A 288,358-nucleotide genomic window follows, 5' to 3' on the forward strand; every position below is an offset into this window, starting at 1 on the left:
CAAAAAGGCCATATTTTATATTTGTGTACATTTGGGTTAGATTTGAAGGCACGAAAAAAAAAATCAAATTAACAATATTATGCTACAATTATCCCATAGGACCGTTTTAAGTGCTAAAGTTCTCGGCATTTTTGAGGTTGGCCCATTTTAACTCGATGGACCCTATATATATAGCTATTTTGCTATTCCGTTTATTTGTCAGTGCCTCTTTCAGTTGCATTTAAACAGTAATTATGTGACATATTGAATATGGCTATGTTGTTTTATTTTCTAAAGAACCTTAGCTACTCAAATATGTAATCACTTGAGGTTTTCATGCTGACCGATAAATCAATTTTTCTATAAATTTGTCATGTTTTGACCAAAAATTTTACCTAGCGCCTGCTTTTTTTTTCATATTTCTCAATGTACAGCCTTGAAATAATATTCCCACAGTGGATATCTTGACACAGATTGTTAGTGTGAGGTGTATTTTAGTTGAAAACATAAGCATTTTTGATGCTAATTTATTTCATGTCATATTACTGTGACAAAATAAATTTTTAGCATCAGACGGACATATTTTTCTTGATATTCTAAGCTCTGGGATGTATGACTGATAAAGTTCTGACAGTCACAGCAGGCCCAGACTTTCAGGAATTTAGTTCAGGGCAAATATGGACAATATCCCAACAAATAAAAAACATTTTGGTACTTTGGCAGTTTTCTCAGATGCTGATAATGTTTACAGTTATTATTATTATTATAATCTTTTTAAAAAATGATGAAATAATACTTGTTTATTTAGAAAACACACAATAAATAATTATTTAAGCGTTTTAGTTTATATTTGTTGATCTAATGCAGTGTTATTTGATGTGAAACCTAAAAAAAACCTTGAAAAACTATAAATCAATAATAGAAATATGTTTTTGCTGATGACTCATATTTTTCTGCCCAGAGACAGCGTGGGTTGACGTTATGTGAGTCAAAACGAAACTGAAAGTAAACAGCGTCTTTCTTGTCCCTTTTTCAGCGGTTTTTTTTATGATTTTAGCGCCTATCATTAGTCTTTCATGACAAGGACATAAGACCAAAATTTTGAAGGAGCGCCTTGATTTTTAGGTGGTTTTTCACACTGGATTACTCCCAGAGGCTTCACAGCACCGCTATTTTTAGAAACGGTAGGATCTGCGCTTTCTAACGGTATACGGAGCTCACAGAAGCATTCAGACATTCAAGACTTACAAAGCTGATTATATAAAGTGTGTTTCTACCCCGCAAAATGCGGGGTTCGGGTTGGGCACCGCTTTTAAAGATGAGACTGCAGTCTTGAGTTTGACCTCTGAACCCAAAATGGTGTCTTAACAATATAGGTATACATTTTAAAAACATATTTGCCTGACTTCATTAACTGCATTTAAATAAAAATAAAGACGTTTCAGGTAAAAATAGTTAATGAAGACAATACTTCATTGTGAACACCAGAAAACGAACCCTTAATAATTTTTTAAGGCTTTGTGCACAGTGAAAGAGTCCAGAGTTCATTTCAAGTCCAGCTATCACCACTAGAGCTACTCCATAGCATTTCACAGCAGCCTAAGTGAAGTATGCTCTTTTATTGGTACCAGGCATAATTATAATGGGGAGACTGCTGCCATCTGGTGGCGGGGAGCGGTCTGGCACACTGAGCCCTTACACTTGTTTAATGAGCAATAATCTAACTAAAGAGAAATGAGCAAAACAACGGTCCATTGTTAAAGACAGATACACATTTTAGTGCCATATAGAACGCTTTTTATTTAGAACACAGATTATAATTTAAAAAAAACACTCTGGGGTATTCCACAATGCAGGATTTCTCAAATTAGCCTGATCACTAAAGCCAAAAAGTCCTCCGGGTGACTGTCTGTGAGGAGTGTGGAGTGTTCTCCCCGTGTCCGCGTGGGTTTCCTCCGGGTGCTCCGGTTTCCTCCCACAGTCCAAAAATATACGTTGGTAGGTGGATTGGCGACTTAAAAGTATCCGTAGGTGTGAATGTGTGAGTGTGTGTGTTGCCCTGTGAAGGACTGGCGCCCCCTCCAGGGTGTATTCCCGCCTTGCGCCCAATGATTCCAGGTAGGCTCTGGACCCACCGCGACCCTGAACTGGATAAGCTGTTACAGATAATGGATGGATGGAACATTTTGTGTGTGATGGTATTTCTTTACATTACTTGAAAATATATTATAAATGCAGGACACATTGTATCTGCACCATTTTCTTAAATGTGTGTGAGTGAATGTGTTACAAGTCAGGTGTTTAATATCTAAAAAAAAAATAATAAAAAATAAGATGTTGTACTTAAATCACATTAGATTTCAGGAGATATTCAAGTCCAAACCTTTCACAAATTTGTTGGGTAATTTTAACAGCTTTCTCATTTAAGGTTACATCATGTAAAGTCAAACTCCAAATGTTTCCCATGTTTAAAAACAGTGGGGAATCATTAACATACTTCTTGTTAACCTCTTACCTCTTGTAAGTCTGAACTTGACCTTGTGTTTAAACGAGCTTGTTTCAAAAACTAAACTCTTAATACAGTACATTACTGACGCTCATTCGCATTTAATTACAATCATTTAAGACGAACTGTAATGAGTACATGTTTCTTAGCGCTTTAAAAAAATGTATAATGATAAAAAAAATCACAACGGACATTGAACTACATTTCCCATGATGCATCGTGCCATATTGCTGATTGGCTGAAAGACGATACTCCTCCTCTGGTGTCGCAGGAGTAAAGGCAAGTGAGCACGGTTTGGCTGTGAACTTCAGATTCCGATGAGCCGCAAATGGATAAAGAAGAGATAAGGTGTACGTTATTGCAGAGCTGGAAAGTCCTAGTCTGAAATGGCCTTCAGCGGCAGACAGAGCTGTTGGTTTATCTTCAGGTCGCACGCTGTCAGGGCCCTACGTAGAGAGAGACTTCCAACTGGAAACAAACTAGTAGAGCAGCGCGGATACTCTGTAACTAAAGAGGAGACGCAGTCCCCAGAGCCCGGGACTTCAGCTTATACCAAGCTCACCCAAGCTAAACCACAAGCTCAGCAGGTAAAAACACGAAGAAAGCGCAGTTCAGGCTTCAGTACATTTTATATTTTTCTTACTTGGCGAGCTGTGCCCTAGCCTTGTTTTCCTAAATGAATTTATTTGCTAAATTGTCTGCCTAATTACTGAAATATTAACACAAGTCAGTTCAACTTTTTGTTGTTAAATATTTAATTGAACGGTTTCTTTGTAGCTGTGGTAATAGTATGAGTTCCAGGGGGCACCAGTTTCACAACACAAATATTTAAAATATAGCTAGGATTTTACATGACATGGGACACCAAGACAGGTCTGAGTGTCTTGATGAGGTCTTGGCAGTAGACGTGCTTCACCCGATTGAAGATATCTCATATTTGAAAACATAAGCTGTTAAATTTTATAAAATTTTCTTCCCCTTTTCTGAAATCTGCCAATTTGGAAATACACAGCAACATTACGAAAACATACTGTATACTAGGGTGACCAGATCTGAGATGTGAAAAAGAGGGAGGGGGGTGGACGACTGACAGACTGACCAATTAAATGTTTATAGAGAAGGTTATCGACCAATAACGGTAGCTCTACAGTCAGACCGTCCAATCAGAAGATTTTAGGCTACTTCACCACTCCCCCTTCTCACTCAAGCGAACCAATCGGAGTAGGGGAGGGCGGGACTAGTTTTTGAAGGAAACTTCTCGAAGTTCTATGTAAGCTCTAGAAAAACAAAATCCCGGACGTTTGTGAAATTCCCCCTGGACGATTTTTTACGTCTAAAAAAAAGAGAACATGTCCGGGTAAAAGAGGACGTCTGGTCACCCTACTGTATACTGACCATACTCTTTTATCTGTGACAACTGGGATTTGCTTGTCATGTGACAAAAACCCAAACAAAACGAAAATATTTAAAATTAAAAATTTCAGAATGGTGAAGATTTTAAAAAACAGCCTGCCCATGGTATCGTTTCTTAAATGGACGACAAATAAGAATTATTATTATCTAGATAGTTCACTCTTCAAAATAAAAATGCCCTAAAGTGTTCTTAGAGTGATGCCGTATAAGAACCACTTTGGGTTCTCCATAAAGAACCATGTTTGTTTTAGAGATGTGTGAGCGTGAAGAACCTTTTAAAACCTTAAAAATACATCACTTGATCTTCAGTTTCTTTAACCTGGTTCTTTATAGAAACGTAAGTGGTTTGCTGTCAAACAGTAAAATGGTTCACAGATACATCTCAGTTAATTGTTAACTCGCAGTAGAAAGCAAAACATCTCATGTATAGGTTTAAGACAGCCCTGCTATTCATAAAATCAGGACACTGTGGCCAGTAGCTCTGAACGGGCAAAATCTAACATTGGTGAGACACTGTGCTTATTAAGCAATGCCATAAAATTAATTAAATGGCATAGGACCAGGGTAGAAGAACTATGTCTAAATCTATGAGCAGTGATAAATATTTTTATGACATGTGAGAATTTAATGAATGTAGTTTGGTTGGAGATATGGCCTTTATATAAGAAGTGGCTGGACAACCTTGAAGCTCTACCAATTTGCCAAGTTTAGGTCTAGTTCAAAAAGCTAATTAACTGCAACGTTTGCATCCATTTACATTTGATGTCTGTAGCTTTACTGCTGTTTATTTATTGTTTATTTTTTTACATAGTTATTTAATTGAAAGGAGCATTGATATTGTATTAAGTATTACATTTTATTGATTTATATACAGACGGTTACAACATCTAAGTTTGATTAAATAAATTAAGCTCAATAATTCTAGATATTCACTCAAGGTTTTACTGCATCAGTTGAGCCCTTCTTTTCCCTCATCTTATGACATTTTTGGTGAGGTTTTCATAAGGCTCCTAGGCACGGTCACACAGCTTTTGCTAAATCTCAGGTTTAAATTCCAGGATTCACTGAAATCCAAGTGTGAAAGAATTTTTCTGAATACATATTGGACAGTTAAATACATCAAATAATTTTACAGTGAGATCTTGGATTGTTTTAAGAAATTGCCATATTTTCAGTTCACCAATTCTTTACCAAAACATCGCAAGTGAGTGAAATATAGTTTTTATACTGTCCTCTTTTTATATATATCTCTTCTTTCTGCACAATGTTAATGATTAAGCCATCACATGTTTATTTTTTTCTCTATTGAATCTGTTATTAGTGGGATTTAAATGAGATTAGGACTGGCATGTTCCATTAAGAATATTAAACCTATTTCTGGAATTAAATGAGCAACATTCCGCATAATTTCAGGACAAAGTTACATTTTTCATTGTTGGAAAGGAAATGTGTTTATAAAAGTCCCTTTTTTATTTTAAAGTATAATTTTATTACACATTTACTTTCTTTTTAAAACAGTTTCTAAATGTTTAAATACTGTATTTTCTGCAAAGTTTTATGTAGGCTACTTTTTACATTATGACATTTTAATAACATTTTTATTACTGCCTCTTTCTTCTCTCCACATTCAGGAACTTCTAAAAACTCATGGTCACAGAAGAGTCTTAAAGGACGTCTTGCCATTCTCAGAATTCCTCACAGACTCTTTTGGAAGGAGACACAGTTATCTGCGAATTTCCCTCACAGAAAAATGCAACCTTCGCTGTATGTGATTTTCTTAGTGGTATAGGCTTTTGTGAGACTGTTATAACATTGTGGAGAGAGATGCTTGATTTGCTCAGTGTCAGCTCTCATTTTCTCTCTTGTGCTGTTTCTGTGTTGTCATGTCCAAGATACAACAGTGTCTTAGATACAAGAGAGTTAAACCTGTTAAATGATTGGCTGTTCCAATTAATGAAACATGATTGGCTGTTTGATTGGCTGTTGCATTTGGGGTTTCTTAAAAAGCTGAATGTTGCATGTACATTATCAAACTTTTACATTGGTTTTATTGCAATTGAACATTTTTCTTATCACAATTGATGACATGTCTATTGTGATACATATATCTATAGTTTCACCACCCTGGCATAATATATCAAAACATTTAACCATTCTTTATTGGTCTGTTGACATGACATTTACACACACTGTAATTAGTGATTTTTAAAAGTTAGAATAGGTCTATGGGCTGTAAAAAACATGTTCATGAAGTTCTTTGCACAAAATCACTGTCCTATAAAGAGATCTATTCTTCCTAGTTTCAGTCACTTTCAGAATGAGCTGTTTAAGGGCTCTGTCACTTTTATGCAAATAAGCTGTTGATGGCCTCGCCCCACCCATCCATGTATATGCAGGTGAGGGGTCGTGCCAGTGTGGTTTTATGCAAATTTCATTATTGTGACCTCACAGTAAAGGAGCCATCCAAACAGCTCGTAGAATATTCCTGACACCAAAATCTTTCAACTGACTCACAGAAAACAGATGAATGTTTTTTTGGGGCCTGAATGGAGGTGCAAAAAATGAGTTTAAATGAATGCAACAATGGAAATAAGCCAAAAAAAATGTATCTACCAACAGCAATATTTTGCTACTTTGTGCATTCAGAGTGAGGTTGTGGCCAAATGCAGTTTCAGACAACTTGAAAAAAACCCTTAGACTCATACTTAAGCAGTGCAACAAATATAAAACTAAGTTGTTTTGTTACAGGTCAGTATTGTATGCCCGAGGAGGGAGTAAAACTGACCCCGAGAAGCCAGCTGTTGACCACAGAAGAGGTGCTGTTTCTGGCTCAACTATTTGTTCGAGAGGGAGTGGAGAAGATTCGTCTGACAGGAGGAGAACCACTTATCCGCCCTGATGTCCTCCATATTATTGGTAAGCATAGTTAGAATTTGGAAATGTTTGTTTATTTTAACAATTAATATGCAGAGAAATATCAGAATTATATCAATATCGTCTTATAAATACTTAAAAGGAAATTGCCAGCATCATACATGTTATTACCTTTGATTAATATTTCAAAGCAGTCTCTGATTTACTATTTATCAAACTCTATAAGGGCAGAATACTTGGTTGATACTGTACTACTGCACAAAAGATTATTAGTCTGGGGAAAATGCTGGATATAAGCATCAGCCAACAAATCCCCTCTGAGTGTCTGAGTGCTGCTGAGTTTTTCAAATTATGACATGAAATACAGTTGCTGGGCGGCACAGTGGTGCAGCAGGTAGTGTCCCAGTCACACAGCTCCAGGGACCTGGAGGTTGTGGGTTCGATTCCCGCTCCGGGTGACTGTCTGTGAGGAGTGTAGTGTGTTCTCCCTGTGTCTGCGTGGGTTTCCTCTGAGTGACTGTCTGTGAGGAGGGTGGTGTGTTCTCCCTGTTTCTGCGTGGGTGTCCTCCGGGTGACTGTCTGTGAGGAGTGTGGTGTGTTCTCCCTGTGTCTGCGTGGGTTTCCTCTGAGTGACTGTCTGTGAGGAGGGTGGTGTGTTCTCCCTGTTTCTGCGTGGGTGTCCTCCGGGTGACTGTCTGTGAGGAGTGTGGTGTGTTCTCCCTGTGTCTGCGTGGGTTTCCTCCGAGTGACTGTCTGTGAGGAGGGTGGTGTGTTCTCCCTGTTTCTGCGTGGGTGTCCTCCGGGTGACTGTCTGTGAGGAGTGTGGTGTGTTCTCCCTGTGTCTGCGTGGGTTTCCTCCAGGTGCTCCGGTTTCCTCCCACAGTCCAAAAACACACGTTGGTAGGTGAATTGGCGACTCAAAAGTGTCCATAGGTGTGTGAGTGAATGTGTGTGTGTTGCTCTGGGAAGGACTGGCGCCCCCTTCAGAGTGTATTCCCACCTGGTAGGCTCTGGACCCACCGCGACCCTGAACTGGATAAGCGCTTACAGATAATGAATGAATGAATGAATACAGTTGCTTCATTGTGATACTGGTGGTGATACGAGACCTTCATTTGAACCATATGTTTAAATGTCAGCTGATTGTTACAGCCCAGCTGAGCCTGTGCACGTCACTGTGGCATAGGAATATACATCAGACTTCTGAATCTGAAATTCAACCACAGAACCTCTTCATGTTATATTTTGTTGATGCATATGGTTATAATCTCATGCCAGGAAATCATCCTGGTGTCTGATGTATTTTTTAGAAGTCAAGATCTATCAAGCGGTAAAAATTCTGTTAAATATTAAAGTCGCAGGCGTGTTTTCAGCATTCACAATGTATTCTTTCAGATTTGAATTATTTTTTTTTAAGTTTCTATACAGTTTCCTCTGTCATTAGTTTTGAATAAAAATAAGATTTTACCCCATTGGCAGCATTCTGAGATGCAATAACCTGCAGTTTTCTTTTTAAGGTCTTGTTAGTAGTGTACTGCAGTATTATACTTAGTAGTAGGAGAAGCTTGAGGAGGTGGAGCTGGAAACTTGAAATCCATGATCCAGTTTAACTCGCATAATGCCAATGTCATGGTAAAATTAGATCAGATTGGTCAAAGATCATGTGTTATTCTTCTGACCACATCATGCAGTCATATGATAAATGTCTTATGAGATGTAAATTTTAGCAGCTAGTTTAAAATGTGTGTGTGTGTGTGTGTGTGTGTGTGTGTGTGTGTGTGTGTGGCTCACCATCATTAAAATCAAGCATTTACTTAGAAACTGTTCATAAATACATATTTTATTGACAAAAATGTACAAGCCTTCAGTGTTTAGCCGAATAATGCAGTCAGTCAATTTAAACAGTTTTTTTAAGCTTATCACTCAATTTTTGTTTATTTTCATAGTTTACAGTATGCAGTCTTGTCCCATTAGCCACATGAAGCCTGTGTGACCTCAGTGTCAATAAACAGGTGCTTCAACCACTTTTGTGCATTATCCTCTATTAAAATTGTGACCCTTGCTCATTATTTTATTATGAGCGATTTTATACCTCAGTAAGTGATACACACAAAAAATTGTCATTGGAAATCAGGCAAATGTCACAGATAAGGTATATAAAGAATACGTTTAGAAATACTGTTTTTTTAAATAGATAAAACAAGAAAATATAAAACCAAATCACAAATGAGCAGCAGTTTGCTTTTTTCCTTTTCCATTGTTTACCTTCCTTCAATTTTTATCATGTTCGTCCATGATGAATATGCATTTTACAGAAACGAGCTCTTTGATCTTTTTGTTTCCAGGGGAAATGCGGAAGTTAACTGGTCTGAAGACCATTGCTGTAACTACTAATGGCATGAACCTGGCCAGAGTGTTGCCTGGTCTAAAAAAGGCAGGAGTAGACCTGCTCAATGTCAGTCTGGACTCATTAGTGCCGGCCAAGTTTGAGTTCATTGTTAGACGTAAAGGTAAGTGAGCGTTTTTTTTCCCGTCTTCTTTTTTCAAGGTGAGATGTCAAGATGCTGTGTTTAATAGGTCACCAGCCCCAGATACAGGCCAGTGGAAACTAGTGATCTATGTCCACACCCACCAGAATCAATGGAGAGAGATGTAGTGTTGCTCCAAAACTGCCTTGTAGTAACACAGATAAGCAGTTAATCTTGTTGATGGTCTAGCAGAGTTATTGTAGAAGCCGACTGGAATGACAGAATGCTGGAGCCTCGGGTGGCAGATATCTCGGTGCTAGAGACAGATGGAGGAGTGTGGCTCAGGAGAAGAAACAGCAGTACACAGGAAAGCACAGAGGGGGAGTGTACACTGAAGATATTTTCTTCCTTTTAACGCACAGGATTAATGAATTGTTATTTAATGGGTTGTTGATTTTGAACTACGGAAAATTGTGGATATGAAAGCTTGTGCGTAGCACTTTTATTTACTTTGACACTTGAAACCCTGTTAGCGTGTCATGCTACAGTAACTCTTCCTGATACCAATTAGTGCAGTGGCTTGGATTCAGTCAGAAATAGTCTTCGTGTCTGGAACAGAAGGACTACTGTGTGCCTTTTAACTTGGCTCTAATTCAGGCCTTTATGTAAACAAGAAATAAATGTGGAAGCACTGTCCAGACAGAAATATTTTGATATATGGCAGAAGAGGGTTCTGGTCCAAATTATACACTTTGTGTGGTTTCCTGATTCAACCTAATTTCCTAATTAGCTCATACAGCTCTCTCTACTTAATGTCTTTTCCATCTGGTTTATCTTTGCGCGTTGTTCTGATGATTTATATATCACTCTTTTTCTACAGGGTTCCATAAGGTGATGGAAGGGATTGACAAGGCAATTGAAATGGGCTATATTCCAGTTAAGGTACAAATATATTTTGTATATTTTCCTCCCACCTCTGCCCCAACTCCTACTTCTTGTTTTTTCTCCCTCTCCCTGAGAATATTGGCTCAAACTGATTTTACGGATGTCTTTCTTGTGCCGACATACAGACACAATACTAACAAAAACAATACGTGTAACCAGAGGTTATTAAGTAGGCGGATTTAAGCTTTTTAGTGCTAAGCTTTTAATGAGCCTTGTACAGTGTTGACTAAAGTGCAGGTTTTTCTGGCAGGTGAACTGTGTGGTAATGAGGGGCCTGAATGAAGATGAACTGCTGGACTTTGTGGCTCTGACTGAGAGGAAACCCTTGGATGTGCGTTTTATAGAGTACATGCCTTTTGATGGTAAGCTTTCTTTATGGAGTATAGCCAACACCTGGAGCTGAGGAAATGCTTGTGTTTCTGATGTCTTTGAGACGAATGATCACATATCAGCTTTCTGCAAATGAAAACAGATTTGTATTATTCTAAAACACTTGTCCAAAGCTTTGTAGTCACTGCTCTAATTGGTGAATTAAGACACATGAATATGCATCTGTTCACATGTATTCAACTGTAAATATATAGCTTATATAACGTCTGTAGAAATGCATGAAAGAAAGTGTGACAGTGCCATGAGTACCCATCTCGGAGTCAAACTAGACTAGACTAGAAGGGTATAGTCTCCTGCAGGCATTGAACTGTGAAGATGCAGAACTGTGTTCTTTTTAGTGACAAAGTTTCATCCAATACCGTTTTTTGGATGAGGTGGAGTAGCTTTTGAAATCCAGAACTAACATTTATAGTAAGGTTTCTCAGAAGAGTTGGGAACGTGAGTAAAAACCACTCAATAATTACAATACCTTTGAATTCAGAAAGAAATTTAGATGAGAAGGTGTTCACAAACATTTGTGAGTACGTTGTATACGCAGTTGTAGGTTGCTTTTTAATCTCAATGTCCTTCTTTTATAGCTGCTAGAAATGATAGAAGAATGAATGGAAATGTATGTCAAATTACTAATCACAGCTTAAATGTCCCGTTGACAGCAGTGGTGTTTACAGTGCTTCATTTCTTCTTTCTTCTCTGTGAGAATAGCTGTCACCTTATTGTTAAAATTGATTGTGAAGTTTACTTGCTTTAAAGGTCAATAAGAAACACATGTCTGACTACCTTTTTATTAGACATGTTTTTTTCAAAAGAGCTGTCTGTCAGACAGATGACGGAGGTTTATTTTGAAACATTGAGTGGGATCTGCTCGAGTTGTGTTGTGGATTTTGTAAGCTGACTGATGGAAATTTAAGTGTAGAGGAGTCCAAACTGAGAAATGAAGGCAGTAAATGCATAAAACAGAGATGGGCTTAATATTTAAATGTATATATTATATATAATTAAACATTGTCTGTTTTATCACTGACCTTAAAGGAGCACTTTAGAGTTCTGCGATAATAGACCAAAGTCCCCGTGTTGCTCTGCATACTTTGTTAGCCCTTTTTCACCCTGCTCTTCAGTGGTCCACCACATAGCAGGTATAACTCGGGTAGTGGATCATTTATTCCTACCTGGTTAGTTTACCTTGAAGAGAGTAGGTCATCTGTTGCTGCACACTTTGTGTTGGATGTCCCCTAATCCTTTATCAGTGGTGACAGACCGCTGCACATCCTGAAGCTGTAGGCTGGATGTTACACGTTAGAGGGCTATTCTCTGTCCAGCAGTGACCCTGAGGGTCTGATCAACACTGTGTGACTGCAGCACTGTGAATGATCCACCACTCCAATCATACATGCCCTGTGGTGGTCCTGACCAATGAAGAGCAGGGAGAAATGGGGATAAGAAAGTATGCAGAGTAACGAGTGGACATCAGTCTGTGATTCTCAAGAACTCCAAAGTGCAGATTAAGTGTAGAGTGTAGATACAAGGTAGGTGTTCTTAATCCAGTGATCGTTCAAAAACTGCTCCTCAAAATTACGATGCCACAAACTTCACAAAACCATAAGCTTCACAAAATATTCAGACACATTTGTGAAACCCGTTTATATATTTATTTATATATATAATATTCTGTTTGAATTGCGCCATCTGGAGGAAATAAATGGAACTTCAAGAAGATGGTGAGCTATGCAGAGATGCTGGACCGCATTAAGCAGCAGTGGCCAAATCTGGAGCCCCTTCCTGGGGATGAAACGGGCACTGCCAAGGTCAGTCTGTCTCCAGACTCCTTCTGAATAAATCATCTCACCATGAATTATTCCCTATGTTGATATCCCACTTTAACCCATTAAGGGATACCATTTATTATGACTCATTGCTTAGGATAAATGATGTTACTGGCCTTGTGCCTTTTGTACTCACTCTCTGTCTACTAGATGTTGGTTAATTTATTCCTGCAAGTACTGCATCCTTTAGTGTATGTGCAGAAAATATAACACTGTCTTCCACCTGATTAAGATTACATAAAGGTATACGAAGTGGTGTGTTCTTGGTTTACTTTCCTGATTGATTTTCTGTGTTTGGACCCAGGCATTCAGAGTGCCAGGGTTTCAAGGACAACTGGGCTTCATCACCTCCATGTCTGACAATTTCTGTGGCTCCTGCAACCGCCTGCGCATCACAGCTGATGGCAACCTCAAGGTACGTTGTCAGTGGTAGGCTGAGTGCGTAGTTTCATTCTGTTGCCCTAACTTTGTCATGGTTTCTTTTGAGGCCTGTGAGGATAATTTGCTTTCATTCATTCATTATCTGTAAACCTTATCCAGTTCAGGGTCAGGGTGGGTCCAGAGCGTACCTGGAATCATTGGGCGCAAGGCGGGAATACACCCTGGAGGGGGGCGCCAGTCCTTCACAGGGCAACACACACACACACATTCACTCACACACTCACACCTACAGACGTATTTGAGTCACCAATCCACCTACCAACGTGTGTTTTTGGACTGTGGGAGGAAACTAGAGCACCGGGAGGAAACCCACGCAGACACAGGGAGAACACACCACACTCCCCACAGACAGTCACCCGGAGGAAACCCACGCAGACACAGGGAGAACACACCACACTCCTCGCAGACAGTCACCCAGAGGAAACCCACGCAGACACAGGGAGGACACACCACACTCCTCGCAGACAGTCACCCGGAGGAAACCCACGCAGACACAGGGAGAACACACCACACTCCTCGCAGACAGTCACCCGGAGGAAACCCACGCCGACACAGGGAGAACACACCACACTCCTCACAGACAGTCACCTGGAGCAGGAATCGAACCCACAACCTCCAGGTCCCTGGAGCTGTGTGACTGCGACACCCTGTCTTTTTGTGTTTATGTTTGTGTCACAGGTGTGTCTGTTTGGAAACTCTGAGGTGTCATTGAGAGATTGTCTACGCTCTGGAGCATCTGAAGAGGAGCTGCTGGAAATTATAGGAGCTGCAGTGGGGAGGAAGAAGAAACAGCATGCAGGTATTAAACAAAGACTCAAACTCCCCAACCATAAAAGATCCCTACACACGTTTTCCCTTCCACAATTCTTTCTATTACTTTCCTTCCACCTTCTTCCATGCTGCATCATTGTTCCTATTATTTTGCTTTCTGCCTTCTGTATCTCTCTCCTGTGGCTTGAATGATAGAGTTTCACTTTCCCCTCCTCAGGGCTTAGACATACTCCACAGGCCATCCATCTCTACGTAATCCACCTCCTCTCCTCTTGTTAATGGAGGAGGATTCAGTCCATTTCGCTAATGCTCCCTGTGCTCTTCAGAACTAATGCTACTGCACTTCACGATTCAGCACAGCGTCTAATGGAAACAGATTTCTTTTGCGTGCTAACTTCTTTAAGTGTATAATTGTGCTTATGCTTCATCTTCACAGGCATGTTCAGTATATCTCAGATGAAGAACAGACCGATGATCCTCATTGGTGGGTGACACATCTGTACGTAATAAACCTCTGAACCATTCCCACATCGTTTTATATAAGAATTCATCGTTTGAATCACTCTAAAATGAATGGTATCTGTTTAGTTATTGTCTGGTATAATTTGCTCGTTATTTATTTAAAAACCTCATCTGGTTGTTTTGATCATTCCATTTCATCCTGTATTTTTTATTTATTGATAGCAGCATACACCAATAGTGCTAGTATCTCTCTGCAAACCTCTGCATTAGAGGTCACAGGACACTCCTTGCAGGTTAGAGGTTATTTGGGGTGTCCTCTTTTTCCCATTTGCATTGTTTACTCTTTATTACAAACTAACAAGCTACAATCTCTCCTGTCTCCCTGGTTCATATTGTTACAAAATGAATGGCTTGAGATTTTCTAGTACCTTTTACAAACTGCTAATTACCTGCTACAATAAGTGACAGGTTGAATTTGGAATGAGGAGTCAATACTTAATCGTGTTCTCATCCAGGCCTAGTTTATATGTATTATTAACAGGCAGTGTGTGGTTGTTGTTTATAATTCTTATGTTTCTTTTTAATTCTTCAGATAAACAACGCAGCAGACCTGTATCTGTGCTAGGAAGCAAACATCTTCGCCTTTCTAGTCTCCTCATCTCTCTGTTAAGCGGAATAGTGTCACAGTCTCAAGACCCCTACTACCTACACTGGAGTTGCGAAGTCTGTGACAGTTTTACTAGCAGCACTTACCCCACAGATACAACTGGTTCTACAAACACTGTCTTATGTGAAACTGAGACAATAGGAAACGTTTACCTTGCTGGTCAGGGAAGGGGCTTAGCTTTCCATGACATCTTCAGCAGTGATGCAATGCCGTGTTCTGATTTTCATTATGCTTTCTATGACGAAACACGCACAGACAAGTTTACACAGCTGACACACGCACAAGAACTCGTAGGCCATCTCAGGCAGACGTCACTGAGATGGTCCTCTCAGTCTTTCCTCAGACCTTTCTTTAATTCTGTGCTGGGATTTCCCAGACAAAGGTATCCATTGCAGCAGGGCGTACGGGAGTGTCACAATCAAAGTAACAGTCCCAAACATTTAGGTATAGCAAACACTAAACTGCAGGTCCCACACCAGAACGGAACATCAGACCAGTTGACCCACACTGACACACAAGGCAAAGCTTCAATGGTCAACGTCGGAGATAAAACAGTGACCTGCCGCACTGCCACAGCCACTGCCCGGGTCATCCTCGGATCCAAGGCATTTGGCCTGGTTCGCGCCAACCAGCTGGCCAAGGGGGATGCTTTAACAGTCGCGCAGCTAGCAGGCATCATGGGTGCAAAGCAGACTTCATCTCTTATACCTCTGTGTCATCCTCTGCCCCTGGACCATGCCTCTGTTTCAGTGAAGCTCCAGGAGGAGGGGTATATGGCCATTGTCATGGCGACGTGTCAGACAACAGGCCGCACAGGGGTGGAGATGGAGGCGCTGACGGCAGCAACTATCGCAGCCTTGGCGATCTACGACATGTGCAAAGCAGTGAGTCGTGACATTGTTATAACCGACATCAAACTTCTCAGCAAGATCGGAGGACAGCGAGGTGACTGTCAGCGCACCGGCTGAACGCTCACGTAAATCACTACATATCCCATGAATGTAGGAAACTTTGAGAAAAGTATTATGCAGCCAAACTGACGTCAGTATAGTGCCTTTAAAAACTCTTGCCCTTCAGATAGTTCATGTTAACTGCGCACAATGCAGTAAAAAAAGAAACACTGCCATTAACTGGACTGATTTAATTGAAATCTTATTATGAACATTGTTTGAAAACAAGAGAACCTTTGACACTGTTTGATAATGTGAAATGTTTTATGAGTGCGTGAAGGCTCACGGTAATGTGAACATTATGAATGTATTATATACACATGTGAATTCAAAATGTTATTAATTTGGGGGTTGAAGTGTAGATAGAATATTGAAACTTGATCTTGATTGTGGGCGGCACGGTGGTGCAGCATGTAGTGTCGCGGTCACACAGCTCCAGGGTCCTGTGGGTTGTTGGTTAGATTCCCGCTCTGGGTGACTGTCTGTGAGGAGTGTGGTGTGTTCTCCCTGTGTCTGTGTGGGTTTCCTCCGGGTGACTGTATGTGGAGAGTGTGGTGTGTTCTCCCTGTGTTTGCGTGGGTTTCCTCCGGGTGACTGTCTGTGAGGAGTGTGGTGTGTTCTCCCTGTGTCGGTGTGGGTTTCCTCCGGGTGACTGTATGTGGAGAGTGTGGTGTGTTCTCCCTGTGTTTGCGTGGGTTTCCTCCGGGTGACTGTCTGTGAGGAGTGTGTTCTCCCTGTGTCGGTGTGGGTTTCCTCCGGGTGACTGTATGTGGAGAGTGTGGTGTGTTCTCCCTGTGTTTGCGTGGGTTTCCTCCGGGTGACTGTCTGTGAGGAGTGTGGTGTGTTCTCCCTGTGTCTGCGTGGGTTTCCTTCGGGTGACTGTCTGTGAGGAGTTGGTGTGTTCTCCCTGTGTCTGTGTGGGTTTCCTCCGGGTGACTGTCTGAGTAGCGTGGTGTGTTCTCCCTGTGTCTGCGTGGGTTTCCTCCAGGTGACTGTCTGTGAGTAGCGTGGTGTGTTCTCCCAGTGTCCGTGTGGGTTTCCTCAGGGTGACTGTCTGTGAGGAGTGTGGTGTGTTCTCCCTGTGTCGGTGTGGGTTTCCTCCGGGTGACTGTATGTGGAGAGTGTGGTGTGTTCTCCCTGTGTTTGCGTGGGTTTCCTCCGGGTGACTGTCTGTGAGGAGTGTGGTGTGTTCTCCCTGTGTCGGTGTGGGTTTCCTCCGGGTGACTGTATGTGGAGAGTGTGGTGTGTTCTCCCTGTGTTTGCGTGGGTTTCCTCCGGGTGACTGTCTGTGAGGAGTGTGGTGTGTTCTCCCTGTGTCTGCGTGGGTTTCCTTCGGGTGACTGTCTGTGAGGAGTTGGTGTGTTCTCCCTGTGTCTGTGTGGGTTTCCTCCGGGTGACTGTCTGAGTAGCGTGGTGTGTTCTCCCTGTGTCTGCGTGGGTTTCCTCCAGGTGACTGTCTGTGAGTAGCGTGGTGTGTTCTCCCAGTGTCCGTGTGGGTTTCCTCAGGGTGACTGTCTGTGAGGAGTGTGGTTTGTTTTCCCTGTATCAGTGTGGGTTTCCTCCGGGTGCTCCGGTTTCCTCCCACAGTCCAAAAACACACGTTGGTAGGTGAATTGGCGACTCAAAAGTGTCCGTAGGTGTGTGTGTGTGTGTGTTACCCTGTGAAGGACTGGCCCCCCTCCAGGGTGTATTCCCGCCTTGCGCCCAATGATTCCAGGTAGGCTCTGGACCCACCGCGACCCTGGACTGGATAAGAGTTACAGATAATGAATGAATGAATGATCTTGATTGTTCCATTAAGACAATCTTCAGTCCTTGGGGGGACTTCGCTGTATTAACTCTTAGGCAGACACACAAGTTAGGTGACCAGAAATATTCTTACTACATACTACTATATATTCTACAATCTGTTTAATTGTGTCACACAACAATGCTTAGATTACTTGAGAATCAGTGATAGGACTAGCACTATTTGTACAACATTAATTCATGCAGAAAAGTTCTATTGCATTTAGTATTTTATGGACTTAAATTTAAGCATGCCTAAGCTTTAAAAAGAGCTGCCGCTAACTAAATACTTATTGTACGCTAAAGGCCAGTTATTTAAAGACCTGCATAAGATCAAGAAACTGACGTTTAATATCCATTACTCTTTGGGTTGACCTTTCTTTTGAATCAGATCCTTAATATTGAATAACAACAATGACATGATTGTTCAATAAATGTGTATTAGCTGAAAGGACATGAAATAATAGTTTGAAATAATAAAAACTCAATTTATGATTCGTCATTGAAGTGTATCGCAAGTTGGAACAGTGTTGATGCATATAGTAACAGTGGAGGGCACTCTTGAGCTTCATTATACTAAGTGTAAATAACAAACACAATCTGTGTAAGGGAAACAGGTTTATTTTACCCTACAAAAGGACGCATGGCGAGCAAAAAACCAAAAAAAAAAAAAAAACCATTATAAAATGAAAGTTTTTCAGACTTGAGGAAAGTGAAAAACCTATTTGACATACAAGGACCACAGTATAGTTATTCATATTTATACTTTATAACATTTTGTTTGATGTAATGCTGTGTATACATACAAAATATAGCAAACTAAATAAGGCAAATAAATAGATTCAATTTACAGGAAAAATGGAACATTCCTTAACATTTTTTTTTGTTTTGTGTCCTCAACTAGAATGGTGTACAAAATATTTCAGAACTATACATCTTTCAGGTGGAGCTCGTCAAGTCAACCTTTAAAAATACTCATTCTGCACAATATACAACCTATCACAAACCAGAGTGCAGCTTCTCATGGCCCGTACAAAGCGTGACTCGTGTTTCATGTCTTATGTGATTCCTTATCCATAATATGTATCAATCAAGGATCAAATTCGTGCACCATTGTTTTGAGTCATTCTGGCAAACAAGTGCATCATTAAACAAAAGGTGAAAGTCAAACATTCGCTTGAAAACAAGAAACAAAAGCAAGTGATGCACAGTGAGGCAGTGGAGGAGACTGGTGCTCTCTGTTACAGCTTGAAGTTCTGTTTTAAAGGACTACATTCTCTATATATTTATCTCCTCGTCATTGTGTCAGCACGTGGTCACCAGACCAAAGTCAGATGTGTATTTAACGTCTGAACGGCCTCTTCCTGTCTTGTCCCTTTGAGAACGTAACCGCAAATCTACGTGAAACCCGGTTGGGTCACAATTTTGTCTCTACGATGACCCGCTCAATTCAAGCCAGCCATTGACAGTTATTTATAAAGGCCATTATTCATTACGTACAAAAATAAATTTGACCACATTTCTACTCCTTTTGTTCCTCGGCTCCTCTGCCTCTTAATTTTTCATATAATGATTAGCGGCACAAGCGTGTCCATGTTGAGGGTGCAGGAATAACCTGTCCTACAAAACAACAAAAGTGCATCAAGCAACAAAGCTACATTTATTCTTCTTCTTTCCTTTCTGCCTGGCCAGTCAATGACCAAATATATATATATATACCTAATAAAATAAACACAAATAAACAATAATACTGCTGATTTTAAATACCCCATGGTACTGGACTGAAGAAAGCGAGTGGTGGAACAATGTATTTTTACCAGCATCGATCAGCCAATGCACTCGCCTTACTAACTGCGAGCAGAATGGAAAGTGAAGTGGCCCCAAAACACCTACATTTACATCAGCATTTAGAAAATGCTCATTCCTTCCAATGTGAGAAACATTCCAAAGTGTCAATGAATTAGTGCTATATACTTTTTTTTTTTTATACTGTATCTTCACAATGTAGTGTCAGTTTACAGGAGCAACACCCATTCACCTTTTTAAGCCACACTGAAAGAAAAGCAAACAGTTCTGCCCGCTTCACCGCTATAGCATATTTTAATGCCGTTTTTTATGAAGGTGCCACTACTTTCCCGACAGCCATTAATTCAAACCCAACGGTTGGATGTAGTGCAGCTTGCCGATGTATAACTGATGAAGCTAATCAGCTCACATTGAACTCATTGGTTAAATAAGGTAGTGTTGTAGTAGGTCAGTTAGACTGAACACTGGGTATTTGGTTAGTATATTTGGCATATGTTCAAAAAATAATAATATAAATATGAATGAAAAAAAGTGATATTTCCTGCCCTCACTTATCAATATAAGTTAAGGAGGAAACCTGTCCCCTCTCAAATAAAGAGATTAATGAGTATAAATGAGCACTAGTTCTCTGTAATGGCACCATATGCTTCCACACGTATTCCATCCTACCCCCCACATTTTGGCTTATGGATAAAAGTACCTTATTGGCACAGAGGAGTAAAAAGTAGCCCCCGGTTCTTCAGGGACAAGGAGCGGTACCACACAAATGGTTAAAGATCAGCAACAAGTCTGAGAATATTCAATCATCTCTTAAGAGATAACAACAATCCTCTTACTAAACCCCTACAGTTTCCTCCATATGGGCAGATGGGAAAAGGCTAGACAGAAAGAAAAGCAAACGTGTCCACAGAATTGTGCAAAAATGACAATTGGTGCTTAACTGTGTATGTTAAATGTATCAGTTTGGTCTTAGTTTATCAGATCACAACAGACCTCATCACGCTATACCCCAGATACCACAAACAAAACCATACTCTGCCATGCAGAACGTCCTCACTCTTTAGTCTTACCATTGTTGCCATGAGGGTTTTATCCTTAACCTTTACTTTCCCCTTACTATTTTACTCTCTTTTTTCATCCCTCTTGCTCGAGAGCCATGTGCATCCAAATAGAAGGCCACTGTCCATGCATTTGCAACCTTCGTCTTACTTAAATTTATAATGCTTAATATACATGTAATGAAAAACAATATAAACAAAACAAATATATGGATAATTAAGTCGGTTGCATCATGTGGATTTTGAGCTCATTGACTGTTTCAAGGGAATCATCACTCTGAGGATGCAAACGAAATAACAGATGCTGGCACAGACTGTTAAATTAGTCATACAACCTGCAAATCTTTTCTAGTTATGTACCTAAGCACCCATGGCCCAAAGTGATTACAGGGCAAACTAATGGACACATATCTGAAGTGGCACGGTAAGCCATATTTGTTTTGTTTTTTTTTAACCCGAAGCAGCGGTGGACTGAACGAATTGTGCTTTTAAACTGAAAATGGCGCTGCCTCTTGATTTGTCTTCACAAAGTTTGGTGTGACTAATCACAGAGCATCATTAATTTGGATCACAGGATATTTTCTTTTACACACCAATCCAAAATCTATCAAATTCCAAAGTATTAGAGGTACAAATTAGAAAATATATGAAAAAAAATATTAAAAAGATTCTGCAGTTAGCATGTTGGCTTCTTTTTTGTATAAATAAATATATAAATGGCATTCTACCTGCATTTACTACATTACTTTTTGTTTTACTTTTTTTTTTTTTTTTTTGCGCTTTGGCAAGAAATGCCATCACAAAATCTTCTGAATTTCAATAAACAGAGAAGGACTGTAGGTGGAAATGAACTTTAACGCATGCCTCCAGCATTGACCTGTCTCAGAAGTCTTAGTCTTTTTCCCCAGAAGCGCTGTGCTCTCTCCACACCTCCAACTTACAAGTCCTTAGGTATGCCATCTGCTTAAGGAGGCACTTGAGAAAGGGGGGTTTCCCAGCCAATAGAGTTGTGACCACAGTGTCCTGTTTTCCTAGCTGGCCATCCCAATTTTAAGAGGTTCTCCACCTTGCCGTTGCTCCAATGTGTTCATATACAAGACTGATGAAATAAGAGTTCACCTAGGTTATTGCATTGCCAAGAGCTGCAGAAATGGGCTCCTAAATCTCTCTCTCCCTCTCTCTCTCTCAGTATCTTTGTAATTCTCGGTTGTACCAGTGGTAGAGAGGACACTTGTCTTAATCAAAGCACCAGAGAAATATAGCTGGAGAGAGAGGCACACAGGGTATCAGCACCTAACGAAGCTGGCAGTGACTTTCAACATTGGGAAAGCTTTCCAGAGCTGTTTTAAAGAGGCCTCTCGTATTCTGTCCAAACTTTGCTACCCAAACTATACTGTACCTTTTCTAGTCAAGTGGCACCAGGTCCTGAACTGCTTGACTATTCCTTTTCCAGCTAATCTTAACTATCTTGGGGAAACTGTGCATTGGGAATGGCTAAGTCTAGACCCAAGACTGTGGATTTGGGTATTCGGCAGTTTGAGGCTACATCTGAAGTTAGCTCAGAGGAATGAATCATCGGACATGCAGAGGAGGAAGACCCATGTAGGATTAAAAATAAGCGAGAGATTTAAGAAAGTGTATTGAGCACAGTGCTGCAGGAATTCTTCCAGCACACAAAGGATGAGCCAACAGTGGTCTGTCTAGAAATAGGTCCATCTTTAGCTTGTGAGTCATTAAGGGTTAGCACAAGATGTGGGTGAGGAGGGAGGCATACGGCAGTTAGGAGTTTCCTTCAGGTACAGTATATGAGAGTCTGTGAATCAAACTTTCACAGTGGTCAATAGTTGACCTTTGTTATTGGCCTCTCACGTCCACCGCTTTCCACCAACTGGTTGACTGATCGCTTGCGGTTGCGTTTGAGCTTGGAGAGGTCCTTATCAAACACTTCACCTGAGCGCAAGGCCGACACCAGGTCATCAAACTCGCCCACTTCTTCAGACACATTTCCTGCGCTCTTCTTGGCCCGTCTCTCTCGCTCCCTCTGCTCCTTCAACTAGGCAAACACACAGACATGGGCATCACATTAGCAAACATCAAATACATGATGATCAGGTACTTCCATAAGGTACAAGCATCAGTGTACTCTGATATATAAAATCAGCAAACCTATCTGTCTTGGAATCCTTGTTTATAAAATCATTCGACACAGGCATATGCTAAGTAGTAAAACTAAAAGTGGTCATAAAAGAGAACCTTGTGGGACACCAAACTCTACTCATTAGATTCATTTTGCCACTGACAGTGGTCAATTAGGTAGGATCTGAACCAAGAGGTCCATTCTGATGACACTAATTTCCTGTTTCATTTATCAAATGCTGCACTAAGAAAAAAAAAAGTTTAAAAATAATTAAAAACATTTAATTAAAACTACAAAGTCATGATTTTGTGTATTTAGGCGTAATGAAACGATGTGAAGTACAGTGAGATGTACAGCGTATTAGACATGGAAAACGTCATCACGATTGTATTTGGTTCATCAAACCTTTTGAGTTAAATTTCCTAGTTTGAATTGTAAGGTAAACAAACAGTGTCCCTTTACAGTAGATTACAAAAAATAAAGGGAATTCACCATAAAAGGATCTGTGAATATGATTATTTATGGGGTGTTGAAATGTCTGTATTAAAACATCAGTCATAATTTATTGGTGGCTATGTTTCAAGAGAGGAGCTTATCCCCCCATAACACCACTAAAAAATGTTTTCTATTGCACTGCATACTGCATTTATGCATCACCCCCAGGTGCTGAGTTATTTCAGGACACTCCTTTTAGCTGTACTGTGAGAAGTACTGCAGCTACACTACTGTGAGTCTGCTTCTGATTCCCCTGCACACATTCTCTTTATTTTCAAAGGTATTTGCTTTCATTCACAGCATTTAATAGACACTCTTAACCACAGTGACTTACAATTATAGTCATACCTCAAATGTGGCGTTAGGAGTCTCGCTAAAGGTATCTTCCTGCTGTAGCATGCATGCTTACCCAAGAAGGAAATTTAACCCTAGTTACGCACTATGCTACACCAACCGGGATGTGCAATAGCTATATTTCCTGTGTGGAAGTGTGACCGTGATGGCTAAAGAACCCTGCGTCCCACAATCCACATGGCTAAGATTTGAGTAGAAGTCAAAGAGGCTGTCCGGTTCCCAGACTCTATTCACTCTCCACAGACCAAGCAACATTCCCAGCATTCCCTGGGGGAGGCCAGGCAAGAGGTGGAGGGGCAGGGGTGCTGCTGACAGCTGATCTGATGGAATGACCATTTTGGACAAAAAGCATTGGGGGGTGCAGACAAATAATAAACAGGACACACTGAAGCCCACATTCATATCTGTGATCAGCTAGAGATCCCTCATATTTAGGGGAGGTCTACCTAACACTGTGATTAATGAATTACAACATTCATTGTGAGACCTTAAGAACTAGGCTGTTATTACTGATATAATGCCTTAAACCTCTTATTAAGCCCTGTATAATGGGAAGCTGCTCGATTCTTCAGCATAGCTGATAAAGATCCGTAACTTACAGTACAGGAAATGATCTCCACGTCCAGACTGAATAATAATTCAGATGGAACATAATCCACGCTATCAGATCAAAACCTTGTAATTTTATTCGTTTTTTAATTTTATAATGATAGCATCAAATTTTCATGGCAAACAGGTTCATGTTTTCAGTCTGTTTATGGAACATGAGAAATTAATGTTATCTTACATTCAAATGCAGAAAGGAAATGCTTTTTTTTGCTCCTTCTTCCATTTTGGAGGTTTTATTCCAATAGTGATAAATGAATAAATAAATAAATATATTACTGCAGGGGAGCAATAAAATAGTATGTGATGTCATGGAACCTTATGCAATTTTTCAGAAGGAAAAAATGTTCCTAACTTAAGAATAGGTAGTAAATCTGAAGCATTTCTATTCCACCATTCATCATGAAACCTTGACATTGTCTAAAGGGCAGCTGTTGGCTTCAAATGCAGTAAAACAATCCTCGGCTATGAGACTAGAACAGTGTTCATTTTAGACGAATGAATGAATAATTGTTACACTTATTCTGTGACCCCAGATTGAATATGTCTACCTCAGTTTGATTCTCATCTCACTGACAGCGTGGTTCGGTGTTATGTTTGTCAGCGTACTTAGGTTGTATACTCCTGGACACCCCTGAACCAAAGCAATAATCTTACCATCGCCTCCATGCGTGCTCTCCTCTCCTCCTCTTCTTTGCGGCGCTGCATGTTTTCCAGGTCCTGACGAGCCTCACTGAATGACTGCAGGAACGTGTCGAAAATCCCAAAGAACTCATCCGGCTGCATGCTGCTCTGCTCCTCTCCGAAGTGCTTCAGAGACTTCAGAAACTGAGGAGAATGTGACAGCAATGGAATATCTGAATTAAACAAGAAACACTGCAGCATGGGTACAAATAAAGGCATGGAATGTACCGTGGCGGTTTACTATAAAACCTCATCTCAAGTACGTACATCTCTGCTCTCATGGACAGTAAACCTAAATTACAGCTTTCTCTGTGATTGTGGAGTCATCTACAGGTCTGTTCATTATTCTGGGCCTTCAAATGTATTTATTAAGTTCATTGTTTAGAGCTCTTCCCCCCCCCTCCCCCCTCCTTTTCAAAAATCATTAAAGAGTTGCACAGCACAGGCATTTGATTAGAATCGTTTTATACATGTATCTATCAAAAAATGTTGTTCTTAATATTCAGATCACTGATTACAGTTTTAGGGCGGCACGGTGGTGCAGCAGGTAGTGTCGCAGTCACACAGCTCACACAGAGGTTGTGGTTTTGATTCCTGCTCCGGGTGACTGACTGTGAGGAGTTGGTGTGTTCTCCCTGTGTCTGCGTGGGTTTCCTCCGCGTGCTCCGGTTTCCTCCCACAGTCCAAAAACACACGTTGGTAGGTGGATTGGCGACTCAAAAGTGTCCGTAGGTGTGAGTGTGTGAGTGAATGTGTGTGTGTTGCCCTGTGAAGGACTGGCGCCCCCTCCAGGGTGTATTCCCGCCTTGCGCCCAATGATTCCAGGTAGGCTCTGGACCCATCGCGACCCTGAACTGGATAAAGGTTACAGATAATGAATGAATGAATGATTACAGTTTTGGAACTTTTCAGAGTGGTAACGTAAACAAAACCTCACAGACAAATTTAACTCAATGAATGAATGTGTTACTAAAAAAGCAAAAACAGAGCAGGCTCTTTTAGCATGCATAAATATGCATTCATTCATTGTCTGCAACCACTTATCCAGTTCAGTCCTTCACAGGGTGACACACACTCACATTCACTCACACCTATGGATACTTTTGAGTTGTCAATCCACCTACCAATGTGTGTTTTTGGGCCATGAGAGGAAACCGGAGCACCCGGAGGAAACCCATGTGGACACGGGGAGAACACACCAAACTCCTCACAGACAGTCACCCGGAGCGGGACTTGAACCCACAACCTCCAGGTGCCTGGAGCTGTGTGACTGCGACACTAACCTGCTGCTCCACCGTGCCACCCCATAAATATTCAATTATATCAAATAACTCAGAGTGATGTTTACAAAAGACAATTATTTTAGCATTTTACCCATGCTGATGAAATGAAAACAGACATTAATAAACACATTCATCATCCATAAGAACATCGCTAGACACTTGTGGATCCTGGAGACAGGAGAGTGTAGCTGATAAGGAATAATTGTATGTGAACGCTAACAAATGCTATATTCACTGTAGCTACGCAGACTGGTTACTGAGATATGCCAGCTGCCGACTGCTATGTATCGTGTGTACTGAGTGGACAGTATAAATCAGTGACGCATTCATCAACAACACAAACACACACATACACACACACACACACAAAACCATACTACTCCTGTGTGTGTGATGGATGAGGTCATGCCTGATTTGACTACCATATGTCCACTCTTATCACTACCACCTGCCCACTGACCATTGCCAGAGAGAGAGAGAGGGAAGTAAGAAAGAAAGAGGGAGTAAAAAGAGAGATAAATTCAACCTAGTCATGCACCATGTGACAATTTTCTCAAGAACAGAACCCAGTTCATGCTCAATTTGCTGATTTCATGCTGCATTTGTGCAGGAACTGAAAGTCTCCTTTATGTTTGCTTTGTCCGAAAATGACTCTGATGTAAATGTTCAAAATGATCAAATTTGACTCAGTTTCATATCTCTGGACATGAATGATTGACACATTGTAAAAAGGGCATGAACTGAGCTCGTATTCCATGGTTCCTGATGTTTAGTAGAGGTTTGGCTCGCTGTGGTGTTAAAACCTAAAGTAAGGCTCTCCGTTCAGATACGATTCCTGGTCTAAAAGTGTAAATCCATTTTAGGGTCAGACGGCTCTGACTGCCAAGAACATCCCGAATACACAGCAGATTTGCTCTGAAGTGCTCTACGTAGCATTTATCTGGCTCCTGCTGGCTCACCTCCCACTGGGAGTTTGGCCAGTTTCACTGTCTCTGAACCCTGTGAAGTGGCGATGCCTTACAAACTCAGTGTTTTAGATTCTTGGTTGTGGGAAGCATTTCTTGACTAAGAGATTACTGCCGTGTCCCGATTTTAAACTAAAAACTAATACATACGCTGTACAATACCCCCACGATCTTAATCCACCAATTTCTTCCAGTGTGGACAACATAGCTTGTGTAATCACCACACAAAAGCAGGAAAAGAAATGGGATGTGGTGGAGCAGTTATACATGAGGCTTCTCTCATCAAACAAAGCCAAGCATGGGACAGAGGGGTGTAATCCCCTAATCAGTAGGTTGTGGAGTGATGGAGTACAACTGTGTTATTGGGATGAGCTGTAGTGGTCTTCATGATCCAGGCCTAATCATCCAACGTCAGTATCTGAATAGTATTGTCATATCTGAATGCAATCAAATTCTCACAGAAATGCTCCAGCATCTAAGCGTTACCTAAAAAGTAGAACCAGTTCCTGAAACAAATGGGGGGATGTAGAGTCAGTTTTCTAAAGACATCCTGCACACACCTGTCCAAATGTGTAGACACCCTTTGGCCTCTTAGTTTATTATACACTTCTCTGTCTCACTGAGCCTAATATTTATGTTATTTTGGGGCTAGCTCTGAGACACTACACTAGCAGTAAGAGTGTAACCCTAGGAAGTGTGTGAGGAGGTGGCCCCAAGCTTGAGGAGCACAGCAGAGCTTTTGTTTCCCGCAGCAAAACCTTTCAGGGTCAGGCTTTTCCCGTGACGTCTCTCCAAACACCCTTTCCATTTTTCATGGCACTCCTTAAATAAATAATTAGCCTCGCGATGGGTGGGAGCACAGAGCTGGCTGTGTGCATGGAGGCTGAGGTCCGAGTTTTCTGGGCAGTGTGTGGTCAGTCAGGGGAGGAACACAGACCAGTTTATCCCTAATCACACTTTCCATCACCACGAGGGAGGGGGCAGAAAGAGACACGCAACAAAACACATTCATAGAAACGCAAGCAAACACATGCAGGTTTGTTTTCCTAGAATGTCTGGAATGTCTCGTGTGTGTGTGTGTGTGTGTGTTTCCTGTTGAGGATGTGTCAACTCATTTTCACTTAGAAAAATCAACAAAATGTGTAATTTGATCAGTTGCGACTAAACCTTTGGGAAATGAATAACTAAATGACTGTTAAAGAAATTAGTGGCGGTTTCTGACCAGAGTCAAAAAAGCACACAAATATATTTCATAGAAAAAACCCAAAAGCATCATCAACTGTATACACTCTGTTTTTGTTGTGATATAGAGATAGAGATAGATAGAGACAGAGATAGATAGATAGATAGAGAGAGATAGAGAGAGAGAGAGAGATAGAAAGAGATAGAGCGAGAGAGAGAGATAGAGAGAGAGATGGAGAGATAGATAGACGGACAGTCAGACAGACACTTTATTGATCCCCAGGGGAAATTCATAGTAACTATGCCCACACTTTTCTTTATACCAGCTTTCATTCTTTTACAGGAAGCTTAATTTCTGCTCCTCAAAGTTCAGTCTTAGAAGTTGCTTAAACTTTCTTTTAATCTTTCTTTTAATTCATTTAATCCTAACTACAAGTTTAGACATAGTGGCCATTTCAGCCTTACTCCACATCTCAGATATCCAGATTTATTGATCTAGTGCCAATCATTGCTCAGTAAAAGCTTCCTGATGGCTCCACATACTTTCAGATGCACATGACGCAAGTGGATTGATAGGACGGACACAAACAGCTGCAGTTTGTTTTTTGATTTTTTTTGAAAACCACCATGAAGCAAGAGCTGGGCTTGATTTCACAGAAGACAAACATTTTTAAGAACTCCTTATCAGATTTTGCATTGGTGGGCTACCAGTTCTTGTATGGGTCTTAGGACCCCCCTTTTCTCTGTATCTCTTAATCAGTTTTTGAATTGCAGTTCTGAAAACTCCTGTTTTTGGCCTGAATTCTTTACATTTTACATCTTTATGCATGAGAATTATGCTATAGTCAATTCTGAATCTTGAAAAATCCCTTCAGTTTGTTTCTACTTTACTCATTTTAAATTCACATGAGAAAGAAACTCCAACAAAGAAAGAAAAACAAATAAAAAGAAATGTTGGTGTCTTACTTTAGCACAGTATTTAAATGAAAAACACATAGCCTTCATCTGTATTTTTGGTCCAATCACTTTAGGTTTGCCGTGTTCTTTTCTGGCTTGACTAAAAAGTTCAGAACACTTAAAAATGTACAAACCAAACACACTCATTTGCAAAAGCTCATTCCCAGGAGGCCTTCAGAATTCTTTTAAATTCTGAAAAAATGGAGACACAGCCTAGCAGGGTGCAGGGCCTCTGCCAAATTTCAAAAGAGAGAGATCTCTGTATACATGCAGAAAAAGAAGCTCAGGAGAAGTTAAGGCCAGCCACTGGGGCTTCCCCTGAGACGTTTAAGTCATCATGCCGAGCCGGCAGGGAGATATAAAGGCTTTTCTTTTCTCTCTTGATCCCTTTTTCCTCCTTTACTCTCTCACTCCCCACTTCTAAGACGTTAGGACCTGGCTTTGGCTCAGGCTTGGCAGGAGTGGAGGGTCTAGTGTGTGTAGAGACACTGAAGCCCACTGAGGCCATCCCTGCAGCCTCTATCTAACACACAAAACCCCCATAACACACCCCAAGCTCCACTGACAACCAGTCAAAGACAAAATCAGTTGGAAACACCTCAGCATCTTAAAGCAAGCACAGAGAAAGGCGCACTGGGTATTAGGGGATGAGGGGAAATATAACCAAGCCCTGTGTTGCTCTTGATGTAAATTCCTCTGTGCAATTGCATCTGGCTTAGATGAAAGCTCAGTAAATGAGTTCCATGGAGCAGAGATGGGGAGAGTAGGTGGTTTTCTTTGATGAGCACACAGACACATTTATTAGATTAGGCTGCGGAACTCCTGCGAGCCCACGCAGATTGTCAAAAACAAACGTCAACCATTACAACACTGGAGTTAATACCTAAAGGGTGCAGAAATGACGACTGATCAGGTGATGGAGGGATCATTACCTTTTCTTTAGCATCATGCAGCAGATCCTCCAGCTCAGAGAAGCTGAAACTTGCCACTGTGATGAAGTCGCTGACCACAGGTACAAACTTATCACCTCTGTCCCTTGTCCGGCTCTGTTGGTACTGCAACTCCTACAGGGTCATCGCAAATACACAAAGCAGAGCATGATTACAAATGGCTGAGATGTTCATTTGTCATATGGTAGCCCAATAAACATATATATTTTTTGAAAATATTGTGCATCCTCAGTTATTCTTGAATTCTGACCAACTCCATAGTTCATTAAGAAGTGTTTTAATATGGTTTAAGCATTACTGTATACTCAGGAGATCATAAATCTGAAACCCAACAATGTCTGAAGTCCAAGAAAGTATAACCGACGTAGTTTAACCTAGACAGCATTCGTTTTTATTGTTTTCGATAACTCTCCCTTAGAGACAGGGTTAGGAGCTCGGACGTCCGGGAGAGACTCGGAGTGGAGCCGCTGCTCCTCCACGTCGAGAGGAGCCAGTTGAGGTGGTTCGGGCGTCTGGTCCAGATCCCTCCTGGACGCTTTTCTGGTGAGGTGTTCCAGGCATGTCCAACGGGGAGGAGGCCCCGGGGCAGACCAAGAACAAGCTGGAGAGACTACATGTCTTGACTGGCCTGGGACACATGGGTATACCCCCGGAGGAGCTGGAGGTGGTGGCTGGGGAGAGGGAGGTCTGGGTTTCTTTGCTCCGACTGCTTCCCCCACGACCCGGACCCGGATAAGCGGTGGATAATGGATGGAGGGATGGATGTTTTCGATAAATAAGAATATTGGTCAATTACCATTCTTTCCATTGAGAAGGCATACGTAAGCTGTGTAATGTGATCTATCAAAGCCAAACTGCACAGACTTTGACCATAAACTGCAATTATGAGCAAGCACATTAACGCACAGCAATGCATATTTGGGACATCTAAAATAAAGTATTAATATCTTGAAAAATGTGCCTGTTCCAACTGCAATCTGCATCAAGCATCATGAAAAGGATTTAAGTATCGCCCACTATCCATCATTCACGTTGTTTCCTACTATTTCCTCCTCATCAGCTCTAAATACAGTCCATGTGTGTGTTTGACATCTTGTGCCTTCATGTGTTGCTATTAAACTGTCCACATGCCACTCTTTTCCATGGCGTGCAGACAGGCAGATTAATGCACACTCTCAGCTCTGAAGCATGCCTCCACTCGGCCCTGTCCTTTACATGCCTCTCTCTTAATTACTTAATGAATACGTCCATTGGAGTACATCACACATAATGACCTTGCTCTCGTTCTGGTGGTCAGTTTCTGACATTGGGCTATGTGAGGTACAGGAGAGTGCTGAGAGGATGAATTGAGCTCATTTAACTCATGCAACAGACTCCTTTCCATTATGCAAAAATGAAAAGAAACGGTATATAGCCTGAACGTGACTTGTCTGAATTTGCCGCTAAATAGTTTGACCACTAAATGCTTCCCCCTGTCAGCCAATACGTAGCTCATATTAACTCGGACCCAAGATGTAATTTATACCACACTTGCTCTGGAATATCCATTGGAATGACCATTCGGAAACAATCGCAGACATTCACAAAAACGTTTCCTGCAAACAGTGCATTACACTTTCACCCTTAAAAAAACTCTCTCTCTGTTTTGAGACAGCACTTTTATTTGATTGCTTGGTAGAGGTCCGTACAATTATAGCCACCATAGATTGGCAATAAGATGTATTACTATTTCTATTTATGGAATTTGGAAGATGTTCTTATCTAGAACCACTTAGAATGTAAACAGTACAGTGGATTGGTGCAGCAGCTCTAGTCTCAGAGAGCAGTGCTATAACCCACTATGCTACATCAACCAAAAAGTGTTTCTCCTCAACACTATTCATAGTACAGCTTCACATTCCTCGCAAAAATAAATAATAGAAAACTCACCGCCTCCAGAGCCTTCAGCCCACTCTTAATACTGTAGACTTCCTTCTCTAGTTCAGCCAAGCTGGGCACAGAGGAGCAATGGACAGTCACAAATTAATCATCATGCTCACATTTAACGTTTACCTCTTACAACCCCAGGCATACTACAACCTCGGACATATTATAAAGTAACTACATTGAAACAAACGCAACTGCCTGAGTTACATTTATGATATACAACTGTGTGACAGACAGCATTGCACATTTTTGGAATTAAATCACAGTGGAGAATCCTTTATGTCCCATAACTAAAGACTGGCTTGCACTGTGTCTATTATTATTTATGTTTGCTGGAACACTTCAATGTATGATTTATTAAAACCCACAGAAACTGCAACATGAGACTGGTATGGAAGCTCATAGCATAACAATATCAGAGTGGTTTTATAGAGGGCACATCTGCGTGCTGCAGCTCTCTGTGATAAGTACAGCAAAGGCAATAATACAATAACAATTGTCCTATACATAGTACACAGTAGAAACCCTAGAGCTGATCTAAACAAAACGAGGACATTTTATCTTCCTCAGTCAGACACAATCCTCAGTAACGAGGTTATGTAAAGTCTGGCTTCATATTTAACTCTGCATTCCCGTTTAGCTGATTGTGTCACTCACTTGACTTTGGCTGCCTCTGGAACAATGAGCAGATCCTGCTGGATGTTGAGAGTGTCGGGATAGTTCTTCTCAAAGATCATGATCAGATAGTGCAACATGGTGATGTTCCTGTGGGAAATTAGATAACATGTCAATTTCGTTGTCCCTTATTGATGATAATTATAAAGAAAATACAAAAAGGAAAATCTAAAGCAGTCCTAAAAGACTTGCCTACATACGATAATTAAAAAAAAAAATGATATATCATATTATAATAATAATAATAACTAAAATCTAATCATTTGTATGTGATTCCACTGCAATTATTTAAGAGTGAATAAGACTGAATATCCAAATAAGTGTCAGAAAAAGGTGGTTTACTACAAGGGTTTCACAGTGGAGTGCTTGCCCAACTTTCAGTTTATCATTTTGAATCTGGACTCTTGGGTTCAGCACTGACCTGTCTATGCTGGACTTGGTGTCTGCTATCTTATTCAGACTGGACACTTTAAAGCCATAGGCATTCCCTCTCTGTCCTTTGTTCATGAAGTTCCCAAAGGCCAAGACCACCTCCAGAATCTGAGTCAGACGCTTGCTCCTCACCACCTCGCGAGATGCATGGAGAATGGCTGAGGAGGAAGAAGAGGAGAAATCAGAGAGAGGGAGATAAAGAAACCCACCTTACATAGATCATGCAATACAGAGAGCAGAGTGATAAGCAGGAATAGGGAACATCCATTCATTCATTGTCTTTAACCACTTCAAGGTCGCGGCGGGTCTGGAGCCTACACGGAATCATTGAGCGCAAGCCAATAGGAACATTATATACAACAAGATACAGTGTAATTACTCCACATGAGTCCTTAATGTAGCTATAGATCTATACAAAAATTTTAGCACATTTAAAGGGAACGTCTATGATTGTGGGTAATTGCAGTTCTCTCTGATTGTTTACATTCAGAAGCTAGGCATCTTTTAATGGAGAATGGTGTGCTTGAGGGAAAAAAAACTGGATGAAGTTTAACTTGCTTGTAAGATTTTATTCACTGTTCTGAATAACCACAGAAACTTATTTGTAACTCGAGTTGTTTTGTAGCACTTCTCGTAATGCTGTTATACTGAATTTCCACCTTAACTGATCCGAAACAGCTAAAATAAGTCAATATCACCCACCTATGGAGCAGTCGTAGAGCAATATCCCCATCTCTGTTCATGCTTTTCACCGTTTGTCTAAAATAATACTTCAGATGCCTCTGTCATGAGCAGAGACACTGGGACTTCGTAAACACAACAGACTAGTTTTGAGCATGCAAACTGATTGGAGAGATAGCACATGGTAAGGAAACATCTTCTAAATTTTATAAAAAAAAATAAGTGTTTTTTGACTACAATCGTGAAAATTGCCTTTTAAGGATATTTTATTTATAGCAGTTATGCTGCAAAAACTTTTATACAGTGGACATTCAGTTTTGTGAAGTTAACACATTCAGGAAACAAATATTTAGCAGTTTAACTGTGCAGATTATGTTTGTTAATCCAGGTGTAACATGGATATAAAGCGGGATATACTTTGTTGGAAATTGAAAAAAAAACATCAAGAAACCAAAGGCAATAATCTCCTCGTTCAAAGGTTGAAGGGTCTTTAAGGCCCACAGGGTTGACGTCAGCCTGATTCTTCCCTCAAAACCAGATCGTCTATCATCCTGTCTTTACTGTAAGCGGTTCAAAAATGCAGGTTTTGATCAGTGCAATCAATGCCACTGCAGTGCATGAGAGTGCACAGACAGTACAACAAGACAAGCCTTCATCTTTTCTTCTCACCACACCACAAATGAACACAGGGATGTTAAAAAAACGAAACAAAACCACCAAATTTCCCCAAAAGCCCCTGGCTTCAGAACAAAACTCATACTTAACCTCACTCTGAACCAGACTAACATAATAAATGAGTTTATAATGTCCTCTACCAGTGTGTGTCTGAGGGTGTTATGAACCTGAAGCCTCTTTTGCACTCATTACACTAGGATTCCCATTCTAAGCACAAATTCCTTCAATTCTGATGCCATCATCTTCTCTTCACTCCCTAAGGAACTCTTCTAAAGTTAGCCCCGGCCTTCGGGTCATGGTAAAACATGAATCAGAATGCCTCCCTGTTGACACAAGTGAACAGGCAATAGCAGGGTCAAAGAAATCCTGCCCTCTTCTTTTGTTCCTCACTGGTTGGAGTTAAAACTGTTCTCCACAGTCTATACGGCCAATTTAGACTGTAGTCCTGAGACTTGTTGACCTGGGTGGCCTCTTCCCTGATTTTTATTTTCAGACAGGGCAAGGCAGGGAGAGTGTGGGATCTTTCTCATTTTCATTTCGGCAACGTTGACGCACCCGAGTGCAATATTCCACTCAGACATCCAGCCGAGATAAAACAGCACAAGCAGGTGGGGCTCGTAACACGGTTCTGTATCGACAGCTGTCTCATTGTTGTGTGAGGAGACCTTTAGCACCCTGACCGAAATGAGGTTTTCGCATGAAAGAGTCCAGTCTCACACACTGGAGTGTTTCTCAGACAGGGGCATGGCAAGCGCTTGTCCAAAAAAAATAGTCCAAAAGAGGCGTAAAAAGCATTGATATAGTATTTTAACACGAGTCTTGACTGTATACCGATCAGCCCTAACATTGAGATAACCTGCCTAATATTGTGTTGTTCCCCTTCATACTAACAAAACATCACCGTGGGGACCTATGAATGTATCACACCCTGCCCCCCACCCCCCTAGATTGGTAGTTTGGTAGTGCAGTTAATTTCCAAACCATGTTATTCATAGCTACAGACAATTTTAGCTTGCTGTCATTATAATGGACTCATTTCATTAGCGAACTTGACTAAGTGAGTTACACGTGTCATTGAAAAATAGCTCTTTTTGTCCACCTTCTTTTTTTTGCTGCCATCCTCACTCACTTTTGACACTCGTGTGTCACCCACGATGCACCTGAGTCTTACTCACTTATGACTAGAAAGTTTTCCTTCCAGTTTTGGCGCTGCTCACAACAGAGACTCAAGTGACAGCAGGGAAAGGCACAGCCAATCACTTCGGCCATGTGTTATGGGGAGGTAGGACTCGAGTAGAGAATGTGATTTAACACTTTTTGCACCCTTAGATTAATGAGATGTTGATAGATCGGGGCTTTTATTCTTTTGAAGGGGATCAAATTATTTTTGGGGACAATTCAATAACAGCTGGATATTGGTGGGGACAAGTCACCTCCGTCCATGCTATGTCTCTGGCTTTGATCCGACTTGTTTGACCAACAATCTGACTGAGATCTGAGGAATTTTGAGGCCAATTATACATATTGTCATGTTGCTCACACCATACTTTTGCAGTGTGTCAGGGCACATTCTCCAACCGTTGCTGTGATGGAGTTTAATTGGTGTGCAACTATGTCAAAGTAACATCCACATGAATGCCGTGGTCGGATGTTTCCGTGCAGAGCATAGCACTGCACACTAGGGACACCCCACAAGACGCTCTGACAAAGTTGCAAATTGGCTGTTGTCAAAATTGATCAGACCCTTACGCTTGCCCAACTCTTCTGTTTCAAACACGTCAAATTCAAATGTTACTCACTCCATGAGGGTAATCCTCAGGCTATTACATAAATCCAGTGCAAATTTGCTTTTTTCTTCTTTCATTTTTTAATAGAATGGAAAACTTCAATGTTAAAATCCCATGATATAGAGGCCAATAGAAAAAAATCTACAATCTACAAACTACCATCTTCCTCTAGATTTTCTGTTAAGTTACTATTGACTTGTTTGATTGTCCGAAGATTACACCACTAATACGTAAGAAATTTATGCCAAACAAACCTATTAGTAATGCACCAGAACATTTTTTTACCCTGATTACAATTAAAAGTTAAGAAGGATTTTCCTTCTAATTCAAATTTTGGTTGTTTTTTGACATCAACAACTGGTATTAACCCATTCAAAACTACATTAGGAGGAATACAGGGTGAGTGTTAGTGTACGTGGAGGGTGGGGGTTCTGATTAAGAGCTATGAGGGGCTAATTTGCTGCAGTGGTCATGAAAGAGAGCCAAATGCATTAATGAGGTCTGCAGAGAGACAGAGCCACAGCAGGGCAGCTTCTGTTCACATAGGGCAAATTCACACAGACGATGCCCCTTGCATAAAGGGTATTCTAACCCTTTGAAGAAGTGAGCAGTGTTTATGAGAGTGACTCCTCTCAACATTTGCCAGCTTTCCAAAACAGCCTCCCCGGTAACCCCATTCTTTATTTAAACTGGAGAGAAATTCAGGCACAGGAGCCATACCCATGAGAACACACTCACTGGCTCAAACAGTACCCCACTCCCACCCCAGTTCTTTCTCTTTTGCTCTCTTTCTCACTGTGACACGCAAAAGTTATGGGCATCCCTTTGAGTCTCTCTCGAGAATGAACTGTTCTGTGTTCCTTGGAAGTGGCTTTGACTTGTGAGATCACAGTGGAACGGCCCGCAGCATTGTCAAAACTCACCCTCAACCTTTGGCTTGGTCTCTGCGAGTCGTTCTGCAAACTTCTTTTTGAAGAAGAGGGACTGCAGCCGCTGCTGGTAGTGGTCAATCCTAAAAGATCAAAAAAGTGTGGAAAGCCTTTAAGTTAGAGGGTAAAGGTTTTGTACAAGTGCTGGTCCATGAGAACATTTTCCTTCAGCCTGTCAGAAAGTTAGCAACTTTATTACTGCACCCAGTAAGAAAATAAAATATTTTATATAGATATTTCAATTATTATTTTCCTTTTAAGACTGTATTTCAGAAGTGTATTATTAAGAAAACTGCCCTGTATAATCATTAACAGTTTAATAAGTTTTCCTACATATATTATACATGATTTTGTCTTTTTATTCAAAACACTCTCAGAAAAATGTTGCCCCCATGATCTTCACAAATTAGATGTTTTCTACTAAAACACCATGAAAGTTTATTAGTGTTATGTGTCGGTCGGGGAGAACCGTTAGTCTACTCCTCATAAATTCCAGCTTTTATCATCATCAGCTTTTATCATTAATTAGATACAGCAAACTCCAAAGGTTTATGGAGAACTGCGTGTGAGATTCAGAGGACCCTCCTTGGACAGGGAGGAGGCAAGGCACAGGGCATATTGAATGATAAAGAGGGGAAATAACAGTGTTTGGGGCGCCGGTGAGACTGGAGAGGAGGCAGTGGAAATTCAATAGACCACAGGCTATTGCGGTGACTCGTTTTTATAAAAGACAAAAACATGCCATTAGTAATCAAGGAGAACCACAATGAGAGGGAATTTTCATTCATGAAAAGGGGATGTGTTTCCTCTGCACGTGAAAAAAAACCCACTCATCTTGGGCAAAGACATATTGCACTTCAATATTAAAACACAGTGTAGCTCCCAAACAAAGCTTTACCTCGGCTCACACACACACCACAGGGTTCAATTATTACCATCCGAGCAACAATCTTCCAAATGACCACTCCTCACCTGCTCATCTCATAGAGGAAGCGATCAGCCCGGGCCATACGCTCCAGCTCATGCTTGTGCTCCTCCAGGAGGTCAATGTCACTCTTCTCAGGAACAAATTTTAGCAGCTGGCCACAACAAAAATGGTTATACATACAGAGCTCATTACATTTTCAACCTACAGGTTATATATTAAAAAGCAAAAGTTTATATTGTGTGAGAATGATAAATGGACCAAAACTAACAATCCTCAGTGACTAAAAATAAACCATCTCCATTAATTTGATACAAAGATTATTATTTTTTTAATCTCATGTAAAGTTATCATTTTGAAAATACAGGCTTTTGTTCTGGCAGTTACAATAATCAAACCAATCTGAGAGCTTTTGGTTTAACTATTGCTTTAAGGGGTTAACCATAAAAATTACAGTGTAATTCCTCCTGTCTGAAGACAGTCCATATCTAACCACATCAGACAGACCGACATACAGTCCTGCAGCTGAGATTTCAGAATACCTGCTCTAACATATCCTTAGCCAGCTCCTCCCTCTCATCCATTTCCAGAATGGCTCTCTTGATCTCTTCATTGCTCATTTTCAACCTGTATGGGGAGGTAGAATTAGAAGTAATTAGACAGGCAGGGTAATCTGAATTTATATTGAAGTACATTTTCATGTAAATGAGTCAAGGAGAAGTAGCCAGGCAAAACAGCATTAAGGTCAAAAACACTGTCATGTTGCCAACACCTAGTGATAAAATGTCGACATGTTTGTAGACCTCCCTGTTAATTAATATAAGTCATTCGAGGTGCAATCATTGTGGACACAGATGTTCAATTGTTCACAGTTTAATATGTCCATAACAAGCATGAAATGAAGTGAAATGCTCTGGAGCAGCTGCACATGAGATAGAGGTCACCATGATCAATGGTATGTGTCAGTTTGAGGGGTATAAATCTCCCAGGCATTGGACTGTGGAGCACTGGATCACAGCACCTTTGGAACAAGTGGTAGTGGTGCAGTGGGGTTTGTATGCTGAACTAAGTGTCAGTACCAAGTGTAGTCATTGATATTTAAACATCATGTAAACACGTGACATGGCCCTTGCTGACTGCACGTACACCAGTGACTCTGTTAGGGTTAATCAATGCTTTACACTGTAAGCTGTGATCAATCGAAACCTTAGTTCCTCTACAAAGCTCTATCGACCTCATGTTGACCTCATTAGGATACAAGCTGCCCCTGGGCCAGGGGCGCCAGACTCGGCTCTCTCTAGCTCAGCTACATTCTCCAAAACTTGGCAGCGCAATAAACAAAACAGGCTTTTTATCTTTAGAGCTAAAAAAAACCCATGTGTGGATTTTTAACTAAAACTTTCATGTCACAGAGAGGTACAGTTTTAAAAATACATTATAGGACACTTTCTAGACTGAAGCTGTCTTCAAATACCAAGCTTTGCATGTCAACACAAAACCTGCTTGCATTTTCAGGGATTCCAAAAATGAAGTGAAATGCATACAATATACAGTATAGACTTTATCCTAAAGAGAAATTCCATGCATTTCTTCTCATTTTCTGTATAATTAAATCTTTATTTAGAGTTATTTGATGTGAAATGCACCATTCTACACTCTCAGAAACACGGTCACAGTGCTCACCGAGATAAAAACATTTATCTCAATTTTTGTCTTTTAATTTCCATTTCTTTCCAAGTTTTTGGCAGTTTTTTCCTTCTCCTATAATTAAACATACTCAGTATGTTTAATTAGGAAACAACTGTACCATATTCTATATTAATTGTAGATTTTCTTTAATCGTGTTGGCTTTATATGACCCATTTTCATGACTTTATTTTACACAGTTCTATAATGAAAGCTTACAAATATTATCCTCTCCTTCTAGAGAGGACAGTGTAATGTACCATTAGGAAACACAACTGGAGTTTTAACACCACTGCCGTTCCTTTAAAGCTACAAGTTTTTTACAATTAGGAAAAAATAACATACATTTACAGTACCTTTTTTCCTAGGAGTGCAGATGTAGTGATAGAAAACCAGACATCCAAAGCACTCCCTCACAGAAAGGTATTACATAATACGGACTATCTTTATTTATAACATTATACTTAACATTTTGGAATATACATTGAAGTTACAAAAGAGAAACTAGGCAAGCCTATTTCAGCCGGACCACCATTAGCCATAAAGCCATTGTCACAGAGGTTTTTCTGGCATTGGAAGGTCTGGAGAAGCTTTGGTGCTTCACATCAATGTCTTTGTTTACAATAATAACAAGTAATAAACTATAAATTTGTTTATTACTTGTTTTTGAACATTTCTAAAACCAAGCAGCTTAACATTTTATCAACCAAGTGATCTACACGTGATAAAGGAACAGGGCATTGCTGGGAGCTAGATATTTATAACTGACTTATATTTCTATAAATGTCCGACTGATAAAATGGTGCTGTATTCACAGCCTCGTTTATTTTGAGTAACACCTCGCTCTGGTGTTCTGACTTTAATAATCCAGAGATGTTGTCCGTTTTCATGTAAAGTTAAACAAAAAGTGGTGCAGATGTAATTTCCTCGTCAGAAATTCAGTAACGGTGAGATGTGTCCGTGTATTCATGTCGTTATAGGAACAGACAAGATCATTTCTGTTTGTTAAATATATGGTAGCAATCAAAAGGCTGTGTCACAGAAACATAAAGAAGAGACTTTGATAAATATTGCCTCAACAACGTTCAACACATTTCTGTTCGAGGCTCCAGTAAAACACTGAGCTGCTCACCGCGGTGGGTGGTGGACCTACAGCGCTGAAGCAGCACGAATGTGTCCCAATTCAGTTCTCAACTCTCTGACCCCTTGAATACACATTTTTTAGGTCCATAAAAGAGTACTTGTCCAGGGAAAAGAGGACCTCTGGTCACCACGGAATGGTTCCAAATTTAGTTCACTAACTGGAATGTGAAATATGCCTGAACTAACAACAGATGGTACAGTGGCGCCGCCTTTAGTTCTCTCTGTGAAATACAGCTGAATTAAAAGTTCCTATTCGCGTATGCATGTTTCAACATTAGGTGTCAGTCTGGCAGTCAGTCAGTTTAAATAAATTCTCAGCTGCCATTAGCAAATATATAGAGCAACATGAGTTACATCAAATCCCAACATCACTTCTGCTGCTCACTTTTTTGCCATTAAAAAAAAAAAAAAAAAAGTCTTCCCTCTTTTTTTCACTAAAAGACTAAGTCTCATTTTTTCATGAAGTCAAACTGATATGTGAGAGTTAATTCAATGCTAGAATCTTTGAGGTTGGCGATGTCAAAAATGTTCGAACTCACAACACACATTGTTATTGTTGCAGAGAAGCTCTGAAACCTGTTACACCACCCATTACAAAGAGAGTTAGACGCTGCCAAATGGCCAGACATGTTGATTCAAAAGTCTTTGGGAACATAAAAGGTGGCCCAGAACCATGACTAATATTTCATTACTCTGTAAACTGGACAGTAACAATAGAACCGTGAAAAACATCATATTTCACATGTGACCTCCTGTTGCCTGACAGTGCTGCCTATAATCCTGAGCAGTTCATGTTTAAATGAGCAGAACGCCAGTTTCTTTATAATGAACAAAAGTTAACAGTGAGCTGACTCATTAAGTACATACTTGGAGAGCAAGATAACGCAGTTCTGTGCTCGACGCCCATCAATGACTGACAGCTCCTTTACTTTCCGCGAGCTCATGTACAAGTCGTCCATGGAACCAGTCTCCTTCTGCAAAGAAAGAGAAAGGAAGAGATTATTAGGATAATTACCCTTTAATTGCAAACTTACACCTTGCAAGTGAGCTAATGGCCTGGGTTAATGAAAACAAAAATGTAATTTGGAACAACTCTCAAGGAGAACAAAACATAAGGCCAATGATACTGTGTGAATTAGGTTATTGTTAAAACTTGTTAGGGAAAAAGTTCACAGATTTACTGCAGACTGAATCACTAGCCCTTCCACGATCTTTCTCCATTAGCGCTTTACATGTAAAGTGTGTGGATGAACCGAATTACCAGCTAATGAACAAGCCAAAACTTACAGCAGAGATCATGTACTTGCCTTAATGGGGAATATGGGATGTTAATAAATTTCAGCCAAGGACCATGTTTTACAATTGCAAAAATCATTCCAGCGATGGAGAATATATTGGTGTGGTATTAGATAAACAAAGGAAGCTGAGAGAAGATGCAGAGGCTCATAAAACAGCCACTAAATCCATAACTTTCCATAAACCACATAAAGTAACAGGAAATTTCAGAGGTGACTGTGAGTGAGCGCCATATGATGGAAGCTCAGACATGTGAGAGAACCTTGGCTGTGGAGAGGAGCATGTTTAAAATACAGTGTACTATTTATGGGTCCAAAGCTTTTCTGGTGCTCTGAATGTTCTCTGAAGGTTCAAGAGTGATGCAACTTCCCCAAGACCTGGGTCCAAATAAGGCTCAGTTCTTCCATGACTGTGGTGCTGTTCTCTCTCTTTTTCTCATTCTCTCTCTCTCTCTGAAGTGACTGATGAGGTTTTGGTTTGGCAGAAGTGTGAGGGACTACTCCTACTCATACAATATTCAGGCCATGCCAGAACACTCTATACCAAGCTCTGTGCAGATGTGCTGGGGAGTAGAGAGCTAACATTCAGGAAATACAGGGCCTGGGGGTGGGGTGCTTATTACACTTATAATAACACTTCATTCTGAAGTCCAAAATATGGAATGACGGGGCAACACCAGAAATAATCTCCACAAACAACAGGAATAGCTTCTATTTCATAAAATGTACTACATTTTGACTCATTCTTTTAACTACTCGTTTAAAACATTATGGGTATATTAGCTAATTTAAATATAAGCTCACAGGAGAAATGAGTCACATGCATTATTTCTTTTCTAAAACTTGGTTATGCATCCCACTCCCTTAATAACGGCATCAAACCAGTCAGCTAAGAAGTGCACCAGTGTTGCTTGAGATTTTTTCCATGATCAGCATGCATATTTAAGCTAGAGTTCATGTTTGAATATTCCAGGCTTTCACTTGCTGTTCCAAACTAAGTAATAGATTTGGGTCTGGCCAGTCAAAATGTCCCAGTGTTTCATTATGTCTAATAAAGAACTGGCATGCAGACACCATACAGTGGTCACCATTAAACTTGGGAATGTTAATGTTGTGCTCTGCTCAGACATAAAATTGTTGGGAGAGTGAATTAAAATGGACAAGAGCATCAAGGCACTGGTGTAACCCTTAGCTGACATCTGGCATCGCCATATCTACTATATACACACATTTATATACGCATTTCCTTCTTATTTATAGGTACCATTTTGGAGATACAGTGTGACATTGGAACAATATTCTCCAAACTCAAAACCTACAAGACAATCAAAGCATGAAATTCGCTGGAAGCAGCAGATGAATAAATGCCCTGGCTATGGAGATGGAGGACTCACCTGCTTGAAGGATTGGTTAGTGAGCAGCTCCTGGTCAGGCAGATAGAGAGCAGCACAGAGAGAATAAAAACATTGGGAAACATGCAGAGATTAGCTTCAAGCAGCAGAACAACAGCAAAAGACACAGCCAGCGCTGGGCTGTAGATCAGATTCAGATCAGACTACACGCAGGGCCGGATGCTGCACACTGTGATTTTGGCTCAGTTCTAAAAAAAAAAAATATAAAAGTGCATGTACAATCCAAACTGCTGACTGGTAGTGTACTTTCCCATATTTAACACACACACGTATATTAGCTGTCAGATACGGGAGGGTACACTACTAGTCAACAGTTTGGACTGTATATGCATCCTTCAGAATCTTAAAAGATGTTTTAGTCTACAGTTACAATTCTGTTCTAGTGAAAAGTGCATATATTTACAATTATTATTTATATTATTTAATATATTTTTAGCTTAGTTTATGCCATGTTTTTTTTTATTAAATCATATTTATGGATTCATTATTATCCCGAAATGTGGACATTTTTTTTAATTAAGTGGAAAAAAAAACACAATGCATATTCTCTGATTTTTTTAAACTGAATAACTGCTGTGTTATTAGGACATTGCTGATAGTAATTGTTGGCACTTTCAGGCCTCAAAGAGCATCTGTTCACCCAATAAAAGCACTAAAGATACTACTGCATGCATCTGGAGCACAACAAGCCATTCAGCAAAGAACAGCTGCTACTGCTGAACACTGGAGCATAAACTGCAACATCATTCAGAGACACATACTCATATACATTCAACAACCCCTCAAACACAGCAATATTCAAGCATTGCAACTGAGTCAGACTACGCATTTAACCACAGCATCCATACTTGTTGCCTTTGATAAGCGGAGAACATCTTCTCAATTTCTTTCAGATCAAGGATTTTGAAGGCCCTCAGGTCATCGATGTCGTGCCAAATGGTACCCGTGATCTTGTTCTGTGGATAGAGGATGACACCGTATGATATTACTGTTAGGAAATAATAAATAAGTAAATGCATATCTGGGAAAACTGTCTCAATAAATAGTGTGTTATGTCATAGTGTACGTGCTCCAGACAAGAAGGCTCTTCCAATTCTTAGATACCTTATATATATATGCTGCCTACCGAGTTACCTTAATCTGGCTGAATTTCCTCACCCACTAAAGCAATCCCATGATGCAACACAAGCAGAACTCTTGTCTATTTCACTCTTCGACCAGGGCAACTATAATTAAATTCATGATAAAATGGGAAGAACAGAATCCATCGTGCTGACACACTGAGACTATGCTAGCACAGACTGCGTACAATGTGTGTAAAAAAAGCCGTGACTCAATCAGCCTCATGTGAACAGACGTCCGTTAGAATGCTGCCTATTTAAACAGCTAACTACGTTTTGGGATAGACCATATAGGTACAAACAGTCATAGACACCCCTAAATAGTGAATTCAGGTACTTTAAAAGTGCACATATCGTGGACACAGATCTTTAGTATTTCTGTTATTCTTTGTAGCAGATGCACATTATTTTAATATCCCCATGCGTAAGGCCAAGCTACTTCTAGAGAGGTACACACTCCACAAGGGTTGGTTTTGGAGCAATCTGGAGCAACCCTATGGAGTTATGGGGTAGTATATTAACTTATGAGATCTATTGCATAAAATACACACCACTGTAAACATACAATAAGCAATGTAGTGTTGCTGGAACCTTAGAGACTTTGACTGCAGCAAAATGAGGAACAAACTCTCTATTAACACCAGATTTTCATACATTTGGTCATGTTACTCAGTGTATGTCAGATTAATACATATTCATTATAAAATACTTCTTGCAAAACAAATCCATTTCCTTATAAATATGTAACTCAAAGCTTACGCATGTTTTATGAAGTCCCTGTGCAGGCAGCCTTTGGAAAAAACTGTGTGCATTTGTTCTGTGTTTGATTAATGACATTTGATTGAGTCACTGTTATATGTTTAATGATTACAGTGCTGTGAGGTGCTGACCTCGCCCAGTTTGGCCCAGTTAAAAGACTTGAGTGGGTGTGAGGGCTGTGGGATGCTCTTGGTGCGGAAGCTGGTGCTGCTGCTGCTGTACGAGGCAGGGCCTGGGAGTGGTGGAGCTCCAGTGAAGATAGGCGGCGCTCCAGGTGGAGGTGGAGGACCTCCAGGAGGAGGTGGGGGTGGAGGTGGAGGTGGGCTGGAGAAGGGGAGTGGAGGAGGAGGAGGGGGAGGAGGAAAGCTACACATCATGGGTGGAGGAGGAGGTGCCATTGGGCCTCCAGGTGGAGGAGGTGGTGGGGGAAATGGTACACTTCCATTCTAAAGAGGACAAGAAAGATGAATTATGAATTATTATTATTTTTTCTTATATAAATCATTCTATAATAAAAAAGATGAATTCAGAATTGGTTTGTAAATTAAATTTAAAATAAAATAGAGGAGGCCACTGACTGAGAAGTCGCTGATCCGAGTGGACAGGTCCATAACCTGCTCCCTGGCTGAGCGCAGCTCCACTCCCTCCCTCTGTAACTTATCCTTCATCTTGTTTAGAGTCTTCATCATTTCGTCTTTCTCTTGTGTTTTGATCTCACACTCCCGCTCCTTCCTCTCAAGTCGAGCCATAAGCTCTGCATGATCTAAAGGAACAGAGAAGAAAACCAGCATCATTCATGTGCTCTTTCTCTCTCTTCAATCCCACCCTCCCCTAAAAATACAAATGTCCGTTACCTTTCCTAAACTTCTCGGCCTGGTCTCGCCACTGTTTCACTTCGTTCTCATTCACGAGCCTGTAGACAGGGATGTGAGTCATCAGTATACTGTGTTTATTGTATACAGCATACACAAAAAAGATACCAGCTCTTTCGTTTATCTTTACTTACCTCTTCGATCATTAATTAAGACATGTTATGTTATTTTAGTTTATGTTAATGTGAGTAATATAAACACACAATCAGTCCAGGCTCTGACACTTTGAAAAAGCAATTATACAACAACAAATGAGGTTATTTCAATTGTATAAATTTAACTCAGTGACACGGGGTCATAACCACAGCTGCATCAAGTTTTATAAATATTTTTTTTATTGTTATTAATAATACATAAGTGTTTTAAGCAGCTGGATCTACAGCCATATGCAGAAGTCTGAACACCATTTTTAACTGAGTCATTCTCTAAATAATGTTCACATCCTCTATCCTGAACAAATGTAAACACAGCATATATTTTTTTGTATGTATTTTGACAAGTTTAGCAATATTTTTATTCAATATACTGGAAAAAAAACTCTAAAATTGATTTTTCATGTTAAAAAAAAAAAATAATAATAAAACGTGCTGAAGTGTGTTTTTTCTGTAGAGGATGTTTCACATAGAAATTCAGCATTAAACCAGAGTCAGTTATTTAACTTGAGGTGCCCAAACATTTGCTCTTGACTGTAAATGATTAGCACAGAAGGTCAACGGAGGTCAACTGTTGACCTTTGAACAAAAGAGATCATTAAATGACTACACGTCTTTGCAAAAGGAATTTAGTTGCAGTGAGATGAGGGCTTTGAGGTTTATGGGAACGGCAATCTGGAATTAAATCCTGAAATGAAAGACCTGGACATGCGCTGCTTCCCATGGCTGAGGACAAAGAGAGAGTGAGACAAGAGAATTACAATTAATGTCTGACAGGAGCCACAGAGGCAGAATGAAGAAGAAAAATAAAGATGATCAATAGGAGCCCAGACGAATATGATGTATAACGGAGAGCGTTGTCTCTTTCCATATAAGCAAACAGTTTAAATGTCGGCAAGTTTGATTTAGCACGGTGCTGTCTTTTATTTAAACATTTCTGCCCCACAATAGCCGTACAAGCGATAGATTAAGTCAGCGGCTGACGCCAATATTGCTGAGTTGAAACAAAAGGCTTTCAAGCTACCAGCCAAAACGAGGAAAAACATTCTCTATTTTTGTAGGACAATTTATTCCTACTGCTAGAAGAAACATGTCAGGCCAAGAGGCCATTAATGAAGCAGAAGATCCATTTCAGCCTCGTAACGCCACTTCAGTGAATTGTTACTGTCTTGCGCTAGCTTCTAAACACAGATGATGCTGTTAGCTACTGGAAAGAATTACACTAGAGTGTAAAAATGAGATAAACAAAGTTCAGTAGGAGCTGGCACACGAGTCACCGCCACACAAGCTGTTTCCAACACTGCCTTCAAACTGGAGACTAAACACATTCATCTCGGGACTTGGCTCACAGTCAGTGCTGATGGAGAATGGAAGTGTGTGAATGTTGATTATTTTGGTCTAAACATAGAACAACTGAAAAAAAAAGGCAAAGTGAAGTAAAAGAGTGATGACAGATAGATGGACAGAGGAGGAAAATAATCACACTGCACAGACGAGTGGAGTAAAGCTTTCTACTGTAACAGAGGGAGGGAGGGACAAAGTGAAAGAGATTAAGAGGAGAGAGAGAGAGAGAAAGAGAAAGAGAGAGAGAGAAAGAGAGAGAGAGAAAGAAAGAGAGAGAGAAAGAGAGAGAGAGAGAGAGAAAGAAAGAGAGAGAGAAAGAAAGAGAGAAAGAAAAAGAGAGAGAGAGAAAGAGAGAGAAAGAAAGAGAGAAAGAAAGAGAGAGAGAGAGAGAGAGAAAGAGAAAGAAAGAGAGAGAGAGAGAGAGAGAGAGAGAGAGAGAGAGAGAACTGAGAGGGCAAACAAAACTTGATATAGTGCAGTGACAATTAAAAAGAAACAGCACCCTCAAAACACTTTGTACAGTTTAGAAACAATGCTAACTGCTATAGAAAGGTATGAATTGCTATTTACACACACACCGTTGGCTAACATGAGTCTTCAAACAACAGATCAAATGAAGTAGTAGCTGGTTGAGTGGCATTATTTATTACTGACTGGACATGTTTTATTCTTTTAATGATTAAATACACACTTACAACAGCAACATGAATTTATTTTAATGAGCACCATCACTGCTCTCAATAAAGCTTATGTAATGGGTGCCTTTCACAGAGCTAATTCAATTGGCGGCACAGCTTTGGATCACACTTTCACCATGTCCAGCACATTTCCCACCTCTGACCCTGTTCTGTTCACTCGACTCAACATCAGCTGCTCTGTGCAAAATAAGCAGCAAGAAATATGTTCAACTACAACCTTCTCCCCCCTAACACTTCCACAGCCGTTTTTGTGTGTGGGGACATCTAAGAATGTCAGCCCACTCTGTTCCAATCAGCCATCCGGAGAGGTGGAGCTCTCATTATTCTGTTCTTCAGTCGAGCCTGAACTGTTCCCGCTCGGCAGCAGCAGGCAGCACCAGACTGGGCTTTGATCTGCACCAGATCTAAAGGTGAGCTCATTACTTCCCATGGTTTCTCCACTTTTAGTTCTCTCAGGCACACAGTCACAGAGAGTCAAAAACTTGTGGTGAAAAATAATGGTAACATCTTTTGGAAAGCTACCTACATTGAGAATTTTAACACATGCCTCAGTTATAAATAAAATTGTCAAAGAAATGCACGAGTATTTTTGAATATCAGATGCTTATAAAGTGCATATCACTGCACTTATCTTTTCTATGGATGCTCCTTATAACCCAAGATTATCAGCAATATTTCATACTTTCATATGACCCCATTCTTCCATAAAACAAAGTTATAAATGGAGAGAACCGTGGTCATATACACAGTTGCCTAACGAATGTAATTTACTTAATAAAACAAATATCAACCCGCAAACACTAACAAATCTCCACACGACTACTCAAGTCTTCCTTTATAACTGCTGAAATAAATGTGACATGAAGACACCATCAAATAAAGATTCAGAAAACAACTGTGTAAAAAATATAGCTGGCGATGTTTGGAATAATAAAGCAGCTACTTACATTCGGATTATGTTCTTGACATTGAAATTGTCCAAAGGAGAAACATCTGGATCTTCCCCTTTGTCATCCTGCAGGAGGATCTGCTGAAGGATTCGGTCTAGAAGCTGCCAGTGCTGAATGCCTCCAGCTCCACGTTTATCTAAAACACACAGAACATTTAATTACTTCCATAGACTATCATCCAAAACAAGCAGGAGGTGCTAAAATACAAATGCTTTACTTTTCCTACTGAGGAAATTTACACTTATAACTAACAATAACCCCAACCTTTATTCATAATAGCAGTAATGGATGGAATTTATGAGAAAAATGCAAAATATTAATTACTGAAGTGCTTTTATTTTGCTTAAATACCAATATTTGGCACCTATATTTTGACACCAAGGGCAGTTCAGCTATACCGTCTGTTTCATGATCATTTTCATGGAGAGGTGTGATTGTTGTCATTGCTTTCACTCTTTTCTTTCATGGGTCACTAGCAGCTCAAAGCATTCTCAACATTTTACACCCGCAGAATACAGTTTTGCTAATATTTACTCAAAATATCAATGTAGATTTTCATTCTGATGAAGAAACGGCCACTAGGAAGCAAACAGAATGATGCTACAGAGGCATTTATGATATGCAAATATGATCTAAGGGAGTTTCACAGCTGTTTGGTAATTAGTCTCTCATTGCAATTAACTAGAAACAAAAATGTATTACACCATCTGTATTCATCTAGGCCTAAACCTCGGTGAATACAAATGGAGTAAACATTGTTCAATCTACAAATCAGCAGAGAGATTTAGGAGAGCTAAAAATGTAACACAGTCAAGATGCTGCTTTAGTATGTTTTAGCCAGTTTAGAGAGCACACAGCTGTATCTATGGTCCATAAGACATATGTCACAAAGCTATTAACATAAAGTGATGATATATTTGTATTATTCAAACCCCTAAAGGAGTCTGGTGCTTTCTGTGTGTGAAAGAAGGTAATTGCACTGGTTGATCGGCTGACTGAAGTAGCAGATGATCACTCACATGGCATCTGGAGGCAATGCTGGAGAATAGACAGCAGGTGAGGGTAGGCATCTGTGTGGCTCAGCTTCTTCTTGATCAGCTCAAACATCTGGCTGGCACTCTTTGTGTCCACATGTGTCTGCAAAGAAATCCCAGTTCGTTTTCTCAATTAGGGTGTAAATGAAGTCAGGAGTTTCGAAAACTTTTAAATTATCATGTTCGTTTCTGGAAGACCACATAAGGTAAGGACATCTTTAACATCTCTTAACACATACTTCAGTATTGATTAATTGACTAAGAAGACCTACTATATCAAAGCGTTTGGCCAGTTCACAGTCGTCCTCATTCCGCACCATCTCAAAGAAGTCCAAATGTCTGAAAGCATGCATAGACAAAGTAGGTGATGTGATTTATCTTTGGTTTTTAGACAAGTAATCTTCATTAAAACAAAGAAAAAAAAAACAATGATTATCTCACCTGTCAAGAGTTGCGTTTTCATGACTTCTAAGCTTGTCAATGACTGGCTGGATCCCCAACATTAGGAACTCGTACCTTAGATGGAGGCGAAACTCAAAGTTGTCCTGTGCACCAAAGCAAAGCAAATCTTTTAGTGCCACCCGAAACTATACCCAATGCCCTTAGTGGGGTAAATGTTGGTAAATACAAAAATCAGCATGAAACATTACTGATCCACAAACCTCTCCTGCTCCGGCGTTTAGCACAGCGTTGATGAAAGACATGATGGCAGTCTTCAGGTTGACCTCGTCTCTATAGCGCCCTGTGCTCCTGTCCAACTCATTCAGAAGAGTCTGAAAGACACCGATTTGTTTTGTGTAAGCACTGAGAGCAAGACATCGTTAAGATTTATCCTAAGGAGTACTTGAAACGATTACTAAAAAAGTTACAAAGTACATTTTGTGGTCCAGAACCTTTAAAATCAAACCTTTAAAAAGGTTATTCCATTAACTTTGGATTGGCATGGGGAATGCAACCAAAGGAACAGTCCTATCACTCGAGGTAATGCTTCAGTGTCAGTGTCAGTCTGAAATGATGTGATGTGCCTTAAAGTTAGGATTAGCCTAAAAGGGTTAACTCTGGATCAGGAAAGATAATTTAACTGAAGTATTAAAGAGACTGCAAAAGAACATGTAGACTACAGCTATCCAGAGAGTCCAGGGGAGGAACAGTCATGCTAACCACCAATGTTTCAAGACTCACATTAGTTGTCGCCAAGCATGACAAACACAAGAACAAACACACAGTGAAGACATATGATTCTACATATGTTCAAGGTCCATAAAAAATGGCCTCTGTAAGTGTGCGTCGCTGTTATTCTTCACAGCATGACGTACGGTTAAAATTACACAGTCACAGACAAAGTATAGTTTGAAACACTGGAAATAACACCAACTGCTGAAATGCTAGTGCAACAAAAAAAAGAAAACAAGAAAAGAAAACAGAAATGTAGCCTTGGGTCTAAAGTTCTTTGTATTCTAGTCTTTTAAGTCTCCACTTTCAATATCTAAAAAAAAGTCAATCATCATTATTGTGTTTCTATTACATAAGCAGCACATTTATCATCTGTTTTTTTTTGTATTATTCCATCCCTAGACATTCAGAACTCAGGGCTATATATATATATATATATATACACACACACACAAGACAAAAGCCCAGATATGTTACTCTGTCAGTGTTTGCTAAATATATCCTGTGATTAGATTAAGATGTCTTCTCCTAACATCTAGATGACAAAGCTCACTCAAAATACTCACAATGTGGATAGACGTGTTAAACATTTTTGTTAATAATCTGCATAGAAAAGCACTGTCAACAGAATAGGAGACTCAGAGCTTAAGGTCACCATGCAGAAACCAAGTGTTGGCTAATGGGCCAGCACTGGGCTTTGGTGCAGTGTAACTGAGTTCTCTGGATGAGCTGAAGTAGTGTCTGTAATTCAGAACTATATAACCAGCATCAGTACCTGACTTCAATAATGGGGTTGTTGCTACTCTCCCTAAATACCACTGATTTCGGTAGAAATGTTGGCACTTTTCTATTATACCCACCCCCACCCCAAACTCTATGGTACCTGGAAGCGTGTTCTCTCTGCAGCATACTTCTGGTAGTGAGCCATGGCCTGAAGCACTTTCTTATGGCCATCAGGGACTAAGCAAACTGCCCCCAGGATTTCCAGCACAGCCACTTTGGTCTTAATGTTGTCCTGGCGTAGGCTCTGGGAGATGGTATTGATGCTCTGGGGGTGGGCCAGGACGTGGGCTCGGCCCTGAGAGTTGTTCATGAGAGCTTTGATGCAGCCGATGATGGAGGTGTGGATGCGGCTCTCTGAAGTTTCGAAGTCCATGCTCTTTAGGAAGTTCAGCAGACATGTCAGGCCATCCAGCTCAATAAAGCGCGTCACAAACCTGTAGGACAAGAATAAAAGTGGCCAAATTTAATGTTTATCCCAGGAGATATTAATGTGAGGTGGTGAGCATCGCAGCTATAATGACATACACAGCAAACTTGAACAAACACATCAAGGGTGGATGATGTGCAAAAATACAACATGGCCACATTTTCACCAAACTTGATATTAGTTCATTTTTCAATCATTCATTCATTCATTCATTATCTGGAACCCTTATCCAGTTCAGGGTCGCGGTGGGTCCAGAGCCCACCTGGAATCATTGGGCGCAAAGCGGGAACACACCCTGGAGGGGGCGGCAGTCCTTCACGGCAACACAGACACACACATTCACACACAAATTCACTCATAACACTCACCCTTACGGACAATTTTGAGTCGCCGATCCACCTACCAACGTGTGTTTTTGGACTGTGGGAGGAAACCGGAGCACCCGGAGGAAACCCACGTGGACACAGGGAGAACACACCTACTCCTCACAGACAGTCACCCGGAGCGGGAATCGAACCCACAACATCCAGGCCCCTGGAGCTGTGTGACTGCGACACTCCCTGCTGTGCCACCGTGCCGCCCATTTTTCAATCATGCCACTCCATAATTATATTACAGAAAACAAAGGTTAAGTATGACTTATTGCCTCATAAATAGTATACAATTTCAGAAAACAATAAATGACTGGTTTGATCTTGATATGTATGTTATAGTTATCTGCTTATAGTTATATTACTTTGATATCATTGTGCACCCTACAGTAAAGATGAGTTTGAGCTGATCTGAGATGAAGAAGGGCTTCAGCACTATCCTGATTTATTCTGATCTCCCTCTCCATTAACGTGTATTCCCAGCAGTCTTGGCAGAGACACTCAAACCCAGATGGCTTCCATACAGCCTCAGCTGCATAAATACAAAACACACAAAACTGTATGTTCTGTAAGTGAACCCTGAAATGTGTCAGTATGGAACAAGGCTCTCAGCCCTCATTCATCACAGCAGCCCAAATGACAGTGCTCATTAGCCAGGCTAATTAAGGTCAATCATGTTCTTAACCTCACTGCTTCACTGCAGTCCTCTCGAATGATCAAGCGTTTACATACAGACGAGGCATGACATCAGCTCCGGCGACATTCTGTCTTCTATTAATGGAATTTCCCTCTGCACCTTTTCGTTTCTGTATGTGCCCCATTTTTTATGTGAAACCTACACCAGACTGCAGCGCACTCCTGCCCCTAAAGAGGCTCGGAGATGATATACAAAATAAAGAGGAGGCCCACTGTGATTTATTCCCACTAATTAGAACAGATACATTGTTTTGACATGGTCGGACAAAACTGGTCCAAGTTTCATCCCTCCCTACCACTGCTTTCTTGGCACCAAACTGGGCCTTGAAAGCCACGGATCTCACTACAATAGGAGGAAATCGCTCCATTATTATCCCATACACTGCCTCCAGCTTCACAATCGATCCAGCATTTGTTGAGCTTCTTGAGCGAACACAGCTCACCTGGCATAGGGAAGCTGTCTTTGGATTGACCTGCAGTTTTTGAGATTTCTGGGAGCACTGCGCACATGAGATCATAGCTGGCCTGTGCTAAATCTGCTACTCTAGGCAGTTAATTGTTAACACTACCATCTGGATTAGACTCTTATCCAATTTCCACATCAAACCTATACTGAGCACTCAGAGTCTGATCTGCTGGAATGTTGAGAGTAAAACACTGGTATTTAAACAGAAGCTGTTCATGTGCATTTTCAGTCTTACTTGAGTGCACAGTGGGATCATTTTCAAAGATATCCTTAGAAAACATTCTTCCACACATTTAATGCTCAGTTGTAAAAGTTGGATGCGTTCCCTGCTTCTCACAAACAAGCCTTATTCCACTCCTCGCAAACTGTTGTGTCCAGTATACAGACTCACACACATCAGATGCACGTGTGTCTAATAAGTCAGCATTAAAAAACTTGGGATTGCATCTAAGAACTGTCAAAGCCTGGTGAACAATCCATTGATCCTCACTTTCCATCAGTTCTCAGATCACACTACTGTTACTGCTTCTATTTCATATCCATCATTAATAATCTGAGCCTGGAACATATTCCTGTCGGTGCTGAGTACTGTGCTCAGCCAGGAGACAAGCCTTCTGGAGCAGTTATCTGTGAGGAGGCACAAAGCAGGACCTCATGGCATGAAACATGAGCCAACACACAGACAGAGTGCATGCCAAAGAAGCCTCCAACTCTGGAATAATGAGGTCAGGTCCAATACGACAGCCAGTTAAAAGGGCCACCTTGACTAGCACATTGAGCTGGATATCAGCCAATACTATTAGCTTTTTAAAGTGGAGCAGTGGAGCTTATCACTGCTAGACACCAATACTCTGAGAGAGGGGTTCTCAAGTCAGTTAATGTGCCCAGTGAGTGAGTGTTGCCCTGTGAAGGATATATATACTCAAAAGTGTTCATAGGTGTGAGTGTGTGAGTCTGTGTCACCCTGTGAAGGACTGGCGCCCCCTTCAGGGTGAGCCCTCCAGGCTCCGGACCCACCGTGCCCCTGAATTGGAAAAGTGGTTAAAGACAATGGATGAAAGAATCTTTTTATTTTTTCCCAACACAGATGAGAAAGTACTTCAGATTTGACATTGGGTAACAGTGTATTATCGATGGATCTAAAAAGCTACACGACATTAGGTCAGGATTAGGCTTAAATTAAAAGTTTACAGGCTTTTAAAATAATATCAGTAAACAATCAAAAGCCAACTGAAATGGGTTGAAATTGTCTCACTGGAAAAATATGGTTAGACCAATGCTTTACTACTTTTCCTCTTCTGCGATGACTTAAGTAAGGGGTCAGGAAACACCTTCACAACATGCTTACTTTCTATAGAAGGAAAGGGTGAACTAGACTATCTCATAAACACTTCACACACACACAACCACACACACCTGCGAATGCTTTCATAAACTTTTTTCTATTTCCTTTTACTCCTCGTGAAAGCAAAGAGGCCTGGGTAGCTTTGCTTCCAACCAGAGGTGTCAGAGGATCATGGGGGAGCGACATAAAACACCACTGCACCTGTGGCTAAATAAACTATAAAAATAATCCATCTGATCTCAGCTCCTGCAGCACTGCTAAACAAAGGCTTCAGCAACGAATGACAAATCACTCTCTTTTTTTATTGGGTCTTTGAGGCCATTAGGGGCCCACCCGAGTCTGTGGTGTATGAATGCACAAGCTGTGTACCGATCCCATAATTCAAGTAGGACATGTCCAAGGCCATAATTCAAAGGAATGTAAAATGCTTATTTGAATTTGAAACATTTCCTGCAAATTAAGAAGGGCCTACTGCTGAAAATGTGCAGATTTAAAACATCCTCTGGGACTCGGTGGACGTTAACAGCGACGCTCCACCAGCTGAGGCTTGATTAATCCTCTCCCTGACCCACGCAGACAGAGAGCCACCTTCAAACCACCAAAAACGAATAAAGCTATGCACACCTCCAGTATCCTGAAACACTGCTTATTAGATCAGGTTGAAAGCTGAGTGTGGTTGGAACACAGCTAGGGTAGCACACGGCGGTTTAAACTTCGTCCAACACAAACCCTGCCTCACAGGACGCTTTCTGAGCCGAAATCCTCCTCTCGTTTCCTCTCAGACCACGCAGAGCTCACCAAGAGAGTCATGCTGCTACTATTCATACAGCACTGGGACAAAAACACCCCATCGGCCAAAGAGGGTGCAGTGTTGAGTTTCAGCAAAGTCATTTGACAAATGTGAAAACAAAGAGGTTTGGTATGTTCAAACTATCCAGCCCTTTCTGAGGTCACGGAGACAATATTTTGAAGGCTAATATTTGAACGACACAGAGAGAGAGACGGATTTTGATTATTTATACAAAGTGTTGAGAGGGCAAAGACCCATTGATCTCAGGTCTGTATTTCTCTACAAAAGTGCAATCATCCTCAAAATATCCCCACAGCATTCCTCCCTACAACACTGAGGAAAGCAAGGTTCATCTGGTAATTTTACTAGAATGTATTTCAGCTTTCAAGCAATAAACTATAGATGAACCTTGCTTTCCTCAGTGTTTTATGGGGAATGCTTTGGGGGTATTTTGAGGATGATTGCCCACACACACACACACACACACACACACACACGTATATTACCCAGTGTCTGGGTATTTAAGGCTCAATGGCTAAAAGATAAATGACAACTTTATCTTTGTATATACATATTCAATGAATATTTTCCATCCTCTTTGTCTTCCTCTTCTGTTTCAAAACAGACCACAAGGCCAATAGAAATGGACCAAAGCTTCTGCACCAGAGATGACATTTTGTTTTGTGTAGTAATACTCTTTACTGTTCCGATTACAGTGATGCATGTTGGATGTTGTCCTGGCGTCTCTTTGGAGGCAGGCATAGTATATTCACTTTCACCGTGACTTTAAAAACACTATATATGAAATCATTTTGGCAGCCTGTGTCTGACTGCTTTTCTTTCATTCTTGATTGTAGAACTGAACCTTGTCCCCTGATTGCCTTATTTGGTTTAGTCCCCAAAAATGTAACTTTTCAGCTGTATATTCTTATGCTCTCCCATTTTGCACCCTTCTAACTAGGCGTTCCTCTCCATCTTCATTTGAACGCTGGCTTAAATGTTGGTCATCTTGTTCCAATCTTGCCTACCCGAAAAAATAAAAAGTTGTCAAATAAATACATAAATAGACTTATTTAGATTTGAAATTATATGATTACTACTGCATAAAATAAACTTGGAAACAGTCAGTTTGCCTCTATCCTAAATCAAATGAATCATAGTCTGTGTGTCTCTGTATGTGTGTGACCACAGTAAATTAAGCCGTCTCCATCTGATCTGAGCTCATTATGCCATGCGGAGAGATTCAGGCTGGATCAGAGACTGTCGGTAGACTGTGGGGAGGGGGTTGAGGGGGTCTGTGCTGTGGTTGCATTGCACACTTCACTCAGACCAGACCAAACCAACCAAAGTGTGTGATCTCTCTGCTCATCTAGAATGAAGAGCTGGTCAGACAACAATACACATCATCACAGTGTATAAGAGTGGAAAAGTCCTCTCGGATCTATGGTCAACCCTCAACCCACTCCAAAAAGTCCCTGATAAAGTGACACCCTGATGCCCGGACCAGCCTAAGGAAGGAAGAAAGTTTAAAGAGTAGTGATTACAGAGATCTAGACAGTCTGATGACTCACTTCAGGCTGATAGTCATCTCTATATCTCTACCACATACACGCACATATTACTAGATCACAAGGTCAGCGTTTGGAAGAGACATTAACTTAATTGTGTAAAAGGAAGAAAAGTAATTCACAAATAATATCTGGTAACTCTTCAGTACGGGGTGAATTACAATGACTGTATAATGCTGCTTAAAATTAAGTCAGCAGCTAATAATCAATCTGTCTGCCCATTACGGCTTCATGAAGCATTAACTAGGGTGAAAAGGGCACTTTTAGAGCAATTTAGTTGTGTGCCATGATTCATAGCTCTTTTTGCAGGTGATGCCCACATAATTAATATGGAGATGAATTGAAAATATTTTTGGAAACGATCACAGTGTCACTAGAATGGGAGGATGAAGGATGGCACATACCTACTCCAAGTCATGTAAAGCAGCTTTATATCGCTTTAAAAACCACACTTCTGCTTAGTGCTACTGACTTAATGCCATTGGAGCTCGACCCTGGCACTTTGGTGGAGAACACTAACAAATTCAGTGCTGAAGAGGGAAAGAGGCGGGGCATCCATACCCACTCAAAAAGAGCGAGAATTTCTATACAAAATATTTTAACTAAATCTTTACTTTAATAATGAGTCTGCTTGTATATCAGGAGATTTAAAAGTGCTTAGAATCACTACATCCTTTTAAATTATGCACCGGGTTCTTTTTGTGACAAATATGAACACATTTAGCTGCCACCCTCCTGAACCTGGGCAGCTAGGGCTTTGCTTTATAGCAGTGTTTCCCCCCTTTTGTCACCCCAGACTTGACTGAAAATCATCTTAATTGTTATAAGTCATACCAAACTATTAATTGAACCATACAAAACATTTACAGTGAAATTATTACAAGTGAAACACATGTATCCCATATCCATCATCCCCTCAACATAGATCCACTACTTTATACCACATCAAATTAACACTGTCAACAAACTCTTACAGTAATGTCAAGCAGTGTCTCATCAGTGGAGTGGATAGAACTCAATGTTCTGCAGAGCTAGCCATGGCTGGCGAAAGCCGTTTTATGTTCATGCTGTTTGATGTAAGCATATTACAGTGGCAGTTTGTGTTGTGCCCTTGCAAAACAGACTCCCTTGGCCTGGAACCAACTTTTCAAGCCCTGTAACACAACTAGGCAGTTCTGGGAATGCTTTAAGGGAGCCGTCCACTTTGAAAACAAGACTTCATCACTGTATGTATGTTTATTTTATGCTTAAGATGTCTCGTGCTAACTGCAATTCATTCAGTTACTTCCCATGATGAAAAGGCCCAAAAGGAAGTTGAATAAAACAAGTCATTTTCAACCACAGCACGTTAACGGATCATTTCTCTTGTGTGTGCTAAGTCCTTATGATCCTCTGCCCACTGCTCCTCTCTGGGCAGTCATCTAGATAGTCAGAAGTGCATGAAATGACACAGATTTACAGTTGGGGTTATGAACGAGAACATCTGCAACCACTTGTGTATGTGGCACACACACGTACACAGATGACCTAGTGTCATTTTTCGAGCCAAAACATCACAATGCCTTGTTTGTGTGCGATCCCTGTCCCGTTTTTTCAGTGTTATGCTCGATTGGCGGCAGGCTGTCTATGCTGACTAACCGACCCTTTGAATCCGATGCTGAGCTGGACTCGCAGCTGTCATTCTGCCCTACTTGGGGACAGTGCCTTGAGTTTTGGCGGGACGCGGGTGGGCTGTAAATTCCCACAACGTCGAGCCAAAGCTGAAGATGAGTTGCAAACAATCAGCCGAGCTCCTATTCATGTAGTCATGCTTTTATGAGCCTCTGCGCCCTGGTTTTGAAGTGAAGAGAGGCAGGATTGTGTCGTCTGTCGGATCGGGTCACAGCTGTTCTCTAAGCATGGAGCAAGGCCTACATCTGGAACAGCAGTGACTGTCAGCAAAACAAATGACACAATACACGTGACCTGTAAGTCATTCTGCTATATATAGACATATCAAAATACTGAAATATTCATTTTTAGACATCTTTTACATTTGAAGGATGCTGCTTGCATTGATGTTGAGAAGCAGGTAGCTATGCATCTAGTTTCAGTAATACAAGTTCAGTTTCCTTGCTTTTTAAAATACGCACAACGGAGCTTATCCAATCAGTATTCAGATCATTTACATGATTGCATTTCTTTTATAGGCACAGTAACAAAAGTTGCCTGTTTAATTCAATGCTGAGTTAATAAAGTGCCCAGTTGTTGAAGAATCAATAGGAGCCATAAATGCTTATCTCCGCAAATAAAAGGTTCAACACTTCTACATCCTACAGATTTGCAGACTATGGTATCTGTTCTGCACAGAGCTTCTATGTTCTGCATGTATGCTCACAGAAGGGTTAGGTTTGATAGGTAAAATGGGTCAATTATAATTAACTATTAATTAAGTCTTACCTTATCATAAACAAAAAGCATAAATAATGAACACTAATGCTGTTCAGGTGTGAACAGTATTCCATTGGCAGCAACTGCAATGCTTTCCATGTTCATGACTGATGTGGAGATTACATCATTTTATAGTGGTGAGCACTGGATTTACAGGAGTCTAAAATGTCTTATAAAGCAGCTGTGGTTCTAAATCAGGAGTTTCAAAAAACAGGGGAGTAGAAACACCGGGTGAAATAAAATCAGAGGCTGAGGGTCATTCGTTTGCGATTCAGTCTGCCCTTGATAAAAAAATGTTACATTGCATGGGCTCTCCTGCAGTATTCCAAATCAAATATATGATAAAGCACTGGCATTACTTTTGCACAAAAGAGACACCAGTCTAGAGTGATCAGTGGATTACAATGGAGGTTTTGCCAGGTTGCTCTAAAGGAAGTATAAAAAATACAAAAATAAGTCATGAATAACATATGTTAAAGGCCAATAAGCTTTTGATGGCTTTCAAATTGCAGGCTCTGTCGTTTTTCTGCTTACAGTGGTTAGTGAATTTGAACTTCCTGTCTAACGGATAATGATGCTTTTTTATCCTTTTTAAAGCTGAAACCCAGCCACTGCGAGCCAAAATGCTTAGACAAACTGAGAGTGAGGAAGAAAAAAAATAACTAAATAAAATAAAAGAATAAAACCCAAGTTACCCCCATTCCATTCCAAAATCCTAGACACAACCCAGATGGTGAGTCATATACAGTGATAGAGAGCAATGACTCTGGGGAAAGTTCGATATAGAGTGCTGTCCAGATTGCACCAGGCGGCTAGACGGCTTCGTCCAATGTGACGGGCGGCTCCTAGGCAGTCTCCTGCTGACTCGAACAGTGCTGAGATCTGCTCGCTGTTAGCGGCGCCTGATGAAAGAGACGCTAAACCTGTTGTAGCATCTGAGGGAAAGCAGTACCTCAGAGAAAAATAACCCAATATGCTTCTGAAGGAGGACCCAGTTTTCCTTTGAAGAGTTTTGCAACATGTCAGGCTTTTTTTTGGCTATTTTAGGAAAACATACTCTTCTGAGAATTAGAGCTTATATATTCAACGTAATAAAAGTAATCTTGACTTAATATTCTGTTTCTCAGTGGCCTCATTTGTAGTTTGCCTGAAGAATCAAACCTATATTGCATTAAAGTTTTTCTTGATAACACCAGATAGTCATACTCACAAAAGATGTTGGCACAGCACATCGGTACTTTACGTTGGCATGAGATGGCTGGGTTACTGTACATAGAGACACTCTTAACCAGAGTGATTTGCATTGCTTATTGATATTACAGAGTAGGCAAATGCAGCTTTAGGATTCTTGCCAAAGCACTGCTAGACCAATCACAAATTCTTATTACGTTAATGCAATTTCAGGTTTTACAGGATGAACAACTGGATGAACAAAGGAGGGCTCCTTGCAAAGTAAAATTGCTTATCCCTGTGAGGCAAACTGTGCAGTGTGCTTAAATAAACATAAATGGCTTGATAATGCACCCAAAGCTGATCCTCCAAGTCAAATAACCTAAATGTGTATTATTCACAGCCACTTTTGTTCAGAGTGAACTACTCACATTTTGTTTAACCCTGTACTTAACAAATATAATGGTTTACAATTTAAGCATAAGAAGTATATTAGGGGATTAATACCAGCTCTGGGCTAAATATGAATTTCTTACCTCATGGGTTGAGTGCGGAGTGCTGTTTTCAAATCCTCTACCACTTTATTCCGCATCTCCATCTCCTCCTCGTCAAATGCAAAAAGTGTCTGCATCTGGAAAACACAAACAAAATGTTAATCTTTTTTTATTTATTTATTTATTTATTATTTTTTTTAAATATATGTATTTAATATATACATTTGTAAAGTACAATGACAGACACAGATTCAAAAACAAACCAAAAACCTCTCTGAACTAAGTTAGAATAAACCTTAGGTGAGGGAAAGCCTCATATATTTAGACTAAATGGCCATTACCATCACAAAGGCACCTAATATAATGATTTTAAGCAAACAAACCCAAGCACACTGTTTAAAAATAAAAATGTCAAACATGGAAATAGAGTGGGTTTGACTGAGGTTTAAGGGGTTTCCTCCTTCTCCCCCTCCTTTTCTAAGTATAGTGTATTTACACCTTAAACAATTGTAAGCCAAGTAGTTACAATGAGTAATGAGGGGAGAAATTAAATAATTAAATGAATACGACATACATGCTTTACACCTCCTTTGCTGTCTGATTAGCTTTAGTGCCAGTGCACTGTTTTCTCCTTCCACATTGGTTTCATGCCAAGCAGAAAAATTCACAACTGCGCACAGTATGCGACACACTAAATCCTATTCGTGAAGGCTGTCTAATAACCTGCCTGCTTTACTGAAAAAATAAAAAGACAGAATGCCTGCCAATGCACCCAAAGAGAAGACTTATGTTGGCAGACTTGGTCAGAGGAAGGGTTGATGGTCATGCTTGGTAGACTGGTACTGTTTTTTTTTTTTTTTAAATAGATTGACGTAGATGATGTTTATGGAAAAATAGCAGCTATGGCACCAGGGTCCTCTTATTCACGTACAACTAAAGCCAGGCTCAGCTTTCGCCGTGGGCCTGTGCAGATGTTTCAGTCATAACATCCACAGGACAGGTTTGGCCTGGCCATGTCCAGATGGCTCCCGGATCCCTGGCAGGCCTGCAAAGCCCCACTCCCTAAATGGATGTGTGTTCTCAGTGGGATGTGAACTTCCAGAGGGTGAAGCAAAGGTGGATTATCTGCCATTTTGCAGGCTCAACTCTCTCTGGACACAGCCATTTCCATTCCATGACCCAGAGTGAAGATTAATGGTGGCAAAGGTCAAAGACCTTATCTACTAAAACAGCTCCATATGATCACATTCGTGTGGATAGAAAAGCTTAAACAGAGTTGGGATTTCTTAACAATATTTATAAACACGCATGCCATTTGATTACCACTTGTCAAACTACATGTTGATAATAATGTATTTATATGAGTAGAACATTTTTAATTAGGAGATCAACACATGACGTGTTCAAATGTTGCACACAAATGTAAATGAAAGTACTGCAGTGACTGCATCTAGAATCTTCCACCATTACATTTTGTGAATTAACTGGGATGGGTTTACATGCATGAACAAACCCAGAGTATGAACAAGTGGCTGCTTGACTCAGAGCTTGCTGAGCACAGTTAAGCACTGAAAACAGCATTGAAAACATGCTCCTGAAGAGTTATGAACTTAAAGGCATTTATTATTGAAGACCAAAGATGTAAGTCTTAATTTAACAGGTTTAAGTCCTGGCTTGGGTTACTGTACTTTAAAAAATCTCTGATCTATGACAGCAACATCACTAAAATGATACAAATTAAAATGATGTGAATGGAAGAGGCTTGACAGTGTGCTGAAGTTGTGGCTCTAAGCTGGGCCAAACAGACACTGGGAAAATGAGCTCATTCAATAATTCAGCTACCAGAACTCTCCCATGAGCACTGTACAGCTCCTCTCCAAGCCATGAAGTAATAACCTAAACTACTAAACTCTCCACAACACACTGTACAGTGCTAAGGATGCCACTTTGATCCAGTTAGCAATAACAGAAACTGAAATCAGTATGTATAAATAAGCATTTCTGCATTTGTTTGGTAAGCACAATTGTACAGCACATAAATCCTGATCATAAACAATCATGGAGTGGAAATTACCCAGCCCTACTTTCACGTGGTCTTTCTGCTGTGCAACATCTACAGTATGTCTACAGTATGTTATTTAAAAGGTTGTACCTGCCTTAATTTGCAGATCTCTGTGGAGTTTGTAAAAACATCCTTCTCCAAAGTGCACCACAAACTCGAAAGTGGATCAATAAATCTATAAAATTACAAACACTCCACATCAATCTAAAGAAGCGCCATCAAGTAAAACATACTTTCTCAACTGAAGCCAAATGGTTTGCACAGTGGAGAATGGACACTCCTTCCACTTTTGGTTAAATCAAACATATGCTTACAAGACTAAAGCACCAAGTGCTGACTGTTTTTATTGATCATTTTGGAAATGCCAATGTGTTTCATGGCTCTAATCTAAAGATGCTTGCAATGCAGGACCTTAAATAAATAATCATATATCCAAATAATGGTAAGATTCAAACAATTACAACCATGTGTAAATGTACATCTAATCCTCCAATTTCAATGGCCAGGGCCTCCAGGGGACCACCACAGAGCAGGTATGATTTGGGTGGTTGATCATTCTCAGCTCCGCAGTAACACTGAAGTTATGGTGTTGTGTGTTGTGCTGGTACGGGAAGATCGGAGAAACCCTCAGTGTCGGATTCCAAAACCCTCAGTGTCACCTCTGGAATAAGAATAGTCCGCTAACGAAAAATATCCATTTGACAGCGTCCTGTGGGTGGTGTCCTGTGTCCACTGATGAAGAACTTGAGCATAACCAGCACAAACTGAGCAGCAATAAATGATTTAAAGTCACTGAATTTACATCAACAAGGTGAACCAACAGGGTTAGATCTTGTAATAAAGTTGCAAGTGAGTGGGCACAGTGTTTAATAACCAACAGCACTGCTGATGTCTGATCCACTTGTACCAACCCAACACCACCATGGCAGTGGTGATCCACCATGCAAAACATACTTGCTCTTTGCAGGTCCTGACCACTGAAGACAAATGTAAAAGGGGTAAACAAAGTATGCAAAGCAACAGAAAGACTACAGTCTGTAATGGTAAATCTACAAAGGGCTCCTGTACGGTCAGTGGACCTGAGGGAATGGACAGTGAATATAGAAACAAAGAGGTGGTCATAATGTTATGGCCGCTCAGTGTATATATGCACAGACTACAACATAGTGAACAAAAAGCCCATCTGGGATCTGGTCCCAAAACCAGGCCAATAAACAAAAACATCTGCAAAAGCAGTCGAGACCTGGAAAAAGCGTTGTGTGTTGCTAGGACATGCTTAAATGACATTCCACCACTCTGAACCCTGTAGACAGAAAGATAGGCTAATGCTAAAATATCTTGGCTGGTTGGTCCACGAGCAGCATGGAAAACTGACCACAAGGAATGTTAATGCCCAATAGGACGTTCAGAAACACCCCGGTCTCGTGCCGTGTCCAGAAGTGAAGGAAATCGACTGATACTATACAGCGAGAACAGTCAAAACACATCGTTATTGTTGTATTTTTTTTCTTCATCGTTTTTCATTGTTGAGCTGCTGGTGTGCTGTCTGGTTTTGATCATCAGAAAACTGGGCAGACTGAGCGTCTCCGGAGGAGGGGCAGGGGTCAGACACGACTGAAACTGATCTCCAAGTCACTCTTATTGAACTTCCATTCTTTCATTTGTAGAAATATGTAATGGAACTATTATTAACATGATACTCACAAGGCAACTCAACGGGCCTTAAAAATAAATAGTCTGAATTTGTGTCAAGTGTTGAGTATCCTGTGTGGAGTTTTCTATTGAGCTGCAAGATGTACTTTCAGAATTTCTAACACACAGAAGTGCTTTTCTCTTAGAGCCAATGTCAACTGGGCCCTGATGCATGAGTAACTGTCGTGACTCATCAGTCAAGGTGCAAACTTCCATAGTTCCAGCACAAATGTGTTGACTGTTAGTGAGTACAGCAGCTTTTGAAATAGGATCTAGAAAGCCTGAGCCTACTCTTCTTCTACACTCTTAGAGTGTTCAGCTTGTTTCCCTTGGTCTGGATCAAAAAAGAAAGTGAAACATTGCTACATTTTAATCCTGTTTTGGTTCGAGTCCACACTGACACATTTACAATTAAAAAACTGACATATGACACACACAAGACTTTTATTTTGTAAGTCAGTCGTCACAGTCATCAGCTGGGCTCAATTCGCATACCAGGGTTGTGTGTACTTTTACCAACTGGAAACACAGCGAGAAATGATAAATTAGATAAAGAAGTCAAAACAGTGATAGATAGTCCTCCACCGCAGGAGCCAGAAAAGGTCTCTGCTAAAGACAGAAAACATTAGGAGGTTTGTTCTCGGTTCATTGTTCATTTTTAACACACTCTGTTCCATCACGTCACAATTATCATGACATCTTGGGATTTCACATCCTTTGTTTGGTGTGTTTAGATGCTTTTGTTGCATTATGAGTTCACACCTGAAACAAACTGCACCAGAGTTTGCTTAGAAACAAACTGTGGCCCACCTGCTCAGGCGGTCTTGGTCTGCACTAGAGTTTGAAAGCGAGCGTTCCCATTTACTCTAACAAAGCAATCGCACCAGGGTTTGCTTTAGTCAAACTTAAACTGACAATTCTGAACACACCCTTGGTTAAATCAAAAATATGAAAGCAGGACACAAAGTACATCATTTAACCTGTGGGGGGTACGAGAATAGTCCAATATCAAGCTTGTATATGTTGCCTAACGTCTAAGAATGTTAAAAGTGTAATTTTCTTCTCAAGAAGTGCTAGGCCCTCAACTATGCAATAGCTAGTTAGCTTCTGCTGTTTAAGTTTAAATAGGGTGACCAGATCTGAGATGGTGAAAAAGAAGACATGTTTCCGTGGGGTGGGGGGGTGGACGACTACTGTTGTGCAGACTGACGAATTAAATGTTTACAGAGAAGGTTATTGACCAATAACGGTAGCTCTACAGTCAGACCGTCCAATCAGAAGATTTTAGGCTACTTCACCACTCCCCCTTCTCACTCAAGCGAACCAAACGGAGTAGGGGAGGGCGGGGCTAGTTTGTGAACGAAACGCTTCTAGAAATTCTATGTAAGCTCTAGAAAAAACAACATTTTTTTAAGTCTAAAAAAGAGGACATGTCCGGGTAAAAGAGGACGTTTGGTCACCCTAAGTTTAAACTAATCAAACTTAAAGTCTCTCCAGTTATAAATTACGAATCTCTGGCTTTGTAGAGCTGGGCAACATACAATATTCAGAACCATTTGTTTTACCACAATTTTATTTTTCATAGTTTAAAAAGCTATGAATTTTCAGATTTGTTTAATACTGAACAATTAAATGCTATAACAGCAGTGACAACAATGTTAAAGTCAAAAGTAGATATAATTGGGTTCCTCTTAGTATATTTGAAGTTAAAGATATTTGACAACTGAGAACTATCATATCTCAGCATTTATATTTGATAACACAATCGTACGGAGATGATTTACTCAATTATTGAAGCACTGTGTACAAAAACTTAATTATTCAAACGATAAAATATTTGTCAAAATTATCATTATTAAGATTTTAGCTTCATTACATTGGTGCTGGTGATCATACGGTCCCTATTATTCAGGCCCTTTAGGTAGAAACTATGTTTAAATGCAGTCACTTACAGCAGCCATGGAGTTGATGCGGTCGATGTAGTAGTCGGGCCAGCTGGTGGCGAGCTTGTTAGGATCCTCTTGTTCCTAAAAGAAGATGGAAAACAAAACTGCATGAGCACAACATAAAATACTTTTAAGTCCACCATAAGAGAAGTTTCAGGATTTATAGGAATCACAGGAAACGTATTCACAGGAATGTGTGTTTCAACTCTTTCATTAAGCAAATCAGAAAGCCACAGCATCAGCATAATTGATACTGCTGCCTACATCTGCATGTCATACATATGCATGGAGAGCTGGGAGGTATTAAATATGCAAGGAGTTCCATGTCCTGAGGAAACTCCAGCAGACAAGAGACTACACACAGACTGGTGCAACTGTAGGCTGTGGGACTACTGTTGTTCTGCTGGGGGAGATGTCCTCTTTAAATGAGCAGAAAATGAACAAGGGGGTTTACTGCATTCTTGTGCTTCTGTGTGGGTTAAGAGTCTGAGAGTAAAATCCTTTCTCAAGCTAGAATAATTTAATCTTACTGAAAACAAGACTATTCAATACAACTTTTCACTCTACGTAGCTCAAAATCTGTCTTCAGTTAGCCCTCAGAAAACTGGTAAGATTGTGATATTTATTATAAACAGACAGTTTTTCTTTTGCCAAAATTTCACCCAGTCACTAGCTGTCAACATGTTGGTGTGGTTTCTCTCCAGGTGCTCTGGTTTCCTCCCATAATCCAAAAACACATGTTTGGCAAGTGGATTGGCGTGTGTGAAATTGTGAGAAATTGTCCACAGGTGGACTGCTGCCCTGTCCAGCGAACATGTAGATCACCACATCAGCTGAATATGTATGAATCAGGCATTACTAATCAGTGGACAGAGGGAAGCTAGCTAGCATTAATTGTGGTTGCTGGGACTTTGAAACTCAAAAAATCTGCCTAAAACTTATAGTCTGTACAGTTACAAACAAAACACCCAAAATACTTACTGTCTGTCGTTCATAAGCAAAACCATAGATGCATGCCCCAGTAATCAGTGTCCATACACTTAGTCCCCTGCACTCTTTAAAATGTTTTGCCCATTTCTGCTGCTCCGGATTTAGCATCAGTCACCTAATGATTTGTTTTTACAAGTGATAAGAATTTATCACGAGAATTTTTAAATTCCACCGTGTTTTCACTGCACAGCAGTAATGAGAGAGTAGCAATCTAGCTTAGTGACATTGTGCTGTTCATTGGAATGATGTTGACAGTTGTGTTACTTGGGAACAAAAGTGAACCTTTACTACTGTCCATTTTTAATCATATTGCATTTTGATATAATTAATTCAAGAAAATAAATCATCTATGACCATGAACCACAAAGGCTTTGCCACAGTGAAAAGGTGATTTAGACCCAATGTGAAGTGTGTAAAATCACTAACATAAATCATCTTCTGCTTCTTGGTATATTGTAAGAATTTACTTTTCTTTCGCTAGACAATGCTCTTGGATGCCTTCGATATTCTTCCAAACCTAGAGCCCAGAGAAAGGTCCATTCCAGGCTTCTTATTACTATCTGGTCCCAGCTGCATTTAGAACACTTATTAGTCATTATTAGTCCCTAAGGGAGCAGTTTTTTCCGATCTAATGGCACATGTTCTCCCCAATGAGCCAACAGCGAGCAGGCCAAGTGGAGATCCCTCTTCTGTTTAGCATCAAATAGGATCATTACTAAAGCCATTTGGAAAATGGATCACAGCACACTGGCCTCGGGCATTAAGCCTACCTTAGGGTGGGGATGATCCAAATCCACTGTTTTTATGTTTCCATGCATGGTGATCTGTGTTTAATGTGCAAACTACAGAGGTCTGTCAACAAACATCTTTTCACACATCTGTGTGTGTATCCGTTTTTATTGAAAAACAGGTCAAAGTGGATTTGATTTCTGTTTATATTTCCATATCCAATATTGTCCCAATCATTTTGGAAACTGGGTTGTGCACAAACCCCAGCACAAAGCTACCACTTAGCTCCAAATGCAACTGACTCCTTTCCACCTTTGCTTTTCGTGTCCAACACCAAAGCACAATTTCTGGAACGTGAAAAAAAAGCTTGGACTGGACCTCCTATTGTAATCTGGTTTCCTCTCAGTGTGTGATTTGTACACAGATGCAGTCTGGACATGCAGCCAGACTGATTCTGAGCACCAGATTATCAGCATCCTTAATGACTTTACACTCAGTCGTGCCTAGTTATCGCCTGCTGTCTGAAACTGCTCCCGTCATAGAGAACATTTCTCCTGGCACGCTCACAGCAGCCATTAAAAAGCAGGCGAATTTCCTCTCTGCTCCAGAGGAGGAAAGACGGTGAGATGGAGAGTAGTTCTGTTTGCTTTAAGGTCGGCACGGCAGTGCGCTGCTCTCTCTGTGTGTCAATATTTGTGCTATTAAAGCAGCCAGAGTGTAGGGAGCAATAATAAACATGACCTCATACTCTCAGCCCACAGTGGGTCTGGCCCAAAGGTGAACAGATGAGTCCGTGTGACGCAGAACACAAATATAAACTTTAATGTTTCTTACATGTCACAGAAATCATCTCCAAAACACTTACTTTACAGAAGATAGGAAATTAAATCTTTTTTTGGAGAATCCTTTTAGTCCATACTTCATTAGTTTTTCACAGGAAGAACACACCCACTTCACAACTCTTCACAGACAGTGGCACGAGGTGAGTATTATATCCAGGAACCCAGGACCCTGTAGCTCAGTAGCAACAATAACTGCTTTAATTTATCTCCAAAATATATAACTAATATTCAATTACAAAATTCCTTTGTTATTGCTGTCAATGTCTTTTATGAACTAATGATGACACATTTTAAAATTGGGAGCACTGCCATTTTGGGCCTCGCTGTCTATCTCTCTTTAACTGTTATGATTTTTATAGCACATCAAATCAAAAATCAATCAGGTTTATTGTCACATCATATAACCTAAGGGTAAGGTGAGTATAAAAACGTAGATTCATAGTCCCTCAAAGTAGTGCACACAATATTGCTAGGAAATAAGCAACCGTATATATTCCTTGTTACATATGGGCATTAGAGGTCTAGGCCGGGAAGGCTTCCAAAAGTCACGTTACAAAAAAGGACCTGGAGGATGCAGTAACTGACACAGTTCCAGTAGTAAAATGCAGGTGCAAAGATTGGGGGGATTGTGATGAATGTGTACTGGGTCACTGTGCTACTGGCTGTTAAGCATCTGATGGCCTGGAGAGAAGATCTGTACTGAATGCTTCTGTATATATCACGATAATAAATGTTCCTGTTTTTTTGGAATATTTTTTCTAAAGAAGGTTCATTTTGTTGCACGATGAACAGCAGTCTGAACAGCACTGAGAATATAACTGTGTGCTGACTGAAATGGCCTGGTCATAACCCTGTTACACAGTACAAACATGCACACACACCGAGCTGTCTCTCTAGAGGAGCACACCATCGATTATTCAACACTTTCCTCTTTCATGTCCTGCTAATATGCTGTAGCACACCAGTGGGATTTGGCAGCGTTCTCCCGAGAATCTTACTCCCTCGTCCCCAGAGAATAAAACTCTATCCGTTCTGTGGCCAAGGTGACCCCTGAGTGTGAGTGCTCGCTACCGGGTTCCTCTGCCTCTCTAATTTCTGTGGTTTCGTTTGAACAAGGCTCTGTGCCTCAGATTGGGCTGCTGAGTGTTTGTGGAGATTTGGAGGCTTGTTGGCTGAACCCACAGACTCTCTTAAGGGAGCAGCTGTACAAATGCAAATATGATGACACCGCTACCAAAACATGGATTGTATAAGCACAGATCTAGAGCATCTCTTAACAGTTCACACATGCAGATCACTTCTTAATCATCTCCACAGGCAGTTACTGTCAGGAAACCACTTCTAAATAAATGCGGCTTTGTGGAAAAACATAGGATTTTATGGGTTAGGGTCAATAAGGCTGCACCAAAAAAAATTCATTCATTCATTTTTTAAAAAAAGGTGATTAAAAGAAATAATAATAATAATAATAATAAAAACCCATTAGAATAATATTCAAAGCAGTTGCCTACAAGAGATCGGTTCATGATGAAAGCACATGTTAAAATACAGCAGGTCTCTATACTAGATCCCATTAATTTGTGTAAAAAGGGAGAAATAAACCTGATCCCAGAGGGGCAGAATATGCAGGATATTTTAGACAGTGCAGATTGTGTAATTGGCTTGTTTCCCTTCAGGTAGAGGTTATTGTTACATGAGGTGGAACACGTGGGGATTGTTTACGTCTCTTTTTTTTCATGGGGAATGCTGATGATATTAACTGGGCAATTTTGAGAATCTGTTCCTCATTATACTTCCAGAGTGATGGCTCAGGTTAAGAACACAAAGAGACAGGAGACATGCAAATATTTCCCTTGGCAGGTTTCAAACATGTATTTAGTCCACTTACACCTGGACTGTGGTATGCCAAACTGTATAAGTAATCATAGAAATAAGTGCTCGGGCGACAGAGGCCCAAATGAAAGACTGTTTAACACTGGCTCTTTTCATCATTATTCTGTGGAATGTAATTATATTAATCTCTTTTGGCCAAACCTTTTCTGCCCCCTTCCTGTGACCTCTACTTTGCTTCACTCGTCACTCTTCTGTTTCACTCTCCTACTGTCTTTTGTCGCATTTCATTTAGAAGTGAGCTCTGTTTTTCAAGCTAGGAAAGCAAGAAATATGACCCTGAGTTAGTAAGTATTTGAGGGACTAACAAGAAGCTAGTCTGTGCCTTCAAAAACAGAACGGCCCTCCAGAATCCTCCAACCTAAATCACATTAGCACACAGATCCCTGAGCCAGAGCAGTAATCAGCCATGTTTTCCAGGCCAGACAACCATCATGCCAGGATCCAACATCTCAGCAGGCCATCTCCTACTTTATCCTGCAATCCAATTCAGAGATCCAATTTCAGCTGCAAGAATCTAGTTCATTGCACATCCCCAATAACTTATCTACATCTGTACATCCTTGAAAATAAAATACAATTGATGGTTTAATTTTAGTAACACTGCTGCCCTCCACATGGCAGACTGGGGTTTGATTCCCAATTTGGTGAGAAACACCACACCATACCAATAAATATTGTGTTGAAAGTTGAGCTAGGATTTGGGCTAAGCTAATAATGACACACAATTCTGGCAGTTACAGATAACACAAAAATACGTTTAAATAAATATTTAATACTGTAAAAGACATTCCATGTTTTTTTTTTTTTTCAAGTTTGATATATAATATACTCTTTCAGTGATCCTTTAATTATGATTATAATTCATTCATTAATTCATTCATTATCTGTAAGGCTGTAACCTGGAATCACTGGGCGCAAGGCAGGAATACACCCTGAAGGGGGCACCAGTCTTTCACAGGGCGACACACACCACACACACACACACTTTTGAGTCACCAGTCCACCTTCTAACGTGTGTTTTTGGATGGTGGGAGGAAACTGGAGCACTCTGAAAAAACCCACGCAGACACAGGGAGAACACACCACACTCCTCACAGACAGTCACCCGGAGGAAACCCACGCAGACACAGGGAGAACACACCACACTCCTCACAGACAGTCACCTGGAGGAAACCCACGCAGACACAGGGAGAACACACCAAACTCCTCACAGACAGTCACCCAGAGTAGGGCTCATAATAACAACAACAGCAACAACAATTATTATTATTATTATTTTACACAGTCATTTTCTAATTTTGTGTGTGGTGATTCTGATGCATTAGGCCTTCAAGTTCAGACCTTGCACCCACGTTCCATGGCAGGATTTTAAAATGGCCGTCTGATATTACTTTTTATATGAAGACCTCTGCATTAGGCCTTCAGCCCAGCTCCTGAAAGCCTACCCAACTGGTAGTATCTACCTAAATAAATCTGATTATACTTGCAGCTTTTAAAACAACAAGCAAGATGGCTCTATCAATTAAAACACATTACACATATGTACTTATTTGTAATGTAATGTGCAATTATTTGTCATTGTACAATGTACTACGAATTGTGCCTTCCGCATTTAACCCATCTGTGGCAGTGAGCACATAGAAACACACACATTAGTGTACTAGGGGCAGTGAACACACATCCAGAGCCGCGCGCAGCCATCCCCGGCGCCTGAGGAGCACTTGGGGGTTCAGTGCCTTGCTCAAGGGCACTTCAGCCATGGATATTCCTGCCTTGGGATCAAACCAGCAACCTTCTGGTACCAAGTCTGTTCCTCTAACCATTAGGCCATGGCCGCCCGTCCTGCTCATCTTCTGTAAAAGACTAGCAAGCCCTGAGGGTTCCCTTCTGTTTTAATATAAACTGCTCTTCTTCAATCTGCAATAAATAGGCCTCACAAGTGATCAAGCATTTCCTGCCCAAAATCCCTGTTTATGCAAAACAAGACACGACTTCTCCAAGGAAAACCTCTCAGCAAACAGGTTGGAATCTTTTTCCCAAAAGCTGTGGACAGTGAAAGCACTCATTCACACACAAGAAACCACTGATTTGGCAAAGGCCACTATCCCAAGACAAAAGAAACATTTCAGTCAGGTTTTGGTTTCCAGTTTGTTCTGCATCTGACTAAACAAAGTGAAATAATATATCATTCAACGTATCCTACATTCACTTCTGTTATACAACAAGTCACAAGTCTGTTATACAACAAGTCATAATCACTCAAAGTTTCAGGCCAAGCATTTCTTTCTTTTTAGGGTTCCGTGCTTCTGAAAATCAGAGGGGCCAGCTTTATCAGTCTAATGTTCTTCAGAGATAACAGTTAGTCCACCAAGTGCAAGCGCAAACAGCCAATGCCCTTGTTTACTTCAATCATGCAAATAGAGTCACTCAGAATGCATTACCACAGACTTAAGATGCATGAGCCATTTAAAAAAGGGTTTGGAGCTGTGACAAACACACACACATGCAGCCAGTGGACTTGTGCAACATCTGCTTGACAGCCATAATATGTTCTCAGCAGAGCTGGAATGCATATAAGCGCTGGTTTGTTTACTGTAATGTTATTATGAGCCCAGAATTATAGCACCCAGAACAGGGATCTCAGACTGGACAGCCAAATTATGATGCTTCACGGGCCTTTATATCTTCTTCAGATTCTACTGTATACAATGTGTCTGTACCTGTCTTAACGGGAGCTTTGAGAAGATTGCAAAGTATGAAAACATAAATATCCAAAATAGAACTTAATACATAGTGTGAACTGTAAAAATGCTTATAATACTGCTTAACCTCATAATTACCCATAATTAACCATAAACCCCTCCATCTGGTTAAAAATATCACATTAGTCACAGAGGTGTTGTGTAAAAGAATGCAGCCCTGTTATTTTGAAGCCATATAATGAAATCATCTGTGTGTCTTTATGTTAAATGATTTGTCTGAATAGGTACTATGTTGCAGCAACAAATGTTATATAATTTTCATTTAGTTTAGGACGTTAAGTTATTTTTTGTTATTGTAAGTGTATTCGACTATTAGATTAGCGTATTAGATTAGCATGCTAGCTAGTTCTAATGGCTAAGGCTGCTGTTTCAACAATTCATCCATTTGTAAAAGCCTTTTTGTTAAATATTATTAGTATAGATAGGATAGATAGCATCCTATGTAGGCAACAGGGATCAAGGCAGCTCACTAGGTATTGATACATACCCCATTTTCTCCCAAGTTCAGTTTGCTAGACACGCACCACTGAACTGTCAGATTTTTGTCACTGGGTAATGAGGGAACATTCTTTCACGTTACGTATCCATCCAGACAATAGTTTGTGGCTCATAAGGCGCCAAGATGAAGGACTTAATCACTTTCTTTTGAGGAGTGTCTCTTGTCCCCGAGCCAAACTCTTGCTTTATACATTGTCCTGAATGTTAATCAAGCCTGTGTGGGACAGCCCTCCTTCCTCACCATTGATGTGAATGAGCCATTTGATTTCTTTCACATCCTTTTTCTGAGTGAATTGTTGCCTGGTTCTGGTTCCTGTTTCCTGGCGTGGGTCTCGTTTTTTTTGTGCATTCTGCACTGACAAGAAGCACCATTACAGAGAATGAGAAAACATTAGCTTTCTGCTCCAAACCCCACCCGGCCTCCAACACCACTTCCCTGTGAAAGATCTCAATGGGCCAGGACTGTGGCCTCAGTGCTGTGTGTTTACTGTGTGAGAGCACAAGGGTTAGGATCAACAATCCTGTTCAAAAGTTTGGAATCAGAGGGATATATATAATGGATTTGGAAAATAAGGTTGCAGAATCCTTGCATTAAGGTATAATGCTTAATCTTTCAGGAGTGCTCAATGCTTAAAGCAGTCTTGACATGGTATTAGGCCTTCAGGAGCTTGACAGAAAGCCACATTATACATACACACTACAGTCATAAGTCTAAACTGTGTGAGAAGGGCTGTATTTGATTACCATGTGTGAATGTTCTAGGTACATTACTGACTGAAATATTAGCCTTATTTAAGCTTTGTTTCAGTCAGTCAGGAAACAGAAAAGGCAAGTTTATTTTTAGGAGCACCTTTTAGTACACAACCGCAATTCAAAATGCTTTAAAAACAGTACAGAAACATTACAGAAGAACTACAATTTTAAAAGATAATTCAATTATTAATTATTTTATAATAAGAATTAAAGGGAACATTTACATTTGTGGGCAATCTGGTTGTTTACACTCTGAAGCTAAGCGTCTTTTAAGGTGGTATGGCGTATGTGTGGGTGGGTGGGTGTGTGTGTATGTGTGTGTGTATGTGTGGGTATGGGTGTGTGTGTGTATGGGTGTGTGTATGTATGGGTGGGTGTATGGGTGTGTGTGTGTGTGTGTGTATGGGTGGGGGTATGTATGTGTGTGTGTGTGTGTGTGTGTGTGTATATGGGTGGGTGTGTGCGTGCGTGCGTGTGTGTCTGCTGTTTGTAAATGGATGTTTAACTTGTCTGTAAGATTTTATTCACTGTTTGAATTACCACAGAAACTCATTTGTAACTCGAATTGTTTTGTAGCACTTGCGGTAATGCATTTAGCTGTCTCCTGAATTTGGAGACATTTCCACATTGAGTGATATAAGTCTATATCACCCACTTAGGGAGCAGTCATAAGCAATATCCTCATTTCATTTCATGCTTTTTCAATATTTGGGGTTCTCTCCGTCATCTACAAAACTCCAGATGCCTCTGCCATTAGCAGAGAGAAAGAGAGAGGGAAAACCTAGCATACCAGACAGAGGCAGTTTGTCTTTTTACTCATTTACAGACACTGGGGCTTCATAAACATATCAGACTGGTTTCCAGCACGCAAACAGACGTCTTTAAGGGCTCATTACAGAAGTGGCTGTAATACAGCTACAAAAAGGACAAACTTTTTGGATGGATGGGTGGATTTTCAACTCAAAAGTGTCCCTAGGTGTAAGTGTATGAGTTAATGTGTGACTGGGTGTCACCCTGTGAAGGAGCGGCACCCCCTCCAGGGTGTGTTCCTGCCTTGCCCCGGACCCACTGTGACTCTGAATTTGACAAGCGGTTACAGACAATGAATGAATGAACCATTGAATGAGGTATCATCCAAACTTTTGACTGGTACTGTACTTTCACAATATATGTAAAATGGCCCAAAACAAAGAAAACCTTCCCTGAGTGGGCATGTCCAAACTTTTGATGGTTAATATGGGACACAGTGAAAGAGACATTAAACATGAAAAATAATTCAACTGCCTATAAACAGTAATGTAATTTCATTAGGCTACTAAGCCAAAGTTTAGAAACACTGTTACTGGCTATTGTGCACATTACACACCCTGACAATAGAACAGTACTCAGGAAAAACCTGGTGTGGAAGTCAGTCATGTGCGTTTGTTTATTGTTAGATCCGGTGAGGTTTTCCGAGTCTGCCACAGCCCTCTGACTGTAATCAGAGAGAGAGTAATATCCTGAGAGTGGCTGACCACAAACACAACTCTAAAGGATTGGTTCTATCCAGCAGAGGAAGGGAGGAGATATGTGCGACAAGTAGGCTGGACACTTTGGCCGGCAGTTTAGAGGGAGCTGTGGTTACACATCTCCATTTCAAACACTTTTCATCATAAGGAGGGATTTTTACACTTTTTTGTCTAAAAGGAACAAGTTAGAAAGCCTATATCTTAAACAACTTTTGAACATATACCTTAATCTCTAATATCCCACACTGAGTGACAACGAGGTCTTAGAGGAACATTAAGAAGAAGCATATTGTTTTTTTGTTGTTTTTTTTGTTGGGTGTGTATATGACATTTCTATGATGACACATGCAACTGGTTGCTGTTATTAAAGTACTGACAGTAACCAATATTCTCAGAAAGCTTATTGTAATGAAGGATTACGTAAGTTGCTGTGGATGTAAAGGCTGTGACTAATCCTTAAATGGGTGTATTCCTGCAGAGTTTATAGAAGTTTAAATAAATCGTAATTGGCCTTATTGGCCACTGCTTAGAATGCACAGTGAAAAACACCATAAAGCACTTGCCTTCTTCTTGCTGCAGTAGATCTGCCATTTCTTCTCAGCAGGCAGAGCAAACATGGCTTCTCTGTTCTTGTCTGTGAGATCCAGTTCATCCTGGAGGAACAGAGGGACACAATTACATAATTCTGTCTCAATACAAAATATAATACAGCAATGAAAATGAGGAAAACAAAAAATACACTGTGTTAAAGACATGTATGGAACATGCTGCTGTCACAATAGATGTAACATACAGGGGTTAGACAATGAAACTGAAACATGGCTAAATGGGACCAGCCTGGTGGCCAATCTTCATTAACTGCACATTGCACCAGACCATGTGCATCCAATGGTTCAAACATTGTGTCCTGAAGGCGGTGCCGTGTATCAGGACGACAACGCACCAATACACACAGCAAGACTGGTGAAAGATTGGTTTGATGAACATGAAAGTGAAGTTGAACATCTCCCATGGCCTGCACAGTCACCAGATCTAAATATTATTGAGCCACTTTGGGGTGTTTTGGAGGAGCGAGTCAGGAAACGTTTTCCTCCACCAGCATCACGTAGAGACCTGGCCACTATCCTGCAAGAAGAATGGCTTAAAACCCCTCTGACCACTGTGCAGGACTTGTATATGTCATTCCCAAAAGGAGGCCCTACACCATACTAATAAATTATTGTGGTCTTAAACCAGGTGTTTCAGTTTCATTGTCCAACCCCTGTAGTTTCAATATACTCCAGTGAAATAAAATTATAATATACTTTAAGCTATAACAAGATATATTTATTATACCTTACAAACCTATAGGGTAATTGCTACAAGTCTAGAGATAAAATGGATGACTTTGCTTCCTGTACAAGTTTAAATATGTTTTCTCCAGGATCCTTCTCCACTTTATGAAACCAAGTGGACTAGATTTTGCACTAAATCTATTTTAAACATGACCAGCCACATAGATAATCAACTCGTTCATTCAGGGACTACAACGCAATTTGTTTCTGCATCTTATGTAATTTGCAGTTTGAAAATTGATAAAAATGACTTCTTGCTTCTTGAAGTAACTGCTGTTGTTCCACACTCATTAACATCTAAAGTGATAGTGTGTGTGTGTTCTTCTGTAAAAAACCTGAAGGTAGGGGATCAAGCCACTCACGTGCTTTTCCATAAAGACATTATAATCTAAAACTTAGCCAGAATCCTATTCACCAACTCCATCACGCAGCCCTCTACTCTGATTCAGCTTCTGTGGAGTTCACATAAAGCTAAGCTAATATTGATTCACCTGCTCACTGCAAGCAAAATATACATCTGATCTCTCACCACACATTCATATTCCAGGTTAAAACCATATTACTGACATTTCATATGAAAGCTAAACATACTTCAATTATACTAAAAAATAAAAAATAATGTATATGTTCTTTTACGTCCTTAAATGTGAGTATCTACAGTGTGCTATGGGTCTCAGGCTCAGGAACAGAGAAAGCGTCATTGAGTTCATGAGGAGAGTAAAGGGAAATGTTGAGATAAAAGGGTCAGTGAGCGCCTTTAAAACTGCCAAGTAATTTTTGAGCATTCTGTTTCTACTGATCCACCATTATGAAATTTCACCTAATTTAAAGACCAACTGATAGGTTCAAATTATGTAGAAAAAAAGGAAAATGGAGATACATGTTTTTCTTTTGACATTGATAGTATGCGGTCATAAATTAATTTAATATACAAATCTATAATTATTACATTTTTATGGATTATGTTTCTGTACGAAGCATTTTTTAGGCTGGTGCCAAGAATCGAGTCTTAAGAGAACAATAAATTATACTCTACTGTATATATATATATATATATGTGTGTGTGTGTGTGTGTGTGTGTGTGTCTATATGTGGGTATATATGGGGACAGGAAAGACAATTCACGGACTCTCATCAAGATGGAAGGAAGTCATATGAAGCCCAGAGGGGACCTGGAGGAAGCTGTAGGGGTCAACTGTGATGGCCAGAGAGAGTGAGGGAGAGTGAGAAGAGGAAGAGAGAGAGAATGAAAGAGGGGGATTTAAAAAAGGGACAGGCGTTTGTTGATGGAATTATATTGACTGTGAGAAATCGAGAAACTGTGAAGTTGATAAAAAGAATGCAACAGAAAAAAAAGGAAGAAAGTGAATGAAATATGGAATGACAGAGAAAGATTATACAGATAGAGGGAGAAATAACAGAGATGACAGCAAAGAGAGAGAGAGAGAGCTGTGTAACTTGGCCCTCAGGAGGTCAGTGGCCTGTAAATTGTCTGAGGTTGTGTACTCAACACCTCTGCTGGCCCTGGCCCTATCCAAGTGTTATCCTCTCAGTAGAGGATCTGGACAGTGTGAGGTTTACTGGGGACAGGGAAATGGCTGAGTGAGTCAGGTAAGTAAGAAAGAAAGAAAAAGAAAGAGAGTGAGAGAGATGAACAGGATATACATTGATACTAATGGTTCATTGGGGACTGCACGGGAAGTTGATTTACCTCTGTCCTGAAGAGAGATTATTTTTTATTTATCGCACTTATATAGAACCTTTCTAGATACCCAAGGACGCTTTACAATCAACACTGCTCAGAACGCTATTCCAACACTCAATCCACACACACACTGGCGAGAAGCGGCGGCCAAACTCACACAGCGTACTCCCGACCAGTAATGACCCTCCACCTGGAGGATTGCATCGGGCACTAGGGCTTCATGCAGGATAGAGCGCCGATCCATATCTAACCATCAAGCCACTGTGCTGCCCAAAGATGGATGGATGTATCAATAGAAGAATAGAGAGGATCCCACTGACCTCCCCAGAAAGATACAGACTGATATTATAATTTATTGTCCACACCTGTACTATGTTGTTCCTCTGTTCAAACTATTGATTGTTTTGTCCTTCTACTTATCCCACTGAGACATGGTTTCTCTTGGGTTTTTCCCCTCCTTTCAGACAGTTCTTCCCCAACAAACAGAAAATTTTGCCTCTTAATAAAGTGAGAATTTTGCTCCAACTGACTTTTTTAAATGTAAATCTAATGAAGGTCCTTATCTAGAATGTCCTCAAGGTTAATGACTCATGTACACACAGGAGATTTGCATCGCAAATACAACATGCAAAGAGGAATACTGAGCGACACAGAGCAACTACCTCACGAACAAAGAATTCCGAATGATAGGATTAAAACTGTCCTAAATCTAGAAACAGAAACAGAGTGCGGCACGAGAGAGAACAGATAGAAAGACAGATAATCACCAGAGAGAAATAGAGAAAAAGAGATAATCTCTGTGTCCTCTGCTGACCAGATGTTGACTCATTGGTTCTGATGATGTTTGACTGATGAAAATCAACAGGCTGCTCTCTGTGTGTTCCAAAGCTATTGTTTGCTTCAACATTGGTCATAGCATATATTTTATATTCAAAAACAAACAGACATCCCTTATTATAAGTGAATAGGAACTTTGACAGACCTACTGTGGACATGGGTTTAATCAATAGCTGTAATTCTTCATCAAAAACACTGCCAGAAGCTTTCTTACAGTTTTCTTACACTTACTTTCTGTGGTGGCACTGCCAGGCTTAGTCTTGTGTAAGAAAATCTAGACACACCTGGCTGCCACATGTCCACTGGGCTCCTCTCCTCACCAACAGAACTCCAACACTTTCTAAAGTTCACATTTAACTCCATCCTATCAATGGCTTTTAACAAATACACTAAGAGCCATGTCCTCACATGACCCCCAATCCACATCTGGGCTATTTGCCATTTCTCTGCAACAAAAACTCCCACTTACAGCAAACACATGCCCGAGGCTGACTTTTTTTTAGGTTTTATAAGGACATGGTTGTTAGGAGTTCCATTTTCCCTGTGTCTCACACAAGTGGATTATCTTCCATCTAATCTCCTCAGAAGTATGTCCCAAGAAATTAATAATTTGTACTTAATGGCTGTTTTGATTAAACATAAATGAAATGTGGTCTCGGACCTTTGCACGGAACTGTATGACACTAAATAATTATGGAAGATGCACTAAATTTAACTCGTAAGCCCGTGTTCTCTTCCATAGACACTGGAACAAAGCCAGATGATACACAACAACACATGTTCACATGCAAGCTCACACTTCCAATGCACTGCAAATGATAAAAATGTGTGGCCAATCTAGGCTAACAATAAAACATTATTGTTTATAATTAAGGTATCGGATAAACAAGAATGACATTTTTTTACTATTACTACCACTACTACCACCACCACTACTACTACTAATACTACTACCACCACCACCAATACTACTACTACTAGTACCATCACTACCACCACCACCAATACTTCTATTACCACTACTACCACCACCACTACTACTACTAATACTACTACCACCACCACCAATACTACTACTACTAGTACCATCACTACCACCACCACCAATACTTCTATTACCACTACTACCACAACCACTACTACCCCCACACCAATACTTCTACCACTACCATCACCACCACTTCTACTAATACTACTACCACCATTACTACTAATACTATTACTACCACCATTACTACTACTATTACCACTAATACTTCTACTATCACTAAGACTACTACTACTACTACTACTACCACTTCTACCACTACTATTACTACCATTACCACCACTACTATTACTACCACTACCACTACTACATGTGAAAGACACTCTCTACCGTAGTAGCTTGAATCACGGGCATGGCATGCCTGTTGGTTTAAAGGCTTTTTGGTGATTAGTTTGAGCAACTCAATTTTGATGTGGTTTTCAGTATTAAACTGTCCAATCAATCAAACAGACCTAATTATTCCCAGCCACATTTTGTACAGCTTTCAACATTAGAACTGCACTGATGGCCTGGTAATCTTGGGCAAACTCCTTTGTAATACTGGTATGGTGCATCAGTCCTAGGTTTGATACAAAACCAACTAGGGACACTTTCTTTTTCCAACTCTGGAAACTTTGTGTAACTATATGGAGCCTTTAAGAAATACACAAATCATCTTAGGATATACAGGGGTTCTAATTCCAAATCAGGAATTAATGGCAACATATCTCCATGAATCACATTGAGGTCATGAAAGGGAAGCAGCCTGAGAGGTAGAAGACGGTTTATTATGCCTTATCTGTGACCCGTGGCATGGAAATAAACAAAAGAAGAAATTGATTTCCCTCAGCTGGGCCTTGTCCAGCACTAGGACGACGCTGTAATAGAGGGAAGGTGCACTTTCACTGGATGTTTCCATAAAAAATATTATAAATGGTATCATTTTCCAAAATCACCAGCACTGTTTATCCGTCCACCCTGCGTCCCAGTTCTGTCAGTGCAATTCCAACTTACTGAAGAGGAATTTATCATCAAAGCAGAAATAAGCCTCACAAATATTCATCTGGTTCAGTGTCTCTTCTTTACGTGATGCAAAAAGTAGTTTTGCATGGGCTGCAGACGGGATAAAACATGGAAATAAAAAGACATATATCCATGCTCAGAGCATTTGAAAGTACAAGGCTACTCCTGCATTCAGCAATCTGATTTTTCCACATCTTGGAGCTGAGAAATATTCCTCCTGTCTGCTGGGCTTCGGCCGAGGCCAGATATTTACCATAAATAAGCTGAGAGTTGTTTCATTTTGTCAAGCATGAGGCTGCCGTGCTTGGACTAAGCACTCCCATATGTCCGGCATGTTTTATTTGATTCCTACCAACGAGCGCTTTTTCATTCCACACTCTCAGCTGCACACGGAGCTCCTGTCTAAACAATGCAGAGAACAGCAGAACTCTCATTGTATAATTGAAGTAATTACGGCCAAAACGATCCACATGTGGAAGACCTTCATGTGTCTGGTTACATGTTGTTGGGACACTTATAAACGTGATCAATGATGTCAACAGCTTAATTACAGACCAGTCAGGTTCAAGCCATGTGCCATATTTGGAAAACAATACAGAGGAATGGGATGCGCCTGAGAAAAGAGCAATAAAACCAATTACCCAGTGCCCCTGACCAAAGCCTTTCTCATGTTTTGGCCAGAGTCTGTGAACCTGAGATATTTAGTCTAGTGTCTATGAACTGCGAGATATTTAGGCTCTTCTTACCTTTCAGTAGGATTTGACACTACACCTGGCTAGTGAGGTGCATTAGCAGTCACAACTATAGTGTAACTAATGTGTATCGTGTAATTCCCACCCATCCAAGGTCCAGATTTGATGACTCCTGACATAGAGGCTCAACAGCTTATATACAACAGGCACAGGGCTGCACTTACACAACCCTGGACTGGTTACCCCTCTGTCCACTCAGTGCAATTCAGGAAGGGCTAGAATATGCAGGACAGGCCTACATCAGAATTAGGAACCACTGTCTAGCATGCATGCCTCCTGACCAGATTCCCTCCCTGTTCCCCACCCAGTCAGTGCACAGAGCTCTACTGACGCTATTGCGCAGAGGGAGAGGCTGGGACTGTGTTGCTCCTGGCATCAGTCAGGCTGGTGCGTTTAATTTTAGGCATCGGAATAATTTGTGGACCATCACTTGTGTAGCTCTGACTGACTGCATTCGATGCCTGGGGAGGTCAACAACACACGAGGCTTTGATTGAGTCCAGGTTGCCACTTTCTTCAAAGACTGGAAGTTCTCATTAATGTGGCTGAACATTTGGTTGCTGCATGAACCTACAATGGATTATGTGAGCTAACAGAACTCGCTGTTGACATGTTCATGGCTTACAGATGGTAATTAGGACGTGTTATTCAGATTAACCCTACTTATTCAAGTTAAATTAAATCAAAGATTATTTGTCCAATACAGAGTCATACATTACTCAACTATCAGATGAAGACTTTGATGACTATCTGCACACATGAGAATAAAAAAAATATAAAATTAAAATAAAATAAAAAGAATACAGAGACTGGGGGCTTGGGGCAGATGGTGTGTGTGGGCTAGAACAAGGAGGTGCAGAATTAGTTAAATAATCAATTAATTTAGTTATTATTTGCTATAAAACTAACTAGCTTGTATATGGCCCAAAACTATGTTTATCCTGGATCCTCGAGTTAAGCACAATGGTCCTGACTGAGATAGGAGGAGAATACTCACCACCAGCTCAGAGAAGCGTGCGTGCAGTTCCTCCTCCGGGGGCATGGGGGCGCTGAACTCCAGCAGCTGCAGGGGGACGCTGTCCTTCAGGTTTATCTCAGGGGGCTCAGTGCTGCCGAAGCAGCACAGGAAGCCCAGGGCGGGCCTCGTGCGCTTCCGGGGAGGCATCTCCACGCTGGAGGAGCCGGGGCCAGGTGCCAGAGGGGCAAAGGAGCTGCGTCTGTTATCTAGGGGGCATGATCTGAAAGAGAGAGGAAGTATTTATTTAATACCTTAATTAAAAGATGTTTCCAGTTGCAATACAGGTTCACCAACCTCGGCCCTGGTTCACAAAAGCGTCTTGCTAAGTTTAAAAGGTCATGTTAACTGGTAGAGAGAGTGTAAGCAGGATACACGAACATTTTAAAAGAAAAAAGACAGCTGAATAGATTTTAATGAAATTCAACAGTGCCCATGTGCACAGATGGTCAATGTACTGACCTAAGTGCCCACAGCCTTTGCGTGACATCATTTCAGTATTTGTTTGAATTATAAAAAGCAGCTCCACATGTGTGCAGTCACTGACCGTGGAAGCCCTGCGCCGTGGGCTAACAAAACGAAGCAAAATATGCGGACACAATTTATTTTAATATTATTATTGCTATTAATTACTTCTAACATTTATAATTTGAAGCATTTCACCTTCAGATCTGTGTCATGATGCACTGAGGTTTTTTTTTTTCCCCTCCGCCACTCCGCTACCCCAAAGGTCAGAATGAGATCATAATAGAAAAGGTTTCAGTCTTGAGAATGAGAACTGTGCTTCAATTCTCCACATGTTTTAAGAGCTGGCAGTGCAAAGCTAAGCTTCTGAAAAGACCGACTCTCATCTTGGCTCTGCCATGCTGTTGGCGTGGTGGGCACAGTGGTGGGAACAGCCTGGCACCTTTCTGGGTGCATTGGCATAAACTGGGCTGCCACAAAGGCCTCTCTGTTGCAGTGTCCAGCATGTGTGCAGAGGGAGGGAGGAGGAAGAGAGGGAAAAGCCGGCCGTACCCAGCACCCTCTCACCAGAAGCTGGAAAAAAAAATTTAAAACAAAGAGGAGGAAAAGAGCCTAGTGTTTCATCAGCCTGTCTGCTCTCTCAACTGCATCCACCACAATCAGGACACAATGGGATTCAAGTCACAGGAGAAGGGACTTAGAGGACTTATGCGTGCTCAGAAACACATGCACACACACAAACACACACAGATGCACACATGAAAGAAAGCAACTGTGCTCATTTTTATTCAGTATGTGTGGTTTATGCTAAAGAAATGCCTAGAAACTTTACCAAAGAAAGACATTCAGAAAACTGAAAAAATATTAACGCAGAATTCACCAGTTAAATGCTCTCCAAACTGTCTAAAGCATACAGCAAATATAACACGGCCTGGACACTATAAAGTGAAGAACAAAAATATATACAATAAAATAATAAGGAAAAAAACAAATTAAGGGTGGCACGGTGGCACAGCAGGTAGTGTCACAGTCACACAGCTCCAGGCTCGTGGAGGTTGTGGGCTCAAGTCCCTCGGGTGACTGTCTGCAAGGAGTTTGGTGTGTTCTCTCAGTGTCTGCGTGGTTTTTTCCTCCGGGTGATTGTCAGTGAGGAGTGCGGTGTGTTCTCCCTGTGTCTGTGTGGGTTTCCTCCGGGTGACTCTCTGTGAGGAGTGTGGTGTGTTCTCTCTGTGTCTGCGTGGGTTTCCTCCGGGTGTCTGTCTGTGAGGAGTGTGGTGTGTTCTCTCCGTATCTGCGTGGGTTTCCTCCAGTTGACTGTCTGTAAGGAGTGTGGTTTGTTCTCTCCGTATCTGCGTGGGTTTCCTCCGGGTGACTGTCTGTGAGGAGTGTGGTGTGTTCTCCCTGTATCTACATGGGTTCCCTCCGGGTGATCCGGTTTCCTCCCACAATCCAAAAACACAAGTTGACGACTCAAAAGTTTCCGTAGGTGTGAGTGTGTGTGTCGCATTGTCAAGGATTGGTGCCCCCTCCAGGGTGTGTTCCTGCCTTGCAACCAGTGATTCTGGGTAAGCTCCGGACCTACCATGACTCTGAACTGGATAAGGGGTTACGGACAATGAATGAATGAATAACAAATTAATTATATAACAAACTGTCAAATTATATCGCTACAAATATCAATATCAATCCAAACCTCACCATCTATATCAGTATAGTCAAAATATCACTCGGCCTCAGTCAACCACAATGCCCTTCACGATGCATAAATATTGTAGTCTGAAATAACACATGTTAATTAAGTCTCCTATAGTCCATTAACAATCTATTATGGGTCCTGCCAAAGCTTCACACATGCTCATCTTAAAACGACTCCATTTTATTGCTCCAAAATTGAAGTGTTAATTGAAGACACCTGTCCTTGCTCCGTTTTCTGATACAGCTCCCCATAGTGAATGTATTTTTTACTGCGTTCTCTAAGAATAGTGCAGCGGTAAATTTTTTATGAGTGCCCTCTGCTCACTGCAGATGTGAGAGAGGCGAGTGTGAGGTTAGTTATGGCAGCTCCAGTGAGAAACTGCAGCCCTCTGTCTCATGTGCTGAGAGTTGGGAAGTGCATTACCATGCTGCACGTGCACAGAAAAAACACACATTTGAATGCATGACTGGCTGAGTTTAGAGTGCGTGTTAACAGAAGATGTAAAAATGCATCACTGCATTTTATGCAGGATTTGGCTGAATCCACTTGGAACCTTAGAATCTCTTATAATCAATTGCGCTTACCGTCTCGATTTCACTAGTGTGTAGATACCTCCAATTTCTGGGCTGTGCAAGTGTCTTACTAAAGTGGAACATGGCGAAAATTGTAATGCAGTGAATGATGTCCTAATATTGTCTTGAAGTGAGAGACTGACAGCCCTAATATTAACCAGAGAATCCAGACATGGGTGTTTTAAATGCAGGAACATACCGAAGACAGACTTCCCCTGAATCTTTGTTTCCATGGAGACGAGTGTGCTGGCATGTTCACCGCAGACTCAGGGTTGCTGTGTGTCATGTTTAAATGTGTGATCCCGGCCCTGACCTCCCAGTCCAGATACCATCGGTCCAGCAACAGGCTTGTTTACTGATGCCAACTCAGGTTGTCATCTGAAGCACCTATGAAGCTATGGAAATGGTGTCAATTTAATTTATCGCAGAACTGAGGTAAGGTAGAGTTTGGCATAGACTGATTTTATTTTATTCAGGAACAGAATGAGTAGTATTCATTCATTCATTCATCTTTCATAACAGCTTCATCCTCATAAGGGGTGTAGTGTGTCTGGGGCCTAGCAGGAAGATGAGTGGCTATTAATATAATGATGCAATGACAGGCATGTGGAAGTTCTTTGGACTAGGTTTATTTAAAAACATCCTTCCCGTGGTTTAAGGGCATGCACAGATCATCCTCCAAAAATCAGCATGTATTGTTTAAACTGCTGGAACAGCTGCCATATTCATAACCAAATAAGTAACAGTATCTGATGATAGTAGAAGTGTGTTATTGGAAGAAGCATCACTTGCACAAATCCTGCAAGTTAACAGAGCTGTTTCACCGACTGCTTTCACCTTGACTCCTATAGAGGGCATCCATTTTCCTAGTTGCAGCATGGCTCCTCACACTCGCCTGATAAGAAGCAATCCAGCTGTCCACAAGATCACCAAGCACGATTACACACACTTAACGACACTATTCAGCCTTCATATCCCCGCTGCCAACACACACAGCGCTCGGTCTGAATGCAAGCCTGGGACTGGACACAGCCAGACAGCTTTCACTCATCACCCAGACTGGCTCACATCCAAAACGGCAGAGAAAAGTAGGCCAGGAAACCTACCACATGCAAACTCACAGCTAGCTAGCTAGCTAGCAAGAGAGAGAGAGATGAACAGGATATACATTGATGGCCTATCCTGTCTGAATTATCCTAATGGTTCATTGGGGACTGCACGGGAAGTTGATTTACCTCTGTCCTGAAGTCCATTCACAAGGACATATGAGACATGGCATGCTGATTTAGGTTTCACAGGTGTCAAATGGGTGGAGCACAACTGCAAAGGTGCGGTAGTGGATGAAGTGTTACACCAATGTCAACATTTGCCGCTCTCGATTACTCACACAATACTGAGCCTTAATGCTTCTCTCAGTTCAATCTGTGCAAGCCCTTACATATCACACCTCTCCCTCTATGTGTAAAACAAAAGCCACAACCTGGAAAACTGAAGGCTGCACACACTTCCTAGGTCATTTTTAAGGTCAGCAGCAACATCCTTTCACTCTCACTACCATGTTCAGTGTTACTCAGCCTAGTGCACAAATACACGATTGTGTCTATTAGCCAGGAACATAAAGCTAAAATCTAATTATACACTGAGAATCCCCCCATTTTCTCGCCTATTGTGGGGTTGAGGGGTAGGAAGGTTACACCCACCTTCAACATACATCATCAGAAGGGGGGTAAAGAGGGGCGGGCAGTGTTGTAGTGCTGCATACAGAGGCAAGTCAGCATATATACAATATATTATAAAATAAAGGCACTGAGGCCTTTCATTTCAGTGGATCTCATCTGCTGAATGTTTTAAATTTAGTCCAGGGGCAGTGCCAGTGTTTTGAAACAAGTGGAGGAAGTATTCAATTCTGATGTGGCACACATGTAAAAGCCTGACTGAGATAACACTCCATTAGGCTGTGTGTGGCAACTGGCACCAAGCTGTACCCTTATATCATGGCTATAAATACACCCACCAGCTTCATCCACTATAACTGTTATTATTTCTCATGATTAGGAAAATCTATCCACTGCTTGCTTATTTGGGAATCGCAATAAGCTTGATTTCAGGCTTTTGAATCTTCCTCCCCAGTACTTTGTCAGCTATCACTCACATGATCTCACCAATGCTGAAAAAGTTAACATGGTTTGAACTTTGACGCTTGACAGAGCATCGTTTAGTGCATTCAGGCATGTTTGTAGTCTGCCAGAGTCGACACATAACCCTAACTGAAATACATTTGAGGGCTGTGTTTCTGACGCTCCGTGAGCCTCTAGTGTGTAGGCAACCTTAGGCTTTCAGTTTTAGCCATAAATGTGAGAACATGGTATCAAACACATCTATTCTATAATGCTAACCCTGCTAGCACTGCTGGGATTCTAACAGTATGTTAGCTCTAAGCTAATGTCCACTCACATTATCAGTTTTTGGACACTGCAGATGATGCACAGTTATTTTGTGCTTTTATTATTTCACTGAATAAAGATTTAATTTGAAGCTTGTAGCAACAAATACATTCCTAGATAGCGATTTTACATGGAGTCTTCAATGAAAACTCCTGAGCAGCCACTGTTTTCCATGTATAACTCACTGAATTCAGAAACCCCAGAAGTCCTGGAGAGTAATATGTTTCTCATTAAACTCCAAAGTTCCACCAAATGTAAATTATTTTTCCACTGTCATTTCCTACATAGCCTAGCACATTAGGCCTTCAGTTCAGCTCCTGAAGTCCTGACTAATGGGAGAGCCGTAGCTTCCATTATAACATTAAAAACAACACTGCTTTCACATTCCAAAAATTTGACCCTTTGACTCCCCACACAAAATTTAACAATAAGAGTAACAGTGTAATACATATTAATAAACATACTGTTTATCTTAAATAAAATCCAACAAGAGTGCTTCTTTCACAATGGGGGAACAAAAAGCAGAACATGGCACTGTCATTTGGAACCAGTTCAGATTTTCCAAAATGCTGGTGCCCCACCTCTGCAGATGTGTCCTGCAGCAGCTGATTGTGTATGCCACACAGAGCAGTGTAGAGGTGTGTTCTCTGGCAAAGACAAGGAGAGGAAATGGAGCTCTAATTAAAAGGTGAAAAATCAATGAAAGCATGGCATTGGAGAAGAAAGGAGAGAAGGACCGGAAATAAAAGGCAGAGGCTTCTACAGACACCACGCAGGAATTAGCAGAAAACATACTAAAATCACTCTGTAATTCTCCTGCACACATATAATTGCAAATATGCCTCAAGACACAGCAGAGAGAGAGAGAGAGAGAGAGAGAGAGAGAGAGAGAGAGAGAGAGAGAGAGAGAGAGAGAGAGAGAGAGAGAGAGAGAAAGAAAGAAAGAGTGATTGAGATAGAGATAAAATACCACACAGAAAAAAGAGAAATAAAAAGATGAGAGAAACAGTGAGAAGAGAGAAAATTGGAGCAAGAGAAAGCAAAGGGAAAATGGGGAAAAAAGTTAAATGGAGGAAGAAAAAAAGAATAGAGAGAGAGAGAGAGAGAGAGCTGCGCTGCTGCCACATTTCATTCAGTGTTTTACCTCATCCCTTCATTCTGCAAGCATGCTGGAAGTAGGTCAGTAGAGGAGAAGAGAAAAAGGCAGTGAGCGCGCGAGAGAGAGAGAGTGGAGAAAAGAACAGAGCCTCTGCGTATCATACACACTCAAGCCTTGCAAACACACCCCTACTTTAAATCCATCCATCCATTTTTCTTTTGGTGTTAAGCTCTGTCACAGTCACACTCTCCACAAACAGCCCCCCCCCCCCCCCCGCCCCCACAAGCTCTGACACTGTCACACTCTACACAGTCCTCCCCCTGCCACCCTTCCCTCTTTCTCTCTCTCTAACGCACTTCCCTCTCTTTCCCACACAAATCCTTTCTACATGTCCACTTTTTTTTTCCTTCATTTTAACCATGTCTCTCCACATTTAATCTATTACACACAGCTGGGCTTTACACTAATGTAAATGCAGTCGAACCCAGTGTACATCTTCCCTCCCTCTCTCTCTCTTTCTCTGGCCTTTGCTCCAGTCACAGGGGGTTTAAAGGAATCTCTGGCATTCTCCACCACCAAATGGAATCTTTTCATTTTCTATTTTTTCCACTTATTTGGAAGCTCCAGAAATATAAACATGCACAAATAAAACAACGAACAATGCCTCGGTGAAATGTTTATTGCGTGAAACTCCAATAAAATATATTTGTTGTGAAAAGCCCAACAGTGAAACTGTCTTTTACTCCACAGCACTGTTACTGACCAGATATTTCTCGGGTGAGAAATTTTCACTGACTCAATGATAATGTTATTTACATGGTACTAGGTCTATGACCCAGTGAACTAAATCACCACAGCACCCAGTCATAGTAAACACTTCTCGGCCTTTAGTAACATTTACCATCAAAACACTGCTAAGATCAGTGCATGAGTGGCTGTCCACGTTGTTGGTGTACTGTTAAAGACTGTAGTCTCTCTACGGATGCAGCGTCATGGCTCATTATTGGTGTTGGATATTTTTTGGTCGGCCGAGTGTTCTCAACCCAGCAGTGACACTGAGGTGTTTATACACTCGTACCAGTGTGACACACACTTTCATGTCAGTGTGCTGAGAATGCTCCACAGCCTGGGTGAAGGAAAATACAGTATAGTATATTGTACACATTGATCTTAATGGCTGTCAGTGTGTGTGTGTGTACTGTGCATAAACAAAAATTGATCCTGACTCCCCCCATGATTGATACTGATGGTATAGGACTTGCTCTTGTTGTGTGCGTCAGAGCGGTCAACTGTGTTTCAGCACATGCTTTTGTGTGTGGCTTCGGTAAAGTGGGAGCTGACACACACATACACACACGCACACACAGCTGGCCTCTCACCACAGCAGGCATCAACACACCATATGAATGCAGCAGTGCCCCAGACATCCCCTCCACAGGACCCTTGCCCTCTGGTCATGGGCATTACCACAAATTCATCGCACCCCCCTCCCCCCTCCTTTTCCAATCCCCAACTCGGCCCCAGGCCTCAAAGCCCACTTTCTCTCCATCAGCTCTTCATCTACAGCCCACCCATCCTCCATTAACAGGCCTGGGGTCCTAAATGCTTACAGCATGCCAATGGATTGCATTCATGTCCAGAACAGGCTCATTTAAACAAGACAACTAATGGTCAGCAGAGGGGATGGTTTTCCGGCACTCCTCAGGATGAAAAGATAAATAAATAAAGCCATTTTGCATAAAAAAAAACTGTAAAAACTTAATACACCAATACTGAGTAAATATGATCATTATTTTAGCATTGCATTTTGTCCAGTATATGGAAGATTTCACACAGTGACCGGTGTGTTTCAGACCATAACAAGACCATGAACCGGTATCCCACAATAGAGACCAGTGTTGCTCCAAGAGTGTATAATTCATGAGTAATTGGCAAGGGCAAATAGAAAGACACACACACAAGCTTAAAATAGAAATGAAGCTACTATAAACAACTATGTTGTGGATGTAAACATGGCTTGATGATCTATCTCATTATCTCTCTCTCTCACACACATACACACCTAAATAATTACTACTATTATTACCTACACTACCAAACATCATTAATGGGAGTTGGTATAGAGACTGAATTAATAAAATGGCGGTCGTTAACCTGGGGCTAGTTCAATTTCACGCACGTTTGCAGGAGAGACACATTCCTCACTCATTTGAAACCAGCGCTGTTTCTTTAACACCAGGCCGGAGAGTGGGTCTGTGGAGCAGAAATGCTTGCTCATGTGGGATGACACAATAGAGACACAAAAGGCATAGGCATTCTGAGCTGACAGTTCATCCAGGACCTCAGACACAGCTTCGAACAGTCAACAATATTTGAAAATGTGGAAACCTATCAATCACACGGATATTAGACAATTAGAATGACTGAAAATGAATCAGTGAATCATATTCGGCTATTTTCTGATGTTATAATCAGAAACCATTCGTTCATTCATTGTCTGTAAGCGCTTATCCAGTTCAGGGTCACGGTAGGTTCAGAGCCCACCCGGTATCACTGGGCGCAAGGCAGGAACACACCCTGGAGGGGGCGCTGGTCCCTCACAGGTCCATACACACTCACATTCACACCTACAGACATTTTCGAGCCTACAATCAGAAATGCTTGATTTATTTGATTAATATGATACTTAATACTGTATTGATGTATGTTAAATAGCATGTTTACTTGTGGCGATTGTTAACTTTTGTGGCAAAGGACCTACATCTACTTAAAATTCACTCATTCATTGTCTGTAACCCTTATCCAGTTCAGGGTCGCGGTGGGTCCAGAGCCTACCTGGAATCATTGGGCGCATGGCAGAAATACACCCTGGAGGGGGCGCCAGTCCTTTACAGGGCAACACAGACACACAGATACACATTCACTCACACACTCACACCTACGGACACTTTTGAGTCGCCAATCCACCTACTAACGTGTGTTTTTGGACTGTGGGAGGAAACCGGAGCACCCAGAGGAAACCCACGCGGACACAGGGAGAACATACCAAGTCCTCACAGACAGTCACCCGGAGCAGGAATCGAACCCACAACCTCCAGGTCCCTGGATCTGTGTGACTGCGACACTACCTGCTGCGCCACCGTGCCACCCCTCTACTTAAAATACATTTCTTAATAAACTGTAAATACAAACATTAACTTTTTAAAATCAACAAACCCTTGTTTAAAACCCAGTAACTAAGTAACTAATCAAGCCAAAACCATAATAATTTCATGATGCATTTAATAATTTACTCAAGAATCATAATATAATCTGTGAGATTTGAGTCAAATCAAGTCGCAGAGTTGAAGATTCCCTAGCAATCACCTTAAGTACCAGTCTTTAACTCCCAGCGCCATGGGCAGTTGGGCATGAATGTGCCTACGTGCCCTGAGAAGGATGAGCAGGGCTGTTAGGAATGACAAACCCAGCCCTCCTTCCTCCTCTCACTGCAGCCTTTCCAAATGACTTCCTCTCCATCCCAGCATCAGATAAGACTAAGACAGAAATGAAGGGAACGCCTCTGATGAGAGAGAACAGCATTTGGTCCTGAGCCAAAAAGTCTTCTCAACCTGCCAGGGTTCAATTCCAGGGAGGAAGCAAGGTCAGGATTTAAGTCTGTGGTAATGGCATAATTACGTAACAACTTGGATTCTGAGACTAGCACAACCAGCACCATGTAGCAACAGCATTACTTCATCTAACAGCACGTCACATATCGGTTTAACATTGTTCTGCAAGAATCAGTATCGGCAGCTCGCTGAGATTCTATATTCGACATTGTATGCTCTTATATCTGATACTGTAACATAATCTGATTCTGTTTTTTTTTGATAGATAGAGATAGAGAGAAAAGAGAGATAGATAGAGAGAGACAGAGAGATACATAGAGAAGAGAGATAGATAGAGAAGAAAGAGATAGAGAGAAATGAGATAGATACCGAGAAAAGAGAGAAAGGAGAGAGAAAAAGATAGCGAGAAAAGAGAGAGACCCCTGGTTCCCATCACCACCACGGTGAGTCAGCTAGATTAACTAAAACAGAAGATTTCACATTAAAAATTGGTGGAATTCACCTTTAGGCCCTTTTTAGTTATTAGCTACGCGCTGAAATGGTCAGACATATGGCAGCAACCAATAAAGACGGAGACAAACCGCCATCCTACGTTTAACCAAATGCTTGACTACATTTGGCTGTAGCATTAGTCCAGAAGCAGCTGGGATGCTATAAACTTTAATTGTTCATATATACCAGCGGCAGATTTAGCTCCTCAGTTAGATCTACGCTCTGGTCTAAAATGCTGTCATTGCCTTTGCTTACAGTCTGTCACGTGCCACCTTAAAACCAGTCAATGGCAGCATATTCAATCAAACGACGCTACACTTAATAAACAGCACCACTGATGCCTGAAAAGAAAGATATAGCAAATTTTCCAAAGTCCACTTCCAGAGCACATAGACAGCAGGCTCTAGGCATCATTTCTAGCAAACAGCTTGTTAGACTCTGGGCAGTGTTAATGTAGCTCTCTCGGGGAGGGTAAATATTTCGGTTAAATCTAAGGAAAGTGGGGATTCGCTAGGGATGTTGATAAAAGCCATTTCATTCCCTCATTCTCTCATAAAAATTAAAGCCATGTCCACATCTGCTGCGGGGCCCAGAACTCAATTTCAGCCGGCATGCAAGCCAAATAGTTGGAAGAGGAGAAAAAAAAAAAAAAAACCTTGTGTGTCTGCTCCTTTCTTTCACTTCAACAGGAATCCTCACCATTAGAACACATGTATATAATAACTCAAGTCTGTGGTGATGTTTGTAATGGTATTCGACATGTTTTCCTTTTCCTTTAACAAACTCCGGAGTTGTGTGAACACTGCACAGGTCAAAGGTCAAGGACATGACGGATTTATGCTCATGTTAAAAAGCTACACAACCTTCACAGTGAGGCTGGCTGACACTCCTGAGTCAAATTGTGATTTACTGGAGAAGAGAGAAACATGGACTTCAGAGTTAAACATTGCACAAAAAGCGCTTAGCCAGCTTCTTTTACGCTGAGGACCTTTACTTTAAGAACAGAGATCATTAACACTATTACCTGGGTGTCTCAAATGGCTCAAAACCCTTTTACAGGGAATCTTTCATCAAAAATAAACAACACCTTTTCATTCTGAGATTGCTGTAAGAAAAATAAGATTTGGAACCAGTTCAAAACACTTACTTGTTTCTAGTGATTTTATCGAGTTACACTGATTCTGCTTGCAGATTATATTTGAAGCCAGCTATGACAATACAATCAATCCAATATATTAAAAATTGATTGCCAAGACCTGGTACTGCAGTGAACATCAGGGTGTCTAGCTTTAACACAGGTCCACGGCCTTAAAAGAACAAGCCATTGCTACAGCTGTCTGAGTATGCAGCAGGGTAGAATTCAGCACCTCGTTCTCAAACTTGTAGTTTTACTGACCCACTTTTTTTAAGAAGCAGATATAGCAGTTGCTATGAGTACTCCAAATAGCACAGCGGAGATACGAAAAAGGCCGCTATTTATGTTGGCTTGTACATTCCATGAGTCCTTCGCCGTGCATTCTCATGCATCATCAGGACTTTGGGGGAAACCTGATAGCTCTCATCGCTCTCCATCAGATTCCCCCAGGAAGCCCTCTGTGGGGGAATCAAACTGTTTTTTTATCTGCCTATTGGAGGCACACTTTCATGTCTTTGAGGAAGCCGAGGCAATGTTTGTTGTCACATGGTTGATGGTGGGTGCGATATTGGCGGAGAAACCTGATGCCGAGGCATGTCGTTTATACTGACGCTGCAGGAGCAAAGACTCCCTTGCTCAAACCATGAACTTTAATCCGTGTCTACATCTAACCTTGAAGGGAGCCAAAGGCCACACTTGCAGTTGAATTGGAATCAAAACAATGACTCAACAGCTGCAATTATTGATATTTCCAGGCTTTTAAAAACTAATAGGACCACACCACCGCCGCTTGCTACAATTTGGTGTAGGCATGTGTAATGTCAGCTCTCCCAGAGCAGTGACAAGTTGATGCAGACCGGCTCTTCTGGCTAGTTGTAAAGGATTTCCGCTTCTCGGCCCGGTCATCTAAGGCCCAGCTGACAGAAGTCCCAGACAGTGAGCAGCCTTGGCACTTAAGAACTGTGAAATAGTCAACTGCTTCATGTGTTTGCAAGGTCATAGGTGAGCAGCTGCATGCTGAAGGTCAGCAGTCTGCAAGATGGTGGATAATGGCAGGAATGTACATATCAGACCTTTATAGTGTCCTGTACTGACTGGCCTCTGCAGAGAGAGCCTTTAAAATAGACCCAGCAAAGCTCTTCCCTAACCGGCTGCACTCCATGACACAGTTATACGCTTATACACTATAAGCCTCAAAACTGTGTCACTGGCACAATGAGGGCCTTTTTTTTTTCCCCACCACACTCGGTTGGGGACTTCCAGATGAGATCAGCTTGATATCAGTGTCAATTCTCAAGTCTCAAGCATTTCCTGAAATATTACATCACTGGGTTTAGCATCTATTTTTAGATATTCTTCAAAAGCAGCCATCAATTATGCCTTTTCACCAATTGTTGGAATTATAAAAAATAAAAAAAAATCAACGTGAAATGAAATGAATGAATGACTACATTTCACTTCCTTAACATGATGTCATTTCAAGTAAAACCGGACTACAGGGCAGGAAGTAATGCGTGGAACATGATTTTATCTCATGAGGTTTGATTGGATGGTGGTTCAAAAGAGTGTTCTGACACATAGTCCTCAACAAATTTTTATGAAAGAGATAAACATCTCCTGTTCATATTCCTGACCTTATAATGAGAAGCCAAATTCAAGAGTCGTTCCTCACTGTACTGTACTGATCATCAACTAGTTCTTACCAATTGGTGAGGGTAGAGTTCATAGTAGGAATACATGATGTGATAGAATTGGTTAATATACATTTTAAAATGTATCATAAGGCATTCTATAGAAAGAAAAACAAAACTGTGGACTTTGGTCAATGATTCTGAACTTTTTTTTGTGTTTTATATAAAATAGCACTGTATTTAATATGCATCAGGACATGTACCAACAAGATTACAATCTCCACTTTCATTTCAGCTTGATTTTAAAGCCCCGCTGCAGACAAGCCCTCTTTGTAAATGCGCTCAAGATGGTCTACAGAGTGTGAATAAGAAAGGCTGCTAATACTAAGATAGATGACGTCTTCATCAACACCGAAACGTTGCTGAATCCTCAATGCTTTGTAACTCCACTATGAAGCTAACAGATGTAGCTGGCTGCTTGTGGAAGCTGCCTCATACTCTCCCAGTTAGAGCGTTATACCTTGTATATCCATAATATATGAGATGCAAAAGGGCTGTACATGTCAGAGCTGGCAGTTGTGACTTTGGGCCCTTGCTCATCTTTCATTAATACATTTACACTCCAGGATCTTTGCAGGCATCCCACAGCTGTGCACAAGAGTGCACATGAAAGCCAGCACGTGCTTTATTTGCTCATGTCCACTGTGAATTAGAAGTTAAATTATGTTCCTGAGAGCAAGAGAAGGGTGAGAGAAAGGCAAAAATTACTTTCTCCACATGAAGCACCAACATTTCAGTGGGTACTTGATAAGCCAAATTAAGTAACTGCAACCACTGTAAAAATGTAGCATTATCCTCAAGACCCTTTGCATACTTTAATTATGTTGCATTCACTGAGAAGTAAAATGACCAGAAAAGAAAAGGCCAAGCAATAACGGGCAGACTCATGCTATTAGTAGGTTCCCGTAAATCTCTAAAGGCTAAATCTCAGATAGAGGAACAAAAGCAAATTCAACCATGACATTCCCTCTCATATCATTCCCAAGGGCACTCCCTCACAAAATCCGCTTCCCAAGCAGTCACAAGTAACCAGAACACCTTAGGATAGGTCGAGTCTCAAGGGGCAGGTAGAGACAGTTTTGTGCCAGTGATAAGAGGGCTAAGTATTCTCTGTTGGGTCTCTGAGGAGTGGCTCAAAGGCTAGTGGAGTTTAGACTCCACAGGACAGACCAAGTCCCAGAACACAGTCTAACAGCTAAAAGGTCAAGCAATCATTCTAAAATAATCTCACTCCCAGAGTCATGCCCATCACACCCGCAATTCCTAGCATTCTTCAATGCTCCAATAGGCAACCCAGAATTCCCATTTGGATAAAGATGCTGCATTCATAGTGGACATTCATAGTGAAGTGCCCCAGAGACCGGCACATCTGATCAACAGCTTACAGCTGCAATAAAGGCTCCAAAAACATACCCAGAGCCTTGGAGATCTGAGTGCATCTAAAAATATTGGTCTTATTATGGAGGTCTTGCTTAAAGCCATGACGAACCACGCACATCAACAGTGTGATCAGATTGCAAAATGTGAGCGAATGCTTACCCTGTCCCGAAAGCAGTCCCTGGAAAACTCTCATCGCGCTCACTCCATGGGTACCCTGAACAATCCAGATTGTTTAAAAAGTTTCTTTAACTTATACACATCATATCCTGTTCTTCTCAGATTCAATCCTTCTCTGAACACAACTGCTTCCACAGATTGGTAAAAAACAAAGATCTGAGAGCAGAGCAGTGTTCCAGCATGAGCTGCCACTTCTATGTGAGCTACTGCACTGGAGCCTGCATTTCAGCTGACTGCGCCTGGACTGGAGCTGTTGACATTACTTGCCCCCTCCTCTCGCTCTCTCTCTCTCTCTCGCTCTCGTTCTTTTCCCTCCCCTTGTGGACTGAGCCCACTATATAATATGTACACAGTTATAAAACTTCGGATTCACTGTTTTCAGTAAAATAAGACTGTTTCATATACAAGTCAAAAATAAAAGATAAGACAGACACTCTTGGTCATATGTTTCTAGGGAAAATGGATGTTCTTTAAATGCTAAAATGGTTCCTTCATGCTTTTCATTTACAAAACATTACTGTGAAGACCATGAAGTTTAAAGTTCTTTGAGGGTGTAAAAAGGGTTCTTTGGTGGCATTAAAGCACACTCCCCCCCCCCCCCCCAGAATCAGTCAACAAACACCTCCACCAGCAAACACCGTAAGCAGATCGGCTAAGGATGTATGGTCCATTCTACCCACCCAGAGATCGAGGCCCACTGTGCTCTCTAGGAATCACACCAGCAATCTCCTGTTGTTAGGGCCAACACTGTATCATTGAGGAACCCCAAAGTACCCTTCTTAGGCACCATTATTTAAGAAGTAAGATGTTAGATGCAGTGGCACGGTGGCGTTACATTTAGTGTCACTGAACAGCCCCAGGATCCTGGAGGTGTTAGGCAATCGCTGCCTCAGGTAAGAAACTGTGTGTGAGGTGTCTGGTGTGTTCTCCCTGTATCTGCTTTGGTTTCCTCCGGGTGCTCCAGTTTCCACCAACCGTCCAAAAAAACCACATGCTTGTTTCATAGTGTCCATGGGTGTGAGTATGTGAATGACTGGGTGAGTTTGTGATGCCCTGTGATGGACTGGCACCCCATCCAGGGTGTGTTAGGCTCTAGCTCCACTGCTACCCTAACCAGAGCAGTTACAGAAGATAGTTGATTTAATTACATGAAAGATTCATAACATTAAGAAACATGTTATAATTACATTTAAATAAATGGTCAATGATTTTCAAACCTTTTGATAGTGGCATATGGATATCTAACGAGAAGGATCGGATGAGAGCAGGATGAAAGGAAGTGACCCTCCACAGCTTGTGCTTCCCTCTAACCCAACCCTTAACCACCCAGCACTCTTCAGCGAGCGCATTCCCGAGCACAGTCCAGCAGCGGAAATGGGCTGGGGATCATAGAACACCCAGAGGAACTCCTTTCCTGTCCAGTGTCTTCCTCAAATACGCACATGCTGACAACCACCGTTGATTCCAGACTCTCCCAACAGATCTGAATGACTTGCAGAACTGGACTCGCTTGAGCAGGAAGATTGCTCATAAACTCACAAATGACCAAAGTAAATCAAACAAGGCTCCCCTCGACATGACCATTTCACACCATTAGACGTCTGCCATCCACCAGGACAGAGATGAGATAAAAACGGGCCCAACCGCTCCTCAAGGGGCCAGCACAATTATCTTTATCTCGATAAAATGGAGGTTGTTGGAGACAGGAAGGTCCTGTCAGTAACTCAAGACTCCCTCCGAGTGTCTCTGCTCCTTATGTAAAAATGCACTAAGTGCATACACAAACAGTGAGCAACAGAGACAGGAATGTGGTTTCACACCCACCAATTACTGGACCATCCTTTATATTTACATTGCTTTAAAAACTTGGAATGCAAATGATTGATTTGCTCAACCTTCACCACAAACTGCAAGAGAGCAGCTCAGGTCATGTGGGAAACGGAGGAGACGCTCTAAAAGAGAAAAGCAGCTGGGACATCTTCAGTGACCTTTGACTTTTGACTGTTTACAAGTCCAAGGACCAGAGCAGTGTTCCCCAGACAACTCACAGCATGGGTGCTTCCAAAACTTTGGCCAAGGCTGTACATTGAAGATATAATAATAAAGACTTATAATTAGACTAAAAGGATTGTTTTTTGAAGCACTGAGGTGTACTGTGCAACCAAATTCTCCATGTTTCTGGACACTACTCCAAAACGATGCACTATAATATAATAAATATAGTTTATTTTTAAAAGTATATTTATACTGCACGGTGGTGCAGCAGGTATTTGTCGCAGTCACGCAACTCCAGGGACCTGGAGGTTGTGGGTTCGATTCCCGCTCCGGGTGACTGTCTGTGAGGAGTTGGTGTGTTCTCCCCGTGTCCGCGTGGGTTTCCTCCGGGTGCTCCGGTTTCCTCCCACAGTCCAAAAACACACGTTGGTAGGTGGATTGACGACTCAAAAGTGTCCGTAGGTGTGAGTGTGTGAATGAATGTGTGTGTGTCTGTGTTGCCCTGTGAAGGACTGGCGCCCCCTCCAGGGTGTATTCCTGCCTTGCGCCCAGTGATTCCAGGTAGGCTCTGGACCCCCGCGACCCTAAATTGGATAAGCGGTTACAGATAATGGATGGATAGTTTATATAAAAAGTCTATAACCCTACATAAACTATAGTTAATGCAATTTTAATGAGTAATAAAAAGGCAATTAAAAAATTTCTAGTTTACATGACCATTTTATTGGTTAGAAGAACAAATGCAGAAAAAAAAAAAACAGTTGTGTACTGACTTCTCAATGCACTCCTGCCATTTAATGAATTTGTTTGTCATTATCATTAATATTATTCTTCAAGAAAACATAGGACAAAGTTAATGCACTGATCTGAACTGTTAGGTTCTTCTAAATAATCAAATGCTTACTGCCAAAAAACGGCTTGACGTAGATTTTAAAAAATGTTGAGTCCTCTGGGAAATACAACTCTGATCAACAAAACTCCACAATCATTGTCCACATACAAGGACTCTGGCTTGGTCATTTTTGACCTTTGGGTTATGCTGACGGCAGCTGTTTGGGCTTTGGCCCCTAAAGCAGATGGCGAATGCACAGTGATTTGCATTAACAATAAGGTCGGATCAATAGACTAACCAATATGCCAATATGTCAAGACTGCCCTTTTACAGGACTAGCCTTATTCTATAATGTCACTGGAATGCATCTGTGTAAAAAGCTTGGTGTGAACCATACAGCTGCTATGAATAAAATCTATTCCAAACCATAATGTGTTCACCAAATGGAACTTGAACATACATGCATGCTTTATAAGGGCATTGGTGAATAGAATTTGCCACTTGATCAATGGCATTTTAAGCGTCAGCTATGCTATTGTCTTAGTAAGAGTCTATGAGAAATGAAGCAGTTCTATGGTAGTGCTTGGAGGCATTCTTCCATCTCTCCAGGGACAGATTCATTATTCCAGCTCCTAGTCTCTCTTCCTTTTTCTGCCTCAGTGAAAACCACATCTCTCCTCCTGCCGTCCTCTCTGACACTCTCCTTCAAAGCTTTAGTGTTAAAGCACAAGGAGGAGGTTTAATACAAATTCTTGAATTGCTGATATCAGTGACAGGTCCGCTATAGGATTAATCCTGCAGCATTTTAAAGACTGGAATACGAAATATTAAGAGAAAGTCAGTCATGTTCAATCTGAGTCGTCTTCACTTGCCGAGGGTGTGTTTTGTTTTCGACATATCATTATAACGGCACATACCTTCCTGTAAAAGAAAATGAGAGGTCAGACACAATCATATTCAACACCATGCTGTCATCCAAAATGCCAGGGGAGACCACAGGGAAAAGCTCTTCAGACTTCACCACACCAGCGCTTCTCGCAAACACTGGAATTACCAGAGTGAACTCACATTGCTCTGTAGATAACTACCACTCATGTCTCTTGACAGCTATACGGTGCATGTTTATTTGTCCAAGGGTTTATACCAACTCCAAATATGCACCATGCATAAACAGAAAAAGTCAGACGGTATCAGACAACACAAACAGACAAAAGCACTGTGCACTGCTGAATCTGAAATACTGTGTGTTTTGTTGTCCACTGTGTGCACCTCATGGACCTTTAACTCACTCACTCACATTTAGCAGTCTAATTATTCTCCACAGGAGGGTGCTGTGAGTTTTCAGTTTCATGTTCCTAATTGATGAGGTCTATACTGGCAATACAAAACATGTCTTTCTGATCTATGCTTGAGTTAATGGAGTAGTCTGTGTAAACAGTCTACAATGTTATTGTTTTAACTGCAAAATGGTCACCAACCACTCACATCGAGCACAACCGTGTCCACATTTAGAGTCATGTAGGTGTCAGGGTCAATAATGAGCCATGAAAGCCATCCCTTCTGGAGAGTGAAAAGATGCTCACATACTCCGACATACTCTGAAATTGTGGTTCTGGTTAAATCTAGTTTGAGGGTGTAGGGTCTGCGAGCCAGAATCCATGATCCATGGTTCATCTAACAGCTAAAATTCTTCCTGCCTCACAAGCTACTTTTCTCCATGATTATCTGAAAAAAAAATACAAACACAATTGGGAATATCAAACTCAATAAGATAAGACAAGAGACAGAGGTCCCTTCTTTAATAACAGATTGAGAAGCCATGGCTTCAAATGCCCGTAACACAGCAAACTAAATTGCACCATTGGCAAACATCTCTTTAAGAATTACTGGAACCAAAATCTGGACAGTATTCTTAGTTCCTGCAGGATACACTCAACAATCCTGCCAGAAACATTCAGCTTTTGGGCTCTTGCTCCTGTTCTGGATGCAATCATTACTATTAAAAGTAAAAGACATCGTTTCCAGTCAATGTAGTTCCTTAAAGATATTTTAATCACATTAAAATCAAGCCCGTGGGTGTGAAATATGGCAGAATTCTTTCCCTTAAACTGCAGAATAGGTAAATCACTGGCATTCACAGACTGACCTCAAGAGCCATGCACCTCCTCTAACCTCTATTTATCACTGCTTCCAGAATGGCTAAAACAGACAGTACATCGCTCTCCCCCTTGCTTTTCCTCTCAGTACACAGCGCTCAGCCAATGTGGCACACTGGACCGACTCTATGGAGTTAGCGCTGCCTATAGAGATGGCCAACCAAAAAAACAAGCTGTAAAATCTGCCCATTTACCCTGCTACACCAGGCTACTGCCAAGACATTTTGTTTTTACATTTACTGTCCATTCTCTAAGCTGACCAGACAGGAGCACTTTGTAACTGTTGAACTGCAGATGATAGTCCATCTATTGCTTTGCATACTTTCTGCGTACCCTTCCCGTACCCAAGGACCACCATAGAGCGGGTATGATTCGGGTGATGGATTATCGTCAGCACTGCAGTGACACATCAGTGGTGTGTTTGTGTGTGTTATGCTGGTATAAGTGGATCAGACACAGCGGTATTGCTAGAATTTTGAAACCCCTTAGTGTTACAGTTGGACCAACCACTGATGAAAGATAAATGGACGACCAACACAAACTGTGCAGCAACAGATGAGCTACAGTCTCTTTACAACTACAAGGTGGACCAAAAAGGTAGGTGTCTCTAATAGAGTGGACAGTGAGCGAGGTCAGGAAAACCTTTGTCCTTTCTTTTATGAAGTGGCGGAAAGTGTGTGTGTGATTGAAAGAGACTGTGCTTATGTCATTGTGTCAATCCATGTGTGAAAACAGCAGGCAGGTGGCCCTCTGATGCCCTGGCGCTGAACAGATCTGACCTTCACCTGCCAATCTTCACCATTAACTTTGTTTACACCAATTAGAGGTGATTTCAGGAACCCAGCAAAGACAGAGGTCAAACCATAGGGTCAATTTGAGACAACCAGAGTGCCTAGCTCTAGGACATTTACTTAATGGCTTACTATTCCTCTGCTGTGTGACATTCCGCCAGCGCCAGGCAATAAATCGTTTTATTACTATTGCAGTTATTAGTGTCAGACAGTAATATTGATTTCGGTATCGATGCTACAGTTTTCAAACAGCTCCCCTAACAAACCTTAAGTGCATGAAGTTCATAGCACTACATTTGTAAAATGTTATTTTAATTTTCTGAATCATTAAGAAGGTAGTAAACAAGATATTTTTGTGCTCGCATATAACACTTGGTTTCCTCTGGGTGTATTTTTATTAGAGCCTCATTTTGTAAATTGCTTTTCTCTGCATGGCACAACATCTCTGTTACATAACAACACACCACACTGTGACACCAGGTAGAAACTGACTTATGCTTTTCCATAAATTAATGAAGCATGGACTCATTAACATTATTCCGCTAATTGAAATGTAAATGTCATCAAGTACCATGTTGGAAACTATTGTGCATTGTATTTTACACTGATAGAACATAGGCAGGTTTAATTTGGTAGCTCTGGACACGCACTACATTCCATATCACACACTGTGCACATATGTGTGAATCATAGAGAATCACAGATTGCATCCCCCATTCCCTGGCTTTATTTAAGTCCCTAGATTACCACTCTGGCAGTGGGGGGTATCTAATAGACAATCAGACATTAAGTCAGCTGACAGCTTATTGTGCACTGGTGGCACAACCTGTTCCCAACCCAACCGCTTCTCCAAACATTTATACACACAGTTTAACACAACCACACCGACTGAGACAATCAGAACTGCCGACTCGTTCCCATATTCACAGTTAAACAAGGCTACAATTAAGGACCCAACACTTCAAAGGCACAAGTTCATCTCTTATTAATGAAGCTTGCAAACTGCAGTTAATGAATTCAGCTCACTGTAAAATGCTGGCATAGTTTCCCATCCTTTTCTCCTCATTATCTAGAAAGAAATGTTCAGAGCCTTTAGGTGTGCAAAGCACATAGCAAGGCGAAACTCATTTCTAATGCGGGTGGTACAAAAGTTCAAAAGCATGGTTTCTATATTCCTGTCAGTATTATTATAAGGGACTCCATCTTGATACACAGGTCAAACAGCATGACAGACATACCATTCATCAATGGTTCTTTTAAAAGACATGAAAAGAACCAGCTAGATGGCCCTGAACTTTCACAAGGTCTTTTCTCTGCGCAGTAAAAGTGCACAGGTCTCCAGGTTTTAAATTGTTCCATGTGTAGAATTGTCCTTCTTAGGCTAAATATCAAAGCCTATAAACCAGTGTGCTCACACTCTCCACGGCTGCTTGTGTATACCTTCATAAAGTGCAGATTTCAGTCTCGGACAGTAGACAGGTGGAAAGCTGAGACCTGGACGTTACAGATTACATCCCCTCGAATGCCACATCTGTAAGTCGTCTTCTCTGTAACGAGGAGGCCCATAAACAGGTGCACGTCTCAGATGGTGACCTTCATGACATCCAGGTCGACCTCTGAACTCTGCTGCTGCAGGAAACTGTGAACTCAGTGGACCACGCTGATGGACACAGTGCTCCATGCAGACCCAGTTGCTTAAGTCACATGGCCTTGCACAAATAGGAAGGTTGTGTTTACACTGAGATTCTGCTAAGGAAGCATCAGAGTTGTAAACAGTTGTCAGCTGGAATATCTCAGAAATGTGTTTACAATAAAGAGGAGAAGAAAACAGTTTAGAATTACTGTGTTAGTCTTAAAAAACAAGGCACAATATAAATGCTTCCAGAGAACTACCATAGAATCTACAATTCATTTTATACGGAGGCATAATTTTCCAATCTGTGCCACTCCCCAGTTCCCTCAATTACTCTCATCTCCTCCACTTAAGACCACTACTAAGTAGAGGGATTAAAGCCCAGCATGCAGCACACCATCTTTATCTAATGTAATCCTATGCCTCCCCTCCACCAATAAAATTCAACAAACACATACTTCCTGTTTATCTTTGAAGATGACAAGCACAATCTGTTCTTAAACACAGTTAGCGCAACATCATCTGTCCCCAAGGATTTCAGCGGTAGTTCAGCTTCATTGCCAACAAATTTAGCAAGGTCATATTAGGCAGAGACCCCCCCCACCCCCCCAAGACAGGCTTCATCTTTACCACAAATCCCCACTTAACATGTTTAATTAAATCCCATTTTCAAAGTATTAATTTAACTAAACTATAGTTGAAGAATTCCACTGGTGTACACACTGTCGCTGTCCAAAGAAAAACATGTATTCCCAAAATAGTATATTCATCTGACAGGGAAAAAGCTTCACATTTTGATTCTGAATAGGTGCACACACATAAAATGTTACTTTGTCACTTGCTAGACACTATAGCATGCTCTTTATGTGCAGTTTGAGCCCATTGCTTATTCACCACTAAAATACTATCTGGCCCCCAGTGATCCTGAAATTATTTCCTTTCTCTGGCAGATGTTGTAGAGCACTGAGCAGTTGTGCAGCAATATGGGCTTTATTCAGTAATTCTACACCTACAAAAGTGCACCTTCAATTTGTGGGTAATTGATCAAAATAGCTATTGGGCCACTGTGCCAAAAAAAATTTAGTTCTAACTATTAAAACTACAAATGTGACCAGTCCAAGAGCCGTGAAACTATGATATTTGGCCTACATCACTGCTTACGCATGTGTCTCCGTCTATGCTCCTCCCACGCTTTGGGAGTGTATCGAGAAACAGCTTCCACTTGTCCAGCACTCCATCAGATTTACTATGGTTCTCAACATGGGACAATGTGTTCCACAAATACTCAGCGCCAAATTTTGCAATGGGTGCATTCCTCAGAGGCAAGTCAACCACCAACCTTTGACCCGGACTGCTGCATTTTCACATGGACAGACATGTGCTGCTCGGGTTTGGACCAGAGGGACCGGTCAGCTGAACAGATGATGATTACACAGATATTGGACGCATCCTCGAGATCCACTGTGCCTTCAGTGACACGTTTTATTTACACATTCTTGGAGATACTTGATGTGATCTTTCTAAGAAGGCCTTGGTGAAACTAAAACTGTTCAGTGCAAACCCTTCAGAGTACAAATCCAGGCTTAAACGCTAAGCAAAACAAACAATTCAATTAATCAATGCACACGTGACCCAAAGCTTCTGTGTTACACAAGAATGTACTCAAATCTTGACTCAATGTAAAACCCTACAGACGTCATAGTCAAAAGTCGGGAAGTCTGAACAGAGCAGGGTCAAAAGACAGTCTGAGGAGGAAAAGTGATGGAGTAGATGACCAGGAGCAGCGGAGGAACGAGGGAGTTGATGGTGGGGTGATGGAGGAGGGGAGAGAGGGACTGGACTGATGGAGATGAGGGAGCTCTTTGTGCTTATTTTTGGGAGTGCTGATTGGAAGCAGCTGTGGCTGTAGAGGCCCGCTGGCCCTCGCCACGCGACTCTCAGCAGCCCAAGCTTCAGGACAGCCTCATTCAACCTCCTCCTCTTCCACTCTAGAGAGAGAAGTCCCCCTTTCAAACTCCCTCCAGCATCCAGCTAACAGTCCATTGCCTTGTATAAATAACTCAAATGGCTGTACAGATCCAGTGGGCGCTTTTTAATACACCTCCCTTTACAATAGCTGAGGCAAAACCCTGAGGATAGTAAAGACATTCAATAATTAGAAGACTATACATGTTAATCTTTGCACCTCAACCACTGAAAGTACACCCATTAATATAAGCTATTGATGTTTCTGTAAACACATTATTTGCAGCCGCTGTAGTGCCAGGATCACTCTGTAATGCAAAAGTAAATCCCACAGTAAAACGAACAGAGCCCGTGAGAAATTTATGGAGATCATTTATATTATGCAGCTGAGAGAACGGAGCCTATTTGCTTTGTAGCTGAGACTGATGTTATGGCAGCATTTGAGTCACTTATTTGAGATTCAAAGCATACTGTAAAATAGATCTTTCTTGGAGCAAATGGATCTTCCTTTGTGAAGCAGAACGTTTCCCCAGCCATTTACAAGAGCAGCCAAAGGACTTGAACATTTAGCATTCCACACTTCAGTGCAAAACAACCTAGCAATCTGTGTGTGTTTTTCTTTTTTTTTTAACAGAAGTACAAAGCTGCAAAGATGGAACTAATGCACAACTTTTTGGGTGTGGTGACGATGGCATGAACAAGCAGCTCCCAAATGCCAAAGGCAAGATCAGGCAGTTCTTGGTTACTTGATTTGTTCAGATGTTAAAAGTAGTCTTGGTTGTAAGGCATCATGCTGTATCTGGGTACATCTTACAAAACAAAACAAAAAAAAAAGCTTGCTTTCCGTGCTTCACCTGAAAAATCAAGAGAGAAGAATTCAATTTCTAGGCTGTCAATGTGTGTGAAGCCTCTGAAGTCATGCATTATTCTTCCAGAGACTTGACATACTTGGGAAAAGATTAATAGCTCCAATGATCCATACATATCCCCCCAGACCTCCAGCAAAGGAATTTATGTGCATTTACTGTGTGATAACGAAAGACATCACTCGTCCCAACAGAAACTTTGCATTTTGACCACAACAAGATTTCCCAGTCATCAGCAACACTCTTATTTTGGACCCAGCATTAGAAGGGATATAGTACCTTTAGAGTTAGAGACAGTCAAGACAAAGGTGTGCACTCATTTGTGCATGATTTTGTGTAGATACTGAACCAAAACCACACTCCTGGAGCACTGTGCACATTTGATTCACCCTCTCTGGCTTGTTCAGCTTTAGCCATTAAAACCCAACTCTCTCCCTCACTCATACAAACAATAAATCTAGGTCAATTGCATCCACTGTAACAGTGCGAGATCAAATCAACACACATTGTTCCCATTAGGGGCTGCCTGTGAAAGTGGCCAGGTCGAGATGTGTTAGCTTGAATGGGTATCCTTCCTTGCTCTAGATGGAGATCTGAGTTAGCAGTTTGCGCTTCCCTTCTGAAACAATAGTGCTGCTCTGAAATTTCTATTGCTACTGTTTGTTCAGCACTGGAATGCACCATTTGATGTTTCCCCTGAATGTTCTTAGCTTGGGCAGGCCGGTCAGTGGTCAGGAACTGATGGACGTATGGGTAAAAATGAGGTAAATGCCTATTTACCTCCAATGATCGTTCCTCTACAATCTCTAGAGTGAGTTTTTTTTTCCTGGTTTAAAGACTCAGGAAACACTTCTTATGAAGTATCTTGCAGTAACTTTAACCATTTGGGCTGGACATTTCTTGGCTTGACTCAGAAAACATGCTTTATTTACACTAGATTACTAGTTTAATGAAAGAATAATGATGAATGAAACATGAAAAGGATAATATCAAGCCATGTGGCTGTAGGAATTCTTAAAAAAAAAAAAAAAAAAGAGCAGAGAAGTATGCAGAAAACAAGCAATAAATAAATAAATAAATAAATAAATAAATAAATTATGAAACAATTCACATTAAAACACCAATCCAATCTAAAGAAGAATATACATATAAACACTTAAAACTTATTATAAAATGACATAAAGACTGCAGAATAAGAGAGAGAGAAAAAATACAGGCTACTTACGCAACACAAGTTTTTGACAGATTTCCATTTGATCCTTTGAGCTAACAAACACAACATGGCCGACAACTCTGAATGTCACCCTGTGAATACCAAGTAGGATCTGTTGATGTGTAAATAAAGATCAAACACTAACAAGCCAGAGAAAAACAAGAAGCTGTACGTTCTGGAAAGAAAGATGCTCATGCAACAATGAGATATGGGCACACGCTGCTCCCACTGGCCTATTTGTACTGAATTTAACTGCAAGTTGCCCCTATGAAATACAGGCTTCAGAGGGTGGTCATGTGAATTTACACTGTTTTAAGAACGTTGAGGCTTTAAATTATCGTGAAATGGATGGGTTCGATGTAAATGTTTGAAGTTGTATTTTCTATTGTGTTTATCTTCCTCATTCTTTATTATCTTGTATCCAAGGAAACCAGAAGATGCTAACAACATGTTCATGGGTGCTCAAAAGACCTTTACCAAAAAATAAATAAATAATTAATCCTTTGAGATGAGGCTAAAACACAAAGGCCAAGCTGTAAGGCAGGAACACACTGTGGAGGAGGCACCAGTCCTTCGCAGGACGACACACACTCACACATATGGACAATTTTGAGTCGCCAATCCACCTACCAACGTGTTTTTGGGGACCGTGGGAGGAAACCCACACAAACACATGGAGAACACCGCCTTCCCCCAGTTTACATATAATATTGCTTAAGTAGTTGCTTGGTGTGTTGCGCATTTATGTAGTGATCAGCTTAGATGAATTTGTTGGACATTTCCAGCAGCTGAGTCATACATTTCCCTTGCCTCCACCGATGGTCCCCAAAGTGTTTAGCCTCAGTTTAGGCATTCACATACAGGTATATGGACATGCACCAATGTCTAATATATGTCTTCACCTTTTAGCAAACCTTAAAGTGAACGTCTACAATAGTGTGGAAACCCAATTCACTCTGGGTTGTTTGCAAACGACTGTTTGGAGTGCTTACTGTTGTCTAATAGAATGACGCTATTTCTCTCCCATGAGCAGAGAAAGAGAAAGCCTAGCATACCAGACTGAGACAGTTTGTTTTTTTTTTTTTTTGCTCATTTACAGACACTGGGCCTTTCCAGCACACAAACCGGCTGGAGAGCTAGGAAATGGTGGGGAAACACCTTCTGAATTTCATGAGAAGTGTTTTTTTTTTTTTTTTTTTTTAAATTACAATCGTGAATGTTGCCTTTAAAAGTGTTTTCAATAAACATTCCACCGTTTAAAAGAAAATTACTAGGAAATGTCTTAGATGTGAGGTCTTTTTTGCTTCCTGTGGCTATCTGTCAGTGTCAGAAATACTTCATGATTCACAGCAGCTCATGGTCTATATCTTCCACTTAATGTTTGTGGAGCGTTGGCTCAAGCTCATTCATAACAGCAGACTGGCAATATAGATAAGGTGAGACTAGCGGTATGGATTACAGTGATCCCAGAGGAGAGCTCTGGCATGATCCAAGCCTTACTTTACTTGGCTTTAAGCCTAGACTGAGCATGCCCCCGTTGTTTAGACTGGCCTCCTATTGCACTAAAAACAGGAGAAATGTCAGTGGCATTAATGGTTATTATCCATCAAAGTGACTCGCTCTACAGCTCAGTCAGATTGGACCGGTTCTGCCCTCAATTTTCCTTCCCTCACTCATTATGCTCCCTCACTTTATCTTTCTTTATGGTTACACAGAGGGTAGTTTTCTCCTCGTCATTAATTCTCTGTCCAAATGTCCCTCCGTCTCTGTCTTTCCTATTCTCTCTCTCTCTCTCTCTCTCTCGGAGGTGGGGCTGTTTTCAGAGGGTAATTTGAACGCTTTCACCTCAAAGGCCTCTTTTTGCTGAAGGTGAGCTGGAAAGAGGAAATGCCGGGCTGAATTCGCTCCGTGTGCTGCCTGACATCCAGCGGCTTGCAGATAAAGAATGCATAAGATTTCCTGCTCCAAAGCCCACCGCTCCCAAAACATCTCGCCGTTTATGTACTGCGGCCCGTCGCCCGGGCAACCTGGCCACGAATCAGGGCCCTGCACCAGAAAATTGGTCTTCCAGCAGAGAGAGGGATGTGAGCTGGTCTTAAAGAGACAGCATCACTATTATCAATGGCAGCACTAAGATTATTATTTTAAATGATTATTTGGAAAGGATCTGGGTGGCAATTCGCAATTCACCAAATGTGCATCATTCTCTCCTTTTAGAGGACATCTAGAACCCCAAGATTAAGCAACCGTTAAGAAATGCTCTCTCAGAACAGCAAAGCTTGTTAGGTGTAGTGCATGTTTGTATAGTTTTATGCTTAAATGGTAGTTAGATGTTCACAATATTAATCCAACAACATCTCCACTGACTCGTCATTTCAAATTTTCCGCAATTGCAATTAAATTTTCACATTTCTATGAATTAAAGAAACAATAGGTAATAATACGATTTGGTATTTGGGCTCCCCTACAGATGCATAATATAATTCACTTATACAGCACTGTCCTGGAATCAAAGGGGAGAGTGGAGTGAGGGGAGTGGTTTCCTACCCTCTTCCAAAAACTACATTGTGTATTTTCTGCAAGACTGAGCATGGAGTAGCAATGACGGAGTCTTTATTCTCCCTATTACAGGTCAGTGAAGCATCAATGTGATTTTGAAGCTATGATTTTAAGGTAAAAATACTACCTAGTGTTTCTTTAACATCCAGTGTTTATTTATTAATCAATTAATTTCGTTTTCTTTGTGGTTGACAGGTTGCTTGCTTCTGATTGGTCTATTTTATAAGCAGTTCAGAAGCTCTGTATTGATGCATCAAATACGTTTCTGCTTAAAACATTTTAACACAACATTAAAAATGATGTAAGCTATAATTAAAACTGTAGAACTAGAATTTATGATATAATAACTATTCATCTTTCAGACATAATACACAGCAGAGTGACCTTTATTCTTTTCTCTCAGTGTGATTGACAGACTGGCACTGGGCTCTTGGTCTAAGGGGAGCTCATGAGCTCTTTTGAACACTTTTAATAATACATCCTCTGACATGGCCACAGAGCCTGGTTTGGACCTAGTACTGGCTGGGTCATGCTGGCTTCTGCCCTAAACATCTCAGTGCAAAGCTCATCAAACAGGGCATCTCTCGATAATAAACAACCACTTCTGGAAGGAATGTGGACCTGTTTTCCATTTAGGCAACCAAACACAATCACAAACCCAAGCACACTCGCGCTCTCCTGTTCTGGATCCCTCACACGTCCTCATAACCTGCTTCATGCTGCCGTATACAGCACCTAGGAGATCCGGCTGTTGCTAAGACACAGGCATGCACACAGTTTGTGCCTAAATCCTGGCACTTGCTTCTTGTTTATGTCCCCATATCCTGGATGAAGATAAGAGATTATTCAGTGTTTATTCATCAGGAAGGAGAGGAGAGCTGCACACAGCGAGGTATGGCCTTCACGGGCCTCTGAATCTCTACCTGCTGCTGGGAGAAATTAAAAGTTGTGTACATGAAATTTGGCTGACAGGGCTTTACACCTGTGACCAGGGCTTCACACCTAATTATTCCAGGTAGACTCCACTGGGTCAAGATGTGAGTCAAGATGAACCAGTTACAGAAGATGAATGAATAAATCTCAAAATAAAATTCTTAGGACATTTTACAAAATAAAATTCCAAAAATATATTCAAAAGATATCAAACTGTTGAAAGAAAGGGTGGTGCTTTCCGGTATTTGATTAGTGCTTTTAATAAAGTAGCTGCTAATTGCATATCCTGCTACTATGTAAACTGATCCAGTCAGATTTGTGTGCTTAGCGAGTTATTTATATAACTGTACCAAAACAATCATGAAACCGTGAGATTCTGAACGTCGGTGAATTGCGTGTATCCTAAAGAATCCAAATCAAACTGAACTCAAACATATGCTAGCAAATACAGTAACACACTACTGATATTGTTTTTGGACATACACAAATTGACCAATTCTTTCCAAAGCTTCCACATGCTCCTTGAAGGGCAGCCCCAGGTGAAACCCCAAGTAAAAACCTCATTAAGAGAGAGACCACACAGCATTCTGGAATTCCTCAAGGCTTCTGCAATTTTTAGCAACAGGAGATGCCATAGCAGCTGTCACGTCTCTCCGAGATGGAAATATCTGGAACTTTCGGCACAAACGTATGGTACGTTTCATTCAACAGTCCATTTGGAGCACACCAACAGAGCAGAAGAGGCAAAAACCCGTGAACAGTCACTGTGGATGAAAGCCGAAATGAAAGGCCTCATTCTGCTGAATAAACTCTCCAGAGAGGGAGCTTTTTTATGGTTAAGTAGAAGCTTTGGTTGCTACAAATGATGCGGTTTGTCACTCAGCTAGCAAGCTTTCCAAACGATGGCTAGGGTGACTGTGTTCTGGGAGAGTGTTTTGGCGACTGGTGTAAGAGCAGTACTGTCAGGTTTTAGTGTAATCTCATCATCCTTGCATACGAATGTGATTTATACTAGATCTAGCCATATCATCTGACCACTAATGTAAAAACAAGTTTTATGACCTTGGTTTGTCAAGGATAGATAATACTCTACTTAGCACTGGATCGCTCTTTCCTGCCTTCAAGGGCCTAAAGCCTGTACCGACCACTATTTATGTCAACCTACAAAGCATTTAGCATTGCATTTTAGAGAGACATTAAGGTTTTAATTTTGTACTTATTAGAGTTGCAAGGCAGTAGTGGTTTGCAATGATAAACACACTTATTTGAGGGCCTCAACTCGCCTCATAAATTTATCACATGGATTACTATAATGAAAGGCAGGTTTTAGGTGAAATATGGTACTTTTAAGGTCATCCAATATTCTGCTTTTGCTTTCGCTTTTTGATGCAAAACAGGTTTCAAACAGAATAGGTGAGAACAAGGTGATGATTTCATGCGTCTGGAGCCATGCCATGGGAACGAGGGAGGTGAGGAGCATAAAGGAAGAAAATAATGGGGGTAAGCTTGTCTTGATTGGTGGACTGCAGTACTGGTACTGTACACACTGATTAACACAATTGTTTTGCCTTTTCCATGTTTCCTAGAGCTTAACCCCTCTCTGAATGCTCCGAAAAACACCTGAAAACCTGGGACATGAAAATAAAAGTTACACCTGACAGTGACTGTCCCTCTGTAATTCCCCTAAAGAGTCACTCCACAGTTACACAGATGATCCTCAGGAGATAAAATTCCACTAAACCGCACCATAAGAAGGTATGATTAAGGCTCAAAAATACAAGACACGCTGCCAAAGCCAAAAGGCCGAAACCTTCTACCAGAACGCAAGGCGGCTCAAAATGAAATTACAAACTCAGAATATCTAATATTCAATATCCTGCCCTCTCTTCAAGCCTGATCTGGAGAAAAGCGCCAAAGTAAACTCATGGTGCTTAGACGTTCCCAAATGTTCTATGCTGCATGGAGATCTCCATCTCCCTCTTGGCCCCTGTGTTTGGACATTGATCTGAGCAGATTTTCTGGGGGCTACACTTTCTGCCAGATTGCTGTAGTGGTGTGGCTGATAGGCCAGAGGGCTTCCAGTAGTCCCTTAATGCTTTAGTTGTAGTTTTTATCCCCCCGGGTCTTCATGGTGTAACAGAGGGTCAGTATTTCTGGGAAGGAAAGGGGCCTTAAAATGTATATTATGAGGACTTCACTGGTTTTGGCAAATAAGGTTTATTTACCCCCTCCCCCAGATCCACAACGAATAACTTTTGTGAGGTTTTGCTGAGGTGTGATTATCAAGATTTGAGATTCAAATCTGCCAGTAAAATATGAAAAGCCTCAGAAAACCCTAACAATAATAATAGCTATTGCTTTTATATTTCATCAGGATTTTAAACCCCTAAAATCGGTTACTATCACAAAATTTTCATTAGCTCCATGCCTATAATTAAGGGGGCATTAGTGGGGTCTGCAGAACTCTGGTTCATCCTGCCACCCGGCGGGGCTGCTGGGAGAAGCAGGACCTGAGGCCCCTGGGAAAGACGCTCTCACGACCATTTCAAGAATTTTCCCACAATCAAACAAATAAACAGTCAGCTGTACGGGGCAGTTCTGGGACCATGAACGCTGGGGGAGGGCGAATACACTCATAAAACATCCATCTCTGGGACCACAGGGACTCCAGTAAGACTGCACAACACTAACCCCAAAGCTTAGAGCCTCATTCAAGAAACATGGCGTCATCTTCGGACCTCTGTTCTCATTTTGTTTTGCTCCCCAGCCACATTTCGCTGATTAAGATGTTTGAAGTCAGGTGTCAGTGCAATTCGCATTCACAATGCATGTAAAACAACTAGCTTACATTTGTCTTTTCCGATTAGTTTGTTCTAAGCCTTCTCTCTCGGACAGATGTCACAGCTGCCCAGAGCTAGTGGACGATAAAGGCCTGTGTCTTAATACCATCAGGTTTCCTGGACGCTTAAGCAAAAGGGGTCATTGAGAGGCAACAACCCATTTCATCCTCCATTTCCCATCTGCCAGGCCTTAATGGGGCATAAGTCTACTGAACACATCTGGACTCCTACAAAGGAGCAGGGTCAGACACATCTCCCTCAGCTGCAGCTAACATGGGAAAGGCTAAGAATCTATTGCCATGCAACATTTTACCAATTACAGATCTAACCCACTGAGCCCAGTCACAGATTTCTACTTCTGGAAGAACTTCGTTTGTAGCTTCAAAAATGTTCCACATCGTATCTTTGAGCATCAAACTGATGTTGCAAAGTCCAGCTGATCTCAGTGGATTCCAAACAACAGTGTAAAGATGATTTAACACAGCCTGCTAAAGAACTGCCTTTAGAAAATTTAGAGTACAGCGTAGCTGCTCTCCATCATGTATCTTTCCATCTTAAGCTCCAGCCAAACTCCTAAGTAGTCTGCCATATGATGGATGTCCCTATGTTCAAAATCTATGGGCTCCATCTTGAAGCCGTTTTTGCCTCTTAAAATATTGTCATGTTGCCTTTTATGTAGCACTGCTCAAGCTGAATGTGATGTTATTAAAAGTAAGGAAGTGGAATGTGCTGAGTAAAAAAAGCCCCTTGACAAATTTAACACTGCACACAGCCACACTGTGAAGCTTCAAGTGAGATTAAACCTGGTGTATGTTTATGTATACAACAAATGACTTGCACTGACCAACTTCCGCATGAATTAAATCAACCTCTCTGTTGAATCTCTCTGTACAATCTCATGTTTGATTTCAGTCATTAGTAACATCCCGGTTTTATGTCTGATTTAAAGCAACACTAGTTACTGTATGTTTTACCATAAATTACAGCGTCAAATTCAAATTCATCTGGATGCTCCACATACCTGCAATAGGGAGAACAGAGCCTCTTGTTATTATTTTGCTCAGCACTGCAGAAACTGCACTATGTAACTATTGGAGGATGGTAGAAAAACACTCCGCTACTTCCCTCCCTTCTCTTTCATTCTAGGAGAGTGCTGTAAAAGTAAATTACACTCTGCAATTGTAGCGAGAGCCCAGGAGCAAAAATACATGATCTTGACTAGTGTTCTTGGTGTCACTGCATGAATTCCACTTGGCCATTCATTTTTAAAGGCCACGGGATATCGATAAATGACTAGCAATGTGATTATACTGCTACATACTACATTTGTTGTGGACCAACAATTTGAGGTGGCCTGCATTACTTGTACCAAATAATATTACCCTTACTGGATTACATTAAAAAAAACATTTGCATTTGCATAACTCTCCTTCTGTAACATTAGTACTGCATCGGCCTTTATCCCTGTAATAATTAAACACACAATCTATTATGCAGCCCTTAAATGTAATAAAGCCCTGGAGGCCGTATCTAGGTAATTCACAGCTGCAGAACTTGATGGAAGCTGAAGAGTGTAGTTTTAGGCGAGAGGAAAACTCAGGTCTGGAGGAGAAGAATATATATATATTTAAAAAAATGTTTCCATATGTGCCCTGGTTCCCCAGTGAAAGAACAGCTTTGTGTTTGCAGCACAGCGACTAAATAGATGTCCACCCTTTCTACACCCGGTAGCTTAGGGTAACATTAGTCAAGAGGGGGTGGTGACAAGAGGTGCCCCTCATGCTTCATGCCCAGTCATGTGGCTTGTTTTGACGGGGGCTAATTGCCTGTGACTGTTAGGGAGTTGGGGGGACCAGAAACAAACATCTTATTGAGTTCAGAGTGGGGGGAGGTCAGTTAAGGCAGAGTGGACTAGGCTGTGCCCATCAGGCAAAGTGCATTTCCCTGCACTAAATCTTCCTCACTGAAGTCTTAATGATTCACAAGGTCATCATTTTTTAGAAGTGCACCTGCTCCCAGTGCTTGTCGTTAATGGTTAGGGAGCAGTTTTGGAGTGGAGGCTTCAACATCCGATACAGTCGACCAGAAATGAAGCTACATAAGTACTAATTTATTATCTTTATTTGTTGACTTGGCTTAAGTAAGTGAGACTTGCTTTGCAACTTCCATTGCCGAACTTCTCTTGCTTCTGCAGGGTGAACCGGCTTCGTCCCAAAAGAAAAAAACCCTCACAGGTAGTCAAGGCAGCACTCTTTTGTTTTTCCTACACAGAGCAGAGCAGGAGGAAAATGTTCTCCATGCTACAAACACAGCACTTGACTGGTTCTGGAAGAAAACAATGAAACATTGTGTTTTTAAGTGCTGGGGGAAAAAAGAGAAACAGCTTGGGAGCGAAAATTGCTCTCCTGCCATTTATTGTAATATTTGGTTTCTGGGTATAAAACTGTAGTCATGAATTAACCATAGGATTACATAGCTGCTTTTATTCGTCCGAGTGACAACATCCTGCTCCTGATGAACTGCAGTAGGAAATTAAGACATGGAGGATGACAAAAGGGAGAGGTGTATGGAAGCAGAGCAGAGGAAAGGGAGGTTGAAGTTTTCCTTTCCTTTATGGAACACCAGAGGAATCCATTCAGAAAGAAGTATTAAGACATCAGGTCCAAACCCTCCAGAGAACAAACTTATCCAAGTGCACCGTTCCAGCCAAGAGGGGTGAATTTACGTTTAAGTCACGGTGAAAAATATAGACTGACATGTTCCTCAACAGGTTGTGTGTGTGTGTGTGTGAGCGAGCAAGTGAGCAAGAAGTAGAATGAGAAACCCACATAGCTCTGGCTCTGCCATGACAATCCCCTCAGCATGCTTAAATAGTGCCAGTCCTGAGCACGTGCCAGCTGTGGTTGGCATACTTATGCATTCCTTCCATGCTGCACTTCCTCTCCACTCAGGTGTTTCCCAGAACCTATCCTGCATTGTCCGACAACGGACACAAAAAACCCTGGAGGGAACGCCTACAAAAAAACTTTCATCCAGCTTAAATCTCACACAGCTTCTTCTGCTGACACAACCCGATACTTTGGCACTTTGGCACATTTCTCCGGTCCGACATGTCACAAAATTAATTATGAACTCAGACTTGGTTTATTAGCACAGCTAGGACAGAATGACAGGTGTGACCACAGCAGAGTTAGCAAATGTGAGGCTGTTTTGAAAGAGTCTAATGAAAGGAAACCATCTTAACATAAGTGTTCAATGCAAGGCTGTGGTGGAATAATTTACTTAATACAAAAGCATTTAGTCTGGAACACTGTGAGAAACCACAGCATGCAACGTCAACTGACTATTTGACAAAAAGTTATTATGTTCATTTATTGCCAAGATCTTGGGTTTAGATCATAGGTCTTTAGAAATTGAAACAGGGCTCATAAGGCTTCCATCTTGACATTGACCTTATTGCCCAGAAATTGCAAGTTTGATGCCAGGCATCTCTAAGAGTCCAAGGGCATACATCCATTCTTAATAACTTTGTGCAGATAGAACTCATTTTATGCCCTCATGATGCTAACAGACACAGCTGAGAGATGACAGTTTCCATTGTATTAGTAGTAGTTTGAAAAATGTGGTGACACTTCAGGTTTCATGAAGAAAGCTAGGGAATAGCCTCTGTGCCATCCACCAGTCTGCGTAGCATTATGTAGTTTGTTGAGATGCAGCTAGTTTGGAATTGGAAAGGACTAAATATTGTGTAAAAATCAATAAAAAAAAATACTTAGTTTCTTGGTGGAACAAAAAAGTGATTTAACACCCTTCTTCACTCAGGTGTAACTGAGCTTCAACCTACAAAACGAAACGCAACTTGACCTTCTGCTGTAGCAGCCTTGGATACCTGGTAAAACTGTTTCCTTTAACAGCAGGTCAGACAGGTTCTGATGCAAGTACGCATCCCCAAACCATGACGGACCATGCTTGCTAGAGCATGAGAATATGTGAATGTGTTCTGAGCCTATAGCTGATTCGCGTCTTCATAACTATTGATGTTGAACGTGTAACAGTGCACCCAATAATAACCAAGAAACACACAGAACTTGTTTTTCTAGTATTTTACATTCAAGGTACTTCTGTTACACAGGTTTCCTACCATTGTACAAGGTGAAAATGGCTGTGTTTTCATCAACATTTCCTCCTCCTGGTGGTTGTCATCTTGAGAGAGATTAACACTCCACAATTCACACTCGAGCAGAGCCCACATGACCTTCCAGAGAAGCCACAAATACAGCATTCATGATTTGTCCTTCATCCTCAGTGGAATATCTAGAAGCTGTTGTTCACACCCATGAGCATGCATTCAGCAAGCTCTTGAACCCACTCTCCTGTCTTCTACTTACGGAGAGATAGTGTGCAGACACCTCAGACCCTCCTCAATCTCAGACATGCTTTTCACTTACTTCACAGGGAATATCTAATCACACTCAGAACCACTTAACAAGGATCTTTAAGCCACATATTTATACAAAACAGAAATAGTCATAGACATTTTGGAATCCTATTGCGTGGAGCTATGAAACCAAAGAAACTTTTCAGGCCTATGCATTAGTGATATATATGGAAGAGGAGCAGGATGAATGAAGCATACACTGAAAAGAACACCCTGCCTACAGTGAAACATGGCCATGGCTCTGTGATGCTCTTTGCTTCCTCTGGCACTGGAACCTACAGCATGTGGAGTTTTTAATGGATTCAACTGTATCAGGATATGCTAGGAGCTTGGATGTCATTGGACCTTCCAACAGATGATCCCAAGCGTTTCAGGAGAAGTCCTGAATGAGTGCCTGCTTGACTTTATCCCCATAGAGCACAAGAATATTAGTGATCTGGGTGGACAGGCTAAAATTCCCTAGGAATGATGCTAGAAGCCGATGTCCGGCTGCACACCACCTTTGCAGCAGGTCATTACAACTAAAGGGTGACGTATTATTTACTTTGTCAGAATAATTCTGAGACTGCAGTAGTCAATTCTGCAGTAGACCATTAAAAGTCCTATTTTGTGTTGGATTCAGAAAATTTTAGCTATATTCTTGCTTGGATTATTGCAAACAGCTGAAAATGTGTACATTTTTAGATAAAGCCAACTTGCAGTGGGGACTGAATGATGTAGATTGCAACTGTAAGCATATAGGATGAGTAACTTTTTCCAGGAATAGTTAAGTTCTATTTTAAATCAATCCTAACTTTATTTTTGGCTGTTGGCTAAGAAAGGAGTGCTTTTAATATTTAATAGGGCTAAAATCAGTAGTAGTAGCAGCAAATTTGAAATTTAAATTTATGGGTACTTTTATCAGCATATAGCTAATAATATATCATACAACATCAGAAACCACGTAATTAAGTCAGTTTGAGACTTTTTAATGCCGTTTGAAGCAAGTATGGGACAATTTGTTCAATTCTAACTGACATCCATTAGCAGTAAGCTACATTAGCCTTGTATGTGAAGTGCAAAACTGGAAAAGCAGACTGTGTACAAAAAAACATGTCATTGCTAAGAGGGAAAATTCTTTAATTATGATTTGTAACTTTTTTGCCAAGCCATTCCTGCATTAAAACAGTCAGCATAGTGCTAGGATATGATTAATGATAGATAAAGCACTTAATAAATACACAATGTTTTTCTGCATTTAGACAGAGCTGATGTCCATGTTTCTTTAATGCCTACCTGGATAATGTGAAAATGACTATATAACATCAACATAGTGCCACAGGAAGCACGTAAACCCAAGCAATGCCATTTATATTTACAGAATTTGGGAGACGCCAATGTAACCAGTGTAACCTAAATGTGTAAATCATGTTAGTGTTAGGGAGAGGAAGTTTAAGGAGCCTTGCCCAAGAAATCTTAAGGGTGTAGTGTGGTCTGCTTATCAAGGCAGGGTAATGAACACTGATCTTCTATGTAGGGGTCAATAGTGTTACCTACTGTACTATAAAAAACCAATTGCATTAACCAGCTCAAATATTTAACTGAAGTATTTTATGCAAGTGACCAAATGACCTCTCCCTATGCCAAACTATCAGACTTAGGCTGCACAGTGCAACTGTTTCTGTAAAAACAGGTAAGCAGAAGCGAGAAAGACTCCTGGTTTGTTTTCAGTATAGAGGAGCTTGGAGTCAATTAATAAATGTTTGCTTTCAGCCTGCAGTCAAATCTCCAGCGCTCTCTGTGGTAATATGGGCCAGCTGAACATAGAGAGATCCAAACCACGGTCCCGTGATTGGAGGAGCGCAGCTCAGACACACTGTATATACTGTACCACTCTGCTAATTACTTCCAGACCTCCAAGAACCAGCGCCAAGCAACGTCCATTCAACAGAGCCACAACACTGTTCCATAACTCTGAATGGGCCAGACTGATAGAGAGAGGAAACTAATAGAGAAGAGGAAGGGGTCCTTTCACTTGCACAGCGGGCACTCAGAGGCAACAGAGCTGGCAATCTTACACATGCACTTTTCGGGGGGATAATTTCACACAGCACATTTGTGGGTCTGACTAGGAGCTCAGAGGGGTAGTTAAAGTTAATCTGGCCTGCACTGTTCAGTATTGATTTGGCTGCTGCTTGATCGTGTGCTTTAAAAGACATTTATGCGAACATTGCTATTTATTTCTTCACCTGCTATAGCCTTTTCAAGTGTTTATGATCCAAGACGGGCCAAACACATACTACGTCTGTTCAAATAGTCTGTCTCACAGTGCTTTGTCCGGTATATTTTTTTACAGTGTATTATCTGGGCCTTGCAGAGTAAACTTTTTGCAGCATTTAAATATACAGTCTTTTTTAATACTTAGTCTTCCTATGTTTAGAAGCTCACATGATAATTCCGACAGATGTCCATACACTACAGGAAGTGCTGGGGGCAGTGTGACATCTATTGTTTCAGTTTACGGCTTAAATAGTCCAGTAACAATATAAAAGTTGATGGCTCAGTTGATTATTGAAATTACAGAGAAATGACAGCGATGGCATCATCATTTTTTATTAATATTCTAAATATCATATCACCTGATGCTGTGCCAATAGGTTTGCTTTAAAATATCAAAGCTTGCCACATCTAGATGACATTCTACTCAACTTTTAATGTGAAATAAAACTGTTTCTCTTGCTGTATGTATTATCCTTAGCTTATCTAACAGCAGATGACCCACTGTGTCATCAACTGGTGTTAGATCAGCACCTCCATAGAGATTCAACAGCCACTGGTCCTCTGGACCAGCGACAACAGCAGCAGCCAAGCAGCAGTTCACCCGCCTTCTCACCTTACCTGCTCGCGAGGCAGGAGGACTGCCAAGTACAACATCTGGCTAGGAGTGCCTTACCTCAGCGACTTCCAGGGAACAATGGCCCTCTCTTTACCCCTCCACCCCCTCGCTCCCCTCCTCAAGCCGGGCACGCAGCATACGTGTCCCGCCTAATGCCCGTTTACATGGGCATGTCTTCCCAGCAGTGCCCCCTCCCCAGGCCTCTCCAGGTCGTGCTTGGTCAGCAGTCTGTCGGTCTTGATGGGCACGATCATTAGGAAAGCACTTGAGCCCATGTGGTTGTTGGTCTTGGATGAAAAGTGTGTTTGGTGTTTTTTAAGAGTACCTGGAGGGGTCTTTGTTGAAATATCCTGCAGGGCAGTATGGCCCAATTATTGTGTGACTGTAAACGTATAAGCATGACTGTTTATATTTCTGCTGTTTAGATTAAACCAGCCTACAAAGGCATGTGGCTACATCAAAGCTGTGGAAACCAAGTGACCTTCTTTGAATAGCGTGCTCTTATGCAAACTAACACCGCCAATTTTGGCATTGACTTTGCTCTCAAAAGTCTTACTCAGAATGGCTTAGACTTATTAAAATATGATTTCTAGACAATAATCCTCTAAAATCGTTTTAACGCTAATCACTTTTTTTTAAACTTTTGTTCCTCCACTTTTTAATCTGTGTTGGGGCGCATGATCCAAGTTTTGAACTCTGCACCAAAAGCACAGTTTAGGGCATTTTAATGATGCCTACATCCTTAAATCAGAGCCATGGACTAGAACCGCTTAGATGCATTAAAACACCTACAACAGCCAGTGAACTACATCCCTGAAGAAGCAGGAGGAATGCAAACCAGATGTTCCATGTAATGTCACCACCAGTGTTTGACCCAAAAGTGTGCCGTGTAGCTGCATTACAACTCACGCCTTACTTATCCATGCAAGTTTCTTGATATTTTTGGAATAATGAGTTATTTATTTATCTACATGCTTATAACATATCATTCATTCAGATTGGTGTGGTTAAGAGTTCAACAATTAATCCAAGCGCGTGACTCAAATTATTAGTATGTGTATTAAGTATTATGGGATTTATTTAACTTCTGCAATCACTGTATATACTTTCTGATCCAAATATGCCAACTAGATACTTGCCATTTTAAGGATAAGGGCAATAAACAGCAGGTGTAAGGCAACCCAGAACTAAACATGGTCTACTTAGAGCAAGGAAGAATTGCTATGTATTTTCTCATAGGTGTTACTGACAATGGGTGGAAATGGCAGAGTGGAAACAGCGCCCTCTAGCCGCCTTCATGAAAAACTTATCAGAGTCAGCTACAAACAGCATATAAACAAGCAAATAATAACTGCCAACCCTTAGGATAATTATTGGAACATGGTCAAAGACCAAACCCAGCTTTAAATGCGTATAAATAAAAAGCAGGCATGTTAAAAAAAGAAAGAGCAGTGGCTGTACGTTTTCTATATTTTCCATTCAGTCCCAAACCAGTCACCCACCAATCATAATTCTTAAATGAACATAAGCAGGTAGCGTCAACCAGAGCTAGAGGAGGGGGATTTTTACACGTTTAATTCTTTATTAAACGATAAAGATGCTGTCAATTTCGAAAGTGGAAATAAACATTCATGAAGCAGTGACGTTAACGCCTTCGTTCGAAAAACGCAAATAAATAAATAAGCGACATAGGCGGTTGTCTTTTACTACGTATTAAATGTACGTATCTATACGACGGTTAACATCACAGCGTGAAGGCACTGATAGAACAGCGTTGGGCTTAAACCTTGCTCCCAATACAACACAACGCGTTTAGCAGGAACTCCACACTTACCGTGTATTTCCATCGTTGAGAGAACCATGCCACTGGACGGTAATTCCTTAATGAAGGTCCACGAACTGATTTGAACTAAAATTATGTCTCTGTCTCTGTCTGTGTGTATGTGTGTAAACGTGATCCCCTGTCCACACTGACGCTGCATGAGGACAGCTCAACTCAAACAGCCTTATTATTATTTTCACACCCGTATTCAGTCAAGTACCGCCCACCGCGCTGGGATTGGCCAATAGCGTCCCGCCTCCGACGCTGCGATTGGTCAGCAGTTTGTATTCACATTACTTCTATCTTTATTTAAAAATCTACACTACACCGATCAACGCTTTAAAATGGCCTCCATGTTTATACAGTCATTGTCCATTTTATCAACTACACTGTGCATATGGCTGTACTTTGTAGTTCTAAAGTTACAGACTGTTGTCTACTTATGTACATTTTAAGCCCCTGTTCTTCAATGATAAGTACCACCCACAAAGACATCCAAAGAGCAGGTGTACGTTGGATGGTGGATCACTGGTAGTGGCATTTTAGTGTGTGTGTTGCTCTAGAACAGGCGGATCATACACCGCTGTGCAATCAATACATCAATTAATCCATGAACCAATCGATCTGTTTTTATTGATACAGACCTAGCACTTTTCACAACAAATGCCATCACAAAGAGATCCAGGTCAGCGCCTCAAGCTAAGGACTGTAACAAGGAAAAACACCCTCTGATTAAAAAGAAAGCAAGCCTTAAACTGGGGGAACTCAGCCTCCAGTGGTTGACACCGGAGAGCACATCTAATAACAAAACCAGCTGTGAGAAAGCGCAGGACAGGTGCTCAGTGATACCTTCCTCTCATAGCCATGTAGGATGCTGGTGGAAATCAAAGCCAAGATCTAAAACAGAACGCATTGGGCCATAGCCTTTACTTGAATGTACACTGAAGTTATTCTACCAGTGTCTATCATTGTCTTGCAGGTAGTATCTATGTTTCTCCACTAGTAGATGGACGCTAATCACATGTAGGCTACTTATAGCCTTGGCTTTGAATCAAAGCCTAAATAACAAACAGTAATTTGCAAAAATATCTTTTTATATCTTAATATTTCACAGCTTTGAAAACATAGGTAGGGAAATGATGAAATGTTATTAAACCTGCAACAATGTTTAAGATTCAGCAGGAGACTGAGAATTAATGAAGGGAGGAAATTACAAAAGGGACTGGTCTGTGATTTGCACGGCCTCTCTGAGGATATTTAGGAACGTGACTAGAAGCACAATAAAGCAAGTTAATGTTTAAATCCGGAGAGTAGTAAAGATTTATGTTCCTAATAATGAAAACAACACTATGTATAAAATACAAGTTACTTGGTGAGATGCTGCATCTAGAATGAACAAACAGATTTAGTCTGAGATAGTCACCTTTTTCTAGACAGTGCTGTTATAAAAACACATTTTGTCACTATAAATTCATTTTTGGAAAGTCATATGAGGACAGTGACATTACAAAAGAAAGATACCAGCTGAAACCATTTAAACATCATCAGTGGACGTCCTAAGAGGGTTCTAATAGGACATATTACTTCTCGGGGGATTCTAATGACATATTTTCTGACTTTCCACTGCTGAGCTCTTGTAGCGAATACATCAGAACTGAGCTATAATTACCATATGATGTCAGAGTACTCTTCCACTGTAGCATAATATACTCAGCTCATCACAGAAGCATTACAGCTGACATATCGAAGATCAGTGGAGTGATTTTCTTTCTTGAAGACACAAGTTTCTGTCCTGGATAATTTGCCCAATTTCACTAAGCCCAAATTACTCAAAACCCTAATACCGAGTGGTTACTGTATCATCCTGGAATTAGCTTAAAGTCAAGGAAAGTCACTCAAACTGCCCACCCATTACCTCACCTTCATTCCCGTCTTTCCTTCCTCTTTACATTTGGAGAGCCTGTTCATTAAGGATCGTGTTGATTTTGGTGAATTCTGCATGCCGCATGATTAGACCATCATGTCACAGAGCAGTGTAGTCAGTAATGAAATCCACCACAATACGCCATGCATAGAGGAAACTAAGAGTTTTTCCATGACCGAGAACAAACTGGAATGTCTTTTCAAGACTGCACAGAACTACACTGGGCAAAGTAGTATCAGCCCTACCCTATGGACGATTGTGGAGTCTGGGCCTTGCATTAATGAGAAGACCTCCCACTGTTACAGCCTTCAAATCTCACTTGAAGGCCTTTTCTTTTCTTCACTCAGCTGTTTTGTACTTGCATTTAAAGTCATTCTATGTTAAGTGACCTTCGACTTTAGAAATGAGATAATACACTTGCACCTATCAAGGGAAATCTAAAGGGAAATAAGTGGAAAAAGCAGGAGTCCAGAAAAACCACAGTCCAGAAACTGATTACAAATATAAAGAAAATGAGACCATCTAAACTGGCCTTGTTAAGCTATATTTAAATGTTTCATTGCTGCAGAAGGGGGAGGCACGCTGGCGTAGCAGGTAGTGTCGCAGTCACACAGCTCCAGGGACCTGGAGGTTGTGGGTTCGATTCCCGTTCCGGGTGACAGTCTGTGAGGAGTGTGGTGTGTTCTCCCTGTGTCTGTGTGGGTTTCCACCGGGTGACAGTCTGTGAGGAGTGTGGTGTGTTCTCCCCGTGTCTGCGTTGGTTTCCTCCGAGTGCTCTGGTTTCCTCCCACAGTCCAAAAACACACCTTGCAGGTGGATTGGCGACTCAAAAGTGTCCGTGAGTGTGTGTGTTGCCCTGTGAAGGACTGGCGCCCCCTCCAGGGTGTATTCCTGCCTTGCGCCCAATGATTCCAGGTAGGCTCTGGACCCACCCTGACCCAGAATTGGATAAGTGGTTACAGATAATGAATGAATGAATAAATTGCTTCAGAAGGGAAAGTATCCACAGGTGTTAGAGTCCATCCTTCCTCCGTGAGAGTAGAACTCAGCATTAAGCTATTAATGATGCTGTACTCAGAAAAGATGGACCGGTCACCCCAGACCCCAGAACCTATAACAATACCATTTAAGCAACACTTGCAAGGTGGGAAGCAGGAAGTAAAACCAAGAAAATCTTGATATCTTGATGAAAATTTGAGGGGTTTTCTTAAGGGCTAGCACACGGTCCTCATTACGACAGTCTGGGTCATAACACCCGCAGACAAACATAATGTCTGCAGATCTCTACTCAGAAATACAAGAAACAAAGCAAAGGGTCAGATTTGTAAATCTTCGCAAAAACACAGAGAGGCCATTTCTCTTGTAATATATCCACTTCGCTCAAACCCTACAGGACTGAGAATGTCTCTCTGCTGCAGATTTCAGTATCATAGATGCCAGAAAACCTAATTAGAACTAATACAAATTCATTAGGTCATCAGAATGTCTGCAACTCTTGTATTAAACTCAGACCATTAAATATACATCTAGTATATTTAGATATACACAAATAAATATCTCTAGCACCTAAAGCAGTCAATAAAAATATTACTGATAACCACCTTAATGCACTTTGTCTGTCCCTGTGAAATGTGTTAAACCTAAAGAATATATTGCTCCGAATGATTCCACTTCCACAAGCTGTTCCAGCTACCCACACAGGTCTGCTTGTGGTGGAGCTATAGCCACAGTTTATTATTCAATTATGGATGTAACCCAGGGCGGCACGGTGGTGCAGCAGGTTAGTGTCGCAGTCACACAGCTCCAGGGACCTGGAGGTTGTGGGTTCGATTCCTGCTCCGGGTGACTGTCTGCGAGGAGTGTGGTGTGTTTTCCCTGTGTCTGCGTGGGTTTCCTCCAGGTGACTGTCTGTGAGGAGTGTGGTATGTTTTCCCTGTGTCTGCGTGGGTTTCCTCCAGGTGACTGTCTCTGAGGAGTGTGGTGTGTTCTCCCCGTGTCCGCGTGGGTTTTCTCCAGGTGTTCGGGTTTTCTCCCACAGTCCAAAAACACATGTTGGTAGGTGGATTGGCGACTCAAAAGTGTCCAGGTAGGCTCTGGACCCACCGTGACTCTGAACTGGATAAGCGCTTACAGATAATGAATGAATGAATGAAAGATATAACCCAGCATTCATGTTATGAAGCTAAGATTTCTGAAGTGCTGATGTGCTCAGTCTTAAAAGTGCAGCCCTTTTTAAGCTTATCACAATTCTGTCTTTCTCCTGGTCCTTACACAGATATTCTTAACCCACTTTCACACGTGCATGAAATCTTCTGTTTAACCAAAGGTGCTGTATGTGTGAACACAAACAATTTTGAGGGTAAAATCCAAGTTATCATATGTGCAAACACATCCGCTAAGATTCTCCTGCATGCAATGCACAAGAGCTGCCCCATGTCTAAAGCATACAAGCATTTCCAGCTGCGAGAATGCGCCTGACACCAAAAACCTCCCTCTGTGCACTGCATGTGTGAAAGGACCACTGCACAAAATCTCCAGCTCAGATACTGGGGGGATTCTCTAGAGCTTCTCTGGAATTCACAAATGAAAGGGGCTTTGGAGAATTCACTGACTTTATTTCAGTTGCATTTGTCAATGCAGATAAGGCTTTAGTTTTTGGAGATTGTTTAGCTATAAACTAAAGCCAAATCACTGTACAAACTCATCCCTAACAGAAAACAAAATAAGTTACAAAAAAATCCAACTTCTTTATTTCTTCTGATTTTAGTAGCAATGTTTTTATGATTTTTTTCAATGATAAAACTGATAATATTCTTCTTTATTAAAAAAAATACCCAACTCTCCTAGTGGACACCCACAGATCCAACATAGACAACATGGCCATTTCCACTTCTGTAATATTGCCACATTTTGACATATATTATGTCTAAAAGATGCAGAGAAGTCAGTGCATTACTCAAAAATGTCCATAGGTGTGCGTGAACGTGTGTGTGTGTTGCCATGTGAAGGACTGGTGCTCCCTCCAGGGTGTATTCCCACCTTGCGCCCAATGATTCCAGGTAGGCTCTGTACCCACCGCGACCCTGAACTGGATAATGGTTACAGATAAAGAATGAATGAATGAAAAATAGTGCATGGATTCAAATAGTTCTGAATGCAGCAGCTAGCAGCAGCTAGCTACAATATTTGATCATATTACCTTTGCTAAATTCTGCATTGATTACAATATATACATACACATGACATTGAAATATCTTCATTATTTGGCCCTGCAGTATATTAGGGAACTTTTGAAACCCTACAACAAAGGGCGAAACAGTGGCATAGCAGGTAGTGTCACAGTCACACAGCTCCAGGGACCTGGAGGTTGTGGGTTCCAGTCCCACTCCAGGTGATCGTCTGTGAGGAGTTTGGTGTGTTCTCCCCATGTCCGAGTTTCCTCCCATGGTCCAAAAGCACATGTGGATTGGTGACTCAAAAGTGTCCATAGGTGTGAGTGTGTGCGTCGCCCTGTGTGTTCCTGTCTTGCGCCTAGTGATTCCGGGTAGGCTCCGGACCCACCGCGACCCTGAGCTGGATAAGCGCTTACAGACAATGAATGAATGAAACCCTACAATCCGTCATGTATATTTCCCTCATAAGATGCTGAACTACTGTCAGTTCCTTGCATTTGGAAAAATGATGCAGGAGAAAGAGGGCGGCACACTGGTGGAGCAGGTAGTGTCGCAGTCACACAGCTCCATGGACCTGGTGTGGGTTCGATTCCCGCTCCGGGTGACTGTCTGTGAGGAGTTTGTGTGTTCTCTCTGTGTCTGTGTGGGTTTCCTCTGGATGCTCTGGATTCCTCCCAACAGTCCAAAAACACACGTTGGTAGGTGGTCCGTAGGTGTGAGTGTGTGTGTTGCCCTGTGAAGGACTGGCGCCCCCTCCAGGGTGTATTCCTGCCTTGCGCCCAATGATTCCAGGTAGGCTCTGGACCCACCGCGACCCTGAATTGGATAAGCGCTTACAGACAATGAATGAATGCAGGAGAAAGAGCTTTTTCTCATGAAGCTCTTCAACTGTCCAGTTCCTGTAAAATAAAACAAATGATTCTCTACCAGCGTTGTAGCAGGTAAACACAGTACCATTGTCTACATTAATCCTGTCTTGTACTACTATTATTATCTATGCTGCTCTCTTTTAACTACAGTACTTGCTTGTAATCATTCACATGACTCTCTCTAACCATACACTACTTAACCCCCAAGCCACCCCCTTCATTTTTCTTCTTTCTCACTCTCCCATGTCCTGAGCTGAGCACTACTGATGCCCTGTTCCTGCTGTTCTGCCCTGGTGTTGCACTGATCCAGGATTCCCCCTCTCCTGCTGCCTGCTTGCGTGGGACCGTTGAAACCTGTTTATTCCTCTCCCACAATAACACTGAGCATGTGTCCTTCACTCATTGATTTTGCCTGCCACTGTCAAACCTGGCTTGCTCATAAGAAGCTTGGGCCCCAATCTCTGTAAAGCTGCTTTGTGATTATATTTGTTGTGAAATGTGCTATATGAATAAAACTGAAGTTGAAATATATATAAGGATGTCATGGTGTCTCTAAGTAGCAGCAGGTGTGTGTCATTTCTAAAGAGGGGAGCTGAGAAGAAGCCAGAGCTGGAATGAACCATTACTGTATAGAATGGTTCAGTTCAGAGAGGTTCAGAGACTTTTAAACACCATAGTAATGCATTCTCCAAAAGATGCCTGTTTTTGCCTGTTAATCCATGTAGAACAGAGATTGGTGTCCAAAAAGTGTAGATAATGAGAGAACAATTTGCTGATCTCACTTTCAGAAATAATCCCTTGAGCAAAAAAATGGTTTTCTGTAATGTTTCCGCTGGTTTGTGACATTCCTACAAGTTAAGGCCACTGACCACAAGGACTGGATTTTATGACAATCCTGACCAACAGTTCTAAAGAAAGTGACCACTGCATCCTGATTATTTAAAGAGCCAAGACACCTGCTAGGAATAAGTGGTTTATATTAAGTTTAAGTTTTTTACTTTTTTTTTAGTTTGTGTGGTTTTGTTAATCACTAGATTGAGTGAAATATGGCTGAGCTCTTACACTTTGATGGGCTCAAACAGGCAGATTCAGATATCCAGGGTTTCTTATGTCATAAATCCAAGGAATTATATCAACTTGTGGGGTATGGCTTTAGAGCTGCAGCCAAGTGGTGGGTATAGGCAGAGGTGGGGACCAACTGCAGATTCATATCTATGTGCGTACTGAATAAAAGTTCAATATCTAAGCCACTTTTAAGGTATTAGCCAACTTTCATTCATACATTAATTCATTGTCTGAAACCACTTATCCAATTCAGGGTCCGGACCCTACCAGGAATCACTGGGCGCAAGGCGGGAACACACCCTGGAGGGGGCATCAGTCCTTCACAGGGCGACACACACTCACGCATTCACACCTACGGACACTTTTGTTGAGTCGCCAATCCACCTACCAATGTGTGTTTTTGGACTTTAGGAGGAAACCCACGCGGACACAGGGAGAACACACCAAACTCCTCACATAGCGGGACTTGAACACACAACCTCCAGGTCACTGGAGCTGTGTGACTGTGACACTACCTGCTGCACCACTGCAACTTGCATCTTAAAAATAACATCAAATTCACTGATAAGACAAAACATTACCGCCACCTGTGGTAACTACACTCACTGTCCATTCTGCTATCTCCACTCTTTATACAGAAACACTTTGTCATTCTACAATTACAGTGCTCATACAAGTGGATCAAACACAGCAGTGGTGCTGGAGGTTTTAAACCCCTTAAATGTCACTGCTGGACTGAGCCACCAGTGCCCTTTTACCACTGATAAAGGTCTAGATGATGACCAAGACAAATTACTTCCAATGATTTTACATCTGGACCAACAAGGTGCTTGTGTGCGATAGAGTGGATAGAGAGTGGACACATTGTTTAAAAACTCCAGCAGCATTGCTATGTCTGATCCACTTATTCCAACACAACACACACTAACACTCCACCACAATGTCAGTGTCACTGCAGCGCTTTGAATGATCGACCATCCACATCATACCTGCTCTGAGATGGTCCTGTGAAGGTCCTGACCTTTGAAGAACAGGGGGAAAAGGGGGCAGACAAAATATGCAAAGCAACAGATGGACTACAGTCTGTAATTGCAGAACTACAAAGTGCCCCTTAGATTTTAGGGGTTTAATCAATGACTGCAAGGGTGTTGCTAGAGAAAATGACCAATGTGTTATTTAACTTTTCTCTTTTGATCCAATAAAGCAGTTTCCTTTTGCCTGCTTAGTATTCCTGGCTCGTTCTCAATCCATCTTCATTAATATTCACACTCTTGTCTTCTTTTAAACAGGAGGGAGGCTGAAAGGTTTCAGCCAAAAAGCTTTTCTGAAAGTAATTGTTTTACCATTCTGACTTAGCCACACAACATGCCTCTTATCCTCTAGACTCTTCATCACTGGGGAAATTCTGCTTACTAAGTATGCTGTATGCCCGAAACATTCATTTTCATTGTTTCAACTCAATTATCTCCCTCAGTGAAGTCATTGCCAATTCCACCCACTTGCATATCTGAGACATGTGAAGCCAATCACTGTTCTTTTAAAACAGCAGCCAATAAAATGCCCCTGGAGAGCTCAGCATACTTGGAGGAGAACACTAAATCTATGATCACATTACAAGCCTCATGAATCAGTTCTGATTTTTTTTTCTCAGATTGGATCTTGACATTTCATATTCATTAATGTAAATTACCTGTGTCTGTTTGCAATGTGAAAGAATCTGTCCCTGCAAGTTTATGCAGCTCCATCGCAGATGGGTCCCTATGCCCTGTGTAGTGCACAATGTAGGACCTTAAATAATGGCTTTTACACAAGTACTGAGTATGTCCATTTATATTCAGGTATATTTCACTAAACAACTTATTTCCTATGATTAGTGCAGAAGCTTTAGATTCATCACCTGTATATTGCACTATGTAGGAAGCACAGTGTCATTTGAGACCCAAATTTGCTGTTGCTGCTTGTTTGTTGCTGCTTTAAGCGCATGCATACACAGTAAAAGGCACATGACCGTTCACATTCATGTCGCATGCCAACGAATCAGATACGCATCTGATCCAGGACTGTATATTCAAGTGGCTCAAATTTTACTTAAAAGATTGGATTTGAAATGTTCACACAGGGGGCGGCACTGTGGCACAGCAGGGAGTGTCGCAGTCACACAGCTCCAGGGACCTGGAGGTTGTGGGTTTGATTCCCGCTCCGGGTGACAGTCTGTGACTGAGTTGGTGTGTTCTCCCCGTGTCCGTGTGGGTTTCCTCCCACAGTCCAAAAACACACGTTGGTAGGTGGATTGGTGACTCAAAAGTGAATGTGCGAGTGTGTGTGTGTGTCTGTGTTGCCCTGTGAAGGACTGGCGCCCCCTCCAGGGTGTATTCCCGCCTTGCACCCAATGATTCCAGGTAGGCTCTGGACCCACTGCGACCCTGAACTGGATAAGGGTTACAGATGATGAATGAATGAATGAATGTTCACACAGCTCTGAAAAAAAATCAGATCATATCACATTAAGGCAAAAAACCAGATGTGAGTCACTTCAGCCTGGTAATGTGCACATAGCTTAACTGCCCAGTTCCTTTAGGTTAGCTTAAAGATGACCTCATTGACTAGCCTCATGCTGAGAGATGAGGGGAGAGGGTTTTTTTTTTTAATGGATTTTAAATAGAAAAACAATAAAAAGCCTGGAGTCAGAACAGGGAGCATTGAATCGGAGCAACTTAAAACAACAAGAATTGCAATGGAATTTTGGTTAAATTATGTTTCCAAAGTAAAGGTATTAAAAAAGATCCCTGGAGGGTACCTCCCCAGTGAAAACCTGTTTTTCTGAGAGTGTACAGTGTATGTGGAATGAGGCTCATCTCCATGTTTTGCCTTGAAATGAAAAATCACAAGTCTCCTAGACTCTGTGCTGGAAACACATCTCATACCCATTTGCACAAAATGTACACAACTCTCCCTCATATAATGCATTTTTGTTCTGAATGTGTGGGCCTTTCAGATCCAGAAGCATTCTTTGTAGTTTAGCATGTCACGATCCACTCTCTCAGTAAACCCAAGAGTTGTAGTTGCAGGGTTTTTTTATTTTTTTGGGTTGTTTTTTGCTTTGTGGGTGTCACACATGAGCGGCAGGCCAGGGGTGTGAGTACAGCACAGGGCAGAACGTGTGGAGTCTTGCCCCAGCGCACAAACAGACAAAAGGAAAATATTCTAATTGGGCCTAATGTTGACAGCAGCTATCAATGATTTTTCTATAACATCTTTAACCCCTTAAATGGCCACTGAATAATAAGAATAACATCAGTCTGTTTGCATTGTGTCTCAAGTAGTTGGAAAATGATCCCATACAAAATGAATTATGATGGTTTAAAAAACACCCACATAAGCATATACATGGACCTCAGGGAAGAAAGAAAGTACCAGAAAAATATGGGCTCAACACAAAATAATAAGTGTGTAATGACTGGTTGAGTTCTACATATTTTTATATTCCTTTATGTTGCTTCATTTTTCATTCTGAGGGCAGAGAGAGAGAGAGAGAGAGAGAGAGAGAGAGAGAGAGAGAAAGTTGTCTGTGGGCAAGCTGCTCTATTTATACACAGCAGTTAGGGTGGTTAGTGCTGGGCTTTGTGCTCCAGGCTCCTTGGGCTCCTGACTCAGGCTTGCTCTCCAAAGCCCAGCCCAGCCCAGCCCAGCCCAGCCCACCAGAGCCCAGCTCAGCAGCTGGGTGAAACACTTTCACTCCCTCCAAAGCCCACAGAAATAAAAACCCTTTGGTGCAGATCATGTTCTATAGTGTTTCATTTTTAAACTTCAACCTCTAGCCCTGCATACTTCAGCCCTCCATCACAGGACTGACAGCACACGGCCAGAACAGATGTTTCAGACTAAATATACAAGGAAAATGTCCAGAGATGCCTGTCCAGTCCAAAGTTTCTGACCATGCACATGAATCAAGCTAAATATTCACAGCCAAAGCTCCAGTGCACAAGTACTGTAAACCACTGCTGTAATTTTACAGTAAAGTATTATTATACAGGTCCTTACAATAACATTCTGTTCTCTTAAATTACAGCATGTCACTGTATATTGTATGATGTCTTAACAGTTTACTGTATATAATTTACCCTACATTCCTCTAACTGAAACAGCCAGAGTGTTGCTTGCAATCACTAGAGAAATAAAAACAGGAAAAATACTAAATTCAATATTAACACAAAACACTTAAGAAACAATAGAAAGCTGAGACACTAAGAATGAAGTGGATGACTGTGTCTCTGATGGCGTGTAAATGGTGGAGTCAGTGAATCATTACGTTGTTGGTGTTTTTGATGGAGCTCTAGCCACTGTCTCCATAGAGTAAAGGTAGTCTTTGATAGTGTATAAACTGAACGATCACTGGATTAGTACCTCATATCAACACTTATTGTCCATTTTATCAGTTCCACTGACCCTACAGGCTCACGTTGTAGTTGTGTCGGCTGATTATGAGCACAAATCAATATCACGATTAATTGTACATTTTACCATGATTGTGATTAATGAGTGATTATATTATTTTTGTTTTTCTTTTGACCGCCATAGTGACGAGGCTTGTACTGTAAGTATGCTCCAGTTTTAAAGCTGGGATATTTATTGTAATATCGCTGGGAGCTTGTTCCTCTCTTGTTTTTTGAGCACTGTTTATATTTGGTGTGTGATTGTGCTTTGATCACTAAAACAGATTTTTTTATCAGCGTTCACATTTGACATCTTTTTGTTCAGTGTCGTCTTAATTATAGTCAAAACACAGCACGTCCAAACCACAGATGCTGTGCTGCTCGAGTCGCTCGGTCGGCCTCAGAGTTTAGGTTGCTTCCATGTGGCAGATCATGTGACTACAGCTTGGTAGCATGGTTTTAAAGGGACAGAACAGGAACACACAGTGGGGACATAACAGAATAAAAATAATCAATATAATCGATTAAAAGTTCTGATAGTCAATTTAGATTAGTGATCGATTAATTACCCAGCCCTACTTTGTAGTTTTACTTGTTACTCTGCATACTTTCTGATCCGCATAGGACCATCACAGAACAAGTATGATTTGTGTGATGGATCATTCTCCACCCTGCAGTGACACTGACCTGTTGGTGGTAGATGAGTGTTGTGCTAGTATGACTGGATCAGACACAGCAGTGCTTTTCGAGTTTTTAAACACTGTGTCCACTCATTGTCCAATCTGTTAGACACGCCTACCCCGTAGGTAGATGTAAAGCCAGAGACAGTAGTTCATCTGTCGCTGCAAAGTTCGTGTTGGTCTTTCTCTAGCCAGTGGACACAAGAAACTGTTGGTTGGATGTTTTTTCGTTGGTGGAGACCATTGTTTGTGTTGGTTGTTCTCATGTCTTTCATCAGTGGACACAGGACACTGCTCACAGGACACTGTTGGCTGGACATTTTTGGTTAGTGGACTGTTCTCAGTCCAGCAGTGACAAAGTGGTCTTTAAAAACCTTAGCAACACTGGTGATCCACTCATACAGCCCAACAAACACTAACACTCCACCACCATGTCAGCATATCAATAATCCTTGGTCTGTGGTGGTACTGTGAGGGTCCTGATCATTGAAGAGCAGGGTGAAGTGGGGTTAAAAATGTACGCAGAGAAACAGATGGACTACAGACTGTAATTGTAGATCTACGAAGTCCTCCTGTATGGTCAGTGAAGCTGAGGTTTTAATTAAAGTACAGTAGTCTCCCCTTTTGTGATTCTAATGCTATAGAGCTATGGTAAAATTACTGTAACATACTGTACACTACTGTATATTAGCAATACTTTATTGGTAGCTAAGCTGCCAGCAAGTGACTATGTTTTACCGGATTTAGAAAGTGTAGATGTACAGTACCACTTGATCTGTTATTTACAACATCTACCTGCTAATACAACTGGATATCAACCTGTAACAAGACACAAAGGCAGAACACATACTGCCAACAGAGTATTTATACAGGTGTTTTTCATTGCATTCCTCTGATTGAACATGGGTAGAAACTGAGCCATCTGCATGGGAGGGCCTGATATAATGTCCATTACACAGCAGCACTCAGCAATCCTTCAGTAAAAGCATTGCTATAAAAGGAAATGGTATGCATCACAAACTTCTGGCCACGCATTTGGTGCACATGTCACAGATTGCTCTGGCTGCATTTCCATAAGCTGATATGAAAATATCACTGAAGCACCAGAGAGTTCCTGTGTCTTGGGATGGTATTTTAAGAATGTATGTTATTCTGGAATATAATGATCCAAATCTAATACAAATGAACAAACTTGGTAGCACTATGTAAATACAAATCAACTTCACTTTTTGACACTTCAGGACACTGGGATAGTGTAATGCTTTTTCAGCATGTAATTATGTTGAAAGACCAATTAACTATGGTGAATTATGTATCTTGAAAATATTTATGTGTATTAAAAACACATGCACACTTAAAACAATGTTTCCTGCAAGGGTCTTAAGTAAAATTAAGTAAAGAAATTCTATATAGAATCCTGAACACTTGTAACGGTGGGTGGATTGACGAAGGCAGACGCAAATGCATTAACACAGAACTTACTGAAACGAAAGAAAACCAAAGAACCAAGGAAAACTAACAGAAACTCATGACAAAAATCAACAGTGAAGACTAGATAAATAGCTAAGACAAACAAAACTACAGGTAAAACAGAGAATGGCACTAAACACAGGACTAAGAAACTAAACACAGGCCAAGGGAGCTAAACACTGAACAAGGACTAAACAAACAGACCTGGGGACTGGGGCAGAAGCAATTAGAGCAGAATACACACTGAGACTACTAAGAACTTGGAAAACATGGACTAAACAGAAGAACAAGACCACGGACATTAACAAACATTCCCAAGAACAGAGAGGTACAAAGAGGTATAAACAAACCAGATATGTACAAAGAGGTACAACCAAAATAGACAAGGGGGTTTAAATACAAGAGCACAGACAAGGAACACCTGGGAAGGAGGGGGTGGGGCTAGGGTGGAGCTAATGGAGAGACCAGGCATATTTCCATCAGGAAAGTTTTATATGAACCATTTTCTTTCTTTAAAAACCCTTGAAGAAGAAGATCATTTTTACGTGTGTATATAAATATTCAAGAATATTTCACAACTATTTATATGTATATTATTATCCCTTTTTAAAATCGTTTTCAAGCCTGAAGCTGGTAACTCATCTTGCCAATTACTACACTGTCACTGTGGTGGGTACATGTTCTGTACCTTAGGGAACATAATTGTACCTTATTATATTTGATATTTTGATTTTAAAATTGCATTCATTTCAAACACCCTATTTCATCTCCAGGACTTTTATTGTGTTCTTTTATTTTACACAGCTCTCTTAAAAGATTTCAAGATTTCATTCATCTCTCCTTCTGAAGAAGAGAACGTAACATACCCTTAGGAAACACATCTGGACTTTAAAAGCTTTGTTGTATCATTAAATATACTAATAATGTACCTGTACTTATTACTAATTAACAAATAACTGTACTAACTAACAGGCTGCATTACATCTGTTATAATGCCCCCCTGAAAGACCACCCCAAACATTTGGCTAGAGAGATTTATAGGTGGTGTCAAAATTATTGTTATAAAAAAGAATGTTGCTCTTGGACTGTTATCTGAGTGTAGCCTCTCAGTTGTTAGTTATTTTGGTCACTTGGCTTGCGTGTACAGCTTTCATGTCCTCTGAGTAAAAGTCTGTTGTCAGTTCAGTTATTGGTTATGAACATAACCAGAAAAAATATGCAGTTTATAGAGCCAGGTTTGTGAAAGCCTGTCAAGCACATTTAATATTACAAAACAGTTTCAGAGAATGAGATATAAACTGATTTTGGAAGGGATATCTCCCAGTATGAGTGTTCTCATTCTCTCATACATGGCTTGAACAGTCTGTGCAACCCTGGTGGCAGGAGAATGTGCTGATCCCACACCCTGCGTCTAATCCTCAGTAAAGCCCATCCATTTTGTGAACTCTTTTGAAATACCACAATAACATAAGCATGCAAAGTACTTTACTCGCTGAGTGACAGGACTGAAACCTCCCAGCGATGTATCGGACTTCCATGTTACTCACATGTCTCATTCACTGGGACACAAAGCAGAGAAGGCCAGGCCTCCTTTGAACAGGGCTGAGGCTGCGGCTTGGTCAGAGCCCACTGACCAATTTCCAACATACGTCATGAAAAAAAAAAAAAAAACCTCTGTCATCATGGTTCAGATGAAAGGGCCTGTACTCATGAAACATTGGCCACCCGCAATTTAACAGAAGTCACAAACCCGAGGAATTAATGACAGGCCATCCTTAAACAACACCGCCAATGCAGGAACCATGTGTGTGTTTGTAAATCCTTGTTTCTACTGCTCTGTAATATAGAATGTTTACAGTGCAGAGAGCAATGGGAGCCTCCTCCTAAAGGAGGTGGTCTGCTCAGATTCATGTTGGGTTGATTAGACCACAACCCCAGAGGATTTGCTTTGTCTTCAGTGAAGATATACAGTAGGTGTATTGTATTATCAGCAGTTGTGTTTCCCAAAAAACTGGGTGTTCCATCACAAAGTTGCCTAAGAACTATGGCTAATGCATTTTACTGGCCATTATTGCCCTAAAGCATTAATGCAGGCCTATTATATATTAAACTCTGTCTACAAATCTTCAAAAGTAATGTCAGTAACAGTTCTCTAAGGAGCAAAATCAAAGGTAAAACCATCATAATCAGTTGTAGATCAGACAGCCACATTAACAGTTTCAAAACCACCTTAAGTCAAACTCAGTTAATCAAGCTTCTACCTTTTGCCAGGCCACAACTAGAAGAACAGAACTTGGCAATGAAACCTGGTTAAAGAAGTTTCTTCTTCCTGTCTGAAAAGCTACTGTTCTCTCATGCATTAGTTTCTTTTTAGCTGACGCTACAAGGAATGAATGTCTTCCTGTGGTTCAGTCTAATAGCCGGTATACAATTGACGTTAAAAAGCGTCCTGAATCTGGATGATGTCCGATTACGCATTTAAAAACAAGCGTAGCCGTGTTTGTGATTAGATCTCTGTGTGTTGTGAGAACACTGTGAACACATTTGCATGGTTGTGTGTTAACACACTGTGATTGGGTCTGAACAATATTGAAACGGCTGAGTGAACGTGCTGTGTCTTGATTAAATGATGATCCAAACACAATAATCTCATCACAGGGACTTCTTTTCCAACGTATTTGCATTTGTCTCTCTGGGAAGGGAGCTGAAAGACAACCCCAGTGGTCTTCTGCATTTGTAACACATTTTCAACAGAGAGATCTCCATTTATGCAAAACTTACACAATTCAGTTTTAATATTTAAATATTAAGATTCATTGTCTGTGAGGAGTTTGGTGTGTTCTCCCCATGTTTCTGTGGGTTTCAACTCAGTGTTTCAGTTTCCTCCCACAATCCTAAAACACATGCTGGTAGGTGGATTGGCTGTACAAACGTTCCCATAGGTGTGAGTGTCTGGGTGACTGGGTGAGTTGTCCTTGGATGGATTGCTGCCCTGTCCAGGGTGTGTTCCTGCCTATAAAAGTCTAAAATAATTCAATATTCTATTTATTTTTTACAATGATACTGTCTCTTACAGTTTTGCCTTTTATTTGTTTTACTGTTTCTAAATTTCTGTACTTTCCATTTACTCTTTCTGTATCATGCTGGATTGCCACTGTGTAAGGAAAGTGCTCTAAAAATAAACTTGCCTTGCCTTTTGCCCACTGACTCTGTGTCGGCTCTGGACCCACCACGACCCTGAACAGGAAATGTAAAGAAAATGAATAAATGGAGATTTGTTGTAGAAATAAATTTAGAGGATATGGATTGGTCTGTTTTACTGTGAATAGCCTTTTAAAATGATCAAACAATATTTAAAAAATGTAAAAACAACAAAACACCAATAGACAAAAGTATGTGTAATCTGGAAAGCCATGTCTATTTTTTTTCTCTGCTGAATGTGCAAGGAGAAGCTTCCATGACTCTATGACTAGTTCATTCAAATTTATTTCTCTGTTAATCAGTTTTTAAATTTTTTAAATTTTCCTTAACTTTATAAAATGACCATTATTCTGAATCATTTTAAAGGAGCTCAGTGAGGTATCAAATGGAACAAGATGATCTGACTGATGTCAAATGAAAGCCTTACTTGATGCGAATTAAAATGGAAAGTGTTTGATTTTTGTTGTGAATTGGCTAGCACTGATTCCTAGTTCAAGCAAGAAAAAATGCTACAATATTAAACGTCCTTGGGCAAGACTCCAATTTGTCTAGAATTATTCATTCATTCATTTATTATCTGTAACTCTTATCCAGTTCAGGGTCGCGGTGGGTCCAGAGCCTACCTGGAATCATTGGGCGCAATTGGGTGCTTCACAGGGCAACACACACACACTCACACCTACGGACACTTTTAAGTCACCAATCCACCTACCAACGTGTGTTTTTGGATTGTAGGAGGAAACCGGAGCACCCGGAGGAAACCCACGCAGACACAGGGAGAACACACCAAACTCCTCACAGACAGTCACCCGGAGCGGGAATCGAACCCACAACCTCCAGGTCCCTGGAGCTGTGTGACTGCGACACTAACCTGCTGCACCACTGTGCCGCTCTGTCTAGAATTATAACAATATATAAACAATAAGTTGCTCTGGATGAGAACTCCTACAAATGCTGTAAAATCAAATTAGCGGTTGAGGGAGCAGAATGTGGTCGGCCATGATGTGACAAGTCATTTGTTGTGGTACAATCATCGTCATAAGGTTTGTTTCATCTCACAAGATGTATAGATAAAGGTCTGCCTGTTTCAGTCACAGTATTTCAACAACACTCCCTTGAAGATATCAGTTGTTCCACACCATTGCATCACAAAGCACATGAACTAAAGGTGTACAGGCAGCATAAGGGTTTTCAGCTGAAATTTGGGCTGTTTCCACAAATCACACTTCCACAAACATGTACACAATCGTTTCCTCTGTGCACTGGTGAATTAGGGCCAATAAAGTGGCAAAAACTGTGGGCTGTGGGAAAAATAATTGTGTGATTACGGTTCTAAAAAAAACTCAAAAGAAAAAAACACTGTATTCCTCCTCTCCAATTCATTACACTGAATGCTGGTGGAGGCACCACATAACTTTATGCCACACCATGCTCTGCACCCACAGTATTGCAACACAGACGGACACTGTGCAGCTCAGTATTTGTGGCTGGAGTTCCATGGATATGGGTCTTTCCTCGTGCTAGGAATGCATCCTGACATTCACTTCCATTAGAGCTAGGAATTAAACTCAAGTGAATTCTGATTTCACTCAAAGCCCATACAAGAATAATAGATACATTATAACAGCAGCCTATAGTCTTCAGAACTGATCCTGCTGGGCAGATGTCTAGCACAATTTGAAGATTCATCTTAACCTGTTTCTGCACCAGTAGGTCAGATTTTGATCATTTTAGTCATGTGTTGAGATGCTAGTGAGCAATGTGGAAGCTGTACATCAGCCTAGTTAATGATATTACTCTCAGTAGTTTGTAATGCAAAATGATGTTGTAGTACAGCTGAGAGCAGTATAATTAAAATAGGTGATGAGTAATTGTGATGACTCTGACACAATAACAATTATAAGAACAATCCATAATGAAAAGGCTGGTGGAAGATTATAAAATTATACTTTAATGAAATAATTAATTTGCTAATTAATTTTTCTATGTATTCTTCTGAGGAATGAAGCTGATTACCCTCATAACCCCTATATTTAGGGGCCATCTAACATTGTTTAAATTTGTGTTTCCCACCAACCCCTTTAGGCTTTAATGGAGCAGGCTTTAAATATTTGCTCTGAGCAATTAGCATTTACGTGGCATTCAAACAGCAGGGTGTGAAGCTTGGGATATTTTAAGCTAATTAAAACTTCTCTCTTTTGCCAGAGATCAATCTACAAAGAAACATTGAAGGAACATTTTACACACACAGACATAGACAAAGAAGTAAGCATGGGTTGCAGTCTGCACAGAGCTGTGACAAAAAAAAAGGCAACCAGTCATTTTCCCAAGTGATTTTTTTTTCTTATTTGCTTTGGTTTTGGTGAAGAACCTGTACCAGACTTATATTATATTATAAATATATTTGCCTTCATGAGAGGATACCACTCCATGCACTATAAACTAGTTCAGTCAGGGATGACAAAGAAAACTGATTTATTATTTGATGTCAGTTACACTTTTTTCAGACAAAATGGAAAAATAATATTAAAAATCCACTTTCATAGACATTATTTGCTATTTTTGGTGGTGAAAATGACTCCTTTACTGCAAAATCCTGGTGCCACTGTGGCAAACCACTTCATAATGGGCGCTGATGAAACAAATACGGTTCCTGGTATAACCGGCTGCTGCTTCCTGGCAGGCTATTTTTGGAAAGGAAGGTAGGTGCACAGACAAACCTACACAAAAAGTATCCATCTCCATTCAAGCCCTGTCAGGGTGGTGAAACACAGAGGACAATAGAGGCTCTGCAGAAGCATGTGGCTGTTATTTTCATCAATGTGAATACAATATTTCCACCCAGTGATGTTAACCTCATTGTGAAAGAAAAGTAGGTTGTATATGACACCTCAGACTCTGTTAGCCCCTCCTACATTCTACCAAGCACTTCACATTTTTACTCACATTACTTTCTGTAATGATTTTACTGACAACTAGTGGTCTGTGTGTGTCAGAAATTCTGCTCTAAACCTATTTTAAACATGGCTGAATCCATTTGGGGAACCCACTCTACAGACCATAAACTGGTACATTCAGGGACTACAAAACAACATTTGTTTCAATTCAATTTTTCATATCATGAGTTATGATAGATTTTACAGTTACATGCAAACTCTATTGTAAACAGGGCTAAGTTGAAATACCCTACGCATATTAGCTTATAATTAAAATCACAATGGCTGACTTACCTGATGTTAAGGAATAACGAATCATCTGATGACTGGTTTTAATCATTTCTTTTGTTGAGACTGCTTATAATTTCACAAGAAAAAAAGCAGCACATGAATTAGTTTTAGAGGAATTTACTTAAACTACCACTATTCTCTTTCTGAATCTCTGACTTTCTTCCTGCCTTCTTCCTCCCCACCCCTTCCCTGAAGCACTGAAGATTCACTAGCAGCATATCAGATCAGCCTAACAGAGCATAATCAGATGCCATTCATTCAGTAAAGAAAAATACTGAATGTTTTCTCAAGTTCCTATCTGGGGAAATTGTTAAGGTTTAAATTTAGGGCCCAGAGAGATGTCATTGACAACACTGGCTTAAACTTGTATTGCATGCTACAATAGCCTACATTTTAGTCCAGAAGTATTAGATAAAGCGATTAAGAATCAAATTGAGGAAAATAATAATATACAATTGATTGAAACTGTCATGTGAATACAGAGGTGTCTTTTACTATAATTTATTTTAACATTGTTATTAGCATTGCTATATTCATTCATTCATTCATTATCTGTAAGCGCTTACCAGTTCAGGGTCACGGTGTGTCCAGAATTGGGCGCAAGGCAGGAATACACCCTGGAGGGGGCGCCAGTCCTTCACAGGGCAACACACACTCACGGACACTTTTTGAGTCACCTACCAACGTGTGTTTTTGGACTGTGGGAGGAAACCGGAACACATGGAGGAAACCCAAGTGGACACGGGTCCACACACCACGCTCCTCACAGACAGCCACTCGGAGCGGGAATCGAACCCACAACCTCCAGGTCCCTAGAGCTGTGTGAGTGCGACACTACCTGCTGTGCCACCGAGGCGCATTCTCAATATATATATGTGCCATGGATTATTAATATTATCGTTTTATTGTTAAAAAAAAAAATATATATATATTTTTTTTTTTTTTTTTTTTTTTTTTTTTACAATAAAACGATAATATTAATAATCCATGGCACATTTTGATTCAGATTTTAATTACAATAAAATAAAACAGCTTTTACAGAGAGATTATTTCTGGTGTTAATATTCCTTCTTGTAGCCAATCAAATGTCAGGCATTTCGGCCACGCTGCCGAGGCCAAGCCCCTTCACCTAGCAACCGCCTCAAACAGAGGACGTGTGGAGAGAATATGGAGGACAATGGAGCCGAATAAAAACAGAGCGATATCAGTTTTCTGATAGAAACAGTGCAGCAGCTCTGTATGAAGATGGTGAAACAAACCATTCAGATTTTCGCCCGCGTCAGACCCACAGACAAAAGCCCAGCGGTGAGTGTGTGGCCTTCAGGTCAGTGTTTTTACTGTAGGGCTGTAAGTTAGTTCTGCTCAGGGGATTGTTCCACAAATTTCTCAGGTAACTAATGTGCTAATTAAGCCCATTGTGAAGCCTGTCTATTACAAAAAGAGCTTAGGGACATTCTTTTGGAAAATAATCAACTTTGGATTTTAGTTATCTCGCTAACTAAGAAATCTTGCTTTATGGGACATCCCATAGAGATTCTGAGTTTAGTCAGACAGGCCTCAGGTCAGAGTGGAAAAGAGTGGAGGGACAGTCTTCAACTCTGGGATTGTACAGCTACACATGAGCCTTAAGTCACCTTGACTAATGTAAGCATCAGCAAGTTGGGCTCATTGCGCTGATGAGAAGTGGAACTGTGTTTCCTGGATTGTTAGAGCATCATCGAAAATCGTTGGGATTTGTTTGTGATCCAGAACTAATTATCCAATGTCATTAAAGTTTTTTTTGTGGATGAATGCAATCTAATCCCCTTAGCAATGCTCCAATACCTAGTCCAATATCTTGGAAGGGTAAATTATGTTACTGAAGCCAAGGGGAAGGCAAACTACCTGGTAATACTCTTAAATTCATAAGAAACCTACTGAGCAGGTGTTTATTTATGACTGGGAAGGGATTTTATAATTTCCCTGATCTGTCTCATCTGCTTAAACTCACAGTGTATTCATTAAACACACGATGAGCCGAGTCAGGTGTTTTAGCACGTAAAGTGCAGAGATGTCTGGTGAATGGCCTCCTCAGAGAGCCACTGCTCTGTAAATTGTGTGAGAGTGGCTCATTCTCCAGAAGGAGGAAGCTCTAACTGTCCTGTTGTTTCCAGGTGTATTCAGTGGATAATGAGGTGCAAGGGGGAGGCAGACTGGAGTTCGTAATTCCAAGGGACTTAGCAGATGGCTTCATTAATAACAAGAGGGAGAGCTACAGATTCAGGTAAAAATATGCCTCATCATATGCATTTGTTGCATAAATTAATACAGTTTACAGGTAACGTGTTGATTTTTTTGTGTACTACATCATTTGAAAACAGCTGCTGTCTTTCACTTTGTGTGAAAAATTCATTAAAAATGAATGAACAAATAGGAGCGGCACGGTGGTGCAGCAGGTATTTGTCGCAGTCACACAGCTCCAGGAACCTGGAGGTTGTGGGTTCGATTCCCACTCCGGGTGACTGTCTGTGAGGAGTTGGTGTGTTCTCCCCGTGTCCGTGCGGGTTTCCTCCGGGTGCTCCGGTTTCCTCCCACAGTCCAAAAACACACGTTGGTAGGTGGATTGGCGACTCAAAAGTGTCCATAGGTGTGTGTGTGTGTCTGTGTTGCCCTGTGAAGGACTGGTGCCCCCTCCAGGGTGTATTCCTGCCTTGCGCCCAATGATTCCAGGTAGGCTCTGGACCCACCGCGACCCTGAACTGGATAAGGGTTACAGATAATGAATGAATAAATAGAAATGCTCTAAAATTACTTGGATTTATTCTTTTTACATGGATTCCACTGAAAGGTAATATTTTGGAGATGCATGTTTTTCTTTGGTCAACAATGATAAGCGCATATAACTGAAAATGCTGCCCACTTAAACCTCAAATATCAAGTTATAAGGTATAATAACATTAATTTTCACACTGTGAAACTAACTTTTACTAACTTTGACATAATGTAAACTTAAAATAAACAAATTAGTGTTGCATAGTAGTCATCTTGATGCTTGAATATGTTCGTACAAATGTTTTCTCTCAGTGGAGATTCAGGAAAGTGTATAAGGATTTAGGCCTGCAGTCTGCTGATGCTTACTGATGCACAGCAATCAGCCAATTCATTTAAATTACCTCCTTATTTTTACACTCATTCTCCATTTCCTCAGCTCCACTGACCATGTAGGTGCAATCTGTATCCAGAGCAGCCAACAAAAGTGCTCTGTGATCTTTTTTTTAGAGAACACATCCTCATGAGTAGAAATAGCATTCGAGTTTTAGTTTTCTTGAACTTAGACACCGCTGACTCCCAGATACAGAAGTGAGAGCTGAACCCTGAAGAGAGACCCCGATACCCTTGATTAGATGAGTTACTGTCTTTGACTTTGGATTTACTAACTGGAACATCAAGGTAAGTCTGTCTAATACATTGGCATCAGTGTTTAAAATCTCCAGCAGCACTGCTGTGTCTGATCCACTCATTACAGTGCAACTCCATGTCAGCACTGAGAATGTTTAACCACTGGAATTATACCTGCTCTGTGGTGGCTCTGTTGGTTTTGTGACCACTGAAGAACTGGTTGATTTTGTGTATTATTTTGATTCACTAATAAAACATAATTTTACGTGTTTGCCTTTTCATTTTTTGCATGAACTATCAGAAATATCTGTTTAAAGCTGGAGCTAAAACATCTGGTATATTCTATTCACGGACACTCGTGTGCTTACCCTGTGGCCAGGGCAAATTCAAAATTTTACAGTTGTAAGTGCCAGTAATGGATAGTGCCAACCACAGGACTTTAATAGACTTCCCAAATCCCCTTCGCTCATGGAAAAGAAATCCCACATTTGTAGCAGAAAGAGTTGATTCCCATTCTTATCCCATATTGTGTCAGCTGGGGCATGTTTTTTTTTTTAACAGGGTGGAGCAACATCAAATACAGAGCCTCTGAATATAACACATTTTTCTTAAGAGCTGCTCTGTTTTGGAAGAGTTATCAAACACATTTCATTCCAGACTGGCTTCTACTTTGAAGTAGATTTCACTCTTTCCAGAATTACTTGATTCTAGCATAACTCTCGCATGCTTCACTGTGAAAATATTTATTTAGAAAAGACCGCTTGTTTTTCTTTAAATCCTAGCCCTAATGAAAAATGAGTCGAGTCTTTATTTTTGTTTCTTTGTAGGTTTCAAAAGGTTTTTGATCAAGTGACCAAACAGGAGGACATTTTCGAAACAATTGCCAAGCCTGTAGCTGATAAGTGAGTATGATGCCTCATACTTTGGCATTTGGCTTTATTTATACAGACAATCATATGTAATTTTAACATATTCAATGTGTGTCTTACCTTTTCTCTGACCCGGAAACCACAATAAACCAGAACCAGATATTGTCAGTTCTGATTTGGGCCTTATTTACATACCAACATTACCATTTCAGCAAACAGTCACAGATCAGCAGCGTGCCTAAGTAGCAATGGCTTAGACAGGTTCAGTCAAGCAAAGACTACAATCTTGCAATGTGCGTAACAGTATGCTGTAGACTTGAGTTTGCTACGTACAATGTGTTTCTTCAATGCCAAAAAGAACAATTACCCAAATCCTTTGAATCTCCATGTCCAAAGTCAGCATGGAGAATAACATGGAAAATTAAAGGGACAACGTACTATAGAGTAAGATTCCCCAGGGCAACAAATTATATTCCTCCTTTATCACATGATGTATTCAGATTATGTTCTCGAGTTCTGAACGGCCAAATTCCTTCATACTCTTGATATAAGAAGAAATATGGGATGAGAACGTGTCTTTAAACTTCTGGTCATACACTGATCAACCACAGGCTTACCCTTACTCCTCTCACATCTGTGAGCTTTAGGTACCTATGAACCTGTTGTCTGTTCATCAGTTGTCCTTTATTGGACTTTTGTTATGTATTAAACACTGCAAGGTGAGAACACACCAAAAGACCTGCTATTTTTAGATGATCTGACCAAAATTAAGACCATCACAATTTAACCCTCATCAGCAAGGCTCAGATGTTTGTTTGCCCATTTATCCTCCTTCCAACATATTCATTTTAAGAACTGCCAGTTCTCTGGTTGCTTTATATACCCCAAGCCCTAGACAGGTACAACTGTAACATTCTCATCACCTGTCAGTGGTTTTAACTTTGTAACTGACCTGTGTATAGTTTATACTCTGAAATCCCCACTGAATTGCTGCATTCTTGGGATTTGTGCTCCTGAAACTTTTGTTCGTTTCTGTAATAATATTAAGACTAAAAATTGTTGAAATATTTTATTATGGGGGTTGAGGAGAGACAAGCATATTTGGTTTTGAGAAGATATGTCTTAAAATGTAATGTTAGATCTTTGGAGTAAGATTCTTCCAAAATAAACCAGCAAAAGACTTCTTGACCTGCATGAAGGTTTGATTCAGATCATTGAGCAATCATTAGCTTCTGATAATGAGCAGAGTTTAATGACTGATATTTCACACTCAATCATATCACACCAGGGTAAATTATGCATGGCTCAGGTTTAATTAGATATGTCCTTTGAGCTGGATGTCCTCTGGTGTAATGAAACAATTCCTCAGACGATGTTTATAAGCCTGATCTGAACCCCGTTTATTGGCCAGTTTATTACTGGTCTTGTTCTAATAGGCAGGCCATCATTTTTGGAGCAGTGCAGTCAGTGCACTGTGGTGCAATCAAGGACAGTGTAACCAAACTTGTGGTTTGTGTATAGCAAAAAAATCCTAAATAAGTAAGTAACAAATCATTTAGACAGGAGTCACAGCATCCAGGCAAACCAGCTCCTGTTTGCCCCTGCAGGTTGTGTAAGGGTGGATTCCCCTATCTTTCTTCCCCTAGGGTAGATGAACCAGCATCCCAGGGCTTACTTTGCATCTATAATTAGACCTATTTAAACCAGCAACGTTTTTACAGGCATGTACACACCTATTACTGCACGCATTACCGCAGTACACACAAGTCTACGTACAGCATTCTCTGGTATTAGTTTCTTTTCATAAGAGAGAGGCAGCAATTTTTCTTCATTATCAAAAATAGCCTTATACTGCCATACTACTACTACATAGGGGTATAATAGTTCACAGAATTTATTATTTTTTTTTCAATATGATACAGTATTTTCACAAATCCATTCTTATTTTATACAGCAAATATAAGGATTGGGCGGCAGGGTGGCGCAGCAGGTAGTTTTGCAGTCACACGGTTCCAGGGGCCTGGAGGTTGTGGGTTCGTTTCCCGCTCCGGGTGACTGTCTGTGAGGAGTTTGGTTTGTTCCCCCCGTGTTCGCGTGGGTTTCCTCTGGGTGCTCTGGTTTCCTCCCACAGTCCAAAAACACATGTTGGTAGGTGGATGGGCGACTCAAAAGTGTCCATAGGTGTGAATGTGTGAGTGCCCTGTGAAGGACTGGCGCCCCCTCCAGGGTGTATTCCCACCTTGCGCCCAATGATTCCAGGTAGGCTCTGGACCCACCGCGACCCTGAACTGGATAAGGGTTACAGATCATGAATGAATGAATGAATGAATATAAGGATTGTCTGAAAAGACAGTTTATGTTAATATGTTTAACATAACAATACAACACAGTAAAAAAAAAAAGCTTGATACAATACAATGAATAGAGTAAAGAACAATATACAACATATTTTTTATTACAGAGAAAAACAACTGCATTAATCAGATTTGAATATAGTTTACTTCAGTTAAAGTGGTTTCAATAAAACAAAAATGATCCTTCCTAGGTTCTTATTGTCATGCCATGTTACGTTCTTATTAATATTTCATCTTTACTTAACCATTCATTTTCTAGTTTGTATTTTCAGTGTATAGAGGGTAGGCTCTGGAGCCACCGTGTTCTATGAGTATTCAATGGTTGTACAAAGATGTACAAAGCAATGAAGACTGTAATGAATGAGGCTATACAAAGGATACCAACTTATCAACTACATACAATAGTATATGCATACTCTACATACAGGGAACGATTAGAGTACACGTTTTCAGTCTGGTAAAAATGAGAATGATGGAATAGATTTAAATAAACAGAGACACTTCAGAGGAGGAGGGAATGTGGCATTACATTGGTAATATTTGATTTTCCAACCCAGTGAATATAGAAAACCACTGAATGTTAACAGTGATACACCCCACTTGTGTGGAAAAATGTTATTATTTTAAGTAACCACTTTGTACAATTGCCAACAATTTTCCTGTCCACTCTGAGACTCGAACCGGCAACCTTCCAGTCCCCAAACCACTTCTCTAACCGTTAGGCCATGCCCTAATTATAAGTTAGGCCCCAGTACTTTGCAGTACTTTGTAAATTAGTTGAATCATTGTGACATAGACTTCACAATGATATTTTATTGAATATAATTCATTGTGCCCCCCCGGAGTGTGTTTTTGCTTTGTGCCCAATGATTACAGGTAAGCTCTGAATCAACCATGACCCCGAACTGGATAAGCTGTTACAGATAAATTAATGAATGTTTCAGTTTATGGTTTTGTTCATGTTTAATTTGCATTGGTTTCATAGTCAACAACTGCCTTTAATAATGAATCCATGAAGAACCTATATTAAGAATGAAACTGATATTGTTCACATAACTGCAGTAAACATGTGAATATTGCGAGCAAAAGCAGCATGACACCTGTAAAAATGCAATGAGCTCTACAGACAATGTGTTTTTGGTTTTATCACAGTGTATTGTCAGACACAGCATGATCTCTATGGCTACACTACAGCTTTTATAACTGCTGCCTTTGGAACAGTTCTTAGCATTTCTTCACTTATCCATGTCAGTACTCTGGTCAAATGAAATGTAGTCATTTTTGATTTTATCATCTTAGATGAACTAGTTAAGACAGCTTTTATTTTGTAGGCCACCAGGTTGTAACCTGCCTCTTTGAAATTGAGTGTTGCAACTTCAACTATCTAAGTGTAAAGTGTGCAGGAAATTATGAATGTTGTCTGGCTTTGACTTGGACCACACAGGCTTCATGGCTCACACAGAGCTGGTACAGAGACAGTAATGAAGGAAAGCTGTGATTCTTGGCCTGTCTTTGCCCTCTAACCACTAAATGGAGCACTGGCACTTTATGCAGTGCCATACCAAGTCAACCTCCTGCATTTCTCTCATTTCATCATTTTAAAAGACTTGGAACTTGGAGATGCTTGAATATTGGAAAGTGTGCTTTATAATGGTTTTGATTGTGTAAGAAATATATCATGATCAGTTTTATGCAGTTGGAGAGGTTTGCCAGTGGGTTATTCACTCTTTTTGAATGACTTCTTTTGCATATGTTTTAAGATTACTATAGTCAAAAGCTTGGATAAAGTTGATCCTTTGTTGAATGTAGGCCACATGTCTATTTCTTGTCATTCGAATTAATACAGCTCTTCTAGTACCAAACCACAAGCCTCCTTACCAGCAACCAAATGCACCATGAAAAACATGCCATTGAGAAATAAAGCCAGCTCCTCTGAATTATATTAAAAGAACGTCTCTCTTGCATTACTCACAATCTCAATTTGGAGTGCACTTAAAACCCCACCCTTCATGTGGGTTTGAAGACCTTTAATTACCATGACGACGCAGGATAGGGACAAAGTGGCATGGACTTCTTAGTGACTCGCCCTTCAATCTTACCAGAGAACTTTTTTTTTTAACAGAGTGGTGGTGAATTTATAAATCCATAAGGAAATTTCCATTAAAAGGGGAGGGAGTGTTGGAAGACATAGAATTTATGAGGAATGCCTTTATACAGAACGTTTGTTGAACCCATTTGTTACTTGAGGGTCGGTGTTACACTTTCGGAATCTTTTTGACCTTTTTGTTTGGGAGCTTCCAAAGGCCAAATTGTTTTTTTCTTATTAGACATTAAGAGTTCGTACTGTCATTTTTGCTGTAATATTCAAATGTATTACCACAGCTGCATACTCAACAACACTTAACAACACAGTTGTATACATTACACTCTTAAAATTAAGGGTGCTGCAAAAATGGGTGAAGAACCTTTAAGATGGAGTGATGGATTTTTAAACCTTTAAAAGGTTCTTCACTCTCACACATCTTCTTTATGGAAATGAAAGTGGTTCTTATATGGTATTTGCTCAAAGAACACTTTGTAGCACCTTTATTTTTAAGAGGGTAAGTGAGTAAAGAATTACATGTACATTCTGTTTACATTTTCTGTTTCTTTTTGCAAAACAAGATTATTATTTCTACGTGTTTTATATTGTTGTGTATCTCTACTATCTGCCAAATGTTCTCCTCCAGTCACACACAGTGTGTTTTCTCAAATACGTGAGGCCTGCCCACATCTTCTTTTCGAACTGCTGCTGCTGACCCAGCTCTTCCGAGAGTATCTCTTGCACTGAAAGTCTTTAATGCACTTATTACTTCCTGGCATATTGCACTCAAAGTAAGGTAATTTGTATAAATTGTACTGTAGTTTGAATGTTAGATCCTCTTTTGTAAGTCGCTTTGGATAAAAGCGTCTGCCAAATACATAAATGTAAATGTAAATGCTGTTGCAACCCCAGTTAACAGTTGTAGTGCAAGTTAACCCTGTGATAGCCAGCATCTCAGGCAGTAATGGGTTTAGCATTGTTAGTTTAGTTAATGAAAACTGACATATAAATTCTCTGACAGACCTTTTTTTTTTTTACAATGGAATCGAGATGAGAACTAAATAAAAATATACATTAGAACTCAAGAACTTTTTGTCAATGAATAAATACGAAACGATAATGTGAAAGTTTGATAAATTACCCATGATTTCTGATCTAAAAATAGAAAATCACGAAGAAATTATAACTTCATCTGTTGGCTGTTTTAAGGACTATTTTTTTTTTTTATTTCAACAATAATTAAAGGACTTAAAGAAGATAAAACTAATGCACATTTCAGTCAAAAGACTAACACTGGGATAGAGAGGGCCATCCTACCCACCCAGAGAACAAGGCCAGTTGTGTCAAATTAGAACCCCTGGCCTTTCTGTGCTGTATGACGAAATTTTCATTAAGTTTAAAAGATAACATTTCCCAGTGAGTGATAATCTATAGTTCACATTAAATTAACTAAAATTTTATTGGATATGACAGTAATATGAGTGAGAGACAAAACAGTGTGGCAAACTGAACCTCGTTTAGTAGTTCTAGATATGTTCTTGCTCCCCCTCAGGGGGGTTAAGTCTAGTGCCAGTCTTGTGGCATTTCCTGTGACTAGATCTGTGTCTGTCTGCCTCCCTCCCCTCTGTCTAGCTTTAAGCGGTAGGTCATGATTTGGTGGTATTCACAGGTGTTTTGTATTATCTCTGCCCTGACAACTTCATCAGTAGGACCTTTCTCGCCTCTTAAATCTCAGAGTGGAACGTAGTGCCAATCTATGTAGTCAGAGACTCCCCCTTGCTTCACTGATTTGCTGATGATTCAGATGATGACCAGTCAGTCCAAGATGTCCAGCAGCTCTCGGTTAGCTCCCAGAATGCTGTTTATGAGAAATATTTACAGCGTTTTGGACATTCTTAGACTTTTTCAGACTTGTCTAATAAGTGGTTGATGCTAAATAAAGACCAGTTCTGTGACTCACCACAGCAGTATAAAGTAGTAACTCCAATTTCCATCACATTTTATCACCTGTAATGGGATTTGCTGCGAGAAGGATGTTTCACATATGTTGGTCATTTTCCTCTCAGGGATCGAATAATTCTTTGGTTCTCACAGCACGCCATTCCACAGTATACTTCTCTGAATCCAGATGTCTTTTCACAACTCCTGATGACTAGTTCCATCAATGGCATGGTAGCGCTGGGTGCAGTTTTCCCTCCAGTCTGGAATATAGTCAATCAGCCACGTCATGTTCTGCTTCTGTTGTGGGATATGTTTTGGTATCAAATGTGTAATGCAGAAGTTTATGAACAGAAATCATGTATTTATTCATTAGTTCATAATCAGTAACCGCGTATCCAGTCCAGGGTCACGGGACGTCTGGCACCTACACGGAATCACTGGGCGAAAAACAGAAGCACACCTTGGACGGGGCGCCAGTACATCACAGGGCACCACACACCCACAAGTTACCTCACACACTCAAAGCTATGTATCGTTTGCATAGCCGGTCCACCTAACATTGTACTTTTTTAGAATGTGGGAGAAAACCAGAGCACCCAGAGGAAACCCACACAGGCACTGGGAGAACATGTCAAACTCCTCACATACAGTTTACAGAGGCTGAGCTCTTCCGAACAACCCCAGGACCCTGGAGCTGTGTGATAGCGATAACCACATGACAGTTTTAATAGTTATGGATGATTTTCAGTCTACTGGTCACAGGTGCAGAAGAGGGAAGGACACACTTTGTCGTAGACCTATTTAAGCTTATTTTTGGTCAAAGTCTCTGGTTCTTCCCTAGTAATAAAAACATGCTTAAACCATCTCTAACTTGTCTCCAGCCTTGTTAACCCAACAGCATTGGATGTAAGTCGGTGATAGTTTTGGGATACAAGTTTAGACGTACACTGAATGATCACTTGATTTGAAACACCTACCTTGTATCTACACTCATTGTCCATTTTTTCAGCTCCACTGACCATACAGGAGCCCATACGATTAGACTCTATGTATACTGTAGAATGTCTGTATGCTTTCTTATACCCATTTCAGTCTGCTGTTCAAAGGTCAGGACCCCCACAGGAGATAGAAGATAGAAGGGGTAGATTTTCCTAGTTCAGTGATCATTCAGTGTAGCATTTGCTATATTAGCTTTGTAGCTTCAGGGTGTAAGAACAATCCTACATTTTATAGAGGCCCATTTTATAGAGAAGCATGAATTATTTTTAAATTTACAGAATGTATTTCTCAGAAAGAAAGTGGTTTAAGGCCCGGATATGAAGATCCAGTTACTAATATGATGGTTCAGATAAGGCAAGTCATTTTTCACCCTCTAGAAATAACTTCTTTATTTCATAAATGCCATGCTGCCCATATCAGTCCCATGTCATTCAAGACATGCTGTGGTGATTGGCAGTAATTGAGGTTCCAGGATAGATGCCCAGAGCAATGGAGCTGTCCTGTGTAGCTCCTCCAGGAACTCTGCATAACATCATACACGCCATTAGTGCCTCCGCCGACTTATATCCAAGACTAAATTCTCTTCCCCCTGCTGTAACCATTACACCATCTTACACACACTTCTGATGAAAGATCTGAGTAAATGATATTTTAGTGGCATCACGTCTGCTTTTCTCTTGCATGATGTGAAACAGTCTCGGATGTCAGCCGCTTATCTGGTGTGGTCAACGCTAAGGAAAACAGGCTCTAACTGTTTGTAATTTCTTCAAATCTTCATTGGTTTGCAGCGAAGTTAAGTGGAGCTCAGGTTTCCTGAACGGCACCCTGAATGCCTGCTGCTGTGCCAAACCAGAAAGTGCTCTGTGCGATCCATACTGGTTTAGGGCTTCTGCTTACAGTCGTTTGTCTGTCTCCATGGCCATGAGCGCCTCAGGAGCTTTTCATTCTCCTGGGTGATTTGGAATGTCAGGTTGCATTGAGTCAAACCCTAGAATCTCAGACGCTGTCAGCAGTTTTTATGCATTTTTTAAAGGCTGCGTCTTTTGCTTTGACACTGTCAGAGTGGAATTACAGGTTCTGATTTAAAGCAATGGAATCATTAAGATGTAAACTGTAATCTGAAATGGTTTGATGTGGACTGTCCCTTTATTAGACACGCTCATTAAGTTAGAAACTTTCACAGTTGTGATGACAGGGGTCAGACATCCAAACCGTTTAATGCCTATCAAAAAAGGCTCCTTCATAGAAAATGTTGAAGCAAATTGTAACAGCTCACTGTATGATGCTGCCATATTGTTTTGATGATGTTTCAAAATATCATCAGAAAAATATGGCAGCGTCATACATTTACTTCAACATTTTCAATGAAGCAGCTTTTTCAGAGGCATTAAATGGTTTGGATGTCTGAATGTTTCAAAATTCAGATGAATTATAGGGTTTTGTAGGGTCATAACCAAGGAAATTTTCAATTATTTTTTAAGGAATTATTGGCTTTATAACATTCTGGAGAAAGGAAAACATCATAACACTAGTATTATTATTATTTTTCTGCATATCATGATTAAAATGCACTCTATGGTGTGTATGTATGTATATGTGTGTGTATATAGCATTGTTCTTTTATGTACATGCCCACTGTTAACCATATTCAATATGTGAATGTGTTCAGTGTACTGGCAGGTTTCAATGGAACAATTTTTGCCTATGGTCAGACGGGCAGTGGGAAGACCTTCACCATCACCGGCGGTGCTGAGCGCTACAATGACCGGGGCATCATCCCCAGAACTCTGTCTTACTTATACCACCATTTCAGCCAGGTTTGATGGTCTCCTGCATTTTCCCTCCAAAGAAAATGTTTTTTTATTTGTATTTTGTCAGTGTATATGCAGTCAGAGACAGTATGCTGGGAGACCACTGAACTCTGTCAGACAAACAGGTACTGCACATGTACAGCATGTGGCCACAAGTTCTTAGACATTTGCTCGCATACAATAATTCTTTTGTAATCATGGTATTAAGAGTATGAGTAACAGCTTCTTCGCTAATGCTGTAACAATTCAGTGAATTCTTTCTGGCATATGTCCAGCATTAATGATTATTAGATTATTAGTTCTGGATCACAAATGCCAATTCAGTGGTATTAAGTGAAGCTCCATTACTTTGGAATATGCTGTTCCACTGTTTAACAACCATTAAGCTCTTTTGCAACTACTCAAGGGCAATTGAATACATGCTTTTCTATGGAGATTATAAGCTGTATGTGCACAGTTGAATATGTACGTAATGGTTGTTGCCTAAAGTAGTTAAGCTCTAATTTGATGGACTTTTGAACATATATTGCCCTTCAAAAAGGTACAACAATGATAATGCAGTCAACAGTTGCTTTTAGGTTCAGATGTGTATTGTAATTTTTTTTTAAATAACGGAATCGTATATTACACGGTGTATGGTGTGACCTTAACATTACGATTCAGATGGAATATGGTAGAAATACACAGCCTGACTAAAGACACCAAAAGTGCTGAGAGTACCACCTGAGTTATGTGAGGGTCACTAGCTCAGTGACAGTTTAGTCACTTTAGTCATCTTTTCTTGTGAAACCCTATTGTTACTATGTAGTGTCTTGTAATCCCTGATACTGATTCTATCCTTATTTACAGGACAGTAGTATGGTGTATACCACGCATATATCTTACCTGGAGATCTACAATGAGATGGGATATGACCTTTTGGATCCTAGGCATGAAGCGTCCAATCTGGAGGATTTACCGTTAGTATCTCGCTCCGTAGTCCAATTTACAAAAGAACTGCCCCAAATAACCGAACCCTCTGTAAGGCTTCTATTTGAATCTTTACATTTTAACATGTATATTTTAAATATACATGACTTGGCCTGCGACAGTTCATTGAAGATGATGGTACTATAAGATACATAATGATCTGTTCAGTGACCCCAGCTATTTATCATTAGTGAAACACCAGAACTTGTATGTTTACACATACATATGAGCTTCAAGTCAGTGTCTGAAGGTAGAGTATTTATTAATCAACACAAGTAAGTAATAGTTGAGTGGAGCCATGTCCCTAAGCAGGGTTGTACAATTATAAGCTTCAGTGACAGAATTGGATGATATCTGTCTCAACCACAGGTCAGGAATTTTCATTTACTTGTGCCTGTGGGCCGCAGTTTACTGTGAGCAGCTTCTGAATGCATCTGCTGTTCCTTTCCCTTTTATTCCTATCTCTGTGAGTCATGCTCTCTGTATTCTCTCATTTTACTTCTGCCTTTTCTCTTTCAGAATTAAATGTAATGAGCACTGACTTTTCTGCATTAAGAAGTTTGATCTCTATATGTTGCTGTCAGTTCTCTCTTCTGTTTTCTCTTACTCTAATTCTCTCTCCTTGTCTCGCTGTCTCCTTTTGCTGGGTATCTAACTCAAGGCCTCAAGTCCCACTAATTACATACTGCTGAAAATAGACAATGCCCACTCCTGACCACACAGGCTAAACTTTCAAGGAGCTATGGTACTTAAAATCCACTGTTACTGTTACAAGTACTCTGCTTTCTCTCTCTCTCTCTCTCTCTCTCTCTCTCTCTCTCTCGATCTCTCTCACTGCTTTTGTTGTGCCATCCAAAACACTGGGTGTCAACAGTTTGATTGCACTTTAGTTGGGTCCAACCTTTCAGTATCCCCTTTCATTGTGCAACAGTTGGACTTTATAACACCCACTGACAAAAGCACAGTTAGAAATGTTTATATCTATATCTCTAAATTTTCCACTCCAATTTTCCAAAAACCCAAGATTAATTGACAAACCAACCCCGTTTTCTCTTCTGTTTGATTGGTATGTAGGCCAGTCTGCCATTCTTCAGGAAGCTGCTGGATTGTATTGAAACCATAAGTTCAAAGCTTCCAGCATCTGCATAAGTCATCGCCGAGGCCCAAGGCACAGAACGTAGGCAGTAATTCATTTGTTTGTTTTGAAAAAGCTTGCCGCTTCATTATCACATTATAAGCCCCTTCACTTGATGGATAAAGCATGTGTGTAGCATGTTGCTAGTCCTACAGTGTTGGGATGCACAGCTGTGGTTAGCTTGAACTGTTTATATAAGAGGGGTTTGATTCAATGTGTTTTATCCACAGTCCCACAGTCTCCTGTAAGCACTTACTCTGCATTGATTTGTTATACTAGAATTACACTCTATGACTGACTCTTTTCAAATGTGTTGTTTTGACATTTATAAGGAAAGTCACAATAATGGAAGATACTGACCAGAACATTCACCTTAAGAACCTGTCATTGCAATCGTCAGCCAATGAAGAAGAGGCTTTAAATTTGCTTTTCCTGGGAGACACCAATCGCATGATTGCAGAGGTGAGTGCCTTACTGACTTAATTTACTAGCCATTGAATTTCTATGAATTTTATCATTTGAAATCATTTTTTCATGTGTATATGAGAGTGTCTGAGTATGTGGCGGAGTAATACTTGAAGAGCTTCAGTAAGAGTGTCATTATCATTAAATAGTGGCACTCCTAAATTGTCTTTCAGCCAATCCCATTGTAGGATCAGACCTAACTGTGGTATAATGTACATTATATAATAATGGACATATTTTTAGAGAACCGGGATTTACACTGGAAGGTTGCCGGCTCGATCTCTACGATTGGCAAGAAAATTTGGGTGGGGGGACTTTGAGTGTTCACTGCAGAATCAACTTTATTGACTACATATGCTCACACTTTCAGAGAATTTGGGTTTGGTTCCAGTAGCTTACAGTACACATAGATTGACAACAATCCACAATAGTGCATATAATTACACATAGAATATCTCTCTCCCTCTGACAATGTGCCATGCTATATGCTTTATATTAAAGTGCTCTGTGTCATGGTTAAGTGATGTAGTGGCAACGGCAGGTTAGTGATGTACAAGAAGAAGAGCTTGTCTGAGAGGTTAAGTACAGAGAATGGAGTGGTGTGTGTGTGTGTGTGTGTGTGTGATGCTATACACCATGTGTAGTACACAAATCTAGAAGATGACATGTTGTGTGTTTTTGTAATGTCTAACTCTGCAGAAGTGTGATGGCACATGGAGAGAAGCTTCTCTTTATCCTGGTTGTTCTGATCCTAATTTGGTTAAAGTAGAATACAATTTTGTTTTATGTTGTAAAACAACCAATTGATGCATGTTTGCATGTTAACTATACACATGAGTATATGATTAAATATTAATTTATTGGAGTTAATGCTCAATTTTACAGGATTTTATTATATTGATTTCTATTTGTCAGTTTTATTTTGGGAACTGTTTTCATGAGTGTTTCTTACCCTTTATCTTTCACACATCATTTCTCAATGTGCACATCTTTCATGGGGAAAAAAGTCATTCATTCATTCATTATCTGTAACCACTTATCCAGTTCAGGGTCGCGGTGGGTCCAGAGCCTACCTGGAATCATTGGGCGCAAGGTGGGAATACACCCTGGAGGGGGCGCCAGTCCTTCACAGGGCAACACAGACACACACACATTCACTCACACACTCACACCTACATACACTTCTGAGTCGCCAATCCACCTACCAACGTGTGTTTTTGGACTGTGGGAGGAAACTGGAGCACCCGGAGGAAACCCACGCAGACACAGGGAGAACACACCACACTCCTCACAGACAGTCACCCGGAGGAAACCCACGCAGACACAGGGAGAACACACCACACTCCTCACAGACAGTCACCCGGAGGAAACCCACGCAGACACAGGGAGAACACACCAACTCCTCACAGACAGTCACCTGGAGCATGAACCCACAACCTCCAAGCCCCTGGAGCTGTGTGACTGCGACACTACCTGCTGCGCCACCATGCCGCCCTGGGGAAAAAATATATAATTTAATATGATTCAAGCTAAAAAGTACTTGTTTTCTATTCTATTTCAGTTCTGTTTTTTAAGAAAGAACTGAGCTTCCTTTTTTCCATATTGACTTAAAAGCTTCACTCTCATGTGGATAGGGCCTTAATGTTGGAAAACCCTTCAAAAGCACACACAGTGACACCACTGTGCGGTGCTTTCAACCTGTGGGATATGTATGAAAATGCTGAAGTAATAACATGAGAGGAAGTGTTACACAATTTGGCAGACATTTTATTTTTTTAATCTGATTTTTTGCTCGCTTTGGTACATTGAGGATGACCATATGCTTTGTGGCCAAATTCCTTTAGGCTTCACTGTTTCCAGAATCATCGCACCGAGGACCAGTGATGCTCTTTTAAACATCCCTCTGCTATCTGACCCATTTACTTTGAAAGGGAGCAATGAGCTCACAGGCCTAAAGGCCTGGCCACCCACACTTTCCGGCCAGGAAACGACCCCCTGTCCTTGTCTATGAATGGGGTCTCTTCACTACGTCTCCCACCTGAACGCTTTCATGAAGCGCCCCATGTAGTCCCCTCTGACTTCCTGCTGTGGTTCACAGCTGTGGTCCCTGTGTCCAGAAGTCACAGCAGCAGGATTGTTGAGGCAAGGCCTGCTGACCACTGCTTCCCTTTTGGGGTCCTGCTGAATCAGATGCTCCTCGAGGTGTGTGGCCAGGGTGGCTGGCAAGGATCAGCTTTTTAAAGAGTAAACATAAATTGTGGTTTGAAACCTCTGTGTTTGAATGTCTTGAGATTAACCAGAAAAGAGTGTAAGATTTAAAGTCAGTTTAAATTGATTTCTTCTGCTTTATTTATTTTTGGATCAAATTATCCTCAGATGTTTGTGACCACAAAAGAGCATCTGTTTTTTTGAGCTATTAGCTAACTATTCATCTGTTGCGTTCCTGGAAGCCATGTCACCTAGTGCAGATATCTTCAAATCCAGAACTTTAATCAAGGTTTCAGGCTGGGATTTTAAAATGGCTGTCCAGTATGGCTGGCGGCATGGTGGTGCAGCAGGTAGTGTCGCAGTCACACAGCTCCAGGGACCTGGAGGTTGTGGGTTCGAGTCCTGCTCCGGATGACTGTCTGTGAGGAGTTTGGTTTGTTCTCCCTGTGTCTGCGTGGGTTTCCTCCGGGTGCTCTGGTTTCCTCCCATGGTCCAAAAACACACGTTGGTAGGTGGATTGGCGACTCAAAAGTGTCCGTAGGTGTAAATGTGTGTGTGTTGCCCTGTGAAGGACTGGCGCCCCCTTGCGCCCAATGATTCCAGGTAGGCTCTGGACCCACCGCGACCCTGAACTGGATAAGCGCTTCCAGATGATGGATTAATGTCCAGTATGGCACTATACCTGGCTATTCAGGTTCATTAACAATTGCAGCTATAGTCTGGATTTGAAGACCTCTAACTTGTATATAGATTCAGACTATCATCCACTGTCAGAAGAAAGGTACAGTAAAGGTATATTATTTGTCACTAAAGTTACAAACAGTGTAAATATACCTTAAATCGTAAATACCTTTAATACCTTTAAACAGTGGTGTTAAAGTCCAGGTTTGTTCCCTAAACCTACATTACATTTTCTTCTCCAGAAGGAGAGGGTAATATTTCTTTATAGAAATGTCAAATTAAAGAACATAAGATGAAATGGGCCGTATGAAACCAACACAACTTAAAACTCTACCAATATTATAGAAAACAGTACACTTATGTTCCCTAAACAAAGGTACTGCAATGTACCCTTGAGTACCACCACAGTGACAGTGTTGTACCCTGTAAATATTATAACATGGCACAATAAATTAAGTCAAAGTGTAGTCTAAAATGACTCAAGAAATGTTAAAGTAGCCAATGAAAAAGAATAAGTTTGAACTTTTAGCTTTAACCCTTAACTATTGAGTAAATTAACTACAATAGAGCTTTTTTCATCATTGCACTGCAGTGATATTTAAATTTGTACCTCCACATTTAACCATATGTGACAGTGATAACACACACACACACACACACACATTAGTGAGCACTCCCACTCCCCCATATATTTCTGACAGTTAGGTAGATGGAACTCAGTTCTCTACCCTATAAGCCACAAATACCCCTTGTTCAGCTTAAACACTGATGTTTGTACATTAGTGTTCTACCTTTTGATGCACCCTTAACATAAATGATCTCAATAAATAAAACCACCAAACTCAATAGAGTAACCACCATTTGAAAGATATTTGTTTGTTTAAAATGGATGCTAACTGGGTTTATGTTGTGTTTTAACTCACTGAACCTAATATATTTATGAATTCTACAATGCCTGTGTAGTATCTGAGTACTGCAAAAGGCAGATGCGAATATGAAGATATTCCTGAGTGGTGGTAGTAAGGCCTGGATTTATACGGAAGATGTGATAGAGGCCTGTCTAATACAAGCAATTGTTTTAAAATATGTTGTAATAGTCTCTCAAGCTCTAGTGTATGTAGTGTATGATACCTCTACATATTGATTCCTTTTATTTATAATTTTATTATTTAAGCATGGATTTATTATTCTTGAATTGAGGACATTAGGTTACTGCAGAGCTCTAAGGCATTAGAATAATTACCAGGTCCATGAATCAGAGATGTTTTTCTCTATGACCATGTCTATAAGCATGTGCTCCATCAGCATGGTCCTGTGTGTCATCAGACCCTAAATACAGTGTGTCTTTATCTGCTCTGTGGGCTGTGGGGCTTTCCTTTTCTTTGATGCCATTGGAAGTAACACACACTCTCTCATCTTTTCCTCATCGAAAAACGTGCTCCAGTGAGTCACGCCAGACGCATGATCTGCCCTGAACTGACCTGCTTATTTCTGTCACTGGTAAAAGAGCCTCGTTCAAATGACTGCATTGTTTACCAGACATCAGTTGGGCTTCTGCCGTTGATGCAAATGTTGGGCACATGCAAGGAAACTCATACAAACAAACCAGAACAGTCTCTGGTGCTGCGTGTTTGCTCATGATTTGTTTACCTTGTGTTCCACTGCTCCTTGCAGATACATCCACAGACAACAGGACCTTCATCTCCTCTTCAATGTTAAAAAACAGTAAATTAGCCTACTATCTTAGAGAAAGTACTAGAAAGTACATATGGCCTCAAAGTATTTCCTTTCTTACCCATCTCCATCAAAAGTTTGAAACAAAATTTAATTTTTGGTTTGAAAAATGCTAGAAATGTTTATCCAACTTGTGTTATATTTTTGGCCAAAAGACATTTATATGCACTCTTAAAAATAAAGGGGCTAGAAAAGGTTATTTGAGCAATGCCATAGAAGAACCACTTTTGGCTCCATAAAGAACCATTTTTGCTAATACGTTTAAATGGGTAAAGAATATTAAGATCGATTAATGGGTTTTTAAACTTGAAAAAGGTTCTTCACAGTCACAAATCTCTTAAACATAAATGGCTCTTTATGGAACCAAAATGGCTCTTCTGTGGCATCCCTCAAAAAACCATTTGTAGCACCATTATTTTTAAGAGTGTGTACGCTAGCAATAGTACGCTTAGCAATCATTCCATTATTAATAGTCTAGAAGGGGGAGAAGGGGGGAAAAAGAAACATCTGTATTGATCCCCTTGAGGAAATTGCTTCTCTGCATTTGACCTTTCCAGGCTAGTGAACAAACCAAAAAAAGTAGTGAGCAATTCTTTACACACACTAGGGGCAGTGAACACGCACAACGGGAATTCACGGGAATCAGGAAAATATTTCTTTCGTCAGTCCCAGGAATTGATAGTTAATAGTACATTCCATTAATAGTTTTTTCTTTATAGCAAAGAGGACACTGATAAACATGAAGCTGGATATTACAAAGAGTTTATTAATGTAGGAGTAAAGATGGTGTTTTTAATTAGTTTGAAAGGTAAGGCATCACGTACCCAAGCTTTTGACAGGCAATTTCCATTGTCATTTTTCTCTGTTGATTTCTGCTGTGTCCTTTGCCTGTCCTCTCACAGACACCCATGAATCAGGCCTCCACACGCTCTCACTGTATCTTCACCGTTCACATCTGCAGCCGTGAGCCAGGCTCAGCAACTCTGCGTCGCTCGAAACTTCACCTGGTGGACCTGGCTGGCTCTGAAAGAGTGGGGAAGACCGGTGTGGGAGGTCAGATACTGACTGAGGCCAAGTACATCAACCTCTCCCTGCATTACCTGGAACAGGTCAGGCTCTGAGAGCTTCTATTTGCTTTTAGGGATGCACTGATATGGATTTTTTGCGTTGTTGTGGCTGATACTGCAGTATTATATGCTTTATTTTGTCCAAGTGAGAATAATTACACATTCCTCAAAGAGAAAACACCTCTTCAAATATATTTTAAACAGCTTAAAGTAGGACCATCCTACCTACCCAGATAGTGAGGCCAATTGTGCTCTCAGATTTCCGCCTTGGAGAGAAGAAACGTCAACGAGGATGGCCAACACTTACACTTCTGTGCCACTCAGGAACCTTACAGCTGCATTTTAAATGCACATATTGTTGCTTATTTGCTCAGTTTAATGTAAAAATAAATGTTTTATTAGTTGAATAACAATAATAATAATAATAATATGTGGTGATGTCCTGAGATCATGGTTGTTACTTGTATCTTTATAAGTATTCTGTGTTATATCAGGTCATCACAGCTCTGTCAGAGAAGAACCGCTCTCATATTCCATACCGCAACTCCATGATGACCTCTGTGCTCAGGGACAGCCTGGGGGGCAACTGCATGACCACTATGATTGCTACTCTGTCTGTGGAGAAGAGGAACATTGATGTAAAGCTTTGTCCCTTTTAACACTTTACTGTTGTCTGATGTCTTGGGAAGCACTTTACTATAAGATATTTACTTTCCATGGACATCTATAACGGCTTATTTCAAAAGCATCAGTTTTTAAAACCTTCTGGGGTGAAATTGATTAAGAATCTTTTTTTGGAACAGCCTTCATAAATGCTAATACTGTTTTATGTTAGTTTTATGAAACCTTATCCATAATAATGCAGTGTAATGTGGGCTTGTGCATCAATCTCTGTATATTGTATATGTCTTAGGAGTCTATCTCTACCTGCCGCTTTGCTCAGAGAGTGGCCATGATTAAGAATGAGGCTGTGCTGAATGAAGAGCTGGACCCAGCACTTGTGAGTCTACATAGATATTCACCTGTTTCAAATGATGTTTTAATCATTACATCACTTAAAATAAGTTAACAAATACTTTACATGGAACTAGGGCTGGACAATAATTCAATATCAATATATGTTACAATATAAAACATTTCAATAACAATGATATGATTTTAAATACATTTTCAATATTTCAGTATACATTATTTACAGGATTGTAAATGCCGTTTACTTCTGTCACTGACTGACATTCATTACAGGGTGTTACCCAGTTCACTGCACTCAGTTTTAAAGTTAAATTAAAAATATGGGTATTGACAAAGCCAAGACGTTTATGTTTGAAGGCTATGTTATGTTTCCTGTATTTCCTTGGCAGTTTTTCTGTCAGGGGCGGCACGGTGGTGCAGCAGGTAGTGTCGCAGTCACACAGCTCCAGGGACCTGTGACTCTGTGAGGAGTTTGGTGTGTTCTCCCTGTGTCTGCGTGGGTTTCCTCCGGGTGACTGTCTGTGAGGAGTTTGGTGTGTTCTTCCTGTGTCCGCGTGGGTTTCCTCCGGGTGCTCCGGTTTCCTCCCACAGTCCAAAAACACACATTTGTAGGTGGATTGGCGACTCAAAAAAAATTGTCCGTAGGTGTGAGTGAGTATGTGTTGCCCTGTGAAGGACTGGCGCCCCCTCCAGGGTGTATTTCGCCTTGCGCCCAATGATTCCAGGTAGGCTCTGGACCCACCGCGACCCTGAACTGGATAAGGGTTACAGATAATGAATGAGTTTTTCTGTGGCTTTTATGTTGTTTTTATGGATATGAGAATTATATCATATCGACTGAAATGTAATAATATATATCGTGATATAGATTTTGGCCATATCGTCCAGCTCTACAATTTGTTCAATTTGTGTATTTTAAGGCATAATAAGTCACATTTTATGTTGAATTTTTTACTGTATGTTAAAGTTAGTAAACTTACTGTTATTGTGCCATGAAATGTAAAAAAGTATGCTCTCTGTAGAAGATGTGTACTTATATTCACTGTAAGAAAATCAGCACACCATGTGATTAGATATCTACACTTTACACACATCTGAGCTTATGATTTGGAACGTATTCTTCTGTAAAATCCAAATAGCTTAAAATGTGAAAATGTAGATGTTGACAAATAGATAGAGAAACCTTTGCTGGTGGTATGTTTGAATGTCCAGAAGTCTCTGCCCTCACACCTGTGCTTACATTGTCCACATTCCACCATGTCATCGGTCCGACCAGCTGCATGTCTTCACACATAAATATGGAAAAAAAGGCTTTGAGCGGTTTTTGATTTCTCGCATCATGTTTACATTCCACTCTGAGAGTTTACATGCTCTGATTTTGTTATGCCTCATCGCTCACTAGCAAATATTTTTTTCTCCTGCTGGATGTGCTTAGACACATCTACTTATTGGTGAAGACTGGTGTGTGTCATCATTGCCTGAAACTGGTTTGAATGGCAGACAACTGTTAAAAGAGAGAATATAGTCTTCAGGCAATTAGATGTTTACAAAGTGCGTAGTGATTACTTTAAATGTACTTGGCTCAAGTAATTGCACTAACGCAGCTTCCCAAATTAGCCCAGCTGATCTGTGAACCCTAGTTTCATTCAGGGTTAGAGCAAACTTCCCCAGCTCCTGACTCTCAAACATCATCTCCTGATACAGACTTCTGGCTTTAAGTGATGACTGCATTGAAAGTGGAGATAAACATGGTACAGTGAAGAAACGCTCCTGATTTTTTTTCATTATAGAGAAGCAAATGAATCTTCTCCTCTTGAGAAGTTTAGGACGGAAAATTGAGTCCCAATCACCATGCCCTATATTCACCATAGGACTAAAAGGCTTGAGCAGTCCAGAAAGCAGATGAAGGACTTTCTAAGCAACCACGACTTTAAAAGATTACATTAATTTCATAATCTGAATCTATATCACAAGATCCACAAAAAATAAGTGCAATTTACAAATACAGTGCAGGGCGGCACGGTGGTGCAACAGGTAGTGTGGCAGTCGCACACCTCCAGAGTCCTGGGGTTGTGGGTTCGAGCCCTGCTTTTGGTATCTGAGAAGAGTTTGGTGTGTTCTCCTCTTGTCCACGTGGGTTTCCTTCCACAGTCCAAAAACACATGTTGGTAGGTGGGTTGGCGACTCAAAAGTGTCCATAGGTGTGAGTGTGTGTACGCTTTGTGCTCAGTGATTCCGGGGAGGCTCCGGACCCACCACAACCCTCAATTGAATAAGCTGTTACAGACAATGAATGAAATACAAATACGCTACTCTTTACAAATACTGAGTAATTATAAATCAGAGATTTAAATCATTGTGTGACATATATTTTTAAATAATAAAGCAAATAAAACACCATACACCTTTACCCTGTTAATCAGCTTCTTTGTGAGCCACCCACTTCCTCTTGCTCTGTGGGCTTCTTTCCTCTTGGTTTGGCGTTTAGGACCTGGCTGCCCAATTCTAAACTCTGGAGAGGTATTTTTAAGAGAGTCTGCGGTTGCCTGTTAATTGAGCTAGTGTCTGCATGGCAGAGGTGGAGGTATGGCTTATGTCCTCCAGCTACTGTTTGACTGAAATCCCCCCCCACACACACCCCTTTTCCAACAGAGTAACTTACATTAAAGTCTGTCCTGGGTAATATGACGGTATATTACTATACCAGTGCTAAATTATCTTACATTTTCCTTTTCTGTGTATAACATGGATATTTTTGAAACGTGGTATTCAAGTACCACATTTGCATGTTAATTGCAGTAAATATGTGGTCGTTAAAGTTTCTGCCTGTGCATATTTAAATGATACAGTAGCTAGAATAGTTGAAACAACTGATTGAGAGTCTTGCTATTGTTGCTTAGTAACAGGGAGACATGAAGCCCAACGCATATCTGTAGACAACAGTGGAACCCCCTTAAAAAGGTTGTGCAGTTTGCTAAGGCACATGAAATGACCCCATGTTATTTAGGAATAATTCCCCACTGTCTTTCCAGACCAGACCCCCTTAAGAATGTGCTGAATGTCTATTCTAATGACAAACCTGCTTTCTCTCAGTTAGTGTGGTTTGTATAATATTGTACGGATTGTAGATCATCACCTCATGCCGTTTCAAAACATTTGAGCAGATGCCCTTTTACACGGTCTGCTGCCATTAACTATCCCTTGATATGAATCTACACTTTCTAGAGGAGTAAAAACATGGACCAGTGTCTTTTAAGCACCTACTGATCCTTTTCTTGTTAGTTTCTGGAGGGAGATCACAGTCTTTAAAGCCCTGAAGTGTTGGAACGATTACATTAACGCATACCTTAGACTTGACTTGGCAGCCACAGACAAGGGGGTATTTTGCTAAGCATGTTATCTCAGTCACCTGTCTACCTTAGGAATAGTTCACCAATGAAATATATACACAACTTTCACATTAACCACAATGTAGTCAATCCACTAATACATGCCTAATGGTTGAATTTGGCATCTTCAGTTTGCTGTGAGGCTAATGTAACAAGAAATGGAAGCTTATAATGGACATGGGCACAAAGCAGTTCATGGTCCAGTGGAAGAGGAATACACTGACAGATTTACTGAGCAGCTGTCACAAATGTTGTTGATCAGCCAATACATATTGGCCTGTCCAAAGTTTGCTGCTTCAAATGTGGCTAATAAATTATGGAAGAAGAGCGCATGGACATTCTTGGTGGGCAGCTGTCTTTTTTGGCTGCCGTTATCCAGTTATGAGAGAAAATTGATTTGTGGAAATCAGTTATGAACTATATATAATTTTCTTAGTGTCTCTATCATAATATTCCAGGCAGTAGACTCGCATGCAAACATACTATCCATTCTGCATCTAGTGCTATTTACCTACTCCTTCAGACCCAGTTTTAAACATGAGCTCAGCTATCTTTAAACCTATAATAGAAGTAAAACTGAACGAAGACATAAATCATGAAGGCCTTGAGCGTGTTTAAGGCCGTTTTGAGTTTCAGTAACAGAGGAACGTGGAATCAGAATCTACCGCAGTCTTTTTGGAAATGTGCAGATATTGATGTCATTGGTCATATGCAGCGCCTCCCTATGGGCTGCCGGTTTATTCTCAGACACTTGGAACTGATGCTGGGCCTGTGGTTCCTGTGTGGTTTCACAGTCCAGAATAAAAAATGGTGACCGTGGGCCTAGCCTGCTGGACCCAGCTGTTCACGTTGCATCAGCCTCAGGGCGTGCTAGATGCTGAATGGGTGAGAAGTAGCTTTTGGGTTCAGACTGAGCCAAACACCAAAACACACAGAGATGTCACCATAAAAAGGCATGGTAATGGTATTGCTGCCCTTAAAGCCACTCAGCAGCACGCAGCTGTGTTAGCAGAATTTGGATGCCAAGAAAACATTTTTCTCCCAAAACCAACTGAATAATTGGGATTATTTTTGCAGTTGTGTTGACAAGCAAATATAAATTTGAATGACATCCATTAAATTGCTCGGTTTTGTGCTAGGGTTTTAACAGTGTATAATTAGCCCACAGAACGGCACGGTGGCACAGCAGGTTAGTGTCGCAGTCACACAGCTCCAGGGACCTGGAGGTTGTGGGTTCGATTCCCGCTCCGGGTGACTGTCTGTGAGGAGTTGGTGTGTTCTCCCCGTGTCCGCTTGGGTTTCCTCCGGGTGCTCCGGTTTCCTCCCACAGTCCAAAAATACACGTTGGTAGGTGTATTGGCAACTCAAAAGTGTCCGTGAATGTCTGTGTTGCCCTGTGAAGGACTGGCGCCCCCTCCAGGGTGTATTCCTGCCTTGCACCCAATGATTCCAGGTAGGCTCTGGACCCACCGTGACCCTGAACTGGATAAGTACTTACAGATAATGAATGAATTAGCCCACAATTTGATTAATATAGTACAGAATTCATTATTCAATAATTATGCAATATATTTGGAACAAAATTTAAAAGAATGAAACATTGTTCATAAACCTATAGGAAGAACCCTGGTGTGGGTTTGTGACTGTTACTGATGGTTTGTAAACAATACTATTGCATTCATTTCATGATGCTCATTTCCACAGTTTTGCACTGTGATATTCATTTTAAGTAATGACAAGAATTTTAACATCTTGTTTGTACTTTACTGTGTGTGTGGCACAGTGGCGCAGTAGGTAGTGTCGCAGTCACACAGTTCCAGGCGTCTGGAGGTTGTGGGTTCAATTCCTACTCCGGGTGACTGTCTGTGAGGAGTGTGGTGTGTTCTCCCTGTGTCTGCGTGGGTTTCCTCTGGGTGACTCTGTGAGGAGTGTGGTGTGTTCTCTTTGTGTCTGCATGGGTTTCCACCGGGTGACTCTGTGAGGAGTGTGGTGTGTTCTCTCTGTGTCTGCGTGGGTTTCCTCCGGGTGACTGTCTGTGAGGAGTGTGGTGTGTTCTCTTTGTGTCTGCATGGGTTTCCTCCGGGTGACTCTGTGAGGAGTGTGGTGTGTTCTCTCTGTGTCTGCGTGGGTTTCCTCCGGGTGACTGTCTGTGAGGAGTGTGGTGTGTTCTCCCTGTGTCTGCGTGGGTTTCCTCCGGGTGCTCCAGTTTCCTCCCACAGTCCACATTGGTAGGTGGATTGGCGACTCACAAGTGTCCGTAGGTGTGAATGTGTGAGTGTGTTTCTGTTGCCCTGTGAAGGACTGGCGCCCCCTCCAGGGTGTATTCCCGCCTTGCGCCCAATGATTCCAGGTAGGCTCTGGACCCTGGGTTACAGACAATGAATGAATATTACTGTGTTATTTATCTTCAGTTGGAGAGAATGTAATAAATATGTATGTAAGCTTTGTTGTTGATAAATACAGTCTGTTAGCAAATATTTATGGTGAATTTTGAAAGATTTTGGAGCTAGCTGAAAAGTCTAGAAATGTTGATGCAACCAGTAAATTCAATGCGGTTTTATGTTTGATTTAAATAATTTTTCGTCCAAAATACAAAAAAAAATATACCTCAGTTTAAATATCATAAAAAAATCTTTTTAAAACATCAGATATCGGCAGCATAAAAATACAAAACAAAATAGATTTTATAGATAAAACATCTACAGGACATTTTTGATTAATCTGTGCAAAAAAATAATAATAGAGTTTACTTGGAGAGGCTTAGTTATACTGCATCCATTTATTCTCTTTGTAATAGGGATATGTTACAGCCACCAAGAATCTGAATGACATGATAAAGGGCTGAATTCTGTGACTTACAATTCTGTATAATTCAGTAATGTGTAATGAGTTTTTTTCATTATGCAAAAACTGATTGAATCTTGAAATATGGGCTAAAAGGCTGTCAGAATTCCGAGATGACTTTCATACAGGAATGCAAGAAGATGCCAACAGCATGTCTTGATTGAAAATAAAGACTTGAAAGTGACATAAATGCTGTTACGTTTTACCCCACACTGTCCTTCACTCTCACATATGTCCCTGGGAACATTTCTTTATGGACAGCTTGTGACCTTTAAACTGTATCAACTCTTTGTCAGAAGCTGCCTGGATGCTAGCACGTAGTTGTTGCTCTCACAGGCATTTCTCCACACCATTTTAGAAGACAGCTGTCTGTGTTATTGTCCGTCTGACTGGTGGTCATTGTGGGCAGATTCATCAGACAGAGAAGCTTAGGGGAAGGGAGGCAGCCCAGTTCAGAAATAAGTGCATTTAAGGACATCCCGCCAAAAAATGTAAAGAAAAGAAAATATGCAAGCACCTCCCCCCACCCAGTTCAACAACACTGATGCTGGTTCACTTTTCCATTTATAGTAATGCCTCCTATCTCTCCCTCCGGCAGGGGCTTATCCCAATTTAACCTCTTAAACACACACAAAGTGTCAAGTTCAGAATGCAAAGAGCAGCTGAGTCTTTGGCTGTAGCTGTGGCTGTTAATGATCAAAGACCAGTCAGATGCCTGGGTAGATGACCTATGACCCTGAATGAGAAATCCCAGTGCTTAGGTTTTCACTGATTTAGCTTGATGGTCCAGTAACGCTAACTTTTCAGCCAGTGCATAAGGTGAAGTGGAACTCATACCCAAAATGACCCTTGGCTCAATGCTCGATGTCTGAATACTGATGGTGACACATTCACAGTGGTGTAGTGAGCTGTTTGTATTAAGTCTCAGTGGGTTGTCTGGGAACTGAGCTTGTCTCCTGAGAATAAAGTGTTGAACTGGTTGGTTATCAGCGTCTTAGAGTCCCTTAGAGACCCTGAGTTTTTCTTGGTCAGAATATTTTCAGAGAAAACTGTGAGATTGATGTTAATGGAGAACTGAAGGGTGACCAGTTTCCTCTTTAGAAATCACATAACCAGAAATGGGAAGAATCTTCAGGCCTTTTAATATAAGTGTATGTGTGTGTGTGTTTATATAAAATTATGAGCACCAACTTGTAACTCCACTCATTGTCCGTACTCTCATCTACACTGACCATACAGGAGCACTTTGTAGTTCAATTCCAGACTACAGCCCATCTGTTGCTCTGCAGAGAAGGTATGATTTGGGTTGTAGATTGCTGTGGATCACAGTGACACTGACGGTGATGGTGATGGTGGTGAGTTACTGTGAGTTGTGCTGACTAGCTTCTGATCTTGGTCACCCTTAACAAAGCCAGTCCCCAATTCCTAAAGATACTAAAACCTTTGGATAGAATCGGACTCCTAGAAGTCCTGTGGGTCACAAAGGGAAAGCTAAATATATATGCTCTAGAGCCACAACCTCGCTAAAGCTAATGCAAGAACCACACCATCTTTTCTTTCTTCGCTGTCTTTACCGTTGACTTCCTGCTGCTTGTCCTACAGTTGATTGCTCGTCTGAAGAAGGAAGTCCAGTGCTTGAAGGAGGAGCTGGCCATGGTGACTGGGGAACAGAGGAATGATGAACTAACTCCAGAGGAGATCCAGAGGTACGTGTCATCATTCGTATTTCACACAATCAGCCAGATGTTCATTTATAGACTTTATCTTAACTCAAACACATGTGGCTTTGTGCACACTGTTGGATCACTGCTGGATCACTGGGGAAAAATGGAGCATACGTTACACAGTTTTTTTTTCCCTAGGGCCAAATGTGTGTAGACAAAAATAGAGCTAGACAATGTAGGATAAAAAAAATAATACAATTTAAAAATCTGACTGTTTCATGTCCAGGCGGCACGGCGGCGCAGCAGGTAGCGTCGCAGTCACACAGCTCCAGGGACCTGGAGGCTGTGGGTTCGATTCCCGCTCCGGGTGACTGTCTGTGAGGAGTGTGGTGTGTTCTCCCTGTGTCCGCGTGGGTTTCCTCCGGGTGCTCCGGTTTCCTCCCACAGTCCAAAAACACACGTTGCAGGTGGATTGGTGACTCAAGTGTCCATGAGTGTGAATTTGTGTGTGTGAGTGTGTTGCCCTGTGAAGGACTGGCGCCCCCTCCAGGGTGTATTCCTGCCTTGTGCCCAATGATTCCAGGTAGGCTCTGGACCCACCGCAACCCTGAATTGGATAAGCGGTTACAGATAATGAATGTTTCATGTCCACCTTTTATAGTATGATTTAATGTGTCCCAATGAGTACTACACACTAATACTTTATAGTATGTACTATGTACTAACCTCAAAAGTGTGAATTTGACAGGTGAGTACACAAAATATTAATGTACTACACCTTCAACCGTACTAACAGGACATGATGAACTGTTGTGCATGTCGAATAACTTGAATACCTTCCTCCACACTATGTACTGCACAGTATAGGTCATTCAATAACAGATTCTGTACTAAAATACTGCTTTGTATGATAAATAATTAAACCATTTATATTTGATATAAGCTTCACATTTATTTTTCTAACCATTAGTGTGTTATATGTCATAAAATTCATTTTATTATCTGTGAAGTGCACACTGTAGGGAGTAGGGTACTCTTTGGGACAGAGAGTGAGTATGCACTGTGGGTTTTATTTTACTATAGTCAACTTGGACACATTTTACTATACTACACACTACATACTGAAACAGTAGTTAGAATAGTATAAGTGGGCAACTGGGACGTAGTTAGTGTCTTTCCTCTCTGCATATAAATGACTACATATGAATGACTCATTCTATCAAAATACTTGTCCTACAGGATGTGTCTTTTTAGCAGTGGAAAGACTGATATGTTATTACCTAACGTACGCTCTCACAGATCAAAAGGGTGCTTTCTTAATCACCCAGGCACTGTAACCTACTTTTAATGTGGGGATTAAATCAGCGTAGGAACCCTAATATGACACAAGTCCATTCAGCGGGTCAGCAGGTTCTTGCGGGCAGCGGTCTGTGCGTAAAGCCCGAGAAGTTGTGTATAATGGTCTGAGCAGCAGTGTGCTTGGATGCAGTCTTCAGGTCAGTGGGGACTGGAGCTACGCTGAGTTGGCCTAGCTCACCTTCCTGCTTGTTTATTGCTTAGACCTAATTGAAGATAAAGATAAAGGCACTTTGAGAGTTCCATGTTGTTGCTTGTGGGCGGCTATCGTCGGATCACTGTAATAATACTGTATTTATGTGTTTTAACTGTGGCCTCTGTCAACTACTACTAAACAGGCCCTGTGTAAACATGCACTAGAAAGTGGACAGGTTAAGAATTGGTGTGAGTGTCAGATAGAGTTTGTGTTAATTCATTGCCCATCAAAATCTTAATCCCACCTTTTAGCCCATCAGATATTACAAAATCAAATTTAGAAAATGAAGCCTCGGTCCTTAGCTGTTTCTGTTTACCATTTCACAGTCTGATGTCCTCAGAATGATAGCATGGTCGTCTCAGTGGCTAGATATTGGCGTCTTTGAATGTTTCATGGGTTACTTGAGTTGCAAAAAATACAATCTCCCACTGAGGTGCGGAAAAATATTTGAATGGTTACATATTCCCTTTTTCCACTGGGGTCTTATTAAAACATATGCGACGTTGGTCAAAATACTACAAGGATCAAACAACACGATACTTTCCTTACCCTGTCTGAACAGACATGTTCCAAACGAATGGTATTAGCATCTGTTCCTTTAAATGAGTCTGAGCTTCTGTTTTCTCCATGTGCCAGTGATATAGTCTTTTTCTTGTGTGGTTTTCCAGGTTCTCCTTTATCGTTATCTGGGTGGTCTTGTTTCACAGTTCGTAGACTGGGCCCTAAATTAATGTGCAAATACACTGTAGAGGTGTTGTATTTTCATATTCTGTCCCCTTTTAAAATAAGTTGAATATGAAGTTTCCAAAAAAGAATAAAAGCAGCATTGAAACATCAGCATCTGTAACCACTTATCAAATTCAGGGTCGCGGTGGGTCCAGAGCCTACCTGGAATCATTGGGCACAAGGCGGGAATACACCCTGGAGGGGGCGCCAGTCCTTCACAGGCACACGGACACTTTTGAGTCACCAATCCACCTACCAACGTGTGTTTTTGGACTGTAGGAAGAAACCGGAGCACCCGGAGGAAACCCACGTGGACTCGGGGAGAACACACCAAGCTCCTCACAGACAGTCACCCGGAGGGAACCCACGCAGACACAGGGAGAACACACCAACTCCTCACAGACAGTCACCCGGAGCAGGAATCGAACCCACAACCTCCAGGTCCCTGGAGCTGTGTGACTGCGACACTACCTGCTGCACCACCGTGCCGCCGTTGTTGTTGCTGTTAAACATGTTTAAACAACTTCATAAATGAACAGTGAAATTTTAAGATGAAGTGATGAAATCATCTTTGTACAGTTTATGGAAAAATGTAATTATTTCCTTTTGATGTCTTTATTTTGTTATTCTTTTTGATGAAAAAGAAGCTTTTTAGTTTTATTAGTCAGATGAAATATAAGACACATCTGATACTGTTTGCTTACATTGGCTAGGGATGTGTCCTCTAAGGTCTTGATTCCCCATCACATTCTTCCCACTGCTTGGACTGGTAAACGTGCTGGCAGCGTCAGGAAACGTGGGCTTCAGAAATGCTTGCCTCACCTCTTTTCTCACTCTCTGATATCTTTACCTGTAGCTCTATCTCTGTTTTATTGTTTCCTCCTGTCCCTGCTGATGATAGCTCCCATCTTCCTCATCCCAGCAGTCTTCTCCAGAACCCTGCAGCCAGCCCTGCCTCCTGTCCATTCGTGTTGTGCCAACAGTGGACACATTTGATGATGTTTATGATGGATGTTCTCTTGTTTATGAGGTGACTCTGTCCGCCTGCCAAAGAAACAGCCGTGTTGGAGAAAATTGATCTTGCCTCAGCTATATTTTTTACCTGTTATAGCCCTTCTCTGCGCACCATCTGAATATTTAGAATATAATGTAAACACAGTTAGAGAAAGTGAGAGAGCTACGACACAAAATTTAGCCACAGTTGCTTGAAACGCTCCATTTAAAGATGAATAGGATTCGGAATCCAACTGAATGAACCTGATGACTTCCAGGGATTCTGGAATCCAAGCGCAGCCTTTGTTTAAAGTCTTCATTTGTGTAAACTCTGTTCACATTGACACGAGTGATACCATAGTGGAAAGCTGAAGCGCCAGACGATGGTGTGTATGTGGTTGTCTGTCTCTGTCCTCTCACCCTCATCTTCAGTTGCACTGGCCCTGTCCAGGCCACAGACAGCTAATGTTTGGAGGGCCTTCTTGTGATAGTTTATCAACAGGTCAGCTCAGTGGAACCCTCAAACATGCTAAAGTAAATAGTTTTCCTTTTACTCTTCGTGTAATTTAAACAATTGTATAGCTTCAGACTCTTGGCTGATTAAGGGCCTGCCTCAAAGGATGGTAAAAAAGTGGGTGCCGTCTTATATTCTACATGTTTAAATCTGTTTTAGACCTCACTGCACGACAGAAGTTTGGATTATGTGTTAAACTTATGTACGATGGTACAAGGAAGCAATGGAGTGGATATAAACCATTGACCAAAACAATACTTCTGTTTATTTGAAAGTACAATGTATGAAAATAACATGGCATATTTATGCCAATGTTTGAGTTTGTAAATACTTATCAGCGGCAACATTACAGCCATTTAGGTTTTGAGTGAATAACATTGTTTATCTCTTTACAGTGTCACCTGTATGTTATGGCGTCGGATATATTAGACAGCAAGTCAACAGTCAGGTCTTGAAGTTGCTGTTGGAAGCCAGTTTGTCATGTCATAATGTCTTGATCAGAGCATTTCGAAAGTGGTCCCAGAGAGGTTCCTATCCCACATAGCTAATACAGTACAAGCTGTCGTACACTATGTGTTATAACTTTCTTTCTATGAGGAGTTTGGTGTGTTCTCCCTGTGTCCACGTGGGTTTCCTCCAGGTGCTCCAGTTTCTTCCCACACTCCAAAAACACATGTTGGTAGGTGGATTGGTGACTCAAAACGTGTCCATAGGTGTGTGTGTGAATGAATGTGTGAGTGTGTGTTGCCCTGCGAAGGTCTGGCACCCCCTCCAGGGTGTGTTCCCGCCTTGCACCCAGAACCACTGCGACCCTGAACTGGATAAGCGCTTGCAGACCATGAATGAATGAATAGTGCTACAGTAGCTCTTCTAAAAGATCAGGACCACTGTGGGTAGGTGCTAAGAACTTCACAATACCTGCCATTTTGGCTCTTCTCATGGTTGCACAGACACATGCACTTGCCCATTTTTACTGCTTTCAAAACATCCATGTCAAGAACTGACAATTCAATTACCGCCTAATATATCTCACCCCTTGACAGGTGCCTTTGTAACAAGGTACATTTATTTTATTCACTTTCTCTCTCTCTGTGGCTTTAATCTTGTGGCCTTATCTTTTTACGTGTTTGTGTCCATGCATGCTACAGGCTGGAGGAGAAGGTAAAGGTGTTTCTGGATGACCCTGACCCTGATGGAACACTGGACCTAGGACCAGACATGAGAAAAGTCCACCGCTGCTTTTCTATGCTAAAGGTTCAACTTCTTAAACTGCATCTCTATGCATCACCAGATCTTTTCATGTAGCCACTAACACAACATTTCTCGACAGCTCAAAACACTTGGAGGAGAATGCTAATTCTTACTTCAGTGCACAGATGTGTGTTGGCTAGGACTATGCTGAGTGATGATGGGAGAGGGAGTGCCATCTTAACCGCTCAGAAAGAGCAAAGCCAGATACTGTTAGGGCCAATGTTTAAACAGTTGTACCACCTTACCATTTTACATTTAAAGGTTAATTGTGTTTTTAATATTAGGGTAATTTCACTGAAAGGCTGAATCCAAATGAAATATTTACTAAAATGCTCACATTTGATTGGAGCCATTTATTAAACCCAAGATATTGTTCATGTGGCACTGTTTCTATTAATAGTTCTCTGATGCTATGTTGTGACCTAAATTGTAACTGATCAATAGAAACAGAAACCGGTCAATGTGAACAACATCTCGTTTTTAATCAAACGCTCCAATCAAATGTGGTCCAGTGTTTTAGAACATGTGCCCTTGCTGATGTGAGTCAGGCCCTGTACATCCACTGACCAGCGACTGACACACAGCTCCCTCTTCTGATGGCGTTGTCTATGACACATGAACCACAATGACTGTACTGTGCAGTTTGGCCTATTTGGAGGATCTTACAGCTGAATAGCATCAATTCTGATTAAAAAATACTTATTGTCCAGTCAAATGCCCCCTAGAATCAGAAAAACTGGACTTCACTGAACCGCTGACCGCAGCAACATTACTCACATTCTAGGACTTGTAGATTGTTTACCAAACTAATTAGAAAATAGGAATGAAATGTTATTCACTAAAGTTTAACAATGCCTGGACTCACAAATGGACAAATTTGGTCAGCAAGTTATTCAAGCTAGTTTCACAAGGATGAATAATTTGGCTTCTACTATGCTTGTGGTTAGTGTTCCAGTTCTTCTGTGGCCAAGATATGTGTACTTCACTGATATCTGCATTGAAATCTGGCATTTTTTATGATATCTTGGCAAGGGGAGGTTTTATCTTTTCTCGGTTTTGCATCTTGTCTTTTCTCGCTCTCACTCATGCACGTTCTCTCTCTCTCGCTCTCTCTACTTTGTCTTCATGTTTCCACTTAGCCCCTGGCTGCACCTTCAGGCTGCTTCTCATTTTTTGCCTGAGAAGATAGAGCTGCTGCTCCTCTTCCAGTAGCCAAAACACTCTACAGCTTCACTCCTACTCACACTACTCACATATAAACTGTGCTTTTTATCTCTGCTTCACATATACACATTTGGTGAGCTTTTTAAACACTTAGCTGTTGTAGATCGCACTGGATAATTATATGTGTTGTGGGATCACAAAAACACTGTGGCCACCACGGCTTCGGGAGAACTATGCATCTGTATGTGTTTTAGAACCAAGCTTGTGTTCCCCCCTGAGATGATGGTTAAGACTGATCTATAGACAACTACCTAAATCAAATAGGCCCAAAATGTCTTGATCCTACAGACGCAGAATGTAAATGCAATGAACATGTAAATAACTGAGTAACAGCTAATGTACTTAATTATGTCAACACTTTGCTCTTAGAACCCCTACTGATTAGTTTCAGTAACCAAATTAAAAGTAGGCTACGTTCATTTATTTTCGCTTATCCAGTTAAGGAGGGTCTGGAGCCTACCCAGAATCATTGGTCGCAAGCTAGGAATACTCCCTGGAAGGGCACCAGTCCTTCACAGGGCAACACACACACACACATATATATATATATATACATTCACACCTATGGACACTTTTGAGTTGCCAATCCACCTATCAACGTGTGTTTTTGGATCGTGGAAGGAAACCCATGCCAACACAAAGGGAACACACCAAACTCCTCACAGAAATTCACCCAGAGCGGGACTCGAATCCACAACCTCCAGGTCTTGAGCTGACTCAGTTATTGTTCATTGTAATTGACATTATTGTTTTGAATCCACTACACAGTAGGGTATCCTTGTTTTCAGTCTCACTATTCCAGGAGAGTATCCTTATTTTTACGTGGAGCCCAGCTTTTAGCGCCCTCTATAGAAGGCACATGGGAAACTATGCTAATACATGCATGTTGTAACCTTTAAAAAAACTTGTGTAGGTTTATATCTCAGTAAGACATGTTCACTCTCTATCAGTTTTAGTGTTGGTAATTTTTTCAAAAGCTGTATTACTTTATTCGAAACATTTGGATATCACCCATTCATCTTATTACATACTGCAGTCAGAATTGGGATTTAAAATGTGAAGCTTGTAAAATACTCCTGAAATGGCGTGAGGCCTCAAACATTATATCATACAAACAAACTTTATAAGAGTATATGAAAACCAAAGTAAAAACAATAAATACGTCAGCAATACACATTCATATGTATGCTCCTGGCTGTAAGCTGCATGTTTGCACACCCACTGAAACTTTAATTAACCCTACATTTGGCTGTAGTCTGAGTGTGCCCAACCACACTGCGTCCTTTCCGCAGGCTAAATTAGACGCGTCTGCTTTCACTGCTGACCAAGGACAAGGCATATTTCGTCCAAGCACTTTCCATTTTTAACAAAATACTAAAAACAGCTTGTCTAAGTCAAGATTATCTAAGTTTATATATCCTCTGTCACAGCCAAGCCTAGTTATTATCTAAATGCGCTTTTACCGACCTTGCAGTTTATGAAAGATTAGACTTCTGTACACTGTGGAACGTGTATCAAGCTGTGGGCGATCTGGGCCTGGTCGGTTCCATCTCTGTTTCATTGTCCTTCTCTTTGGATATTTTCATGTTGCACTCTTATGTATTCTGAATAATTAATCCCACCATATAAACTGCCATTTCATTTGTATTAAAAACTCCTTTAATGTAGAACATCATGCTTCTTTTATATTTAACATAAAATTACACTAACACCTCCAGCACAAAGCCTTCCATTCTTAAAACCAATGAGTTACAGCTGTCCTCCCAGCAATTGCTGGGCTCAACAGTGTCACTGACCACACGTTCATGTTTGAAAAGAACACTAATATTCACATAGGCGGCTACCCAAATGCACCTCAACTGCCTGCCTTGCACATTTAATTTCACATGTGCACCAGTTTATATTTCTGAATTTAGATATAAGATAATCCACTTACTTGTAGAAATTGAAAGTAAAAGGATAACCTGTATTTTTATCTTTCATAGAGAGAGAGGAGACAAGAAATCTCATTTGATGATTTAGATTTTCAAAACGTGGATCCTGTACATGATTTCACTCACATTTACACTAGCACAGACAAAACCAGACATGTGGAGCAGTGATGAATGTGTGATATATGATGTGTGACGACAGTGCTAACTGGAATATAGCAGAAGGCTAAGGTGTTCTGATGTCTACAGATGAAGGTGCGGGAGAAGTCATGTGTTCAGAGAGGTGTAGATACCACCATCGCTCTCTCTTCACCAGACCAAGACAGCCAAATCCAACGAGAGTTACAGAAACTGAGGGAAATGCTAACTCAGCGCGACAATGAGATCAGTATCCTTTGTTCACAGAGTAAATAATACTATATACGTTTTACATCTGTTTCTGCGGTAATGGATGTTTAATGCTCTGTACTGAAAATGCATCAAATACAGGCAAGAAATATAAACCTTGCCTGCATTTGATTTAATCTCAGTATGGCTATGGATTGAAAAAGATTTGCATAAAGTGACAAAAAGAGGACTTTCAGCTGCTGTGAACTGGCCAAACCATGCTTTCTGTTGTAGATCCTCAAAATTGACTTGAGAAGTCTGCAGTTCATGTAGGAATAATGACTGGAATATAGGAAACATTTTCATGAATTTAAACCCCAAATTATGAAATATAACATGGTAAGATTTATGCATAAATTATTGGGTTACATCAAATTCCAACGTTACATCTCTTTATTGTCGAAAGGTCTTATACCTATTTTGCCATAATTGTGCTTGTTTAAGGGTGAGGTTTCAGATTTTTGTGGTTTGAGGTAAATTAACATCTTAACCACGTCGTCTTGTGTCATTACATCTGACTATGTACGCTGGAAAATGTAGAAGGCAGCTCGATCATCTCTTGGTACAAAATTCGGTCCAAAGTAAACACTCGGTTATTGCATTGCCTTTTCAGATTTGTGTGTATTGGATGCAGAGGGGTAATCTGAAGTTCATCTCTTGTTTCTAGAGAACAACACATCTTCAAAATGACATGCTAGCATTTGTATACATCCACATCCCGAGTTTCCCCCATTAATAAAATGTCTGACATATTCGGACATTCAGAGGATTGTCCCAGTCATATGATAAAGATATCAGAAAACCCCTGTACGGCCTGCACAAAGACAGCACAGCAAAAAAAAGAGAACAAATAAAGTAAATGCTGGTCTAATTTAGGCTTTTGTCAAAAATGTCATGAAGCCTTCAGCAGTAAGTTCTCATATAACTCAAGGAATGAATAGAGCTCTGTTTACAACTTTGTTCCCCTTAGAAGTCTTGAGGATTTTTCAGCATAGCTATAATAACTTGCATGTCACTGGTGTAAGCTAAAGATTCATTGGTCTCCATGAAGAATCCAAACGTATTGGCAGGGCTTAAATCCTCAGTTCAGACTGCCCTATCCCCTTGAGGAAGGATATACTGTACTGGATTCTCAAAGCAATTCACCCATCTGGGCTTCAGTAGCACAATGCAGGGGAGATGAGTTTACTGACTTTACTTTGTGGGTTTAATTGAGAATGTCTTTTTCCCCACTGAAAGCAAATGAAGAGGTACAATTTTTGAGAATCATTCACTGTTGTGTAGGTCAAAAACAAAACACAAGACCAGATAAAAAGAACCAATAAATTACAATGCTCAGACATTTCTCTTGTTAGATGTGGTGTTCAGATGATGTCCAATGGCCCGAATATTCTCCATGACTTTTGTTTCTCAAGATGTACATTAAATCTCCCGAAACAGATCTGGGTATTCTAGATTTCTTCCATTTATTGTCTTTTCATTACAATAGGGTTTTGTCAGGAAGGGCATCTGGCGTAAAAATTGTGCCAGATCAATGGTGTGTATCCAAATGTGTGACCCCTGATGGGAGGGAGCAGCCGAAAGAAGAATAATAAGATTGTCTTTTCATAACAATATTAACCAGCTCTCTCCCTTTGGCCCGAGTTCTTCAGAAAGCTAAGAGACACCATTTTATTTCAGAAAGAAAGGGAAAATGAGATATCAGAATACTCCAGCAAGTAATGGGTGAGGGGGCCTATCTTTTAAGCTATGTCTGGAATATGGTTGCCATCCTGAAAGCTGCCATTTTGTATCAAGGGCAGGTTTTTCCAATGGGAAGGTGGTCACATAGCATATCAAAGATGCTCACAGTTGTCTCAGAAATCAATTGCTGCAGTCAGATTCACAATATCCCTTGAAGTTATCATCCATCCATCCATCCATTATCTGTAACCGCTTATCCAATTTAGGGTCGCGGGGGGTCCAGAGCCTACCTGGAATCATTGGGCGCAAGGCGGGAATACACCCTGGAGGGGACGCCAGTCCTTCACAGGGCAACACAGACACACACACATTCACTCACACACTCATACCTACGGACACTTTCGAGTTACCAATCCACCTGCAACGTGTGTTTTTGGACTGTGGGAGGAAACCGGAGCACCCGGAGGAAACCCACGCGGACATGGGGAGAACACACCAACTCCTCACAGACAGTCACCCGGAGCGGGAATCGAACCCCCAACCTCCAGGCCCCTGGAGCTGTGTGACTGCGACACTACCTGCTGCGCCACCGTGCCGCCCATTCTCTGGTTCTCAAACCCGGCTTGGGGAAAGAGAGAGAGTCGGTGGTGCGTGGAACTCGACCCCCGAGGAGGAAGAGACACGCACCGTGGATTGAAGTAATCAACACAAATTAAAAACTTTTGTTGTTTGTTACAGTCTCAACCAGACCCTAAATGCTCAGTGCTATCTTCGGTGAGAATGGATGGGAACACTGTTTCCTGTAGCATGTTCTACATGACCACCTTCACACTGAAAAATCCAATTTGATCCAATATGGTGGCTTTCAGCTTTCAGCTCACATCAGAAAAACAGAAAAGAGCCCTCCAAACGTTGAAAATCTTGAAAAGAGATGAGGATATTGCTTTATTTCTGTTCCATATCTGGGTAATATTGACTTTTGTTGTTTCTGATTAAGAAGCGATGCCTTCGAATGTAACCACAGTACTCCAGTTCCCCACAATTGTAGATGTACCCTTTAACACCTCATCTTCTGCCCTACATTTTTTGCAAGTTGCAGTGAAATGTCTTCCAAACTCCTTGGCTTAATAAAGACTCATCTGGTACAGTCAGATAGCTTGACAAATCTTTATTCTCACTTGATCCAGGATCTGGTCTCCACTAAAGAGTTTTTAAGAAATTTGCTGCTCTAAAATATTTAGCCATTCATCTTAAAGTTCTGGGCCAAATCTTCTTTCAGACAAAGAGTTATGAGTTTGTCTTTGCTGACCAGATTCGTTTTTAACTATATGTCTTAGTGTCCCACATGGTGAAATAAGAAAAGAATGTAGTAGCCATAAAACAAGCACTTCCTATAAAGATCATTATTAAATGGCTTCTTTTTAAGCTAAAATTATGTTGCCCGTAATGGTCTCCTTACAGGGTTTTCTCTTGTTCATTCTCTTTGATGTGGAGACCTGAATCTGTCAGAAGACTAAATTTAATATTTCAGTATTGTGAAATCTGCTCCCTATAAACATGTTCAAGGTTTAAAGGAATACCATCCTTAACTCAAGCTTTCAGGTATATTAGTGAGCATGCTGAAGAAGGAGAAGAAGAAGGTTCAAGAGGCCAATGCTCAGTTAGCAAGCCTCTCCAGTGGAGATATGACATCACATAACTCATCTTCTAGCAGCGTTAGAGAGAAGAGGCTGAAGGATGACCCTTCAGATAACTCCACACATGCTGAGCATCTAATGAAGCGGCAAAGAGGTGAGTGACCAAAATTACACACACATTTTCCCTGCCTTACATCATTACATGCCTCTAATATAGATGACCAAGATGCCCTCTGGATGTCATTATGCTTAATCTAAAGGCCTAATGACACATTGGGGAAGATTTTATGAGAGTATCTTTGCTCAATCTGACTGACCTTGTAAAATGTTATTTATCTGTACTTGAACAGTCTGTTCTTTGTTGCACACATCCATCTTTTTCATTTTTCTTAGAGGCCAGGGTTGCACATCTGTCCTCTTAAACAACAAAGGTTTTCGAATCGTAATGTATTATTAAAGGGGCCATATTATAGATAAACCCTCAGACATCTCAGAAAAAAAATAAACCTAGAAATATAGAAGTACAGTTTACTTAGATGGACTTGTAAGTTCTGAAATTTTGCATTATTAGAGGGCCATGGGAAGGTTTTGCCTCAAGCCATTCTGAGAAAAAGGACACTGGAGGCAAGAGAAGTGCCATTTATTAACACACAAAAGCTTTTTAAACTCATGCCCTCTCCGTCTTCAGCCCTTGAGAGTGCACCAACAGGTAATCGGGGCATAACCGAGCATGGACAGACATGTGGCCACGGCCTGGCCTCAGTCTATGCAGCTGCGGGCTTGGCTCTGTGCTCCACCTCCCGGGGCATGACCAGTGGTCTGGCCTCCGTACACCTTGTACTTCCATTTTTGCAGTTTTTTTTTTTTTTTGACATAATTTGAAAATACCTTCTACTGGTTGCAACACACTTATAGACCCATATAACTCATGAATTGGCTGCTTAAAATTAATGGCTTTGACTACTATTTATATTTCAAGGGCAATGTAAAATATTGGAGAGGGAAAGCAATTAGTCAGGACTCTGTGTAGCTTGTGGATTATGAGTTTTGTGAAACTTTGCCTCTGGAAGTGTTTTTTCCTTAGTTTTCCATGCCTTCACTTGCCCTTAGTGTCTTGACTTGTTGGCACTAATGGACACTAACAGAGCTCTGTGAATCTTTGACTTTTTTTCTATCCTTTACCCCAGAGTTTGTTCTAAAATGTAAATCTATAAGAAAAGCAAAAATGAATTTCTGTCTGTTTTGCAAGAATATTTAAACTGAGAATATTTAAAACCCATCATGTTGATTTCATCATTCTGCAACCCTGACCAGAGCCTGGGGAAAGAGAGTGAAGCAGCCAATCCAATTGCAGTCCAACATTACAGTGAGAGAGCCAGCACTCCCCGCCATTAACCACCATGTGTTTGGCTCTCCTCCTCTCTGCATGGTTTTGTAGGGACTTAAAGATGATGATAAACCTGGGCGCTGATAATTACTGTGATCATGGCTTTTGGGGATGCAGCATGAGCCAGCAACTCATCAACTGAGCCGCTGCTCCTGTCCGCTCCACCACAGGCCCCAGATCAGCCACCCCTCTCGCTGGACTTTTTTGGTTAATGATGCCCCCACTCAGAAATAGGGCCAGTGAGGGTAATTGCAAACAGGGTTCAGAAAGAGGAGACCATTAAAAAACAAACACATGTTTGGACAGTGTCCAGCTCTAGTTAGGAGAGAATCAATCAGTCATCAAGCTGCGATGCACAGCGACTAATGGACGTTCCTGGAGAGCTGTGTTTATAAAATGCTGAATAAATGATGTGTGCGTATGTGTGTGTCTCACAGGCTGCTGCTGCGCGCTTCACATTCTTCTCAGATTTCTCGCAGGAAAACTGTAATGGACCCTTGTGCCATCACAGCTCTGTACTTGTGGGGGAATTTATGAGCTGGTTGTGCTCTTTTAAACTCGGTTGATCCGTCACATCCTAGTAATTCTAGCAGGTCTGGAACTCTCAAGACTGCATTCCATCTGTTGTCCAGCACAACTAAAACTGAGGTTAACAGTGCAGGGCAGCTGTCCATTAATTTTCTCAAATATTTACATTTTTTTCGTTTTACTCGTCCCTCTGCTTCTGTATGCAAAACCTCATGGCACACACCATGAATCAGCATTGGGTTGCAGTGTAAACTTTTCTTACAAAAGCCTGGTTTTGAATTTGGATTTGGTGAGTTATTATTGAACACCACTAACCAGGTTTTCTCTGGCACTTCTCAGACATTTTTCTTCTTATTTTTCGCCAACACATGCAGTAATAAATTGTCATGAGGCAAATGCGGCCAACTATAAACAACATTGCTCTGATGCAGGAAGTGAGCTGCGATGTTTGAGGGCCTAGCCTCATTTGAACTGATGGAAATATGAAGTGAACATATTGTTTCAATGTTGTCCTCTAAACTGGAACACTGGTGTTTGTTTAGTGCCTAAGAAGTGCTGGACTTTATGACAAAGCCAAAGGAATCTGAAATGTTGAAAACATAGCAGAATCCACTAAACATGACTCTAAATGGAGAACGCAGTGCTTTTCGGACTGGTCCCTTAAAGGCAAATCATTTCCTTTTTCAGAAGACATTTCAGTCACATTTCAGTGACTTGTCACCCATCATATTACAAGTGTTTACATGCAGTGGTCTTTACCTAATTTGATGGTAAGTTACTACATTAAACCTACAGAGACTACACAAAAAATGAATGCGTTGATGCCTACAAAATTTCGTTTCATTATTGATTACATTAGTGATTCCCAAAGTGGGGGGCATGGAGTTGTTATAGCTGAGGTGCAGCAATGCCAATGAGCGAGATAAATAATGCAAATCATTTAATAATTTCACTGCACATGTGATTTTATTTTGTTTTGTTCTGTAAGAAGCTGCGAACAATGAATTAAATTTAATTTAAGTCTGGAAGCAAAACATTCTTATGTCATCAAGTTTGGAAACAACTAGATTACATTATAAATTCTGCAGGTATGAGCCACTTTAAGGAGGCATTTTTAATTCTTCCTGGCCATACATTTAATTATGTTTTGTCCAAGCCTTACAAGAAATTGTAGTTGGCTCCTAAAAGTTGTGTTGGTGAGGCCAACAGGAGACAATATCCCTGTGGTATGTGTGGATCTCAGTGCCCGAATGCAGTGATATAAAGATATAAAACCAAGGTACTGACTCTCTGAGGTCATAAAAGATCACAATTTCCTAAATCTGCCACCGTGGTCACTTCTGGCCTCTTAATCATCCCCAGCTTAAAATAAAGTGGCTTAATCGTTACCTCTGGTCCCCACTGTATCAAACATCTGATGTGTGTTGAGTGTACTGGAACAAATTAGCTGCCATCACATCATCCAGGTGGAGGCTGAACATTTGTGGATGTTAAGGTGGCTCCCTAACGTTCCAAAGAATGTAAAGCCATTTGGGGATCTAGAAAAAAAAGGCTATATAAGTGGAAATATTATTGACTCATTCATTATATTTCTATGCAGTTTAGAGCTTTTCAACTAGAGTGGCACTGTAAAGATAGGACAATTATCTATGGGAATGTGAATTTTATGGTAGTTGAGCTACCACTGGAATAATGTCTTGCATGCAGCAAAAATTTACATCTCCAGTTGTAGATAAACAAGAGATTTTAAAGCGTTATCTATTTTGTATGTTTACTGTTTTACAGTAAGTCCTTCCTTCCTTCATTCATTCATTCATTCATTCATTCATTCATTATCTGTAAGCGCTTATCCAGTTCAGGGTCGCGGTGGGTCCAGAGCCTACCTGGAATCATTGGGCGCAAGGTGGGAATACACCCTGGAGGGGGCACCAGTCCTTCACAGGGCAACACAGACACACACACATATTCACTCACACCTACGGACACTTTTGAGTCGCCAATCCACCTACCAACGTGTGTTTTTGGACTGTGGGAGGAAACCCACGCGGACACGGGGAGAACACACCAACTCCTGTCCTTCAGTGAAGCAAAAATGGATGTTCCTGAAAGAAACCAGTAGCCTGTCAGTGCTCAGAGTTTACTTCATTGTATGATTCGTTTTATGATTCATTGTAGATTCTGCAGATTCTGGTCGTGGCTTAACTGGTGCTTTACTGGGTTTATTTGTTGAAATGTGCAATCCAGATTAGAGAAGTAAGGTCTCTCTTTTTCAGAGCATTGTATCATGGCCATGTCTGGGTTATGAACACTACAATGCTTTATCTCAGCACAGTATGGTTCTTGTTATTTTTTTAAATGCCTGTGGAATCAAAATCTCTCAAATTTTTTGGAAGGAAGCTGAGAAATCATACAATATATAAAATCCATATGCACACCCTAATTTGAACCAGAAGACGTTCATTTTTGGACAATCAAATGATTAGCCTATAATGATCCATAATTCCTTAGATCTGATTCTGATAACGCATCACATGGCTGTTATATCGGTCTCTGCCAGAAAAGCTACTTTCCATAAGAATCTGTTCCAGTTGTATTACAATCTGTTACAATGCCATGAGGTCTGCGTCCATTTCAAAGCCATTCGGGTCCTCTTGGTATTCATGACATGTTTAAACTACATGATCATCATTGTGTGCAATGTGTCCTGTCTGTGTTCGTCCTTGTGTTCTTGTCCACTCTTGGCCAAGAGTCTTATTTATGGAAATTCATGCACAGCAGCCAATTTTTGAGCGAGAAGCGATCCCTAAGTGTTCCTCTCAGACATCACTTATGGATGCGGTGACACTAAAGAGGCCTTGGCTGGGCCCCTCTATTCAGCTCATTTAAATGCCTTGAAATCATCAGAGTGACCGGGTGTAATTGCTGCCATTCCTCCTGATCTGGTGAAGCACAGTCTCCATGCCTGTGGGGCTTCTGCCAGCTGCTTCTGCTACGCTGTCATTTTAGAAAATAAGAGCACCCTAAATAGACTCCATGCTCATTTCTTCCCAAAAAATGCCTTTAAATGTAGCTGGGTGCTTTAATGCATCACATGTTTACCATAATAGATACATAGATAGATTTTATCTCTCTGCTGGAAGTAATCTTTTCCAAATGTCTGATGGTTACATACATAGAAACTGTGTCAGAGTTTCACCCTGAGAGAGATAAAGAAGTTTTTGAGGATTTAGAAGCAGAAATCTTTAAAAAATATATGCCTTTAGGAGACATTTTCAGCTTAAAATATTTGCATAATACCTTAAATGGAAAGTTTACATTTCTGTCACATCGAGGCAATCCATAAACTTCATAAAGTGATTTCTATAGCAACAAGAGGTGCAGTTTGTGGGCGCATATGACACAGTGGATAGACACGTGTATGATTGAAGAATACAAGCTAGACACTTTAACCTCTAATAATGCCTTTTCTTGAACAATAAGGTTGACAACGAGGCGTATTTGTGTATTCATCAGCTGAGACGTGTGGGTTCGGTGTGTGTATAATGTGGATTATGCAATTGAATGATGTCCACTGGAAGTGGCACTATGGAAGTACATAGTGATCCAAGACGTTAAACTGTACTTTCAAATCTCTGGAAATGGATCAGGAACTGAAATTCAGAGAATAAAACCATCCATCCATCGCCACTTGGAAGCAAATTCTGGAGCTTTAGGAATGTACTTGGGCTTGTCTCACTCTTCAGCAGGGGATCGGCTGTGTTGCAATGCTCCACTGTTGTAAACCCTTTGTCTTCATGCAGTGAAGAAGAGAACGGATGGGCCTGATGCTCTCCAGAAGTGCTTTGCGTCAATCTAATCAAAAGCCTAAATCACGGATGGAACAGCTGGAGAAGGAATGTGTACTTCCTTTGATTGCTCCCAAAATATCCTGTTGTAGAGGAAGGGCTCAGTTCAAGATCTATAACTGGTTTGAGCTGTACCCAGATAATGCAGAAGAGCAACCTAAATCCATACTCACATAAAAGTATTGTTACTTTGGTAAAATAATGACTTGATTTTTATTCCATGTTTTCTGACTTTAGGCAACCCACAAAATGGAGTTGTTTACAGTTTGTGGGTTGGTAGGCTCCAGATTCCCAAATTAATGTGCAAGTGCAACAGAAAGATTTTTTTCATGATATGTCAACTTTAAAGTCACGTACTGGTAAAGGACTAATTTGAAACACATTACAGATGACATTTTGTCTTGCAGATGGTTTGGAGGAAACCTTCTGAGTTGGCAGCATTCGTTACATGATTGTCTCATAAAAGCAAACAACAGTGAATTTGGTTTTATAATGGTGATGCTGTAATGATCATGACTAACTCAAAACCAGCAAACATGTTTCGTGTGGGTTGTGGTTGATCTCTGTGCTGTTCCCTGTTTAAGCTTTACTGATGGTCTTATTTGCCTCCTTGACCACAGTCATATATCCTCCGTGCCACACGCCTATCACATACTTTGCTTATGTTTTAGCGGCTTGTTTATGGTCGTATGCACTTCTAACATGAAAAGTTACTTATATAATGCTCACTGCTTACATCTGGGCGATATGGAAACATGATAACATCAGGATGTTTGGAATGTGTCATGGTTAGTGTTTCAGAGGTTTTATAAATAATTTATACTGCTACATTTAAATATAATCTTAAACTATGAATACATTGATTTTAATACAGTGTTTCAACCACTACACTGCTTGGAATCCAGTTAAACAGGATTATTTATGATTGCCTTAGTTGTAAAGCACCTCAGTGCAGGGTATTATTTCATATGTCCATCATGTACCGATATGCACTGCATGTGGAATGAGATGCTCTACAGCATCCACATTGAGTCTGATGTCATTACTCCCTATGCCAAAACTTGTTATATAAAAGTTTTGTATACCCAAGTGCATTTTAAGTGTGATCTGGAGACAATGATACAATTTCTGCAGGGCAGAGTGCACTATGGGTAGAGCTGGATAATTGCAGGCCTTTGTTCCACTAGGATTAACATTAAGAGACCAAAATGACTATGACCTTTACATGGAAGCCATTCTGGCTCAGCAATGGCCCTCTGTAAGATGAGCATCTCTGCCTGATTGTGGGACTGCTTGTTTTTTTACTGTAGTGTTCTAAAGTGATGTATTATTTAGGTAAAAAAATGTTTCAAATGCAAAACTAATTTTTAAATAAATAAATGAAGCTTCTCTTGCAGACACAGTAATGTGCAGAAATCAGAGACCATTTGTAATTAAATACCCAATTAAAATGATGTTCATGTACATATTATTCCTATCTCAGCATCAGGAACATGTAAAAAAACCCCACAAATCTCTATTTCACAGAAATGTAATCACATTTTTTTAGAATTTTATTCTTCCTTTGAGCTTTCCAAGACACCTGCAGGGATCTTTGATTATTAGGGATACAGGAGGTCCTCGGGTTACGTCACATCTCCCATGTACTGTATAAAGCCTTGTTTCGACTTAAGTGGTTTTGCGTCGTAACGCGAACTTCCTGTGTGGTGTGCGCGGCGGAAGAATACACGGTGACGCGGCTCGGGACCGAGGAGGATAGGTGTTAGGATAGGATAAGTGCTTACAGTATGTTATTTACGTACAATATGTACGTATGTTCCGACTTCAGTTTACGAAAATCGGTTTACGACGCGACGTAGGAATGGATCAGCGTCAGAGGACCCCTGTATTTGATTTACTATTCTAATTCCATTTCTCAGTATTATCTTGACAGCTACACATCTTTTTAGGCCAATAGCACTGAATTATCTGTTGTCTTTTCACAGTGGAAGTATAGAAAGAAACGCCAGAGACTGGAGCTTGATTTTTGTCTCATCTGTCATATCAATAAACATTGAAGTAGATCATGAAATAGATGAAATTTCAATTGAGCACATTGATCACCAGACTGCTACTTTCTTTTGAAAGCACAGTCCACCGTCTGGATTTTTCCCAGTGTGGTGTAGCTACATGAAATACAGGACCGCAAACACCAGAGTAAAGGGCTTAAAAACATTCTACAGGCCTTCGTAACCCAATATGCCCTTTAGAAGTGTTATGTCTTGGAAGTCACCTAAATCTCTTCATGCTTCTCTTCTCCGGTCATCTCTGGCTGTAACCTCCTGTCTTGGTTTAGTGAGTAACGGCTATATCTTTATTCAGTCTAAGCCTTGTGCTCTCTGGGCCCCAGTTTAAAGAGAAACATGACTTGTTCCTTTTGACATATAGACCTACGGTGCTCCCTGTTGCCTTGCTGAACTACAGCACCTGAGACAAAGTGGAAAACGGCCTCCATTCTTTACTGTAAACGGAGACTCCTTAGAGATGATGCATATAGCAGACCATGCTGTGTAAAGTCTGAATCCAACCACTCTTGAGAATCAGAGGCCTAACTTTTTCAGCTACTTGTAAGGGGAACAATGTCTGAGGTACAGAGCAGCCTGTTTATAGCGATGATTACCATTACGTTACCATTTAGTCTTTTACTCACGTCCTTCACCATTTCCCCAAGCCCCTAAAACACAGTTGTTGATCAGCAGGATAAATCTAATGCTCTCTGGATGTGTTCCTTATTATAATACATTTTTACACATGCTGTGTCTTTCTGCAGCTCTCTGATTTCTCATCTGATTGTCATTTCACTGTACTCTACTCACTGCCAGTAGAGTACAGAGACATTCTATCTTGGCTTCTCAAGCAAAGAAAAATAGTGGTCATAACCCCACAAGCCTCTCTAGGACATTTAAACTGTGATGTCATGCTGCTCATGGACAAAAATGTCTGGAATGTTGCAGTCTATGAACGAAAGATGAGGCCTTTTCCTTTGCAGGACTGCTGGGGAGTTTTGTTGTGGTTGGCTGTTGCGAGATCTACTCCGAGGGATGTTTCCTGGTTTTAATCAGAGTATTCCGAAAATAAAAAACAAAATTCCAAAATGCCTAACAATTAATCTCACATGGTCTTGTTTCTGCTCCCAGTGCACACTGTGTAATTGAAATCATGTGATAGGTCCAGGGCTTTAGGAAAATGGCACAATCTATAAATGTGGTAAAGGAATTCTCATTGCAATTGTTTTTGATTTCCATGCCCAAGGCAGGAGCAGCGCAAATGACTAAACAAAGCCAGAAGTCCGACATTTCAGTCAACACATTGCTGTTTGTTGATGTGTTAAATGTCTTTCAAATAAGTCATAGGTTACACTTACCAGACAGTGTGAAATGTTCTTCTGGTAAATTGAACACCCATAAATAAATTGCCTGCTTTTACTAGAAACTGATTAATAGTCCTATTCCATTGTTCAGGGTTGTAAGATGAAATCGGGAACTTTTGCCTGCAGTTTGTGATGAAGAGCAGGAAAAAAAAGTGTGTGATGATAGGAATAAACATGTCCCAGACACGATGCAGAGTAAATAAGGAGAACAGTCTCGGCTGAATGACTTTGTTTTCCATATTTGCTGTATTTCACTTTAGTAGTTCCACATGTTTAAAAGGAGTGCAGCCCAAGTATATGTGCACATGGGATTAATAGATTGCACACTATGATATTAGCTTAATATTTAGAACAAAACCGATGACAAAAGTCTGCATTTATTGTATTAATTTTTCATCACTATCAGGTGCAAATATTCATTCATTCATTATCTGTAAGCGCTTATCCAATTCAGGGTCGCAGTGGGTCCAGAGCCTACCTGGAATCATTGGGCGCAAGGCGGGAATACACCCTGGAGGGGGCGCCAGTCCTTCACAGGGCAATACAGACACACACACACGAACACTTTTGAGTCACCAATCCACCTACCAACGTGTGTTTTTTGGACTGTGGGAGGAAACCGGAGCACCCGGAGGAAACCCACACGGACACGGGGAGAACACACCAACTCCTCACAGACAGTCACCCGGAGCAGGACTCGAACCCACAACCTCCAGGTCCCTGGAGCTGTGTGACTGCGACACTAACCTGCTGCGCCACCGTGTCGCCCCCAGGTGCAAATAATTGAAATGCAAATAATAAAATAATCTTCTGATGTAAGAAATTTGAAATTCAAATAAAATATAATAATAAATAAAGCCATCAGAATGTCTGCATCTGATAAACAGTACTAGTTTCTTATATGTCAATATGACTTATAAGTCAAAATATGTCAACCTTTTTTCATCTGAGGCAGCTAGCCAAAATAAAGCCAGTTGTCTCGAGACAACAATCTGAGACCATGATCCATGCCTTTGTTACCGCTCGGCTGGATTACTGTAACACACTGTATATGGGGGTCAGTGGGTCCTCTCTTGTCCGGTTACAGTCTGTACAAAATGCAGCGCCACAGCTCTTAACTGGCACAGGTAAGTATGAGCACATATCCCCCGTCTTAGCTTCACTTCACTGGCTGCCCATATACTTTAGGGTACATTTAAAAATGCTATTACTCACTTTTAAACTCCTATATTGCCCCATCCTACCTTTCGGAGCTGTTACAGCCCTACAAGCCCATCGCTCACTCAGGTCTGATCAGCTGCTCCTGAATGTGCCCAAAACCAAGATTAGAGGGGACTGTGCTTTTGCTGTAATGGCTCCTAAGTTATGGAACAGTTTGCCTCTGCACATTAGACAGGCATCCACACGGTCTAAATCAGTTCTTAAATCCAGGTAGATCAGGTAGAGCTGTCAGGTTTGTAGTGTTCTCAGAACATTGCCCTGTCCAACTCACACAGCAACATTTTTGAGGATGTTTAGGATTATGTAGGACTGCGAGACTGTATCCCAATAAAAATCGAAAGGTCTGACAACATGGGAACAAAAAAACCTTTCTTATAAAACTCAACCCAGTAAACAATTAGCCGTTGATTCATCGTTGAAATAACGTAATGACTGCCGTCTAATCAACGTTCTCTTAAGGTTGAAAATGAAAGTTGGAAAGACGTCCAAACACAGACGTTGAAAAGACGATTATTAGATGTATTTTGGACGTCCATTGACGTTATTAATTGGTCCCGAAATAAATTAATTGTATAAAACGCGTCTTGGACGTCCACTGACGTCATCGATTGTCACAACTTAACTAACTTATTAAGATGAATTTTGGACGTCCATTGACGTTTAAAATATGCCCTTGACGGACAGACTACTTTTAGACCTATTTTGAACGTCCAGGGACGTTCCTTGTTTACTGGGAAAGGAATGTCTAAGTTCTGAACAGTTGTTTTGTTCCGACCTCCGAATGCATGCACAGAGACTCGCATCTGAAGAGACACTCAAAGGTAGAAAGAAGAATGGAGGGAAAAGGCTTTCAGATAAAAAAGGCTGGATGAAACCAGAGAGCAAACCAGAGTGAACACAAATGTTACATGTTGGGTGTTGGTATTTTTGGCTGGATTTTTTCATAACCTGTTTTAATGTTAAAATAAATATTTAAAAAATACATTAAATATAATAAAGGCAACAAGCAGACACGCGGTGTCAAAACTGATTGACTTGTTGCATATCTAAAATATTTCACATTGTACATTGTGTTATATTTCCTCTTGTGTATTAATCATATGGATGAAGGAGTACATCTCCATGCCATATGACATGGATCTGGACAGCCTGGGTTCATTGAACTAAATGTGCTGACCTTGTGGAGTACTATTTCTGTCTGAAATATTGAAAATCTGGATTTTAAATATGCTCTGGTCTTGCATTTGAAAAGATGCCTCAAATTTATGATCCCAGATTGAAAAGTGCTGAAAGACCCTGTAGATTTATGACTGAGAACACCCTTGTTGTTCCCATGCTCTCTTGTCATACTAATGGACATGTAATTTTCAAGATTGTTCCTGGAAAGCATTAGATGTAATTAGCTGTTTTGAGGGTTTACATTATTTCTCCATTTCGATTTGTCATCTGAACCACTGGAGATGACTACATTCACATGAACGGAGGAGCAATGGCTGTGGTAGAGAAGGGGTGATGAAGTCAGTTTTGTTCCTCTTTTCCTTTGTAATGTCATTTAGAGCCTTACCGCAGGCTTTTGGATGTTACACTGAGGCTTATTTAACTCTTCTAGATAGCATTTAGTTGAATTGTGAGGGTTACAACATTCGCAAATGAACGTGATTCTCATGAGCGCTCTGTGGTTTTTCCTGTATTTAGTTAATGACCCAAATTACGTATTTACGATGTTTAAATCGCTCCCATACTTTAAATCATTACAGCTGAATTAGAGCCTAAGCAGGTGTATTTGTTTTAATTTATTTATTTATTTTTCGCTGCCTTCATTGCTCGCTCAATTGCAATGCGTCTATTAAAGAGCCTCATAATTATAAAGAATCATTTAAAGCGTTTAACCCCTTAGATGACCTGCACTTGGGTCTAGACTTCCTTCACACTCCTGTTAGCAGAGAATAACTCGAGACAGCTTGCATTCCTTTCCGTGTAGTCACTGAATAATAACCCTGTGCTATAACGAATTGAGTTTGTTAGTGGTTGAAACAATAAGTTGTGAGTTTGTGATTAGGGTTAGGTTTAGAAAACATAGACCAGAGGAAATATGAAATTCATTCATTCATTCATTGTCTGCAACTGCTTATACAGTTTGGGGTCATGGGGAGTCCAGAGGCTACCCCAAATCTCTGGGTATCACCTTGTTAATGCTCTTTCTGTTGTAGCTACTATAAACTGAACTGAAAGTTGCTGGGTGATGTGTGTACACAACGCTGTATAAAACACACAACTGCTCAGATGTTGGATTGCTTGTAGCTTTAACAGAATTTGAGACTCAGGATTTAGTGTTGTGAAAATTAGTTTAAATACACTACAACACAATCAGCTTGTCTTTATGTTGCTGCTGGGCCTTTATTTCATGCTTGTCCGACTATTACATGCCTGCTATTACATGGCCTGGTGCACATTAGCTGACCTACACTTTCCCCACCGGTGCCTATTTTAGTCCTAACTAGATTATGAAAGGTTATGAAATCTAAGCAAGGCTTTTCAGCTCTGTAATTTATTTGGCTTGTCGATCCGTGATTCATTTACTGGATTCTGTATTTAAAATGTCTCCTCAGAGCTCTGAAACAGGAGTTCTTTATGCACACTCCAGTGAGCATCTCCTTGGTGTCGCCCTGCCAAGACCAGTCTTTTGCTTTGCACCTGGCTTCATTTATATTTGACAGCTGTTTTGGCCAGGGCTTCCCAGGTCAGTGATTTCAGCTCTGTCTCTGCCCTGGCTCTTTCTGCTCCAGTAGGATTGTGAAAGCTTCTTGAAGCTCTTACAGCATCCAGCACCTTCTCAGGAGGACGGAATCTCTCAGACCAACACGGCAAAAAAACTAAGAACGTCTTGAAAAAGGGGGTTGGTTCCTAGTTGCGCCACTGCTAGGAACAAACAGCTTTGTTTCATTCATTCATTCATTCATTATCTGTAAGCGCTTATCCAGTTCAGGGTCACGGTGGGTCCAGAGCCTACCTGGAATCATTGGGCGCAAGGCGGGAATACACCCTGGAGGGGGCGCCAGTCCTTCACACACACACACACACATTCACACCTACGGACACTTTTGAGTTGCCAATCCACCTATCAACCTGGTGTGTTTTTGGACCATGGGAGGAAACCGGAGGAAACCCATGCAGACACAGGGAGAACACGCCAACTCCCTGGAGCTGTGTGACTGCGACAATACCTGCTGCACCACTGGGTGGTGGGTGGTGCCCAGCTTTGTTTCGGTCTCCTGCGAAACAAGATGCTCCTCAACTCTAAGCTGCACAATTTAACACTTGTTAGTCATTATTGCAATAATAGCTTTTGCAATATGGGTATAGTAGAAGTCTTAATATGAGAATCGCAGGTGTTTAATTGTGTGCGGCGAGGTTAAAATGATGTAACGTTTTAAGAGTAATATTAATTTGTAATATTCATATTATATTTTTCTTTTTTTTGTATCGTGACGAAGGCTCTAGACCCACCGCAACACTGAACTGGATAAGCGGTTACAGATTATGAATGAATGAATGAATGAATGAATGTATTGTGATGAGGTGAATTATAGGAGTTTGTATATGTATTAATCTCATTAAACCCCATTAAACATTGAATTCAGGATCAGAGTGGGTCCAGATTTCAATTCACTCTTGTAACTACATAAATTAGTTTTACTACATTCATTCTTTCATTCATTCATTCATTTATTCAAATCCTGGACAACTTCACACAGCCAATATAGATTACAACATATTTTTTGTAAACTGGAGGAAACTTGCAGAGACAAAGAAGAACACACTAAACACCTTACAGTGACCTGAGGCAAGGAGTGAATCTAAAACCCTGAGACCCTGGAGCTCTGTGACAATGATGCTACCTGCAGCACCACCAACAGTTTAACTGCAATTTCTGAATGTATTCAATGAATGAATGTAGTAGTTAGGTAAATAATTAATCTTAGGATTAACTACAGAGTAATAATCTTGCAATTTAAGGGGTCAAACACAAATGTGATGACCTTGGAGAATATGGATTACCATTCATTTACGGTCTGTATTGATTTGAGTGGGATGAATATTTCTGAAATGATGGAATTCAGGAAGCCAAGGCCAAGGTCTGTCATTCTGGTCTCTGAAACACGGTCCAAGGAATTTGTCTGGTCTACCTCACCGCTTAACCTAAGGGTTTTTCTGCTCTGCCTGTATCAGCTCAGATCTCTCTTTTAATACAGCTGGCCACATCACACACGAGCCTCATTCTGGATAATGATATGTTCTGTAATAGACTAAGGGCCGTCTAACAGTGTGTGACGTGTGGTGAACTGATCGAGTGACATGATCACACATTAGAGAGGCTGTCTCTTTACCCTGCACTGGTTTTTGACATGCTTTCTTTCCCTCCTCAGGACCAGAGCTGACTATGGGACGGCAAGAAGCATTTGAAATATTTAGACAGGATCATGAGGATCATCTGACTGTTGAAGACAATAAGGCCATACTGAAACAGAGGTCAGTCTTGTTGAAGAGTGTACCATTCATGCTGTAGAAATCTCTCATGATAAAATGAGATGTTGGTTTATTATGTATGTTAAACCATGTGCACTCAGGTTTCTGGAGGACTGGGTTTTGTGGTTTGTTTGTGTGAAAGAGCAGAGAAATGGCTGAGGATAATCCACCATTCAAACAATACCTGCAGGCTAATCAAGTATGCAGAGCAACAGGTGGTCTACAGTGTATAATTGTCAGTGCAGCTGAGAAAATGGACAATGTATGTAGAAACAAGGTCAACTTATTGATAAAGCTGACCAGTATAGAACATGATATTATAAATGGGTGGCATCGCCACACTGCTCTGTCTACATGGGTTTCCATCAGTCGCTCCAGTTTTCTCCTGCTGTCCACAAATACATGTACATGTAGGGTGATTTTGTGAGACAGTCTACTGATATGTGTGACTGGGTCAGTATGGTTCCTGCCTTGCTCCCAGTGATTCCAGGACGGTTCTGGACCCAGTACAACCCTGATAAGGATGAAGAATGAAGGTGCTATGAATGTGACTTATCCATGTCTGGTGTTTTCTCCCATGATAAATGACATAGAAGGTGGCTAACCAATGATGCATAGCTACAGATAAGCTGTAATCGGTAACTGTGTCTATAGAATCACCAGTGAGCAATGACCAGTGTCAATAAAATGACTGGTTAACTCACTGTTTAGTATTTTAGCATTTAAACTGGTTTCATATGGATTCTTCTTTTTTTATTTCATCAGGTTTTCAGAAGCTAAGGCTCTGGGGGAGCAGGTTAACCAGGCCAGGAGCAGAGTCAGTAAGTTGTTCAGTTCACCACTATCAGGATCCTGTGCATTACTTGCCAACTGTTTACTCTTTGGGGCTGTGAAGATATAAAACTCTGACTGCCGAGAGCATTAGCATCATTAATAGCATTACCTTGATCAGCAACAGTCCTGGGATGGCCTCCTGATGTGTTCAGTTCTGTTGCTAATGTGCCATGTTTCAAAACCGCACTGTTGGCTAACAGCTCGTTTCGTTTAAATGATTGGTCCCTCACCAGGGTCCCTGCTGCGTGTGAGTAAAGTGCTGTCACTCAGCACATTCCAGGTCTTTTCCAGGACCTGGGAGATCCTGGGATTGTGCTCGGATCTCAGCCTGGCTCTTCCGTCCTCACAGCGTTTTACAGGGTGGGAGCTGCTGCTTTTATGAGCCTCCTGAACACACACCTCTGTGCTTTTCCACTGCTCTCGTGGAATCTCGCCACTCATCCGACTGCTTCTGGCCAAAGCCTGGCACCACTCTCACAGTCAGGAGACGCCAGGAGTGACAGTGGATGATTGGGCTGTGTTGAGTTTCTTGTAGTCAATGGTTTTGAAAGCATATTTAAATGTCTGTTATTGTTAACAGAATGGAATATTATTATTTATTTATTTTTTCTGTTTTTTTCTTGTGGGTAACTGAAAGTATTAGTTCCAGTTTAGGGCTCTGAAATACGGTAACATCAGCATGGGGATTGCCTCGTCCAATTTTTGTCAGTTTTGGAATTGTTAGTGTACCAGATCAAACTTTTAAACCCTATCATTACGGTTCCTAATAGCCCATCACAATGTGGACAGTTCCACTGTTGGATATCATAATAAAGTTAGAAGAAAAATGGTAAATTATAATTACAATAGACTGAATCTGCCCCAAAAAAACATTTTGCCTTGAGAATGAAATCACCTTTCTTTTAAGAGAGAGAGAAAAGCTGGGCTCTGTTATAGTATCTGAGTCATAAAAGAGCTCAAAGAATTGGCTAAATCTGGAATGTTATCAGTACACCTACTAGCTGTGGAGGGTAAAATGCTTGACACAATATTGTGGAGATGAACATGTTCTAATTCGCAGTTCATACGAGTTGAGATGCTGATCTGATACTGCCGAACTGTTTTACATACTATATCCACACTAAAGGTTCAAATTAAGTCAAGAGTGTGGTCGCAGGTCTGAGTGGACCCCATTGCATTTCAAGTAGCACCAGCTGAGTCTGGAATACATACAAATGCTTTTCCCAGTGGATCCTGCACTCTGTGGAAATTAATATTAGATATAATCACCAACAATTATTACTTTATCATTGACTCAGTTGACATCAACTGACTCAGTTCCTGCAAAAAGTCAGAGCAGGGCCCTGGTGGCCTTTACATTTTAATAAAAGAGAAATAATCCTTATTTGTTGCTGGATCATTTACGTCAAGAAAAAGGTTTCAAAAGAAGAGAATTTGTACCCTGGTTTATGGATAATCCCAAGAGTACTAATATAAATATTGGCTATGGTTCCCCCTCTCCATTTCAGACAAGAGCTTTGTAAATAATTATAGCCTGTTGGTGAATTGTAGAATCGCTCCAAAGAAGCTTTTAGGAACTGTGTGTAAAAACAAAAAAAATGTTGTCCAAGGCAGGAGAGCCAAGCAAAGACCACCAAAATACATTAATTAAGATATTCCATAACATTAACAAGCTTTCCCCTAGCCTGTTAGATACAGCGATATGTGAGGATCTCCATTAACACCTAACAACACCATGTAATTTGTTCCAACAGCAGTGATGACAAGTGTGTGAGAGCCTAAATACTGGAACTTGAATAACACTCTGTACATCAACAAGTTCAGCCCTATCCTCTCAAAAGTCTGCACATTTCACCAGGCCTGTGTGGACACTTTTTGCACATTTGCAGTCCCACATTCACTTGATTTGCAATGTTGCTAGCCTTTACTTTACACACAGTCAGTAACAGTCAGAAGCTCTATGGTGCAGGGCATTTTTCAGGATCAATGTGTGCCACATTAAAAAAAAAAAAAAGAAAAAGCCTCACTGTGATTTCAGAGGGTAGAAAAAGAAAAATTTCCCCACCACAAGTCTGCGAATTCCACATAATTACTCATCGTACTTATCCAATACTGGGTACATGCTGTTTATGTGTGTTGTGTTTCGCTCGGCTGGTATCTGATTGAAGCTCAGATCAGGTTCAGTTGAAATGGAGCACCTCACCTCACAGCACCACTTGGACGTTTCTTCCTCTAAGAGTCACGCATGTGGGTTTCAGTGGCATTCAGCTGTGGCATCAAACACCATGCCAACAAAGACATCATACCCTCACACTCCAGAGCACTGACGTTCACTTCAGTGTTATCCTTTGGGAGGGAGACAGCTGGACTTTTATTGTGCCAGTAATTTCTTTCTACATTTTCCTATGTTTTATATTTTTCCCGTTAGGTCCACTTAAAACGCTTGAGTGATTTAAAACATCCTAAAAAACTTTCATAATTCACATTTACATGATTATTTTGCAGCCTGTCTTTATTCCTTAGAATAAAAATGTCTATAAATATGCACAACATGACAAAAATTTCAATATGCAGATAGATATAAACTACACAGACAACTTCTCATTACATCTACAGGAGATTTTATATTATCTCTAAATCCTTAAGCATTAATAGTGTAAAAGGCTTTCTACAAGGCTTTTTACAAGATTTTGGAGTGTGTCTGTGGGAACATTTGCCCATTCATCCAGAAGAGTATTTGTTCATCCCAAAGGTGTTCATTGGGGTTGAGGTCAGGGCTCTGTATGAACCAGTCAAATGCTCCCACACCAAACTCTCCTAACCATGCCTTTATGGGACTTGCTTTGTGCACTGAGGCACAATCTTGCTGGAACAGAAAAAATAAAATCCCCAAATTGTCTCCACAAAGATGGAAGCATGGGTGTAGTACAACCACCTGAAAAACAGCCCTATAGCATTATCCCTCCTACACCAAACTTTACCGCTGGTTCACTGCAGTTAGGCAGGAAACATTCTTCTGGCATTTGCCAAACTCAGACTCATTCATCAAACAGAGCCCAGATAGAGAAGTGTGATTCGTCACTTTCCAGAACCCGTTTCCATTGCTACAGAGTCCAGTGGCTGTGTGCATTACACAACTGCATCCAATGCCTGGCAATGTGTTTGGTGATGTAAGGCTTGAATGCAGCTGCTTGGCCATGTAGCTCCTGGCAGTTTTTGTGCTGATATAAATGCCAAAGGAGATTTGAAACTGTGCAGGAACTTAGTCAGCAGAGGGTTGGTGAATTTTACGCACAATACACAGTGACCCATCTCTATAAATTTACATGGTTTGCTACTTTGTGGCTGAGTGGCTGTGGTTCCTAAACATTTTCACTAATACCAGTCACAGATTATTGTGCAAAACCTGTAAGGGAAGAAATGTCATGAATTTAGATGTTGTGATAGTGGCATCCTGTGGCATCAAAGACAGACTGCAAGGCTACGTTCTGTTTTTTTTTTTTTTAACCTGTGGCAATGGGACTGAATGAACACTTTAAATGATTGGGAGCAGGCAGATATATGTAAATGTAACCTGACATCACAAAACAAGTAATGTGATATATTTTGAAACTTTAGCAATGTGTATATATTAAAAAATGTTTATTGTATGTAAAAGCAAAAATAAATACCCTGGTATAAGTCCTTAAACGTACATTGATTTTGCCTTTAATAATTTTAAGCCCCATGTCATCTGCAACTAATTTTCTTGGTCTCATACAGGGTTTAATTTAATTTTAATTTCTGTCATAGTAGAATAATGAGTGATGCTGAAAAACACTGAGCGGTGCTGGAAATCATCGACAGAAAGTTGCACTTTAACAATGAATGTTCTTCATTACAGTTCTTAGTTCCTTTAAATTTAAGTTCAAAATAAAAAAACTTTGAACAGTATGACAGTCACAAATACATGTAGATATTAAAACTACTGACCTTATTTTACATGTCCATGGATAGTGACTACATTGAGTACAGCAGTAGCTTATGAATCTTCTGCTGATGAGCAAACATCTAGTTCCAGTGGCAACAGTGAGGGGAGGCCTTGTGGAGCCGTAGCTGCCAGTGGGCTGTTGTTCTTGGCCTGAAGTTTAGTTGAGAACCCCATCCTGTTGGACAGCATGACTATGGCCTCTGTCTCTCTCTCGCTGCCTTTCCCTGAAAACTCGAGGACAAACACATCTGAGGGCCCTGTGAAGTATGTGCTCAGCTGGATGAGAAGAGAAGAACCATCGAAAAGCGATCGGGGTCCCCGATAGACTTACCAGATGTGTAGGGATTTATGGAGTCCTGTCCCACGTACAGCATCTGCTATCCTCTTCGCACATCTCCCCTTCCCATCAGCCCAGTGCTTTGGTCAATAGCTGTGGCCCACGCTCCTGGAACAGTTGATCGGTCACACACAAGGATCCGGATGAGCATAAATACCATCGGCATGTTTGGGTCATTAGAGCTGCGTGTGTTTGTCCATCTCTGACCTCAGTAGTTTCATTGGTTTGGTACTATTGCTCAGCTACACAATTTTATATATATATATATATATATATATATATTTTTTTTTTATTATTAGGGGATGGAAGAGGGTTGTAAACACCTCAGTAGGACTTTGTAGAGTCCATCTGTTCTTTTTTTGGTCATTGTAGCCTTGCGTGATTATTGTTTGTGGCTCAAAACCCAAACTTTGAAGTGACATCCATATGCGCTTATGGAGTTGTATTGTGGTTTTGTATTGGAATTTGTTTATGGCATACATGTTGTCAGCCAAATGTAAGAAAGTAATGTTGGGTGTATTATTATTCTGTCATGCCCCCATGACACTAGTTATTTAAAAGAAGCCCTCTGACAGTATTGGCTCTTCTTTTTCGTGTTCTGGGTCGCACTTGCAGACACAAGAACAAGTGACTGTTTTGGTCACTGTTCCAATGGTTCAGACGCTATGTCTGTTTATGTTATGCTTTTATGAATTATGGTGACTGCGGTACAAAATATCTGAAGAAATAAGGCATATTTGTGGTAAAGGCGGCGCCTCCCTGCTCACGTGTCTGATTATTAGTGATGAACCACGTGCCCAGAAAATCTTATGTTTACCATCACCACAGTCTTACTTCTACATAAGATTCAGAAAACCAAATATAGCGGATAGAAAATAGGATCTGTGGATAAGATCAGTGGATAAGACCTGCCAGAATCCCTTTTTTAACTCAGCCTTAAAGAGACATATTGCATGTTCTGGCTAAGATAGATTTTTTTTTGGGCTGGGGGGATCCATTGGATTAGAAGATTCCTGGAAGAGGCCATTCATACAAGATTTTACTGTACTGTTTATAACATTCACAAAGATGAAAATAGCCCCAATTCTGTAAGAGAAAGACCACATGGGAAACCTGCAGTGACTGAAATAATCTGCAAAAATCCAGAGTGCATTCTGGAAGTAACCAAATTATTAGCTGTAAATACTCAATGTAGATGCTAAATGGAGCCTTTTTGATAATACTTATACATATCTGGGCACAGCAGGTAGTGTCGCAGTCACACAGCTCCAGGGACCTGGAGGTTGTGGGTTCGATTCCCGCTCCGGGTGACTGTCTTTGAGGAGTTGGACACACGTTGGTAGGTGGATTGGCGACTCAAAAGTGTCCGTAGGTGTGAGTGAATGTGTGTGTGTGTCTGTGTTGCCCTGTGAAGGACTGGCGCCCCCTCCAGGGTGTATTCCCGCCTTGCGCCCAATGATTCCAGGTAGGCTCTGGACCCACCGCGACCCTGAATTGGATAAGCGCTTACAGATAATGAATGAATGAATGAATTATACATATCTGATCATCCAGATTTGTGGCTGACCTGGATTGGACACAATATGCGCCATTTAAGAGCACTGGGGTGGAGGATGTTATTCAGACGTTTAGAGATCATAATTTACCAAGACTTATTTTTTCTGGTGTCCTAAAATCTACCTAAAGGAATGCTTCACTCAGAAAAAACTACAAAGTCTTATGGAGAATTAAACCCATTGGAAAACAGCAAGTTGTAATTAATTAATAGCAGAATTGGTGAACTGTAAACTGTCATCATGTTTTTCTAAACCTTTTTCACAGTAGCCATAAATGCAATTTCCAGTTTCCCTTAAAGGGGAGATATTATGAAAATAATCACATTTTCAGTGCATTTGCACATTAATGTATGTATCTGGAGCATTTGCCAACCCACAAACTGTGAGATAAAACCACTGTGTAAGGCTTTTGTAGACTGTCTTGGTCAGAAATCATGGGATAAAATGAGCAGTACTGATTTAGGCGGCTTCTTAAGTGAAGTGCAGAGGCTTTAGGTTTGTCCCACTAAGAGCACTGAGTAAAGATTTGCAAAAACAAAGAAAGAGAACCAAGTGAAACGCATAAAACAGGCTCTGGCAGCTGCAATGTTTCAAAAAGAGGTCAACTGAATTTTTATTGAATCATTTTTTGATGAGAATAAAGTGCATTTTAGGCTGCATCCACTTTGTCCATTCACAATTGTCAGCCACTGTTAATTTGCTGCATGCAAGTTCACGTGCATTGATAAGCTCTCCTTGGGCACATTCCTGCGAGTCGGAGCTGGAGCCAGGGAGGTGAGGGGGAGCACATAAAATGCATCACCCCTGATTGACAAAGTAAATGTTGTGTCAGCAAGGTTAAAATCGAGAACAGCATTTCACATGCGCAGTGTCAACAGTGTCCTAGTTAATCTGATATGAGTTAAATGTTTTATTTGATTTTATTGTATATAAAAATCTGAAGAGTTCATTTCTGTGCTGGTGGAAGGGGGCAGAGGAGCCCTGTAGGAAGAAGCTAGCTATAGAAAAGGAAATGTACACTTTCAGCATGGGGGAAAGCTTCTGCCAGATAATTCAGATACAAAAACAGGTTGTGGACTTACATTTACTTGAAATACATATATGCTGGTGAACTCAAGGACATTTTTGTTCCAAGTATGATTTTATGTTCCAGATTGCGTATATACTCCAGCCCACAGGAATCTCAGAATAACTGTCAAGGCTCTTTGCTGGAAACCAGACATTTACAGATATGGAAACATCTTGTGACACAAGCATTGGTTTGGAATTAATCTGAGTAACATGATGCTGAAAGCCTAGTGTTTACTGGAAAAAGAAAATAACTGGACCTGCAGGAGACCTTTGTGGCACAAGTGGCACACTCCATTCCTGTCCTCTTGGATTATAAATTCCTGTGGAGTTTCTGTACAGTTCAACATCTTACAAACACTTGTGCTTGAATAATGTGAATGACAGACATCAGTCTGATTAGAAGTGTCTCCACTCTTCACTGGGCTGTGTGGGATTATTTACTTCAAAATATAATGTGTGGTTTCTCCATCTTCGTCCTCATTGCTGTTTGATAAAAGACTAGCTTGCCTTTACAGATTTCCAGGTTTCCAGAAATGTGTAAATATCCTCTTACTCTGAGTGCAGCTGATCTGCCAGGACAGATTCTTGGCATATTTAGTAATCCCAAACATTTAATTATGTTGAGGTCTTGACTCTGGGGTCGCCAGTCCATTGTTTTGGGGGCTACAGCATTCTTTCGATTTCCAAATTGTAATAATAATAATAATAATACATTTAATTTATATAGCGCATTTCTTAAACTCAAGGACACATTCCATATAGTGAGGGGAAAAAAAAACATCCTATCAATGCTCCTGTTCCCTCCCACGCTCCAAAAACACACATTGGTAGGTGGATTGGCGACTCAAAAGTGTCCATAGGTGTGAGTCAACGTGTGAGTGTGTGTCGCCCTGTGAAGGACTGGCGCCCCCTCCAGGGAGTGTTCCCACCTTGCGTCCAGGTGATTCTGGGTAGGCTCCCGATCTACCACAACCCTGAATTGGATAAGCGGTTACAGACAATTAATATATGAATGATATCAATAAAAATATACCACTACCACCTTGTAAGTGTCACTACTGCACTGAGAATGGCCCTCCAGAAAATCATATCTTTTCTGTGGTGGTCCTGCAGGCGTCCTAACCATTGAAGAATCGAGTGAAAGGGGCTAAAAAGGTGAACAGAGAAAGAGATAGACTACAGTGTGTAATTGTAGCACTACAGAGTGTTCCTGTAAGGTCAGGGGAGCTAATAAAAAGGACAGCGAGTGTAGATAGAGTGATCGTTCATTGTAAAATATCCTTATATAAAAGTGAAAGGTCCACTGCAGAGCCAAACAGTTACGATACGTTCACTGTACTCTTCCGTTCTGTTCCAGACTTATGATCCTGGTTACGGTTGCTGTTTTCATCTGTTTGTGTGATCAGGACATGTGTAAGAAACTGTCTATGACGTTGATGGAGTATCATGACTGTGGAACCAATCAATGTCTCCCTACGTCATTTACTCAAACCCACTAGAGTAATTCATCAGCTCTCACCACGGTTAGCTAACCATGCTCAGTGAGCTTGGTTTACATGCGTTCCGTGCCGGACAATGTGCATGTGGAAATGCTACGGGAATGGTCACATACTTTGCTCAGAACCATTTGGCGCTGCAGTGGGAAAGAGATATGTGTACAACATTTCGGCTCATTGTTTCTACTTGGCTTACACACTGTGAGTGCTCAGCGTCACCTCCTTAATGTACATCTCACCACTCACAGGATACGTGACACACTGTGTGAGCATCTCTCTATCAGTCATTCACCGTAGGGTGAAATGTACAGTGACTTTAGAGTGGGTGCTGTCAGCTCCATTAGTCTCCTTCCAGCCGATCTACTGGTTCCTATGGTTCTTCTCCAGGCTTCATCTGCCCCTTGTGCTTTTTCATGCTGTCAGCACAGGCAGGTCAGACAAGGTTCAAACCACTCAGCAGTTCTGCTAAGTGTTTCTTAATCCCGTTACTTTATGAGGTAAGTTATGGCCAGGCAGCCCATTCTGATCGTCCAGGGCTTTGGTCAGGCAACAGAATCAGTGCTGCTCCATTGCCCCATGGGTGCACTCTCCTCATCCTGCTCTCTGTTTAGATGAACACCTGGCCCAGGGTATCACTGTCTTCAGACCAGCAGTGACCACTTTTTCTAAAGTATCTACTACTGTAAACTTGAGAAGTCGTTTGTGTGTTGTTATACTGGTATGTTTGTGCATGCTTTAGTGTAAACGGTTTTCACTGAGCCTTATCCCATCTCTGGCTACTAAGCTTGTCAGCACGGTCTACTTAGCATTCTTAGTTGCCATGTGGCTTCCTCATCAACACCATCTGAGCCATGCGAAGGAGCTGTAACACAGAACCAGACAGATGGATGATATATGGTCACAGGTTCAGTAGCGAAAACTGAACGTCAAATTGGCTGATATTTTTTCCTCCCTAAGGATAACCAGTGTTTATGGAACAGCGGTGTTTGATGAGAGAAAAGCCAATTTTTCATTTGGCATCTTTCCGTCTGGATGCTCCGAACACGTCACAAGCTTCTGGAGAACCTGATCCCGTGGACCTTGCCTTGAATATTACTTTACCATGGACAAAAATGGGTCACTAGAAGTGCTACCTGCTATTGGGATCCCACATGTCACACAATATTTTATCTCCGTACATCCACTGGGAAATGTGAAGGGGGGCCACAGACAGCAAGGCGACTCGATGGGTTACACATTTTCTCCACAGGTCGCCTGAGATTCGTTCTCCAATCACTCTTCTTTACTTTCCTCCATCTCTCATTTTCTCCTCTGCACTCCATCCCTTGACTGGTTCAAATCGCCAGGAAATCCATTTGCTACTGTTTGATGACCGTACCTTGCTGCTCTTCCCCCTCATACTGTATGTCACTCATTTCAGATTTATTCGCCTTTCTCTACAGTGGTCTTGCCTCCATTTGTCTTATGCTGTTTGGTAAAAAAGTACAGTTAATTAAACATCATCATGTGGCACGTCTGTCACACGTTCATTATCATGGACCTTTGTATTTATTAAACCACAGAAAGTGACTTGACTTGAAACAAAAATATAATACATGCCAATGGGCAGCTTTAACTACCAGTTGGCTTGTATTGTAAACACAGCATTGAGAAAAGTCAGTGACCACCCCTCATTTATGTAACATTTTAAAAATCAAAAGGCCTTTACATAGAAATTATTCCTTGTTTTTTTTAAATAAAGAACAAAATAATTCTTCATTCTTGCTGACAAAATCCATACCTGTTTTTGTTCATATAAAGTTACATTTAGTTTAGTTATCCACCATCCACCACAGATTAGAATAAATGTAGTAGTTATAAATAAAGTTGAAAGTATAAAATACTCTCTTATAAGTCATGTTTAAGCATGAATTTAGCTACCTTTCCACTTTAAATACCTTCTGCTCAGCGGACAGTCCCTCTGCAGTCTGTCGCATCCCACCCTCCCCCTCCCCAAACCCAACCGCATGTTTTATTAGGATTGTCAAAGTGTTTAATCTGGCCTATCAACCGCACCAGCACTCTAAACTAATTCCCATTTTTTTACAGCATCTCCCATTTTAAATGCTTTATACAGGCAAGCAACAGACAGGTATGTTATTGTATGGCTGCTATGAATGGTTAGGTCTTTGCAGTGTGACAGCTGTAATATATGTGTCTGGGGCCCAGTGTTGTGTCTATGTTCATGTGAAACATACACAGCCCCTTCGACCAAGTCCAATCATCAGCTATGCTGGTAAACTGTCACTGTTTTATAGCAGATCCTCTCTGGGTCCCAGTCCTTCATCTCCTCTGTGTCACCTAAAGCCCCGTTTGCTAACCCTGGTTAAATAATGTTATGATAATCACTCGTAACCCCCTTCTGACTCTCTCTACCCTGTCTTTTTTTTCCACAGATGAACTTAAGAAGCAGTTGGAAACAAGAAGGATGCAGGTGGCAGCACAGGGTAAGTCCCAACATCTATATCTCATCATGCCTCTCCACTGACATCAAGAAAGGGGTTTCCTCATCTTTACTAAGGTGGGCAGAGATTCTTCATAATACATCCACGTGCACTAGGGTTTCACATATTGGGGTGGTTTCCCAGACAGAGATTACGCCTAGTTTTGGACTACACAGCATTTTGAATTGGGATTTTCCATGGAGGATATAGTCCAGGACTAGGCTTAATCTCTGTCTTGGAAACCTTTATGTGTTAATGGCTGTTATACCACAGTTAGTCTCAACCCTGCAGAGAGACTTTCTAGGAGTGCTAGAAAGTATTTCTCAGCTGCACAGACACACACACACACACTTAAGCTAGCAGCAACACCAGTGCTTACAAGACAAAACAGCAGGAAATGTCAAATAGAATGGATCTATTGGATCTATAACAGAATTGTTGTATAATCAGAAATATATATTCGGGCACTCAATATATATATATTCCCGTCCCTATACTACTTCCTTTTGTGTATTATTGGATAATTGAGGCATTGTCCTTGACAAATTATTATTATAATAGTGCAAGATATGCAAATGTGCCCTTTAACGAATGAATAAATGTTTCATTGTCTGCAGTGAGAATCTTCACTAGGCCCAGGTATTATTTTGGTGTTGGGGTATAATAATCCTGGGATTTTTAAGGCCCTATTGCATGGACAGTAGACCAGGATTTGAGTCCCTGCTCAGGCAGGAAACCCATGCTATAATATATCAAAAAATCGTTTTGAATTATTTAAATGCTACATTACTCTACCTCTTTAGCATGATTAAAACATGCTCTGGATAAAAGCAATTGCCAAATGTCATGAATGTAAATGCACCTTGTTCGTTTTATTTAAGAACATTTATGTTAATGGTGTTAGAGCTAAAAATCCTGACTTACATTGTACAGTGCAAACCTTCACTATAGAAAGCTGCAAACACTTTTAAAGGAATTCTTCATTCTTAAAAGCATGCCAACAAAATACTGGCTCTTCCTTTCTAAAGGATTAAGAGCTTTTAAACTTCTAGTAGATTGTCTTGGCATATGAACCCATACACCCATCAGTGGAGAAAAATATAATGGCAACCAATGCAGGGCACTTGAAAGGGCTGACTGTTTCTATAAGCATATCTTTGCACCAAAGAATTAAAGATTGTTCAGGTACATACTTGAGCACAGGTGGCAGAAGTAAAAAAATCAGGTCAAGTAAAATTCTGAGACATTTTAAATTTCTGGACTTAAGTTGCCACCACTGTTCTTAACTCATTCATTCATTCAATCATTAACCTGTAACCGCTTTTCCAGTTCAGGGTCGCGGTTGTCCTTAACTTGTTTTTGCTTTTTTTTTTTTTGCAGAGTTTATCACAGAACCTTAGAAAATGTGTTGTTTTGCCTATTATCATTGTCCACATGTGGATTAGCCACAGTGGAAAGTGGGTGGCATAGCATTTACACCATTGCCTTTTTTGCTTTAACTAAACAAGTCAGAAAATCACAACTTCAGATATACAAACATAATCTATGATGCCTGTGGCCTGGTGTTTAACTGCATCAAAGACAGATTTCAGAGGAGGCTGCTTTTTATTATAGTGGAACATGGACAAGAAACACACCCAACAGCCTTGAATATAGCTGTTCTGTATACAGAAGCTTCTGGATTCATGGCGATTGGGTGTGTTGCTATGAGTGTCCTGGCTACAGCCACTTTGCGGAGTGTTTATGAAAGACTACAGTATTTTGGTTCTGTGGTAGTGTGTGTGGCCTAAACCACTCACTGTTAGATGTGGAGTTTGTTAGTGGCATGATCTGAGCTGATTCAGAGTTTTGGCTCACAGTGCTTTGAGAGACCGAAGCAAAGTTTTCCTGCTGTACCACCGACCTGTGAAGAATGATCTGTGAATGTAGTGTTGGAAGAACAAAATAAAGCCCATCATTCAGCTGACGTGGAGCATCTCTGCAGATATAATGTATCTGTGATCATCTTATAGTCATTTCAGAATGAAATGTGGTATCTCCAAAATAGTAACTGTCCTGTAGAAGGAAAATCTTGATTGTTACAATGTAATTTTGGACTGTTTCTATTGGCTATTCATTGTGAAAAATAATATAAGTATAATATAAATGGCAACTGGACATTTCAGGTTAAAATACAAAGATGTGTGTGTGTATTTTTTGCTACTTCAGGTGTAATGGGGAGCGAGCTGAATTCAGAATCTGATCCTGTAGAGGAGAGACTCCGCAATCAAATTGAAGAGCAGAAGAAAAAGTGTGGTTTATTCCTCAAATGTTTGTGAAACAAAAACTCTTTAAAGTAGAACTCCGCTAGCACTTCAAAATCACTGTACAAATCAGTCACTGAGGTTCCGTAACCAAAGTCATTCAGAGGGGGTTTGATGTGAAATGCTATACTGCAGAGAAACTTTCTGACATGAATCTGGGATTTATCAATTCTCTTGAGCTTTTATATAACAGAAAAATGTCCAAAGGAAAGATCTCCAATGATTTTTCAAAGTAACTTCTTTCTATTTTAAAAGCAAATTTAGAATCAGATCCTGGCAACAAACGAAATAAGTAAAGAGGCCAAATACAAGTGAAAATGTAAAGAAAATCCTTGTCACACTGTTCTGAAGAATTACACTATAAGCAGGTGAATATAAAAGGTTTAAAATTAGCATTCACCGAATGTTCAGGCTCTTAAAGCAAAAATAAGTTGTGGTTTATCAATTTATGCCAACATTTGTGAGAGAATTATCATTCAGTTCAAACAGAAACATTTTTCAATGCAGGATTTTTAAGAATTTAGGTCTGTCACCATATACAGTTCATAATATCATGACATGTCATGGGACATCTTGGTGAGTAAAGGCCAGGGGTAAAACCGCTGTTGAAAGTGCATGACCATTGAGCCCTCAGGTGGATTTTTTGGAGAAACCTTCATGCTACTTTGATGGACATAGCCACACAGGCTTAGAAATACTTTGGAAAATCATTGTCACTTAACACAGCTGGCCGCTGCATCAAGAAATGCAACCTGAAACCTGAGTGTTATGCAAAATTGAAGCTATATATTATGTTTGCACAAAATGATGGTTAGTTCTCTGAGACCAGATGGATGGAAAGACATGAAAATGTGTTCTGTGGTCAGACATTTCAGCTTGTTTTGGGATAAACAGATGTTGGTCTCTACATGCCTATGGTGAAAACCACCATCCAGACTGTTACCAGTGAAGAGTGCAAAAAATGGCATGGCGGCCACCACGGTGGAAATTTCTGACTCCTTTTCTCTAGAATGGACTATTTCATAAGACCACTCTGGATAACTTTGTTTACACGTTGTCCGTTACTTCAGTTTGTCTTTTGTCAAACATAAATTTGGGATTTATATAGTGTGCATCTGCATTTATTATAGATATAAGAACACTTTTGGACATTTGAAAGGCTTGAAGACAGAGATTGAACATCTACAGCATCTACTGCAAAGGTCAAAGATTAAGCTGCAGAGGGATTTTGAAGACTGGTGGATCCAGGAGGCCACAAAGTTACAGGTTCAAACATTGTGTTTTATTTATGTGCAAATGCACAATTGTGGACGCCTTTAAACAAATGATGGTTTGTCAAGATGAAAGTCATCAGCTACAGAGAACTGTAAAAATTTATAGAATTTATAGTGTTCCAGATCTCCCAAAGTGCACAATTTATAGCGCTCCAGAGTTTTTCCAACTGCCCTATCAGCTACAGATCAGCAGTTTGATAAGCAGTGACTCCTCAGCCTTCCGAGGAGAGATCATTTAGCTTCTTTTCATAAAACAGTATGATGCCAGCCATCACTAAGAATAGGGAGGTCAGTATATAGCCAATGGGTTGGCTGTCAGAATACGCTGTCAGAAAAACTGTCACTGTGGTGGTACCCTCTACTTTTCTACTGTAATTGTAAGTTTTACAATTGTGTTGGATTCATACGTCCAAATACATCTCTAGGACTTATATTATGTTCTTTTATTTTACACAGATCTTTCTTACAAATTACAAATTACAAATATTCACCTCTCCTTCTGGAGAATGTTATGTAACTTTAGGGAACGTAACTGGACTTTAAAACATCTATTATACCTTTAAAGGTACATTTACACTGTTTGTACCTCTACATATATTTTATTTCTAAGTGTAATATTGGAGATGAAAATTGAACATAGAAATATTTACACAAAAATTTTATTGTTTTAGAATTTGTTAACTGAAGATTGTCCAAACTTGTGTTTGCAGCTGTACATGACAAACCAGAGGTAACTTAAATTCAGTTTTAGTTTTCAGCTAAATTGTTTCTGTCTCCCAGATTCTACAAAGGTGGAGTGGTCTGCTGTGCAGCATCCAGATGGCTGATGTTGCTCAGACAGCTTTCAAATCCAATGTGCTTCACATTTTTAATGTTTTTCAGCAACATCTGACCAGCAGACTGAGCTGGAAATGCCCTGTTTTGATCTTGACAATAGGAAATATGAATCTTCCATCCGGACTCAGGAGCAGCTGGGCAGCACTGCTCTGTCTGTGAATCTTTCTCCAGTCATTTCCTAAGGAAATGGCTCATCTTACATATTCTGGTTTGAGTTTGCATATTAAAATGTTAAATTGAGGTTGAAAGATATTTAAGCCTTCAAGTGAACAAAAGGTATTTTAGGAAACATCTGCATCAGCTGGATAGGCTTTAAAAATACTTCTCCATAACACTCTAATTTTAGACTGCTGTAAAAGAGTGTCTGTATGTGTCTAAGCTACTGAGTCAGCATTGAAATTGGGCTTGAATCTGGGTGACGTTTTCTGCTTTGAAAGATTAAAATTAACCATAAAATTGACTGAAAATACACCCATGTGTCCAAGAGATACCCCATATAATTTGTAAATTCAACACTTATATTGTTCAGCCAAGCGTTGGCTTGAGACGAAAAAGGGCCCCAGCATTGAGCTGTGGATCAATGGAACTGCATTCTCTGGAGCGATGGCAGTCCAGTCAGTGTCTTTGGGAAGATTTGGAGCACCATTTATGATAATATGGGGATTTATTGGGATTTTATTGAAATGTACTCATGCCGTTTAATTTCACAACAGGATCAGAGATCAGATACTAATGAAGCATGCCAGGACAACCCAACCAGGTAAGTCCCACTACTCCACAGATACATTTATAGCGGTTATATTGTGTTTAAGTGGTTCTTTCGCTTTGGCTGCTTGCTCTCAGTTGCATGCCATTATCATGCAGTGTATCCATATACAAACATATTTCTAATAAATTAATTTCTTCCTGAATGTCTTAGCTGTGTCTAGACCACATGCATCAGTAGCCTTAGAAATATGTCTTTAGAACAAATATTTAAAACCAAAATAGCATGCTGATAACAGATTGCCTCTGGCTGAAACCATTTGTCATTAGACTGTTTTTATATATAATGCTTGAGTAATTACCTTGAGTTTGTAAAAGGAACATCAGTGTTTTTTCAAAGCTGTGAGGATACATTATCATGGTGTTTCTGGACTATACTGTTAAGGGAAAAAAGGTACAGTACAGGTGCATTATTGCCACTTAAGATACAAACAGTGTAAATGTATGTTTAAAAGTACAACAGTGGTCTTCAGTTGTGTTGCCTAAAGTTATATTACATTCTCTTCTCCACAAGGAAAGTTGAATATTTGTAAGCTTTCATTATAGAACTGTGTTACAAAAAATGTCTTGGATATGAAATGGGGTGTTTGAAATCAACAAAACATACCACCAAGTTGACAACCAAAGGTAGCAGCACCCCTAGAAGTCATAATATTTTGCAGATACACTCCAGAGGCTATAAGAATCCACAGTCTTCTGTCCAAATGTCCAATTTTATAGTATTTTAGGCCAATTTGTATACTTTTTATCTGCACACTTAACCTAAATTACTCTAAATATCAGTCCCTAAATACAAAGAAAGAGTGGGAATTCACTTGGCCTATTGGTATTTTTCTAAAAAGGATAGGGTAGTGCTTCTAATTTGAATAAGTAAATAAATAAATGAATATTTGCATAAGAATAAAGGAACAGGTCAAAATTTCCACTGTATTTTGCAGTTGGATCAATTTTTGTTGTTCTATTCAGACATAGTCATCTTTTCTTTAGAGGTTCCACTCCACGTGATGATGTTATCGACAGCAAAGAGAGAAAACTCAGAGACGTCGCTACAGCATCCTCCAGAGAACTGAGGTATGCAAAGATGAAGATGCATATAACTGGTATTTCAATACAAAATGACATGAAGTGTTTCTGTGGTTATTCTAAAGAAGTAAGAGCTTGTTTTGGAGCCAGTGGCACATAAAAGTGTACATACAATGACTATTAATTACCTCTGATAAAGCAAAAATACTGCTAATGTACACTAACACTGCAACTATTTACTCACATAAATATATTGTCTGATATAAACAGGATTAGAATATAATTACAGAATAATTATTAAGTAGAATGTAAACTGTTTAACTGGACACACTGCAATATGATTAGACCTCTGAGCTTAAACTTACCCCTCCAGTTTTTACATTACATATGATATTTATGTTTATGCTTTGCAGAGCCTTGTCCTCTACCAGGCTCTCCTCTACATCTATCCCTTTGACTGGGGACCAACAGACGGATGCAGATATACTAGCCTTCATCAAGGCCAGGCAAAGCCTGCTCACCAGAAAAGGTACCGCTTACACACAGAGGAACCAAAATGTCAGATTTAACTCAGGTTTTATTAGGATCTGGTCCATAATCTTGTACATAATGCTTAAGGTGCATCCTTAAGCTGTTATCAAAAGAAAAAAATAACAAAAAACATTCATGATAAAAAAAAAAACTATCAAAGAACAAAACTATGTATGGATTTACATTTTTAACAAGTAGTGTAGTTTATTTACAAGATGATTAATGTGTACATTCGGATCAAAGAACTGAGAAAAAATAACCCTGAATCAGAACTACTTTTTTGGTGGCTCATGCACCAGTGTTTGCTGCATTGACAGTTTGACGGGATAGTACAAATACGCTGTTTGACAGGGTAGGATTGTAATGGACGTAAGGTTTTCTGCTTGAGGCAATGATACCCCTGAGCTGTCTGGCATCACCATGTTGGGGTCTGGTATGCTGGAACTGCTTGAGTTTGCTGTTTGTGCTGTAGATGATGTTGCTGCATTGGTGGTCACTATTCCAGAGCTGCTTGGGTTCACTGTTTGAGGGAATGGTGCTGTAGAAGACATCACTGCCTGGGTGGTCAGTATACCAGAGCAGCTTGTGTTTGCTGTTTGAGAGATTAGTGCAGCAGAAGAGGTTGCTGCTTTGGTAGTCCCTATGCATGAACTGATCGGGGTTTCTGGTTGAGGGATGACTACAGTAGGACACGTTGCTGCTTTGGTGGACCCTTGATTGGAGCTGTTTGTGTTCACTGTTTGAGGGCACATTACAGTAGATGTTGCTCCTCTGGTGACCATACCTGAACTTTGCATGGCTGATAGAGATGATAGTGAATTCGTCTGTGGGGTATTTACTTCTTGAGAAGCTGGTACACTAGAGCTGTTTGTGATTGCCCCTTTAGGTGACTGAGCATTTGAAGTTGTGAGAGGACTTGTTTCAGGAGATGCAACACAGGAACTTGTTGGGTTTCCTGCTTGAGGGAATGGCATGCTAGTTCTGAATAGGCTTTCTGTTTGAGATGACTGGCTAGTTTTCTCTGCCTGAAAATGTGGTGAAGTTGAGCTAGGGGGGTTGATATTTTGATAATGTAGTACATTAGAGTTGACAGGGTTTGCAGCTGGAGGTGGCAAAACACTTGAGCTTGTGTTTCTTCCCGTTTGAAGAGGCAGTATGCTAGCACCTATTAGCTTTGGTGGTACAGATAACTGGGGCATGGATTCTACTGGCTTTTCTGTTTGAGCAAGTTGTACAGTAGAGCTGCTTGGAATTGGACTTTGATGTGGAAGCGCAGTAGCCACTGAGGTGTTTAATGTACGAGGCTGCACACCTGAGGTTGAACTTGCTGGATTAGTTTCTTGTGGGCACAGGAAAACCGATTCAGCCCTGTTAACTCGAAACCTTGCCCTCTGAATACTAATCCCTGCATTTCTTACAAAGTCTCGCATCATCTGTATACTTCTATTATTCAGCACAGGTTGCTCCAACAATTGGCACCTTCGACATTCTGACCTTGAAGCCGGGTTTCCATAGTAAATTTGTTTTTTGAAGTGCTTCATTATTGCAGCTCTCTCTGCAGTTGTCCATGGCTTTCTATTTACTTTTTTTCTTTTCCCGACCAAAACCTGTTCCACCTGGAGATTCTCTGCTTGAAAAATGGAAAGGATAGGATATAAAATGCCAATGTAAATACAACACCTATTTTTGTGAACATCAAATCTGATATATACCCAGGGTTAATATGGTCCAAAAGGCATCAAAGTGTTGTGTTTTATTATTGGCAGACAGTTGCATTGACAAGTACTGTCTGTGTATGTGGGAACATACCTTGAGCCACTTCATTATTTGAAGCTCCAGTATGCCTTGTTCTAATAGATCTGCTGTTCTTCATATTTATAGATGCTTTCTTTGCTGCTTCTTCCAGTTTAGCCCTGTGTTGTTCAAATTGTGCTTTTTTTTTTTAAAGAAAATACACAAGTATCAGTATCAAGTATTCAAGTATCAGTAAATTTTTGCAACCAATTGGTTGCAAGTGCAACCATGTTTTCCATGATTTTGATTTGGGGGCTTCAGTGTGGAGGGGGGAAGGGTGCAGAGGGAAAGGAGAGCCTTACCACATTCTTCCTCAAAATCATCTTCACTGCCACTCTCATAGATTTGTTCTGTAACGAAAAATAATTTTTGTTTAAATAATACAAAAAATTTTAGCTCAGTGTTTCAGTCTCTCTAAGTCATGAGGTCCACCTGACAGTTCTGCATTTTTTCTTAGATCCTAGTTTACAGCAGACACATAGAAGCATATGGTGGCCTCTAAGGACTGAACTGAGAAACACTTAGAGTCAAAATGTCTTTTCACTACCGCCCTTTCAAATAAGAATAGAATCTCACCAGGCAGCAGAATGTCATCCAGAGACTCCCCAAGCAGGACAGCAACATTTCCCTTTTCTATGGCCAAAATGAGTTCACATATTTTTGCCAAACGCTCTGTGGCCTCGGGCTGCCTGTAGTACTCCTTTCGGACGCTTATATCATGACCAATGAACTTTGCCAGCTTTGCTAGTTGTTGGTTCTGTAGGCTGAGGACTTGGGTGAGTGTAGCGATGTGCCTGCTGAATTCTGTTGATGTGAGCTGATCCGGGTTTACTGCATGACTTTCTCTGGCACAAATTCTTAAAGCGTTTTCTCCTCTGTAGTGTTTTCTGCCTTTGTGCTGGCCAAAGACATATATGTTGCTGTCGCAGACACCACATTGTTCTCTCTTCTCAATCAAGAGCATCAGTGCATTGACCAGGGCCGGTGTTAAAAAGATTGTAACATATCCTTCCATTCTCTGCTTGACCTCAATTTTGCAGTAATCTTTGCAGAACTCTTTTTCAAATTCTGTAAGTGCATCATCTAGTACCTGTGCTTTTTCTCTTCTCAGGAAATTGTTGATGGTCAGTTGAGAGACTTCTCCATGTCTGCGATTGAACATCATGATCTGTGCCAGTGTCACTTTAGAAAGGTCAGCGTAGCTTTGAGGAGTCGGGGTCTCTTTTAGCTCCTTCATTGCACATTGTGAAGCTTTTTCCAGATAGCAGTACAGCACTGTGACATCTCTGACAAAAGGCAGTAACGGAGGATTGCTTAGGATTAGAGGCATACGGTATTTCTCCCCTAAACCAAACTGAGACCTTACTTCACCAAAAAGCTTCATAAACACAGCAGTCGATTCTATTAATCTTCTGTCACCAACTTTCTCTGCTTTCTCTGCTGTCATGATGCAATATTTTCTCAAAGTCAACGCAATTGTGCGTGCAAGACTTGGCGATGCAAATCTCTTTGTTTCTTCATTAAATTCTGCAACTTCTTTGACTGCTTCAATAACTTGTGGAAAACTTGAGGGCTTTATAGCCTCAGCCAAGTTCCTTAAGGAGGACTTCTTATGCAGTGCTATCAAGAACTTTCCAATACATCGAAGAGTTTGTCTAACAAATGCATGTCGTTCTTTGGACGTGCTGTTTTTGTTAAAGAAAGCTTGAGCCAATCTGACGACGTACTCATCGTTTCTGACAACTCGGGTTACTTCATCTTGATTCATTCCACAAAGCACTTTCTTCACATCTTCTGAAATGTCCTGTAAATGTGGGGATTGGGCTATGGCTGCTAAACCCAAAACTTTTTTAGTCACATTTCTATCAGGGTTGGACAGGCAGTGTAATGAGTGTTTGCCAAGTTCTTTACGCATATACAGCCCTTTACAGTACATGCAGTATTCAAAATCCTGGGTATCTATCTTGCCTTTTGGAGTTTTAACAACCTTTATCAGTCCACTACCTTTGCTCAAAACCCTGTTGTTATGTTGGTAATTTCCTCTGTACCGTAGCACTTTCAGTATGTGCCTTCTTTCCTTTGATGACTTCTTTAGTTTAAAAGCACTATCGATTTCAAAGTTTTCTTTTCTATGCACTTTTAAATGCCTTGCTATTTTGTGACAAGCTTTCCCACACACGAAACAGAAATTCTTCTTGGTGGCTTCTGTGACAAAATGATTATTATTTGGCTGCGTTGTGTTTTCTTCAACTTGCTTCTCTTCTTCAGAGTCATCGTCTGAATCTGAATCGCAATCAGAGGGAGGTATGAATTCTTCATCTGATGAGACATCATTTCCACAGCTTTCCACATCACTAGGGTTTGAATCCTGATCATCTTGAAAAGACAGAATCTAAAGAAAACCACAGAAAATATTAGTAACTTGATGTTTGAAATATATTAACAGTTACCCATCAGGCAGTCTTTTCAGATTCTCAGTGGTTCATGGTTGGAATATCATACCTGTTTGGTTCTACGAGATGAGTCTTTATCACACATCTGCTGCTCTTCTTCACAAACCATCTGCATGAGAAATGACCTCTTGAGTTACACTGCCCATACGAGTATAAACAAGTGCTTGGTTGCATGAAATGGCTGACAATCTGTGGTTAAGAACTATGCTTTTCAAACCATTTCTCTAATACACAGCCCAATTTTCTGAATAGGGATATAAACGATTCATCATAAATCAGCCAATAAACAATTGTTCCCCCGAGGCTTTTTTTTTTTAAAGGATCATTAAATGAGTAAACAATCTGTCATTTAAATCTATTAAATTATGTGTGTAAATGATTCACATTAAGTATTAAGTAAAAATGTTTTGAGCTGTACACATTATGATGGCATAAAGCTATATTATTCAATACAGAATACAGCTGCTTGTAAGTGCGCATATAATTAGTGTCTTCCAAAAAAACACAAACCAAGAACTCCAAAATGATTCTTAAAATTTTAGCATTAAGCCAAACACTCGCTCTACAATTTAAGATGATTTTACCAATAATGCATATTTGTGTTATATCAGTGTCATGTTAACCACCACCTGTACCTGTTCAGAAGTTTGAGATAAGGCTTTCTCATCCTGCTTCTCTGTACAAGCCGTCTGCAGGGAAAAGATTATTATGAGTACATATGCACTGTCCTTGAGTGCCCTCTACAGGCTGTTGTACACATATGTATGACCTTTACCTTAGCCCTCTGGACATAGTGAGCATAACCCGACACATATTAAGCTTAGTCTAGTATGAGCAGCTTAATCCCCGTCTTGGAAATAAAGCTTTAATTATTCCAAAACAAAGAAAATGTTATATATTACATACCTCTGTTATCAGATGAGATGGTTCAATCTCACCAATAACCTGCTCCAGTTTTTCTGTTATCTGTAGCAGAATGATAAAATAACTCCTTTCTCTGAGTGAAATCATCGCATGCAACAAATTCTTTGCTCTTAACGTGTCATATTTGATCTCACCTGTTCATCGATAGGAGAAGTATCAAGGTTACTTTTCAGCTGATCGTTCTCACAAGCCTGTATACAGAACAATTCAGGTTGAAAAAATGAAAGGAGGTGTAAACGATAAATGCTTTTTTTAAATAATATAGGACAACAATGCAAAAAAGAAAAAAAAAATCACACATTAAGAATTATATCTTTTGAATGAAATAATTTGTGCCACAATTATCGGCACCCTTGGTGTTAGTACTTTGTACAACCTCCTTTTGCCAACAAGACAGCACTTAATCTTCTCCTATAACTCTTCACAAGATGAGAGAATACAGAAAGAGGGATCTTCGTCCAGAGTCCTGGGTCTTCTCCTATGCACTCTCCTCTTCAGCTCACCCCACAGGTTTTCTGTTGGGTTGAGGTCTGTGGGCTGAGATGGACATGCCTTGTGAACCATTTTTGAGTAGATTTGGACACATGTTTAGGATCATTATCTTGCTGAAAGACCCAGTGACGACCCATCTTCAGCTTTCGAGCAGAGGCCACCAGATTCTGATTCAAAATGTCCTGATATTTCAAGGAGTTCATGATCCCATGTATTCTTTGGAGGAGAAACAGGCCCACAGCATCACCGATCCTCCCTCATACTTAACAGTGGGCATCAGGTGTTTTTCTGCCTACTCATCCTTGGTGTTACGCCAGAGTGTTTGTTGCCAAAAAGCTCTATCTTGGTCTCATCTGACCAAAGCACACTGTTCCAGTTAAAATACCAGTACCGCTTGGCAAACTCCACCCATTTACGCTTATGAGTATAACTCAGAAAAGGCTTTCTCTGTGCATGCCTCCAGCAAACAGCTTGTTGGCATGTAGATAGAGCCTGATGGTTGTTTGGGAGACCTCGTAACCCCAAGATGCGTACCATTTGATTCAGTTCTCTTACAGTGAGCTTTGGAGAACTTTTTACTTCTCTTATCATCCTTCTCACCATGCGGTGGTGGCAAGATACACATCCTCTTCCAGGCTTTGTCACAGTTCCAGATGTTTTGCACTTTTTGATGATTGCTCTGACTGTAGATAAGGGCATCTGCAGGTGTGTGACTATTTTCTTGTAGCCATTGACTGATTTATGAAGGACAACACACATCTGTTTTACTTGAATAGTGTGTTCTCTCCCATAGTGTGGTCTTTCCCATGTTTAAGAGTGAGTAAGAGACATAGGCCTCTGTGTAACGCCATATTTATACCCCAGGGAAACACGATGAATTACTAATTAAAGGTTCCTAGATATTTTTAATCACTTTATACACTACAGTAGAAATGACATAAATGGGTCAAATAAATTTATTTCCAAGAAATTGTTAAGGGTGCCAATAATCGTGGAACAGATCATTTTATGGGAAATAACTATTTATTAGTCAGGATGTTTTCTTTTTTTTAACTTGAGTTTGCTTTTTTCTCATTTTTTCAGAGTGAGATTATGCTTCTGCAATAACACATTTTAACTATTGGGGTGCCAGTAATTATGGAGGGCGCTGTAGAATTGCATGAAAAATGAGGCAGAAGTGCCTTAGGCAGTTTCATATAAAAAAAGAATGACTTTGAAAGGTGACTTTGTGTAAGTACAGATGTTACAATTACGCTTCAGTGCAGTGCATTAATAAAAATATTTACACAAAATGATATAAAATATAGATCAGTAGCAACCTTCAAATGCTAAATGTTTCCAATAAAATAATGTGATTTAACAATTAGTGGTATATCACTTCTACTTCATTTTTTTTTTAAATCTCTTTTCTACAGCACCTTTGATATCTGTATGTTTAAGCAAGTTGCTCGTCCACATTTTACCTGTTCAGCAGACTCTGAATGAGATTGTTCTTCCACACTTGGCTTAACTTGCATTAAAGTCTGTTGTTCTTTAAAGTCCTCCTGTAAAAGAACAAAAATGATATAGTTCAGGGAGTGTAATGTATTTTGAAGTATCCACAAAAATCCATCTTCTGTAACTGCTTCATCCTGATCAGGATTGTGATGGGACTGGAGACTTCCCAGATTTAATGGGCACAAGACAAGGACACACCCTACACAGGGGGCCGGTCTAACAAATGGATTTCAAACTCATCCAGATATCATTAATAAAACAAAACAAGCAAGCTGAATTTATGTTTATGAGAAAAACAAATCCAGTGGCACTTGAATTAACAGCCTAAAAGAAAGTTCAGCAGATGACTCTAAATGTTGGTACAATTTAGAACAATAAAAGACTGATTTTAAATATAGTGAAGTAATTCTATTAACCTGTCTTTCAGAATGACTGTTGGAAATCTGTTCTGCGTACTCCATCTGATCCTCTTCTGCCTGAAAAACAATAATCCATTACTCTGATCACTTCCAAAGCAATTGACAATGATGATTTGTGCTGGTCTGCTTTGTTGCATTGTTTCTTCTAAAATAAAAAAATAAGAACAAAGTCACTGAGGACAAACCTCATTTTTTGGCTGAGAATCACATGGCTCTGTATTAGTGGATATCATCTCTTCATCAGTATTACTCTATATTTAAAACAAATGGAAAAAGGAGTGATATTAAAACATGCCACAGGACCTTAGAAAGCATTCACCCATTTGCTTAGTGTTTGCAAACACGATTCTGTAAGCAATAATTAATTAAAGTGTTCCCTGTTTTGTAGCACTCTTATGAAAAGCCCTGCACTCAAATACATTTTTCATGACCACTAATTTTCCACTTATAATTGACCACTTATAGTTGGTAGCTTAAGTAGAATGGCTTCTTTCATAAGCTAACAACAGATATTCCTGGATGAATCAAAAATAAGTATTTTAAAATCTAGCTGAGTTCTAAGTTGAAATGGGTGCTAGGTTTTTTTAAACTCTGTTGAACAGCATTGAAATAATGTTTGTATAAGCCTTTTTGATGGTAAATGGTTGTTAGCACTAGTTAACTGACACTTTTTTCTGCAGACAGTAACAAAGTGAATCACATATTAACTGTTGTTATTTTTGTTCAGTCATAACTTGTGTAAATAAAAATCACTTCTTTACAGCCTCCTAAAAAGGGTTCAAATGTGATAGAGAATACTAGCATCATTTTACTATTACTTCAAATGCATTCTGGTTCTATATTGACAAAAACTTCTATATTTCCTTATGTTAATATAAGATTTGGGGAAGAACCCTGTCAAATATGAAATAAGTTTTTAATATGAATCAGTAAAAATACTACTGAAGCCCTAAAGGTTAAGTTGGAAAAAAAAGTTTGAAAGCAAGCTCCTAAGTTCCATAGTAATGGAAATGGTAATGGTAAAAAGTTTTTCTAGCATCACTTTGTTCAAATTATTCAGCTGCTCTATCTTATTTATAATGTACACATTTATAATAAAGAACAGTGACCAACAGTGAACAATGGCCAATTACTCATGTCTGTGCAGTGGCAGTCTGTTGGACTGTTGGACTGCTCCCTTGTTTTCAAAACCGGTACAGAATGCTAATTCTTATCACTTAGCAGTTCAAAAATAAATAAATAAATAAATACCACTGCCCCCGAAAACTGGATGGGTAAGAAAAAACTCTGTAACATGAAAACTCTGTCTTAGCCAGTTATTCTTTTTTTTTTTTTTTACCGTTTTGTTTCACCTAATTAGTAGAAAAGATACATATGAGGCTAAAAATGTACAAGTGATGCTAGAAATATAATTTTCCAATGTTTTTGATGTGTTATAGATGCACACTATATAAATAAATAAATGTGGAAATTAGTCTCAGGAACAGACTTTCAACCTTTTTTTCAACCTCTTATGCTTCAGGGCTTCTGCAAAATACAGAAAAACCTTTTAATAGTCAAATATTTTAAATGATAGTTATTACCATCTCATACATAGCAGCCTTTTCACAGATCATCTTCTCGATAACAGATAACTAAAAAGAAAAATGTGCATGGAAATTAGGTGATTTCAGCCTGAGTTTTATCAGTGTAAATCACAAATTAAAAAACAAAGTTGAAGAATTATAACAAAAACCTGCTCAAATAACTGGATCTGGAGAAAGTCATCCTCGCACATCTTCTGCTCGTCCGGACAATTAAATAAATCAAAAGAAATATGCATCAGATTCATGTATTACATCAGGCTCAACACTTAATTTACTGAGCAGTTTTACAAATTGAGTTTTCTTATTCTACAAAAATTCACCACTAAGTAAGTAAGTAAGTAAATAAATAAATAAATAAAAGCTTTTTATATATCAGATTACCTCTTCAGCTGTCTGAGTCTGAGGAGCTTCATCACTAAATATTTCCTTCTCCTCTGCACAAACACTCTTTTAAAAAAAATAAACGTGAATAAAACTGGTAATATAGTAATTAAGAATTGTATAAAATTTAGTAGAAAGAAACAGTTTGAAACTTATTTCTAGCATGCTCACATATACTATGCTAATCATTGTATAGTAATAATAGACCTGATACCTGCTGATCTGCCTGGACTTGAGGCGGCTGATCCTCACTTTGCCTTTTGTCATCCTCATAGCTTGGCTACAAGAAAATCCCAGGTTTAATTAGCTCAGTGTTTTCCAGGAACATACATGCATTGGCTGGCTTTTTCAGCAAACTCTGCCTAGTGTTTTAAAGCAGCAAGTGGCCTGGGTGTGAACAGTGCTTCAGTGCAATGCAATGCTTCAGTGCAATGCAGTATTAAAAACACTTGCCCAAAAGAAAATACCAGATATATCAGTATAAGGGGAACATTCAAATGAAAATATACGTGAATCCACTCTTATAAAATCCACTCTCTAGATCACTTGTGATACCTGTATGTGTACGTTTACTGCTCATCAGCACGCTACCAGCATTGACTGGTATATTCAGAGAGTTCTGCCTAATATTTTAAAAAGATGCAAAAGATGGCCTGGATATAAACAACTTACACCCATTAAATACTCTATTGCTTATTACTTAATAGCCCTTTAAAATGGTTCAATACTTGAATTTTGTGAAGAAAACTCACCTGGTCAGTGGATTCCGAATAAAACATGTGTTCATCCACACAAGGCTCAACTTCCATAAGTGTCTGTTGTTCTATGTTCTCATTCTGTGAAAGAGTACAAATCATCACCTTATAGTCCAGTGAGTTACAAATGTAGATATAACCACAAGCAAAGGGCATTAAAAATACAAATAAGGAGTATTTTTATATAAAGACGTAACAATATATAGACTATGTAGTTAAAAGTTTGACGGCAACTTTATTTTAGAATGTCTCTTCTAAAATAGAGTATTAACATAGATCTTGCTCTGCTTTACTGCTGAAGTAACTGCGACCAATAATTTGAGGATGCTTTATATTAAATGTTCCAACATTTCTGTGAATAAATTTAACATCGCTAATGTCAACAATTCACTTCCAGTGCCTTGAACAAGGTGAGTTATAGAGATTAAACAAGCCGTGCATGTACAACAGAATGTCTGTGTCCACAAATGGCTTATTTGAAATTTAGATACTCATTCAGCTGAATGGACACAATCTTTTCAAGGATTTTTCCAAGAAAATTCAGGTTGGATGTTAGTTGATGATTGTTAAGATAGTGGGATCCAGAGTTCAGACTTTTTGTATTGGTTTAACAAACTGCTGTCTTGACACTGCAGGGGAAGTCTCGAAGTCAAAGTTTAGAGCGTCATTAGATAATGTACTCAGAACCTGCTTGAAAATGTACGGTGGTATGGACTTTCAGAAAAAAACAGAGGGATGTATAGGTGATCTTTTGGTAAATGTTTTGAAAACATTTCACCATTACCAACTACCACATGGACTTTTCTAAAAATTGTATGATGCCCAAAGCAAGTCCTCTGCAACAGAAAAACTAATCAAACTGTAAGCACTGCAATAAATAACTTAATGTGCTGACAGTTTTTATGGTCCTGACAAACCTGAAGTTCACACTTACTGTGGCAAATAACTCAAACTGTGCTGGTTTAGTTGAATCCTCCTTATGTGCTGGCTGCTGCTTTTCACAAGACATCTACAGAATAACAGAGGTTTGGACATGAGTATGGGACATATTATTGATTGGTCATCATCATCATCATCATCATTTCTTTGCCACTTCAGGGTCGTGCTTATTGAGTGGTCAGTTATTTTAAAAAATGGACAGTACTACAATTATAATAATTGACCTGAGAATCATATCATATAGCTCATATCAAGTGTGTGATTTTTAAATCAGCAAGGTTACATCAGTATAAGGGCATCTTCATATGAAAATAAACTTAAATTCATTCCCTGATCTGCTAAAAAGTATGTGATTAAATGTGATGGTATATCACTTTCATCTCATAAAACTGTGCCATGGATATTTACTGTTTATTAAGTTTTGAACTGAAATTAACTTTAGAACGCCTATGATATCTGTATCAGAGCAATACCTGTTCAGTAGACTCTGTATGAGACTGTTCTTCCACACTTGGCTTATCTTCCATAAAAGTCTTTTGTTCTTCCAGGTCCTCCTTTAAAAATCAATAGTTAATAATATATAGTTCTCGATATGGAGTATATTGAGAAATATATTAACAAATATCCATCCATCTTCTATAACCGCTTAATACTGATCAGGGTCATTTTGTGTCTGCAACCTCCCACAGATCAATGAAAATAGGGCAAAAACACACCTTACACATGCGGTGTACACAGTCTACCAAAGGGAATTCACACTCACCCAGTCACTAATAAAATCTCATTAATAAAACTAAAACAAGCAAAGTGAATTTTTGTTTATAATAGAAATTAATTCAGTGGCGTAAAACAGCTGAAGTCCTGAATCATCAGCCAAACCAAAGAAAGAGTTAATCAGATAACAGTAAAAGGCTCATTTTGATAAAACTGTAATAATTCTATGGACCTGTTCTGCAGAATGACTGTTGAAAGTCTGTTCCTCATACTCCAACTGATCTTCTTTAACCTGCAAAAGCATAAATCATGCAACCATTACATAACTGAAAAAGTTTTGTATTGGTCCGTTTTGTTGCATAAAATAAAGGAATAAAAACAAAGTCACTGAGGGCAAACCTGCTTTTTTGGCTGAGAATCACATGGCACTGTATTACTGGATATCATTTCTTCATCAGTATTATTCTATAATTAAAACAAATGAACAAAGAGTGATATTAAAATGTGGCACAGGACACTACAGAAAGCTTTCACCTGTTTGTTTAGCGTAGCTCTTACAACGGCTCTTTTCATAGACTTTCAACAGATATTCCTCAATAAATCAAAATTGATCATTTTAAATTCCAACTCAGTTTCAGGTCAAAATGGTGCTAGGTCGTCTACTTCATCATAACAACAGGGGCGTAATGATGTAATTGTTCAACTTCTTTATACTAAAAGCTTTATACTCGATGCCTGAACATTCTGAGAATATTTTGTCGCATTCAGCCACATAAACATTGCTGAGATCTGGTACTGCCAAGTGATTAGTTGTGATTTACCAACTCATCCCAAAGACATTGACATGTAAAGATACTGACTCAATCACTCCAGAGAATGCAGTTCAAATGCTAGACAACGTGAGGCCTTTACATCCCCTTATCCAACACCAGGCATTGAAAGGGTGATGTAAGGAGATCATGAAAACTGCATGTAAAACACAACACCTGAGGGTAGTAAAAGGGTTTGTAATACTCTCTAAAAAACAGCAGTTTCCATGACAAATGGCAAATGAGAGACCCTCAGAAAAGACAGAGGGATGTGTCTAATTGTGATAATTTTGTAATATTATTTTGAAAATATTACACCATAATTGAATACCACATGGACTTTTCTCAAAACTTTATGCTTCCTAAAGCAATACACAACATAAACTTACTGTGGGAACTAAATCAAACTTTGTTTCAGTTGAATTCTCTGGATATTCTGGCTGCTGCTCTTCACAAGCCACCTATGAAATTAGAGGTTTGCATATTAGTATGAGATAGCACTGTAGACAGAAATACTACTGAGTGGTTAGCTACTGTTAAAATGGACAGTATTACAACTACTACACCTACTCATATTGTTTTACAACCTAAGAAGACTAATCACAATTATATATTTAGGATCTTAGAACAGAGTCAACACCTTCATGTTTAAGTTTTGCTTTCTACTAACGAACGCCTACACTAACGAACTTTCCAAGATATGAACCGGGCATTTGAATATTTCTTGCCTCCACCAACGAACCACGACTCTAGAAACGAACCCGAGCCTCCGCTGAGCCGGCGGCTGGATGTGGCCACTGACCCCAATAGATGAGTCTCCCAGCGCACAGACTTGAGTGAGCTTTTAAGATTAGCACATTGTAGCTTTAGCAATTTAGCATTAGTGGAAATCGCAGACATCGAAATTCGTGCTAAGTTAAGCCGTATCTACGCTTCGTCGCCCCACATTCACCCGCCTACTCTCCGTTATTCCACCCTCCCCCACCTCCCGTCATACAGCCAGTGCCTGTGTTACTGCTCCAGCCAGTCGTCACGTCTTCAAGGTAGCAATGTGTAACCACTTAAAACTTTATTTCTTTTTTTCTACTGTTTCCACTGTATTCCTTTTTTATTTGTAGTAACGCTACATGTATTTTTTTTTTACTAATTTGAGAGTGTTGTAAACATATATCAGTTCAAAAAGGGTGACTTTCGGGGTGGGGGCTGGAACACCTTAATTGCTTTTCCATTATTTTAAATGGAGAAAATTGACTCGAGAATCGAACTTTTCTACTTACGAACCGGGTCACGGAACGGATCAAGTTCGTAGGTAGAGGTTCCGCTGTATTATACAATTCTGAGGATATTTCCTCATCATTTGCATGTTCAAAACCGCTCTAATGTGTTTACAAAACATGTAAAAATATGTACCTCTTTCTCATTCTCAAACTGAAATGGGTTCTTCATACACAGCCACTGTAATAATAAAATAAACATAAGGCTACACATGGAACAATTAGAAAAGCATTAATTATTTTATTATTAATTAGTTAGTAACTAATTGCAACACAAACTGCTGGTCATTTTTTCTCAAGATGCAGAATTATTCATAAAATGATCTAGAAAACAGAACTGTTACTTACAGTGCCTCTGCGCCATGGCAGATCATATCCCCCATAGTCATAGGAGATCTCCTCTCCAGGCTGGATGTCACGGAGTGCAAACAAACACAGGTGTGGAACTCCACACACAGAGATTATCTTCATCTTTGAATTAGGATTAGAGTCATCGTTAACCAGTCGCCCCAGAGATCCATCATCCACCGAGGCATCAATGCTGCAGTACATAATTGATAATAGTGAATATAATGGCTATATAAAAACACATAAACATCTGTATTTCTGTGATTGTGAGGTGGTTTTAAATTAATGTATGTGAATGACCTCTATTCCAGCTCTAATCTTACGAATATTTTGGCAAAGAAAAGTTTTTTTTTTTTCTTACAATCTGCTTCCATCTAGTATCATCTAGTAAATTATTATCTGGTCTACACAAAAACCTAAATTCTCATACACACACACACACACACACAGCAGTGGTAATAGGACAGGGATTGTGATGTGTACAGATCATATATAGACATTTTATTTACTATCTTAACACAATCAATGTACGTGTGTGTGTTTGGGGACAAAATTCTCCCTGAAGAATGGATATAGAAAAGATTAGATATAAGGCAATGTAAGTGTAATCATAACATTCTACACTGAAGCATTATAGGCATTACATACCTCAGCTTCTGGTTCCTATTACCACCACTGTGTACAATTTTCAATGTGTCATTATATCTTGAAACAATTAATGATGTTGTTTACGTTTTACTTTTTAAAAAATAACCGAATAAACATTCATTCATTCATTCATTCATTATCTGTAACCCTTGTCCAGTTCAGGGTCGCGGTGGGTCCAGAGCCTACCTGGAATCATTGGGCGCAAGGTGGGAATACACCCTGGAGGGGGCGCCAGTCCTTCACAGGGCAACACACACACACTCACACCTACGGACACTTTTGGGTCGCCAATCCACCTACCAACCTGTGTTTCTGGACTGTGGGAGGAAACCGGAGCACCCGGAGGAAACCCACGTGGACACAGGGAGAACACACCACACTCCTCACAGACAGTCACCTGGATGAATAAAGAAACAGACAACTTTCATACATACCAATACCGAGTGTTCTTGTGTATAAAATAGTAGGAGTAGGAGTTAGGAGTGCACTGTCCAGCATTATGCAGGGTCCCTCTGTACTCCACTATAAAACTGCCCTCAGGGATCAGAGCAGTGGCAAACACACCACAACCTACAACAGATCACATGCAAAAGTGTGCAGCATTAAAGTTTAACCTCCTTTGGCGTTCCATGTTCCTGCATGCAGTCATAACACAAGTTTGGGCACCTCTGATCAAACTGTATATGTATTGTTAATATTCTAAATAGTACATAACATTCAACAAAGTACAGTATAAATATACATAAAATATAACATTGTTAAACTGAGGGAATGGTTTTTAAACAAATTAGGGAATGATTTTATAAAATTGAGTGAAAGTCTTAAGTCTCTGAATATTTTGTCTAACTGGATACCGGAATGGTTCTGTTGTTAAAATGGACATATGAATATATCACTTCCTCGGTGCATTATTAATGCACAACTCTTAACAAAACATTTTAATTAACATCATTTGCAGTCAAATTTTTTAAAAAGTGCAATAAGTTGAGCTGTGCACATTTTGCTCCCCATATTATTTAATAATGTAAATTGTACTTATTTGTTAATTAATTAATTGTCTGAGAAATTATTTCTGAGTGCCTCCAATCACGGCACCGGACTAACTTTGATATAAGGATGTAAAGGATGGCAATCTGCATAAAATTGACACGACAGGAGCAGAGAAGTAAAAGAACTGAGTGGAAAAATACATGGGAACATGGGAATGGGTAGAATCTGTTACCATTAATGTATCTTCACTTAGAAAATAAGCTTGATCAACTTCATATGACTGTAATAATCTGTAACTGAGGCGTTGCTCTACCTTTCATTGGGTTTATGAATCTTCTCTCCAGGATGTGTTTGTCTCTTCCAGCACACACATGCTGTTTAGCCTCCAAGATAGGGTTTTTACATTTGCCCACTGAAATAAGAGTTAGAAACGTGTTTATGGTGAGAATCTCATGCTTTTAGAAGAACTATTCAGGGATGGCCTCGTGTAAAACTAAAAATAATTTTGTGGGATTCATCATTTGAGTGCACTATGTGTAAATTTGTGTACAATGTTTGATAATTTTGTTTTCATTCCTTAACATGAGAAAAAACAGGTGTGGACAGTTTGATTTGTCCTATGTTTAAATAACTTGCCATGTTTAAAATGCCAGACAGTATGGGAGAACTGTTTTGTTTCATGCAAACAAATGTTTAAAAAAACTGTCTGGACAATATGCACATGATTTGAAGAAAATAAGAAAATGTTTTGGATATTCCGGGCATCAGGACTTTGTTGCTGGATTGCGTGGAATAATGGGAATGGTCTATGTCGTTCGGTTTGGAAAATATACAATGCATTCTCTAAAAGTAAAATTGGAGTTTAACGGGTACTGGAGTGGCACTGACACACAGTTAAACCAAAGCCTAGCTTTACAGAAAGAGCTCTAGTATTTGTAATGCAATGCAATAAATAAGACGTCCGAATTGACCCAAAAATGTGCACTTACTTGCAAAAACATTCATCAGATCTCCACATTACCGCAGACCGAGAGCCAGATGCCGTGAGCCAATGAGAGCTCCTCATATTCCACACTCAGTAACATTGTAGCCGCTCATTGGTCCAGATTGTGTTTCCTTGCGTATGTTCACTGAAAGGCGTTATAGAACCTCGGATAAAAAAGTTGTTTTCGTAGCTTGAAGCACTTCCGGTGGAAAGCGAGGAATAATTACCTGTCCTCTTTTTTATCAGAACGTTTTTCACGTAATTCGCCTTGTTTTTGAATCTCCGCGACTGCCTCGCTGAGTCTCAGACGTTTTTCCAGCTGGAGCTGCGCTTTCCGTCTCTGCCTCTGGGCGGCGCTCTGTCACACACCGCTGCAGTCTGTGTAAAGCATTCATAAGCATTCATAATGGGATAATGGTGGTGCACGATTTTAGATTTCACGTACGCAATAATTATTACTGTGCACAACAACAACAATCATAAAACTTTATTTATTTGTTTATTTATTTATTTATTTATTTATTATTAATTCATTAATTCATTCATCATCTTCTTTGCCGTTTAATCAATTTCAGGGTAATTTATTTATTTATTTTTATTTGACATATTTTTAAAGAAATGTTCCCAAGTTCTTTACATTGAGATTAATACTCAGTAAAGTGGACATATAAATAAGAATAAACGAAACCAAGGTTAATGTAGATAAATCCAGTAGAGCTTGATTCGACAGCAGGGTAAATGGTGCCCTCTAATGGCCACAACGCGTCACAGCAAGTCTTGAGTGTGTGTGAAAGCTAAGTTTTTCCCTAAAATATAGTAAGTTTGAAAGAAACAAATACATATATCAGACAAAAAAAAACTAAAATGTGTTTCTATACTTAGTGTCCATTTTGTTAGGCCTAGTGACATTTTGTAGCTGTGTAATTAGAAACAGTAGAACATATGTTACTCTGCATGCTTTGTTAGCCCCCTTTTATACTGTCCCTAAATGATCAGGACCCAATTACATCAAGCAAAGTATATATATGCACTTAATGCACCCCATATGTATGTGGATGTGTGTTTACATGTTGAAGTTGTTTGGTGAGTGAACAGATGGTGTTTAAACCCAAATGCTGGCATGGCTTTTTTTCTGTTTGAGCATTGTCAGTGTCACTGCACAGTGTGTTTAGGAGCACTTCCTTCCTGCAGCATTTTCATGTCACTCTGAACTCTGTGTACCTCTTACTGAAGTCTGTGTGCTCTAGACTTCTCTAATACACACCGTCACTGTCCTCTGCCTGAGGTTAAGCTACGGCTTGAAAATTGCATTATCTCCATCATCCTGAGACACTATTCACTTATTATGCTCCTATACTTTATTATACTCCTCCTACCGCTGACCCTGTGTTTAGTTACTGGCCCCTAAACTCTGGAATATCATGCCAATGAATATGAGGCATACAAGCTCAGTTACCAGTTAACAGCATACAATTAAAATGATTGATGTTTCATTTGTTTAATTCTAATATCAGTTTATATGGATTTATACCTGTCAAACTTTCTCCTTGTTGTCATTCTCTTCCTTTTTTCAGGACAAGCACAGGAATAAAAAACCATGGGGTGCTGTGTGAACTTGAGAAAGCAGAACAGGCAGAATGCAGAGGAACCCAAAGATCAATCCTGTAACAGGTTTCAGAGATGGAAGAATCAACTGTACATGGATTTTTAGTGCTTTAGAAAACGTTTCCCTTTAAACTAATGTCTTCTTTGTTAAATCACATGCTCTGACGCCATATGCAAAGAGACAGTCTCATATATCACTGCTGTAGGAACAAAACTTATATCAGAAATTACAACTTTTCAAGAAAAGGGAAAAAAATTCTGGACGTTAATATTTCTAATAAATTCGGACTGTTTTTACTGGTTCATTTAAAATTAAATTTTGACCCAGTGTAAAGAGAAACACTTCCAAATTCCATTAATATGTGAAAAATGATGACACAGAGATTCAAATTTTCCATCAACAGCAATGTCTTACTGTACAATGTTATTGCATACTTAGAATGAATAACCTGCCTTGAGCTTCCTTGCTGCCTAATGGAAGAGAGCCTCCTGGAAAACGATGGGTCGGATATCTCCAGTAGGCTGTAGCCTAGCAGCAGCATAAATCACTGGTAAAGGCACTCATCCGACCTGAGCAAATGTTTTCACAAGCTATCACCCAGCGCTAACTGGATCAGATGCCTGTCACCCTGCCAAGGCCTAGACCTGTTTACCTGACTCATCAGGCCATGTATTTTATTAGTTTTTCATTTCCCGCCATTATAATTATCGATTTCTCTTTTTTTTTTGTCTGCTCAGTGTTAAAGTAATTCCCATAAAATACAGAAGCCTTCCTTTACATAATTATGGTCTCCAGCTTTTTCTTCTTCTTCTTCTTCTTTAATTATGAAAGTGCCTCTCAGATCTATTTACATGTATCTAATCAGCAACTCTTCAGTTTTACCTTTTTATTTGGAATCAATGGAAAGCATGGAAAAATGATGTCTGTGAGGACAATACCGAACCGTGACAAAGCTGAAGTATTAAGCTCCTCCCTGAGAGAACACACTTACAGTGAAGGTACCAACTGAGCGAACCCAAATAATTCCAATGTTAATGAACAGCACAGCAATATTCCAGCCCTTTGAAACTGCCACTATAGTGTTATGCAGGGATTTATGACAGAAAGGTAATAAAAACCTTTGGGAAAAATGATTTTTTGGGAAACAATAAATAGATTTTGACTTTTTTCTTTAAAAATAAAGTAGTTTGCATTTCTCTGAATAGATTTGTTTGAAAGATAAGGAGCTGAAAAAGCATTTGCATTTGAGAGCACTTGCTTTAGCATCACACTCACAGCCATTCCCTAATAATACCTAGTAATAATGAGAAATACCCTTATTCTCAGACCTGGGTCAGGATATTTTTTTGACCTATTTCTTCTAATAATTCAAATTGTTTTGGTTTGATGCAAAAAATTCACTAGATTTTCTCCAAATTGTTCACAGTGGGGGTGATAGTAACCAGACGTCTGAAGAGTTTATTCATTCATTCGTTCATTATCTGTAAGCGCTTATCCAGTTCAGGGTCGCGGTGGGTCCAGAGCCTACCTGGAATCATTGGGCGCAAGGCGGGAATACACCCTGGAGGGGGCGCCAGTCTTCACAGGGCAACACAGACACACACACACATTCACTCACACACTCACACCTACGGACACTTTTGAGTCGCCAATCCACCTACAAACGTGTGTTTTTGGACTGTGGGAGGAAACCGGAGCACCCGGAGGAAACCCACGCAGACACAGAGAGAACACACCACACTCCTCACAGACAGTCACCCGGAGGAAACCCACGCAGACACGGGGAGAACACATCACACTCCTCACAGACAGTCACCCGGAGGAAACCCACGCAGACACAGAGAGAACACACCACACTCCTCACAGACAGTCACCCGGAGGAAACCCACGCAGACACAGAGAGAACACACCACACTCCTCACAGACAGTCACCCAGAGGAAACCCACGCAGACACGGGGAGAACACACCACACTCCTCACAGACAGTCACCAGGAGGAAACCCACGCAGACACAGAGAGAACACACCAACTCCTCACAGACAGTCACCTGGAGGAAACCCACACGGACACAGGGAGAACACACCACACTCCTCACAGACAGTCACCTGGAGGAAACCCACACGGACACAGGGAGAACACACCACACTCCTCACAGACAGTCACCCGGGGGAAACCCACGCAGACACAGGGAGAACACACCACACTCCTCACAGACAGTCACCCGGAGCGGGAAAGCATGTGACTGCGACACTACCTGCTGTGCCAGGTAGTAAAAATCATTACTGTAAATGGTTACAGATACAGTGCTTGAAATATTGCTTAAGAACTCTTTTGAGAACAGGTTTCTGCCTAAAACTATTTTCATACAAGGCTTTATAAGAGAAAACATTAGACAAATGTTTTCCAGGTTTTAGGATTTCAGTCGTAGCACATTGTGAAAATGGAATTACTCACTCCCTGTTCAAAATGACTTCTGTAAACATTTTAGAGCTAATTCTTTACAGATTCAGGTTTTGAAAACTCAGAGAATTAAAATGATACTAAAACTGCTTCCTAACACCATACAGGACATGATGTATCAACTAGGCTTGAATTTTAATTAAGGCTTGAATTATCACTGCTCCTATAAGGCCGTAAGTGTTCAGAGCCTTTATGCTGGAAGAATCCCCCTTGGTCACATCCATCCAGGGAGAATAACACCAGCGAATGGTCATTAATCACTCAGCCGCTAATGCTACGCGCTCCAATGATCTGCAGACATCAGGTGAAACATTAACCAATGTTCTGCTGACATGGTGGTCCTTCTGCATTTTTATTAGTGATAGATGAGCTTGTGTGAGAAACCTCCTGTTCTGTATTATGGGACTGATGCTCAGTTGTTGTCACAGGAACCAGGGACACACACATACACACACGCACACGTCTGTCAAACATCCGTTAACTCTCAACGCGTACCAATCAGAATGAAGGGAAACCTCCTCACAGACTCCATCTCCTTCTGCACCTTTTCCATTGACTACTTACCACAGACTACTGACTACTCAATTCTTAATCCGTGACAAATGCTGCCAGTTGTTTTAATGGTAAATAAGGTGTAACTTTCTTTGTTTTTTCTTTTGGGTGCATTATTTCAGGGGTCAGTTTATTGCAGATTAAAAAAAAAACATTAGCTGTGAAGATGGATAGGTTTTTTACATTACTAGTTCATAATACCCTCTGGTCCTAAGCCATTTTTTTCACTAAGACACTCATTAGATTCAGCCTTGACCAGCAGGATCATTCTCCAGAGCGGTCAAGCCCACAGCGCGCTCTCTGGGCTCTCTCTCTCATGCTTGTGGGCACACATGGCTCAGCTCCGGGTTTCAGGTACAAAGTTAACCTGGACCACTCTGCTGGCTTTGTTCCATTTCACCTACCTACTGCTGGGGGCTACCGTCTTCCAGCTGCTGGAGAGAGAGGCCGAGAGTAACAACCGCAACATCTTCCAGCTGGAGAAACTCTACTTCCTCGCCAACTACACCTGCCTGGACGGACCCGCCTTGGAGAAGTTTGTAAAGGTCACTCTACCTTTCTTTACAGTGATGCATCTGACATGTTGCTGTTTGATTTTCCGAGTAAGAGAAAGTCTTATTTGGTCCTGTTTCTGTTGGTTGCAGGTGATTTTAGAGGCTTGGGAGAATGGGGTGAACCCTTCAGGAAATTCTACTAACCCCAGCAACTGGGACTTTGGCAGTTCTTTTTTCTTCGCAGGAACAGTAGTCACAACCATAGGAAAGTTCAGTGTTAATTCTTCTTAGAAAAATCCAAGAAATATATATGTATTTTTGTTTATTTGTTTGTTTGTTTGCCATAAAAGAGACACATGATTTTTATGAGAGTGACAATATAGTTTATATCTGTTTGGCCATTTAAATTGATTGATAGTTGGCTATTTAAATTGATTGATAGTTGGCCATTAAAATTGATTGATACTTGGCCATTTTAACTGATTGATAGTTTGCCATTTTAATTGATTGATAGTTGGCCATTTTAACTGATTGATAGTTGGCAATTTTAATTGATTGATAGTTGGCCATTTTAATTGATTGATAGTTGGCCATTTTAACTGATTGATAGTTGGCCATTTTAATTGATTGATAGTTGGCCATTTAAATTGATTGATACTTGGCCATTTTAACTGATTGATAGTTTGCCATTTTAATTGATTGATAGTTGGCCATTTAAATTGATTGATAGTTGGCAATTTTAATTGATTGATAGTTGGCCATTTTAATTGATTGATAGTTGGCCATTTAAATTGATTGATAGTTGGCCATTTTAATTGATTGATAGTTGGCCATTTAAATTGATTGATAGTTGGCAATTTTAATTGATTGATAGTTGGCCATTTTAATTGATTGATAGTTGGCCATTTTAACTGATTGATAGTTGGCCATTTTAATTGATTGATAGTTGGCCATTTAAATTGATTGATACTTGGCCATTTTAACTGATTGATAGTTTGCCATTTTAATTGATTGATAGTTGGCCATTTAAATTGATTGATAGTTGGCAATTTTAATTGATTGATAGTTGGCCATTTTAATTGATTGATAGTTGGCCATTTAAATTGATTGATAGTTGGCCATTTTAATTGATTGATAGTTGGCCATTTAAATTGATTGATAGTTGGCCATTTTAATTGATTGATAGTTGGCCATTTAAATTGATTGATACTTGGCCATTTTAACTGATTGATAGTTTGCCATTTTAATTGATTGATAGTTGGCCATTTTAATTGATTGATAGTTGGCCATTTAAATTGATTGATAGTTGGCCATTTAAATTGATTGATAGTTGGCCATTTTAATTGATTGATAGTTGGCCATTTTAATTGATTGATAGTTGGCCATTTAAATTGATTGATAGTTGGCAATTTTAATTGATTGATAGTTGGCCATTTTAATTGATTGATAGTTGGCCATTTAAATTGATTGATAGTTGGCCATTTTAATTGATTGATAGTTGGCCATTTAAATTGATTGATAGTTGGCCATTTTAATTGATTGATAGTTGGCCATTTAAATTGATTGATACTTGGCCATTTTAACTGATTGATAGTTTGCCATTTTAATTGATTGATAGTTGGCCATTTTAATTGATTGATAGTTGGCCATTTAAATTGATTGATAGTTGGCCATTTAAATTGATTGATAGTTGGCCATTTTAATTGATTGATAGTTGGCCATTTAAATTGATTGATAGTTGGCCATTTTAATTGATTGATAGTTGGCAATTTTAATTGATTGATAGTTGGCCAGTTAAATTGATTGCTAAAGTTGTTAAACTGACATGGAAAAAGTACAGAGAATGTATCACAGGTAAAATGAACATTTGTCAAGTGGTAGTTTGAAAGTAAAAAGTCATCTGCATTTAAATATACGCTAGTGAATGAGTTCAACTGGATCTGAGCAGCAGAAGAGAATTTTTTTCATGGCCGTCGAGATTTTTTATCACGTACGTTAAAGGTCAAAATATAAATCTAACAAGAAAAAAAGTTTTTTGTCTCTTCCATGTGTAATTCTCTGAGTATCCGACTTAAATCATACTTGAGAAAATTACAAAAGCTTCCACAATAATAATAAAGACCAGTAACAAAGTGCAGGTAATGTTCTTATTGTTGCTTTTAAATGTCTTTTTAAAATGGAGTGGAATTTCTACTCATTTTATTTTCCAAAGGCTATGGAAACCTATCCCCCACCACCTTCTCTGGACAGGTCTTCTGTGTGTTTTACGCTCTGTGTGGAATACCCCTCAACCTGGCCTTTCTCAACCAGCTCAGCAAGTGTCTGGCTCTACATCTGGGCCGTTTGGAGCACAACATGGTCTCAGTGATGCCTCATAAGGTACAGTTTCTGTGCTTCCCTGATACAGCTGTCCTCAGTGTCATGGCATCAAACAAATCCAACATTACAGACAATCAAGTCACTAAGTGTGAAAGTTGTTTTTGGAGATATATAGGGAACAAAACAGATATAATGTGTGTTTATAATGAGGTTTTTAGGTTAAAATTAAGTCTTGAGGTAACTGTTCAGTTTCTTAAAAGTTCAAACCTTAGATAAAAAGCTTGAGACCTACATTTCCATTTATGGCATTATTCAGAGAGTCTTCCCATTTTTAACCAAGATACAGATGCAGGGAATTTCAGAGTTTAGCATCTTGCCCAGGGAATCTTATTGGTACAGCATCGTGTTCCTGCCTGTGATGGGAATAGAACCCAGTTTTGCTTTTCGGAAGAAAGCAATGTTACTTACTACCTTACATCAGCTAATTTTGTGTGTGTTGGGAGGACAGCAGTGTGTGGAAGTGTTGGCGGTGGTCCTGTTCCTGTTGATGGGCAGTGTGTTATTCCTGGTCTTCCCCCCATTGATCTTCAGTTATGTGGAAGGCTGGTCGTACGGAGAGGGCTTCTACTACACCTTCATTACTCTCAGCACCATCGGTTTTGGAGATTTTGTGGTCGGTGAGTAACACAATTATATTTAGTGGATGCCTCTGTAATATATAGTTATAAAAACCCTTGTGTTAATCCGACTGTACATTGTAGGGTCTGATTATAGGGTCTGATTACCGCATGTTTTCATTTCTTTAATTTGAGTTTAATAACACGTTCCAATCAACTAAATCTACTCCACATGGCAATATGTAGCGTATCTCCTTAGGGAGCTGCCTACCAGTGTGCACCTAAACTGGGTTTGATTTGTAGCACTGCTCTGTGTCAGGTAATGGTCAGGACAAGAAGAATGTGTCCGTGTACCGCAGTCTGACCGCTGTGTGGATCATCTTTGCTCTGGCTTGGCTCGCGCTGCTTCTCAACTTGGGTGCAAGGATCATAGAGCATTTCCTGGGCATTAAACAACCAGCCACTGGTGGGGAGCAAGTGAGACCCTCGACCAGTAAAATGGAGGAGGGTCAGATGGCCGTCCAGCAGAGAATGTAACAACTATCCAGTGCTGTGAGGAATTGGATATTAGCTGCTGTACAGCTGCACAAAAAAGCCTTTCAGTTGTACTGTGTACTTTGTTTGTTTGTGTAGTTTTTTAAATAGAAATATAGGCCACTGTCTGTGGAGCATTATGCAGTGTACAGTAAATATTCTAGATGTCATACATCAGGATGTTAAAAATGATGTAAAATGATAAAATTGTGAATACTTGCTTAAACTGCTTTGTGTGCTGTAAATGTTTTTGTTGTTTTATTGTTTTTGCCTTTGACTTAATTCTTGAAATCACGACTAATGTTTCGTACTTGTTGTAATGTATATTATGAATGAGTTCATTCAGCAACTTAAGCATGAGAAAACTTACATTGGAGATATTTTAAGATAGACTCACTGTGACCCTGACCCTGGACTCAGTGGAAATGAAAATGCTTTTGAAATTTTGAACGCTATTTTCGTTTGCATAGACTTTGCAGTTCCTAAAAAATGTTTGAGATCTGCACTGAAATGTTCAGCACTGTGCAAAAGTCACTGACCACACTTTAGTCTTTGTTTTTTAATGTTAGAACAACACCACAAACATTCATTCATTATCTGTAACTCTTATCCAGTTCAGGGTCACGGTGGGTCCAGAGCCTACCTGGAATCATTGGGCGAAAGGTGGAAATACACCCTGGAGGGGGCGCCAGTCCTTCACAGGGCAACACAGACACACACATTCACTCACACACTCACACCTACGGACACTTTTTCGGCAATCCACCTACCAACGTGTGTTTTTGGACTGTGGGAGGAAACCGGAGCACTCGGAGGAAATCCACATGGACACAGGGAGAACACACCAACTCCTCACAGACAGTCACCCGGAGGAAACCCACGCAGACACAGGGAGAACACACCAACTCCTCACAGACAGTCACCCGGGAATTGAACCCACAACCTCCAGGCCCCTGGAACTGTGTGACACTACCTGCTGCACCACCGTGCCGCCCCCACCACAAACATATTTAACAAAAAATTACACAAAAGTCTCTAAAACTGATAATAAAAATATGTTTATTTATTTAAGTCCACTTTTTTCCTTACAGCATCCATTTTTTACGTTTGGTTTTCATTGAAATCTTCAGGTAAATATTTTCTTCCACACCTTTAAAGCTCAGTCTTAGAGGTTGGTTACATTTTCTGTTTCTTGCAATCCAAGTAATCCCAAACACATTCAGTAATGATCTAGAGAACTGGGCTCTGGGGTGGACAGTCCATTGGTTTAAGAATACTAGCCACTCTTGTAAATTTAATCAACTGTTTCCTATTTGTTTATTTCCTTTTTTTCGTATCTGACAGCTTTAAATGGTAGGTGACTTGGTGGCACAGCAGGTAGTGTCATTGCCACACAACTCCAGGATCCTGGGCTTGTGGGTTCAAACCCCACTTGAGTGAGGAGTCTGTGAGGAACTTTGTGGGTTCCCTCCAGGTGCTCTGTTTCACAATCTAAAAATAGACACTGGTAGGTGGATTGGTTGAGTGACAGGGTGACTGTGTGATGTCCTATGATGGACTGGCCTTGTGCCCAGTGACTCTGTATGGGCTCCAGACACATAGCACACAAGATGAAGCGGTTACAGAAAATGAATGAGCTTCTTGACAGCTTGTAAGCATTTCAGGGCAGATAATGACCACATTCATCACATATCCAGTTCAGGGTCATTGTGTGTCCGGAGCCTAGCTGGAATCACTTTGCACAAAGTGGGAACACACCCTGGCACCACACATTCACTCCTATGGACACTTCTGAGCAGCCAATCCACCTACACACTGAACCCAAGGGGGACTGAACCCACCCCCCCCCCCCCCCCAGGACCATGAAGCTGTGTTACAGTGACGCTACCTGTTGCAACACGGTGCCTCACTGCATTAGTTTACTTTTGAAAACTCTGACTTTTACCTGGGCGGCACGGTCACACAGCATCAGGGACCTGGGGGGGTGTGGGTTCAGTCCCCCTTGGGTTCAGTGTGTAGGTGGAATGGCTGCCCACATCAGGGATTGTGGGTTTGATTCCCGCTCCGGGTGACTATCTGTGAGGAGTGTGGTGTGTTTTCCCTGTGTCTGCGTGGGTTTCCTCCGGGTGACTGTCTGTGAGGAGTGTGATGTGTTCTCCCTGTGTCCGCGTGGGTTTCCTCTGGGTGACTGTCTGTGAGGAGTGTGGTGTTCTCTCTGTGTCCGCGTGGTTTCCTCCCACAGTCCAAAAGCACACGTTGGTAGGTGGATTGGCGACTCAAAATAAGTGTCCGTAGGTGTGAATGTGTGAGTGTGTGTGTTGCCCTGTGAAGGACTGGCGCCCCCTCCAGGGCGTATTCCCGCCTTGCGCCCAATGATAAGGGTTACAGATAATGAATGAATGAATGAATGATTAGATGTTGGCTCCTGATTTTGCACAGTTGAATGCATATATACATTTCTCATATATTTGAGCCCAGTTGGTCTTGATCTATAAAAAATGCCACATAAATTGACTGATTTTATTAACTTTAATATTTGTTGTAAAAGTAGTATCACTTTATCGGTAGATGCCAAATTAAAAATATCTATGAGTCTCATTATGGGTAAGAGGTTGTGGTTTTGCTAAAAATGCTATCAATTCCTGACACATACGTGTACTGTGTGTTGGTCGCAAGTCAATTGTCTTTACATTCATGTCCTGCGTATTCCTTATGAGTCGTGCCATTTGCATCCTCCTGATGTTTGTTACTTGGCTCAAGTTACATCCTGGGAGAGTTTGCAACTAGTCAAATAAGGTTTGAGGAGATGTGATCTCCTATTTTTTAACATCATTTTGTAGGGCCATACTTCTTGCCCACGTTGCCAACTATATTTAAAGGTTTTAAGTTCAAGGAAGACATTTTATTTTTCTTATAACATTTGTGTTTTTAAACTTTAATATCGAAATGACTCACTGACGAATTTACCAGGTCCACCTTCTTAGATTTTACATATTGTTCATTTTATCAGGTCTTTTTACCATATAGATGGACTTTGAAGTTCTGAAGTTACAGATGTGAACTCTTTTTACGGAGAGTAAATACACATATGTAGCCAGCAGTGTCCTGTCACTAGAAACTGACCACTGAATAGAGGGCCACTAACTCAGAGACAGCAGCTTTTAATCTAAAGGTTGCCCAATAAAGTTGGCGTGTCTCATATAGTGGACATTAATTGAACATCATGTGGATAGTGATTGATCAGTGGTAGACTTGTGGGGATCGTGATCGTTGATACATGCGATAAATTGGGGGCTGAGTAAATATACAGACAACTGAAATCTGTAATAGGATATATAAATGCATATGAATGGTAATTGGATCAGATAAGATGGATAACAAGTGTGGATACTGGGTAAATGTGCCTAATAAAATGCGCAATGTGCGTGTGTGTAAGTGTGAGTGTGTGTGTTTGTTTGTATAGCTTTGATAAAGCCAGGGAATTAAGCAATGAGGCATAAAACAAACACATCAGAATGATTAGCTGGTCCGGTCAGACTCGCCTTGATTCTGTCACGGAAAAAAACAGAGACTGTGCTGGGAAATGGTGTTATTAAGGATCAGCAGTAATAATATTTTGACAGTGCTTCAACTTTTTCTAGATAACTATAATTCAAAGATTTCAAACAAGTTTAAAACTCATTAGTCACAGCTCCTTCTCCCTGTCCCCCACAAAAAAGAAAAAAACAAGCCAGGACCTATGGGACATTAGCATATCCATATCCTGCCAATGCCTTGCAAAGGCTAGTACTGCTGCCTTTGAAGTGTGTCTGAAATGTGATTTGGTTACATGTACTTTCATGGCAAAGTGCTATGTTCTGAGGCACTGACTCATGAGACAGCATGAGCAGCAAGGCACTGACACTACCTTCTCATCCAGACACAAACACCTTAACCGTGGCTTGTCAGTGCAACTTAAACAGAAGGACTGGATTTTTTTTATTATTATTATTATTATCGTTACACTTATATAGCGCCTTTCTAGACACCCAAGGACGCTTTACAATCTACACTGCTCAGAACGCTCAATTCACACACACACACACACACTGGCGAGAAGCGGCAGCCAAACGCGCACAGCGTACTCTCAACCAGAAACGACCGTCCACCTGGAGGACTGCATCGGGCACTAGGGTTTAACCCAGGACAGAGCGCCAATCCATATCTGGGCTCACACATACAGACATTCATTCACACACCAGGACAGTTATTAGAGAAGCCAATTCACCTTCCTCCATGTTTTTGGACTGTGGGAGGAAACCGGAGCCCCCGGAGGAAACCCACGCAGACACGGGGAGAACATGGAAACTCCACCCAGATGGGACTTGAACCCAAGATCCCAGCGCTGGGAGGCGAACGTGCTAACCACCAAGCCACCGTGCCGCCGGATTTGGCGCAAAGCACTGAATAGCACCCACTTGTGGAGAAATTCCTTAATGTGAATATGGGAGAAATAGCACCTCTTGTGGTGCAGTTCCTAACAGTGAGTGAGTGAGTGAGTGTGTGCGCGAGTGAGTTGCAAGCTGGTGCCATAAGGTGCTTTGCTTCCAAAAATATTTTTAATTTTACTTTTTAAGGTCAACCCTAAAAAGGACTGTGATAACAACCATGCTTCATTGGCTTCAACTTTTACATCAGACAAATTCCCAAATACATGCCAATTAATTTTGCCCTAACTAATAAAAGCTCAGCTATGAGAGCTGGTAATATAGTTATGAATTAATAAATAAATATTATAAAATGGGGCGGCATTGTGGCGCAGCAGGTAGGTGTCGCAGTCACACAGCTCCAGGGGCCTGGAGGTTGTGGGTTCGATTCTCGCTCCGGGTGACTGTCTGTGAAGAGTGTGGTGTGTTCTCCCCGTGTCTGTGTGGGTTTCCTCCGGGTGACTGTCTGTGAGGAGTGTGGTGTGTTCTCCGTGTCTGCGTGGGTTTCCTCCGGGTGTCTGTCTGTGATGAGTTGATGTGTTCTCCCTGTGTCTGCGTGGGTTTCCTCCAGGTGACTGTCTGTGAGGAGTGTGGTGTGTTCTCCCTGTGTCTGTGTGGGTTTCCTCCGGGTGCTCCGGTTTTCTCCCACAGTCCAAAAAAACACACGTTGGTAGGTGGATTGGCGACTCAAAAGTGTCAGTAGGTGTGATTGTGTGAGTGAATGTGTGTGTTGCCCTGTGAAGGACTGGCGCCCCCTCCAGGGTGTATTCCCGCCTTGTGCCCAATGATTCCAGGTAGGCTCTGGACCCACCACGACCCTGAACTGGATAAGCGCTTACAGATAATGAATGAATATTATAAAATGTACTTGGCTTTCATCCTAAATACATCATTTCTTAAACCTGAATTTTCACTTATGATGCTTTTAACAGCAAATCTATAAGAACCAATGCTTTGAACAGTATATTCCTATCAGAGTTGAACTATCAGCAGAGAGCTGTCATCAAAGTTTATTAATAATATTAATATGCATTTAATATAACATATAATGTGCTATGAAACTGTTGAGAAACACATGTCCAAGCTGTGGAAATGCTCATTGACCTGAAGTTAGGTTTATTTACACAGGTGCTCCCTGTGGTTTCAGTAGATCTGAGTGGATATTAAAAGGTTTGATAACTACATCTGAATTCCATTGGCAACCACATTACCACAGAACATTGAATACTGAACACTAATTAAATCCCATCACCACAGGCCACTTTCCCTCTTTATTGATTTGCCTGTCACACAAACTTAATTTGCCTGTCACACAAACACAACTCAATCCACACCCATCACCTCTGCATTTTGAGAGAGCCACAACCTGTGGCACAAGTCTGGGACCAATATGGTCTCCATCCAGTGTGGAAAGATTTTAACGCGGCTCACTTTGGTCAGGTTCCTCTCTCTCCTGGTGCTTGGTGCTGTGTATTTGTCTTACGTCTTGATTGGAGGGGTGATCTTCTGGAAGCTGGAGGGGGAGCATGTTGAGGAACAGATTGCTGCTTTGAAGGAGAAGAGGAGCACACTTTTAGAGGTTTATCCATGTATGGGCCAACAGGGCCTGGAGGAACTGGCAGAGGTGAGAAAAACGGGCACCCTATTCTTTGTGGTTCCCCCATTAGCAGACACATTTGAGCCACATCTATCTCACTTACGTGGCGTTGTAGACATTTGGTCCACAACACACCTGATATCTGGAGGCAGTCAGTCTCACCTTGAGTCAATGATGCCATTCAAGACCAAATATGGCCTGTTAGAGAAATGCAGATCTGCCAAATATATCCCAAATATTCATTGCTACCGGAGTCTGCATTAATTGTGCACTCCATTTTGACACAATGTCTGCCCCAGAGTGACTTACAAATCCAAATATGGTACATACAGTATGTATGCAACTGTAGTTTTTGTAATCTTGCCCAGAGACTCTTCCTAAGCAAGGAAATTAACCGCAGTCATCTTGATAGAAGGCAGTAGTCTGACCAAACACTCCCATAGACAGATACCCCTTGGGTTGATACATTTAATTACCCTCACTGGTAATTAGTCAGTGGTGCTTGTAGCTGTGAACAGTGCTTGGTTTTGAAGTTATTGCACATGTTGCATTGTGTGCATTATGTGTGCACACCTGCCTTTTGAAACTTGCCTGATATGATGGAGGTGTGAAGCTGAAAAATCTCTGAAACCCAGGTGAATGATAATGTAAGAGTGCAATCAGTTTACTGGCTGATTATCTGAAAACCAAATATACTTTGATAAAAAGTGTGGTCAGCTCTGTGGCTGTTTATAGGCTGCCGATATGTGGTCAAGTCCAAATGCTATTACAGCTATTAGAAAATCACAGCGATAAGCAAATGTATTTTGCAATGCAAATAAGGCAGAAGATTGGCCTCCTTTGCTCTCTGAGTATTTATAAATCTAAAGCTATATTCCTTTGGGGGTCTGGAAAGGTGAATGCCTGTATGTTTTAAGACAGCAGAGACATATATTGATTAATCTCCTGCTTATTGTCAATTGATTTTACTTCTGTTCAAATGCATTAGTAATTAAACGAATATATGTGATGGCTTATTTTCACATTCAGTTTTATTTCTTTTTTTGATGTGCTGCACTGTACCTTATCACACCACATACTTTAATCTATGACATCACTTGTTTTATTTTTAAACCAAATTTAAATTCAGCCAAGAACTGTACAATAGCAATAGCCTCTTTCCTTTAGCATGGTCTTAACCTCAGTCTAATTAGCTATAAGATAGCACGATTGCTCCTGTGATAAGTTCTCGCTTTGAGGGAGGTGTGTTCTCCCTGTGTCTGCGTGAGTTTCGACCAGGTGCTCCTGTTGGTAGGTGGATTGGCTGTGTAAAAATGTCCACAGGTGTGTGTGTGTGTGTGTGTGTGTATGAGTGACTGGATGAGTGTGTAAAATTGTCCACAGATGTTTGGGTGAGTGTGTGATGTACTGTGATTCTATGTGTTTCTTGCGCCCAGTGATGGCGGGGTGGCTCCATATCCCATGATGACCCTCAGAAATAAGTGTTTACTGAAGATAAATGATTAATATTCATTCATTATCTGTAACCCTTATCCAGTTCAGGGTCGCGGTGGGTCCAGAGCCTACCTGGAATCATTGGGTGCAAGGCGGGAATACACCCTGGAGGGGGCGCCAGTCTTTCACAGGGCAACACACACACCTACGGACACTTTTGAGTCACCAATCCACCTACCAACGTGTGTTTTTGGACTGTGGGAGGAAACTGGAGCACCCGGAGGAAACCCACGTGGACACGGGGAGAACACACCACACTCCTCACAGATAGTCACCCGGAGTGGGACTCGAACCCACAACCTCCAGGTCCCTGGAGCTGTGTGCCGCCCTAAATGATTAATAATTAGTTATAAATATGTAGTGGAGAACTTCTGGAAAATTCTGATGTGCTTTGTAGGTATTCGTATTCAATCTTGGTGTGAAATGCAAAATAGAGAAATGTTTACACAAATCTTCTTTGCTCCAGTTGATCCAGTACTCGATTAAATATGGACTCAGTCTGAAGGGGAATCACACATCTGGAGGATTCTGGAAGTTCACCAGCTCAGCTGTGTTTGCTGCCACTGTTGTAACAACTATTGGTAATCGTCTACTTTTTTCACTGAGGAATATCTTAATGTACAAATGTTGCCTATTGATTGCTCAGTACATTTAGTGGTGATTTCCCTTAGAGAGATACTTCTTTCCAGATTAAGATAAGATCAGTGTTGGATGAGAAATTGTTGAGTTACTGTCTTTAGTTCAGTGTGTTTTTATCTCAGAATATCTGACCTCAGTGTGAGACACTTCAACTCAAGTGGAGACACAAGTGAGATTCCTCCGAGAAATGTCGAAACATCAAAAGCTAAATTCTCCCTTCTTTAGGTTGCCATTGGACATTAACCTTAGGCCTATTAGTGCATTACGTGACGTCTGCGTTTCCAGGCTCAGGCCCATCTATTAGCTTTATTCTCTGTATGCTATTATATATATAAAGCAGGTAAGCAAGGGCAGTAGCATGCTGTTTTACAGATGCCAGACAGTCTGTGCCAGACAGTAGCTGATCACAGCAAAATATATACCCTGTCCCCCTGGTCTCTGGGGACTGGACTTGAAATGTTCTTTAAATTTTTTATTATAAACCACATAACTGAAGTTTCTCTCTGTCTATCTTTCCAGGTTATGGGAATATTAGCCCGAATACAATGTCTGGTCAGATCTTCTGTGTGGTCTTTGCCCTTTTTGGAATCCCTTTAAACCTGCTGGTCCTTAACAGGGTGGGAAAGTACATGTTGGCCATCGAGAGGAAATTTTGCAATTTTGTGGCAAAAAAGATCAAATACCAAGTGAGAATTAAATGTGATTGCCTGAACAAGTACTTTGAGTAAATTTAGTACTGTTAACAAATGTGGAATCTCTCTTTGTTCAAATGATGAACCTAGCTGCCATTAAAAAAACAGACAAGTTATTAAATCTGTAAACTACTGTGTACATTAATAACTACAGTACATTCATATATTTATGAAGTAGCATCTTGTTTTTTCCCCAAAAAATCTAATATTTGTATCTTTACACTGCAAAAAGTGAAATCTAAGCACTATCTACTTAAATCTACTTAAATTGTGGGTTAAATTCCCGCTCCGGGTGACTGTCTGTGAGGAGTGTGGTGTGTTCTCCCTGTGTCTGCGTGGGTTTCCTCCGGGTGTCTGTCTGTGATGAGTTGGTGTGTTCTCCCTGTGTCTGCGTGGGTTTCCTCCGGTGCTCCGGTTTCCTCCCACAGTCCAAAAACACACATTGGTAGATGAATTGACCACTCAAAAGTGTCCGTGTGAGTGTGTCTGTTGCCCTGTGAAGGACTGGCGCCCCCTCCAGGGTGTATTCCTGCCTTGTGCCCAATGATTCCAGGTAGGCTCTGGACCCACCGCGACCCTGAACTTGATAAGCGCTTACAGATAATGGATGGATAGTCTAAATATATAGTATTATTCATTTGGAAATTGTCGTAAGAATATAATAAGATAATCTAACTTATTTTTACCTCTTTTACATCATTTTATCTACAGAAAGTGTCTTATTCCATTGGCAGATATTTTTGCTTCTTTTAAGCATCATTTTATGTTATTTCTTGAATGCCAATGGAATAAGACACTTTCTGTAGATAAAATGATTTAAAACTGGTAAAAATAAGTTAGAAATAAGTTGAATGAATTTTCTTATGACAATTTCCAAATGAATAATACTAGATATTTAGACTGGATTTAAGTCAATTTTACGTGCTTAGATTTCATATTTTGCAGTGTATTTATGTAAGAGCAAAGCAGTAACAGACATGACAGGTTCATGTTAGATTTCTTGTTTCATAAAACTTCAGTTTTACCTTTCTGTTCTGTTCAGATTTTGAATGTATAACTCTGGTAATCTTCCCACAGAAGTGTATGAGGCTGTCCATCCATTTTGTGTTCTTCCTCATCTCGTCAGTGCTGTATTTTGTGGTTCCCATGCTGCTTTTTAAACAGTATGAAGGCTGGACCTACGCACAGGCCATTTACTACTGCTTTATCACACTCAGCACTATAGGCTTTGGAGATTATGTAGCAGGTAAAGTCCTAAATCTGACACACACACACACACACACACACACACACACACACACACACACATTTGTTATTATTCCTTGCACATATTGTCTCTATTGGAACAAAATGTTGCATTTTCATTTTTTGTTACCTGGGCATAGTTTGATGCTATCTTAGTGATAGAGAACCCCATAGGTGAGCAGCAAGGTGGTACAACAGGTAGTGTCACTGCTGCACAGATCCAGGGTACTTGGGTTGTGGAGTTAGTTCTCACCTTGGGTCACTGTCTGTGAGGAGTTTTCTCACAAAGCCTAAAAGCACATGTCGATACGTGGATTGAATATTTAAAAGTAGTCACCTTTGTGAGTGACTGAGCAAGTGTGTGATGACCTGTGATGGACTGGCGCCCTGTGCAGGGAGTGTTCCTACCTTGCACCCAATAATTCTTCATGCTACCCACATCCTTAACAAGATGAAGTCAAAATGAAGTGGTTACAGAAGATACATGAACATGAAACCCATACATCCATCCATTATCTTTAAGCGTTTATCCAGTTCAGGGTCACGGTGGGTCCAAAGCCTACCTGGAATCATTGGGCGCAAGGCAGGAATACACCCTGGAGGAGGTGCCAGTCCTTAACAGGGTGACTCAATGTGTCGGTGTGAGTGAATGTGTGTGTGTGTGTTGCCCTGTGAAGGACTGGTGCGCCCTCCAGGGTGTATTCCTGCCACCAATCCACCTACCAACGTGTGTTTTTGGACTGTGGAAGGAAACCGGAGCACCCGGAGGAAACCCACGCAGACACAGGGAGAACACACCACACTCCTCACAGACAGACACCCGGAGGAAACCCACGCAGACACGGGGAGAACACACCAAGTCCTCACAGACAGTCACCCGGAAGAAACCTACGCAGACACAGGGAGAACACACCAAGTCCTCACAGACAGTCACCCGGAGGAAACCCACGCAGACACGGGGAGAACACACCAAACTCCTCACAGACATTCACCAGGAGGAAACCCACGCAGACAAAGGGAGAACACACCACACTCCTCAAAGACAGTCACCCGGAGGAAACCCACGCAGACAAAGGGAGAACACACCACACTCCTCACAGACAGTCACCTGGGAATCGAACCCACAACCTCCAGGACCTTGGAGCTGTGAGATTGCAACATTAACCTGCTGCACCACCATGCCGCCCTGAAACCCATACACCCAAACAAAATGAATTACATTCTTCTGTAGTTTTGTTTTAAAACTGATCATACGTCTTATCCATGTTCGTAATTGCTCTTAAGTTAGGAGCATTAGCCTTGTCCTGTAGTTTTCAGTCAGATCAATATTGTCCTGAAAATGTAGGAAAACAAACACACCCCTCTGGTCAGCGACATTAAAAATACTAACAGCGGAACTTCACTTGCTGCAGAATAGTCAGTGTACTGATCAATCAGCTGTTCCATTCAGGGCTACTTTACTCTGTAGCTTCTAAGCCATTTCACCATATTCTCTTTCAGATTTTAACCCTGATAAGATGTATCCAGACTGGTACGGCTGCATCATGGGAGTCTGGATCTTCTTTGGCCTGGCCTGGCTGGCTTTAGTCATCAATCACTCCATTGATCTCCTGGAGGGTTTCAATGCTTACCTAAAATCAGGAAATATAAGTCGTAATAAAAAGGACACTTCAGAAGAGAATGTGAAGGAGCTGCCAGAGGAGACAGAAACTGAACATTAGCAGGAGAAGGGTAGATAATATCTGTGTATAATATGTATTTTTTCACTTTTACATTTACCATTGGAAAACAGCATGTGCCCTTCATGCCCTTACTCTGAGAACATTTCATGATGAAGGGACTAACAGATATGTTCCAAACCCTTTTACTCAAGTTATAAGATATTGTTTTAGTATATTCCTCTTGTCAGTGAATGAACTCATCAGAGAGATCAGAAGCGGTTTCCATTTTTACTCAGGAGTTATATACTGCCAGCCATTACATTAAAACAAACATTCATTATTCAATCTCTCAGCTCTGCTGACCGTACAGGAGGACTTTGTAGTTCAACAGTTGCAGACTTTAGTCCATCTGTTGCTCTGGATCCTTTGTTAATCCCATCTCACCCTGATCCTCAGTTATTAAGACCACCACAGAGCAGGTATGATACGGCTGGTGGATCATTCTCCTGCAGTAATACTGAATGGTGGTGGTGTGTTAGTGTGTGTTGAGTGGATTAGACACAGCAGTGCTGCTGGAGTTTTAAAATTCCTCACTGTCATTGCTGGAGAATTGTCCCCCAACAATAAAAAAAAAATTACAAATAAATAAAATTAAGCCAATAGCATCCTTTGGGCAGTGTTGTGACTTACAGGAGGATTTACACAAACTGTGTAGCAAACATGAGCTTCTGACTTTACGTAGGGTGACCAGATCTGAGGTGGTGAAAGAGAGGACAAGTCTCGGGGGGGGGGGGGGGTCCTTTACACCTTTATTTACTACACAAAACATGGAAATTTCTTTTTTAATTCATCCGAGAACTTACATTTACGTTTCGGCATAGCTGCTCGAGATGAGGGTGGGTACATGAGCTTTGCCCGACGTAAACAAGGACTACTGACGTGCAGACTGACCAATTAAATGTTTACAGAGAAGGTTATCGACCAATAACGGTAGCCCTACAGTCAGACCGTCCAATCAGAAGATTTTAGGCTACTTCACCACACTCCCCCTTCTCACTCAAGCGAACCAATCGGAGTAGGGGAGGGCGGGGCTAGTTTGTGAACGAAACTTCTCGAAGTTCTATGAAAGCTCTAGAAAAACAAAATGGCGGACGTTTGTGAAATTCCGCCCGGACATTTTTTTAAGTCTGAAAAAGAGGACATGTCCGGGTAAAAGAGGACGTCGGGTCACCCTACTTTACGTTTATATTTGTAGTGTGTCTAATCGAGTTTTTTTTTTGTTCGTTTTTTTTAAAAAATATATATATATTTTTTAAAAATGTAATTATTTTCCTTATATTATTCACTACAGTAAAAGCGCTCTTACCACTGACCAGAGAACTAACCGACATATTTGCTTATCCTGAAAGTCAACCGCCATTTAGTAGCTGCCTAAAGAATGCCTATAACGGTTTTGGGTTACAGTGCCAGTGACCTATAAGGGTCCTCTAAATAAAAATGTTAAATATAAAGTTTTTAATAAATATATAAATAAATAAATAAAGTTTTCGGTGAAGTGTTATCAACTGTCACGGGCTCTGCACTGCCATATACGCAAATGCCCACTAGAGGGCGCGGGTATGTCACATATTCTAAACTCCTCCAGGGCAGATTGTGTGTATACGCTTAATCCAGCTGTTGTTTCACTCAAACCAGTTTAATTTTAAAGTTTATAATGTTGTCAGCAGTGCGGCTCTTTAAAGTTTGGGCGACACTCTGAAATATGGCCCAGACGAGTTTACTGTTGAAGACTGAGGTCGCTGTCAGTAAGAGCCCTTGTGCGAGTTTACTAAAAATGCTTTAGCCCATGTCTGTAATATGAAAACAGCTGTACATTGATAGGAAACAGCACCTTCCTCCTTCTATAAATGTAAATTGCAGCCCTTTCTATTTTCTGGTAACATTATTGGAGATCATTGTTAATGAGGTTACATTACTAGTGACATGAATTTGTACATATCTTAAAAAAAAAACTTTCTCCAACAAGTGTCAGTTGTTATTGTGGTCATTTTAACCCAAGTAATTTTGCTTTGACTGACACTGTTGGCTGTATGATGTAATGTAGGGCTATATGTGTTGTAAGGAACAATGGAAACGACAATAAAGTGTTATCCACATATTCTTCTCTGTGGGGACTATTATATTTTAAGGGTAAGGTTTATTGTCAGACTAGTAAGTTCACAAGATATATGATATAATGAATGTGTGTGTGTGTGTGTGTGTGTGTGTGTGTGTGAGAGAGAGAGAGAGAGAGAGAGAGAGAGAGGGTGTAGGTTCCTGGTTGTGTGGTCGATCAGAGAAACTGTGTGTGTGTGTGTGTGTGTGTGTGTGTGTGTACTGTCTGCATGGTCGATCAGAGATGGCTAAGAAAACAGAGGGCTGTTGGATGAGAGTTACATAAGTATTGAGATAGCTTCATGGTGACAGTTCAGTGGAGGTCAGTGCTGAAAAGAGGCCAGTGCCCAAGAAGGACAGAGAGTTTGTTCTTTCTCTAACTTCGTCTCTCTGATGACTTACGTTCAGTCATTCACCTTAGTACCCAGTTCTCTTTAAAATTCCTAGAGTTCATTTTGCATAGTATTGGTGGGTTTACAGTCATGAAATCATAACCTCTTAAACACTACAATCATAACCTCTTAAACTCATTATTTTGCCATTTTTTTACATATTTTATTAGAAAGCTTTCCATATTTAGTATTAGTATATTTATATTATCAATACACTGTAAATAAGCTGACAACATGTGCTTTTATTTCAGTTTAATAGAGATCCTTAACTGTAGCAGCTGACACAGAAGGTAAAATGTTTACACTGCCACACAAATTCTTAATGACGTTGGGTTAGTTTGATTACTCATTCAGTCCAGGAGAGACTGGGGTATTTATGTCATTTACTACGTACTATGTAACTCTTATTCAACATTAAGATCAATTAGTCACTTTATATTAAACCAATAAACAGAAATTCTGCATAAAAATGTTCTTCAGAATTCATGCAAAATGTAAATTTAAGTTTGTAAAGAATGTTTTAACACTGTTCCAGTTAAGAATTTAACAAAGAATGTAATTTGATCAAAGGAGCCCCAAGCCTCTGCTTATGACTGTGTCTTTGGATCAGTGCTGTTTGAGGCGGGAGAATCATATTTACTAGAAAAGCCTTGCACACTGATATGGAAAGTTCCACTGCTCTCTTCTCCAAGCTGTAAGAGTCCAGATGGAAATCCACTCCGCTGGGCACAGGAGTAGGACGATCTGCATGAGCTACACACACACACACACACACACACACACACACACATAAAAAGACACTACAGGGTCCAGAAATGATTGCATGCATACAGACTGCAGTTATACCATTGTTTAAACAGATACTCTGGCATTGCACTGCTGGTACTCTAAGCACTATAATATCATTTCTTCTGTGAAGTATATTTCTTCCATTAGTGAAGTCAGGTTCCAGTGTTGAAAAATTTGAGCTGGAAAGTTGTATGGAGGGAGTGAATGAACAGCGCTGTCAGTTTGTTGTACACATTAAATGTAAATTACACATTTACATTGATAGTTGAATATCTGTGGGCACAATTGGTACATTCATTCATTCATTATCTGTAACCGCTTATCCAGTTCAGGGTCGTGGTGGGTCCAGAGCCTACCTGGAGTCATTGGGCGCAAGGCGGGAATACACCCTGGAGGGCAACACACACACTCACGGACACTTTTGAGTCACCAATCCACCTACCAATGTGTGTTTTTTGGACTGTGGGAGGAAACTGGAGCACCCAGAGGAAACCCACACAGACACAGGGAGAACACACCAAACTCCTCACAGACAGTCACCCGGAGGAAACCCACACATTATTTGGGATATTTATATACTTTAAGACACATGGTGTACCTTTTAAAGGCTTATAATCCCATCACTAGTATTAACGTAGTAGGAAAAAAGTTTTTTTCTATGGCATCACTCAAAGAACCTTCGCGTAGCACTTTATTTTTAAGAGGGTATATGTAAAATGTATTGATATTGGTGGATAATCATAAGGAAATGTCAGTTATTTCTGGCTCTTTCTTTATGCGTTTAGAGAATGCTGCCAGCACCTTTGAGGGCTGGGCCCGTAAATGTTAGTTTCGGATCAAAAATACACAGCGTCAAAGCACTGATGCCTGAAACTTTTCAGCAGAAATAAGAAGCACATTATCAGATATTAATAATGCAGTATATTAGTCAAGAACATCATGAGCGAGAAGTTTGTTCAATGTTTGCAAAAGCAGAACTAAATGTACTGTATATTTTCATCCCAATGCTGCCCTTATGTAGCCTTCAGTGGTTAAGCCAATCAAACTCAAACACCAAAATGTATGATGTATACCAATAGAAGCCGCTACTGAACCTTAAGTCACAGTGTGCACCTCGTTTCTGCAGTCTCCAACACATGACCACGACCAAACTCTAGGCCTTGCTTTTTTTAATCGTATTAATTGTATTAATTATTGTATTAATTTAATGTGCTGAAGCTTAGCAAAAATTGCAGTACACTGATTAACCGTAACATTATGACCACCTCCTTGTTTCTGAACTTCTATACTTTGCAGAACAAGGTGAAAGTAAACAAAACAATAGATGGACTCCAGTCTGTAATTGTAGATCTACAAAGTGCTCGTGTATGGTCTGTGGAACTGAGACAATGTAGAAACAAGGAGGTGGTCATGATGTTATTGTTGATCGGTGTATACTCCTGTTTTATTATTACATTTTGGATGGAAACAGAAGAGTTAAAAGAGTTTTGAAATTACAAAATGACAAATGGGAAATGATCCAATCAGAGCTTTTGTAGCCATGGTATCCAGGCAGATGCAACCCAGTCAGCCCCCCAGTCGATTATGTCCTTCAGAAGCTGTTCACTAACTTCATCATTTACAGCCTTTGACAGAGCCTTGCATTCAGAGCGAATTGTATCATGTTACAGAGGTAGGTTAAGGTAATGTTTAGAGTTAAGCCTATGGCATACGTTGGTTTGCCCCATTACGTACACACACAGTACTTTAGTTTAAAAAACAATTGAAATAATCCAAAAGTAAAGAGACATTTGCAAGTGACAAGTGTTTAACCGTTACCAACAAGCCCAAATAATAATTCATATAATATGGCATTAACAGTTCCAATTAGAGCTTATTGAAGTTCATCTCAAACACCTGACCTTCCTTTTTGGTTGACCCTGAGTCTATAAGCCTGATCCTAAGTTGAGAACAGAATCTGATATGCATGAGATACTTATCCCTGATTTGATACAAGCGATTTTTACAGAGATGTGTATGGAATACGCAGGTGTTGGTGCCGTTTAAGTGTTTATTCAGTGGTGTTTTAGACGCAGTTTCAGTTCTGAGGATGAAGATAATCCGAGACAGTGCACCGAGGGCTTCTGGTCAGTGTCCTACTTTTACAGCCTACGACTGGGTTTCTCTGGGGATCATATGATCCTCTGAGGGGTCGGCCACAATCATGTTTACCTTTCACAAGTACTCTCCCTTTTTGTGACCAATGAGAGAGCAAGATTCCAACCAGCCTCCCTCTCTCTCTCTCTCTCTCTCTCTCTCTCTCTCTCTCTCTCTCTCTCACACACATACAACAAGTGAAAGCATAAATTGTGTCTCCAGAAAAAAATATGTATCATGTATCTTGCTTCCTGGTCAGTTTTGACTATTTTTATTGTCCACTTTATATTAAATGTGCTTCTGTATTTCAGTGGTGAAAGAATGAGGGATAAGAGGCAATTATAAAAAATGATTAATGAGGGTGGGCGGGCGGGCATGGTGGTGCAGCAGGGAGTGTCGCAGTCACACAGCTCCAGGGGCCTGGAGGTTGTGGGTTCGATTCCCGCTCCGGTTGACTGTCTGTGAGGAGTGTGGTGTGTTCTCCCTGTGTCTGCGTGGGTTTCCTCCGGGTGACTGTCTGTGAGGAGTGTGGTGTGTTCTCCCTGTGTCGGCGTGGGTTTCCTCCGGGTGACTGTCTGTGAGGAGTGTGGTGTGTTCTCCCTGTGTCGGCGTGGGTTTCCTCCGGGTGACTGTCTGTGAGGAGTGTGGTGTGTTCTCCCTGTGTCGGCGTGGGTTTCCTCCGGGTGACTGTCTGTGAGGAGTGTGGTGTGTTCTCCCTGTGTCGGCGTGGGTTTTCTCCGGGTTATATAAATTATATTAGTTATTACAAATTATATTAGAAAAGCCAACAAAAACAGAAATTCGAGTTTTGTTATGACAGCCTTTTAGATTCTGTAAACATTTCATAAAGAAGGGACTGATATGCATGCTCTAAATCACTTGGAATAAACCAGCAGTGATACAGGACGCATGAGTGACCCAAACCCTGATGTCATCCTTCTCTAAAAGCTATTCCAGGTCTGTTTGTGGTAGGAGCAGTAATGACTGATGTGTAAAAAAAAGTGTTGAAAGAGGAGGAAGAACTTTAAGTGAGACATGTCCTTTGTGTCTTTTAGAGAATATATTTCCCTCCAGGGTTCACCTTCAGGTCGACTTGAGGAACTGTCGCTGTTACATGCGTTATCTGATCAGTGTTTGAGCATTTGGTGTCAAAATGAATATATGAAAACACGCCGTCAGGTCATGCATTCTTCATAATAACAATGGGGTCTTTCAACTATACCATAGAAGAATGGTTTTTGGTTGCCTAGAAACCTTTCAAGGAATGGTTCAAAAATGATAGTTGTTCTATAAAACACAATTAAACTGGTAAAGAAACTTCTCTTTGAACTATTTAAAGATTCCTCACATGAACTGTCTACCTCCCTAATGTTTGTTACTTATTGTATTTTTCGTGAGTTATTGTTCCTTATCCATTGTAACACATACCTTATGTTTATGTCACGTGTCTTGTGTTGTTCCACAGGTTCACACTCATGCACTTTAGTGTGAATTGCTTTATGTAGCAGGTCCTGGAGGAACGTTGTGTATACTGTATATATTTAAAATGACACTAAAATCCACTTGACAAGAATGAATAATTTTATCAAACCTGCCTCGTTAAGGAATTAAAGGGTACATTTTTATTAGGTAGTTTTTCATTTTAAATGTGTAGGAATGGGAAGTTGTGTCAGCCCTCATAATTACTAATGGGTAACTACAATTCAAACAGACCGAGTTCTTATTATGTTATACGAGTGAAGAATTTCTCTTTAGCAGTTAAACTTTGTAGCTTTGTCTAAAATGGATCAGCTAGAAACCTGACGTACCTGGTTATTTTAATACCGTATAGTTACTAAATGCAAAGCAAATGATTGTTGTGGGTTCGAGTCCCATTATGGGTGACTGACAGTAAGGAGATTCCTGTATTCTCCCTGTGTGCGTTAGTAGGTTGGTAGGGATGGTGGGTGAGTTTGGCTACTCAAAATTGTAAATAAGTGTGAATGTGTGAGTGTGTGTCGCCCTGCAAAGGACTGGCGTCCCCTCCAGGGTGTGATCCCATTTTGCGCCCACTGATTCCAGATAGGCTCCGGACCCACTGCAACCCTAAAGTGGATACGCAGTTAGACTTTATGAACTAATACATTCTTCAGCCCAAACCTCCTTGTGTAAAAGTTGTTTTGTTCAAACAGAACTCATGCTAATACAGGCTAATAGTTATGAGCCATGCTACTGTGGTTATTATTATTATTATTGAGCGTTCATGCTGGTATTTGATGTTTCAGTCTGGCCTTGTTGTGGGAATTCACACAGATACTTTGTCCTGTTTGAATCTGCCAGTAAAATCCCTTACAAATTAACTTACAAATGCTACCATGCAGAAACTAATCCAGTCTGAATGTTGATTTCATTTTAAATCCATATCCAGAGCTGTATTTTTGCCAGGTTTTTGAGACAAAACACAACTCTGGAGGACTCCTGGGAAATGTGCTCTGCAGAGGGCTCAGCTTTAAGCAGGTATTCACAAATGGACCATTCTCCCAGTGTTCCCATTAAAATCCATGACCCAGCACAGCTGGACAACAGATATGGCTTTTTATGGCCATGTTGATGTAGCCCACAGAACTGATTCCGATATGATTACAGATGGTTGGTAAATATGGTACTTTGCTCATTATCCTTCAGAGTGGTCATAGTGAGAGAATGACCCAAACTGACCTTATCCACTGGCTGAAAAGTCACTCTCACCCCCGGTTTTAGTTAATTGGCCTGGTCACAACATGTGGCTATTCCCTTATTAATGTTTAAACTGTCAGGTGCAGTCTGTTGTGGCCTGTTTCTCCGACCAGATCTTTAGGAAAAAGGACCGTCTGTTCAGTACATTAGTGATGTGTGTCATAAGACTTAGCTTCCCAGCCTCTAGGCAACAGTGCGTGAGTTATTTTAATCAAATAAAAGGTTAAACAAGTAACAAGTGTTCTGTTGTTCTGTCTCGTGTTTTCTTCCAGCTCCTGCTCTGCTCTAAAACATACAGTAATTAGGTATAATCAAGTCTGCTTGTCATCCAGAGGAACATGGTTTGGTTGTTACAGCCTGTCTAGGTAGGCCGCAACATAAAGTAAAAAGGAAAAAAAAAAAGTATATATGTCTCCCCCAACTCCTCACACTTCAATCCCACCAGACCAAGGAAACGACAGGTTCACCAGAATTCAGTCTCCAAATGTTTTATTTACTCCAAGATGACAATGGAAGCAAAACTTCAGGAGTGGTCTAAGCCTAAAATAAACAAATCCCATTCCACCCAACATATATAACTTACCTACCCAAATCAATAAAGAAAGAAAATACAAAAACATTACCTAACTCCCTAACATAAACAGAATGCAAGTCAACCCCTTTAATGAAAATAAATAAGGCTACACCCCCTACAGCTTCCAAATGAGTAGGAGAACTATGAGGTTAACACCACATTAGACAGCTGACTCACACACAATAGCATGAGCTGAATCACAAACAATAGTATGTTCACAGATGCACATACACACAAGCTTTAGTCTGGCAGGAAGAAGCAATGACCAGGAGGAAGAGGAGGAGCTCCTTTCAGTCATCTAGCAGGGCTTTAAATCTGTTCCGCCTTAATCCTGTCAGCCAACCGGAGCACGGTTCCAGCAGCAAATCAGCAGCAGCACCTGTGGCATTTACTCAGGATAGAGAAACAACACAAATAAGTCACCAGACGTAACACCCCCACCCTACAGAATCAAACAACATGTTTGAAACTATAAAATTAAACACGTGACAAAGCATCAGCAACTATATTTTCACTTCCCTTTTTATGATGCATCTCTAGTGGGAAAGATTGTACCAACAATGACCATCTCAAAAGACGTTGATTATGATTGCTCATTCGGTTAAGGAAGACCAGTGGGTTGTGGTCAGTGTAAACCACTATCGGCACTGAACTTGATCCAACATAAACTTCGAAATGTTGCAAAGCCAACAAAAGAGCTAACGTTTCCTTTTCGATAGTACTATAGTTTAACTGATGTTTGTTGAATTTCTTTGAAAAATAACAAACAGGATGGTCAATGCCTTGGTGATCTTCCTGTAGCAATACAGCCCCTGCACCTGTCCCACTTGCATCTACTTCAAGTTTAAAAGGTATCTCAAAATTTGGTGCAGTAAGGACTGGAGAGTTACACAAAACAGCTTTGATGGCGTCAAAAGCTAATTTACACTCTGGAGACCACATGAATAGCTGTCTCTTCTGAAGTAGGTCAGTAAGAGGAGACACTAGACTAGAAAAGTTTCTACAAAACGCACGATAAAACCCAGCCATTCCTAAAAATCTCCTTAACTCACGCCGGTTAGTGGGGGCAGGAAAATCCAAAATGGCAGAAATCTTGGCCTGTACAGGCCGGACTTGACCTTGGCCAACCTCACGACCCAAGTAAGTCACTACAGCTTTAGCAAATTCACATTTTGCTAAATTTAATGTAAGAGAAGCATTCTGCAACCGACTGAACACTTCTGAAAGAGTTTGCAAATGGTCAACCCATTTAGATGAATAAATGACAATATCATCCAAATATGCATCACAATTAGTTATACCAACTAACACATGATTCATCAAACGTTGAAAAGTAGCAGGAGCATTTCTAAGTCCAAAAGGAAGAACTGTATATTGTAGAAAACTATCAGGAGTTACAAAAGCAGAAATATCAGAAGCACGCTGGGTTAATGGCACTTGCCAGTAACCTTTCAGTAAATCTAGTTTTGTAACAAATTTTGCAGATCCAACTCTATCAATACAGTCCTCCATTCTAGGAAGTGGAAACGAATCAGGTGTAGTAATAGAATTAACTCTCCGGTAATCTGTACAAAAACACACTGACCCGTCAGGTTTCGGCACCACTATACATGGAGAACTCCAAGAACTTGTGCTGGGAACAGCAAACCCTGTGTCCATCAAATATTCTACTTCCTTTTGCATCAAACTCCTTTTAACTGGATTAACCCGATACGCATTTTGTTTAATGGGTCTATGATTATCAACATCTATGTCATGATGCACAAGGGACGTCTGAGATGGAATATCTGAAAACAAAGATATGTGACCCTGAATAAGACTTATCACATCCTCACGATCACTCTCAGATAAATGCATTAAGTGTGATGGTAAATCAGCTAATATCTCTGAATTGGATAAACGTGCTGGCACAAAAGGTACACTACGCAATGTTAACCCATCTTCTTCAGGGTTATACACAAGCGGGATAACAGCAACAGTAGAAGTAGTGGTTTTAGCAGTAGGCAACACTTCACAACTTCCCACAGGACCACGACATACATAGGCCTTTAACATATTGATATGGCAGACGCGACTTTTCCTTTTCCGGTCAGGGGTTTTAACCACATAATCTGTTTCACTAAGTTTGGATTCAATTACGTAAGGACCAGAAAATTTAGCCTGTAAGGCTGAACCAGAGATAGGCAGAAATACTAAAACTTTATCTCCAGGAAGAAATTCACGACACCTTGCTCTTTTGTCAAAACGACGTTTCATTTTAACTTGAGCAGCAGTTAATGAAGCCATAGCTATTTTACAAGCGTTATGCAGACGTTCACGAAACGCACTCACATACTCCAACACATTGTGTTTTTCTGACAACTGCTCAGCACTCAATTGCTCATGGAGCATTCTAAGTGGTCCCCGAACTGTATGTGCGAACACCAACTGTGCAGGACTAAATCCAAGAGATTCCTGAACTACCTCCCGTAAAGCAAACAAAAGAAAAGGGACTCCCTCATCCCAATCACGTCTTGATTCAAAGCAGTATTTGCGCAGCATAGATTTTAATGTTTGGTGAAATCGCTCCCATGCCCCTTGTGATTCTGGGTGATAGGCACTAGCTACTTGATGTTTAATTGACATCTCATTAATCACTTGAGAAAAAATCTTAGAGATGAAATTGGAACCCTGATCTGTTTGAATAACCTTGGGCAACCCAAATGTAGAGCAGAATTTCACCAAAGCCTTGACAACTGCCTTAGAGCTGATGGTGCGTAAGGGAATGGCCTCAGGATAACGAGTAGCAGAACACATTATTGTTAACAAATATTCATGTCCTGCCTTTGTCCTTGGCAATGGACCCACACAATCCAAAATGATTTTCTCGAAAGGCTCCCCCATCACCGGTATTGGATGAAGGGGAGCTGACGGAATTGACTGATTAGGTTTTCCTACTAGTTGGCATACATGACAAGAACGACAGAAATTTGAAACATCACTCTTGAGTCCCGGCCAAAAGAAATGTCTTAAAATACGGTCATAAGTCTTAGTAACTCCTAAATGACCAGAAAATGCATTCTCATGTGCTAGGCTCAAAACAGGACCTCTATAAGCCTCTGGAATAACAATCTGATGGATAGTGTTCCAACCCAAATCAGAGGTTCCTGTAGGTGTCCACTTTCGTTTCAAAATTCCCTCACTGACATAATAAGCAACCGCTAATTTATTTATATCCCCCTCCGGAACAGTTTTAGCAAAACACAAGGCTAAAGATGCATCACCTTGCTGAGCTTCAATCAGCTGCTTTCTCCCAATTTTTAACCCTGTCATAATCACTTCCCCAAAAATTTTTTTATCACCACTTGCTTTTGTCTCCTTCACAACTGGTGGACCTTGAGGTGCCATAAATGTCCCTAAAAGGGGTACCTCTGGAGTTTTACGAGCTTGAGCCCTTGTTACCACACAACCAGGGAACAAAGATAAAATTTTTGGATCGATGTCACCAGTTTCAGGCATCACACTCACTTCTGGCAAAGGAAACACTTTTCCTCCAGCCAAATCGTTCCCAAGAATGAGGGAGACACCTGCAACTGGCAACCTATCTCGCACAGCAACCTTCACAAGACCTTTAACTAACCCAGATTTCAAATAAATCGTGTGCAAGGGAACTTGCAGATGACCCATCTCAATACCCCGTACCAAAACAGAAGACCCACAAAACGTCTTTTCGGAGAAGGGCAACACACTTTCTAAAATAAACGACTGAGCAGCTCCGGTATCTCGTAATATTTTAACAGGATGTAAATCATGATCCTGCTCTACAATTGAAACCCACCCATTCAATAAAAAAGGCTTATACCCGTCATCCAGGCAAGGTTTGGAACTTTGCAAAGACGACAAGGCATCCGATTGTGCCAGACCCACACTTTTGAGATGCTGTTTGTTTCTTTTCTTTTGCCAGGCTTTACACTCAGCGATCAAATGTCCAGGTTTACAACAAAAGAAACAAACACGTGTCTCACCATCATTATGACCCTTTTGAAACACTTTAGGTGGTACCTCACATTTTTCTGGAGCAACAAACGCAGCATGTGGTAATGTGCAATCCTTTCTTACCACACGGTCAGACCGTACAGGCGATGTAAAAACAGTTTTATGAGTCAACACAAACTCATCTGCATACACCGCTGCATCTGCCAGAGAAATAACTTTCTTCTCATTTAGATGAACCACAATATTTTCATGAACAGCATTTTTAAAATCCTCCAATAAAATGAGTTCCTGTAACTGTTCAAAACTGGTAACATTAGAGGCACTACACCACTTCTCAAATAAAGTCCGTTTCTCACGTGCAAACTCCACATATGTCTGGCTGGCGGTTTTCACCTTCATTCTAAAGTTTTGGCGGTAAGCTTCAGGCACAAGCTCATATGCATGTAAAATACTGCTTTTCACTACCTCATAATCCAAACTCTGACTTAAAGATAACGCTGCGCATACCTCTTGAGCTTTTCCCTCCAGCTTGCATTGCAACAACAGAGGCCAGACTTCCTTAGGCCAATGCAAAACAGAGGCAATTCGTTCAAAAGCAGGAAAATAAGAATCCACATCTGATTCTCTAAAATGAGGTACTAGCTTAATATGCTTACCTACATCAAATGCAGCAACCGGTTCTGGTGATGTCACAGAAGAATGAGCAGCAGCTGGCAAAGGAATAAACAGGGTAGAAGGTGTGGAAGCAGGGCCAGAAGGAGTAGAAGTAGGACCAGGAAGAATGGAAACAGGGCCAGAAGCTCTCCTATCGGTAGTCTCTGAAGAAGCACCCAGCGGTAGTAGCAAAGGGTCACCAGTTGCAGTACCTGCACCTGAAGGCCCAGTCTGCAACTGGTATAACCTCAGAGCCTTCTCAGCTTCAATCTCCAGAGCCCTCACCTTCAGAAATTGTATCTCACGCTCCTGCCGTCGTGTCTCCAATTCCAACTCCTTAAGGCGCACTGCTATCAGAGGATCAGATGGTTTTGATCCCGTACTAGGCGATACCGCACTGATAGTGGACTCCTCCACAACCAGTGAGAAAGCACCTGCACCCTCACCTGCAAACTGACTGCCACCTCTCCATCTGGCAACACCTTTAAAGCAACCAATTTCTCAAGTAAAGCAGTTTTAATCTCCTCCCTCTTACCATGACGAGGAACAGACACCTGATAAGCCTCAGCAATCGAGACTAGATCCTTTCTACGGTAAGTATCCAATTTCCCACGAGAAGGAGACCTAACAAAATCAGCCACATCCATACTGAAGCCTCAAACCATAGAAGTTCACCCCCACCAAAAAAAAACCAGCCAGACAGACACAGTCCGACAGACCACAACAAGAAAAGCAGAAAGCTCCCCCTGCCAAAAAAAACCCAAAGAGGACGAGCCCCCAATTTATGTTACAGCCTGTCTAGGTAGGCCGCAACATAAAGTAAAAAGGAAAAAAAAAAGTATATATGTCTCCCCCAACTCCTCACACTTCAATCCCACCAGACCAAGGAAACGACAGGTTCACCAGAATTCAGTCTCCAAATGTTTTATTTACTCCAAGATGACAATGGAAGCAAAACTTCAGGAGTGGTCTAAGCCTAAAATAAACAAATCCCATTCCACCCAACATATATAACTTACCTACCCAAATCAATAAAGAAAGAAAATACAAAAACATTACCTAACTCCCTAACATAAACAGAATGCAAGTCAACCCCTTTAATGAAAATAAATAAGGCTACACCCCCTACAGCTTCCAAATGAGTAGGAGAACTATGAGGTTAACACCACATTAGACAGCTGACTCACACACAATAGCATGAGCTGAATCACAAACAATAGTATGTTCACAGATGCACATACACACAAGCTTTAGTCTGGCAGGAAGAAGCAATGACCAGGAGGAAGAGGAGGAGCTCCTTTCAGTCATCCAGCAGGGCTTTAAATCTGTTCCGCCTTAATCCTGTCAGCCAACCGGAGCACGGTTCCAGCAGCAAATCAGCAGCAGCACCTGTGGCATTTACTCAGGATAGAGAAACAACACAAATAAGTCACCAGACGTAACATGGTCAAAAATTGCTTGTTGATGGGTCAGGTGACTCTCCTAAAATAGCCATCATTAGAATAAGTCAAATGGAGACATGAAACCCTTCTTGTGCAGATAAAAATGAAAAACTGAGCAGGTTCTTAGCCTTGAATGAGAAATAGTTGTGTTCCACTCATTAAGTCAGCTTCAGATTAACATGAGGATTATTATCTAAGAGGATGTGTCCTTCTTTGCGTCTTGGTTCCTCTCAATGTTTCTTCCCTCGTATTCTGAGGGGGTTTGGGACTATGAATTCTGTATTTAGCATTGTTAGACATTGTTAGATATCTGAACAGGAATCGTAAGCAAAAGGTTATTCTGTAATTCCACATAATCTTATTGTTGTCCAAGAAAATCAATGGTGAAATGAATGAGATATCGTCAATGATGGTTGTTTACTATAGGCAGGAAAACCTTTTCATTATCCAGAAGGTTTCTTGCTGTGCTCATACAAGCAGTGCCATCCTAGAAGCTACTGGCATACAGTCAAATTGACAAATATGCAAGTCCAATCTGGTCCAAGGAATGCTTTACCAGCTTTGTCAAAGACCTTGTTTCCATATTTCCACATTTTGCAAGATTAGGAAACTAATCAGTCCCATATTTTAATAAATGTTCAGATGATATGATAAACATTAACACACATAAAAATGATTATTCAATGGTTATTTAGTAGAGGAAGCAAAACTGTCTCATCAGACTTTGAAATATTACCACCTTTGAATTTGTAGCACTGAAATTATGCATCTGAATTTTTTTTGCACTGAAATTATGCATCTGAATATAATTGCTCTTGAACAGAACTCGTTTTCAAGAACACGTTTTCACTGTTATTATTCTGGTTAAAAAATTTAGAAAAATTCAAGCTCAAAAAAATTCAAACAATATATTTTGAAGTTGCTCAAATTCGGTAGACGAAATTCAGATGCCAAAAGACAAGTTACAAAAAATTCATGAGGGTCTGTGAACATAGCATGTGATATGACAAAATATGTGGAAACATGCTATGTTCACAGGGCCATTACAAAAAATGTCCACAGTAAAATTTCTTCTTCTTCAGGATATCAATACTTTGTTATATTGTGTCTTTAGTGAGCCTTTCATGTATTTGAGACACTTTGAAAATAAAGAGATAATATCCGCGGAAGGAAGCTTAACCTGTAGTTTTTCCACGGTGTGGAAGTTGTGTTCGTATTTCTCCATCTAGCTGCGACAGAATGGAACTAGTGCAGCATTTAAGGTGAAAGAGAAAATCCAAATGAATCGATTGCTCAGCCTTGGTGTCCAGGATGTGTATCTGAATTTTTTGTAACTCGTATTTTGGTATCTAAATTTAGTCTACCAAGTTTGAGCAACTTCGAAATATATTGTTCTTATTGTATTTTTTGAGCTTGAATTTTTTATCTGAATGCATTAACCTTGAATAATAACAGTGAAAACGTGTTCTTGAAAATTCACGAGTTCAATTCAAGAGCAGTTATATTCAGATGAATAATTTCAGTGCAAAAAAATTCAGTGCTACAAATTCAAAGGTGATAATATTTCAAAGTCTGATGAGACAGATTTGCTTTCATATTGTAAATAGATAACTTTCAGAAGAAACATTCTAATAAGACCTAAGTAAAGTGAACTAATTCTTCTTTGCCTGGTGAAATGTTTCTTGTTCATGACGGACAATTTTTTGTAAAATGATTGTCTATACCACTTTACCACATACCACAAAAAGCTGTTTAATTTTTGCTAGCAGCCAAAGGACCAGCCACGTGACAGGATGTTGAACACCAAATTGATCGACAACCCATTTTAGAACAATCCTATCAGTTTGTACCTCCGTAGTGGACTTAATGCAGATGGTGTTAATAAAGTGACCACTGATGGTCCTTTCCCACCAAAGGTACGCTGTTTTTATGAGCTAGTTCATTTCAGGATATTGGAGCCCTGTGAATTGATCTTTTGATATATTCTGATGCTGGAGAGGTGTCTGTTCTGGTTCTACTCCATGTTAGTGCTGTTTTTGACACAGTAGACCATGATATTTTGAGCAACAGGCTTAGTGAATGTGTTGGCATATCAGTGACTGCATTAGACTGTGGTTGTTTTATCATATTTATCAAATAGAACATTTCTGTAGCTTTTGGAAATGTGTCTTCTGTGGCTGATCTTACATGTTGGATACCTCAAGGTTCCATTCTTGGCCCATTTTTATTTCCAATTTATATGCTTCCTCTTGCTTGGTGTTTTAATATTTCCTTTCACTTTTATGCAGATGATACACGGCTGTATCTCTCCAATGACCTCAGCAGATTAGCTAATCATACATAGTGCATTGCTATTAAAGTGTGGATGAATGGCAACTTCCTTAAGTTAAATGATGATAAAGCAGGTAATTGTTCTTGGTTTTGGCAGCATTCCTAGGGATTTGCAGGCGACTCTTGGTTCACTCACATCAAGAAGAAATGTTTTTCCTAAAAATCTGGGTGTTGTTTTTGATCCCCAGTTACAGTTTTCTCTGCATATTAAGAAGCTTGTTCAGTCATGTTTTTTGCAGCTAAGAAATATTGCAAAAATCAAATGGATTTAGTCTTTTCAGGATTTGGAGAGAGTCATCCATGCTTTTATTTCCTTGCATTTGGATTATTGCAATGCCCTGTATACTTGCCTTAGTCAAGGAAATTTGGATACACTTCAGTTGGTGCAAAATGCAGCCGCTCAGCTTTGACCTAAAACTAGTCGGCAGGATCACATCACCCCAGTGCTAGACTCACTGGTTGCCAGTGAAGTATCGAATTGATTTTAAGGTTTTGGATCTTACCTGTAAGGCGCCATGGTGAGGCTCCTTAATATATCTATGAATTGTTAGTTCCCCACTTAAGTACAAGGTCACTGAGATCCACAAATAAAGGATTGCTTGTTGTTCCAAGAACTAAACTAAAGCAAAAGGGAGACTGTGCACTGTGCTTTTGCTGTGTCCGCACCTAAATTGTGGAATAATTTTCCCCTGGATATTAGAGTCCTACCTCCTCCAGGGTGTGTTCCCGCCTTGCGCCCAATGATTCCGTGTAGGCTCTGAACCCACCGTGACCCTGAACTGGATAAGAGCTTACATATAATGAATGAATGAATGAATTAGAGTCCTCATCTTCTTTTAAGAAATGCCTTAAGCCCCATTTGTATTCTCCAGCTTTATTGAACTGTGGGTATAATGGCTAGTGTGTTTTGTGTCTGTTTGTTTTTTAATGTTTTGTTTTTTTGTTACTATTTTTTGTCTGATTTACATGATTAATCGTGAAGCACTTTGTAGCTTTGTCTTACAAAAGTGCTAATAAAGTGCTAACAAATAAAGATTACTTATTTACTAATTGTAGAAATGTGGCCAACACAACTTGTGTTTGGCTGACCTCAGCTTCAGATAAAACACAGACAGAGCACTTTCCTGTTTTTATTTCTTGGTATAAGTCAGAAATAAGGGCAATTTCCCTTTTTTCCATTTTCCCATTTAAAAAAAGAAAATGTACATAGACACATCTAATGTGCTGGTCTTATCCACTTCCAGTTCCACTGCATGATAAAGCTTTATTTGAGGCGCTGTGCTCTTTCTGGAGCTTCTTTAGCTTGACATGCACCCAGGCACAATCACAATTCGCACCAAAGGATGTACTGTCCTTTTTCACCTGTGAACAAACTTTTCTGGTTCTAGAATCATTTTATGCGGGTGGAAATATATGGAGTCAAAAAAGGGTCAAAAAGATTTTAAGTTTGTAAAACAATACTCACAAATGTAACAGACTTTGTAACTGCGTTTGAGCAACTACAGACACGTAAAACTAAAATCCTGAAAAGAACCAAGGTTCCAAGAATCAGGAACGGAACCGGTTCAAGAACCGGACTTCATTTAGTGAAAAAGCGCTATGGTTGACAGCAACAAATCAATGTTCCGATTGGTCAAACAAACCTCGCGATGTGATTGGTCCAGCTAAAGCTTTCCTATTGGTCCACCAATTGGCCGTCAAAAGGGTTTTAAATCCGCAACTGCAAAAAGAGATTCGCACACGCAGCAGAGAAGGTGAATGTGTGGATTTTTTCCACCGCATTCAAAAACTCCCACAGTCACATTTGGAACTTTAAAAAGGTCTGCGTTTGTACGTTTTAAGCCGTTTGAGAAGGTACTGATTCACACATTCACGACACTTGATTTACAAATGCAAATCTCTTTTACACATTTGTGAATTAAAATTATTATTATTATTATTATTGTTGTTTTAAATTTGTGCATTCCAGTACATTTGTGGATTTTAGTTTTACGTGTCTGTAGTTGCTCAAACGCAGTTACAAAGTCCGTTACATTTGTGAGTATTGTTTTACAAACTCAAAATCTTTTTGACCCTTTTTTGACACCAAGCGTTTCTGACTTAGTTTCACAAATGGGAACTAAACTGGAAAAAGGCTATGAATGGAAGCCTAATAAAAGGTCTAGTCTTTACAGTTGCAAAATAACTCTTAATAAAGACAGTAGAAGACAGATGAATATGTTCTTAAAGGGCAGACCCTATTTCTGTGGAATTTTGAGCTCCATGGAACGGTCTATTGATATCTTTCCTTGGTGGGGAGGTGGTGCAAGACTCTGAATATGTGAGGCAGTGCATGATTAGTCTCTACAAGCAAGATACTCCTCCAGGCTCTGACCTCCATAAACCAATTTAACCATTTGTGCACTGTATCAAATTATTGCACAATGATGTGCTGTCAGCAGTGAGTTTGAAATGTGGTACAGACAGTTATGGAAGGATTAACTCTTTAAAGGTTAGTGAATCACGAACAATGTATTTGAGGAGTGTAGTACCCAGTTAGAAACTCATTATTATATTAGGAACTCTAAGTTTCAGACATGTACCAGTCAGTTACAGAAAGTTTAGCCCTTTATATTAGGAACACTGTGCTTCAAATATGTATTTGCTAGTTAATAAGGTATTAACCCTTTCTGTACATTAGGAACATGGTGTTTCAGATATGTAATAGAGATTTAAGCAATTGTTTATCCCTTAAACATAGGTTTAACAGAGTTTTTAAAAATGCATAGATTAGGAATAGATAGATTGATATGTGTACCATCCAGTTGCTGAAGGTTTAAACCCATAAAAGGCCTAAAGAATCCATTTTTGTTTTTCAGTTCTTTAATTTAGCAATATCTGAGGCACTGCGCAAACACTATGTCATTAATTTATAAGTGAGATTATCCAGGCAGTTCAAGGGGTTAAGGGAAATGCATGTGTTATTGTTGTTAGCGCCATCTGTCCAGGCCAAAATCCAGGCCAGCGGCTGGAGGAGATCTTTTTTTGCAGGTGATAATGAACATGATTTGTACAGAAGTGACCACAGTCTTCCAAAATGTTGCACTAATGTCGTGTGTGACAGGAGAGGCTAAGGGCAAGACAAGAGGGTGTTAGCGTCACAACACAGACACACACAGCTGAACCTGGTGTCATTGAACTCAGTGTGTGATAAAAATCCTGCATCAGCATTAAAACTTTGCGTAACTGATTATCAGCTAGACTCAATCCTCACGTACGATTTAAAATGAAAAATTACTTAAATAAACCACTTTGTGTGTGTGCTGTACTGCTTTTCTTATACTTTACTTCCATAACCAACAAACTTCAAGCTCAATGTCTAAAATAAATCCCAAATAAATGAACATATAAAACTTTGAGAATACACTAAACCAAATGCACTGGATGCACTTATTCTAAATAAACTTTATTGACATGATTAAAAGAATTAACCTTAGTGTCTCACTCTTTCAGCACATGTTAAGTGTAAGCAATTGTTATGGTTCTCATTTTATTTCCCGTCTTTTATGATCTCAAATGGCTTAACTGAGTGGGCCATAAATGTTTATAGGATTTGCACTCAGCTTGCTGAATGCCTCAAAGCATCTGTACAAATAATAGAGCCACATTAAGACAGCTTGTGTTGAACAGTAATATCCGAAAAATCTTTTTGGAGTCTCTTAAAATCCCTCTGCATTGGTGCATCTTGCCAACAAAGAAGACAAATCTATGAGTTCTAAAGATTTGTTAATTAGACGTATCTGTGTAGGAAAGAATTTCACAAAGCAGGCTGAGAGTGTTAGATATTCATGCAATAAACATGTATGCATTTCACTGTTAAGGTATAGGTATACATTTCTTTATTGGTAGGTGAATTGGCGACTCAAAAGTGTCCGTAGGTGTGATTGAATGTGTGTGTGTAGGTGTGAGTGTGTGAGTGAAGGCAGGTGTATTCCTGCCTTGCGCCCAATGATTCCAGGTAGGCTCCAGACCCACCGCGACCCTGAACTTGATAAGCGCTTACAGATAATGAATGAATGAATGATAAAATCTTCAAGGTTTGACTCAAACAATATTTGTTTATTCATCAATATCGCCTGTGTTTTATTGTGAAATTATCAGGTTTGCAGTTAAACAAGCCTGAAATCTATGGTTGTTGCATCCCCCTCATCCTCATTTCCCATGTCCCAGTATCAGAGCATGGACGCCTTTCCACTTGAAAGCATCCCCAAAGCTCTTATGCAAGAGCAAGAAGCACCACGCTGGACAGTTTGTTTTTCATTGAAATGTGCATCTGCCTTCATTCAAAGCCAACAGGCCCCCTTTCCGCTGTGGCAGTAATTGGCCCCATTGTGGGACTTTTCTATCAGGAACTGTTAATCCCAACAAACACAACAAAGGGCCGACAGGAATAGCGCTGGGACAAAGACAGGGGTGCAGCTGACAAAAAAGTGCAGCAATACTAGGGTACAAATAACTCCAATGTTTCTCTAATAGCTTACAGTATCCACATTTAGGACAGATTCCTGCATGAGTAGCAGAGCAAACAGCCTTAGCTTCCTCCACTCCCCTTAATCCTGGCTTTCCTGACACTATATTGGTTCTCTGTGTACAGGAGAGAACGAGAGAATGAGGAAGAATTCCACTCTTGGGAATCTGGAGCCAAGTCAATCATGGGCTTGTTTTCCAGGGCAAATGTGCAAGTGATTTGTATAGTTCAAATCATTATAGCACTGTCATATAACCCCCTAAATAAATCATAAATGAATGATATTTAGTAGGAAATGTTTATTATTTACTGATATAATAAATTATATTGTAAACAGCCAACTTATTAATACAATTTAGACATGACTGGAAAATATGCCGCTACTTCTTTATACTACAGTAGGCCTCACAATAGACTGGTGCCCTGTCCAGTGTGTGTTCTTACCTTTCACCCAGTGGTCCTGGGTAGAACCATTACTAGAAATACCGCATATGTAATTTATAATTCTGAGATTGTTATGCTTCATGATATTTCCACAAGTTGTTTAATAAACTTTGCTGTTGAACAGAGTGAAACTCTGGTTTGTTGAGTACTTTACGCTCTGTGACTCACAAGAACAGAGGGCTTTGAAATTCCTGAAGATGCAGGAGGAGGGGAGGGAAGAATACCTGGAATAACAGAGCCATTAGATTTTGCCTGCAGAACTCACCTCAGTTGAGAGTACAATATTTGTAAGTGAGTAATCTCCCTTCAGCATGTTTGTGGTCAGTGTGCAGCTGTGGCCTGATGTTAAAGAAGAGTGCTCAGGACCGAAAGGTCATTGGTTCGATTCCCACAACTAGCAGGAAAATTGAGGGCGGTGGGAGCGAAGGAACAGCACTGTCGTCCTCCCTCAATCCACGGCCTTGAGCAAGGCATCAAACCCACAACTGCTTCCTGGGCAACAGGAATGGATGCCTGCCACTCTGTGTGTGTGTGTTCACAGCCCCTAGTGCACCAGTGTGTGTGTGTTCACTGCCATAAATGGGTTAAATGCGGAAAACACGTTTTTTCCATAAGGCTCATAATAACTCCTTCTCCTAACGCCTTCTCAATTGCTTGTCATCCTGTGACCTGAATCAAAATCCTCCATCTTTAAGGAGGTATCAGTTTTTATTAAAGGTGATCACTGAATATACAAGTGCCTCTTATTAATAGTAGTAGGGCTGTCCCCTTAAATTTGGTTGTACATGATTATTTTGCTTATTTATTGCTTAAGTGTACACTAAAGGGATGTATTTGTGTTTTTAGGAAAAGTGTGTGTTGAAGGAAATTAAATGATCAAACATATTACTCATATATATATATATATATATAGTCGGATATCCTTGTATAACAAGTGTTTACAAAATTCATAGCAGCTTTTAATACCAGCATCTGGAGTTTCAGCAATAAGTAGGCCAAGTTTATATTGTTGATCTGAACAAGGGAGCAGGGAACATTGTTTGGCATAAACAAATGGTGATGAATAGAGTTCAAGGCTTCTGGCAAGAAATTGAGTCACGAGTTATGCTTAACCATGGGTGCAAAATTGAATCCTAATTTATTGGATAGAGGACAGAGATGTAAATCATTATGCTATGTGAATGATAATATAAATACAAAAGAGGTGATCTTATTGAATGGAAACCAGGTCCCAACAAGTATTTAATGAATAAAAATGTCATGGGTAACACTGCTGCACTGGCCGCAGCGAAGCTAGGTTTGACTGAGAATACCAAGACCCAAGCTTCCATAAGAAAGACTCCTAATGCTGCTCTGTTTTCCTCTGTAATGATCACATTTCTATGTGTCTTTGCTCCTCGCGCTAGGAACATGAGGAATAGACACAAGGAAAAGACGCGAGGGCAAAGGAATTGACGTCAAACTTGTCGGCTATATGAAACGCCCTTCACCCAACCACCATTTTCTTCACCTCTTACTGCACTTAGAGGATCTGCTGATAATAATCACCTCTACCCCCTTATCAACTGAGTTTTCACATCAGTATGGTTTATTGAAACTTAGCCACATCAGCAGTATAATGAACTTTCATCGTCCTGTTGCAGCACCATCTCATTAACCGTAATCATCCAATGATTACACAGGGTGAAGAAACTACACTTACATACCACACTGGGTGGATCTGAAAATTCAAGTTGACGCTTCCTCTCTTCCTCCAACACTCTCAGAAGAAAAAAGGTACAAGACTGGCTTGCACAGTTTAAAATAAATAAATAAATAAATAAATCTACTGGAACTACTGTCAAAGCACTTGTTATAATCATAAAGGAACTGCTAATTCAAATCAGAATCATTCATTCATTGTCTATAACCACTTCTCCAGTTCAGGGTCGCGGTGGGTCCGGAGCCTACCCGGAAACCCACGCAGACACAGAGAGAACACACCACACTCCTCACAGACAGTCACCCAAAGGAAACCCACGCAGACACAGGGAGAACACACCACACTCCACACAGACAGTCACCTGGAGGAAACCCACGTAGACACAGGGAGAACACACCACACTCCTCACAGACAGTCACCTGGAGGAAACCCACGCAGACACTGGGAGAACACATAAAACTCCTCACAGACAGTCACCCGGAGTGGGACCACCTGCTGCACCACCATGCGACCCCAAATCAAAATCAAAACAAGCACATCAAATCAAAGTTTACTTAACTACCAGTGAAATGCTTTGATGACCACATCCCTTTTGTGAAAAACAAATCAGCATAGGATAATTATCTTCAGGGCTTCTATAATTATCTACTGTTATTTTACCATTTTGCTCAATATACTTGTTTCTCCACTTTTTTACTTGGTTCTCTTATTACTTTGCTATTGTTATTGCTGTTTCAAACAGTTTAACCTTGACTTTGCACTTTCTTATAGATCTGTCTCTGCCAATGGAGATACTCAAATTAGTGACCATGTTTTCTGACCTGCGTGGTTCCAAAACAAAGGGACTGGGTTGGCTCATTTTACAGTTTGTTGTTGTAGGTACTCTAAATACCCAAAATAATGTGAATATGCACTAAAAACATTTGCATATACCTTAACTTGCACTAATTCCAAAATCTTGACTTAAACGAGCATGAAGTTTAACACATAGAAGAGCACTGCTTGGCACTAAAAATTAAGTTTGACTCTAAATATGTTCCCTCTTTAATCTAACCCTAACCCCTAATCCCGAGCTCGCTACGGAAATTCTTGAACGCGACCGTGACGTCACTGGTGGACAACAGCTGAACAACGCCGCGGTAAAACACCGTTATGACTGACTGTTATGACAGTATCTAGCTAAATAACCAACATTATTCATGACAATAGCCTAGCAATAAGCTAAACTCAAATGTAGAGGTACCGTTATTCTTGTAAATGTGATCGAAGTCGAACTCGAATTCATCCGACACTATAAACCTCCGTAATGCAGCTACGTAGCCGAGTATAATCTGAGCCACCGAGTTTAGCGAGTCAAGCTAACGTTAACTAACACCAACTAAAACAGGCGAAGTGAGTGTCCTTACCCTGTTTACCTCCATGTTACAGAGGCTCTTGAACACCTTTCGTTGGTGTCCTTACATGCCCATATTGTTGGAAAAGCGCCAGTGAAATGAGCTACAGATAACGGAGTGAGCGGATGGTCCTTTCCAAAGTGCCCGTTTAAAGTTGACAGATGTAGTCCATTTTCTGGATATTTTGGGATCTTTGGGCCATTTGTGCACAGATGTCCCACTGTACATTGAATGATTGCAGCCAAAAACAACACACCTTTTCGTCATTTTGCATTAAATTAAGTGCAGCTTCTAGAGTTGTTGTCCACCATCTACGTCACAGGCAAGACGTCTATTAGAGTTTCCGAACACCGTTGGGGGGGGGGGGGCAACGGTCTTTTAAACCTCATTCCTTGATAAGAAAGTTTAATAAGAAATAACGTGTTTTCTGACTATCAATAAACACAAGTTAGGAACTCAAATTCCACTGTATTTATTTGTTTGACACTTTCATAGAGCTGGTGCTTAGCCTTTAAGAGTTTTCTCTCCCTCCATTACATCCAAGCTGGTATGAGATCGACATGTTGTAATTCAGATTCATGGACACAAACAACTGTATGAAAACCCCTGTAAATCATTTATAGTTTAATCACTTCTAAGCATTTGAAACAGGCATTCTGAGTTTGTGTGAATATTTCCTGGAGAACTGATGACAGAAATAACCCAGCATGGAAATATTTTCATTCTTATGTCTAATTACAATTTTGGAGACATGAGGTTATGTTATGATAGGAATGCACTCATAGCCAATTACAGTCATAAATCTTCTCTGTTGGTAATCTTTGGACTGCATTAAGAAACCAATAAAAAAGTTTTACGACTGCAAATGTAACATCTAAAAAGCATTTTTGTGCACTTTTAGATCATCAATCAATCAATCAAATTTTATTTATATAGCGAAAGTCGTCACAAAGCAGCTTTACAGAGATCCGGGTCCAAGTCTCCTACGAGTGAGCGAGGGGCAACAGTGGCAAGGAAAAACTCCCTCAGCACACGAGGAAGGAACCAAGACTCATACAAGGAACCCATCCTCCTCGGGTCGACACCGGAGACACATTTAGATCAACAATAGTCTTTATTGGTCATTTCAAAAGTCATGTTCTATTATAACAATCTGCATGTTTTGTATGACACAAATTTCCACCTGCTTAAAACTGTTACCTTCATTTCTATTGTCTACAACTTTGCAGCCATGGCTACAGCTTACTCCAGCAGGTTGGCCTGACTGACCCAGCAGTTCCAGTGCTCTGAAGTGTGCACTACAAGCTTTAATGTAACACACCTGCTGCAGATTCCAGCTCTAAGGGAGCATCTGGATATTGGAAGCAGGTGTCAAATTAGAGCTGGATGAACATTCTGCAGGAGCGCATATTTCCAGGAACAGAGAGGAACTCTCCTGCTAAAGAGCTTGTCAGATTGAACCAAACTGCCCTGTGAATATAAAATATGACAATTTACGGCTAAATATTTGGGAAAACCTGGTCATCCAGCATTACTTCTAAAATGAAAGTAATTACTAGGGAGTTTGTCCCCCTTTGCTGTAGTAACAGCCTCTACTGTTGATGAAGTAGTTTGGAATATTTCTGTGATGAATTGTTGTGGCGGTGGTAAGTTGAGGTTCTGATGTTGAGTTATTAGTTCTGAATCACTAAAGCAACTCCAACTCATTTCCAAAGTGTGATAAAGCACTGTTCAAACCCTTTGGGATGAACAATAATGACTTTTGCAGTTTTGCAGTTCATGTGTAGCCACGCTTTTGCCACTCATTTTGTTTCATACTTTTCTAAAAGACTTTAAAAGCTGTGCATGGACAAACTGACCATCTCAATTGTGGCAGAGGAATTCAGTAATCATAAAGGGCATAGAAATGAATGTATAGAAATGGTCCAAAAATAGTTGGAATAAAATGATTTTATTTAAACCTGCGTTAAAAAATGGATTTGTTCTGATAGAGATCTCTCTCTCTCTCTCTCTCTCTCTCTCTCTCTCTCTCTCTCTCTCTCTCTCTCTCTCTCTGTTCAAAGAGAGTCCAGTGGTAGCTGGTGTGGATTACTTTCTTCTGGTGGGTGAATGGAGCTCAATGCAGTTGCTCTAAATGTGAGATTTCCTCAGTATAGATTTTCATGGGAAAAGCATTTAGTGAAACCTCATCCCACAATGGTGCAGCGCCACAGAACAAAGCCATGCCTGTGTGAGCCCTGCTCCAGCCACAAGGTCTTAGATACAGCATCCTGCACTTTACATGACCAATAAATGCTTAGTGTATATTTCTATTGATTCTAAGTATTTAATTCAATAGCCTGGACAGCAATATCTATGCAATATCATGTGATATAGCAGTATAATGTGGTAACGGACCACAATATCATTGGTTTTATTGTTGCATTAATCAACTAAAAGCAGCTACATGCTTTTATGTAATGTTCCTTGTTCTACAAATCTAACATTTGTCATTATATACAAATTCAACCTTTAGCCACAAGATGTGATATGAAAAAACAGGTGATGTAAATAAGATTGGTTTTCGAGTTACTGTGTGCACCTCTCCAAAATGGCAGGACTTGTGAAGTGGCCCTACCATGCAATGGTTTGTACCTACCAAAAGTGGTGCATGGAAGT

At 40.5% G+C, this 288,358-nt stretch overlaps 6 protein-coding genes across 16 annotated transcripts; 4 read left to right on the top strand and 2 right to left on the bottom strand.

Annotated features, from left to right (window-relative positions):
• Positions 1 to 2,768: 2,768 nt before the first annotated feature.
• mocs1 (molybdenum cofactor synthesis 1) lies at positions 2,769 to 18,094 on the top strand. Of its 2 annotated transcripts, none has more exons than XM_066675301.1 (11): positions 2,769 to 3,072; positions 5,530 to 5,662; positions 6,647 to 6,814; positions 9,118 to 9,282; positions 10,121 to 10,182; positions 10,436 to 10,547; positions 12,265 to 12,377; positions 12,700 to 12,810; positions 13,515 to 13,635; positions 14,044 to 14,091; positions 14,662 to 18,094. In XM_066675301.1, exons 1-11 carry the CDS (start codon positions 2,872 to 2,874, stop codon positions 15,702 to 15,704), a joined length of 2,277 nt encoding a protein of 758 aa, XP_066531398.1. In that variant the 5' UTR covers positions 2,769 to 2,871; the 3' UTR covers positions 15,705 to 18,094. The 2 variants fall into 2 exon arrangements, with proteins under 2 accessions (XP_066531398.1, XP_066531406.1); XM_066675309.1 differs by having other exon boundaries at positions 14,044 to 14,106; positions 14,662 to 14,801.
• Positions 18,095 to 18,268: 174 nt separating this feature from the next.
• daam2 (dishevelled associated activator of morphogenesis 2) lies at positions 18,269 to 127,349 on the bottom strand. Of its 5 annotated transcripts, none has more exons than XM_066675242.1 (27): positions 127,220 to 127,349; positions 85,510 to 85,750; positions 78,399 to 78,488; positions 67,867 to 67,941; positions 62,203 to 62,297; positions 52,504 to 52,837; positions 51,110 to 51,220; positions 50,889 to 50,992; positions 50,720 to 50,786; positions 50,433 to 50,550; positions 49,411 to 49,549; positions 47,124 to 47,147; positions 46,252 to 46,310; positions 45,976 to 46,160; positions 45,529 to 45,843; positions 44,366 to 44,473; positions 43,500 to 43,529; positions 41,678 to 41,784; positions 38,524 to 38,608; positions 38,029 to 38,135; positions 37,051 to 37,139; positions 32,974 to 33,142; positions 32,535 to 32,642; positions 31,881 to 31,941; positions 29,934 to 30,065; positions 24,588 to 24,758; positions 18,269 to 22,391 (listed from the first exon to the last, which is right to left on the bottom strand). In XM_066675242.1, the coding sequence occupies exons 2-27, from the start codon at positions 85,675 to 85,677 to the stop codon at positions 22,176 to 22,178; spliced, it is 3,267 nt and encodes a 1,088-aa protein (XP_066531339.1). In that variant the 5' UTR covers positions 85,678 to 85,750; positions 127,220 to 127,349; the 3' UTR covers positions 18,269 to 22,175. The 5 variants fall into 5 exon arrangements, with proteins under 5 accessions (XP_066531339.1, XP_066531349.1, XP_066531360.1 ...); XM_066675252.1 differs by lacking the exon at positions 127,220 to 127,349 and adding an exon at positions 100,272 to 100,468; XM_066675263.1 differs by lacking the exon at positions 47,124 to 47,147.
• Positions 127,350 to 148,395: 21,046 nt separating this feature from the next.
• On the top strand, positions 148,396 to 242,412 carry kif6 (kinesin family member 6). Of its 5 annotated transcripts, none has more exons than XM_066675343.1 (22): positions 148,396 to 148,554; positions 149,403 to 149,512; positions 151,455 to 151,529; positions 160,543 to 160,690; positions 161,534 to 161,643; positions 163,121 to 163,250; positions 168,779 to 168,985; positions 169,438 to 169,581; positions 169,857 to 169,943; positions 177,751 to 177,854; positions 182,746 to 182,851; positions 186,253 to 186,391; positions 189,676 to 189,864; positions 204,528 to 204,630; positions 205,393 to 205,448; positions 216,327 to 216,377; positions 218,583 to 218,664; positions 219,808 to 219,943; positions 221,502 to 221,548; positions 222,520 to 222,624; positions 222,990 to 223,105; positions 241,690 to 242,412. In XM_066675343.1, exons 1-22 carry the CDS (start codon positions 148,489 to 148,491, stop codon positions 241,704 to 241,706), a joined length of 2,328 nt encoding a protein of 775 aa, XP_066531440.1. In that variant the 5' UTR covers positions 148,396 to 148,488; the 3' UTR covers positions 241,707 to 242,412. The 5 variants fall into 5 exon arrangements, 4 of the variants coding, with proteins under 4 accessions (XP_066531440.1, XP_066531447.1, XP_066531464.1 ...); XM_066675350.1 differs by having other exon boundaries at positions 222,526 to 222,624; XM_066675367.1 differs by having other exon boundaries at positions 222,541 to 222,624.
• LOC136700098 (uncharacterized) lies at positions 223,182 to 240,252 on the bottom strand. 2 transcript variants are annotated; one of them, XM_066675321.1, is made up of 26 exons: positions 240,120 to 240,252; positions 239,444 to 239,542; positions 238,575 to 238,710; positions 237,493 to 237,685; positions 237,281 to 237,325; positions 236,260 to 236,331; positions 235,461 to 235,526; positions 235,294 to 235,353; positions 234,821 to 234,901; positions 234,343 to 234,417; positions 233,406 to 233,489; positions 232,868 to 232,933; positions 232,654 to 232,719; positions 232,422 to 232,466; positions 232,270 to 232,320; positions 230,872 to 230,937; positions 230,684 to 230,743; positions 230,234 to 230,314; positions 228,413 to 228,469; positions 228,261 to 228,320; positions 227,990 to 228,043; positions 227,404 to 227,463; positions 225,478 to 227,293; positions 225,204 to 225,251; positions 224,917 to 225,039; positions 223,182 to 224,737 (listed from the first exon to the last, which is right to left on the bottom strand). In XM_066675321.1, the coding sequence occupies exons 1-26, from the start codon at positions 240,133 to 240,135 to the stop codon at positions 223,380 to 223,382; spliced, it is 4,938 nt and encodes a 1,645-aa protein (XP_066531418.1). In that variant the 5' UTR covers positions 240,136 to 240,252; the 3' UTR covers positions 223,182 to 223,379. The 2 variants fall into 2 exon arrangements, with proteins under 2 accessions (XP_066531418.1, XP_066531427.1); XM_066675330.1 differs by lacking the exons at positions 239,444 to 239,542; positions 240,120 to 240,252 and having other exon boundaries at positions 238,445 to 238,584.
• A 2,653-nt stretch (positions 242,413 to 245,065) lies between the features above and the next one.
• On the top strand, positions 245,066 to 248,700 carry LOC136678219 (potassium channel subfamily K member 16-like). The gene is made up of 5 exons (XM_066656224.1): positions 245,066 to 245,278; positions 245,378 to 245,501; positions 247,440 to 247,606; positions 248,055 to 248,223; positions 248,483 to 248,700. The coding sequence occupies exons 1-5, from the start codon at positions 245,066 to 245,068 to the stop codon at positions 248,698 to 248,700; spliced, it is 891 nt and encodes a 296-aa protein (XP_066512321.1).
• A 5,853-nt stretch (positions 248,701 to 254,553) lies between these two features.
• Positions 254,554 to 260,551, top strand: LOC136678301 (potassium channel subfamily K member 17-like). Its single transcript, XM_066656347.1, has 5 exons — positions 254,554 to 254,787; positions 256,721 to 256,835; positions 257,413 to 257,579; positions 258,663 to 258,831; positions 260,331 to 260,551. Exons 1-5 carry the CDS (start codon positions 254,554 to 254,556, stop codon positions 260,549 to 260,551), a joined length of 906 nt encoding a protein of 301 aa, XP_066512444.1.
• Positions 260,552 to 288,358: the final 27,807 nt, after the last annotated feature.

This window comes from Hoplias malabaricus, chromosome 1 (assembly GCF_029633855.1).
Source record: "Hoplias malabaricus isolate fHopMal1 chromosome 1, fHopMal1.hap1, whole genome shotgun sequence".
In the NCBI taxonomy this organism is placed as follows: domain Eukaryota; kingdom Metazoa; phylum Chordata; class Actinopteri; order Characiformes; family Erythrinidae; genus Hoplias; species Hoplias malabaricus.

What these genes read in the sequence shown, in the direction of transcription:
- mocs1 (XM_066675301.1), top strand. Translation starts at nt 2,872, where the DNA reads ATGGCCTTCAGCGGCAGACAGAGCTGTTGGTTTATCTTCAGGTCGCAC. An exon ending in AGAGTACATGCCTTTTGATG is followed by an intron (nt 10,548 to 12,264) that starts GTAAGCTTTCTT and finishes CGCCATCTGGAG; the next exon opens with GAAATAAATGGAACTTCAAG. An exon ending in GAAGAAGAAACAGCATGCAG is followed by an intron (nt 13,636 to 14,043) that starts GTATTAAACAAA and finishes TCATCTTCACAG; the next exon opens with GCATGTTCAGTATATCTCAG.
- daam2 (XM_066675242.1), bottom strand. Translation starts at nt 85,677, where the DNA reads ATGCCTCCCCGGAAGCGCACGAGGCCCGCCCTGGGCTTCCTGTGCTGC. An exon ending in TGGCCAAACGCTTTGATATA is followed by an intron (nt 50,551 to 50,719) that starts GTAGGTCTTCTT and finishes ATTTCTTTGCAG; the next exon opens with ACACATGTGGACACAAAGAG. An exon ending in GGCTGAAGGCTCTGGAGGCG is followed by an intron (nt 30,066 to 31,880) that starts GTGAGTTTTCTA and finishes ATGACCCTGTAG; the next exon opens with GAGTTGCAGTACCAACAGAG.
- kif6 (XM_066675343.1), top strand. Translation starts at nt 148,489, where the DNA reads ATGAAGATGGTGAAACAAACCATTCAGATTTTCGCCCGCGTCAGACCC. An exon ending in TATACCACCATTTCAGCCAG is followed by an intron (nt 160,691 to 161,533) that starts GTTTGATGGTCT and finishes CCTTATTTACAG; the next exon opens with GACAGTAGTATGGTGTATAC. An exon ending in TCTAATGAAGCGGCAAAGAG is followed by an intron (nt 189,865 to 204,527) that starts GTGAGTGACCAA and finishes TTCCCTCCTCAG; the next exon opens with GACCAGAGCTGACTATGGGA.
- LOC136700098 (XM_066675321.1), bottom strand. An exon ending in AGATCCAGTTATTTGAGCAG is followed by an intron (nt 232,321 to 232,421) that starts GTTTTTGTTATA and finishes TTTTCTTTTTAG; the next exon opens with TTATCTGTTATCGAGAAGAT. An exon ending in CTTCTCCTATCGATGAACAG is followed by an intron (nt 228,321 to 228,412) that starts GTGAGATCAAAT and finishes ATTCTGCTACAG; the next exon opens with ATAACAGAAAAACTGGAGCA.
- LOC136678219 (XM_066656224.1), top strand. Translation starts at nt 245,066, where the DNA reads ATGGCTCAGCTCCGGGTTTCAGGTACAAAGTTAACCTGGACCACTCTG. An exon ending in CCTTGGAGAAGTTTGTAAAG is followed by an intron (nt 245,279 to 245,377) that starts GTCACTCTACCT and finishes TGTTGGTTGCAG; the next exon opens with GTGATTTTAGAGGCTTGGGA. An exon ending in TCTCAGTGATGCCTCATAAG is followed by an intron (nt 247,607 to 248,054) that starts GTACAGTTTCTG and finishes TTGGGAGGACAG; the next exon opens with CAGTGTGTGGAAGTGTTGGC.
- LOC136678301 (XM_066656347.1), top strand. Translation starts at nt 254,554, where the DNA reads ATGGTCTCCATCCAGTGTGGAAAGATTTTAACGCGGCTCACTTTGGTC. An exon ending in GCCTGGAGGAACTGGCAGAG is followed by an intron (nt 254,788 to 256,720) that starts GTGAGAAAAACG and finishes TCTTTGCTCCAG; the next exon opens with TTGATCCAGTACTCGATTAA. An exon ending in CACTGTTGTAACAACTATTG is followed by an intron (nt 256,836 to 257,412) that starts GTAATCGTCTAC and finishes CTATCTTTCCAG; the next exon opens with GTTATGGGAATATTAGCCCG.